This window comes from Panicum virgatum, chromosome 5K (assembly GCF_016808335.1).
Source record: "Panicum virgatum strain AP13 chromosome 5K, P.virgatum_v5, whole genome shotgun sequence".
NCBI classification, from domain to species: Eukaryota; Viridiplantae; Streptophyta; class Magnoliopsida; order Poales; family Poaceae; genus Panicum; species Panicum virgatum.
Window position 1 is genome coordinate 60,936,005 of NC_053140.1, and position 261,194 is coordinate 61,197,198.

The window sequence follows — 261,194 nt, forward strand, 5'->3', positions numbered from 1 at the left end:
ATGTATCAGTTACAAATATACACTATTAATAAAAACTAAAGCTAACAACAATCAATCAAAATAAAATAAAAATAAGAATAATTATCTGCATAATATTATTAAAGCTCAACAAATCAATTTGTTATTATAGGTAGATCATAGTTGAATTGTTTTAATCAACAATAAGACATAATTTATGATAATGAAGAGGATGATGTAAGGTAAAAAAATAGTATAACCTTTAAGTAAGGATACAACGACATGTAAATTTTTGAATTTTCAATACTAGCCGCGCAAATGCGCGGGCTATACGCCTAGTTTTAATGATATGAACGTAGGAGCTAACTTTATTATAATAGTATTAGTTGGGTGCATGTGCGGCACGCACGTGTTTAAAGAATAATATTGAAAAAAAATCACACTAAATTTTAGTCGCAACAAGCATTTTAAGAAACTACATACGGTAAAAACAAGCAATGAGATCTCAGTTGTGGAGACAAAATATTTAAAATACAAAAAAATATATAATTATAAAAATAGGTAAATAAATGGTATGTATAAGGTAGTACGAAACACGTGAGGATAATTATATCGATAATTATACAGATAGTGGAGATGTGTAGCACGTGTCATAGAAAAATGTATTTATAAAATAATTTCATTACAAAAAACGACTACTAAAGAAATTAACTTTGTTTATGAATACTACAGCAATCACTCTATACCAATCTTATAATGCTTCTCAAACTATGTACCGTGTGCGTTGCTACAGGTGAAACGAATTCCCTCCGTAAGCATCAACGTGCATAGTCATATATTTAGATTTTCCATAGCATAATAGAGTGTGTGTTCTTCATTTGAAAAGCTTGCTAGAGCACACGCCAGGATGCTCTTGCTACTGTCGTTCACATGATTCAGCTGCGAAGCATCTTGGCAGCGTAGTTCTAGCAAGTTTTTAAGATCACCAAATTACCGATCTTTCTTTTAGTTCACTCAATATTTGATTATGCAATAAGAGAAACATAAATAAATGTAGCGTTTTAAGATCACCAAAAATGAATATTAAAATAATATAGGTCTCTCAAGCCAAAGGCTAGTGCATTATTGAAAGAAGCAGAGTGCTAGTACAAATTTGCCAGTTCAATGAGTGCTGAAAATATATCGATCTCTCTAGCCAAATGCCTAGTTTAACATTGACCATGAAAAAATTCCATTGGCTAGTATAGCCAAATCAATCAGAATTTTCATTGCCAACAGAAGCCACTTATCCGAGCAAGATTACTACACATGTTAGTTGTATACTGCAAATTCAAACAAAATTTAACTATAGTGCTAATATTTGACCTGCGTTAATGGTGAACTATCAAAAGCACTGCACTGGACTCCCTCTCCATACTCTGAAAAAGAAGAAAAAAGTGCATACTTCTATTTTATCAAGATCACTTCCACTGGTTGAGAATTTTTTATCCTCCTGACAAGACCTCTTTCACATTTATAAAATGTGAGAAAAATAAGACTTCTCTTCCCCCAGATGAGGCTCATTTCTCAAGTGGGCACCCTAACTTTTGTTTAGCATAGCCCAACCAAATGCAACAGTGTGATCTTGTACCTCAATCAAGTAGGTCAACAATTTTGTTCATCATTCCTCGCATGATAACTTCCTCATCCCAACCAACTCGTCAGAAAGCTTTGCTCCACCCATGCTTTTCTACTACTTCCACACCTAAAAAAAAAGATCAAAACTAAAAGCGATGGTTGTGTTACAGAATAAATGGTGATGCTTAATACAAAAAATACCTCCGCATATGATACCTACCATTGCTAAACCGTCTCCGTAATGAAGTAAAATGCCTAATCCATGTGTATATATGCCATCTCTTTTTTTAAGGAAATATGTTTTACAGCTGTCCCTAGATCCAATTTCTTCTCCTTGGCTGTGCTACATACAGAGGTTAGTAGTCAACAAGCCCGATTCTAAAAATAAAATAAGTGGCTTTGAATATCTCAAATGTCAACCAGCTATATAAATTCAGTTGTGAAACCTGCTTCTCTAAAGCATCAATGTGACAGCATTTTGAAGCTACATAGAGGTTTTGTCAACATCAAGTTAAAATGCTAGTCTGTAGAATTTGGAATGAACATTATTCGGAAATGTGTTTTTTAGAACTTGTATCAGAGAACAATTGAAGCATGACGACTTGGTAGACTGACTCACAGGTTGAACCTTTCTGATGAGTGATTGCGTCGCATTTCGTCCATTAGCTTTTTACCTGGCAATTGATACCACACTTTATCAAAATTATGTGCAATGGAGCAACCCATCAAATATAACCTCTGAAAACAAGATCAACTGGAAAGCCCGAAATGAATATTAAATATGGATACAAAGTTTAATGATTAAAGCAATTGGTACAAACAGAAATGATTTTGAATATATCCAAGGTTCAAGAAAACTCTAGGCGCTAGGCGTGCGCTAGGCCACTGATTAGCGCCTAGGCTGAGTAAACGTAGATTAAACGTTTGCATGTTTTTTGTTTTTTTACTAGTGGGAGCAATATATCACAGTAAAGAAATAAGAAAGGAAAAAAGAAAAAAGAGAAAAAGGGAAGGAGAAGGTAAGGCTCAGCCCACCACCCAGCCCATAACTACTCATCTCCATTTGACCTGAACTCTACACGTCTTCTCAGCATAGAGTCTTCGTGTTCCTGCGCCACATCTCCGCCGCCGCTCGTCTTCCCGTTCCTCTCTCTCGCAGCAGCGCCGCCGCTCCTCCCTGCCGCCGCCATGCCTCTCTCTTTGCCTGCGCCACACCCCAAATGCTATGCCGCCGCCTCACCCTACAGATCGACTGCCGCCGCTGGCGCTCCCCCTGCAGATCGATTGATGCCTTCGGAATTCCCCTGCAGATCGACTGCCACCGCAGCTGACTGGAGGCGATGCTGCCATGGCCCAACGACGACGAATCCGGTAGGGACTGCAGTATCTTGCCGTTGATGATCAGTCTTATTCCTCTCTTCCTCTTCTCCCACCCTCCCTGGCTCTTCTCCCTCCCCCCATCCCTTCCCTTCACGGAAATAGGCATGGCGTCAAGGACGCCTTGGCCCCCAGGAACACCTCGATGCCTTACGAACCATGCTAGCCGCCAGCGCCTTTATCTACCCGCCCGCTCTATTCCCGCGCGCGCGAAAGTTCCCGCCGGCAGCCCGCCCTCCCAGCATTTTTATCGGCACATAGGGCCTAATCGACGCGCTAGGGGTCCGTTTAGCGCTTAGGCGCGATTAAATGTATGTTTAATAATGTTTTCTCGAACATTGAATATATCAATAATCTGTTGGGAATTGAAACAAAATCTAGAAAATTATTAAAGAGTAGAAGCAATTCTCCTAACCGAAGCAAAACCTGCACTGAAGAGAATATGCACTATGCTTGAATGTTACTGATATTAGAATCACATTTATCGAAATTGCAAATGTTAATTCTTAAACTTGCTAACGATACACAAACCGCACATATAACAATGGTTAGGTACGTAGTTGATTTCTGAACCAAATTGCCATAAGAAGGGATCTCACATGGTTCATTTTACCACGAGTCTCATGTACTGCTCATAGCCACAGGGCAAATAAAGCTTCCTCTCTTTCTAGCAAAATAAGCAGAGTGCTGGCAGCATGCTGATGCAGGGCTACCAGTAGATAATTCTTCCTATACAATGGGCAATATTTAAGAGTAGAATTAGAAACAAAAAGGAAAATACATAAAAGGGTTTAAACAATCTTGTCAAAACTGAATGTAGTCCTGGTTGCCTAATTTGTTACTTTCCATATTTCGGCTTTGTCAATCCTCTTAGAGTAACGACACTGAATGGAAAAAATAAAATAATCTGCATTGGGCAAAGAGGATGACCCCTGCATACCAATGGAAAATATAATCAGACATATTTATCTATATCAGCATAAAAAAATGCTTACCTACAATCAAAAGACAGTTCTAAGATAAAGGGTATTGTAGAAAAGCTGTAATCTAGTAGTGATGGTTGGAATAACGTAAAGTTTATTCGAAACTGAACTTGGTACCAATTATCCAAAAAGTGGTTCAGTTGTCAAGCCCATTATTATCAATTTACAATTTGAGAAGTTCAAAAATAAATAAAAACTAATGTCCTGAGCCCCGGAATAGAAAAACTACAAAGTTTGAGCATCTATGGTCCTGTTTTGTGATTAATATTATTTTGGAAAATATACCCTGTGGCATATATCAAGCGTAAAGTACCTGAAACATAAGAACAAACAACGTAAGATATCAAGCAAGCCAATTCTCAAGATAGCTTCCCATAACTGACAATCAAGCTCTTGCTAAGCTACTGGTCATCAGCATATATACCTATTATACAAATCGTTCAGGGCATGCCAGAGCCACCACATCGTATCCCTATTATACAGAATCACCTCAATGTGGGAAAACAAATTTGATGACAAGGTGTTACTGCAAAAACCTAAGTTTCAATTTGTAAAAAAGTTATTGCAATGGCCAGCAAAATGGGTTCCTGCTTATAGTATTAGCCATATACATTTCTAAACCACGATTTGATCTCAATGCAGCATTGATCCCGCAGTGCTCCAATTTTGAGAATAATACGGTTTATCCAATGCAGCATCACATTTCATATGTAATAATAGACAAACAACAGGGCGTACCTGGACGGGCAGATGACGAATTGCTCGATCATGGCGCCTTCTAGACCACATGCAGGGCTCCTACGCTACGTTGTGGCCCTGCTGCAAGGCAAATACTTTCATTGAAGCTTATCTTTGTAAGAAAAAGTATTATGAAGATACAATGTTTTTAGTTCCCAGTCATAATAACAAAGAGAATAATGAAAGAATCGGAAACCTGCAAAAGTTTCAAAGGCTCCTGTCCATGGTATTAGAAAAAGGGCGGCCTGGTGCAAGTGGTAGTGCTTGCCGCCTATGAACCGAGAGGTCACAGGTTCGAGCGGTGGCCTCTACACATTGCACGATGTGTGGGAAAGACCTCCCGCTAATAACCTCCCCCAGACCCCGCACAGTGCGGGAGCCTACGGCACTGGGTACGTCCTGTCTATGGTATTAGAGTACGATTTGCAGCTCCAAAGCAGAACCTGGAGGTGAAATAAACATATTTTCTAAATATTAATAGACAATATTTAAGCCTATGTAGGTGATCATTTATGCTTGGAATGAAAAATGAATCAGACACATCGGGCTAAAAAATATCAGTGATCACAATGAAGAGAGCATATCTCCTCACATCTGGTTCAATTCTTTTTCGCGTGCTTGCAGCTTGTAAAGTCATACCCCCTTTTCTTCAAAACACAGCCAATTCGCTGAAAACAGCTAGCTTTTAGTGATAGAGGCAACCATTCTTAAATAAGACACAACTTGCTGGTATTTAATAGTTCTTAAGATTTCTATTCCAATAGAAACCAGCCACTTCTTTCTAAAATAAGTTAGCAAACAAATAAGTATCGTCGCAAAAATCTACCATGTTGTGATAATAGAGACTAATTTAGTACTAATTAAATGGAATGGAAGCCGAATACGTTACTGTCAACTTCTCAAGAGGCCTAGACTACAAATAAAAAAACACTAAACTCACCATTCTAGTAATGTTTAATTGAGTTGCTTGCTATCCTTATATATGGTAGCCGGAAAAATTCCTTCTTGATGTTCTCCACTGCTTCGATGAATATCAATAGAACATAATTGTTCCCTTCACAAATATCTGTACATGAAAAACATAGAAAATTATCAGCATGACAAGCTCATTCGGTCTATTCCATCGTGAGCTGCTCTTCATAGAATCCATTGACATTCCTGGAATGCTAAATCAGTAGCTTTATAGGTGTACTAATAGAAACTAACACAAATAAGTTAATCAGGTTCGCGATATTTTTTTGTGCAATAACCAACCCAGATACACACAAAAAAAGGATATGATACTTATCCCACCAGAAAACTAATTTTAGTACATTACATGGTAAAATTGAATTTGATCAATTTATGTCAACACCAATCTGCTGAAGAAAACTCAGCATTTTTTATACCACTTGCATCTAGTAAAAATTTGTAAGAGCAAATGTGTACGGTCCTATTCACTGCAGCAAGGAAGAGAAATACCTTCGTATATTTGTGCCTCTTCAGGGCCATTCCATCGAACAGCTGACCTGCACATGCCATTGTGAGCCCGCTTCTTCTGCTCCACCGATGGAAGACACCTTCAGAACCTTCAGAACCTGCTTCGTATGGTGATGTCCTCATGCTCGCGCTCGTGGAGGCGACGGCCGGATGCCGCGGTGTCGTCGACGAGGAGCACGGAGCCGCTGGCCCTCGTGGATCTCCACGCCTCCCCCCGCGCAGCACGGAGACCTGAAAAGGGCGACATGGATGGGGAGGCGAGGCTAGAGGTAGATGGAAGCGCCGGCTCATCGTTGCAGTCCCTCTGTGGCCGCCCGCGACATAGCCTCCTCCTGACCTCCAGGTTCCAAGGACCGCCGCCGCCGCCGCCGCCACCAAAGCAAAGCAAAGCAAAGCTAAGCCCTAAGAGATCGCCGCCATGGACGCCGAGCAGCGCCTGCCACTAATCGACCTGCGCGCGCCAATCCCAGGACGACCGGCGGATGACGTCCTCTTTCCTCGTAGCAGGCGCGCGATCACCGCCTGCCACTTCTCGACCTGCGCGCTGCCAATCCCAGGAGGCCAGGAGGACGTGCGGACGACGTCGTCCCCCTTAGCAGGCGCGCGATCACCGCATGTCGGAGTTGGAATTGTCCTCCGCGCCCGCGCCGCTGCAATCACGGAAGGCCATGGGCGTGGGCGGGTATGGGTACGCGCTCGGTGAAAAAAAAAAGAACGGTGAAGGCAGAAACGTCGCGGAATCGCTGTTTTTGCCGCTAGATGGTTTCGTCGAGCCTGGTTCAACCAAATAAATTTCTGATTTGTGAGCCCTCTGTGAGAGGGTGGGGGTAACTTTTTTGGTGGGAGGCATTTTCAATTTTTTTGGATCCTTATAATATAGATAGATAGAGATAGATATGTGTAAAAGACTGCCGCTCGCCGATCAACGTTCCAGACGCCGGCCGCCTCCATCAGAGGTCTGCTCACAACTTGCCCGCCGGTAGGGCCTCTCGGTGCCCTGCAATTCATGCAGACGGCGTCCACGGTGCCGCCGCTATTGGTGGCGCTGTGCGTCCGTTGCAGCGGTTAGGCCGGCGCGAAAGCCGTGAGCACCTGTTTCCTTTTCCTCCACGCGTGCCATCCCATCCCTGTCTCTCTTCCCAACGAAAGCTGCCAAACTACAAGTCATGCGAGAGGAATTGCAGGTCTGTGCAACACACAAGAACTAGTCCGCCATGCGACTGGGAAATTAAGCTTCGAGAAAGAAATGTCCAGCAGCTTTGCACAAGCAAAACAGCTATCAAGAACAACAAAGAGAAATAAGCGCGGCTGTGTCTAGATGAAGCACAACAGCTAGCTGCTATCCATCACCAGCATCGCCGATGAACTGCCCACGAGCATCCCAAGGCCGAGATTCAAATGACTTCCCGATCATACTCCGCTTCTTGTTTACCGTCCCACCTCCCTGTGCATATTCGGGGAAATACTCCAAGAATGACTTCGTCCCGAGCGAATCGACTCCTTCAAACAGAAATTCTCTCACCAAATCCTGTATATGGAGTCAACAATAAATTCCCAAGAATGCCCTAAAAATAGTAGAAAGTACTGTAACTACTCTTGGGCCGTTACGGTGAAGACAGGAGAGCAACCTTGGCAGCACATTCACCAATCAACTTTTTTAACAGTGAATAACCAGGATCCTGAAAATTGAACAGAACAGGTCAATGAGTGATCGGTGTATTACATACAAGAAACTTGGAGATCAACTAAGCAGCAGTACACTTATTTTATGCGCAGAACGGTTTCAGTGTACGATAAATCAAACCTTCTCGGCTCTCCATGTGAGATATTTATGTTGTGCTTCTCTATTTCGATCAACTTTTTCTAAACTTGTTTCTTGAACTGCTTCATCCATTAACTCGAGCCAGACCTGCATGCCCATAATAATGAGAACTACTAGCAGCGCAAAGAAACAAGAGGAAAAAAAAAGGTGCACAGACACCTTGTAGTAATCCATGAAGGCTGAGTATAGAACTTGGTGGTTGGCCTCAGTTGGCTCAAGTATTGTCCAGATAACAATAGGAGAGAAGAATCTCAGAGACTCGCTTGTAATTTTGCCACCCCAGGGCAGAAGCTGCATTTCATCTATTAAAGACATAGAGCTACGCAGAAAGTAAATACAGGAAGGCTTCGAGGTTATATTATATTGGGTAAAGGACAGAATCAAAATACCTCACTGTACTTGTGTATAAGAGGCATCAAATTCCTGTAGTATTTTCCCCTGTAATCCTCGTGTTCAGTGGTGTCGTACAAAGGATTGAGATCCCTAAAAGTAGTCCAAATTATTGATTCAGGGCATACTTAAATTCATGGCTAGGCATTGCATGATCAAAGGACAATTTTCTAGCAATGGCAATCATTTCTGGCACTTACAAGACAACAATACTACGTGCAGGAGATGTAAAAGCGTTGGCACAAAATATAGGAAGGTCGTATTCAGGTTCTGAGAAGGCAGCAAAGTCAAGAACCTGCATCAGCATATATGCACATCATAAGCACTCCACAGATGAGACCATCAACAGTAAGCAAAATGGTAAAATGAGAAACCTAGAAGTCTAAACATGGTGGGGCGGGCCATCATTTGCTACATCATTAAAACTTCAGTCACAAAATTTAGAGAAATGGCAACAGAAAAAAAATTCTTCATTTACTGTCATAGCAATATAAGGGAAATGGATGTCCAAGGAAGATTTAAGAAAACTGCTAACACACTAGAACCTAAAATTAGGATTTAACATAATTGGAGAAACGAGATTGCACTGTGAAGCAGTCAGAAGCACTTTTGGATTTTATAAATTAACAAAGCCTAGTTAGGGAAAGAACAGACATATATACCGGAGAAGCACAAAGGGTTTTTTTTTTTTGAAGAAGAAGAAGAAGAAGAAAGAAAGAAAGAAAAATTCCTTCTTGCAATAAGAAGATAAAACAGATGCTCAACTCTGAACTTGTATTTCAGTTATGTGTCACTTCACAAACTTTCCAAATGGAGGATTTCAACCGAGAAGAGAACCTGAACAGACCAAATACCTGAACCGAGTTTTTCTGTTCAATTGTCAGGCTCCGAAGCAGTCTAATCTTGGGGGCGCTGAATGAGAGAGCATTCATAACAGTGTTATCCTCATTGGGTTTTATGAACTTGAACTTTTCCTGGAAGCATGATCAGAGAAAAGGTCAAATTCGCAATGGCGAAGAGAAGGACAAAAATGATTTATGCCAACCAACACTTTAGAACATATAGTTTCTGTGGTATTCAAGGTTGATGATGCAGGAAGAAGTGAGCGAGGGCATGGACCACCCAAGTTCAAGTTCTCCTAGAGACGAATTTGGGTGCTTATTATTTTTCTTGATTAAAAAGGCACCTAGTTCCTCGCCGGTCCCTTGTAGGTCAAATTGTTTTTCAGATTAATGATGCAGAATAGATATTTCTGCAGGCTGCAGCCAGCTTGCTTGTTCACAGCAAACACGAGCATACTAGTGCGTGTGGCCTCACTTAATACCAAATGTATAGTCCAATGACAGCATCAAATCACAGACTGTGAGGCTCCATGTAACCTACTGGTTCAGAGTTGGGATTGACGTTAACTAAGACCAGCATACATAATTTGTTTATGACCGATAGTTGCCATGGTAGGTTGATACGGTTGTCAAAGAGTAGTGCAGCTATGGAGGCAAGATCTAAGTAGTACTAGTGACGACTAACAAAAAGCAGAGTACTTACAGAGTACAGACTAGAAGCAGCTCAAGAACGGGCAAGCCCAGGAGACGAGGTTGGGAAGCGAAAGAACCTGTGATGGGTGTGAGGCAAGGGCGGTGTGGAGGCGGGTCCGCTCCAGCGCGACGTGGGCGAACTTCTGGTACGAGAAGCCGGCGCCCAAGCCGCCGCCGCCGCCGCTCATTTCAGCTCCGAGGTGGTACGGGGATGTGATGTGCGAGCAAGGAGATGGAGCTGGGACAGGAAGGGAAGAGATGAGAAGAGGACAGGGAAGAGTGGGGAGAACGCGAAAAGCTACACGCACACGGGCAGGAACCTTTCCATTTCCATCCAAGAAAATTCGCGCTGACGCCCCTGTTACGTTAGCCTTCGTCACCTAACAATAATATTTCCCCAAAATTACAAGCAAGAAAAAAAAAGTATTATGCTTTTGTAGAGAGCGGCCCAACCCAGCCCGTGTTCTATTCTGCCGGCCTGCGGCATTTGGGCTCATCGTGGACCTGACGAGCAGGGAACTTTTTTCTTTTTTATATTTTTAAAAAATAAAAATTTCAAAAATATATGTCTGTTTTGAAATATTTCAAAAATACATCCGGTCGCCCCCATAGGGCGACAGGCCCTAAGTGTAATTTTTTTTCTTTAAATTCGCAACGAGGTCTCTGGCAAAAAAAAGAAAAGAAAAAAAAGGGCCTGTCGCCCACCCCAGGGGCGACAGGGGCCTGTCGCCCGTTGGGCAGGCGAGAGGTCCCCTTTCCCCTGTGCGTGCTCCGGCTAGCTCCCATCCCATGCACGGTGAAAAACAGGAGCCCTGCACCTCGCCGGATGCCTGCCTGCCTGCATGCCGTCTCCTCCCTCCTCTCGAGTCTTGACCCACTGGCAGACGGAATGACCGAGGCCGGACACGCAACCTGCCTGCTGCTCGCACTTCTCAGGCCTTCATGGCGACCTGATCGGCCGGTATGCTGCACACAAAAATTCACACTATAGGTCATGTTTGGTTGGGTTGTGAAAAAATTTTGATGAGAGAGAAATGATACTTTGACCACTAATTTAGGGTATTAAATAAAGTCTAATTACAAAATTACCTCCACAACTATGGTACTGTAGCATCACTGTAGCTAATTAAGACGGAACTTGAGTCATTAGATTCGTCTCGAAAAGTTACACTCATCCCTGAAAAGGTTTTGCAAATAGACTTCATTTAGTACTCCATGCGGACATTCGTCTTTTTGTGAAATTGTGATGTGATGTGTATCCAAACATGGCCTATATTCGTTCCTTTTTTTAAAAAACAAGAAGAAGAATTCACACCATATTTCTGCTGTGTGCCCTACTGCCCCTGCACTATATATTCCAGAAAGGCAGAAAATAATAAGCAGTGACCAGCCTAAATATCCATGATGATATTGGTGTCGGATAGATCATACATATCGAAATGCGTATGCGGGCTGCCACATGCGGCGGCTACAGTGCGGCGCATAGTTGTGTGTACTTCCAGTCGTTTCACCACAGGACACATACAAGCGCATGCATGTGTTCCAAGTACTATGATCTGAAATGGCACCAGGAGCTAGTAAAAGGAGGCGCGGTACAGGGAAGGGGACCCTGTCGCCCGCCCAATGGGCGACAGGCCCCCTGTCGCCCGTTGGGTGGGCGACAGGTCTTTTTTTTCTTTTTTTTTCTTCTTTGTCAGGGATTTCGTTGCGAATTTGAAAAAAAAAATTACACTTAAGACCTGTCGCCCTATGGGGAAGCGACCGGGGGATATTTTTGAAATATTTCAAAACGGACATATATTTTTGAAATTTTTATTTTTTAAAAATATAAAAAAGAAAAAAGTTCACGAGCAGGGAACCGCATTTCCAACTGAGGCCTTGTTTGTTGCTTGTGTAAACTTTTTGAAATGAAATTTTTTCACTTTTGAAATATTAAACATAGACTAATTATAAAACTAATTTTAGAACTAGTTTCTACGGGACGAATTTATTAAGACTAATTAATCCATCACTAGCGCATGGTTATTATAGTAATTACTGTACCAATTTAGTGTCTAATCATAATCTAATTAGACTCATTAGATTCGTCTCGTAATTTTAAAAAAAACTATGTAATTAATTTTTTATTTTATCTAATTTAATACTCCATACATATGAGATTCTTATTCGATATGATAGTTTTAGAATTTAGAATTTTGCAATTAGACAAGGCGAAGTCTCAAGACTCTACTGTCGTTAGCAACCTGTAGCTGACTGGCTGCGGACCAAATCCACCATGATGCGATTTTCCTGAGCCAGGATGAAGATGCGACGCAGCTCCCTCTCCGAGAGTCCGAGGCATGCCAGCCACACCTTTCTTCTAGCAAGTGATGATGCTGAAACTGACGAGCTCGGATGGACGCTCGCACCCCAGATGGCGCAGATTTGCACCGTGTAAACTGCACATGGCCACATCTTTCGTCATCTGGGCTGGGCAGACAGGGTGTCAGATATTCTTTCTGGTTCAGTAACGCTCGCAATCTTTTACCTCACGACTGCACGAGCTCGCATTTTCTTTTCTTTCCTGTGGCCGACATAAGTAAGCTGCTCCAGCTTCTAATCCTTGCAGCAGAGTATAAACATCAGCAGCTACGGCCATTTTAGTTACTTCTGACAGAGTTTCATATGACCGCGTCCCGGCGGCTGTATATTCCATTTCAGCATGTAATAATACATGGACTGAGGCCCTGTTTAGTTCTCAAAAAATTTATACAGTGTCCGTCACATCGAATGTTCGGACACATGTATGGAGCATTAAATGTGGTTGGAAAAAATAATCAATTACATAGTCTAACTGATTAGTACGAGATGAATCTTTTAAACTTAATTAATTTATGATTGAATATTATTTGACAAGTAATAACGAAATGTGCTACAGTACCAAAGCTCAATATTTTTCACCAACTAAACACACCCTGAATGTCTGAATCCAGATCTTATCGTCTGTTTTATTCAAGATCACAAAGTCACAAGATAAACAAATGGAGATAGATTCGCAGTTCCATTCCATCTTGCCATGATGCCAATGATAGCTACGCAGCAACAATCCCTCAGTTCCGTCCATCTTGGCAAGAATATTCCCAGCTCCCCTCCTCCTCACTTGGTGGTCACTAGCCAGTCCATGTTCCAAGCTCTGATAGTACTAGTATATTTTTTCCCCAAAATTAACAAATGCTGACAAGGAATATATGTTGGTGATTAGTAGGTACAAACCTACCACTGTCCTGCCTGTAAGCTAATCATTCAAAAATACTATACTCTGGAAACACCTGGGGAAGTTTTGGTTTCCCCCAGTTCCAGAGATTCCAGATTTATGACTGCACTGCAAGCCATTCTGCTTGGCAAGCCATTGCACTGCATCCCAATGCTACTTACTTATTTACCATCAATCAGTTGGTCTGAATTACAGCCAGGTCGAGTCAGCTATACTTGCCTCCATATGCAGGAATTCTAAGCAAAAAGTTTACACGCTAAGATAATCATTCCATTTTCCTCATTGGAGAGAATATCCAGCTAATCAAAAGTGCACATCTCCTGCGATTCACATTGGATCCAACCAGTATAAAACAAGAACTCTGCAAGCAAAATGTAGCAACTGACGAAAGCAGGCTTTAGATTTAGTTCAGGCTACGGAGCAGATTCAGAACAATGGATGGATGGAAGGAAACACGAGTTGGATATCCGATCCATAGGAGGTCCCAATCATCGTTTGCTCTTCATAAACTGAAGGAACAATAAGCGGATCAGAGACATGAACAGAAATTAGCTCTGAACCACTGCTTTCCGGCCTCCACCAATTCCCAACCAATATACTAGGTACTAGAAATTCGCGATTCCCAATTATTAGTAGAAAGAATCTAACGCTAGGAATAATCGTTGCTTGCTTCTATATACACTTAATTAACCCGCACACGGCACGCTCGGATAGTCAAGAAGGGTGGGGACAAAAAAAACAGAGAGCGAGAGAGGGGGGAAGAGCCGGTTGAGCGGATTCGGCGGAGAACCGGCCGCCTATGCGATCTTGGCGAAGCATCCGCCCCCGGCCATCATGACCTTGAACTCCTCGAAGGAGATGAGGCCGTCGCCGTTCTGGTCGACGCCCTCGATCATGCGCCTGCACTGGGCGACGGAGGCGGACTCGCCGAGCCCCCGGAGGACGCGCGCGAGCTCGGCGGCGGAGATGGTGCCGTTGCCGTCGGCGTCGAAGACGCGGAAGGCGTGGCGCAGGTCCTCCTCGACGGCGGCCGCGTCGCCCGCGACGGTGGCGTTGAGGGCGGCGAACTCGTCGAGGCTGATGAAGCCGTCGCCGTCGGCGTCCGCCTCGGCCATCATGCGCGCGAGCTCGTCGTCGGAGGCGGCGTGGCCCAGGCTCTCGAACAGGGCCGCGAGCTCGGACCGCGAGATCCGGCCGTCGCCGTTGGCGTCGAATTTGCGGAAGACCCGCGCCATCTCCTCCTCCGCCGTCCGCGGAGGGGACCCGGCGGCCTGTGCGGCCGGCTGCTGCGGCGGCGGAGACTTGGAGCGGCGGCTGAGGCGGAACAGGGAGGGCACGGGCATCCTCATCTTGCCCATGGCCTGGCGATGGCGTGCGACTGGTAATCCGCCACGGGCTTTGGCTGATTCCGTCGCCGCGGTAGAGGCTGCGGGGTCAATTTAGAGGGAGACGGCGGGCGTATTTATAGAGGCAGCCAGGCAGGCGGGGGCGTTTTCCATTAAACAGACACGGAGCCAGCCCAGGAGGAGGAAGCCGCGCTCCTGCGCGTCGCTGACGTGTGGGTCCTCGTATGGTAACTTATATAGTAATTTAATAATTATTATTCCTAATGTAGAAAGTTTGGTTCCCACTTGGATCTTGAGGTCCGTCTCGGCGTCTCTCTCTTGCACGAAAAAGGAAGAGGAGATGCTAAAGGATTGCTTGCCCCACAAAACACCCAGAATCGTCATGCCAATTGTATGAGCGAGAGGGCCGAACATGGTGCCACATGCAAAACTATTAATGTGAATGTGATGCCAACCAACCATTTGTATGGATAGCCAATAGATAAGGATAAACTAGTGGGTGGTGCTGATATGCTTGAGGGAAATGTACTGTTGTTGGTTGTCATCAGAACAGAGCAGTTGCTTAGGTTAGGATGATGACTTATTCTTATTTCTTTTTTTTTTCTCCCTCAGTTCCATGAATACTACCTTTTGAAGTTGGGTTGCTTGAGTAAACGAAAAGTAATCAGTCGTCGCAACTCAAATCCCCCTTTATATATAGCATGGCTGCTGGAGCTCCAATTTCTAAAAGTTAACGCTCTATATGAAATCGGTAATGCTATGACACAGACGTCTAATTTTTTGTTCATCATTAAACGCTCGATACATGTTGCAAAAGACAAGCACCGATCTCGTAAAGATTCTGGTAGGACGTCCGGCGCTAGAAGTACCGATACGAAGTACTACTATTGCAGAATGCACAATTCTCTCTCTCCTTTTGTTTTGATACACACTTTAGGCCCCGATCCAACCCCGTAAACCATATAAACGTAAAAAAAAACGTCACATCGAATATTTCGACACATGTATGGAGTATTAAATGAAGTCTATTTACAAAACTTTTTTTGCATAAATGGGCTGTAAATCGTGAGACGAATCTAAGGAACCTACTTAATCCATGATTTGCAACAGTGATGCTACAGTAACCATCTGCTAATTATTGATTAATCATGGATTAATTAGTATCATTAGATTCGTCTCGCGATTTACAATCAATCTGTGCAAAAAGTTTTGTAAATAAATTTTATTTAGTACTTCAAATTAGAAAAAATCCTTTGTAAAAAATTTTTGCAACAGAACTAAACACGGCTTTAGAATCTTGGTAGTAAATGGAATGAATGATTGAATTGCAGAGATGGCGTATGACTCGGATCTTGGATAGATGGCACTCTGCAGTGATGAGGAAACGGGTAGTGGTAGCATAACATGATGAACATCGACAGCATCGATCAAGAAGATTTTCGATAATTGGATGGATGGAGCCCACCGGGTGTACCGTCAAGTCTAAACTTGTACTACTACTCCAGATTCGTGGAATTCCTTCCGGTGGAAACCGCGGTCGGGTCGGGTCGGGTCGCAGCACCATCTCCGGGCGGGGCGGCCGCGGCGTGCCCCGCCCGACCCGCATTCATGCCGTGGGTGCCAGATTGCCAGCCGCCGTCGGCCTGGCCGCACGGTCGTACAGCTAGCTAGGTGACGGTGAGAAATGGCGCCGCCGCGTTGAGCTGGCTGGGCTGGGAACCGGAACTGGAAACCGTTGCGCGGGGGCCCACCCACCACCTTGCCGTTCTCCGTGATCGCCGGGGGAGAGGGGTCTGGGAGGTCTACCGGAAGAAAAAAAAAGAAAGCGAGAAACCGCGTGAGGAAAAGCGGGCCTGCGCTGGTGCCGCGTGCGGGCCCCATGTTCGGTTGCGTCGCGTCGCTGCTGCTGCGGGCTGCCTCATGCAGCGGGCCCCGCACGTATCTGTCTGTGGAGCCGCTGGGTCAAGTTGGCGAGCTAATTCCCTGGATGCCATTAAAATTTTAAAATTTTAATCAATCCCTGATTGCTATTGACCCTACATGTCATAGACACACAAAATTCCTTCAATGCCATTTAGTGGCATTCAAAAGATTGGCAAAAATTTCAATGGCATTCAGGGAATTAACTCCAAGTTGGTTGGCCTTTGTCCATGGCATTGGCATGGAGTGGTTGTTTGTTTGTCTCCCTCCGACTCCGAGGTGGGGTGAAGGAGCTCCACCACTGTTGTCCCCTTCCCCTCACCTCAGCATACGGACAATTGGCACACATTTTGCACTGGGAGATCGAGGAGCCAGGTGGCATTGGTTCATGACAACCAACGCCCCGCCACGCTTATCTACTTACGCTTACAGTTACACGTGTGGTGTCCATTCCATAGCTGGGGAAAATATCGCCAGCCAGAGCCAGGTCTGTATATATGCTGCTGCTAGTGGTGGTGGGGCACGTACTGTTTGGCCGGGTTGGCACGTCCGATCCTATAGAGCTGCATTGGCTTCCCACCAGATACGAATACGATAGGAGAGCCATACCTATAGAGCTGAGCCCACTGCGCTAGGTAGCTGCACGGGCGTCTGTCTCCGTCAAGTGATGCGAGGGCGTTGTGGACTTGTGGCCCGTTCCGGCAGGCCACGCACACGCCCGGCCGCCCGTGGAATGGCCCGGGAAAGAGGCGTCTGTGGCTGCCGCCGCCTGGTCGGAGCCGACGGCGTCGTCCGTGTCCGGTGTCCACCGCCACGGCGCCCGGCCTCCCAACGTTCGTGACACCCACTTGATTGCATTGCATAATTCAATGCTCTAGTGTATTAGTATTAGTACTAGTGTTGACGGCGACATTGACGGCTGCTATTATAGTATGTGCTACTAGTAGCTAGCTTAGCACCGTTTTGCTACCAATCTTGTCTGTTTTTAATTAGTTAAATGGAGTGTGTGTGTGTGTGTGTGTGTGTGTGTGTGTGTGTGTGTGTGTGTGTGTGTGTGTGTGTGTGTGTGTGTGTGACTTGCCTTTTTCTCTAGCTACTTGTTTGTTGCAACTTGGGGGTAGAGATAGATGTTTTAGTATAAACCAGAACCGAGGGACCCAGTTCTTTCCGATCGTTGCGCAATTTGACTGAAACACCCGTTCACGGAGGCAATGCAATCAAACGACGCTCAAGGTCTCAAGGAAGTGCAACATGTACACATCACGTCACGAGGCGCGCGAGCTAGTGCGCTACGCAACTACTACTCCACAAGGGCTCCAAGCCGGTTGCGCTAGCGGATACCGACATCTCGCGGCAGCGCATTCGCTGAATCTCTATGAATCTAATAATACGGGGAGTGAGTCATTTTTTTAATTACACAGCACAACTTAAGATACTCACAACACACTCACACATATATCTATGAATGCACGTATGCAAATCATACTTTTAGCATCCTTAAAAACTGAGCTGGCAAATTCTCGAAATTGATGACGTCTTGCCGTCGATGAGAACTTCGCCTATATATATATACCACTGAAATTCTTTCTGGATTGCCCTTATGCGAGAATGGTTTGTAGGGTAATCTTTTTTGCTACTGGTTTATCTCAATCTATTTGGCGAAATAGCCAAAATCATCCCTCAACTATCGCTCAAGGCTCAGTTTCGTCCCTGAACTTTGAAAACGTCCACTTTAGTCCCTGAACTATGCTAAACAGGTCAATGTCGTCCTCGTGACGACGTGGCGTGCCATCGTGGACCGCCAAGTCAGCGCCCAGTCATCATATGATGGAATTTGACCACGAAATTGAATCTGTAGGGCGGAATTAACATGGGACATAATGAGGTATTGACCGTTAGATTTCATTTCAATGGGGAATTTGTTCTTGATGGGTAACAGATGCAGTATTGCAATGGGGATTTCCGGGCCTGGGGCTGTGAGCGAATATGAGTTTAGCTGGCTCGAGGTAGAAACGGTATTTCCCATTATATGATGACTGGGCGCTGACTTGGCGATCCACGGTGGCACACCACGTCGTCAGAGGACGAAATCGACCCATTTAATATAGTTCAGGGACTAAAATGGACGTTTTTAAAGTCCAGGGACGAAATTGAGACTTGAGCGATAGTTGAGGGATGATTTTGGCTATTTCGTCAATCTATTTCTATTCGCCATATGTTTGGTTGCTGGCTTTCTAATCAGAATAAAAATATTAGAAATTTGATTTGAGTTGGGTCGCTGCTGTTTGCTGGGCTTTTTGGCGCTGTAGAAATGATATTATTTTTAACAAAATCAAAGTTAACTCGATTTTGCAGGTCATCTTCAAGGGGACGTATTGGTTACATTTTTTATCGCAGCTGCAGCGTGATGAGCAAGCAAATAACACGCTATTCTCGTTGAGCAAGAACATAGAGATGATTGCTTTGGAGCTTGCTTATGGAGGGCGGAAGCACATTTATCATTTGCTTTAGTTCTTGTCTGTTTTCAGACTAGCTTTGCTCTTTTGTGAGTAGAACTCTCTGTAATAATTGAGCTGTGTATGGCTTTGGACGTAGAGGCCGGATGTTTCATCCTTTATCTAAAAAATATACCACTAAAACACAATGTTGTTAAATTTTAAAACACTCGCTCCCACGAGAGTCAAACATATAATAAAACTTAAGATGCTATCGAGACTTTTATAATCACGCTGGCCTAGATGCCCTTCTGCAACTGCCGAACGAGTCATGATTGAACCACGCACGCAACTGCTACAAATTAAATCCGTCCTTGCAAGCGCTGATACTGACATTATTAATTTCTCGCAGCAGCAGCAGCATCATCATTTGGTAACAGCAAGCTGCTAATTGTGATTAGCCGCCATTATATTGCAGAGGTCACAGCTTAGGCCATTGTAAAATTAGTCATTATATAAAACTCAATCAAACAATTAATAATCGTCCGGCAAAGTAGGTAGTAGTACGAACGTACATACGTATTGTATGTATGTACTACTCCTACTGTTTCAAATTATAAGTCATTCTAAGAATTTTGGAGAGTCAAAGTTTTTCAAATTTGACCAAATTTATATGACAAGATAATAATATTTATGATATCAATTAAGTATCATTAGATTCTTTGTTAGTTATATTTATATAGTGCATCTATTAAGCAAAAACTCAGCTCGCAGCTGCCGTGTCCTTATTCACTAATAATATAATCCGTGAAGCCGATCGAGCAGCAGACAATATAATCCGCGGATTTGGCTTTGGAATCGCGCGATTTCCATTTTTCCATGCGAGCGGCGTCGTGCAGGCCAAAGCAGCTTAAGTCGATCGGGCATAGCTTGTGGCGTGCCTGCAACGGTCATGCCCGGCGCCGACTGTGGTTGCCGTGCCGTCTGCCGTGGCCGAATGGCCGGGGGCGCCGCGCCGATCGACGCATTGCGGTCCCCGCGGCTGCATGCCAACGTCTCTGCCGCTGACACGCTTTGAAATAAAATCTCTGACCGTATTGGTTTCCGGCCGGATTGAAAACACCCCTGCCGTACGTTCTCCTCATGCATGGGCGATGACGACCAACCGTTAAACTTAGTTCGGGACACTAATTTTATTTCAAAAAAAAAAAGTTCGGGACACTAACACAGCACCGAGGGGCTACTGTGCAAGTTCTCCTGCTTGCTTGAGTAATCGGGCTCGTCGGGCATCATATTGCGTAGTAATTAAAATTACCACCACCAGTATGCTCGTGCACTACGTACGGGTCTCCACTTTTCTCTCTACGTTTGGTGGTATGGTTGATCTTCACATGCTATATTGCTATTTTGTTATGTGGTGTCTGAAGTGGTTCATGTCGTCGTGTTAATAATTTTTTTTTGCGCGGATTTAGTATGGATATCTTGAGAACCAGGCAGGCGGAGCTGGACCACGAAGTGGGGTTAATTTTTTTTTTGGAAAAAAAAACGAGGCGGGGTTACTAATTTTGTCGCGTTATGCCACTCATCATGCAACAAGCAAGTGGTATATGAGGATTGAGGAGGCTGCTGGTTGGAGCAGGATATATAAAGCGCGTTGCGTGAGTTTGGCTCAAATGCAAGGACGGTACGCCATCGCTCGCGTATATATGGCCGCGCGCCGGCCAAAATAACCTACTGTCCTCTCCTCGCTCGTCCTACTGTGATCTTGCGTGCTGGTTCTGGGTGGTCTCTTTTCTTTTGAAAGAAAAAATTGGCTCGGACGCTGCACGGTCAAGCAAGTAGCACGGTCAAGTAGTCAGGCCGGAATTTATTCCCCGCGCAAGCAAGACTTGAAGACGCCCCTGTGACCCTTTGGCCACTAATTAGGGGTAGTAAACGAAGTCTAATTATAAAACCACCTTCACAACCTCTCGTGTAAATCGCGAGACGAATCTAATGAGGTCTTTGACCGCGTGATTAGAGGATGGTACTGTAGTATCACTGTATCAAATCATCAATCAATTACCGTCATTAGATTAGTCTCGAAAAGTTACACTCATCCCTAAAAAGATTTTGCAAATAAACCTTATTTAGTATTCCATGCATGTGAGATTCTCTTTTCGGGAAACATAGGTAAAAAAAAAACACTGTTATAACCAAACACGGCCCTAGCTAGTGCAGGCAGATGCTGGCCAGCAAGCCAAGTTGGGCAGGGCAGGCACTTGTTGCAGATTGCAGGCAGATGCTGGCCAGCAAGCCAAGTTGGGCAGGGCAGGCACTTGTTGCAGATACCACGACGCGCATTCAAGTCGACGGTCCGTTGCTCCATCAGGACCTAACCAAACGTTCATCTGTGTGCTTAATTTCAGAGGCCTGCAGCGTCATCTTTTAAATCTGCCACAGACTGTGCTGCTTAATTTTCCACGGCGTGTCTTGCTCCGCCCGTCTTGGAGCGCGTTTAGTTGCAAAACCAAAAATTTTTGGTTGTCACATCATTCCTTTGACCAGATGTCGGGAGGATTTTTCGGACACTAATTAAAAAACTAATTTCAGAACTCACTTGGAAACCGCGAGACGAATCTTTTGAGACCTTTGACCGCATCATTAGCACATGTTGGTTACTGTAGCACTTATGGCTAATCATACACTAATTAGACTTAAAAAATTCGTCTCGTCATGTACATCCAAACTGTGTAATTAGTTTTGTTATTTAATTACATTTAGTGCTTCATACATATGTTTAAAGGGGAGGTGAAAATTTTTGGGTGAAAATTTTCGGGAACTAAACGCGCCCTCGTTCTTTTCTGCAACAGTACTACCTAGCACTGTAGTAGGCATCTCTCTTGTGTCATCGATCGATCAGTCACTGCAGAAAATTTACTACTTCACCACTGGCCAGTCAGTTACGTCCTTCTCACAAGCACAGTGACTCCAAATGATAAATGGTGGGCAGCCACGCACGCACCAAAGGGAGAGAAGAGAAGGCACGCGCATCCGCGACTGGGACGGCCGGCCGGGGGCGATGATTCTCGTCCACTCCAACCAAACGCCCAAACGGTGATAGTTTTACACACCAATAGTATTGGCTAGACTAACTAGAATTATTGAATAAATTTTCTGTAGGTCAGCTACCGACGAACTATTACTGAACCATAAATATATATAGTTCAGTATTTTAATGATTAGTTTTACTACTAGTAATAGCTAACAGAACATGCTATCTGTATATGCATATCCTTCTCGTCCACTCAACCCAAACGCAGAGAGTTCTAGCAGAACCATCCGTAGCAGTTAGCAGTAGCCATCTTCAGCACTGCCTACTACTGTATTGGAGTTGGACCCTAGCTACAAGAGATGGCATGGTCGACTCATTGTTGGGTATCGCCCCCTCGCGAAGGTGGCAGAACCCGAAGGTTCGTCGAAGGTCGTAACCTTCGCTAACCACAAAGTATTATTCTTCCTCTCTTGATTGGTGAGAGCAGGGACGACAATCACTACCAGTTGTCGGAGGCCCACGGAACTCGTCGATGTTCGGTGCCCGAAGGTGACGTCCAGAACCTTCGGAGCATGCAGGCAACGTGGAGCTGGCGAATGACGAAGGCGGAGCTCCGCGAAGCCTGGCAGAGGTTATTGCCGAAGGTCCGGATAGTGACATCCAGAACCTTCGGGACGTGATGGGCGGCTTGGAGGTGATGAACGACGAAGACGAAGGCCCGCAAAGCCCAGCAAAGATCATCGCCGAAGGTCACCGGGCGCCATGAAACATGTGATCCGGGTAGGAGTGTTCAAGTCGGATTGTCCTACCTTGTAAAATTACTAAATACCCATGTTGTAACCTATAGACCTCTGGAAGAATTGAAGGGGTATTCTTGGAATGTAGTAATAATGTTGGGGTATAAATACCCCCCACCCAACATTGTACGGGGTTGAACACTCGATGAATTGTAGTGCAATTACAATCGTGCTATTAATTTTTCCGTATTACTCATTTCGTCCGAAGCTTAATTTCACCCTCCCCCTCCCTGTTTGGCAATCAAGCTCCAGATCCCAACACTTATACTTTTCTGTTACCTCCCTCCAGCTATAAGCTACGGCCAACCTCATCGTGCCATCTGCTAGCGTTAAGCTAGCACACCCGGCCCCCTCTCCTCCCAAAAAAGATCGGTTTGTGTGGACAGCCCGTGAAATAAAGCCAATGCTATCTGTGAAATAAATTAAAGCTCGATCTCTTGTTTATGAGCGTTTTGAAGCTCCGACGACGACGTCGATCGCAACTGCTGCTGCTGCTCGCACACCACCACCCATTCACACGTACAATTCTCTGCTGCGCGCAACCACTACGGTTACATCGATCATCCTCATATAGATGTTGGTCGTCGGGCCCTAGCTAGCTAGCTAGCGATGATAGTTAGTCTGAGGAATGTGAAGTACTCTATCCTACTTGTGATGAGTGAATTATCAACCGTGTGGTGTGATCGTGCGCTTGGTCTTTGGTTGCAGGTACACGGGCGTCAAGTGTCGACGGAGAGCTGCCGTGGAGGTGCTGTGACCGATGGACCGTGCGATGGACGGCGGTGAAGGGCAGTCGGGACCGGAGCTCGTGCCGGGCGGCAGCTGGGGCGTCCACTCCTAGATCGAGGGCACAAGCGGCGACAGAAGGCGGGTTTCTTGGTTTGCGCCACAAAACCAAGGAGGCGGACGGCGGTTGAAGACGCCAAGTCGTGGAGGCACGGGCGTCGGTCTCGGGACTAGCAGAGGAACGGGTGTCGACGTCGTCTAGGGCCTCGCTGTGGGCGAGGAGGTGACGGGCGTCGGGTGGCGTCTAAAGCCGTCAGAAGGCCGAGGCGGGAACGGCGTCTAGGGCCACGGCGTGGAGGCGGGAATCTTCCCGCGCGTGGAGTTTTGGCGGTTTTCTCAAAACCGGCCACCTACCCGGGTTTCGCGGACCACCCCCAAAACCGCGAACCGGATCTTCATCGACATGGCGGCATCGCGGAGAAGGCTTCGAGTCGAAGAAAGAACCTCGGCCGTCGGATGAGTCCATGTATCTTTTCCGGTTTTGCCCCTACAGGCCTTCTAGTTTATTTTCAACTCTAGGGAAAATTTAGTCTTTTGGGTTGAGAGTTGTTGGGGCTAAATACCCCCTCGCCTCCTCTCCCTTCCTCTCTCTCTCTTCCCCCTCTCCCTGGCCTGGCGCCCAGTGAGCAGCCACCCCTCCTTCTCCTGGCGTCCTCCTCCTCTTCCTCTCTTCCTCCCATTTTCTTCTTTAGGGTAGGATTAGGAGTATGGATTTTTGAGTCATTGTACTGAGATTGAACGGGAAAGGAGGCCCTTCCCTCCTTGTGCCCTCCGGGGATTTGATTTCGTTTCAAACTCATACATCTTGTGCTTTGTTTGTGACGATTTTTTGTTTTTGTTTTGTGATCATGAATCACGAGATCGTAGTTCTTCTCTGAGCTCTTTGAGGTGAATCCATCGCTCTTTACTTAGTGCAAAACGCCTAGGATTCACGAGTTCTTTTGATTCGAAGTTTTTGAGTTCTTGAGAAAACCCCGTTCTTGCTCGGTATTTCTTCGATTCCTCCCAAACCATGGAGTAATTAGTCAATTCCTTCCGTGGACATGTTCACAAGTCCTTTTGTGATCATGCCTACAAAATTTGGTGGGATTTGGACTTGATTTGCCCACTCGATCATCGAGTTTTCAAAAGAACGCGGGCTGGAAAAATCGTTTCTGGGCAAGGGCAGGGTTTCTCCTGTCACCGGATGAACCGACGTTTTGAAAGTACCCACGTCGGATCAATCGGTGAGTAGGATTCTCGTGTGTTAGGGTTTTGTTGTTGAGCCGTTGCACCGACGAGTTCTTTTTGTCCCTCATCGGTTTAACCGGTGAGTAGTTCTGTGTTTTGTGCTACTCCTTGCGTCGGTTAAACCGACGATGTGCTCCCTATGCGCGTCGGTTTAACCGGTGACCACTAAGTCATTTTGCAGTCCCTCTGGACAACTGTACCGGCGATTGGATTTGAATTTATCGGATCATCCGGTGTTGCAACGTCGGTTGAACCGACGCTTCTTAAGCCTCTGCATCGGTTCAACCTGTGCTAGCTTTTTACTGCTGCAGTCTCTGCGCATCGGTTAAACCGACGAGGTGCCCCTTGTGCACGTCGGTTCAACCGGTGTGTATACCGTGCGTTGTTTCAGCTGTTTCTTTTCGCTCCTTGCTTCCGCGCTACTTCTCGTTTGTCCTAGTGTTGTTTTGTGTAGCTCCTCTATAGCTACTCAACACTTCGCCTAGGACTCTAGGGTTGGGTGTGTACTTGGGATCTTAAGCCAAGCTTTCGATTGCGAGAATTTTCAATCGGCTCTCATTCACCCCCCTCTGGTCGTCTTTTCGGTCCCTCAATTGGTATCAGAGCTTGGTTGAGGTTTTCAGTACCTTAACCGGTTCGAAAACCACCTGGCGACCATGGCGAGTCTTGGTAAGATCCCAGTGTTTTCCGGCGAGGACTATGCTTATTGGAAGGTTCGCATGCGTGCCTTCTTGCAAAGCATGGGAGCTGAGGTCTGGGATATCACCCAAAACCAGGCGTACGAGGTGCTTGCCGTTCGGACCACTCCTCTTCAGGTGTACGAGCACGAGACTAATGCCAAGGCTGTCAATGCCTTGTTCGCTGGCGTTTCTTGTGCGAAGTTCTCACGCGTCCAGGGTTTTCAGGAAGCCCATAAAGATTGGACGTGTCTTGAGAACTACCACGAGGGCACACCTCAGGTGAAGGCTAGACTGTTTGAGACTCACCGGTGTGAATATGAGAACTTCACACATGGGCCGGGTGAGAGCATTGGCGACATGTTCAGTCGATTTCAATCGATTGTGAACAAAGTCAGTGCGAACAGATCTGCTGATGCCCTTGACTACACAGAGCACGAGAAGGCCCTCAAGTTGCTCTACGCACTTGACCGCTCTGTGTGGGATCTCAAGGTGAACACGATCATCGAGTCTGCAGGCTGTGAGACTCTGACCGTGAATGAGCTTTTCAGCAAGCTCAAGGCCACGGAGGTGGATAAACAGACACGAGCCAAGCTCAATGGTGCCCCTCCTTCCAAGAGCATCGCTCTTGTGACTGGCCCAGGTGGATCGAGCTCTAACGCTAACTTTGCTCTTGGCTTTTCTCTTGCCTCTTTGCCTTCTGTTACAAATGAGCAGCTAGAGACGCTGGGCGACGACGACTTTTGCCTCCTCATCAACAAGTTCCAGCGTGTCTACCACAACAGGCAGAGGAAGAAGAACCCCAGGTGCTACCACTGCGGCGATCTGAACCACTTCATCGCCGACTGCCCCAAGAAGTCCGGCGGTGGCCAGAACAACAACTCCGACTACTACCGCCACCGCCACCGCGACGAGGGAGGCTCCAACAAGGAGCGTCGGTGCCACAAGCACCGCAGTCGTGACCGGGTGTGACATCCCAGAGTTTTAAAATGGAAGCAAGAAATATTAAATATGATTTCATGCTTAATAAACAAGAAAAATTCAAATTATGCATTTCTTTTTGGAAAATAATATATGTGTATGTATGAATATGCATGTGTATGTATGTTTATATGAAATTTTGCACATAAAATGACAGGTCAAATGAACCATAGAATTCGAGGTTTTAAACAATCTTTCAAAGTTTAAACAAATATGCTTTGAAAATAATTTTTAAAATATAGCTCAAACGAACTTTTGCCCAAAACCAAAGTTATAGGTTTTCAAAAGACGAACAACTTTTGTGTTCAAAGTTTTTCGAGTTGCCACACAAAAATGGGAGAAAATTTTGAATTTCGACGCATATAGTATCTTTTCAAACGTACTCAAGTTTCAAATTTTATCTTTCAAACTAAGCCTCAAATGAACTTTTGCCTAAAACGAAAGTTGTAGATCTCGAAATTTTGAGCAAATTTGGTATTAAAAAGTTTTTCATTTGAGGCCATGTAGAAGGAGAAAAATTGAGTTTGCAAAATGAATTTTGAACTTCGATCTAATTACGGCTTTGCCCTCACCACCACCTCCCTCTCTCCTCCCTCTCTGTTTCTCGCCGTGACGGCGTTCGCCGCCGGCGCCGCCACTGGCTGGCCACGCGCCGAGCCCTAGCCAAAACCGCCTCTCCCGCCCCCGGTTTTGCCCCCACACCGGCATCCCTGGCGCCTTCCGCGCTCGCCACGCGCCCCCGTCGGCCCTCCGCGCGACACGCCGTCGAACGCCGTCGCCTCCCCGTCGTCGCTCTCGCCGTTAGTGCCACCACGCGTCGCCTCGTCGAACCATCTCGTCGCCGCTTAACCATCCAATGAAGCCAAGTTCATTTTCTCCTCTCCGTTTTGCCTCTTCCAAAGCCGAACTCCCTCCTCCCCGTCGCTCAGCGCGCCGCCGGCGCCATTGCCGCCGGTCCTGCTCCGTGGAGGTCCCCTCTCTGGCCCTCCGCTGCCGCAACCACTCCCCCAGCTACGCCTCCCACCTCCCACTGAACCTCCCGGACCCAACCGCCCACCCCTTCGCCGCCGGCGAGCTGCCGCCGCGGCACCCCATGGCCGCCGACGCCCTGCTCCCATGGAGCTCCCCTGTCCGACCCTCCTCCACCCTCACTGACCCGCTCACGAGCTTCTCCGTCGCCCACTGGTGCTCGTCGGTCTCGGCCACCACCATCCAGAGCCGCCGGAGCGCCACCTCCGCCGAGAACCGCCGCCGCCGGCCGCCTGCGCCAGTCGACCCGCCCCCTCAGGCCACCTCCCCTCGCGTCGAGACCTCCCAACGGTAGCTCTCGGACCCCTCTAGCTCCTCCACCCCTAGCCCTCACCGCCGGTGACCCATCTCACCGGAATCCGGCCGCCTCCACCTCCCCTGTTTCTCCCCATGCGGCCAAGGGCCTTTCTGCAAGAATTCAAAAACTTTCAGGGGCTAGAATGCAAAAGTTACATGAACACTTAGCTTTGAACTTTGAAAATACATAAAAATTCATAGAAAAATCAGAAAAATGCAAACTCAATTGTTCTGAGTTCATTGCAACTAGATATACAAGTTTTGTTACTTGCACTTTTCTTTTGCTCAATAGTTTTCGCTCTATTTAAAGTACAAAGAATAGTTAGCATTTAATGTATCTCAAGTTGTATGCATGTGCTGGATCTGATTTTTGGGCAGTGGTGTACTAGCAGATAGAGTAGCTCTGTGTAAAAGTTTCATGACCATAGGAGAACTCTAGCTATAGTTTTTAATAGACCTTGCTTTATGCCATAGATAAATGAATCTAAATTCTTATGGCTCTTATGCTTTGATTTAGAGGTGAAACTTTTACAGTGGTGTTATAATGCTTCTTAAATGTTGTAGAAAAGGTTTGGAACTTTTTACTTGAGTGGAACCTGCTCAAGTATTTATGCCATGAATAAGTGTGCTAAATTGAGAAAAATAGCTCCTTTGCATAGAAAAATCTAATATTTTTACTATAGGCTTTAGTTGAGTGTATGATCCTTCTGGAAAAATTTGAGACTCTAGAACTGCTATAAATGTCTGTAGGATTTAAATTTCATTAATGCAGCTATAACTTGTTCTATTTCTCATACCTCGTGTACTACTTCTTTAAATATGAAAATAGTTGCAATTCTTACAGTAGATCGTTCATTAAGTTTTCTACCTTGTGTAAGCATTTCATTATCAGAGGATGCATGTAATTATGTTTATGTTGTTTCCTTGGTTGAACAATAATTGCTAGAATACTGGTGTCGCATGACTTAGCAAGATATTGAAAACCACCCGTTCCTCTTGCAAACTAAATTGTGTTAAATTACTACTCTATAAATGACTGCCCAGGAAATGTTAATTAGGAAGTTTCACATCCAAACTCACATCTTGTTGGACTACAACTTTATCGTGAAGGAAAAATAATAACATCTAAATCGCTAAGCAACTCGGAACTTTGCATTCATACATATGCATGGTTGCATTTCATTTAGCTACGATAGATGAACCATGTGAATGACGTGATGTTGAAGCCGAGCCAGAAGACGGTGAATGGTGGACACGTTTAGAAGATGGACGGATGGATCCCGATGTGCACGACCGAAGGAAGATGCTCGTTGAACAATTCTTCTCTAACTAACACTGACCTAGTGTTATTCCCAGGCAAGCCCCGGAGCATGTCCTATATATTTTAAATTTATGCAACTTATTATTATTATTCCTATCTACTTGCGCATTTAAGTTTACAGGAGTTGCTTGGAACCTTAGTTGCATGATCTTAGGTACCTATGCTTGAACACTAGTATGTGTAGGTCGCTAGTTGGCTAGGCTAATGGTTCGGTAGAAGTCGAGTGATTTCCTGTCACTCGCGGTAGAAGACTCACGGACGGGGTTGTGGTACTTGTGATACCCCGTCTGTTTAGTGAAAATGGATAAGGCCGCAGTGTGTGGTAGTGGTGGTTAAGCTTTTGAACGTACTAACCACATGCCGAGAAATATGGTAATCGGTAAGCTTAAGTACCTGATTGGCCCGGCGAGTGGACTTTACTTTCACCCTCTTTGAACGCTGTTCTCATGCGGCCACATGCGGGTGCAAGAAGGCGCACGCCAGGCGTGGATTCTTGTAGTCGAGGTGGGTGACCCTGATCCACAACCCGGAAAGAAAGGGGAAAAGTCGTGTGGGTGACTCGGTTCCCATACGTGTGTTAGGTCTGCCTGGCCAGGTTAACAAATTCGATTCGAATCGTCCGCTTCTCACGGTTTGGGACTGGTTAACCCTTTTGTCACATAGAGTAAGAAGTGAAAGATGATGATGATGAATATGGTTGGTTGGATGATGAAAGATAATTATTTCCACCATGTATCCTATTGGATAGATGCTCACCTAGAATGGCTAATTGAACTAGAACTTGAAAGCTAAAACCTGAAATTAAGGATCTACTCTTTACTGCTTTTCGGCAAAACAAACCTCTCAAGCCAAAAGCCTTGCATGTCTAGATAAAAGGCTAAGTATACCCTTAGTCGGGTAAGCCTTGCTGAGTATTAGTATACTCAGCCTTGCTTGTGGCTTTATTTTTCAGGTGGTACATTTGAGGATGGATGACGTCATGTACGGGCTTCATCATGACGTCTTGTTTCGTCGCTAGACTATCGTTCGTTTTCCTTCACTCTTGAACTCTGTTATACTTTTATAAATTCAAACTCGGTTTGTAATAATAATTCAGTTTCATACTCTGTATAGTAAAATTTGCGGAATGTTGTATTCTCTGAACTGCTTTGTCGATCCTGTTTCAAGTGGTTTAATCGGGATTTACCCGACAGCACTGCCGGATTACTTAGTTTTAAGTGCGTGTTAACCCTGGTTGCCGTTTCGGTGATGGTTAGCGCACTTAAGCCGGATTAATTTAGGCGGGACTGCCACACCGGGGAGAACGCTTCGACAAGGAGTCGCTCAAGAAGCGCTTCTAGTACAAGACCAAAAAGCGGGAGAAGGCTTTCCTGGCGCAGCTCAGCGACCTCGACAAGAGATCTGACACCGACCGCCCTTCTTCACCGACCTCTGACGACGACGACAAGAAGAAAAAGAAGCGGGACAAGGATGCCACCGGCTTCATCGGCCTTTGCTTGGCGGCCGGTCGGCGCAAGGGTTTCTGCACCATGGCGGGTGAGGCCGATGGTGCTCGTGCGTCTCCAGGTGGACATACTACACCGACGCACGACGACTCTTCTCCTGTATCCGAGAGTGATTCAGACGTAAACTTCAAGATTGTCCTGCTTGATACGGAGGTTAGGGAGTTGTACGCCGCTCTCGACAATCAGAAGAGGCTGCTTAAGGAAGCAGCTAGAGAGCGTAGAAAGTTTAGGTCTGAGCTGGCTTGTGCTAGAGAGAAATCTGGTGAGGATGAGTGCGCTGGCTGCATATCTCACATGAATGATCTTGTTGCTCTCCGTGCGAAGCATGATGAGAACGTCATGAACTTAGATGTTGCTAAGACTTCGCTTGTTGACGTATCTCACGGGCTAGCCAAGGCCAAGCATGAGCTTGAACTGGTCAAGGACGCTCCCATAGTTAATGATGTGCTTGAATGTGATGAGTGTCCCATCTTTAAGTCTGATCTAGCCGCTTTGCAATCTAAATTTGCTACTGTTGTGTGCGAGCTAGAGGAGTTGAAGTCTAGGCCAGTTTTGCTTGGTGCGTGTAAGCTGTGTCCCACGCTTAGGTCGGAGCTAGATGAGAAGAACACCTTGATTAAGTCTTTGGGGAAGACTAAGGTCGTGGAGTCTAGCCCACTTATTGATTGTCATGTTTGCCCTGGTTTGATTTCTGATTTGGATAATCTTGCGGTAGAGAAAGCCAACTTGGAGAATAAGAATATCTATATTAGGGCGATTCTGAGTTGGGTTTCTAGCAGTGAGCCGCAGTTGGGCATGATGATCAAGCAGTTTAAGCGTGGTGATGGTTTTGGGGTCGGTTACACATACACGAAGTCAGACTTTGACAAGCTGTATGGTAAGATCGGCAAGGCTGCTGGAGCTCCAAGTGCTCTAAACACTGCTAGCACGAGCACGCAGCCTTCGCTTGTTGACCCCATGGATGGTGTGCTTAAAGAACCATCGAAAGCACCTCCACAGAAGCAGGTTTGGGTTCCAAAGGCCAATGAGCTGAGGAATCCCCTCGATACGCTCCCTACTGCCACAGCCCAGGTTGCCCAGAAGAAGGGGACTGCTCCTCCCCGTTCGCAGGCGAGGTCTCCACCTCCCAATAGAGAGGTGGGGTACCACTGCGAGTACTGTGACAGAGAGGGTCACCTGGAGGATTTTTGCTTCAGGCGGAAGCAGGCTGTGAGGCGTGAGCAGGAGAGACGCAACCCGGACATGTACTCTGCTCGGGTGCATGGTCCTCCTCGGCGTGGTGGTAGGCAAGATGCTAGGGCGTGCCGTGTAGGTGGAGGACAGGGAGACGGTGGTGGTTACCGTGCTCCAGCGGGTGGTCGCTTTGCCGGTCGTGCTCCTGGTCATCCTTAGTACGGCTATGGACCACGGGACTAAAGCTTTGGAGGAGGTTACGATGCACCACGCTTTCCTCGCGGTGGTGGTCGTCAGCCTCGCGGTAGACGGGACAGGGGATACGTTTTTCCTGATTTTGCTAACCCCTCTGTAGAGCAATTGGCTCGACACTGGTTTGCTTCACACTTTGCTAACCCCAGTGAAGAGACATTTGCTCACACTTTGTCTCACTACTGATGTGCAGGTTGGAGGCTTGGAGAACAGGTGGATCATGAACTCCGGTTGTTCGCGTCATATGACCGGGAATGACAAATGGTTCTCCAGCCTCACCCCAACGCACCACAAAGAATACATCATATTTGGGGATAATGGTAAGGGCAAGGTACGTGATGTTGGCGCTGTTAGAGTTTCTGATCGCTTCACCCTGAGAGAGGTTGCTTTGGTTTCGAATCTTGGCTTCAATTTCCTCTCTATTTCACAATTTCTTGATGAGGGGTTTGAAGTTCGCTTCAAGGAGGGCTGTTCGCGTGTTGTTGATTCCAGAGGAGATTTGATTTGCCAGATTTTACCTCGTGATCGGGTTTTCTTGGTTGATTTCTCTGGAACTTCTCTTGGCCCTTCTCGTTGCTTGTTGGCTGGTACATCTTCTGATCTGTGGAAGTGGCATAGGAGACTTGGACATTTGAGCTTCGACTTGTTGTCTAGACTTAGCTCACTTGGCCTAATCCGAGGATTGCCCAAATTGAAGTTTGAAAAGGACCTTGTTTGCCATCCGTGTCGCCACGGGAAGATGATTGCTACTTCTCATCCGCCTGTTAATCAGGTGATGACCAGTCACCCTGGAGAGTTGGTACACATGAACACTGTTGGTCCTTCTCGGGTGATGTCTGTTGGTGGGAAGTGGTACGTTCTTGTGATCGTGGATGACTTTTCTCGCTATTCTTGGGTCTTTTTCATGACAACCAAGGATGAGGCTTTCGAGTTTGTTCGAGACTTGATCTTGAGGTTGAAAAACGAGCTACCCCAGGCCATGCAGGCAATTCGCAGTGATAATGGCACAGAATTCAAAAACGCTCGTTTTGACACCTTTTGCAGTGATCAAAGGATTGAACACCAGTATTCTTCTCCCTACACTCCACAGCAGATTGGAGTTGTAGAACGGAAGAATCGGACGCTGGTTGAGATGGCGAGGACGATGCTCGATGAGCATAGGACTCCTCAAAAGTACAGGGCTGAGGCGCTCAATACCGCTTGTTATGTGTCCAACCGCATTTTCTTGCATGCTTTCATGCACAAGACTTCTTATGAGTTGCGATTTGGACGCCAGCCCCGTGTTGACCATCTCAGAGTTTTCGGTTGCTAGTGTTTTGAGCTGAAAGAAGGAAACCTTGATAGGTTTGAGTCTCGGTCGTCTGACGGTATTTTTATCGGTTATGCTTCTCACTCTAGAGATTACCGTGTGCTGATTATTGATACTAACATCGTCAGAGAGACTTGTAAAGTCACTTTCGACGAGACTGCACCATGCAATTCTTCTGTCTTTGAGGTTGCAGGAGATGATGAACTCGACACCTCCATCTTTGAAGACGAGGAGGAAGAAGCTGCGGAGGGTGATGCTAAGGCTACCACGCGTGTTGTGGACCCAGTCGCCTCCGCCACGAGCTCGGACGATGATGACGGCCCCGATCCTACTACGTCTACTTCCCAGGGGCCAGTCGAGCAGGTGACTCAACCTTCACCAGCTGCACCTGAGGAGGCACCAGCTTTGGTTGAGGAGGAGGCGACTTCGACAAGGGAAGCACCGTGACACATTCAGCGTCGTCATCCACCTCAACAGATGCTATGTGACCTCAATGAGCGAGACACACGGTCCAAGGTAACAAGTATCGTTACAAGTATCGTTGGCTTTGCTCATTCAGCTTTTGTTGCCTCTTTTGAGCCCAAAGATATTGGACACGCTCTTTCTGATTCTAATTGGGTCAATGCCATTCATGAGAAACTCGAAAATTTTGAAAGAAACCAAGTTTGGGTTTTAGTCGAGCCTCCACCTGCTTGTATTCCCATCGGAACGAAGTGGGTTTTCAAAAACAAGCAGGGTGAGGATGGGTTGGTTGTTCGAAACAAGGCTCGTCTTGTTGCCCAGGGGTTCTTGCATTTGCTGCTTCTAAGGGTTTTAAAGTTTTCCAAATGGACGTTAAATCTGCCTTCTAAAATGGTTTTATCGAAGAAGAGGTTTATGTGAAACAACCACCTGGTTTCGAAAATTCCAAGTTTCCAAACCATGTTTATAAACTTCAGAAAGCACTTTATGGTTTGAAACAGGCACCTAGAGCTTGGTATGATAGACTGAAAATATTTTTGCTGGCTTAGGGTTTTAAAATGGGATGTGTGGATAAAACTTTGTTCCTCATGCGGTCTGGCACTGATTTTCTATTAGTTCAGATATACATGGATGATTATCTTTGGTGGCTCTTCTCACGCTCTTGTCTCCAAGTTTTCTGAACAGATGTCCAGGGAGTTCGAGATGAGTATGATGGGTGAGCTGCAGTTCTTCCTCGGGCTGCAGATCAAGCAAACTCCTCAGGGCACGTTCGTCCATCAAGCCAAGTACACCAGGGACTTGCTGCGGAAGTTCAACATGAGTGACTTGTCACCTCAGCCGACTCCGATCAGCACTTCGACGGTGTTTGATGAGGACTTGGACGGTGAGGTGGTGGACCAGAATGAGTACATGAGCATGATCGGCTCTCTCCTGTACCTGACGGCGATACGGCCGGACATTCAGTTTGGCGTCGGCCTCTGTGCACGGTATCAGGCTTCGCCGCGCACCTCCCACAGTCATGTGGTGAAACGCATCTTCAGGTATCTGAAATTCACCCCTGAGTTTGATCTTTGGTACTCTGCAGATTCTTCTCTGGTTTTGGTGGGCTTTTCTGATGCCGATTTTGATGGGTGTTGGTTGGATCGCAAGTCGACATCTGGCACTTGTCAATTTCTCGGTACATCTTTTGTGTCTTGGTTCTCTCACAAGCAGGCTAGCGTAGCGCTTTCTTCCACAGAAGCTGAGTATGTTGCCGCTGCTAGCTGTTGCTCCCAGATACTATGGATGAAACAAACCTTGCAGGATTATGAACTGAGTTTTGATAGGGTTCCCATCTTTGTAGACAACATGTCCGCTATTAGCATTGCAAAGAACCCTGTCCTACACTCCAGAACCAAACACATAGATATCCGGTTTCACTTCCTGCGAGACAATCATGAGGGAGGCGACATAGACTTGATCCATGTTCCTTCAGAGAGGCAAACCGCAGATATCCTAACCAAACCTCTTGAGCAGGACACCTTTGCTCGCTTGCGAGGGGAGCTTGGGGTTTGTTACCCCTTTTTATCGCTGACTTTTCTTTGGTTAGCTTTGTAGGATTTATTCGTTCTTCTCTTAGTTTTCTAGGTTTGGTAGTTGCACTGTGCATATGCATTATACATTTCTGCATTTTGCGTTGCCTCACTTGCACTAGCATTCTTGTAAACTTTGCTATGATCTCCTAGTGCTTGCGAGTGTGAGTTTATAAACGTGATCATGAATAGCTTGCTCCACTGTGTATATGACATCATCTGAGTTAAGCTATTTTGATTTGAAAATTTAAAAACATGGTCACCCTGTCTTGGCTACTAGCATGTTAGGGCGTGTTGATATACTTTGCTATCTTATTCATGCTAGTGTAGTTTCTTAATACTTAAAGTGTTGCAATTCATCCTGGTTCAGCAATTTATACTTGACATGCTCTAAAAATTGATAAAATTGCTTGAATTGTGCTTGAAATGGAATGAAAAGATCCAGTTGGGATTGCTTGTCGCACTGATCGAGCTTTCGGGACGGCTCACTTTGCACTTGTGAGAACCCGGGCAAGGCTGTGCATGACTGAAACGAGTGTCTTAAGCTTCTGATTGCCTTTGGCATAGGCTTGACCTTGTTGCTAAGTAAAGCATGACAAGCTTTCAACCCCTGGCATTAATAATTTAATTGCATAATGGATGTCTGGCACTTGTTATGGCTGTTTTAGCTCACCTGTATGAGTATGATTAGCACAGTTCTACATTCCCAACTTGCTAGTGCTAGATCATGGGTGATACTTTTATTTCTCCTAAACTGAACTTGCCTAGCTCTAGACGTGATTTGATATACCCTGTTGAGCTAGATGCAGGTCTTGTTTATGGATGCACACGCGCTTGTGACTAGTTGTTGCTCATATCCTTGTATCCCTGAATGTTTTCACTTACACCTCTTGCATTGCATTCATCGCATAGCATATGTTCAGGGGGAGTCTCAGTTTCAAGGGGAGCTTTAGGTCTAAGTCTTGATGTGTGCATGTGCCAATAAGGGGGAGAAGTTAGTGATCGAACAAGAGGGAAATTGTTTGATTTTTCAAAAACTTGTTGTGCACAGGGCTTTGAGAGTGCATCATTTTGTGAGAGTTGCACGTGTGAGGGGGAAATGCATTTCAGGGGGAGTTTCTGCTTTGTTTGGCTTCTAGTTTCCTTGTTTCCTCGTCATTTCTGCATGACTATGTCAAACCCAACATCTGTCTTTGAGGAGTCATGTTTTGGTTTTTGATCGATTGCGTCGAGCTATTGCCCTTGTCTTAGGGAATCGATCTTTGCTTGAGTAAGTGACTGTTCTTGCCTCTTTCGAGCTTTTGTCACTTGTTTAAGTTCTTTCTTGCTTCTTTGTTTTTTCTCTGTTTTTGTTTCTCTCTTGGTTCATTTGTGGTGTGTTGACAATGCACTCATCAAGGGGGAGATTGAGGAATGTGGAGTACTCTATCCTGCTTGTGATGAGTTAATTGTCAACCGTGCGGTGTGATCGTGCGCTTGGTCTTTGGTTGCAGGTACACGGGCGTCAAGGGTCGACGGAGAGCTGCTGTGGAGGTGCTGTGACCGATGGACCGTGCGGTGGACGGCGGTGAAGGGAAGTCGGGACCGGAACTCATGCCGGGCGGCAGCTGGGGCGCCCACTCCTGGATTGAGGGCACAAGCGGCGACGGAAGGTGGGTTTCTTGGTTTCCGCCACAAAACCAAGGAGGCGGACGGCGGCTGAAGACGCCAAGTCGTGGAGGCACGGGCGTTGGTCTCGGGACTAGCAGAGGAACGGGCGTCGACGTCGTCTAGGGCCTTGCTGCGGGCGAGGAGGTGATGGGCGTCGGGTGGCGTCTAAAGCCGTCAGAAGGCCGAGGCGGGAACGGCGTCTAGGGCCACGACGTGGAGGCGGGAATCTTCCCGCGTGTGGAGTTTTGGTGGTTTTCTCAAAACCGGCCACCTACCCGGGTTTCGCGGACCCCCAAAACCGCGAACCGGATCTTCATCGACATGTCGGCATCGCGGAGCAGGCTTCGAGTCGAAGAAAGAACCTCGGCCGTCGGATGAGTCCATGTATCTTTTCCTGTTTTGCCCCTACGGGCCTTCTAGTTTATTTTCAGCTCTAGGGGTAGTTTAGTCTTTTGGGTTGAGAGTTGTTGGGGTTAAATACCCCCTCACCTCACCTCCTCTCCCTTCCTCTCTCTCTTTTTCCCCTCTCCCTGGCCTGGCGCCCAGTGAGCAGCCACCCCTCCTTCTCCTGGCATCCTCCTCCTCTTCCTCTCTTCCTCCTTTTCTCTTCTTTAGGGTAGGATTAGGAGTATGGATTTTTGAGTCATTGTACTGAGATTGAACGGGAAAGGAGGCCCTTCCCTCCTTGTGCCCTCCAGGGATTTGATTTCGTTTCAAACTCATACATCTTGTGCTTTGTTTGTGACGATTTTTGGTTTTCGTTTGTGTGATCATGAAGCATGAGATCGTAGTTCTTCTCTGAGCTCTTTGAGGTGAATCCATCGCTCTTTACTTAGTGCCAAACGCTTAGGATTCACGAGTTCTTTCGATTCGAAATTTTTGAGTTCTTGAGAAAACCCCGTTCTTGCTCGGTATTTCTTCGATTCCTCCCAAACCATGGAGTAATTCGTCAATTCCTTTCGTGGACGTGTTCACAAGTCCTTTGTGATCATGCCTACAAAATTTGGTGATATTTGGACTTGATTTGCCCACTCGATCATCGAGTTTTCGAAAGAATGCGGGCTGGAAAAATCGTTTCTGGGCACGGGCAGGGTTTCTCCTATCACCGGATGAACCGACGTTTTGAAAGTACCCACGTCGGATCAACCGGTGAGTAGGATTCTCATGTGTTAGGGTTTTGTTGTTGAGCCGTTGCACCGACTAGTTCTTTTTGTCCCTCATCGGTTTAACCGGTGAGTAGTTCTGTGTTTTGTGCTACTCCTTGCGTCGGTTAAACCGACGATGTGCTCCCTATGCGCGTCGGTTTAACCGGTGACCACTAAGTCATTTTGCAGTCCCTCTGGACAACTGTACCGGCGATTGGATTTGAATTTATCGGATCATCCGGTGTTGCAACGTCAGTTGAACCGACGCTTCTTAAGCCTCTGCATCGGTTCAACCGGTGCTAGCTTTTTACTGCTGCAGGCTCTGCGTATCGGTTAAACCGACGAGGTGCCCCTTGTGCACGTCGGTTCAACCGGTGTGTATACCGTGCGTTGTTTCAGCTGCTTCTTTTCGCTGCTTGCTTCCACGCTACTTCTCGTTTGTCCTAGGGTTGTTTTGTGTAGCTCCTCTATAGCTACTCAACACTTCACCTAGGACTCTAGGGTTGGGTGTGTACTTGGGATCTTAAGCCAAACTTTCGATTGCGAGAATTTTCAATCGGCTCCCATTCACTCCCCTCTGGTCGACTTTTCGGTCCCTCGTAGTCTCATATAAAGAGATGGCGGAGACGCTAGCACTGTATGCCCTTTCCCGATCGATCGTCAACCATGGAAGAGAACAAGGAGATTCTTCATTCGACACCCGCGCTGCTGCTCTGGTCCAGTCAATCTACCGCACTCCTCGACCACCACTACATTCCACTACCACCAGCTGAGATCACTCGTACCAGGTCCTGGACTGCAGCTAGCAGCCTCCAGTTCTAAAGAGAAGCAGATAATGGAGACGGAGGCGCCTCGTGTGTCCATTTCGTTCACATGAAGGAATGATTGACTATCAAGCAGCATGATACGAATCTTGTTGCACCTCAGAAACTACTTGTCTGCCGGCTTCTCCGAACCTACCAAGGTCGGCACAATCGATCGTAATCTCAACAGTCAAAAGATGAGGGTAGTCTGGTGATCAACCGTTTTGTCAAAAGATGAGGGCGAGGCCGCCGGTCTATAGGACGTCGAAAGGCTAACAATAGAGACAGCCGCAAATTAGACCCCTTCTCTGTATTGACCGCAAATTAAAGGAACTTGTAAAAATTTGAGGTAAGAAGAGATGGGTTGTGGCCTTGCCGCTAAAAAGTAGCCTGTTGGGCCACCAAAGAAAGGACCGACCTGTTGTAGTTGAGCCCACTCAGCCCAGCTGTAGCCCGTTTAATTTGCTGCGGATTGGAACATATGGGCCTCCATGGACAAGGCCTTCGACGACAGCTCCAGCCCGCACACAGCTGCTGAACCAGCATTTTGTAATGTCAGAAATAAAGGCGACAGCATTGTGAATTCGTGAGGCAAATAGAGTTTGAATAAAAAAAAGTGAGGCAAATAGAGGAGTGTTTCCTGGCAGTTTCGTCCTTCCCATTGTCCATATTGGTCAAATTGGGTTCTCGTCCTTTGTATCGGTATTCTAGTAGTGCAAGCATCAGATTAATTAATTGCATCATCGACTGAAATTCCGTTGACCAAATCGGATGATCCTTATTATTGGGCAGGCAGGCACCCAACCAGACTCGCGGCAGTGCCAGGACAATCTATCCCCGATCGAGTGACTAGCACGGAGGCGAAGATGACAACCGAACCGGTCAAGCTCATCGGCGCTTTCGGCAGCCCGTTCGTGCACCGCGCCGAGGTGGCCCTGCGCCTCAAAGGAGTCCCCTACGAGCTCATCCTCGAGGACATGAGCAACAAGAGCCACCTGCTGCTCAAGCACAACCCCGTGCACAAGAAGGTCCCCGTGCTCCTGCACGGCGATCGCGCCGTCTGCGAGTCCCTCCTCATCGTCCAGTACGTCGACGAGGCCTTCGACGGCCCGCCGCTGCTGCCGTTCGACCCCTACGAGAGGGCGGTGGCTCGCTTCTGGGCTCACTTCCTGGAGGAAAAGGTAGTTATTAATCGATCCTACTTACTGCACCTTCGGTTGCAACATCATGCATGCTAGTAGTAGTAGTAGCTAATCCTCATCTAATCCAATCCTGTCGGGGGAAAAAATTTCAAATTTACAGTGCCTGGAGCCGCTGCGGGTGGCGCTGTTCGCGGACGGCGAGGCGCAGAAGGCGGCCATGAAGGAGGCGAGGGAGAGCCTGGCGCTAGTGGAGCAGCAGCTCAAGGACAAGGAGAAGAGGTTCCTGGGAGGAGACGACATCGGCCTCGCGGACATAGCCGGCGGCGGCCTGCTGGCGCACTGGCTCGGTGTGCTCGAGGAGGTCGCCGGGGTGCGCGTCCTGGGCGACGAGGAGCACCCAGCTCTGCGCCGGTGGGCGGCGGAGTACTGCTGCAGTGAAGCTGTGAAGGAGTGCCTGCCGGACAGGGGCCGCCTTCTCTCCTACTTCGCCGGGATCAGGGACAAGTGCATCTCGGTGGCCAACCCGACGCTTGACCTCACCTCATCATCATCAATCTAGTAATGCAAATGCATTAGCATGTTTGGTCGGCCGTCATTGTCTTCGTCGCACTCGCCACCTACTAGCTACTGCGCATCATTAGGACCCGCCAGAACTGCCATCATGTAATGGCTTTTTTAGAGCATCACAAAAAACTTGTTAATAAGCAATGACGTTTGTGGTTCGCATCGACTGACTGATTAAGCAAGCGTCACTGTGTTGGGCAGAGAGCAATTAACATAGCCAGTGGTCTCTCGTTAATTTAGAGCAGCCTTGTAGTCTTCCGGCCATGTCGTCGGAGACGGTGAGGCTCATCGGCGCCTCGCCAGCCCGTTCGTCCACCGCGCCGAGGTAGCGCTGCGCCTCAAGGGGGTACCCTACGAGCTCATCCTCCAAGACCTCTGCTGCTCACACACAACCCCGTGCACAAGCTCGTGCCCGTGCTCCGCCATGGCGACCGCTCCGTCACCGAGTCGCTCGTCATCGTCGAGTACGTCGACGAGGCCTTCGATGGGCCGCCGCTGCTGGAAGCGCAGCTCGAGGGGAGGAAGTTCTTCGGAGGCGACGCCATCGGCTTCCTCGACATCGCCGCGTGTGGGTTGGCCCACTGGATCGGAGTGATCGAGGAGGTCAGCGGGGCGACCTTGGTAAACCACGAGGAGCTCCCTGCGTTCTGCAAATGGGCCAATGGCTATGTCAACGACGAGACAGTGAAGCAGTGCCTGAGGAGCAGAGATGACCTCGTCGCCTACTTCTCCGCGAGGAAGGAGATGTACATGGCGCGAGCCAGGGCTACTACTCTGCACAAGTGAAGTAATTTCCTTGGTGTTCGTGTCTTCTTGCTTCCAACAAGTGTAACAGCTAGCATGTCCATTTTATTGAAGCGCACCCAACAGTAACACACACATCGTGTCTACATCATGATCCGATCCATACATTATAGATGGCCATTTGGCCCGATACCCATGGGGGCCCGAAGCCCGGCCCATATTAGCCCAACCCGAGCACGGCACGGGCCCGAATATTATTGGGCTCGGGCCGGCACGGGCACGATAGCCGGGCCGTGCCTGGGCCTCACTGTCAGCCCATGGACGCGTCCAGGCACGGCCCGAAAAAGGTCGGCCCGATGGGTAGCACGATAGGTCCGTTTAAATACTATGTTATCCATTATCAAACTCTATTTAAACATTTTCGGGCCGCCGGGCTGCCGGGCCAAACGGGCCGGCCCGGCCCGATTAAATCAATTTCGGGCCGTGCCTGGGCCGGCACTTCAGCCCATGGGCAGGCACGGCACGGCCCGTTAATATTTTCGTGCTTAAGCGGGTCGTGCCTAAACAGGCCGTGCTTAGACGGGCCCGGGCCGGGCCGGGCCGGGCCGCCCGTTTGGCCACCTATACCATACATTAGGATTCCCCACTCCAGTCACAAGAGAGATTAAGCCGTACAAATTGCCGCTTGCTGCAAAGGACATCATATTGCCTTGACCATCAGTCTGAACTTGTCCATGTTTGCAACGTAGTGGGCCAGAAGTCGGTCCCTGTCCGGCAGGCACTGCTTGATAGCTTCGTCGGAGGTGTACTCGTCGGCCCACCGGCACAGAGCAGGGAACTCTTCGTCGCTCATCAGACTTACTCCAGCCGACTCCTCCAGCACGCTTATCCAGTGAGCTACGCCGCACGCGGCGATGTCGAGGTAGCCGATGGAGTCGCCTCCGAAGAACCTCTTGTTCCCCATCCCCTTGAGCTGCTCCTCCAGGAGCGCCAGGTTCTCCTTCGACTCCTTCACGGACTCCTCCTGCGTCTTTCCCTCCGACCACATCGACAGCATGAACGGCTTGGCGCACTGTACGATTGCCAGAGTTCAGTAAAAATCGGAAACGAAATTATATTACCAGCTTCGGATCATTCGCAACAAAAACAGCTGTAATAGTAATACTAATACCACAGTACGTAGTACCTTGTGATCAATGAAATGAGCCCAGAAACGAGCCATGGCGCGGTCGTAGGGGTCGGCCGGCAGGAGCGGCGGCCCGTCGAAGGCCTCGTCGACGTACTCGAGGATGACAAGGGACTCGCAGACCGTGCGGTCGCCATGGAGGAGCACGGGGACCTTCTTGTGGATGGGGTTGCGCGTGAGCAGCAGCTCGCTCTTGTTCTCCAGGTCCTCGAGGATGAGCTCGTAAGGCACGCCCTTGAGCTGCAGGGCCGCCTCCGCACGGTGGACGGCTGGGCTGCCGAAGGCGCCGATGAGCTTCACCGGTGGTGACATCTCTGCTCGATCTTGCTGCTGTCCTGGCGAAACTAGAAAAAAAGCCATTTCTATTTATAGGGACATAAACAATTAAGAACGTTCTTGTCTTCTTGGTGCTAGCTGCCGTAATACTTTTGGATAGTCAATTGTGGTGTGCTGCTTCTTCTCCAAGAATGGAATAAGGATAAGCTCTTACTTTTGTTTCCTATTCTTTAACTTCGTTTAGTCAATCGTCTGATCGTTATGTGATAAACTCCGTTGAAAATCAATATATAGTAGGAGGAAAATAATACAAGATGCCAGAGGCTCCCACTCAGCAGCTGACGAGTCATGAGTGTCTCTCTGTCTCACTCACTCGTACACACAGACAACAGAGTTGCCCATCATTTAATTTAATTTTCCTCTCCTTAGAACAAAAAAAAAACAAATTATTTGAGCATCTGATGAATATATTGAGCAGCTCAATCTTCCACGACAAGCAGCGAGCAGCAACAAAATCCTAAAACCTCAACCTTGCAGGGAAGCAGCTCAACCTACAAAATTTAAACCCTTAATCACAGTGCACCGACAGCGATTTGCCCATCTATATATATAACAAGTACTAGCATCGGCCTTGCCATTAGCAGTTGACAGTTTGCCTAGGATAGATCAAGCTAAGATGGGTGAGACGGTTAAGCTCATCACACTCCCTAGGTATCACCTTACAATCTAAGCAATCACATCTATCCTCACTCCTAGCAAGGATAAAGTCGATCTGGCTCGAATGTTGTCCACTACGAAACGTCACAAGATGAGATTCTCTCTTCTTAAACACGGTATCTGCTATCAACAAGTCGTAGGCTAACGCGAAGTTCAACACATCACCCCCCTCTTGACTCCTGCTACCATACCCAAAACCCCCGTGCACTCGCTCGAACCCTACATTAGTCGCACCCACATGGCCGTTGAGATCTCCTCCTATGAAGAGTTTCTCGCTGGTTGGTACGGTACTAACCATGCTATCTAGATCTTCCCTAGAACTGCATCTTGGTGCTCTCACTAAGGCCTACCTGAGGGGCATAGGCACTGATCACATTCAAAACCGAATCTCCAACTACCAAATGGATTAGGATAATCCGGTCGCCTTGCCTTCTAATCTCTACGACTCCATACTTAAGGCTCCTATCAATTAAGATGCCTACACCATTCCTACCCGGAGTTGCTCCCGTGTACCAAAAATTGAAGCCAGTATCCTCAACCTCCTTCGCCTTCTGGCCCTCCCATTTAGTCTCCTGAACGCATAGAATATTTACACGCCTCCTAATTGCTGCATCAACTAGCTCTCGCAACTTACCCGTTAGGGACCCTACGTTCCAGCTACCTATACGAATCCTAGTTGGCTCGGCTAGCTTCCTTACCCTTCGCATCCGTCGAGGAAAGTGCGAAGACCCTTGCTCATTTTTCACTACACCCGGGCGTAGATGTAGCGCGTCATTCAGGTGACGACCCGACCCTTGCTCACTTATCATCGTACTCAGGTCACGACACGACGCGCCCTTGGGGGGATGGCGACCCGGCCCTTACCCATTTATCACCACACCCGGGTTCCGATGTAGCGCGTCGCTAAGAGGGTTACGCCCCAACGAGTTTCTTGTGGGTTTCAAATCCATTAGAGTGGCTAATTTTTATGTTGATTTGCCAAAACCTAACGCAACCCTCCTCCTTTATTTGGACTTGGGACTGGCTATGCTGAGACGACTCAGGAGAGAGAGTCTTCCAGTCAGCATAGACGGAGTTTGAAGCTTCCTGAGCTATGTTTGCTAGAAATTAAAAATGCCCACAGATTTATTATTTATATGCTGAGGTCACTGCTTATGCCAGCCATACCGTTCATTACATCCCCTGTCCAGCTTGCGCTATGGACGCATATTTTAACAATATGTGCCTGCTCTGCTCATGTATTGATTCTATATTTTAGGCAAATCAAATCTCTTTAACTTTCAGCTGCATCAATCCTGGTGACCATTTTGACTAACTGCTCCACCTGTAGGTTTGCATTCAACGATGTTTGTCGGGCCAAGGGACAGATGAGAACTTTTTTATTGTTGTTTTGTTGACTGAAGCAACCAAGCAACTTCTTCCTGATCAGATGATCGTCTAAAGGAAAGAAGAAGGAAAGAAACAAGAAGAGCTTGATCTTCTTGGAGAAGAAGCAGCATTCTTGATTATCGCTCCTATAAATAACGGGAATGGTTTAGCAAGTTCCTCCAAGATGACAGCGAGTTGGAACTAGAGCAGAAAGATGTCTCCACCTGTTAAGGTCATCGGTAACTTGGGCAGCCCATTCTCGCACCGCGTTGAGGCCGCTCTGTGTCTTAAGGGCGTGCCTTACGAGCTGATCCAAGAAGATCTGAATAACAAGAGTGAGCTGCTGCTCACGCACAACCCCATCCACAAGAAGGTGCCTGTGCTCCTTCATGGAGACCACGCCATATGCGAGTCCCTCGTCATCGTTGAGTATGTCGATGAAGCCTTTGAGGGGCCGCCCCTCCTGCCGATCAACCCCTACGACCGTGCCATGGCCCGCTTCTGGGCTGACTTCATGGATAATAAGGTACTCTCATCTTTAGAAGCCAGTCCATATGAAATCTAAACATCTGCTAGTTGTGCTAACACTGTCAAACAGCTTCTCAAGCCGTTCTGGCTGGTACACTGGACAGAGGGCGAGGTGCAGAAGGGATTTGCGAAAGAGGCCAAGGAGAACCTGGCGCTTCTAGAGGTGCAGCTTAGGGGGAAGAGGTTCTTTGGGGGTGACACCATTGGCTACATCGACATAGTATTTTGTTTGTTAGCTCCTTGGCTGAGTGCGCTTGAGGAGGTGTCTGGAATGATTGTGGTAGACGAAAGCGAGTACCCTGCTTTACGGCAGTGGGAAAAGGAGTACAATTCCTGTGAAGCTTTGAAGCCGTGCTTGCCAGACAGAGACCAACTCGTCGCCTACTTAACTGTGTAGGACCGAGAAATGCGACCAGAGGGGGGGTGAATGGGAGCCTTCAGAAATTATCGCGAAACAAAACTTCGGCTCAAGATTAAGAGTGCACCCCAACCCTAGTCCTAGGCAAAGTGTGTAGTAGCTATAGTGAAGCTACAACAACATAAGAAATCCCTAGGAACCAATGCAAACAAACACGGAAGCAAACGCACAAAAACAGTGCAAGAACAACGCAAGGTATATATCACCGGTTGAACCGACGCACACGTTTGAACTGCGTCGGTTAGACCGGTGATACAGAGCCTGCAGCGAAGAAAATCAATCACCGGTCGAACCGACGGTCACATTCGAAAGGCGTCGGTTTAACCGACATTGCCTCACCGGTTAAACCGACAAAATCAAACGGAGCGTCGGTGCAGTTGTCCAGAGACACTGCAAATTGCGTCAAAACACCCAATGAACACCGGTTAAACCGATGCTCCCAAAAACTCCATCACCGGTGCAGTTGTCCAGAGGGTTCACAGACCGAAGCAAAAGAACGCCGGATGAACCGACGTTGACAAAATCCTATACACCGGTCGAACGCCCTCAACAGCAAAAACCAAATTAGTAACGCCGGTTAAACCGACATTGGGGAAATCAAAGCACCGGGGCAATCACACAAAACCCCAAAAACCCTAACCCGTGACAAAAGCACTCACCGGTTGATCCGACGCATGCGAAGGCTAGCGTCGGTTCAACCGGCGTTAAGGAAAAATCTGCCCGAGCAGAGCAGAGTTTTTCCAGCCCGCGACCTGAGAGAGATTTGACGTTTGAAAGCCCAAATCAAGTCGAAATCTAACCAAATTTCGCAGGCACGCTCACAAAGACCTTGTGAACCTACCCACCAAAGGAATCGACGATCCACTCCATGGATTGTGAGGAATCGACGAAGAACGAGGCAAGAACAGGGTTTTCAGAATTTTCCTAAAACTGAGTTCTTGAAGGCTCGCGATCTAGATGAATTCTAGCACTTGGTTAGGATGATTCTAGTCGCCAAGAAAAACCTTAAGAACCACAAGCAACAAGTAGTAGAAACACCAGAACAAGGAAATTCAAGAACTAGGATGATTCATGCATGTAAAGCTCAGATGAACATGAAACGAACCTTGATTTCAAAGCCCCGAGGGCACAAGGAGGGATGGGCCTCCTTTCCCACAAGATTTCCTTACAAGTTCTTCAAAAATCCATTGCTAGAATTCTAGAGATGGAAGGGGAGAAGAAGAACACGGGAGGAGGTGGCGCCTGGCTTGCAGCTGTTTTCCTTTCTCTATCCAGCGCGCTCAACCCAGAGAGGGTGCCTGCCTTTTGTTCCCAAGCCAGCACGTCCACTCCCACCTGCTCCCCTTCCTTGCCATCCAAGCCTCCGACTACTAAAGACTAGAATACCCCTACAGCTGAAATTAAACTAAAAGGCCCTTAGGGGCAAAAACCGGAGAAGATACATTGAAGATCATCCGACGGCTGCGACGACTTGGAGTAGTTTGCTTCGACCCGACGCAAACTTCCCGATGTCGCCACGCGTCCTTCTGGAATCTTCGCGGGGGCAGTTTTGGGAAAACTGCCGAAACCGAGTTCGGGTGCGGTTTTGGAGGAACCGCGAAACCTTCCCGCGCGATGTTTCCGGGCACACCCGCCAAGCCCGATGACGCCACGTGTTCGACCTCCCGCCGAAACCTCTTCGACTTGGCCGACGTCGACGCATCCCGCCGTTGGTTTTTCCCGAGGTACCAACAAACTCCACGCCGTCCCGCCTTGGCACCAGGAGTGGATCGCCTCGCGGCCCAGCAGTGGCCCAAGCATCTGGGCCGCCCTTCTCCACCGCACAGTCGTCCGGTTGGGCCTCCAACGCCACCGCAAGGTCTCCCGCCTCCGCATGGTCGTCGAGCTCCCACCACCGCAACGCCGCCGCATGGTACATCGGCACACGCCACGCTCTTGTCAAAACTGACTCGCTGCAACCGCGCCATCCGTGTACCTGCACACCACAGACCAAGAACTGGCGCAATCTCCACAGAGTCGCGACTACACACAGTTAGTCCACTCCATGTGTTGGCAATCACACATCACACCAAGGAGCAGGCCTCCACTGCCTCTCAATCTCCCCCTTGATGAGTGCATTGTCAACACCATACCCCACACGGGCACTGGTGAAAGAAAAGGGTAACCAAAAAGAAATAGAAAACAAGGAGAGCTAACTCAAGTGATCAAAAGCGAATGAAAGCCAGAAAAGATCACTTGAAGATAGCAAAGCCAAAAGAGTCAGCCCCTAAGACAAGGGCAACGGCTTGACGCACTGACTCCAAAACATGCTTGACCCCTCAAGAAGGAGGCAAGGCTCAACACAGCCAAGCATGTGCAAATCTGATTCCTCCAGAAAGAGGCAAAGCTCAACGCAACCAGCAAAGAGCATGAAAAAGCTCAAAAACTCCCCCTGAAATGCAGCTCCCCCTCACTATGCAACTCTCCCCCGATGTGTGCACACTCAAAGTCTGAATCTCTCCCTGAGATCAAACAAACAACATCTCCCCCTTTGGACAAGGATCAAGAAATTTCACCCTAACCCCTAAGGTGAGACAAAAACCAACATTCTCTCCCCCTTGTTGACAAGGCACACGTCAAGGAAACTCCCCCTGCCTAGATGCTCCCCCTGGAAATATGCCATGAAGTGCATGCGTGCCTAAAAGCTTCCAGGTACAGAACAAGAGCATTTGCAAGGGTCAAATCAGCACAGCAAATGAGGGTGCATATACAAAGACAATGCATGAAGAAGCTCATAAGAATATATCTATACAGATCATGAGCAAGCATTTGTCGTTTGTAAAAGAAAAGCATCACCATAAAGGACCTAGCATACTAGAAGGCAAGCAAGCATGCTAGAGCTAGCAAGAACATACAGGTGAGCTACCCAAACCATATCACAGCAACTGCCACTCAAACAGCCTTGATACCAATTGAAAACTTTCAAATTTCGGCGCCAGGGGTTGAAAGCTTGCAGGCGCTTAACTTAACGAATGTGCCAAGCCTAGGTCAAGGACCATCAGAAGCTTAAGACACCACTCTCAGTCATCCACAGCCTTGTCCAAGTTCTCCAGAGGAGCAGTCTCAATACAAGAACAGTGGTGCAAGCAATCCCACCTGGATCTTTTCACTCAAAGCAACCCAAGATAAACCAAATTGTTGGATTTTTTTTTGAAATTAGATACCAATTAAACTATTCCAACAGAAAAGAGGGCATCTTGTTGCATGTGAGAGCAAGGGACCTAGCCACTAAGCATGATCAAGATAGCATAAGCATACAAACCTACACATGCTAGTAGCAGATCCAGAAGGTGACCAGGTTTTATGATTTTCAAAGAATAAAATAGCTAAGCTCAGAGCCAATATACAACATATTCAAAGGAGCTAGCTACTCATGGTCAAAGCATATATACAACTCATAGCATAGCACAAGGCACAAGCAAATGCAGATATCATACATGAGAAGCTTAGTGCAAGTGTAATGCATATGAGCAAATGCAATGCAAGATGGTATGTACACAAAATGCAAGAAAAAGCAAAAAGAAGGAAAAACAAAACCTAAACTACAAAAACAACTACCCAACTCAAAATGGGTAGCACACGCCAAGCTCTCCCCGCAAGCGAGCATAGGTGGCTTGTTCTAGGGGCTTGGTCAAGATGTCGGCTACTTGATTATCAGTGGACACATGGGTCAGCTCAACATCACCCTTCTCATAATGATCTCTCAGGAAGTGGAACCTCACGTCTATATGCTTGGAGCGAGAGTGTAGGACGGGGTTCTTGGCTAAGCTAATGGCTGAGGTGCTGTCAATGAAAATGGGAACTCTGCCATAGGTTAGGCCATAATCACTGAGGGTGTGTCTCATCCAAAGGATCTGGGAGCAACAACTAGCAGCAGCTATGTATTCGGCTTCTGTGGTGGAAAGGGCTACACTAGTTTACTTGCGGGCAGACCAAGACACAAGAGAAGTTCCAAGAAACTGGCAAGTGCCTGAAGTCGACTTGCGATCAATCCGACACCCACCATGATCAGCATCAGAGAAGCCAACCAACACAAGAGAAGAGGAAGAAGAGTACCATAAGCCAAACTCAGGAGTGTATCGAAGGTACCTGAAAATCCTCTTCACAGCGTTCCTGTGAGAAGTGCGCGGAGAAGCCTGGAACCTCGCGCAGAGACAGACCGCGAACTGGATGTCGGGTCTGGTGGCCGTCAAGTACAGGAGCGAGCCGATCATGCTCCTATACTCCTTCTGGTCCACAGCAACACCTTCAGTGTCCTCATCCAGCGCCGTAGAAGTGCTCATGGGAGTCGGCATGGGACTGAGGTCCCCGAAGTCGGACTTCTTGAGCATGTCCTTGGTGTACTTGGCCTGGTGGACGAAGGTGCCATCCCGGGTTTGCTTGATGTGTAACCCAAGGAAGAACTGAAGCTCACCCATCATAGACATCTCAAACTCCCTGCTCATGTCATCAGAAAAACTAGAAACAAGAGAGTGAGAGGAGCCACCAAAGATAATGTCATCCACGTAAATCTGAACCAACAGAAAATCAGCACCACGCCTGAGGAGAAACAAAGTCTTATCTACCGATCCCATGACAAACCCCTGTTCAAGCAAAAAGGCTCTCAATCTCGCATACCAGGCTCTAGGGGCTTGCTTCAGACCATACAAAGCCTTCTGAAGCTTGAAGACTCGGTCTGGAAACTTGGGACTCTCAAAGCCAGGAGGTTGCTTCACATAGACCTCCTCCTCTATAAACCCGTTCAAAAAGGCACTCTTAACATCCATCTGATACAGCTTGAACCCCTTCGAAGCTGCAAAGGCTAAAAAGATCCTGATGGCCTCTAAACGAGCTACAGGTGCAAAGGTCTCCTCATAATCTATCCCCTCCTGCTGGCTGTAACCCTGAGCTACTAACCTAGCCTTGTTCCTCACAACCATCCCATCCTCACTCTGTTTGTTCTTGAAAACCCATTTGGTACCTATAGGATGGCAATCTGGTGGAGGCTCTACAAGGACCCAGACTTGGTTTCGCTCAAAGTTTTCTAGCTCCTCATGCATGGCATTGACCCAGTTAGAATCAGATAAAGCATGTCCAATATCTTTGGGCTCAAAGGAGGCAACAAACGCTGAATGAGCAAAGCCAGCGATACTTGTTACCTTGGACCTCGTGGTTCATTCGTTGAGGTCACCTAACATTTGTTGAGGTGGATGACGACGCTGAATGTGTTGTGGTGCTTCTCTTGACGAAGTCGCCTCACCACCGCCCTCAACATGGGTCCCGGAGGAAGAACCTTGAGCTGGACGTGGATCGGCCGTAGTCGAAGCTGTGGGGAGCGGGCCGCCATCGTCGTCAGAACTCGAATCTCCAGGAAGTGGGCCTGCAGTCGGCGCAGGGACACCATCATCATCCTCAAAGGCCTCAGGCTCATCCTCATCCTCAAAGATGTCCTGGCCAAACTCATCATCACCTGCACACTCCAAAGAAGCAGACAAAGAAGGAGTGGACTCGTCGAAGGTTACATTACAAGTTTCGACGATCCAGTTAGTCTCAAGAATAAGAACACGATAGCCTCTGGATTGAAGAGCATAGCCAAGAAGAATGCCATCATAGCTCCTAGACTCAAACTTATCAAGATTTCCCTCCTTCAGAACAAAGGATCTGCAACCAAAAGCACGCAGGTGGGACACTCTGGGCTGTCGACCAAACCGCAACTCATACGAAGTCTTTTTCATGAATGAGCGAATGAAGATGCGGTTGGCAACATAGCATGCGGTGTTGATTGCCTCGGCCCAAAAACGCCTAGGAGTCCTATGCTCATCAAGCATCGTCCTGGCCATTTCCACTAAGGTCCGATTTTTGCGTTCAACCACGCCATTCTGTGGAGGAACATAAGGAGAGGAGAATTGGTGATCAAGACCAAAGTCACGACAAAAGTCATCAAAACGAGCGTTCTTAAATTCAGTTCCATTATCACTGCGGATAGCCCTCATGGCATGTGGAAGCTCGTTCTGTAACCTCAAAGCAAGATCACGAAAGTGCTGAAAAGCCTCATCCTTAGTCTCCAAGAAGAAAACCCAAGAGTACCGAGAGAAGTCGTCAACGATCACAAGAATGTACCACTTCCCCCCGACAGAGCGCACGCGAGCAGGACCAACGGTGTCCATGTGAAGAAGCTCGCCAGGGTGCGATGTCATCACCTGATTTACAGGTGGGTGCAGAAGGGAAACCATCTTCCCGTGACGACACGGGTGACACACAAGGTCCTTGTCCATCTTCAGCTTGGGCAATCCTCGAATCAGACCAAGTGAGCTGAGCCTAACTAGTAGATCAAAGCTCAAGTGACCGAGTCTCCTATGCCACCTCCAGAGCTCAGAGGACTGACCAGTCACCAGACAGTGAGAAGTGCTCGAAGAAGATCCAGAAAAGTCAATGCGAAACACACGACCAAAAGAAACAATGCCGCAAACAAAATCACCTCTGGAATCAAGAACACGCGAGCAACCTCTCTTAAAGCTCACCTCAAACCCATCATCAAGAAGTTGCGAGACAGAAAGCAAATTAAAACCAAGTTTGTCAACCAAGGCAACCTCTCTCAAGGTGAAGTTATCAGAAATCCGAATAGCGCCAACTCCACGTACCTTCCCTCTGCTGTTATCCCCGAAGGTGATGTACTCTTTGTCCTTCATCGGGGTGAGGCTGGAGAACCATCTATGACTTCCGGTCATGTGGCGCGAACAACCGGAGTCCATGAGCCATATGTCCTCCAGGCCTCGAGTGTCCTGCTCAGTAAGAAGAGAAAGAGCGGGCAAATGGCCCGACACTGGGGTTAGCACAGAAAGAAGCAAACCAGTGTCGTGCCATTTGCTCGAAAGCAGGGTAAGTATCCTCAAACGAAAATTGTGGCTGGCGACCACCACGCTGAGGAAAACGTGGTGCGCCTCCGCCACCAAAGCTTTGGCCACGCTGACCATCACCGAAAGCACGGTGTGGAACAGGGCCGGCGAAACCACCAACAGGAGCGCGGTAACCACCACCGCCTCCCCCTCCTCCACCTACACGACGTGACCTGGCATCCCGCCTCTGCCCACATCGAGCTGGAGTGTGTCCACCTGTAGGCTGGTGGAACACTTCCGGAGCGCGCCTCTCAGACTGCCTGCGCTCAAACCTCAACCTCTGGAAGCAAAATTCTGCCAAGTGACCCTCCCTTTCGCACCACTCACACAGGTAAGGCTCTCTCTTGTGTGTAGGCTGTGGTGTAGAAGCTGGGGCTCTCTGAGGAACTCTGGGGGGCTGAGTCCTCACCTTGGGCTTAGGAATTGGTTTACCACTAGGAGGGAGTGTATCCAGTCGGTTCTTGAGATGGTTAGGCTTGGGAACCCACACTGGATTTTTAGGTGGAGCTTTAGGTGGCTCAGTGAGGATTCCGTCCTTAACTGGTGCTGGCTTAGGAACTGGTGAAGCTGTGGAAGAGAGTACATTCACACTCGGCTCAAGTATCTCACCAATCTTACCATAGGGTTGGACAAAGTCAGCAGGAGTAAAAGCAAAACCAACCCCAACACCATCAGGACGCTTAAACTGCTGAACCATCATGCCCAACTGAGGCTTGCGGGCGGACACCCAACTGAGAATCTCCCGAAGGTGGGAGTTCTCCTCCTCCATCCGGGTCTTGTCCTTCCGTGCCTCCTCAAGCTCAGAGATCAGGCTTGGGCACACAGTACAATCAGCAGAGCAAGAGCTAGGAACTGCGGATTTCTCCAACTTCCTCAAAGCAACATTCTTCTCCTTAAGCTCTTCTCTAAGTGCTGGGCACTCCTTGCAAGCACCCAAGAGGGTAGGCCGGGACTTGAGCTCATCCATGGCCTTCTTGCCCTCCTCGAGCTTGAGCAAGTTCTCATCATACTTGCTCCTAAGCTCGGACAAGTCAGACATCAAGCCGATGCACTGACTGCACTCATCCTCCTCAATACAATCCTCCACTATGGGGGCAGACTGAGCAATCTCTAAAGCTAACTTAGCTTCCTTCAGCTCCTGTCTCAACGCCCTAAACTGCCTCTTAGCATCCTTAATGATCAAATCCTGATTATCTAAAGCAGTGTAAAGATCCTCCAACTCCTCAGGAGTGGGGTGCTCAGGACGTACCTCATAGCTAGGCTCTGGCTGAGGTGCAGGCGCTGCCGTAGTGGAAGGAGTCCCGTCGGTGTCGGAGTCGATGGCCATGGTGCAGAAACCGGCCGCCTTCCCAGCATGGAGGCAAAGACCGGTGAAGCCCTCCGTGGCCTTCTTCTTGGAGCTCCGCTTCTTCTCGCCGCGGTGGTGTGAGTCGGAGTCACTGGAGCTGGATGAAGATGAAGATGTCGAACTCTGGCTGGTGGAGGAGTGATCCTCGCTCTGGGCGACGAACGCCTGCTTGTCCTTGTACTTGCCGACGTTCTTCTTCTTCCGCTCGTGGTGCCGCTTGGAACGTCCGCCATTCTTCTTGTGGGAGTGCCCACTCTTGTGCTTGTGGCGGTGCTCGCGGTACTCCTCGTGCTTGGAGCGGCCGTCATCATCCCTGGAACTCTTCTTCCTGGGGCACTCGGCGGCGAAGTGGCCGGTCTTGCCGCAGTTGAAGCAGGTCTTCGCTCGTGCTTGTCTGTTGTTGAAGGCACGTTGGAACTTGTGGATGATCAATGCAAGCTCCTCGCTCCCAAGCACCTCCAACTGCTCATATGTCACAGACACAAGAGAAGACAAGCAAAAGCCTCCAAGAGAAGGGTCAGAGTTAGCTCCAGAGGTGCCTACCAGGGCCATAGACTTGGAGGCGGAGGCATCAGCATGATTGCCTTCCATCTTAGCTCGAGAGAGCTTCTCCACCTCCGAAGCCTTGAGCTTACTGAACAGCTCATCCACAGTGAGGGTCTCATAGCTAGCAGACTCTATGATAGTCTGGACCTTCACTTCCCAGACCTTGCGATCAAGAGCATAGAGAAGCTTCATAGCCTTCTCATGATCGGAGTAGGCCTGGGTGCCCTGTGGCTGGTTCGCACGCACCTTGTTCACAATCGACTGAAAACGACTGAACATGGTGTCGATGCTCTCACCCGGCAACTGAGAAAAGTTCTCGTACTCCCGCCGGTGAGTCTCATACAGCCTAGACTTGACATGGTTGGTTCCTTCATGGAAATTGGCCAACCATGTCCAGATCTCCCGGGCTGTGAGAAGGTCGCTGACACGATCGAACTCAGGACGAGAGAGACAGGCTATGAGAGCATTGTACGCCTTGCTATTGACCTCATGTCTCCTAACCTGAAGCTCGGTCGTGCGGACCGCAAGGTTCACATAATCAGGGTCCACGCAAATCTCCCAGACCTCGGAACCTAGACTCAAAAGATAGGCACGCATGCGCACCTTCCAATAGTCGTAATCGGATCCATCGAAGATCGGGGGTTTGCCCGGTGAACCCATGGTCGCACAACGGTTTCGAACCAAAGAAGGCTATAGAGAAACCGTCCCGGCTCTGATACCAATTGTAGGACCGAGAAATGCGACCAGAGGGGGGGGGGGTGAATGGGAGCCTTCGGAAATTATCGCGAAACAAAACTTCGGCTCAAGATTCAAGAGTGCACCCCAACCCTAGTCCTAGGCAAAGTGTGTAGTAGCTATAGTGAAGCTACAACAACATAAGAAATCCCTAGGAACCAATGCAAACAAACACGGAAGCAAACGCACAAAAACAGTGCAAGAACAACGCAAGGTATATATCACCGGTTGAACCGACGCACACGTTTGAACTGCGTCGGTTAGACCGGTGATACAGAGCCTGCAGCGAAGAAAATCAATCACCGGTCGAACCGACGGTCACATTCGAAAGGCGTCGGTTTAACCGACATTGCCTCACCGGTTAAACCGACAAAATCAAACGGAGCGTCGGTGCAGTTGTCCAGAGACACTGCAAATTGCGTCAAAACACCCAATGAACACCGGTTAAACCGATGCTCCCAAAAACTCCATCACCGGTGCAGTTGTCCAGAGGGTTCACAGACCGAAGCAAAAGAACGCCGGATGAACCGACGTTGACAAAATCCTATACACCGGTCGAACGCCCTCAACAGCAAAAACCAAATTAGTAACGCCGGTTAAACCGACATTGGGGAAATCAAAGCACCGGGGCAATCACACAAAACCCCAAAAACCCTAACCCGTGACAAAAGCACTCACCGGTTGATCCGACGCATGCGAAGGCTAGCGTCGGTTCAACCGGCGTTAAGGAAAAATCTGCCCGAGCAGAGCAGAGTTTTTCCAGCCCGCGACCTGAGAGAGATTTGACGTTTGAAAGCCCAAATCAAGTCGAAATCTAACCAAATTTCGCAGGCACGCTCACAAAGACCTTGTGAACCTACCCACCAAAGGAATCGACGATCCACTCCATGGATTGTGAGGAATCGACGAAGAACGAGGCAAGAACAGGGTTTTCAGAATTTTCCTAAAACTGAGTTCTTGAAGGCTCGCGATCTAGATGAATTCTAGCACTTGGTTAGGATGATTCTAGTCGCCAAGAAAAACCTTAAGAACCACAGCAACAAGTAGTAGAAACACCAGAACAAGGAAATTCAAGAACTAGGATGATTCATGCATGTAAAGCTCAGATGAACATGAAACGAACCTTGATTTCAAAGCCCCGAGGGCACAAGGAGGGATGGGCCTCCTTTCCCACAAGATTTCCTTACAAGTTCTTCAAAAATCCATTGCTAGAATTCTAGAGATGGAAGGGGAGAAGAAGAACACGGGAGGAGGTGGCGCCTGGCTTGCAGCTGTTTTCCTTTCTCTATCCAGCGCGCTCAACCCAGAGAGGGTGCCTGCCTTTTGTTCCCAAGCCAGCACGTCCACTCCCACCTGCTCCCCTTCCTTGCCATCCAAGCCTCCGACTACTAAAGACTAGAATACCCCTACAGCTGAAATTAAACTAAAAGGCCCTTAGGGGCAAAAACCGGAGAAGATACATTGAAGATCATCCGACGGCTGCGACGACTTGGAGTAGTTTGCTTCGACCCGACGCAAACTTCCCGATGTCGCCACGCGTCCTTCTGGAATCTTCGCGGGGGCAGTTTTGGGAAAACTGCCGAAACCGAGTTCGGGTGCGGTTTTGGAGGAACCGCGAAACCTTCCCGCGCGATGTTTCCGGGCACACCCGCCAAGCCCGATGACGCCACGTGTTCGACCTCCCGCCGAAACCTCTTCGACTTGGCCGACGTCGACGCATCCCGCCGTTGGTTTTTCCCGAGGTACCAACAAACTCCACGCCGTCCCGCCTTGGCACCAGGAGTGGATCGCCTCGCGGCCCAGCAGTGGCCCAAGCATCTGGGCCGCCCTTCTCCACCGCACGGTCGTCCGGTTGGGCCTCCAACGCCACCGCAAGGTCTCCCGCCTCCGCATGGTCGTCGAGCTCCCACCACCGCAACGCCGCCGCATGGTACATCGGCACACGCCACGCTCTTGTCAAAACCGACTCGCTGCAACCGCGCCATCCGTGTACCTGCACACCACAGACCAAGAACTGGCGCAATCTCCACAGAGTCGCGACTACACACAGTTAGTCCACTCCATGTGTTGGCAATCACACATCACACCAAGGAGCGGTCCGCTCGAACCAGGCGGACGGTCCGCCACTTGCACATCCAAACCACCAGAAACATCGCAAAAAGTTGTTTTCCAGTCCGTTGAACGGCGGACGGTCCGCCCTTCATCCGCAAACGGTCCGCTGTTCATTTCCAAATCCCACTCAGAAACGGTGTGTTTCTGGAACCCAATCTGCCTTTGTACGGCGGACGGTCCGCAATACAGTACCGGACGGTCAGCAGTACATTTTTTGGCAATTACACAGAACCAAACCTTTTCTGGAACCCGTCTTGAATTTCACCGGCAGACGGTCCGGGCCTTAAGGGCGGATGGTCCTCGGTTACTGTAGCACTGAGCAGTAATAGCCCAATCAGCTTTTTTTGTTTTGATGCATTTGCATGTCTCATCTTGTATAATTCATATAAAATTGCATATAGCTTAGAATAATGTGAAATAAATTTTGTTAGCTTCATTATGATATCAAGAATCAATTAAAATTTTGTTTTACCCCAAGACAATTAAATTAATTATCTGAATAATTAATGTGTCATCTCATGTCTTTTGCAACTCATTCATGGCATATTTATTTATCAAGTATCATTGCACTCGTGTAGAGACCGAAGCGCCAACTCAAGTGGAGGTTGAGACTGAGCCGGAGTCCATTGTCGACGACACTTCTTTGGTGAACCAAGGCAGGCACCCAAGCACCTTTTTACCCTGTTTTGGATCAATTAAAATATTTGAGTCTTATTTGTGCATAAGTCTATGGTATAAATATTTGCTTAGCTCCTATCTTATGCATTACCTTCCTTGATTTAGAATAAATCCTTTTAGGTGAGTATGCTTGTGTAGGCATCCCGATTTAATTGCTTATTCATGCTTAGTTTCGGTAGAAGTCGGAAGGTGGCAAGGTCACCACCACCCGCGAGCAATAGGTTGCTTGATTAATTCTTAAAAGTTGAACCACTAGTAATATGATGCGGACTTGAGCATGAATGGTAGGGTCAAGTGAGATGGAGCTCACTTGGCTTAGTGTTTGCTTGAGTTGATTAAGGCCCATGACCACATCGCTTTGATACTTGAGCACTTATGCATACAGACCACATACCAAATTATGGGAATGGTAAGCCAATTACCATAAGTCACACTTTGCCTTGACCGGATTCGGTGCAGGGTTGGTTGAGGTGTGATCGGCCGTCTTGTGGTGCATCTAACCATTCCGACCGTTTGTTCATAGTCGAGTGTGGTTATGCGAAAGGTTGAGGGCATGATTCAACCCTTATCCTAGGCCAAGGGTATGGGCGTTGGGCTTGCGCCTCGTGTGGGAAAAGTTGTACCCCCATGCAGGATTTTTCATCTATTGCGATAGCCGGGCTCCATGGTTAAGGAGCAAGCTCTTGTACTTTGACCTTGGGTGTAGAGTTACCGACTGAAGTTCATGGAAGATTGGACTTGCTCACATGATGATCATCTTTACTTTATGCAATTTGATTGGTGTATTACTAATAGGGTAGAAGTCTTTTGCTTATCATAACTTTATCAAATGTTTTTACGCAAAATTAATTACCTTGCCAATTTCCTTGCTACTAGCCAAATGCATCCTCCTTGAGAGTCGGGTTTTAGACCCTTGTTGGATAAGCCCTGCGGAGTACCCTTTGTACTCACGGTGCTGCCGTTAAGTTGATGCAGGTGAGCCTCAGCAGGAGCCCGTCTTTGGGTACTTCTACCCCGTGGACGGTGGAGCGGATGAGAGCTGAAGGCCGGTGGTTGAAGTAGAGCACTATCTCCATATAGTGTTCTCTTCTGGGTTGTATCCGTAGAGACATAATTAAATATTTTCGCTATAAAATTCTGAACTTGTAATGTAGTTATTTGAATCTATTTATGTAAGAGACTTCTATGTATGGATATGCTTGTATGTGATGATGTTCTCAAGTTGTGCTTAGTGAGGTGTGTCATCATGGGCATGTTCAAGACGCATCTCAAGGACTACCGGAGTTATTCTCCTTTAATTGGGTGGATCAATGAATGATGATCCGATTAAATGGGTTTAACTTGGACGGTTCCTCACAGCATGCTCAACAAGCAAGGCATGTTGACATATTCAGTGCATCGGCGCAAGGATGTACTGAACTGAAGTGCCGATCATTACCTTGTGATCCATGAAGTGAGCCCAGAAGCGCGCGACGGCGCGGTGGTTGGGGTCGCTAGGGAGGAGAGGCGGCCCGTCGAAGCCCTCATCGATGTACTCGATGATGACGAGGGACTCGCAGACGGCGTGGTCGTCACCGTGTAGGAGGACGGGAACCTTCTTGTGGATGGGGTTGTGCTTCAGCAGCAGCTCGCTCTTGTTTTCAAGGTCTTCATGGATGAACTCATACGGTACGCCCTTGAGCCTGAGGGCTGCCTCTGCGCGGTGGACGGCTATGCTGCCGAAGGCGCCGATGAGCTTGACCGGCGGAGACATCGTTGATTTTGCTTTCTGCTACCTCTTGCTTGCTGTAATCTTGCGCATAAATTGTCCATTTTTATAGAGAGGATTTATGACTACGCGTTGATTGTTATTAGTACTGCCTCCGTTCTAAATTATAGGCCGCTTAACTTTTTTAACACTAAGTTTGACCATCCATTTTATTTAAAAAAATATAAAAATAAACATAGTTGAATTTAAGTCATTTTTGAAGAGCTTGTATTGTTAGAGTAAGCCACAACAAAATAAATGATATTTTATATAAATTTTTGAATAAGACGAGTGGTGAAGTTTAGAGTCGAAAAAGTCAAACGACCTATAATTTAGAACAGAGGGAGTATTGTGGAATACTACTGCTTCTCCAAGGTGAGAAGGACCGAATTATATTGTTTCCTTTGGATAGATTATCTGTTGAAGATCGGCAGATAGACAGGTAGCTTCAGACTAAATGTTCAGATGTTTTCTTACTAAAAACAATTGTCTCAGAGTCTACAAACATAGGTACGGTTCAAGAGGATCATTAGAAGTTTAAAGTTGCATGAAGTCAAGCATAGATTTCTTTATTTTAAAATTAGGAAGAAGTCCAATTTACACCGTGCAGCAAAAATGATACTTTTTAAAAAAATGATACGCACGACTATGAGCAATAGAAAAATAAAAGAAGGAACAAATAAGTTCTAAATAACTTGAAATAAATAAACAACCAGCAGATACATTATATTTTTAGAAAAAATTATTAGTTTTATCTTTTCTTAACATAAAAATTGAATAGTTAAGGATTTGTTGAAGTTAAACAAGATTTTTATTATTTTCTGAAAATAGAAAACCAGATTTGAAGCTAGCTAGAGGGCTAAATTTGTCTGTTATCAACAAATGGCGTTTGTACGATTTTATAATTGAAGACTGAAAAACCATGATATATAATTGAAGGGCGTAAATTGGAATTTCCTTTTTATATATTGACATTTATGATAAGATAATTAGATATACTAATGAGATTTTCTAAAACATGAAAATAAAGTAGTATTAACTTTGCTTTCAGAAGAACACGTGGAGTAGTTTTGTTTGATTACGTGACAGATATGAGGGACCGAAATTGGCGACCAGAGGGGGTTGAATGGGAGCCGATCAAAAATTTTCTCGAAATCGATCCGTCGACCTATATCCCGAAAATCACCACAAACCCTCGAACCTAGGGTGAGAGAGTAGCTATGGACTAGCTATCTCTAAGCAAAAACCCCTAGGAAGAGAAATGGAAGCAATGCGGAAAAACTCCCCAAACAGCAGCTCTGCTGAGTCAGACCGGTTTGACCGCTAGCACAGACCGGTCAGACCGGTCGGGCTGGAATTTTGAATTTCCAGACCGGTCAGACCGGTTACACAGACCGGTCAGACCGGTCGCTCCCAGACAGCCCGCAACCAAAGCTCAAAATGGCAAATCTCGAGCAAATAAAGTCCAAATCCAACGAAACTTGGAGGATACCTTCACATCTATCCCGTGAACATATCCCCAAGAGATCTCTCCCAAAAGATTAAAGGATCTTGAAAATTCGGGGGAAGATCAAAGTGGATTGGGGTTTTCTCAAGAACACAAAAACTCCAATTCGTGAGAACTCGCGATTCCAGGGGGTTTGACACTAGGCTAGAAGCATAGGAATCGTCACAAAGAGTTCAGCAAAACATGAATCCAAGGGCTCGATTTCTCTAAACACGAAACATCCCAAAAGAGGAGAAATCAAACCCAAAACTCAAGAGAGGAAAGGGAAGACGAATACTCAGCACACATAGATGATCTCAACAAGATTTCATTCATAAATTTCAGAGGAATTCACCTATACAAAGCTAGAGTCATCCGCCCATCATCCTACCCACTAAAATTGAGAGATTAGCTAAACCCTAACCCTCTTTTGCGTTGGAGTCCTTGGGCCTAACCTGGAGCAGGGGCAGGGAAAAGGAAAAACGAAGAGAATACAAAAAGACTCAAGAGACTCAACCAGCCACGGGCTGGTGGGGGTATTTATACCCAGCTGTTGCGGCCAGACCGGTCTGACCGGTCCATGGGACCGGTCAGACCGGTCGGGTCTGCAGCACCCCGCTATACAAACTCGATCGACGGCGGAATTTTTTTCTTTGACTCGAAGTCTTTGCTGCGATGCCGCCACGTCGACGAAGTTCCGGTCCGCGGTTTTGGAGGGTTCGCGAAACCCGGGTAGGTGGCCGGTTTTGAGAAAACCGCCAAAACACCTCGCACGGGAAGATTCCCGCCTCCACGCCGTGGCCCTAGACGCCGTTCCCGCCTCGGCCTTCTGACGGCCCTAGACGCTGCCTGACGCCCATCACCTCCTCGCCCGCAGCAAGGCTCTAGACGCCGTCGACGCCCGTCGCCTCCGTCAGTCCCGAGACCGACGTCCATGCCTCCACGACTTGGCGTCTTCAACCGTCGTCTGCCTCCTTGGTTTTGTGCCTGTCGGTGTCCCGACCCGGGGGCCTGGATCCCAACTAGTAAATGCTGCGTGTTTCCTCGTCCCAGATGATGGTGCAAGAGGCAATCACAATAACGCACAGTTTATCCTGGTTCCGGCCGTGGGGCCGTACGTCCAGCAAAGGGGGCGTGCGAGGGCACTGTATTATCTTGCACCCGGGGTGCTTGCAGTAGGGGATACAAGCGGGGCGAGAGTGGGAGGAAAGCTCCCAAGTCTCTGCTAGAAGTGGAGTTAGTTGAGATGAGTACTCAATCGTGCTGAAAGTTCTGAAAGGGGAAGTTCAGGGAGCCTGCTTCCACCCTTCGATTGGAGAGATCCGTCCCCCTGAAAGGGGAGCCCATCCTCTCCTTTTATAGTTGTAAGGAGAGGCGGTGTACATGAGTGTAGGGGCGCGGAAGTCGTCGTTCTCCCTTGAATCGCGGGGTACAGTGATCGAACACCGTAGAAAGGGTACTGTGGGAAGGCGGCGCGTGTCGCTGTCGTCCTGGATTTTCGTCCTTGGTCCCGTGGAGATGGCGGCGGCCGTCCTGCAGTGTACCAGTGGTAGTAATGGCGTGGGACGGTCCCGGACCCCCTGGCCGGAGTGCGGGCGTGCACATTAGAAGGTCCGGGAGCGCGTGGAAGTCCCGGACCCCACGAGGGGGAGGTCCGGGGTCGCGCCCGTGCATGCTGAGTGCCCCTCTCGGCAGGACACGTGACATCGTCGGACCCCTTCCCCAGCGGGAGATGGGTCCGGCGATGGATGTCGGCAGAACAGTAACGGGGACGGCGCCAACTTGCCTTGTGCCGCATTGAATGCCCACAGTACTGCTACAGCGACTGGGGTGGTAGAGCGGTGACCGGGGTCGGTGGACGGGACGCCGGTCACATCCACTGCGGGAGTGGCAGTCTGACGCCGCCTGCCCTTTGAGCCGTGGTGGAGTGGCTGGCTTTTAATGCCTTCGTACGGCGGTCGGTTGGGCGGCGGGGCCATTTGTCTCTTGTGCCGAGAGATGGCCTCGAGCGAGGCGGAGATTGGCCACCCGCTCGAGGGCAGGTCCGCTGTCCTCGAGCGAGGCGGAGATTGGCCACCCGCTCGAGGGCAGGTCCGCTGTCCTCGAGTGAGGCGGAGATTGGCCACCCGCTCGAGGGCAGGTCCGCTGTCCTCGAGCGAGGCGGAGATTGGCCACCCGCTCGAGGGCAGGTCCGCTGTCCTCGAGCGAGGCGGAGATTGGCCACCCGCTCGAGGGCAGGTCCGCTGTCCTCGAGCGAGGCGGAGATTGGCCACCCGCTCGAGGGCAGGTCCGCTGCCCTCGAGCGAGGCGGAAATGCGATTGCGCGGTCGAGGGTCCCGAGGGGAGCCCTCGAGCGAGGCGGAGATGAGTGACCCGCCTGAGGGTAGATCCGCTACCCTCGAGGGTAGATCCGCTACCCTCGAGCGGGGCGGAGTTTGTTCGGTGGGCCTGAGAGGGGCCCTCGAGCGAGGCGGAGATTGGCCACCTGCCCGAGGGGGATGTGGCTGGGCCACATGCTGGACTTCTTTGAGTCCTTTCCTTTCCTCTGAGGGAGAAATAGGCCGTGGGCCTTCGTGGGCCCAGTTGCCTTAACATATGTTTGTGTTTTTGAAAGTGGTTTTAGTACCCCAATTAGGGTGTCCCTAATTGTGGCACCCGATAGTAGCCCCCGAGGCTTTGGTCGAGTCATGGGATTCGTCCAAAGGGTAATTCGGCAGTTTCTCCCTTGACATGTCTAGTCAAAGTCGTGCCCCCACTGGGCGTGCCTGAGCGCGGGCCCGGCAGGTGTGACAACACGTCGGTCGGGATAGTACACCCGTGGGGGGTGTACTTCGAGGCGCGCGCCTCTTTGTTTGTTTGTTTGAAGGACAAGATGTGTCCGCGCGCTGAGGGGGGCCAGGGCGACGATGGCGCCCGCTGCTTGGCAACTGGTGCTTCCATCGTGCTGTCCCGTACGTAGGGCCTTGGCCCCAGCGTTCCTGGTTGCTTTACGGCGCGCCGTTCGAGGGCATCCGGCCAGGGCCGATGCTGCACCGCTTAGCATCCGGGGGCTCAGCTCCGCTTTATTTCGTTCGGTCGTGTCTCGGTGCAGGGACCGAGGATATCTTTTGCTCGTGGTGCGCTGTGTCGTCACGGGCGATACAAGCCACCGCTCTTCGACAGGCTTGAAGCTTTACGCCCGGCGCAGCTATAAATAGGGATCGTGGGGTTCCCTTTCCTCTCCAACCTCCCAGCTCTTTCTTCCAGCATTGCCCAATTCTTGTAATGTTTCCTTTGCCTTTTTGTGACCGCCCCCCAGATGGGGTGGCCTGGCTTTTTTAGGCTTTTGGTGCTAGAAGAATGCTTGTGAGCGGTTGGGGAAGACCGGAGTGGGCGTGCGCTCCATCCCCCAGGCTCAGTGGGATCAGCAGAAGAGCATTGGGCCCGTGGGGTCATGCTTCTGCGATGTCCCCTAGCCTGAAGGGGGATGGAGACGCCTGACCGGGGTGCTGGCGCCAGGTCCGGCGGCTGTTTTTCGCATCGTCCCCCCCGGTGACAAGGTTGCTCTCGGGGAGACGGTGCGGAGGGCGTTGTTCGCCAGCTTGACCCCCCGCGTGGTCTTCGGTGGAGGAGACGCTAGAAGAAGGCTTGCGAGGAGAGCGTCCCGCTGGACCCGTGAGGTCTGGGGGCCGCTTCTCGCATCCCTAGCAGCCTCGCCGCTGCGTCAACTAGGGGCTTGGTGCCTTTCTTCGTCGCTCGCTCCTCCCCAAGACAGGGAAAATTGCCACATAGGTGGCAAGGTGTTTGTATCTTTCGATGGCTTCGCGCCGGTGGCCCTTTGTAATCTTTACTTGCATTTGAGCAATAAAGTTCCCTTTCTCCTCTGCGGGGAGGATTACCGAGGGTATAGGGGTGTATAGAGAGTCACGACCCTCGAATATGTGTGAAGTCATCTTCGCGGGGGCGCGTCAGCGCACCCGCGGGTGTAGCCCCCGAGGCCTTGGAGGAGAGTTTGTGCTCGTCCAAGGGCTATAAATGTTGTCCCGCTGGGTAGCTCTACTGGGATGGCCGTCCATAGTCTTTTTCAGCCGGTATCGGCACTTTTTCAGCCGGCCTCGGCACTCTTAGTGCTGGTACGGCGATCTGGCGTTCAGCTTTAGCTGTTAGGGGGACGTACGCTAATAGCGGTGGGTTCGGTTTACGCGTGGAGCTTCATAAGTGATGGTTGTCGATTTATTCGAGGGTGTGGTTTTGAACCGTGGTGTGCGAGGAGCCCCCGAGCCTAGGCCCGTGTGAAGGCGTTCGGGGGAACCCTCGACTTTAATTACGACCCTCGTCGCCCTTTCGCAGGGAGGAGGGGTGAAGCGCACCATGCTACCCATGCCCGGGCCGCGAGCTATGGCTGCTTCAGTGAGCTATTAGCGGGTTGTTCAAGCGGACGTCCGTGCCCCGTTCGATAGGGGTCGGCTCGTGGTCCGTAGACACGTCTCATAAAGCGCTCGCGAGGGTTCGCTAGGCGGGGCTCGAACCCATTCGGTAGGGTTCGAGGGCTCGATGCTCTCCCTCGATGGGATCCCCCTTCTAGGCACCCCCGACTGGCCTTGAACACTGTGTAGGATGTCTCGAACTCCGCGTTCGAGGGTAGCTTGTATGGCACATCCCAGCAGTCCCTGACTCTGGTGATCTGGGGCACCTGTCGAACCCCCTGAAGGGCCAGGCTTCGACCCCCTGATCAGTAAGGCCTCAAAATGCGATTCCTTCGAGGGTAAAGAGACCTCATGGAGGAATATTCCGTCGTGATCTGAAAACGTCGCAGAGTCCTGAGCCACGCGTGTGCGTGGGTTTTCCGCCGGTAGCGGGCGGCGTGGCCCGATTTGTGCGGCACGGTGTGGGCGCGCCCTTTCAGGCGACAGCCTCGGGCAGACGAAGCGGCGGGGGCGGCGGCTGACGGATGGGATAGCGCAATAGTCGCGCCGCGCCCGCTGGTTACCGTGCTGCATTTATCGCTGCGTGCGCACGTGGGAGACTCCGCGGCCATGGGGCCCACCCATCAGTGATAGCAAAATCTACCGCACTGAATGCGGTAGATTTAGGCCGTGGCGGTGGGTGCGCCCCCCGAGGTAAATAAATATGAAGAGAAAGGGGGCGTTTTGGGTTCACCTATCCATTTGCCTCCATCCAGCTTCGCCTTCGCCTTCGCCTTTTCCGCCTCCGTTGCTTCCTGAACCCGTAGCCAAGAGCGAGAAGGAGAAAGGAGAAAGAGGGAGAGAGAGACTTAGCCACTTCGGAGCCTTCCTTTTCCCATCCCCCCTTGACTTTCGGAGATGTCGGACATCCAGGAGCCCTTGCCATGGGGGAAGTCCTCCGCCACCGTGGCCGTGTTGGAGCAGCTGGTCGCCGACAGGCTGTTGCCACGGAACCAGGACTTGGGGGCGCCGGCGTGGATTTCCCCGCGCCCGGATGAGACCGAGCCGAAGCCCCCGTAAGGCTATGTCGTGAGCTTCGTGCGCCTCCACGAGCGAGGCTTCGGCGTTCCCGCCAGCAGGTTCATGCGGGCCTTATGCGACTACTACGAGGTGGAGCTGCATAATTTCAGCCCGAATGCCATCTCACAGGCGGCGGTCTTCGTCGCCGTCTGCGAGGGGTACCTCGGCATCGAGGTCCACTGGGACCTCTGGATTCATCTGTTCCGCGGCGAGCTCTTCGTCGAGAACGCGCGGAACCAGCCGAGGTGGTACGCGCGCGCCGGTGGCCTGACGTTCCACATCCGCCCGACCCGGAGGAACTTTTATATCACAAGCAAGATGACGACGAACAACTCCGGGTGGAGCCGAGGGTGGTTCTACCTCCGGAACCACAAGGGCGCGCTTCCGGAGTTCACCAACAAAGTTCTCCGGGAGCGACCGCCGAAGTGGGACTGGGGGGTGTCGCCTCCAGCGCAACAAGCCAGGCTCGAGGTCCTTACCGACGCGCTGGCGCTCTTGGCGAGGAAGGGGCTGACAGCGGCGGCCGTCATCGCGAATTTTCACCGGCAGAGGGTGATCCCCCTCGTGGAGAGGGCCCTGCCGATTTGCGAGCTCACCCCTGGGAGCAAGGTCGAAGGCTCAAGGACGTCGAGCAAGCTTCTCTCCCACACCAACGCCGCCCGGAGGGCTAAGTACGCGGTGGCGGAGTTTCCCCAAGATCCCGCGGATCTTTGGAGGATCAAGATGCGCCCCGAGCCGGGGTATATTTCCTTGGTAAGTTTTGGCTTCGAACTCGTCGTGCGTCGTGTAGTTCCCTTTTTCCTGACCCCCTCTTCGGGCGTGTTTTACAGGGGTTGAGGTGCGGCGCCTCGAGGCCCCCGGTCCCAGAGCAGCGCCTGATCAATCGCCTCCACGCGGAGAAGATGAAGAGGCGGAAGGACGCGGCGGAGGCGAAGGTCGAAAGGAAAAGGAAGAGAAAGGCGAGGCACGACAAGGCGTGCAAGCTTGCTCGCGCGGAGGGGAAGGCACAGCCCGCCACACCCGAGTCCTCGGAGGAGGACGAGGAGGAGGCCTCGGACGCCGAGGACCACGTTCCGAGGGGGGACGGGGAGGGCGCGAGCCCCCCACCGTTCTACCTGTGGGACAAAGAAGAGGAAGCGACCGTGGCACCAGAGGAGCCGAGGGCCGCAGGGGGGTCGTTGGCGAACCTCTCCCTCGAGGGTGTGGCGCGGGAGTCATCCTTGCCGGCGGCCGGCGAGGAGTCGCCTGCGCCCCAAGTGCTAATCCATGGCCACGAGGCTGCGGCGGGAGAGGAGTCGTCCGCGCTGGCAGCCTCGAGGGACCGGGCTGACACGAGGGGGGCGGCTTCGGGGCAGCCTTCGAGGGACAGCTCGATGCCCCGAGTCCGGAAGTCCGCTACGAGGAAGCAGAGTATGAGTGCTCGATCTGGGTAAGCATTTTAGATTCCGTTTTTTGTTATGCATTTGGTAGACTTCTCGATCCTGCTCAACTCGTGCCTCTTGACTTCCAGCCCCGGGGCCGTTCCCAAGGATGCAGTGCGGCTTGCCCCGGCCAAGGCTCTCAAGACCGGGGCTCGCAGCACTCCGCACACGGCGCCGCAGCCCCCGCCCATCGTGGATCTCGAGGCGGCGGCCGCTAGGCTACGGGAGGCCGTGGCCCGAGGGGCTCAGGCGGCTCAGCGAGCCCAGGAGGAGGAGGGTAACGCCGATCAGAGCGATGCCGGCCAGCGTGGTGCCGGGGCGGCCGCTCCGGCGGCCGACGCTAAGGAGACAGGCCCGGGCGGTGCCGGTGGCGCCGCCCAAACGGCTATTGGAATTGAAGCCGGTCGGGGCGACGCGGACAGCGCTACCCGCCCGGCCACAGAAGAAGAAACTGGCGGGGGCGCGCAGGAGCGCCCTGCCGGTCAAGCAGCCGAGGAGACCCTCGTCTTCGAGCCCTCGAGGGCCGAGGACGAGGGCCTCACAGAGGACATGGCGCAAGAGGCGCCAGGGGTAGAAGGAGCCCCCATCTCGGAGCCCACCGAGGCCCGGGACGAGGGTACCGTCGCAATAGTGCCCGTGCCAACGACGCAGGAGGGCGCGACGGCGGTGGTGGAGCTGCCGGACAGTAGCGGGGAGTACGGGGACTCAATGGATATCGACCCCGCTGCTGCGGCGAGCGCCGCCGCCCACATCGTCGAGTTCGCGTCGGCCAGTGCGGGCGTGTTCGAAGCGGGGGCGTCTGAGGGGAGCCACCTCGGGGTGATCGTCCCGTCCGGTGTCCCCTCAGAGTTCCTTTGCAAGGAGCGGGAGGAGGAGGAGGCCTGGAACAAGCAGATGGGCGTCGGGCGCGAGATCTTGCAGGCCCTCGACCGCGCCTATCAGCTTCATCAGAATGCAGATTACCAGGTCAGCCAGGTAAGTATTTCCCCCGGAAATTGCTTCGGATTGGTTTTAAATTTTCGCGCGTCTTCACCCACGCCGTCCCCCTTTGCAGCAGCTGAGGGAATTCTCGCGCGAGAAGAGCGTCGAGATGAACCGGCTGTACTCCCAGATAGGCCAGCTCGGGCAACACAACGCCGAGCTGGTGCTCAAAAACATCGATGCCAACACAAAAATGGCCGATCTGGGAGCGCGTCAGCGGGCGCTGGAGGAGGAGCTGGCTCGGGTGGCTGGTGAGCGGGACGTCCAGAGGGCGGCAGCGGAGGAGAAGGCCCAAGAGGCCGAGGCACAAGCTGCCGAGCTGCAGCGCCTTCGGACGGCGCTCGAGGATAGGGCTCGTGAGGTGGAGGGGCAGAGCGCTGAGCTACAGCGCCTCAGTGCCACGCTCGAGCAACAGAAGGCCGAGCTCCTCCACAAAGAGGTGGCCATGGTTGCGCTCGCCGGGACCCTCCAGGAACAGGGTGTGGCCCTCGAAGAGAGGGAGGTGGCCCTCCAGAACATGGGGGCTAGTCTTAAGGAAAAAGAAGCCTTCTTGTCCTCGCTCGAAGAGGCCGCCCGTACCCAGAGGGAGGAGGCGCAGAAGAACATAGCGGGTGAGTACCTTTGATTTTCCGTTGATTTGTTACTTTTCGTAACTGACGTTGATTTCCTTTGCTCAGAGCTGAGGCAGAAGGTGTCGGACGAGACCACGGCGAAGGAAGCGGTCCATACCGCGCTCACGGCGGCACAAATGGAGTTTGCTGAGCTGGAGCAGACCGCCGTGAGCGTGTGTCAAGAGCTCGAGGGGGAGGGTGCCGTCTCGGGCAGTTCGGTGATCAGCCGCCTGCGCGCGCTAGGCGGCCGGATTGCCGAACATGCCAAGAGCACCTTCCACCTCGGTGTCCTGCGGGCTCTCGCCGTGGCCTCGACGCATTACCTCATGGATCTCCAGAGGGTGTCGTCGGGGTACGTCGTCCCGGATGATGCTGACGCGGACGCCACATCGGCCATCATGGATGAAGCCGACGCAGCCGCAGAGGAGTTCGCCACCGTCCTCGCCGAGAAGCTCGAGGCGGACATCCCTCCCATCGCCGAATTCGACACTCCTGAAGACCCGCAAGGGGGGGATGGTAGCCTGTAGGACAATTGGGCCTCGATGCCCATGTAAATAGATTAGTGTTTATCATGGTCATGCCTTGTAATCGCACTTTATGAATATAAAGGATTTTGTTTCGTAATTTGAATGTGTGGCCCGTCGAGGCCTTGTGTGATCGAGCCTGTGTTCCTTTACTTTATTTCCGTGTTCTTCGTACGCGACTTAGATAAACATCTGCGAGGAAGTTCGCGTTCATAAGCAACGTAGGCGTAGGGTGGTGAGGGGGGTGCCGTATCCCGGAGGCGTAGGCGGCCCCACGACTCGGCCAGCCCCGTACCGTGGTCGCTTACGCCTCACGTCCATTTTTTCCAAGGATACGAGAAGCTCAGGATCGAGACGGAAATATTTCGAAAAAACACTGGCGACTTTTTGGGGACGTTCGGGGGTTCCCCCCGTAGTAGCCCCCGAGGGAGGCTCGGCTTTGCCGAGGGTAAAGCCGAGCGTACCTCTATGTTCGTGTGCGCCCGAGCCCTCGAGGGTCGGGAAGGTTCCCAAAAAGCGATAAGTGAAGGGTGCTTCCTTATTATTTCGGGAAATCGAAAATGCGATTACGAACAATATAGAAATTGCTTGAAATACTTAAGGATAGAAACGACGTAGCTGTTGTATATTCCAAGCGTTGGTGAGGACTTCGCCTTTTTCGTTGGCCAGCTTGTACGTGCCGGGCTTGAGTACCTCGGCGATTATGTACGGTCCTTCCCATGGAGGTGAGAGCTTGTGGCGGCCCTTGTTGTCCTGCCGAAGCCTTAGCACCAAGTCCCCTTTGTTGAGGTCTCGGCGCCGGACCTTCTGCGCTTGGTACCTTCGTAGGGACTGTTGGTAGCGCGCGGAATGCAGGAGTGCCATGTCTCGAGCCTCGTCCACTTGGTCCATGCGCTCCCGGGCCACACGTCCCACCGTCCGGGCGTGCGCACCAGGCACGGTACGCTGCTGCTCGAGTGCGGCGCGTAGCTCCTGGGTTTGCCGACGCTGCTCGTCGAGCTTGGCTTGAAGCTCGTTGAGCTGCGCCAGCTGGGCTTGACGCGCCGCTGAACTTGACGAGGAAGGGGCTGCGGGCGGGACCACCGGTTGCTTTGCCCGTACGTCCGCCCCGCCGTCCTCGTCGTTGGCTGGAGTATTGTCGTCTTGCTCGTTCGCGAGGTCCGCCATGAAGCATTCCCTGGAAGGATCCACATCCCCCTCGCTGGAGTCTTCGGAGCAGGTGAGGCAGTAGGCCGTCGCCAGCTGGAACGCGCGGAGAGCGTCGGGGTCGCGGACCCCGGAGTAGTGCTCGGCCTCCTCGGCCGTGAAGTTGTTCATGAAGAAGTCGACGTCGTCGGCGATCGAGCTCGCCGTCTCGGGGTAGGGTTCGTCAGGGGACGACGCGCTGAGGTTGCGGATCGGCAGAAGATGATGACCCGGCGTATCCTCATGCTCGATGAGGTCAGCGACGGTTGACAAGGCGCGGGTGGCGGCGTTGCGCATCCCGAAGGGGAACGAAGACACCGAAGTCGGGTCCCCCCTGGGAGGCATTAGTGCTGCCGCAGGCGATGGTGCCGACGCGGATGACGCCGAGGCACGCGATGATGAGACGGTTGCCCCATTGGCCGCGATGTTGAGTTTCGACACGCCAGCCTCGACCCACGTGGGGGAGCTGTGGCGGGCCGCTCGACGCCGCTCCGTGCGTGCTTGTCGTGAACGCTGACCCGAGCGCCTGTTGCGTCGGGCTGGCGGAGTCGGAGCGATGAGGTTGCGTTCGGAGGAGAGGAGCTGCATGAGGTAACCGTTGCCGGTTGCTCTGAACTCAAGACTCCCGAACGAGACCGCGCGTCCCGCTGGAAACGGATCCGGAACGCCCATAGGGTATGGGTTGGATCTGCTCGCCATTCCGGGAGATCAAATGGGAGAAAGAGAGAAAATGTCACGCAGCGCCCCTACCTGGCGCGCCAACTGTCGGTGTCCCGACCCGGGGGCCTGGATCCCAACTAGTAAATGCTGCGTGTTTCCTCGTCCCAGATGATGGTGCAAGAGGCAATCACAATAACGCACAGTTTATGAAGCGTCCCCTCATAAGAGAAGACTTAAATGTGATACAAAACATCAGTCCCAGGAGGCTGATGCCACATTTATTACATCAGATGGTTCAAAACCTTACAAACCTTGGCGGACACTCGATACAGATGATAATAATAATTAACCAGGCTACGACATAACACCAGACCGCGAACCACATAGGGTCTACTACGGGCTCAGAGTACTGCGACAGCGGAGGCATCTTAACAGGGCCGGTTCCACAGGCAAGGTTGGGTGTAGAACGATAACCCTACTCGGCGTCGTCTGGTACGAAGTCCGGGTCTTCTTCTGTAAAAAGTAAGAGTGGGGTGAGTGCAAACGTACTCAGCAAGTCCAACCACACCCACGGAGGGGGTTATAACAGAATAATATGCATAGGTAAATCAAGGATAAAGTTACGGTTTAATTTGCAGAAAAACGACATTTTATGCGGGGGTTTATTTTACGAAAAACCTTTTAGAAATCAGTTTTTGCAGTAACACAGAGTTCAGGTTTTAAAACTGCTACCGGACTCCCCGTCCGTCGTAGCACACGGCACAACTGCCGGAACCAAATCCAAAACAACTCACACTAGCCCATCCCAAAGAAACACTAGTTATGTGACCACACCATAACTCGCCCAATACCGTGGGCACGGACTATTCGAATAGATTCTTAACTCTGCAGAGGTGTGCAACTTTACCCACAAGTAGGATACCACAACTCGAACACCGTCGTGTCGGTGTAGATCCCAACATAGCCATTACCCACCGTAGCTAAGCCTGACTAGCCATCACGGGATGCACCAAGGGGTCATCGACCATTCACTTAGGTATAACCGGGCATAAGTCACTCTGGGCTTATCCCTTCTCCTTAGTCACCCGTTGCTCTCAGCTCTCCTGATGGCTATCACACCAACTAGTGGGATTTATGCTACACCGTTGCCCATTCAACTGGTCGAGTGGCTTGCACGATAGTGGAGTTAGGTGAGATGACACACCAACTCGGTCCTTAGACGCGACAAGATGGATATCTCCCTTCTTTGCCCTGCCACACAGGCATAGGCACACCAATCGGCAATTCACACAGAAATGCCGTCCATCCCGTCCATACTCATCTTTCGAAAATCCACATTTTATCCCTTCCCACACGCACACATTTTCTTTATCAAATAAATTATGTTGTGAGTAAAGTCCTGAGCGTTCTAATATCGATTAACGTCCAAGCAAAATCAGACATTAATCTAGGTGGTCAAGGAATGGTCATCACAAATCAAGGGGTGGCTATCCAACCGTGTTTTCATGCAAGTAAAACATATGCAACTTTATAAAACAGGCCATTGGGTTGTGTTCATAAAAACTAGGACAGAAACATGCATCAAAGGATGGGATTGAACTTGCCGTCTTCAAAGCCTTCGGGGAAGTCCTGTCCTTCGGGCTCGGGGTCGCGGAACGGGTCCTCGTCCACCTGCTCACAGCACTGCTCATCAACGGGTTCTCCTTCGTTCACTCCGTGGTCTACAGCGCACATAAACAAACATTCAATCAAAACAAAGATTTGTCGTCGAGCTCGAAACGGGAACACATGAAATATAGAGCATAGATTGTTATTTTTGAATGGTTTCTGAATGGTATGGCCAAAACTGAGTTAGGAGAGGCGGGGTAAAATTTTAGGTTAAGCCGGGGTCGTTAGGCACATAAAATGATAGGTCAAAGGAGTGTTCGGGGCCTAAACAGGGGTCTAGGGACCTAATTGTAATTAAGATTAAGTAGGCAGGGGCTTGGTTTATATTTTAGAAACTTCATGGGTCAATCTAAAAGAGTCAGGGGCTTACTTATAACTAAGTTTATATGGTGAGGGTTTGTTTTGAGAATATAGCAGAAGAGGGGGTTCTAATTGCAAAAATATCAAGAGGTGGAAGGGTTCTTAAGGAAATAGGGGAAAGGGAGGGGGTTCTGGGCGAAATCACCCTTCTTCTTCCCCCTTCTCGCGTCCTGAACAGGGGAGGGTGGAGGCGGCGCTTGGCGCCGGCGATTCGGCGGCTCTGAGCCTCGCCGGCGGCCCGGGGTAGAGGGGAAAGGAGGTGGGGGCCCTGCGGGGTCGATCCCCGGCCTCACCTTGTGCCGAGGTGGGGCGTGGCGGCCTGGCCACTGCGGCCAGCGGCGGCGGAGCTACAAGGTAGGCGGCGGCGGCGCTAGTCGAGCAAGGAGTGGCTAGGGCGGCGGCTGCGGCTCTTGGTAGTGGATGTGGCACTCGGGGACGCTCCGCGGCCCTTTTTATAGGCGGCCAAGGCGGTGGAGAGGGGTGAGAACGGGGTGGCCGGCGGGGCTCGCGACGCGACTCCTCGGCGGCGTTAATGGTGTGGGGCGGGCGCTGCTGGAGCGGTCTTGTCGCTGTGGCGGTGCTGCGTCAAGCGCGTGGTGGCCCGGCGTCAACCCGAACAGCGGCGGCCTGTTGCTGAGGCGACGGCGGCGTTGAAAAGGCAGCAGCGGGGCAGGTTCGGCCGGCGGAAGGGCTGCGGTGAGGCGGGAGTTTGGCGAGGGCGGCACGGCGGCGTGCTGGGCGTTTGCGTGTGGCAGGCGGCGGTGGTGTGCGGCCGTCATCGGCGGTGTGCGCGGGCGGCAGGGCGAGCGGGACCGGTGATGTGGCGTGCGCGGGCGCGTAGGTCACGGCGTGACCGTGTGGGCGTGCAGAGGCGGTCTGGGCGGGCGAGCTCACGCCGGTGGTGCGGGGCCGAGGTGGGGCTTGGCGCGCGGTCGAGCGGGCGAAGGCCGAGTGCGCGCGCGGGAAGGCGGCCGGGCGACGTCGCGGCGCGGCGCGACGGGCGCCAGGTGCGCGAGCGCGCGGCCGGTCGGGGGCGGCGCGCGTGCACACGGTCGAGCGGGCCGAGCAGAAGGCGCGGAGCGGGGCGGCCGAGCAGGGAGGGCGACGCGGTGGGGTCGCGCGGCAGAGGGGAGCGGGCGAGCGGGCGGCGCTCGGGAGCGGGCAGAGTAGAGAGGGAGGGAGCCGAGCGCGCGGGTAGGAGAGAGAGAGAGAGGGAAGGAGAGGAAAAAGAAAAAAGAAAATGGGAAAAAGAAAATGGGAAAAAGAAAAGAAATAAAAAGGAGGGGAGAGAAATAAAGAGGGAAAGAGAGAGAGAGGGGGCGAGCGCGTCGGCGCTGATCGCGGCCGCGGTCGGCCACGCGCGGTGTCGGCCGCGTGCGATGCGCAGGCCGAGGGCCAAACAGGGATGGGACAGCGGAAGATTTGGGTGTCGGCTCGGTTCCTCGGGGTATCGGGAAGTCAGGCGGAAGATGAAACAAGAAGGGATCGAGCTCAACGACAAAACAAGGATTAGCGCGTGATTTATTTTTGTTAGATATTTGGGATGTTACAAACCTACCCCACTTAAAATGAATCTCATCCTCGAGATTTGACTGATCCTTAAATAGGTGGGGAAATTCCTTCTTCAGAGCATCTTCGCGTTCCCACGTAGCTTCTTTTACTCCGTGTCTGCTCCACTGAACTCTGCAAATTCGTACTTCGGAGTTTCTGGTCCTCCTGGTGACGGTGTCTAGGATCTTCACCGGTATTTCCTGATATCGCAGGTCTGGCTGCAGATCTATCGTTTCAACCGGCACATGCTCTACTTCGGGTATCCTCAAACACCTTCTCAACTGCGAGACATGGAATACTGGGTGGATATCCGTCATTTCTTCTGGTAACTCCAAACGGTATGCTACCGCTCCAACTTTCTTCAAAACTCGGTATGGTCCAATATACCGAGGGGCCAATTTTCCTTGTACTTGGAATCTTCGGGTTCCTCGAATAGGCGATACCTTGAGATACACGAAATCTCCTGGGTTGAAACTTATTTCCCGTCTTTTCTTGTCCGCATAGCTCTTTTGTCGGGACTGGGCTGCTTTTAGCTTTTCTTGAATCTCGGCGACTCTTTCTTCGGCTTCTTTTATGAGTGCGGGGCCGACTAGGGCACGTTCTCCAACTTCTGACCACATCAGAGGGGTTCTGCATTTTCTTCCATAGAGAGCTTCAAACGGTGACATGCCCAAGCTTGCTTGGTACCCGTTGTTGTATGAGAACTCGGCGTAGGGTAGACTCTGCTCCCAATCCTTGCCATAAGTGAGGACACATGCTCTCAGCATATCCTCCATGATCTGATTCACCCTTTCTGTCTGACCATCTGTCTGTGGGTGATAAGCGGAGCTAAAGTCTAGCTTGGTGCCCATAGCTTTATGCAAACTTTTCCAAAATCTAGAGGTGAACTGGGTCCCTCTATCTGAGACGATTCGGCTGGGCACACCATGCAATTTCACTATGTTCTCTATATAGAGCTTAGCTAGCTTTTCCCCGTCATAGTTGGTCCGTACGGGTATGAAGTGAGCTGATTTAGTAAGGCGATCCACTATTACCCATATGGAGTCATGTCCTTTCTGGGTTCTGGGCAAGCCCACCACAAAGTCCATTCCTACTTCATCCCATTTCCACACCGGGATGGGTAGGGGTTGCAGTAACCCTGCCGGCTTCTGGTGTTCAGCTTTGATTCTCTGGCAAGTATCACAACAGGCGACAAATCGTGCAATATCTGCCTTCATCCCATTCCACCAATACTTCTGTTTTATGTCCATGTACATTTTGGTGGATCCTGGATGAATTGAGTAGGCCGAGTTATGGGCTTCATCCATGATCATCTGCCTGAAATCTCCTTTCTGGGGCACACAAATTCTGTCTTTATACCACAACGTTCCCTTATTATCAACTCGAAAGTCTGGGGCCTTATTTTCTCCGGTTTGCCTCCGGATTTCCATCAGTCCTTTGTCCGATCTTTGGGCTTTCCTGATTCTTTCCTCCAGAGTGGATTGAACGTTCAGCACTTGGCTGGAGCCTCGAGGGACAATGTGCACATTTAACCGTGCCATTTCTTCTTGTAAATGGTCATTCTTAGGCCCGTAAGACTTCCGACTTAGAGCATCAGCTACTACATTTGCTTTCCCTAGGTGATAATGAATTTCCAAATTATAATCTTTGACTAATTCTAGCCATCTTCTTTGCCTCAAGTTCAAGTCCGGCTGGGTGAAGATATACTTCAGACTTTTATGGTCGGTGAAGATTTCACACTTATTTCCAATCAAATAATGCCTCCAGATCTTAAGTGCGTGCACTACGGCTGCAAGTTCTAGGTCATGGGTCGGGTAATTTTGCTCATGAGTCCTGAGCTGACGGGAAGCATATGCAACGACTTTCCCATCTTGCATCAGTACACAACCCAATCCTTGCCGGGACGCATCACAATAGATGATGAAATCCCGATGAATATCCGGCAGGGTTAGCACTGGGGCTGTCGTCAATCTTCGCTTCAACTCTTGGAAGCTCCTTTCGCACGACTCCGTCCAGGTGAACTTCTTTTCTTTCTTGAGCAGCTCTGTCATGGGCCGGGCTATTTTAGAAAACCCTTCAATGAATCTCCGATAATACCCAGCTAATCCAAGAAAACTCCTGATCTCACTCACATTGGTCGGCGGCTGCCAGTTGGATACTGCTTCGACCTTCTCGGGGTCTACTGCCACTCCTTCTGCGGTCAAAATATGGCCAAGGAAGGCTACTTTCTCCAGCCAAAATTCGCACTTGCTGAATTTGGCGTATAGCCTATGCACTCTCAGTTTTTCCAAAACTACCCTCAGGTGCTGCTCGTGCTCCTGAATGCTCTTTGAGTAAATAAGTATGTCGTCAATGAAGACTACGGCAAACTTATCTAGCTCGTCCATAAACACTTTGTTCATGAGGTTCATGAAATAGGCCGGTGCATTTGTCAGTCCGAAAGACATCACTGTGAACTCAAACTGTCCGTATCGGGTGACAAAGGCTGTCTTCGGGATGTCGCTTTCCCTAATCTTGAGCTGAAAATAGCCGGACCTTAGGTCAATCTTGGAAAAGTACTTGGCTCCTTTTAACTGATCAAAGAGATCATCGATCCTGGGAAGGGGGGTACTTATTTTTGATAGTGACTTCGTTTAGTGCCCGGTAGTCTACACACAACCTCATACTTCCGTCCTTCTTCTTGACGAATAGAACCGGGGCTCCCCAAGGAGACGAACTTGGCCTGATGAAGCCAATCCGTTGTAACTCCTCTAGTTGTTTCTTTAACTCTGCCAACTCAGAGGCTGCCATCCTATAGGGTCTTTTGGCTATGGGGGCGGTTCCAGGAACAAGATCAATGACAAATTCTACGTCCCTATCTGGTGGCATACCGGGAAGCTCTTCGGGAAAGACATCGGGGTACTCATTCACTACTGGGACTTCCTCCAAGGACTTGGCTTCCATGCTAAACACCATCGGGTTTGCTCCACTTTCCCGGGTATGGCAGGTCACTCGGACTCCTTCTGGGTTTGTTAGGTGTACTACCTTGTCCGTACAACCTATGAGGCCATTATGTTTGCTTAGCCAGTCCATTCCAAGGATCACATCTATCCCTTCTGACTTAAGCACTACTAGGTCTGCTAAAAACTCTACCCCACTTAAATTGATCCTTACCCTGTAGACAACCCAGTTGACACCTGATGTCTCCTCCGGGCATCCGGGTTAATAGGGGTGTTTTTAGTAGTACCGTAGGTATTTTATGTTTCTCCACAAAGCTCGAGGATATGAATGAGTGTGATGCTCCAGAATCAAACAGTACTGTTGCAAGAGTTGAGCTGACTAGGTACTCACCGAGTACTACGCCCTGGGCTCCTTGAGCTTCCTATGCGTCGATGTGGTTGACACGGGCTCGTCCAAAAGACTGCTGGGATTGCCTCTGCTGGTTGTTGTTGTTGTTGCTGTTGCCACGGAGGGGCACTCGGTTGGCACCGGTCAGAACAGGCTTGGGTCCGTTCACTGTGTTGGAGAAAGCCGAAGTAGCAGGCTTGTTCTTGGCATAGGGGCAGTCGGCGATGAAGTGACCCGTCTCACGGCAGTTGAAGCAGGCTCTCACGTTGCTGTTGTTGTTGGTGACCTGGCTCGCATTATTCTGTGAGGCCCTCACGGTGTTCTGGCTTCTGGGCTGTGTGTTAGGGGCCCGTGGTCCTGTCACTTGAGACTGAGTTTTGTACTGCATTGGGGCTTGGGACCTTGGTGCGTTGTAGCTGAGACTTCTGGTCTTCTGAAAACGATCCTGCTGGTGAGACTTACTCTCCAGAAACTTGCGCTTGTTCTCTTTCCTTTCATCAATCTTAGCCTTCTCGGTGAGAATTGCCTTGTTCATCAAGGTGTTGAAATCAGGATAGATCTGAGGAGTGAGCAGGGTCCTGAGTTCTGGGTTTAGTCCCTTCTTGAACATGTCCTGCTTCTTCTCGTCGTCGTTCACTTCATCTGGCGCATATCGAGACAGCTCCATAAACTGGTGAGTATATTCTTCCACCGACATACTCCCCTGCTGAAGTGCGCGGAACTCATCTACCTTGCGCTTCATGGTGGCCGAGGGGATGTGATAACGGCGGAACTCCCTCACGAATTCATTCCAGGTGATGGTGGAGGCATCTCTGGCAGCAGTGCAGTAATTCTCCCACCAGGCTAAGGCAGTCCCGGTGAGTTGATGAGCAGCCAGAAGAACTTTATCTCGATCCTGGCACCCAAATGGCTCGAGCTTCCTCTGGATCACGCGGAGCCAGTCATCTGCATCCAAGGGGTTGCTGGATCCGGCAAAAGTGGGTGGCTTGGCCCTCAGAAAAGCTGTCAGCTTGTCATTAAAGGTCTGCTCTCGTGGCTGCCTGTTCACTAGAGCATTGGCCAGTGTCTCCAGTATGAGAGTCTGGTTATGGATTACTTGTGCCAGGTCCACGAAAGGTGGTGGTGGTGGTGGTGGCAGCTGTGCACCATGATTTTCCCCTCTGCCCTGACTCACTTCTTGGTCTTCCTGAGGATGGTTTTGCCCGTCAGGGTGTACTCCTGCATCAGCGGCTGCAGGGTCCCTGACTCGGGAGGCCCTTGTGATGCTCCGGGAAACCATCTGCAGAACGAGTGGATTGGGACTAAGATTAGGTGATGTTTAAGTTGGTTAAGTCGTATTTTTGAAAAGGCAGTATCTATTTACTGCCGGCAAGCACACAATCAACAAGCAATCATCACAAACAACAAGCACAAGCAACTTTATTACAGCAAGGGTGGTACAACAAGGGGCAAGGTCAAACGCGTACTACACGACCGGGTACACAACTACAAAAGGAAAGGGGCACTGATCTTCTTCGGACCACACGGCTTCATCCCTTGACGGTCGCTAGCACTTTAGGCTGACTCATCGGCTTGAGTGGGTTCCTCCCTCGGAAAGGAACTCACGACCTCCGGGGAAATGAGTGGTCCCGGTTCGCCATCCTCTAGACCTCCGTTTTCCCGGGGTTGCGTTGTGGCTTCTCTTGCGGCGGCAGCCGTAGACCTTCCAGGATTCTCGGGTGGGGCTAGTGGGTTTCCAACGAGTGGTCCCCATCCAAAGACGGGCGTCCCGAGCAGAACATGGTCTTCTCCTATTGCCGGGACTGGGGTTCCACTACTAGCCCATTCTTGCATACACCGGTCTCGGGCTTGCCTGAGGCTCTCCTGAGCAACTGCTTCACTGCTGACCGCTACTGCGGCTCTTGCCTCGGCTTGGACTGCTCGGATCTGCTGCAGTCTTAGTGCGAGCTCTGCTTGCTCGGCTCGATGGGTCTGTTCCCTCAGCAAGTTGGCTTGCTCGTCAAAGAGCTGATCCAAGGAGGCTAGGTAGGTAGCTACTTGGTACAGGAGGACTTCTTCATGGCGGCGCCGTTCCAGGCTTCTCATTCGAGCTTCCCAAACTGGAGTTCTGATGGCTGGTGGGAAGAACCTCATTGGTGTGGGGGTGAGGTGTCCTTCGAAAATCCGGCACAGATAACGAAGTGCTTTCCTGACGGCTAGGGGATAGGTGTCCTGGTGCCTAAACCCTGTAGCAGTCACTCGCCATGACAGGATGTCGGGGGTAGCGGTCACTTCTGGCGACGACTAGGATCACCCTGCAGCGGAGAGTGCCATGATGCTCGTACTCTCTGCTGTAGTACCTTGGGCGTTCCGTGACGCCAAGGCTCTCCAGGGCGTTGATCAAGAGGCTGGGGAAGCCAAGTGCAGCTTGGCAGTCGCCCTGGGTCCATCCTTCCTCAGCCATCTGAAAACAAAGATATGGTGAAAAACTTGCACAATTATTTGAGGTACACAAAGGGGTAGATGATTTTTATTTATGGCGTCATGGGGGGTACAACTTCATGGGTACATGATTATTATTAGAGCAAAGGTTCTAGCTTGGAGACAACTTCTATCATGGAGACTCTTCCTCAATCCTAAGAGGGCGTTTCTTCAGTGGGAGATACTGATCCATCATGTCATCCTCGGTCTGAGTTCCTTTATCCCAGTGGGTCTCTTCAGGTTCTTCTTCCTCAGTTTGAGTTCCAACATCCCAATGGGTTTCCATGGGCTCTTCCTCTTCGGCCTGAATGCCTACATCCCATTGAGCCTCTTCGGGTTCTTCTTCTGCGTCTTCTTCCATCCATCCGCCTATTCCCCAGCGAGCCTCGTACCTCCGCATACGAGCTTGGAGAGCGGCTAGCGAGTCCTCGGCGCGTGTGGCTCTTGCCCGCTGTTCTTCCAGTTCTTCCTCTTTTTCATCCATTTGGACTTGGAGGGCGGCTAGGGAATACTCGGCATGGAAAGTCCTCGACCGTTGTTCCTCCATCTCCTGGGTTGCTTTTTCTGCTCTGTGGACCTGCTGTTTCAGTTGTGCTGCTTGCTCGCGATAGAGCTCATCCAGGCCGGTGAGATAGATGGATAGGTGGGAGACCGTGTCTTCTAGGTCTTCTTCTTCTCTTCCAAGTCCTCTCATCCTGGCAATCCAGGTGCGTCCTCTTCCTTCAGTCGGCGGGAAAAATCCCATAGGAGTCCGCTGGAGGTGATGCCTGTAGATCACACGCAGACGTCGTAGGGCTTTGCGGGTGGCTTTCCGATAGGTATCCGGGAAACGGAATCCAGTGGTGGAGATGAACCAAGGGTCCACATCAGGGTAGCGGGTGCTTCTTGCTATGAAGATCATCAGGTCACACCGAAGAGTGCCCTTAGAGTCGTACTCCTGGTAAAGAAATTCTGGAGGATCCACAACTCCAATGCGTTCCAGGCTGAGTATCAACAACTTTGGAAGGCCGGGCTCTGCGAAACAGATTCCGCCGATCCATCCATTGTCAGCCATCTGGAACAGGGCAAGAACCAAAGGTAAGTGTTTGTGTGAGGAAAGGATTAAGGATAGAAAAAGTCCTAAGGTGAAAGGTCCTGAAAACGGGTTTCGCTCCTAGGGTCACGTCCTACGGCCAACCTACAGCTCTGATACCACCTGAAGCGTCCCCTCATAAGAGAAGACTTAAATGTGATACAAAACATCAGTCCCAGGAGGCTGATGCCACATTTATTACATCAGATGGTTCAAAACCTTACAAACCTTGGCGGACACTCGATACAGATGATAATAATAATTAACCAGGCTACGACATAACACCAGACCGCGAACCACATAGGGTCTACTACGGGCTCAGAGTACTGCGACAGCGGAGGCATCTTAACAGGGCCGGTTCCACAGGCAAGGTTGGGTGTAGAACGATAACCCTACTCGGCGTCGTCTGGTATGAAGTCCGGGTCTTCTTCTGTAAAAAGTAAGAGTGGGGTGAGTGCAAACGTACTCAGCAAGTCCAACCACACCCACGGAGAGGGGTTATAACAGAATAATATGCATAGGTAAATCAAGGATAAAGTTATGGTTTAATTTGCAGAAAAACGACATTTTATGCGGGGGTTTATTTTACGAAAAACCTTTTAGAAATCAGTTTTTGCAGTAACACAGAGTTCAGGTTTTAAAACTGCTACCGGACTCCCCGTCCGTCGTAGCACACGGCACAACTGCCAGAACCAAATCCAAAACAACTCACACCAGCCCATCCCAAAGAAACACTAGTTATGTGACCACACCATAACTCGCCCAATACCGTGGGCACGGACTATTCGAATAGATTCTTAACTCTGCAGAGGTGTGCAACTTTACCCACAAGTAGGATACCACAACTCGAACACCATCGTGTCGGTGTAGATCCCAACATAGCCATTACCCACCGTAGCTAAGCCTGACTAGCCATCACGGGATGCACCAAGGGGTCATCGACCATTCACTTAGGTATAACCGGGCATAAGTCACTCTGGGCTTATCCCTTCTCCTTAGTCACCCGTTGCTCTCAGCTCTCCTGATGGCTATCACACCAACTAGTGGGATTTATGCTACGTCGTTGCCCATTCAACGGTCGAGTGGCTTGCACGATAGTGGAGTTAGGTGAGATGACACACCAACTCGGTCCTTAGACGCGACAAGATGGATATCTCCCTTCTTTGCCCTGCCACACAGGCATAGGCACACCAATCGGCAATTCACACAGAAATGCCGTCCATCCCGTCCATACTCATCTTTCGAAAATCCACATTTTATCCCTTCCCACACGCACACATTTTCTTTATCAAATAAATTATGTTATGAGTAAAGTCCTAAGCGTTCTAATATCGATTAACGTCCAAGCAAAATCAGACATTAATCTAGGTGGTCAAGGAATGGTCATCACAAATCAAGGGGTGGCTATCCAACCGTGTTTTCATGCAAGTAAAACATATGCAACTTTATAAAACAGGCCATTGGGTTGTGTTCATAAAAACTAGGACAGAAACATGCATCAAAGGATGGGATTGAACTTGCCGTCTTCAAAGCCTTCGGGGAAGTCCTGTCCTTCGGGCTCGGGGTCGCGGAACGGGTCCTCGTCCACCTGCTCATAGCACTGCTCGTCAACGGGTTCTCCTTCGTTCACTCCGTGGTCTACAGCGCACATAAACAAACATTCAATCAAAACAAAGATTTGTCGTCGAGCTCGAAACGGGAACACATGAAATATAGAGCATAGATTGTTATTTTTGAATGGTTTCTGAATGGTATGGCCAAAACTGAGTTAGGAGAGGCGGGGTAAAATTTTAGGTTAAGCCGGGGTCGTTAGGCACATAAAATGATAGGTCAAAGGAGTGTTCGGGGCCTAAACAGGGGTCTAGGGACCTAATTGTAATTAAGATTAAGTAGGCAGGGGCTTGGTTTATATTTTAGAAACTTCATGGGTCAATCTAAAAGAGTCAGGGGCTTACTTATAACTAAGTTTATATGGTGAGGGTTTGTTTTGAGAATATAGCAGAAGAGGGGGTTCTAATTGCAAAAATATCAAGAGGTGGAAGGGTTCTTAAGGAAATAGGGGAAAGGGAGGGGGTTCTGGGCGAAATCGCCCTTCTTCTTCCCCCTTCTCGCGTCCTGAACAGGGGAGGGTGGAGGCGGCGCTTGGCGCCGGCGATTCGGCGGCTCTGAGCCTCGCTGGCGGCCCGGGGTAGAGGGGAAAGGAGGTGGGGGCCCTGCGGGGTCGATCCCCGGCCTCACCTTGTGCCGAGGTGGGGCGTGGCGGCCTGGCCACTGCGGCCAGCGGCGGCGGAGCTACAAGGTAGGCGGCGGCGGCGCTAGGGGAGCAAGGAGTGGCTAGGGCGGCGGCTGCGGCTCTTGGTAGTGGATGTGGCACTCGGGGACGCTCCGCGGCCCTTTTTATAGGCGGCCAAGGCGGTGGAGAGGGGTGAGAACGGGGTGGCCGGCGGGGCTCGCGACGCGACTCCTCGGCGGCGTTAATGGTGTGGGGTGGGCGCTGCCGGAGCGGTCTTGTCGCTGTGGCGGTGCTGCGTCGAGCGCGTGGTGGCCCGGCGTCAACCCGAACAGCGGCGGCCTGTTGCTGAGGTGACAGCGGCGTTGAAAAGGCAGCAGCGGGGCAGGTTCGGCCGGCGGAAGGGCTGCGGCGAGGCGGGAGTTTGGCGAGGGCGGCACGGCGGCGTGCTGGGCGTTTGCGTGTGGCAGGCGGCGGCGGTGTGCGGCCATCAACGGCGGTGTGCGCGGGCGGCAGGGCGAGCGGGACCGGTGATGTGGCGTGCGCGGGCGCGTAGGTCACGGCGTGACCACGTGGGCGTGCAGAGGCGGTCTGGGCGGGCGAGCTCACGCCGGTGGTGCGGGGCCGAGGTGGGGCTTGGCGCGCGGTCGAGCGGGCGAAGGCCGAGTGCGCGCGCGGGAAGGCGGCCGGGCGACGTCGCGGCGCGGCGCGACGGGCGCCGGGTGCGCGAGCGCGCGGCCGGTCGGGGGCGGCGCGCGTGCACACGGTCGAGCGGGCCGAGCAGAAGGCGCGGAGCGGGGCGGCCGAGCAGGGAGGGTGACGCGGTGGGGTCGCGCGGCAGAGGGGAGCGGGCGAGCGGGCGGCGCTCGGGAGCGGGCAGAGTAGAGAGGGAGGGAGCCGAGCGCGCGGGTAGGAGAGAGAGGGAGAGGGAAGGAGAGGAAAAAGAAAAAAGAAAATGGGAAAAAGGAAATGGGAAAAAGAAAAGAAATAAAAAGGAGGGGAGAGAAATAAAGAGGGAAAGAGAGAGAGGGGGCGAGCGCGTCGGCGCTGATCGCGGCCGCGGTCGGCCACGCGCGGTGTCGGCCGCGTGCGATGCGCAAGCCGAGGGCCAAACAGGGATGGGACAGCGGAAGATTTGGGTGTCGGCTCGGTTCCTCGGGGTATCGGGAAGTCAGGCGGAAGTTGAAACAAGAAGGGATCGAGCTCAACGACAAAACAAGGATTAGCGCGTGATTTATTTTTGTTAGATTTTTGGGATGTTACAGTTTATCCTGGTTCCGGCCGTGGGGCCGTACGTCCAGCAAAGGGGGCGTGCGAGGGCACTGTATTATCTTGCACCCGGGGTGCTTGCAGTAGGGGGTACAAGCGGGGCGAGAGTGGGAGGAAAGCTCCCAAGTCTCTGCTAGAAGTGGAGTTAGTTGAGATGAGTACTCAATCGTGCTGAAAGTTCTGAAAGGGGAAGTTCAGGGAGCCTGCTTCCACCCTTCGATTGGAGAGATCCGTCCCCCTGAAAGGGGAGCCCATCCTCTCCTTTTATAGTTGTAAGGAGAGGCGGTGTACATGAGTGTAGGGGCGCGGAAGTCGTCGTTCTCCCTTGAATCGCGGGGTACAGTGATCGAACATCGTAGAAAGGGTACTGTGGGAAGGCGGCGCGTGTCGCTGTCGTCCTGGATTTTCGTCCTTGGTCCCGTGGAGATGGCGGCGGCCGTCCTGCAGTGTACCAGTGGTAGTAATGGCGTGGGACGGTCCCGGACCCCCTGGCCGGAGTGCGGGCGTGCACATTAGAAGGTCCGGGAGCGCGTGGAAGTCCCGGACCCCACGAGGGGGAGGTCCGGGGTCGCGCCCGTGCGTGCTGAGTGCCCCTCTCGGCAGGACACGTGACATCGTCGGACCCCTTCCCCAGCGGGAGATGGGTCCGGCGATGGATGTCGGCAGAACAGTAACGGGGGCGGCGCCAACTTGCCTTGTGCCGCATTGAATGCCCACAGTACTGCTACAGCGACTGGGGTGGCAGAGCGGTGACCGGGGTCGGTGGACGGGACGCCGGTCACATCCACTGCGGGAGTGGCAGTCTGACGCCGCCTGCCCTTTGAGCCGTGGTGGAGTGGCTGGTTTTTAATGCCTTCGTACGGCGTTCGGTTGGGCGGCAGGGCCATTTGTCTCTTGTGCCGAGAGATGGCCTCGAGCGAGGCGGAGATTGGCCACCCGCTCGAGGGCAGGTCCGCTGTCCTCGAGCGAGGCGGAGATTGGCCACCCGCTCGAGGGCAGGTCCGCTGTCCTCGAGCGAGGCGGAGATTGGCCACCCGCTCGAGGGCAGGTCCGCTGTCCTCGAGCGAGGCGGAGATTGGCCACCCGCTCGAGGGCAGGTCCGCTGTCCTCGAGCGAGGCGGAGATTGGCCACCCGCTCGAGGGCAGGTCCGCTGCCCTCGAGCGAGGCGGAAATGCGATTGCGCGGTCGAGGGTCCCGAGGGGAGCCCTCGAGCGAGGCGGAGATGAGTGACCCGCCTGAGGGTAGATCCGCTACCCTCGAGCGGGGCGGAGTTTGTTCGGTGGGCCTGAGAGGGGCCCTCGAGCGAGGCGGAGATTGGCCACCTGCCCGAGGGGGATGTGGCTGGGCCACATGCTGGACTTCTTTGAGTCCTTTCCTTTCCTCTGAGGAAGAAATAGGCCGTGGGCCTTCATGGGCCCAGTTGCCTTAACATATGTTTGTGTTTTTGAAAGTGGTTTTAGTACCCCGATTAGGGTGTCCCTAATTGTGGCACCCGACAGTGCCGCAAATCAAGAAACCCGCCTTCCGTCGCCGCTTGCGCCCTTGATCCAGGAATGGACGCCACAGCTACCGCCCGGCCCGAGCTCCTCCATGGCAACTCTCCGTCGACACTCGACGCCCGTGTACCTGCAATCCAAAGACCAAGCGCACGATCATACCGCACGGTTGACAATTCACCCATCACAGACAAGATACAGTACTCAACATTCCTCAAGATCCAATTTGTGATGGAAATCAGATCACTACTAGTTGCAACTTCAGAACTGAGAACAAGAGTACCACGAGGAGCAAGGTAAGGATTGGAGAAGAAAGGTACGCAGATTTGTACTCAACAGGGCCGGAAGAAAGTTGTCGAAACAAGAGTACTGTTGCACTGAATCAAAATAAAGTTTAGCAGACCTGATTAAAATCCATTCATGTGAGACATGCACATATTTATTTGGCAGAAAAAAGGCATGCACATATATTTCACTGCGATCCAGGCGCAGAGGCGTGTTCTTCTTGCCCCTAATGTATCACTGTTGCTGCAACATTGTGTTGACAGCAGTTTTGTACCTCTCCAGGTTCTCGGTGAAGTAGGCGAGGAGTTTGTCTCTGTCCGGCATGCACGGTTTCAGAGCTTGGTGGGAGCTGTAATCCTTGGCCCACTGGACGATGGCGGGGTGCTCGTCCTCCTTCACCACGGTCACCCCCATCACCTCCTGAATCACGCTGCTCCAGGGACCCAGAGCGGAGGCGGCGATGTCGAGGTAGCCGGGCCGGTCGCCGCCGAAGAACTTGTTCCCCTTGAGCTGCGCCTCCAGAAGCGACAGCAGCTCCAAGCCCTCTTTCTCGAACCTCTCTCGCGCCTCGCCTTCGACCCAGTGCGCCATGAAGAACGGCTTCGTCAGCTGTTAATTTGCTCAGCAGCGTTCGATGACGATCAGTGAAGCTGGTAGCAGATAATTAATATTCAGAGCGCCTTTGGACAGTGAACTCGGCAAGTCACCTTGTTTTCGATGAAGTCAGCCCAGAAACGGGCCATGGCGCGGCCGTATGGGTCGGTGGGCAGGAGCGGCGGCCCGTCGAAGGCCTCGTCGATGTACTCGGCGATGACGAGGGACTCGCTGATGGCCCGGCCGCCATGGAGGAGCACGGGCACCTTCTTGTGCACGGGGTTGAGCTTGAGCAGGAGGTCGCTCTTGGTCCCGAACAGGTCTTCCAGGAGGAGCTCGTAAGGCACGCCCTTGAGGCAAAGAGCCGCCTGGGCGCGGAACGCGTACGGGCTCCCGAAGAAGCCGATGAGCTTCACCGGCGGAGACGACATCGATCTTTCCTGCTTCCCAGCTGTTATCTTATCTTGGCCAAACAATACTAACCATTCCTACTACTTATAGTATAGTCAAAAGGTGCTGCTGGGTTGCTTCAGCAGTCTACACATAAAGTGCATGCAGCTCAGATCAGATATATTCAGCTCAGATCAGATATATGGTAAGCAAATGTCTATTTAGAAGTCCACTTTTAAATTTTACTCATCTAAATATGAACTTTCACTCTAGCAGGCCGAGTAAATTGAACTTCTATGGAGAGTCCATAGTTGGCAGCCCAAATAAAGAGCCACCAAATTAAGGTGGTTGGGGAGGGGGGGAGAGATTTGGAAGGCCTACTAAAATGGCACACCATTTGAAAGGATTGCTGGAGATTAATTTTTTGCACCCACCGAGAAAATATAGAGATAGCAGCCCATTTAGTAGCCCTACTAAAATTGCTCTAACCAAAAAAATAAAGTTGCTCTAACCCCCAAAAAAAATTATGCAGTTCACTACACCTAGAAACTAGTAGAGTTACTACATGCCCACATGGGCACATGGGCAGATCAGAAAAATAGTTTAGTGCATGCCTGGCATAAGCAATGACCTCAGCATAGATCTGAGGGCATTTTTGCTTCCGTTTTATTTAGCAAGTTTCAGTTTCTTGGTTCAATAAAAAGGAGTTCTGTTTGGGTTGATTGTGATGCCACTGGATTTTGTGGCTCTTTTGGTGGAGTCTCTAATGATGGTCAAAAACAGCTTCAGACATTTCTTGGCATGCACGTTGCTTGACGAGGACCCAAGAGGACCACAACTTTTGCCGTCGTCGGCGTCAAAAGAAAAAAAAAAACTTTGCCATCGTCTTCCTCCGTATGCCGACTTCCTCTCCGCGCTCTCCCTATCAACCTAGAACGCAGAAGCAGCGATATGATGACGAGAACTCGATGGACATCGCCGACTCCAGTGACCGGTGCCTTTTGTAGCCGGGCCAGCTTGTGGCCCACGGCTGCACATGTGCCATGTATTGGTTGTCTTAGGTCTCATTTAGTTTTTTCGGTTTATGTCATAAGTCTCGTCGCATCGTATATTTATACACTAATTGGAAGTATTAAATATAAATTTATTATAAAAATTAATTTTATAATTCGTGACTTAATCACGAGATGAATCTATTAAGCCTAACTAGTCCATAATTTGACCACTAATTGCTACAGTAACTACCTGCTAATCATGTATTAATTATATAATAGATTCGGCTAGAGCTCTAATGCAATTAGTTTTATATTAAGTTGTCATTTTAATATTAGAATTGATATCCGAATATTCGATGTGACAACAACTTAAAAAACCAAAGTCTTAATCAGTGAACCAAAAATGTTTTTCCTTCAAAAATGATTTCTTTTTTCTCGAATAAAAATGATTTCTTTGATCTTCAGCTGCATCGATCGGTCCCTTATCTGCACCACATGCAATGTTGGCGTCCAGCATCCAGTGATGTTTATCAGAAAAGGGAGTCTTTTCTGTTTCATTTCGTGAACTGATAAGGTATGGAAGAAGCAACCCAGCAGCTTCTCTGGAGTGTGGAGTGGGGTGACGAAACAGTTGACCAAGGAAGAAGAGAAGCAGCAGCGTCAGATCCACTCCTTTGACTGTACTATAAATAGCAAGGAATGGTTTGGCCAAGATAACAGCAAGTGGAGATGTCGTCATCATCCCCGCCGGTGAAGCTCATCGGCTTCTTCGGCAGCCCGTACGCGCACCGCGCCGAGGCAGCCCTGTGCCTCAAGGGCGTGCCTTACGAGCTCCTCCTGGAAGACCTGCTGCGAACCAAGAGCGACCTGCTGCTCCAGCACAACCCCGTGCACAAGAAGGTGCCCGTGCTCCTCCATGGCGACCGCACCGTCTGTGAGTGCCTCGTCATCGCCGAGTACATCGACGAGGCCTTCGACGGGCCGCCGCTCCTGCCCGCCGACCCCTACGGCCGCGCCATGGCCCGTTTCTGGGCGGACTTCATCGAAAACAAGGTATCATTAGGATATGCTGACTGAATTCAGTGTCCAGCAACAAGCTCTGCTCTGCTCTCTGAATATTATCAGTATTTGGTAGTACCAAGGTTTACAATTTCGGCGAAATTTCGCCGAAATTTCGGTATTTTTTTCGTTTTCGCTAGTTACCGGGAAGTGGAATTTCGGTATATTTCGATAAATTTCGTTTCAAAATTCAAAATTTTTAAAAAAATTGTAAAAAAATATGATAAAAAACTTGTTTTTCTGAGCAATTAGCACTTGAAATAATTGAAAAATAAGTTGATTTGGTTGGTTAAAATCACTAAATGGGTTCGGACCCATTAACCAATAATAAACCCGTTAAGCGTTTTAACCTACCCAACTCACTTGGGTCCGCCCCGACGCAGCTCGTCACTCTTCCAGTGCCCTCCTCGCTCTCCTCTATGTTCCCCTTCATCCCTCCGCCCTTCCGCCGCCGCCAGTAGTCGATTTCGCCTCGTAGCACCGAAATTTCGGCGGAAAATCACCGGATTTCGGCCGGAATGTAGAGGATCCCACTGCTGGGAAGGCGCGGCGGCATACCGCTGCATCCCGACCGGATTTCGCTGTCTTACCGGCGAAAAACCGCTACTTATGTCCGGATTTCGGCGCTGGCTCCGGGAAAGAAAGGTATGAGAGGTTATTTTGCGATGGTGATGCTTGTTGATGTTGATCTAAGTTAGTTACTGGTGATATGTGATGAACTTCATGCTAGTTAGAGGAAATGGGGAAGTTAGGGTTAGAGGAAATGTTAGGATTTGTTAGTTGATTTGGCATGGAATGTATAGAAAAAATCATTCCAACATATTGGATATGAGTTGTATTGAATATTAATGATGAATTTAATAGCCGATTCATGAACTTACACCGTGCTAGTTTGTATGATGAAAAAGAGCACGAATTGTAGATACTATGTGATATTCATGAACTTACACCGTGCTATTTTTCTGTAATTGTAGGACAATGCCAGACGTAGTGTGGGAGCATGGCCAAAAGGTCGGGGGTGGTTTCAAATGCAAGTATTGCAGGGAGGAGAAGGGTGGGGGAGGTGCAACACGGTTCAAAGAGCATTTGGCACATAGGGGGAAAGATGTGAAGGACTGCCCTTCGGTTCCGACCGAAGTTAAGGAATTCTTTAGTGAGCAGTTGGACAGGAACAAGGTTAGAGCAAAAGCAAGGGCCCGAGAAAGAGCGCTGAGGGACCAAGCAGCAAGGGGGCGGCACACTGACCTAGAGGAGGAGGGTGGCTAGGGGCACGACGAGGATGCAGAGCTACAGGCTGCCTTACACCAGTCCCGCCAAGAGTATGATTTTATCCAGCAAGCTGGGCCACGATACGAGAGGGGTGGCGGATCTGGAGCTGCTTCTGGATCTAGAAGTGGTGGTGTTGGACATTGGTGATGATGATAATTCCAGTAGCAGTGAAGGTGATGGCAATGATGGCAACGAAAGTGGTGGTTATCGTATATCTCCTACTATAAGGTTCACTGGGGAGGAGGACTTCACCCATGCAACACAAGATACAGATCATGGAGCACATACTTCACAACGACAAACAACATCGACACGTCGACATGGTCGACAGGCCCTACTTGCATATGATGAAGATAGCTCCAACTCTGCCTCCAGTGGTCAGTACTACAACCCTTACAGTACTTCTCCCCCTGCAGGGGGCTTTCTGTGGCCACCACCAGGGGTGGTGAACCCGCCACTTCCGCAGGCAATTGCAGCATTGCCTTATTTGGATTATCACGGCTACCTACCATATGGAGCTCCACAGTTGCAATATCACCCACCTACGTACGTGTATTTGCCGCCAACAGACGAGCCGTATGAGGGACCACCGGGAGAGAGATTTGAAGACTGAAGAATGCAGGTACTTATCCTATCAACAGAACTTATCTATACGTTTTGCTTCCTCTACTTATTCAATTTATTTCACATAAATATTTAAATGCAAAGAATATGCTACATGGATTATTCTGGACTATGCCTTTGCCTCTGTTGTATCTTTGGATTGTAATAATTCTAATGGACTTTGGATGTATTGCGTTCTATGTGTGGACTTTGGACATGAGTTATGTGTAATAATTCTAATGTACTTTGGATGTATTACGTTATATGTGTGGACTTTGGACATGAGTTATGTGTTAAATGGTGTATTTGTCATTGTTTTGTGGAGTTATATATATGTTATGCATTATAAACTGTCAATATACATATAATCAGGGGAAATTTTGCCAAAATTTTCAATTTTTCCATATATACACATCATTTTCTGTTAATTTGCATCATTTTACGGTGACAAAACCGAAATTTCGGTCAAAATCACCGAAATTTCGGTCAACAAAACCGAAATTTCGGTCGGAATGCAACGAAATTTCGTTTTTCGAATTCAAAATCACTTTTCGATCAAAATTACCGAAATTTAGCGAAATTTCGCCCGAAATTCCGTTTCCGCCGGATGGCGGGATTCGGTGCAAAAACGAAAAGGAGAACCCTGGGTAGTACTACCAGTTTATTTACTGAATCGAACGCTGCTTAACTAATTGAGTACTATACTAACGCTCCAAGATTTGGAGCGCTCCCGTTCGCTCTGGCCCCACGCGGGGCCCGGGTACTGTTCATGTGGGGTCCGGGTACTGTTCATGGGCCCATGTGTACTGTTTAAGTGGGGCCCACATACTATTCAAGTGGGGCCCGCGTACTATTCAAGTGGGGCCCGCGTATAAAATATATTTAATTATTTTTTATATAAAAAATAATATGATTTTGTATACTGCGTTCACATGTAGTAGCTCTACTGTTTGTATACTATAAAGTGGGGCCCACACCATTTGCGACTCATGCACATTTAATGTGCCCCACTTAATGGACTCACGGTACTATTAGGTGCCTCTATCATTTGAAAAAAACATCGATGATGATTTCGTATACAAAATATAAAATAAATTTAACTTTTCCTATATATATGAAAATAATAACTTTGTACACCACGTTCATCTACGATAGCTCTAATACTTTTTATAATTTGTTTCCCGTACATAAATTCAAAAAATAGGATCAATTATTCTTTCATCACTAATTTTATACGTTACTCTGTCAGCTATTTTTACTCACACCTAAAAGTCAACGGATTTCTAAAAAAAAAATTATACTGTGCTTAGATGACCATTATGATAGCATAAAATATCTAAATTTAATATTGGATTGAGTACAACAAAATATAAATTTATGTTTCATCATTCTTTTCAAGTTAATATCTTTCAAATAGACGCGCATCGCGCGTCAACCTGTCTAGTTAATACAACAGCTGACTAAGCCGTTCTTCATGGCGCACTGGGTCGAGGGCGAGGCGCGGGAGGGGTTCGAGAAAGAGGGCTTGGAGCTGCTGGCGCTTCTGGAGGCGCAGCTCAAGGGGAACAAGTTCTTCGGCGGCGACCGGCCCGGCTACCTCGACATTGCGGCTTCCATGCTGGGTCCCTGGCGCAGCGTCGTTGAGGAGGTGACCGGGGTGACCGTGGCCAAGGAGGAAGAGCACCCTGCTCTCTGCCAGTGGGCCAGGGATTACAGTTCCAACGAAGCTCTCAAGCCCTGCATTCCGGACAGAGACAGGCTCCTCGCCTACTTCACCAAGAACAAGGAGATGTACAGAGCTGGCGTCATAGCAATGTTGCAGCAGTGATTGGGTTTTATGCGCGTATAGGATCAGCTAAAAGGACGCATTGTGCTATTTCAAGAGCACAAGCACTCTAGTCTGAACTCATCTAGTGTATGGTTTGTGCTAGTGAGTTACTCGAGTCAGATTGTAATGACGCTGTTACTTATAGTTAATAAAGCTCCCCTTTTCTTTTATCTATTATATTATTATTTGGCCAACAAACGGAGCCTCACGTTCGCTCTTAAGGTCTAGAAATTCTCACGTTAACCGGAGAAAAATAAAAAAATAAAAATTACCCATCACTGCCATTACGATAAAAATTAATCTAAAATACCCACTACTCACTACTCAACTTGTTCCTTTGTTTATTCCGTGTACTGGTGGTCACTACTCACTACTGAAGTGGAACAAATTTCCCAGCCCTATTCGACATAATCTATATCTTTGTTTGACTGAATCAACCTGCAACACCTCTACTACTTAACCGATACTATGTTATCAGGCTTGCGACACAATCTCACTTTTTTTTTAAAAAAAAAATATGATCTTTGGCCTGAAGCAACCTCTACGATTGACTAAATTTGACAATAGAGCTCGGTCCTTCTTGGAGAAGAAGAAGAAGAAGCAAAACATTCAAAATTATGTGCTGACAACTCTTGGCTATCCTTATATAGAGGCAGTTTATGGCCGAGATAATAGCTAAGGGAGAACAAGCCAGAAAGCAAACCGAAGATGTCTCCACCGGTTAAGCTCATCGGCGCGTTCGGCAGCCCATTCGTGCACCGCGCCGAGGCGGCCCTGCGGCTCAAGGGCGTGTCTTACGAGCTCATTCAAGAGGACATGGAAAACAAGAGCGAGCTGCTGCTGCAGCACAACCCCATCCACAAGAAGGTCCCCGCGCTCCTGCACGGCGACCGCGCCGTCTGCGAGTCCCTCCTCATCGTCCAGTACGTCGACGAGGCCTTCGACGGGCCGCCCCTCCTCCCTAGTGACCCCATCGACCGCGCCACCGCTCGCTTCTGGGCTGATTTCATGGAGCAGAAGGTACTTCATCGCTGCATGTACCGTCATGGATGCACTTTCTGAATTCTGAACCAACGCTGAAACTTGTTACTGAACTTGTCTTCTCGAGCAGTTTCGGAGGCCGCTGTGGCCGTCTTTCTGGACGAAGGGCGAGGTGCAGAAGGGGTTCATCAAGGAGACCAAGGAGAACCTGGCGCTCCTGGAGGCGCTACTTGATGGCAAGAGGTTCTTCGGAGGCGACTCGGTCGGCTACCTGGACATAGCCCTCAGTGGATTGTCCCGTTGGATGGGTGTGTTTGAGGAGGTGGCCGACGTGCGCTTGATGGGGGAGGACGAGTACCCTGCTCTGCACCGGTGGGCGAAGGAGTACAGTTCCGACGAAGCTGTGAAGCAGTGCTTGCCGGACAGAGAGCGTCTCAAAGGCCACTTCGCTGCAAAGAGAGACAAGATGAGAATGGTGGCCATGGCGATGCTGCAGCAGTAATCCGGTGTCGTGTTTTGGCTGTTGGTAAAGGTCAGTCGTTTGAAGTCTTGCCAACAAATAAGTGGTGCCTGGTCTTCTTGTAGATGGCTTTGGTGCAGAGACGCAGCAGTCCCATCCTTCTGTGTCTGCTGGTCCACAGCATTCCATAGCGGTGCCTGCTATTACTGATATTTGCATACATGCATGATAATTTGGGTGTTGTGAATTGGCCTTTTTTTCTCGAGTAAAACTAAAATGTGATCCGGGACTTCAGTGAGGAAGCCATGACGGCACAGTAGAGTGCTAATCTGAACTTGTAAAATGAAGCTGGAGAGCCCCCTTCCAACATAGATCAAGCAATTATGAATGCATACCTTGATAGGTCACTACCTCTAGCACCGTGTCAGTCGGTTCGAATCCATCTTAATCAGCTCTGTACATAAGCTAAATGACCATGGAATGAAAAGGTGCCTAACTCAGATATAAAATCAGGTATGTCGTGGTGTGGCAAACCACAGCCGGGTGGCGGAATGCACCCGCCTAAGCCCAGAGGATGAGTACTCGGGAGTTAGCTAGGATTAGTTCGATCTCGCTCAAGAACACGAAGAACACGATGAGCACAACAGGTTTAGAGTTGTTCGGACCGCCGGAGCGTAATACCCTACGTCCACTGTGTGCTGTATTGCTTGAGTCTGGGTGAGCTTGGAGCTGAGTCCAGCGTGTGTCTGTGTGTGCTCTGGATGGCCTGTTGTGTACAGCGAGCGCCTCCCTTTTATATCTCAAGGGAGGCACGTACATGGCTGCTGGATCCCCGACAGATGGGCCCAACGATGTAGTATAAAATAACGTACTGTTCATACATTATGGCGATGCAGGCGAAGGGGATCTCACTCCTGGATTTCCTTGCCTGCTCCTTGAATCCCCCGTTCAGCACGTCTGGCGTTGTCTTGTCAAAACGGCGTCAGGCATAGCTAGCAGCGTTGCCTGCCACGTAGCTGAACGGGCCGTGTAGCTTGCGGCGTAGCCGGCATGATGGAAAAGTGTCGTGCCGTCGTATCCAATTAATGCAGCAGAGGGGTTCACAGTGAGGCCTGACAAAGGCTGCCGCACGCGCCGCGGCGGCAGAGCACGCCTGAACCACCCGCATTGAATGCGGTGGGTAGGCGAGCCTTCCAGCGGAAGACTCGCGCTCGAGCCTGTGTCCGCGCCTGCGGGACACGTGGCGGCTCCGGACCCCCGGGTGGTATGTTGGTTCTACCGCGTGTCCGCGTGGGAGGTCCGGACGGACGTGGGAGGTCTCGGACCCTTATTGGGGGTCCGAGGCCTTGGCTGTTAGCTCGGAGCTTCCCTTCCCCAGGGACACGTGGCGTCTTCGGACCCGTCCCCAGGCGGGGAGCGGGTCCGGGGCCGTAGGCACGGTGAGGTAAGGGCCTGACCCGTGGGACCCGGCTGCTCCGCCCCTTATGGCTTTAGTCGCGGATGACCATGCAGGTCTTGCCTTGCTGCAGTAGGAGTGGGTATCCCTCCTACAGGGTACCGACAATGCAACGAGAGCCCGGCATGTGTTGAAGACAGCATTTAAAGAAAGAAAGACAGGTGCCACAGGAGTTAGTTTCACCAAACTTACTAGACGTTTTTTTTTCTTGCTGACAATATATGATGGATTTGTAAATTCAATTCTTAGCACACAGGAGCAAAAATGATAGCTGATCCAACAATTTTTTTTAGCTCGACCAACGTACGTCATTGGCCTGGGGCCTGTTTAGCACACGTAGTGCTATAAGAGAATTTTACACGCATGAAGTACTAAACAGAGTTTATTTGCAAAATCTTTTCACAGATGGGTGCAACTTTTGCGCGATGAATCTAACAAACCTAATTAATCCATGATTGGCTATAGTAATGCTACAGTGATCATCATCTAATCATGCGGTCAAATGTCATATTAGATTCGTCTCGCGAAGTAGCTAGCGCAGGGGTTGTGGAGTTAGTTTTATAAACTACCTATATTTAATACTCCTAATTAATAGTTAAAGTTTGCTGCAGTAATCTCGTGCTACTAAACCAAACAGGATCATGGTTTCTCACGAACGATAAGCTCTGAGACTACCGTGTTAGTCTGTCAGGGCGAAAATGCAAGCGTGTGATTTCCTTTCTTTTGATGAATTCACTTGTAAAAAATGGTTGTCTGATCATTAACCAACCCATGAGAACAAACACCAGTTCCATACAAATTAAACAGTCTAGTCGCTGTAGCAAACTATAGTTATTAACTCCCAAATTACGAAACGGGAAGAGAGATGGGCACAGCGCACACATAAACAGAGTCAAAGCTGAGGAACGAAGCAGTCGAGAAGCTTCGAGCACATAAACATACACTCCTGGTTTGACGAACAGGACCTTGGTAGAACAAAAAGAAGAAGAAAAATGGTTCTTCCTGGAGAAGATTTAGTACCAACTCAACGAAATTAATTAGTCTTCCCGGAATGCCGTGTTGCTCTCCCATCTGGGGGGTGGATCACCGGGTTCTTCTTCCCCGCTGCTTGCGGAGCGCTTTCTCCACATACTTCTCGCCTGAGGTTGGGTATATCATTCATTTCAACGCAGGTCGGCCCCGTACTTCATACACACACACACACACACACTGGGACGAAGGTTTGGCGAGGACACCAGAAAACGGCTTGGACGAAGCCTGCGGAAACGCTAGATGCAATGCACGAGCTGTGATGTCCGATTAACATCCGATGACTGAGCAAAACAAGTGACGTGGCCCAATGAAATGCAAGAGCTTGGTTTAGGATTCGTATTAGGGAGATTGTACGTTCTGGTGGCCGGCGAACAGCTGAACAGTGGAACAGGTCATCATTGGAATCATCGAGGAGGAGTACGCTCGTGGCCATCGTTCATAGGGACAGACCTGAACCAGCTGCGGCATGCTTCGTGTTCTTCTCCTCGCCGCCGCCGATGTGCAATTTTACATTAATTTTTACCCACGGAATCACGGACTATATGCTTCTCTGCTGAATTACCCATTCTCTTGTGCAGGACGGCTCTGCCGGCGCATCACTGCATTCATTAGTATTGCTAATTTGTTTTCATACCCTGAGACCGATCACTAGCCGACTAACCCATGTTTTACTTTCTTTTTCTTACCACCTTGTTTGTTTGACCCAAACCCAACCAATAACCTGATTCGTTTGACCAACTGCCCGCCTCCTCGCGGATCCACGAGCAGGCCTCCACTGTTTCTTCTCCATGGCCTGGAAGAGGGGAATACATTCTGTTCTCAACACCGTGCAGTGTTCTTTTCTCCCCCTGGCCTCCCCTCGGAGCATCAACCTGATCTCTCAGCGGCCAGTACAGTCTCAAGTGTTACGAATGCGTTTTTTTACTGTAGTAGGAAAATTCCACTGTGATTGCTGCTTCCAGTGTTACTGCTGCTCGTATGGATGGACCTGTAAACTGCAAACCAATATGGATGGACGCTGCTCTTTGCTGTCGCCTACTCGGCTACTCGTGCGTGCTGCGGATCAACTGCTGCATTCGTTCCACTTTTCCACTGATTCTCTTGGAGGTTCGATCGAACACGCGGGGTGCCTCGTTCCTGGCGTCGGTGTCTCGTGGATGATGGATCTGTCTGTTTCGGCGTGAAACAAAAAACTTGGATAAAAACGGCATCGGAGTTTGGAGCCGGCGAGCTTTGCATCATCACGTATGATGCGTGACTTTCCGTGGGCTGCCCTTGCCCCAACCGCAGGCACAAATGCATTCATGTCTGTGGCTCTGTGGCTATTGGTTGGTTCATCCTTTTTGGATGACCCATTTGTTTGTGGCGGTAACCTGCTATACTCGTAGACGAAACATGCATGAGCTTACTACTACAAAAGAGAATAGGGTTATTGTTGTTCACGTACAACTTTCTCAAAACACCAAGAACGTGCATGTGCTTCACCTTGGAAACGTACTTCTAAAACAAGTTTGTTTTCAGGTAAAATAAACTTACACCATTTCATTTGAGTTAATGCTAAAGATTGGGGTGGCCCATACCGAAGATACTCGTAGACGAAGCGACATTTTTTCCTACTAAGATAATGAGGAATAGTATAGCGCTAATAGAGTTGGCGAACAGAATTTTTCTACACGTTATTGATTACTAGCGTCATTCCTTGTTTGAAAATGTAGAACGATCTAAAAATCCTTGCATGGAAACCATTTTAATACAACTTGAGTGATCAAATAGTTGTTGAAGGATACGCGCGCGGAGAACTAAAAGAGGCACTCCCATCTAATCCAAATAGTAGTTTAAGAATTTTATATGCTTCTATATATACTTACTATATATACTACATTTATCAAACAATTAGTGTGATACATTAAACTATAAAGTAACCCTCTGGCGCATAATTAATTAACGCATGCCGAAGAGGATTTTATGCAATATATATTGCCATTAAAATTTGGCCAACAGTCGAGCAAATTAAACGAAACGGATTTATCTTAATTAGCTCCCCAGGAAACAGCTAACAAAATTCAGCAGGCCAACCACAGAGCAGAGTACTAGTACTAGTACAGAGCAGTAGGAAGCACACAGCACCGGGTGCACAGGATCCTCGCCCACAGAAGATACGGGGCGGACGGCAAGCATTCAAAATTCCGCCCCCTCCGAATCCGATCACCCCCTCCTCGACGATTCCAAAAGGAAGCGTCGATCCAAGCCAAGCCGCCCGCCGCCGCCGCCGGCCTCCGAATCCAACGGAAGCAAGCCCAACCAACCCATCCAAATCCCGTTAGGATCACCACCTTCCTTGTTCCCCGCCCGCCGCCCAGCTCCACCAAAACCTTCCCCTTCTCGCCCGTCGCCGCCTTCGCCTCGGAGAAGCAAGCGGAGGGCTCCTAGGAACCCGCCGCCATGAAGCAGAGGAAGCAGGCGCGCAAGAAGCCCAAAGATCCCGGCGCCGTTCTCGACCGGGACGCCGTGCCGGCCAAGGGCGATTCCGAGGGCAGGGGAGGCGCCGTCGCCAGGGCGCCGCTCCCCGGCTACATGAGGGCATCGAGCTGCTCCGACGCGAAGGCCGCCACCGCCGCCCAAGCGGGAACCGGCGAGAGCGAAGGTCGTGTTCACGTCGGCGGCGCCGCGCGTGGGCCGGGCCACGTGCTCCTCCACCTTGAAGGGGCCCGGCGCCGGCGGGGCGCACGTCTGCCCGTACGGCTACTGCTCCCTCAAGGGCCACGTCCACGCGCCCGCGGCCCCCCTCAGCAGCTTCGTCGCGTCGCGGAGGCGGCTGATCAAGACCCAGCAGAGCATGAAGCTCAAGGGCGCCTCCCCGTTCCGCAGGCACAACAACGGCGGGGGCGATGGCTTCTTCGTCGAGATTCGCGCCGGCGCCGGGGCTGCCGCGCCGCCGGCGGTCTCGGACGTGAGCTGCAGCGATCTCTCCGCGGAGGAGGTGGACGCGATGGTGAGGCGGATGGAGTACGTCATGTTCGATCAACTGAGTTGTGGGGATGATGCGGAGGGCAGGGCAAAAGGTTCGGGTGCTTCGGTGGACGGTTCTTGCGGATACAGTGATGTGATTTCAAATGGTTCGGTCGACCTGTTGTGGACATCCGACTCCAAGCCTCGCCGCCGCAGAGAGGTGGCTGCTGCTTTGGTGGATCACGAAGACGGAGACTTTGGTGCCTGCAAGTCGGACATTTCCGAGGAGCTGGATGCTAAACATGAAACAAACATTCCTCAAGGTGAAATTTCTGACAATAATGTTTGCTTCAATCCTATTGCTCGTCTGCATGTTGGAATCGAGAAGCAATTATTGATGCATGATGAACAATGTGCCAATTCTGCAGATAGAATCGGCAATACTCCAAAGGAATCATCAGTTGATAGCATTTCCAGCGCGCTCAGTGGGATAAGCTTCGAAGATGCCAGTAGTTCTGATTGTGCTGATGCAGCATCCTCTCAGAGGAGCAAGCTGAGTATTGCCAGGAGGAGGAAAACATCTCAAGTGGAGGGTAGACAGCAAATGCGTCCTTTCAAACCCAAGCCCCCAAATTATCTTCCAGCAGCAACTGGTCCAGAGGCAGAGAAGGTTGATCTCAGGCATCAGATGGTGGACGATCGGAGGACCGCCGAGGAGTGGATGGTTGATTACGCTCTTCGGAAGGCAGTGAAGAAATTAGCTCGTGCTCAGAAGAGGAAAGTGGAGATGCTTGTGCAGGCCTTTGAAACTGTTCTACCCACAGTTGCCAATGAGAAGAAGCAGCTACACCAAGACGGTGACAAGACAAGCTACACTCTTACTAGACCATCTCAAGCCTGCAGCTGAGCATTTCAGAGGTAAGGAATAGTAGAGGAAATTCTTCTGGAATACTAGAATTGCCTTGGTATCAAATTATTGATTCAACTTCTGATGCTATTTTATCTACCTTGCAGTTTGTGGGGTTAGCTGGACTAATCATTATCCGAAGGTTCTCAACGGTCACTGCAGTATTAGTGCCAGAGACCTGCTCAACAAATAGGGAGCAGAGAGCTGCTTACTGTCACTGTTTTCTCATCGGGTAGTTGAGCTGCTAGGAGGTCACTGAGTTGGGTTAGTGCAAGACCTAGTGCGTGTACATACGTCTCTTATGCTCTAGTTTAGTGATGAGAAATGATCGTAGGAGACTTGCAAACTGGAAAGAATGTGAGATGTACTATTCCTCGATAGATCAATTCAATAAAGCTCTTATTGGCTGACATTTGTTTCCGCTCTGATGGTGCGCGATGTCCATATATGGATGTTTACTGCGAACTATTGGTCAGTCTAATTCATGTAAATAGGCCAGTGATTTTCTTGTGAACTTCTTGTGTGTCTCCTATTATCATGCCCCTTTTCCAACATCTCAGTAAGATGGACCAAGATGCAATTCAATTTGAGCAAAGTGTCTCTTTATGAATATCTGAATATTTCTGGGGTTTTTTATAAGGTGACGCGTCTGAAAACTGCAGCTAATTGTCTAATGTTGACACACTCGAACAACTCTACTTTGGTTCTGGACTGAGAATGTGTAGAACAGGCTATATACCTATACAGCAGGCTGTCCGCAGCGGGCTCCGGTACCCCGCACTACAGATTGGGGGTGTCAGCAGTCTGCTTGTGCTGATACAAACAGATGGGCCAAAACAGATGCAGACAGTGAATAAGAAATTCATTTCTGTAGTTCTGTTCATTTGTTAAGATGCTTCTCGATGCTTAATTATACGCATCTTGGAAATCCTGAAATCTTCAATTGTCAGGGTTGTTTATGATAATAAATACCATTCAAGTTCCAGTCAACCAATTCATATGGCTGGTGTTTTCAGATCAGAAGAAACCAATCAATAGAGCAGATGAGAGATTCATCACCAAGAATGAATGGCATTGATGGATAACCATTTATACCAGTCAACTAAGAAGTGCTTCCCAACAGATAAACGACAACGGTAGATCAAGCATTGCATCAGGGATAAGTGGCACACGTACCGAAAGAGCTAGTCACAACGGATACAAGGATTGATGCTCCCACCAACCATAACTAACTGAAAGAGCATCGCTCATCTTGATGATCTAACCACCAGTCTTTTTTGAAAGAAGACCAACCACCAATCCGCTGTGAACTTGTAAATTTGTAATAGAAGAGGGCCAGCACTGACATTCTGTGCTGTCAAACTATCAAGGACCATTCAGAATGTCAGCGCAAAACGTTATAGTAGGCCATGGCAACTTCACGGATGAGTAGTTTCGTTGTTTGGTAAAATTGAGTATGCTTCGGTAAAGCAAACTGATGTGTAAAAGCTGAAATTTCACTAGGACAGAGTCTTAGTAGAAATTACAAGGTCAATGCAGCTATATTCACTAGTGATTTTTGGCTACATACAACGTGGAAAAATGGTGCGTAAATTCTTCTCATGAAAGGGGAAAGGTAATGAATGGCTTCAACATCTGCTTCCATCTATGCAGCCTAATCGATTACTAAGAATTTAGAATAAACTATGAGAGATTTAGACGCAGAATGCTTCAAGCTTCAGCGAAGATTTCCTGCGCTGAAACTAACCATTATCACAGATTCTGCACGTCACCAGGAATACTATGTGGTTAGGAATATTCAGGAAGAAAAACATCACTTCTGTATTCAAACAGATAATTTATAGGGGTATAGTTACAATACTCGTTATAGTATGCAGCGAAAGAGCATATGATTGCCATATAAAAAGAATCTCAAGATTTACAGTTTACATATCTTTTCAAAACCACTTGAATGCTACATCACAGATGTTCAAACTTTTTTAGTATCAGCTCCATCCAAAATTAGATCCCTCAACAACATCCACACATAGCCCTGGCAAGCATTCAGTAATCTGGGAATTCTGTGGTGGTGTTTCTGCCAGACTTAGTTAACTCTTGGTGGTTGCAATTCGAAGCCACTTGTTCACTAGTCTCATGGCAACTTTTCGCTTACCTTAATATCTGGGCATTCATGCAACAATAGCACAAGATCATTTGATAGGTTTTTGATCCTATTAGATTCTGTAGCTCCATCTGCAGTTGATGTTACATGCGAGTCATCTGAAGCGTGATTACTCTGACAGATGTCCTCAAGGAACATCTGGAGTGCGTCATCTGCAGAAATTTCTTGCACAGATGTGTGCACATCCAGAAATTTTCTTCTACACTGGGCATCAGGCACAAGTTTTTCCTTCAAGTTGTCAGGAAGGCTAGCTAGTGCACTGCTTGAAGGACAACAAACGAACAAGAAATTTAAAACCAGAGGGAATGTTTGGCAGTACAAGAAATATATTCTTAGCACGATATACCTGGTAACTCCGCGAACAAGGCCCCACTTGTAGCCAACGTTTACAGATTGCCTAAACCCAACATTGAAGCCCTCCTGGGCAGAGTCTTTCTGCCCTTCTGTTATACCATCCCTATATCCCATCTAGACTAAAATTGGGAGCAGAGCATTGTAATCATGCCTGCTATCAATGAAAACTCCAGAAGAACAATTAGAATTAACCAGTGCAACCCGTATAAACTCTAGGGTATACCTTATGAAACTGGTTCTGCCTGTGGATCCATTCTCTGTCTAAGTTAGAATCATGCCCAGGAGAATCTGAAGCATCATCCCATATGTCATCATCTTCGGCGGCGGCAACATCACCACCATTAGCTGTGACAAAATTGAAGAAATTATTGCAGAAATCAACTAATCATAACGAGAGATAATACACTAGTGGTACGAAGAATTATCATTCGGGCCTCAGTTATCACTGATTTAACAAAACATGGGTTGCCTTGATTGAGTGATTGCCCTTGTCAGGGACACGCAGTCACGCACCATGCTGGGCGATTTCAGTCCCACTTGATGAAGGTGCAGTTTCTACGCTTAGCTCCCCCATGGAGGTGGTCACGCCCTCTGCATCCCCGTGGCCGGCCATTCGCAAACTCAACCTGCAGTCGAAGCGCGAGTTGATCCCCATATAGAGGCAAACTTGGGGGAGAAAAGGAAAAAGAAAAAGAAAAAGAAAAATCGATCTCACCTGCTGACGCCGGAGGAGGAAGAGTTCGCTGGCGGGGTTTGTGTTCGGGGTTTCGGCAGGATCTGTCGGGCCTAAAGGGGTCGCCGGACCGGCAGCAGCAGCGGGCGAGACGGCGGTGAGGCGGGGTTCCCCGGTTGGGCCAGGAAGGAGGCGGGGGCGTCAAGCTCCCGAGCGTCGGTTGGGGGCGGCAGTACCGCTGAAGCTGAGCGGGAAGTGGTGGAGGCGGGGGCGCTTGGAAGTTGGACCGGAGGCGGGCGCAAGGGCTAGGTTAGCGGTGGCGGCGGCCGGCGGCTGCAGGTGGCGGCGGGGCAAGACGAATCGAGGGGCGGAGGCCGGCGTCTGGAACAGTTGGAGAAACAGTTCGGAGCCCAGGAGCCGAACAGATCTACAGGCCCGACTGATCGTGGCCCAATACTGAATCAGCCCATTTAGACCTTCATGAGTCGAGCTCCACGTCGCTTCTGCGTCCTAGTAGACGCGTTGCATTCTCCCAACCGAAAAAAGAAAAAAAGAACTCGAACCAATCAACAACTGAATGTGTGCTCGATAGCTCGAATGCTTAGATAATGGAAGATTGATTGGTCGATCAGGTGGCGCAATTGAAAGCCGAAGAATTGGTCATCGGTCGCGATTCTGCTGCAGTCCGAATGATCCTATTTATGCATGCACATGTTTAGTTTATCTGTTTTTAGATTGGTTGAACACTTGTTCCCAATCCTTCTTTTCAGTTTTTATAACTCTATATGGAGCAGGCGAGCATATGAGCAGCGAAAGTAAAATTCTAGAATCTACAGGCGAGAACCAGTCAAGCATAAAAATTTCCTTTACAAGCTGCGTATGGAGTTGTAAATCTGCAGATATTACATATTCACATGTGCATTTACAAAGCGTCATGCTTACAAAGGCAAGATGTCAGTAAGAGGTAGATGGAACAGACTTGTGAGGATTGCGTATTGAGATAATGCTTATGCGTTGAATCTCACTACTTCTGTTTTTTATTTGGATACTCCCTTGGCCCAAAAATGGTTGATCCAATTCTCACATTCGTGCTGCCCATCTCTATCTGCATAAAGTTAACGGTAGTTAATGGAGTTCCAGGAATACTACAGTGTTTATACCCGAATATTGCGGATTATGATTTAATATTCCTATGTAAACAACAAATGTTAACATTGCATACCGCTTGCTCAAAATCACCGGACATTCCCATGGAGAGCTCAAACTGTTCTGGCGGTATCTCAAGGGCCTTGCAAACTTCAATCTTACAATCTACCAGTGCCTGCTTTCAAATCACACATAACAAAAACTAATGAAAGTCAACACAGAATCACAGATTGCTTGTTTGTGATGATGAGAGACTGGCTAGGCACCTTAAAATTTTCTGGTGTTGATGAGTAGTCTTTCATTCCTATTGTCATCAGACCTGAAAATATCAGGTGTGGGCATGCTAGTTTCACATGCTTAGCAAGCTCAACGCATCTGGAGGGATCGATACCTGATTTTGCTGAATAAATAAAATTTTTCCATTTATCAAAAAAATTTCCAGAGGAATTTGGTTATAATCACATGAAAGATGGATGTAAACGTATAGCAAGAGAGTTAATAGAATTTTACATAAGTTTAGCTATGCTTCTGAAGTAATGATCTGACTATGCAAAAATTATATAGGTTTTAAAGATTGCATAGTAAATGCAATGAAAAGAAAAGTACCAGATCAAGGAAAACAATACAATAAAGTGCATAATCCCTTAAAGGAAGGGAATTTGACAAAGACACGAGAGTTCTGAATATCAGTTCTTTACTCACATTCTTCTCCACTAGTGTTCACTTGAACAAGTACTTTCAAAGGCTCCCTTCCCAGGCTATTGACAGCACGGTCAAGGTGATTGGCAACCTGAAAAAAAAGTGGACATTACATATCAATACAGATATCCATAATTGCAAGTAGCCCATATAAGAATCCAATTCTGTATAACAAGCACAATAGATTATCTTTGCCTTTTTTCCTTTTCCACAGACATTAGATCGGCATAAGGAATACAACATAGAAGCATTCAGCCTCTTAATGAAAAACGTGCTCAGGCACGGTCGCGAAAAAGACATAGAAGCATTCAGGTCATAGAAGGAACACGTGTTTTTTTTTGTTGCTTACCTTTTCATTATCCACACCCTCAACCATGTCAAGATTTGGAACACCAGCTGAAAAAGGAGGAGAGGTTAGAGCAAGCACTGTAGTGAGTGAAACTATAAGTGGTTTAGTGCTGGCAAAAAATTATGTGTTTCTCAGTTGATGATATGCTGGTAACACAATAAAAGAGCTCGAGAAAAAACTATGCATTAGTTGTATTTATATGTACTACATTTTTTAAGCAAACACACAGTTGTATTGCTATGTACTATGTCATTTTCATATATTATACACTGCTTATTAATTACTACTAAATAGCCAAGGTGGGACTTGTCAAGCACATCAGCGATGCCAAGAAACAATTTTCTATTTTCCAGTACTATAATTTTCATTTTACAGGGTAAAGCAAATAAGCTATCATTGTACAATTACTGAGGAGCCATAAATAATTCAAAACTTCAATTGGTAACTTGTAAACGAATGAATCGGGCAGTCAAAGGTTCTTCCCTACTTTTATAGAAAGCATAATGAGCTAGTGAATAATTGAGGGAATGGAAACATATATGTATACCTAACAGTGGTTTCACTTTGTTGCTTTGCAAGTGGCCAATGAAATGCCACCGGATATCTTCCGGAAGCTGCAATACAGCAGAGGCGGTCATTTCATTGCTACATACATACAAGACGGATGGGATATTGGGATGTGATCTGCAAAATTGAAGAACAATATAAAATTCGAACCTGGGGAGCCTTGGTGACAATCTCCTGCACGTAATTCTCGCCGAAGCAGCGATGTCCGGCGTCGTAGAGCTGCCGCAGACGGGCTTGGTCTTCCCCACCGCGACAACCCGCGCTGCTTCCGACGCGCGGCCCGACCGCTCCGCCGCTCTCCCTGCCCGCGCCAGCACGGCCCGCAAAGCCACCGCGGCCGCGGCCGCCGCCCCCTCCGCCACAGGCGCTGCCATCTCCACACCACCTCTCCTTTCTCCTCCGGCGCTCCTGGCTCGGTGGTTGTCGCCTCCGCGCCCACAAACATCCTAGTCCCTCCCCTATCGTAAGTTCCTCTACAAATTTTCGACCGTCAGATTAATCTGTTCATCGCTGGATCGTCCGATCCCTGCCCCTAGAGTCCACACCGCCGCTTCCCTCCTCCCCATCCCCAACCGCGCCGTCCTCCATCTTCCGCCAGCGCCGCCTTGTTGCCCATCGCGCGGCGCAGATCCGCTATCTCCCCGTCGCTACTCCAGCAGTGGTGCTGGCGCCGCGGATCCGCGACCTCCCCACCCCGACTCCCGCAGAGGCTGCGGATGCACCGCGGCCACGGCCAACGCGCGGGCCCCACCCTACCGCCGCCGCCTGACTCCCACCGCGGGTCGCGGCTGACGGTTCCCCTGCCCCGCGTTACCTCCATCAATCCGGGTCGTCCCGACGCACGAGCACCGCCACCGTAAACCCATTGACGCCACACTCCCCTCGCACGGAGCTGCCTCCGCCCCGTCACCTGGAGTGTCACGCGGAGGGAGGGGATGCCGCGTCATCCTCGAAGCGGTCGACGCCGCCCTCACGTAGCGCGAGCCGCGGCCATCCGTCGGCCCATAGCGCCAAGACGCCGCCGCCGCCGCCATCCATCGTCCCATCGCGCGAACACGCCGGGTCTGCTGCCATTCGGCGTCCCCATCGTGCGAACATGCCGAGCAGAGGGCTCGACCGTCGCCGGCTGCACCGTCCCCTACCCCCTATCTTTCCCCAACGAGGTGAATCTGCTATCTTGCTTCCTGGCTCTATCATGAGTCTTCAATCTGCACATTTCTCATCATCAATGGGGCCCTCACCAACGAATCCCTGCTCGGCAAATTCCGTTCGACCTTTCCTCATCTCTGGAGGGTTCTTACAGGCACCCACGTAGAAACCATGGTTGCCTGTGTGCGTGTGTGCAGGCACCCACGAAGCCATGGCTGCCATGAAGGATTCGGAACACGGACGCAAATCAGTTATCCAGGTTGGTCACGGCAAGGGCATGACAATGGGAAGAAAGGGGGGGGGGGTGGAATGGAAAATATCACGATCTATACTGAACCAAAATTAGGAGTGATTTGATCTAAAAGTGGAAAATTAGGAGTAATTTGACCTAACCAAAATTAGGAGTAATTTGATCGTGGCCCAATACATAACCGACTGATCTACAGATCTACAGGCCCGACTGATCGTGGCCCAATACTGAATCAGCCCACTTAGGTGTTCATGACTCGTCTGAGGCGAGCTCCACGTCGCCTCTGCGTCCTAGTCTCCTAGACGTACGCGTTGCATTCTCCCAACCAAAAAAGAAAAAAAAAAGAGCTGATTAAGAGGCCGAGCCCATGCGGTTGCAGTCTTCCAGTGGCGGAATGGGCGTTGGCGGCGCAAACCAAACGCGTCCTGCTCCGGCCAGGCCACGTCTCGCTCGAGGCTCCTCCGGCCACCACGTCGCTGCCCCGCCTCTGACCACCACACCAATCAAGTTGATCCTGCGACGCAACTACTACTTGCGGAGCGCTGCACTAGTGTCGAACGGAGGATCGGAGCAGCTGTTTGGTATGGTATATTGGTATGGGAATGGATGCGGAGGGGTTGCTGGCGTCGGCGGCGATCAACCTGGGGCTGGCTCTGGTGGCGCTCTCGCTCTTCTCCATGCTCAAGAAGCAGCCAGGGAACGCGCCCGTTTACCGGCCCCGGCGGATGGCCGCCGGCGATGGTGGTGCTGGCTTGCTGCCGCTCGGCCACGGGCGGCTAACCCCGTCGTTCCGGTGGATCGGCGCGGTGTTCTGGCTCTCTGAGGAAGACGTGCTGCGGCGCCATGGCCTCGATGCGCTCGTCGTCATCCGCCTCTTCAAGTTTGGGTACGTGACCTGAACCGTGGTGATATGAATGAATGTTGGTAACATGCATGCATTTTTTGACCAACTGACCTTCTCTTGTTATGCTTGTCACTACTAATCTGTGGTTCATATCTCATCGTTCAATGTGTAGGATCAAGTGTTTCACTGTTTGCTCAATCGTGGGAGTACTGGTCCTTGCTCCAACAAATTATACTAGTGAAGGTCGAGCTGACATCAGAAGATCGAATTCCATGGAACTTTTCACGGTTACCAATGTGACACGGGGATCTAATAGGTTAGCTCTACTCTGCATTTTTCACTTTCACATTCGTGGCATTCCTTATAATATTCAATTCGAGTAGTGTTTCAGTCCATAAATTAAGCACATCAGTGTAATTGCTCTCTGATTATGTGAAATGATGTTTTACATTACTATCCTGATCTTCTTGTATACGATTTTTTAGATGTAGTTAGAGACGGTAAGAGTAAGCTGGTGAAATCAAGAGTTTGAAAACTACTGTCTGCCAAGTGAAAATGGTACTGATCTTGTAATGGATATTGTTCTAATGTTTTTGCATGACAGGCTTTGGGTTCATTTTTCATGCCTTTGCTTTATATCCTTTCATGTGGTATATTTGCTTCATAAGGTGAGTGATTCTGAAAACCTTTCAGTTAATTCATTGAAGCTACAATGTTGAAGCATGGATAACCCAGATGTTACATTGTCACTGAAATCTTCAATTTTATTGAAGTAGGAATACAAAGAAATTACTAGGAGAAGAATTGAACACTTAAAGTATCACTGCAAAAGACCCGACCAATACACCATTTTGGTTCAAGGAATTCCGAGATGCCCAGATCATGGAACTTATGGGTGCTATGTTGATCACTTCTTCTCAAAGCACTATCAGACATACCAATCGTACCAAATTGTACATGACATAGGTAAAATTGAGGCACTACAGGTGAGTAGATTGTTGATTGGTGCAGTGATTCTGATTTATGATGGAATAGCAGGTTATCAAAACATGAAAATGTGGTCATATTTTCTGAACACTGCATTAGTGAAATTCTAAGCATTGAAGTTACGCTGTTACAGTGCTGCTGTTTGCCCTTGTCGTATACTTTATTCTTATACTAGTCGAGCAACCCCAGGGTGTGTGATCTAGAAAAAAGAACAGAGTTGAAGCTATCCGTTGTTCTAAAAGTAGAGGTAGCCAAGTTCATGTCTTTAATGAGTAATGACTACATTATTTCTAGCATTATGGAAACGCAACTGATGTTGGCATTCTTTCTGTAGTGACTGCATTCTGTTTATACAACAATTTAGTTTTCCCTTGTTCAGCCAAAACAAGTTTAGCATAATAGATTTTAATGGCTAACCATCTAACCATCATTACAGAAGTTGGCATCCTCCATTGACAAACAGATAAAGAGGAAAAGAGAGACCCGAAAATGTAATATTTGGCAGAGGATTTGGTTCAAGTTTACATCAGAAGCAATAGATATTCAGAGACAAGAAGAAAAACTGAAAGATGTACAACAGGCTATCCGCCTCCTACAGTGTGAAAATATGCTTAAACAAAAGGTAGTGATTGTGTATTATTTACTCACTTGTGTCCAGGGTATCCCCTAATAGTTTGTATTGCCCAACGATTATTTACAAATAAATTTAATGTTAGTTTCAACTGTAGGAGGTACCTGCAGCTTTTGTCACATTCAAATCCCGGTTGGATGTTGCCCATGCAGCGGAAATGCAACAACTTGTCAATCCAATTTCATTAGTTACAACTTATGCTCCTGAACCGAATGATACGATATGGAAAAATTTGGCCATTCCGTTTTGGCGCATGGCTATGTACAAAATTGGAGTCTTCGTTGCTGCATTTCTGCTAACAGTGTTCTTCACCATACCTGTGACAGCCGTGCAGGGGATAGTGCAATTTGAGAAGATTAAAAGGTGGTTTCCGCCAGCGAGAGCTGTGCAGCTTATGTAAGTGTCAGAAACTTCGAATTAATATTATGATTTAGTTGGCACTCAAGGTTATCACAATAATGCCACAGGTGAATTTTTTGTAATCTTGCAGACCAGGTTTGAATTCTATTGTAACTGGGTATCTTCCGAGCATGATCTTAAATGGCTTTATATACTTGGTTCCGTTTGCGATGCTTGGTATGGCATCGTTTGAAGGCTGTATTGCCAACAGCCAAAAGGAAATTAAGGCCTCCAACATGGTGTTCTACTTCTTGCTTGGAAATGTTTTCTTCCTTAGCATTCTGTCAGGTTCTCTACTCGACCAGCTAGGAGAATCTTTCACGCACCCAAAGGACATCCCTAGCCGTCTTGCTAGTGCTGTTTCTGCACAGGTAATGTGAAAACATGTGCTATTGCTTGTAACGCTTTCCGCCAGAAACATTTAATAGAAAGTTCAGAACACAAGAAGCATTTTACATTATGTCAACTTGTTTCTATTGCAGTCAGATTTCTTCATCACATACATTCTGACCAATGGCATGTCAGGATTTTCTTTGGAAGTTCTTCAGTTTGGTTTGCTAACATGGCAATTCTTAAAGGTGCATTTGCTTGGGCATAGCAAGGAGCCATATCTTTATGGCTTCCCTTACTACAGAGTTGTGCCAATCGTTTCCCTTGCAATATTGATTGGAGTGGTCTATGCTGTAGTTGCACCCCTTCTGCTTCCGATCCTTTTGATTTACTTTCTGCTCGGTTATGCAGTGTACATCAACCAGGTAGTTTGTTTACTTTGTTCAGCTCACAAGATCTGTATCTGTAAAGACCTCCCTTTCTTCGTATCTATTGCAAATCATTTTTGGGTTTGTTATTTCGTGTGCTCTTCCATTTAAGGAAAAAAAAACTTTTCGCAACTTCATTTAGTCATCCTTATCTTTAACTTTAGTTGTACCATGTTCTCTTATATTGTATAGTTGAACACTGGTTGGTGATTAATTTTTATACAGATGGAAGATGTATATGAGATCACATATGATACTTGTGGACAATATTGGCCAAGAATTCACCACTACATATTCCTATCTGTAACACTTATGCAAATCACGATGATCGGGTTGTTTGGTCTGAAGTCAAAGCCTGGAGCTTCCTTCGCCACAATTCCCTTGCTTGTGTTCAACATTCTTTTCAATGAATACTGCAAGGTCCGATTTCTCCCAACTTTCCACCATCGACCGGTCCAGGTACATTTGCTCCAACTAGCACATTAGCCTTATACAGTTCTTGAATTGTCATGACTAATCTTGCGATCTCCTTTTGATATCATCATAAGGTTGCCAAGCAGAGTGATGAGCTTGATGAGGCTGAAGGAACAATGGGCAATTTGGACGATGCAATTAGCGCTTATATGCCACCGTGGATGCGTCCAACGAACCTGGAATCTAGTTCTGTACAGCCTTTGAATGTTTGATCCATTTTAGTACATGATAACACCAGCCATGCTGGTGCTGATGTCAGATTTGTAGTTTAATAAAACTAATGGAATTGTTATGTTGCATTACCGCCATCACAACTTATCAAGTACGCACAAGCATGGACAGATTTCTCTGGAGACTCAGCTGACAAATGTGGTGCAAAACAGTTCAGAGGTAGAGATACCATTCTAAGTGATGTTGCTATAAGGTAACATGAAAATAAAGATTTTGCAGTTGGACTAAGTTTCCCTTACTGTGCCTGATGGTACTTATCCAACACAGGAAACGCCTAGGTGCACATCGGTCGATACCTGGCACAAGGACAGCTAAATGTCTCCCCTCAAAACTGCATTTACAGAACTCTCTCTTTGTTTCACATTTAAGCAGCCGACAAGTAATAACATAATACGAAATACGGTATAAATACAAGACACCAGACGGTTCATTAGGCGTCTAGGCGACCATGTCCAGTGCAACTCGGCCCTTGCATGAACTGAGCAGCATTCAAAATTTCAAATTTAAATTTTGTTTGAGTTTCAACTTTAAAAAGTTGTTAAATTGGGTTCTCTATACTCTCCTTTGCTACCCGGTTTTATGATTTTTTATCCACGCTTACTACCTCAATTGAGTGAAAAACAGAGAAGGAAGAAAAATCTAAGAAAAAATATATAAAAACTGCTTGTAAAACTGCTGAATGAGGTAAAACAAACAGTTTTGATGGTTGGGGGTGTATACCGAGTTTTATAGTTGAGGGATAAAAATTAGATTTTTTTTGATTGTTAAGAGAGGAAATGTATTTTTTTCTTATATACTATACTGCATTTTGTAAAAAAGGAGAGTTCCAAAAACAATTAAATTGTCCCCATCGCTTTGCAGGTATAAACGTACATGTAGCTTTGTTGCAGTGCACTACGAATGGTGCTGTCAGTCTACAATTGGATCAAATCCAGTTGCAGCCCATCAACAATGTCCTCTGAATAATCAGAGCAACTCCAACAATCTATAGGTAAAATGGAAAAAAAGTAGCAAAAAAACTTCATCCAACAGACTCTCCATCTGGCTCGCTTAGCTATTCGGCTCGGCATCCGCGGCCTCCTGTTAGCCATATTTTCCGAGCTGCTCCGCTAGCCATCCACAGCCCTGCGTCCGCCCTTCAGCCTTGCCGTCTGCCCCTCTCGCTCCCGCCCTCGCGCCTGCCGCCGTCCTCCGTGGCAGAGGACAGCGCGGGCTCCGCGACCTCGAGCACAGAGCGAGAAGGATCCGGAGACAGCAGCGAGGGTGGCGTTGGGGACGTGCAGGTAAATGGAGAGGTCAAGGAAACAAGATCCGGAAATGACGGAGTGGGAGGTTAGGCGATTGGGGGGTGATCTAGTTGGCGACGACGAGATCTAATTGCGGTGGTGATCGGAGCATGGCCGGCGTTCATCGCTGGGCCTTTCCCTGGGGTTCTTCCCTGGGATTACCGGAACGGGCCCCCGGCTGGGGATGCCCGGGTCCGGATCAGTTTGTTTGTGCCGTTCAACTGAGACGGCGATGCAAATCTGAATCGCCGATGGTTGGTTCGGATTTGGCTTCCATGTTGGTTAAGATTTGGGGAGTCCGGGTAGCTCACGCATGGATCCGGCTGGTCCCTGGCCTCTATACATGGGGTTTGTGGCTCCTCTTTTCTCTTCTTTGGCAATTGTATGTACACTCAACCTGGTTCCTAGGGTTTTGTGTTCTTGCGTTCGCTGGTGGGGGTGACAAGGGGTTTCCGGTGAGGAAGCTACCCATCCGAAGCCAGCTTCATGAGGCACATCCTGGAACTGAGCTGTGTGTTCCTTTGCTAATGGATCCAATTGAAAGTAAGATGTTGGGAGGGGAGAATCTGGATGTCAAGATTGGTCCAGGTGCTAACCCTACTCTGGCGGCGACAGGCGGCGAGAGGGGTGCGGCCGTCGGGATGGGCCCCAGCGTCCCTGGGGCTGATGCGTCCATGAAGGGGAAGGAGAAGATGGAGGGGACAGAGGGCCAGCTAGCCCTCGTCGACAACACAGGTCAGACAGAAGATGATGAGTACGTTTTTGAGGAGGATGAGGAGGCTATGCAGGTCAGACATGGCTGGATGGCGGTTGCCAGATACTACTCAAGCCAGGATTACTCTACTTGGGGATTGTTCTCCGAACTGAGTAAAGCTTGGGGACGGAAAGAGCCGGTGCCGGTGAGAGAGTTGGGGGCAAACAGGTTTCTGATCACTTTTGATTCAGAAAAGTTATGGAGGAAGGTACTTGGGGGAGGACCCTGGAAGCACAAGAAAGATGCTGTCATCTTCGCCCCTTATGATGGATTCCAACGCCTGTCAGAGGTTAGCATTGATTCCATTGCTTTGTGGGTTCGGATCTACGATATTCCGATACACATGATTACGGAGGGTTTTGCTCGGGCTTTGGGAGCTAAGATTGGACGTGTTTTGGAAGTAGGGAGGGCTATCATGGATTACAAGAGGGTGAGAGTTGATTTCCCTCTTGCAAACCCTCTCATGCCTGTGGTTTGTCAAAAGGTTCGTGGTAGCGGTGAGATGATGTTCAAAGTTCGTTATGAGAATGTCCCGAACTTCTGTTTTGGCTGTGGTCGCATTGGCCATACACAAGAAGATTGCCCGGATGAAAATTTGACTAAGGGTGGTGTCATCTCCGCAAAAGCACTCCGCTGCTCTCCGCAAAAGAACGAGGTAGGGAGAAGCATGACAATCCCCTCTGGTGACATGGGAGCACGGCGTGGACTGAATTTTTGTGGGGAGCAGAGAGAGCGGGTTCTCTCAACTGGGAGCACGTCGGTAAGCAATAATAGGAAGCGCGATGTCAAGGGGAATAGCCATGCAGGTATCCCGGCGGCGGTGTCGGCAGAGTTGGTCAAGGGAGTGCAGCAAATGGCTGTGGTTGGGATAGGGGCGTCATCGCCTGTACAACAGTCTGGTTCAGGATGCCTGGCAAAGGTTTCAGGTCTGAACTCGTACATGGGATCTAGTGACAAATCAGGGTCTAGCCCCCAGGGCTCAGATGAGAAAGTCCGGCTGAACATGCAGGAGAGGAGGGCACTCACAAGGAAGGCAAAGGACAGTGTTGCAGGTGTCAAGAAACTGTCAGTAAAAGGGGCTATGAAGGATTTGGATAAGCCAAAAAATAGAAGGGTGGTTAATCCGAACATACTGGGATCGCTCAAGGAATTGGAGAAGCATGGGTTGGATGACGGGATCCTTTCTACCCAGGTTGTTCATGCTGAGACAGATGCAGGAGGTAATGCGGCATTAGTGAAGGAAGGAGAATTGCCTGTGAAGCGCAGCCGAGTCTCTACTGATCACAATGCAAACCTGACGGGCGCTCATGAGGAGGCCCGTCAGGAGCAATGAATGCATTGGTCTGGAACTGCCGGGGGGTGGGGAACTCCCGGACAGTTCGTGACTTGGCTGCCTTGGTGCGGTCGCATAACCCCAAGCTAGTTTTTCTCTCGGAAACTAGGCAAAGTGAAGATCAAATGAGGAACTTGAGATGGAGATTAGGCTTAAAAGGCTGTCTTGCTCGGAGCTGCAATGGGAAGAGCGGGGGCATCGCGCTCTTCTGGGAGGAATCTTTGGTTGTGGATCTGATTACCGTCTCGGACAAGGTGATTGATATATCAGTAAGAGAAGGACCAAACGCCCCGATCTGGAGAGCCACCTTCGTCTACGGTGAACCGAGAGTGGAAGATAGACATCTTATGTGGGAGTTCATGCAAAGGATCAGGTACCGTTCCGATAAACCTTGGGTCATGATGGGTGATTTCAATGAATCCATGTGGCAATTTGAGCACTTCTCTGAAACAAGGCGTAGCGAACGTCAGATGGAAGCTTTCCGGGATGCGCTCGTGGCATGCGATCTGCATGACTTGGGGTTCATTGGGTTGCCTTGGACGTACGATAATAGGCAGGCCGGTTCTAGGAACGTCAGAGTTCGGCTGGACCGAGTGGTGGCTTCGCCATGCTGGTCGGAATTGTTTGAGGCGGCACGTGTCGAGCACCTGGTGTCCCCGTGCTCGGATCACTGCCCATTACTGCTGAGGATAATCCCAGATCCTGCAGCAAGAAGGAAGGCTCAAGTGTTCCTATACGAAATCATGTGGGAGAGGGAGGAATCACTGACAGATGTGATATTGGACGCCTGGGAGGGCAGTTCCCCGCGTCCTGATCTAGGCGCTGTGGCCTCGGCCCTCCAAAATGTCATGAAGTCCATGCAAGCATGGAGTAGGGAGAAGTTTGGTTCGGTTAGGAGGAAATTGGAGGAATTGAGAGTGGAACTTGCTAGCCTGAATGGACTCACGGACGATGAGAGTAGGATGAAAGCAAAGGAAGCTGCTAAGGCCATGAACGAAATGCTGTACCGTGAGGAGATGATGTGGTTACAGCGCTCAAGAATTACGTGGCTAAAAGAAGGCGATAGGAATACAAAGTTCTTCCATCAGAAGGCAGTTTGGCGGTCCAGGAAGAACAGAATCAGAAGATTGAAGGCTAGTAATGGCCAGTGGTGCGACGATCCGGATCAAATGGCTGCGATGGCTACGGATTTCTTTCAGGCACTGTATACTAAGGACACGAATGTTTGTCCGGCTCACCTGGTGTCCTTGTTAGACACCTGTGTGAACGATGTAATGAATGATGATCTATGTCGGGAGTCTGACCAGGAAATAAGTGATGCATTGTTCCAAATTGGTCCGCTTAAAGCACCTGGACCGGATGGCCTGCCGGCAAGGTTCTTTCAGCGCAACTGGGGACTGCTGAAAGATGACATTACCTCTGCGGTGAAGAGGTTCTTCATGGATGGCTCCATGCCAGTGGAGGTAAATGATACTACGATTGTCCTTATTCCCAAAATTTCCCATCCTGAGTCTCTTTCCGATTTTCGACCTATTAGCTTATGCAATGTGCTATACAAGGTGGTTTCCAAATGCCTTGCAAACCGCCTTAGACCTTGGTTGCATGAGCTTATTTCCCCACACCAGAGTGCCTTTATCCCTGGTAGACTCATTACTGATAATGCTTTGATTGCCTTCGAGTGCCTGCATGCAATTCAGCATTCAACTGCGTCGCGAATGAACTTTGGAGCATTCAAATTGGATCTATCCAAAGCGTATGATCGGGTGGACTGGAGCTTTCTGGAACAAGCATTGGTGAAGTTGGGCTTTAATGAAATTTGGGTACGATGGATCATGGCATGTGTTTCCTCCGTACGCTACTCTATTCGCTTCAATGGAACCATCTCGGGTTCCTTCCAGCCGACCCGGGGATTACGTCAGGGTGATCCTCTATCTCCATATTTATTTCTGTTTGTTGCTGATGCTTTGTCAACTGTTCTGCAGAAGGAAATTAACCGAGGCGAAGTGGAGGAGTTCCGGATCAGTCGGAATGCACCAGGAATTTCTCACCTCCTTTTTGCAGATGATGCGCTGCTGTTTTTCAAAGCGGAACGTGAACAAGCGGAGAAAATAATGCAGATTCTGCAGGTTTTTCAGCATGGTACAGGGCAGCTGTTGAGCCCAGCCAAGTGCTCTATCCTAGTCAGGGAGGCTTTGGACCCGACACTGCAAGACCAGATTCGCCAGATCATGCAAGTTGAACGTGTCGAGTTTGATTCTAAATATCTTGGACTGCCTACCCCAGTGGGTAGACAAAAGAAGGAACGTTTTCAGTCGGTGAAGGAGAAGCTCTCCAAACGTATCTCATCCTGGTCAGAGAAGTTCCTCTCGTCAGGTGCAAAGGATGTTCTTATCAAGTCAATTGCTCAGGCTATCCCAACGTACATGATGAGTGTATTTCAGTTATCGGCCTCGGTTTGTGAAGATCTTGAGCGTGCCATCCGGAAGTTTTGGTGGGGTGGAGAGAAGGACCAACGAAGGACACACTGGGTTGCTTGGGAGAAGTTTACGAGGTGCAAGGCTCGGGGTGGCCTGGGTTTCCGGGACCTGAAAATCTTTAACCAGGCTCTACTGGCAAGGCAAGCCTGGCGTCTAATTGAGTTTCCGAACAGTTTATGCGCAAGGCTGATGAAGGCAAGGTACTACCCCAATGGCGATCTACTGGACACTGCGTTCCCGGCGCAAGTGTCTCCGACCTGGAGAGCGATCATGCATGGACTAGATCTTCTTAAAGGGGGCGCGATCTGGAGGGTAGGAGATGGCACAAGCATCAAAATCTGGCGGCATGCGTGGATCCCCCGTGGCTTCACGCTACGTCCAGCAGGGCAGAGGAGAACATGCCGCCTAAAATGGGTCAGTGATCTCATTGATGGGGAGACGCGGAGTTGGAAGGTAGATGTGCTGCACCGGTTCTTCCATGCCCATGATGTGGGAGTGATACAGAAAATACAAATTCCATGGCGCCAAGCGGAGGACGTTGTTGCATGGCACTGGGAGAAGTCAGGCTGTTTCTCGGTACGGAGTGCGTACAGGCTCGGGATGGACTTACGGGATCTGGATTCCAATCTCGGGTCCTCAAGCGGGCGCCCGGATGGCTCAAGAACGGTTTGGAAGAAGCTCTGGTCGCTGCCAATTCCACACAAGGTACGCATTTTTGCGTGGAAGGTGATCAATGGCGGACTGGGGACAAAGTCCAACAAGCACCGACGCCACCTCGAGCGGTCAGCAGTATGCGAGATCTGTGGCATGGAGGAGACAGAATTCCACGCCCTTGTGCGCTGTACTCATGCTGCCACGTTATGAAAGAACATGAGGGCCAGCTGGCTAATACCTGACGAGCGTTTGTTGATGTTTTCAGGGCCGGAGTGGCTCCTGCAGGTGATTGGTGCTTCAACCAAGGAGGAGGCCGGTCGCCTCATTCTCATCCTGTGGCGGGCGTGGTTCGTGCGTAACGAATGGACTCATGCCGGACGCTGGGTCGGGGGGGACGCGTCGACCAGGTTTCTGACAAATTATTGGGAGTCCCTGGAGGGAAGCTCCTTGCAGGCAGAAGAAGACCATAAAGGCAAAAAGCCAGTAGAGCCGATGAGAGCTGGTGTCGACGGCTTGGCTAGAACGCAGGAGCGGTGGAATCCCCCTGAGGATGGAAAGCTCAAGGTGAATGTAGATGCAGCCTTTACTGAATCGTCAGGGGAGGCAGGTATCAGGGTGGTGATAAGGAACCACCTGTGCGCAATCGTGCTGTCCGCATGGAAGAAGATTTTTGGAGCTGGCTCAGCAGAGGAGGTCGAAGCGCAAGCGTGTCGAGAAGGATTGACTCTTGCGGCCGAGTGGACGTCGGGTCCGATCATCCTTGAATCGGATTGTGCGGCCGTCGTCAGCTACCTGGTCAACCCAACGTCCCAGCGCTCGGCTTCGTATTTCGTCATCAGAGAAGCCCTAGAGGTGGCCGGAAGAGTTCCCGGAGTGGAGTTTCGTCATACTGGAAGAGCTTGTAATAGGTTAGCACATGAGTTAGCCCAGCTGGCCAAAAGGCTGAACCATAGTGCAGTTTGGCGTGAACGCTGTCCTACCAGCGTCGAGCACTTAGCTGCTCAGGATGTAAACACTTAAGTTATTCAGTAAAGCTCTTCCTTTTCGCAAAAAAAAAGGAGAGGTCAAGGGTGGTGGCGGCAGGGTAGCACGCGAGTGCGATGGGGCGGCGAGCGGCAGGACGAGGCGGATGGACCGGGAGGCCTACTTGTTAGCGAGTCAGCTGGAGGAGCGTAAAGGAGAAAAATATGAAAGGTGAGATTTGACTAGCTTGTTGAAGTGTACCGAAATATGGCAAGGGAATCATGACTAATTGGATAGCTAAATGAAAATACAGAGTGAGATTTACACTTTTAGAGACTCTTGTACCCAATTCATTGCTTCTTGGCATCTACCCGTCCTGCATGTGCCTAATATATCTGCTTCCAATAATCCCGGATTGGGAGCTTTGCAAAATATTTAGGCACGAAAAACATCAAATACCTCCAACAGTGGTCCTATATTCAGTTGCCGAAAAAAATTTGAATATGTCATTCTGTGGTCCTACATCAAATCCCTGTTTGATTTCCATTCTAGAAATTCTAGAATGGGTTTAACCGTCTATTATGGGTGTCAAACAAAGTTAATTTACAAAACTAACTCCATAACCCCTGCACTAGGGACCATAACGAGCATAATAAGGTTTTTGACTGTGTGATTAAAGATGGTACTGTAGTATTATTGTAGCTAATCATCAATTAATTACTGTTATTATATTCGTCGTGAAAAATTACACTCATTCCTAAAGAAATTTTGCAAATAGACTTTATTTTTATTTAGTACTCTATATATGTGAGATTTTTTTCTCGAAAGAAAGTGCGTTCTAGGATCTTAAAACCATCCCCATGCGTCCTACCTGTTAGTCTTGTTCTTATCCATTTGCTTCGTCCTCCATCCCTCCTCACGAGATTGTCCTTCCTCTCCCTCTCAACGAGCTCTCTCTCTTGCTTGCTGCTCCCTCTTCTCGGCGAGCTCTTTATCCCCTGCTCCTCTTCCTCTCTCGATTGCGGCTCACCAGCGCGCACGGAAAGATGCGTGAAGTGGTGAAGGCGTCGGGCCACCAGCGCGCACGGAAAGATTGGGAGCTCACGGCTGCGGCGGAAATTTGGCTCCAGATGCTGCTGGAAATTGGGAGCTGGGATAGGTAACTGTTGGAGCCTGAATTTTAGCGTTTACTCCAAAAATAGGATTTTTGGATAATATGATTGGGTATTGTTGGAGATGCTCTGGCCCAAGCTCTGCTGCTGCAACTTTGTGTGATTCCTTTGGTCATTGGCCCTGTTTGGTTCCTGCACTGGGAGTATTAGAAAATTTTGACCGCTAATTACGGTGTTAAATAAAGTCAGTTTACAAAACCAACTCCAGAACTCCCGCGCTAGAAACCTTAAAGAATTTAATGAAGCCTTTGGCCGCGTGATTAGATGATGGTTACTGTAGCATCACTGTAGCCAATCATAAATTAATTATCATCATTAGATTCGTCGTGAAAAATTATACATATTTTTTTAAAAATTACAAATAGATTTTATTTAGCACTCCATGCATACGAAATTCTTTTCTCGGTTTGTGTCCACTAGAAAAACCAAACAACCCATTGTTACCTGCACGTCGATCCCTCGTGCGGTGATGATCCCCACGTTGCCGTCACATTCCTGAATGATGATCCCCACGTCTCGTGCTAGACTGCTAGATGTGACATTTTTTTTTTGAGAACTGCTAGATGTGACAATTGACTTGTACTAGTCAGACAGTACGTCCAGGTGTCGATGAAAAGCCCAATTCCGATTCCAACGACCACCGTTCCTTCAAGTCGGCCTTCCCCAGCCTAGCCTGCAGGCCCTCCGCCGCCCTCCGCGCCCGTCCAGGTAAATCCTTCGTCGATCGCAACTGCGCCTCTCTTCCTTCGTCCTCGTCGTCGCAGTGATCCATCTGGACCTCCATCTATCGGTTTCTTCCTCCTACTCTGCAGAATCTCGGCAGGCATTGCCGTGAGCCCTGAAATCCAAATATTTTCTTCCTTCCCTTCCTCGGATGATGGACACCCTTGTTCATCCGGTTTGTCTCGGGTTGGCTCGCTGAACGCCCACGTTCAGCCCGCCCCTGGGGACGAGGACGATGTAGAGGAGCACAAGAGCAGGAGGCGGCGTTGGGGACAGAATGGAGGGGCGCAATTCCTCGCAAAGATCTGTTGATAGCCCAAACCCATGTAACAGAAGGTATGCATGTTCTTTGCATCCCCAATTTCGCCACCACTGGATTGGTTATTGTGGTCATGGATCGCATTTCTTTCGCATTACATTATGTACCAACTCGATCCACAGAAATGATGTGCCTCCAGTTTGGCCATCTCACAATCTGATACGCCCATTTCCCTCTTCTAGGAACGTGTCTGGAAAGCCTACGAGGCCGGATTCTAATGACCATGGCCTTCGCCAAGGATCGAAAGCCTGCGGAATGCCGACCAGGATGGATTCCAATGACCCGCACGGCGATCGCCAAGGCTTGAAAGCCTGCGAATTGGCAGCCAAGATGGATGCTGATGACTATGGCGATCGTCAAGGCTTGAAAGCCTGTGGATTGGGGACCAGGGTGGATAGTACTAAGGACCATGGCGATTGCCAAGGCTTGAAAGCCTGTGGATTGGGAACCAGGATTGATGCTAATGACCATGGCGATAGTCAAGCCCTCAAAGCCTGTGGATTGGAAACCAGGATGGATAGTGCTAATGACCATGGTAATAATCGCCAAGGCTCGAATGCATATGGAGCTTCAACCACGATGGATGCTAATGAATACGGCGCTCGACAAGGCCTGAAAGTGTGTGGAACGGCAACCAAGACGGATGCTAACGACTATGGTGATCACCGAGGCTTCAAAGTCTGTGGAATGATGACAACCAAGCCAGATGCCCATGATCATTGCAGTCACCAAGGTTTATTACTACCTCCTCTTTAATTGCTATATTGCTTCTTTTGTAAATTGTAATACTAAGTGATTTCATGATATTTATCAGGTCCGATCAAGCCAGCTGACAGATTAGATCACCTTCTCAACCAACCAGCAAACAGATGTTGTGCTGACTGTGGTGCTCCAGATCCAAAATGGGTGTAAGTATCCAGCAATTCTACTAATAGGTTTTTTCGTTGCAGCATTTTATTTTCATTTATGCAATCACTTTGAAAAACATCACATATCGGTTCACTTGACAGAAGCATTGAATTGCATATTCCTATTTCTGCTTTACTAAACCTGAGCTGGAAAGCTAAAAACATAAAAAGATCAAAGTGGGCCATAGGTCATAGGTGAGCAGCCTTGTATCAACCTGCTTCCACCAGGTCAATTCCTAGATCTTGCTTGCATTGGGTGCCAATCTCCTCCTGGCCATTCTGTTACTCACATATAGGCCAATGTGACAACTTGATAATGCTTTGTGTTACTGATCTTTTCGTGCTAGAAATATCTTTTTTCTTACTGCCACAGTGAACAACCTAAGTAATAAAAAAAAACTTGACCTGCGGGGGGAAAGAATGCCCCCACGGCATTGAATTAAGAAGAAGACCTTCTCACACAGGTCAAGAAAACTCCCGAACCCCTGTCCCCACCCATACATAGTGGCCTGTCACCTTGTGAGTTAGGCCGGACCCCAAACTATGCTTTGAAAATGGGAACAGGCGAGGGGATTTTTTTTTTGTGCAAAGCGGGAGTCGAACTCCCGACCTGGAGGTTCCCATCTTGGACATCTACCAGCCGGGCTAAAGCCCCTTTGCAACAACCTGAGTAATGCATGTTACTAACTCCTCAAATGGTTTTGATGTCCACAGATCAATGACTTTTGGTGTTTTCATTTGCATCAAGTGTTCAGGAGCTCATAGAAGTCTTGGAGTACACATATCCAAGGTAAGCCATGATCTTATAGCATTCTATTATGTCACTCACAGCCATTTGGCCTCTTGATGAGTTTCATAGGTGTGCATTGCCAAATCATTAATATAACATTGAGATTGTAGTCACTAAATGTATTCAAGGAAAAAGCTAAATATTCTGACTACCTCTGTCACTTGTAGAAAGTTAAATGTACTGCATGCTAATCGAGAGAGAGAGAGAGAGAGAGAGAGAGAGAGAGAGAGAGAGAGAGAGAGAGAGAGAGAGAATAGATCACCTCATATCATAGCAGAGAAAGGGAGAAAGAGCATTTGGAAATCTACTCTTAATAAAGCAGGAAGAATATATGGTACCTGTAAGAATTATATTCTTGTCCAGCAATTGCGGCGGTTTCAGTCCCCGCCAGCAAATGTCAAACAGCAGAGCATATGTAACTTCACCTTGTGTATTGTCTAACTTATGGAGGTAACACATAGATTTGTTTCAGAAAGTACTTTGATAATATTATAATTTGTAATTCTGGCTGGTTTTTGAAAAATATGAAAATAATAATTTTTGCTATGTTCAAAATGCCACATACATTGAGAGAGGAGGATGCCGTTTTTCAGGCAATATAATTTTACGAAACCAAGTAGATAACTGGTCTTTTTAAGGGAAGAAGGGTAGATATTGGCTAGGCGCAGCAACAGGAAGATGTAAATTGTAATATATACTCCTTTTATAAGAAGTTACTTCCTGCATGGTTTTCACCATGAAGTGCATGAGTTCAGTGAGAGCAACAACACATTGGAATCTACCTTAGTGATTTGAATATTCATTGCTGGGGGATTGACCTCAAATATGTCTATTCAGGTGGTTTCAGTGAAGCTAGATGAGTGGACAGACGAACAAGTTGATCTTTTGGCAGATTCAGGTGGGAATGCTGCAGTAAACATGAGATACGAGGCATTTATGCCTGAAAACTTCACGAAGCCAAGGCAAGATTGTTCAGCAGAGGAGCGCAGCGATTTTATTAGGTCTACATTAGCCTATCAACTTTTCATTCTTTTGATGTCTTATTATGCGACACCTTTGCCGGGACTACATGATCTTTCGCCTTCATATCTGCATACGTGCAGGCGAAAATACGAGGTTCAACAATTTTTGTCTAGCCCGCAGCTGTCATACCTTCCACGACGCAACGACAGACATAGTCACCAGCACCATAGTGGTTCAGGTCGACATGGTTTAGGCCATTCTTTCAAGAACAGCTGGAGGAGAAAAGCAGAACACGAGCCGAAAGCATTAAAGAAAACAGTACGATCGATATACTCCGATTCATGGTTAACTCTAGTCTACTTTATTAAATGTTGAAAATCATTTGACTCAGATCTTTTCTGTCTTGTAGACGGACTTGGGTATGGTAGAATTCATTGGGTTGATGAAGGTCGATGTCATAAGAGGCACAAATCTAGCTATTCGTGATGTGATGTCAAGCGATCCTTATGTTATTATTAACCTAGGACACCAGGTAAGCAACTCCGTTCGCCAAGAATGCATGCTATAGGTATGCAGATTGCAGAGTTGTTTGTTAAGTTTCATGATTCTCAGCTCCTTTTCGTGTTTGCAGACCATGAAAACGAAGGTGATAAAGAGCAGCTTGAATCCTGTATGGAATGAGAGGCTTATGTTATCGATACCTGACCCAATACCGGTGCTTAAGCTGGTAAGTAACTTTTGCTGTTTCTTCGATCAGGGACATAGAACATCAACGGGACATGCATGCTGCTTACCTTTTGTCACCAGAGTAATATGTGCTTGAAACCTCCTGACAGCAAGTCTTGGACAAGGACACGTTCACCACCGACGACCGGATGGGGGAGGCTGAGATCAACATCGAGCCACTGGTTGCTGCAGCCAGAGCCTATGAGGCCTCCACCATCACAGATACTGCCCAGCTTAACAAATGGATGGCAAAAGATGGCATCTGGATCCCGAGGGACAGTGCCATCTCCATCGTCAACGGCAAGGTGAAGCAGGTGGTCACTGTCAGGCTTCAGAATGTTGAGCGTGGCCACCTTGAGATGGAGCTCGAGTGCGTCCCTCTCACTCAATAGCTGTCTGCAGAAAAAAGAAAAAAAAAAGAGGGTCTCATAGAATTTTGCCACACAACACAGGCACACGAACAGGAATTCAACCATGTAAAGTTGGGAAGGAATATAAGGATGTAAGTTGTGACTTGTCCTGGGGAATGAGCGAAAGACCATTTTAGCACGACCTTGCTTGGTTTCAGGGCTTGTTTATTTGGTAGAAGTCCAGCTTCACTTGATTTGTGTTCATGAGCCTCTGTTTGTAACAACCATCAAAACTGCTGCAAATACTTTAGAAAAATGGGGGAAGAAAGGCGATTCTGTGCTGTATATGTGTGGTCAGTGGACAACAAAACAAGATATAGAGTACCGTGCCCATTCCTGTTGAAGTGCGTGTCCAGTTTTATTTGGTGCCTATCCTGGAATCAGGCATCTATAATTTGCAGTTTCTAGTTTAAAAAAAAATGCAGTTTCTGCTTTATCTAAGTATCTAGTATGGAGCAGGCATTGCTTGCGTGATGTCCGGAATAATCCGCGGGAGCTTTTGCTTTTACCATTTGATAATGCAAGCTACGCGTAGCTACCCGTTGGACTTTAGCCATACAATTCAGCGTCAACATAGCAGGTGACTGCCTGACTGGTGTCATTTTCTGACGTGCAGTCATATTGAACGTTGTTTCTCAAGAGCATACTTAAGATAATCCACCAGATGCTTTCATCCAACAAAGAACACACAAAGTACTTATTTACACAATTGCATGCTACTTAACCGGACCTTTAAAAAACTATGCAAGAGATCAGCCAGAACTCGATCGTCGAAATCTGCATATTGGGTTTGAGTTCACCTGATTCTCTATAGAAACTGATTTCTAATAGAAGTGATACGTGTGGCTCAAAGCGATTTTCTGTTATAAACTCTTAAAATCAGGATGGAGAATCAATTTATAGAATTAAGAGAAGCTACTTTTTTTTTCCAGCTCCCAGTCTCTTAGTTCATTTCACCGAATCACTTTCTAGAATCAGTAGACAATCACTTCTTCTGCGAAGGGATTATGTGAAATGAACTAAGAGGCTGAGAGCTTCTGCTGATTCTATGAAGCGATTCTCAATCATAATTTTAAGAGTTTAGACTAGAGAATAAAAAAGAATCACTTCTCTTAGAGAATCGGTTCCCATAAAAGATCAGAATCACATAGAGCACTACCAAACACGCCCTTAAATGTAAAATGCGGAGTCAGCAAACAATTGGAGTACACTGCTGATATAAAAGCGTTGTTCAAACGGCCACTAAAAGGGGTTTCATTGAAAGTTGAAACGCCACTAAAAGGGGTTTCATTGAAAGTTGAAACGCATTTGCATTTTTCACAATTGAGAACTGCAACGTCTCTGGGACATATTATTCTCTCATCCTGTCCGTCCATCCAAAGCTCCGGGGCCACCGGCAACGGCATCAATCGATCGCTCTCCCCCTCTTTGCGTTTGGCGTTGCAGCAATAAAAAAAGGGTTTTTTTTATTCATGCCATTACAATTTTCTAATTTCTGAAATATACCATTACAATTCACCTATTTTGAAACTTGCCATTACAATTCTTCGTTTCTTTGAATCGTGCCATTTTATACGTCTTTGATGCCCTTAGACCCACTTGCAGACCCTCGTATTTTCGTATGGCCCAAAATACCCCTACTGCTTTTCTCCCTACACTCACTGACGTGTGGGGCCCACACGTCAGCTTCTTTTTCAACCTCCTTCCTCCTCCAACCTTCTCTCCATGCGCTGCTCATGCAGTTCACCTTTGCACCCGGACACGCCGCGCGCACCGCCGGCCTGCTCCCCCGCCGAGCGAGCGCCCCCTCCTCCCGGTCGAGCACCTCCCCCGCCGGGAGAGCCCCTCCCCCGCCTGGCCTTGCGCCCCCGGGTCGCCGGGCGAGCTCGCCGACGCCCAGGCGCGGTGCCTTGGCCCGTGTGCCGTGTGCGGCTCGCATCCAAGGAGACGCACGAAAGACGCTAGGCTCGCTAGGCTCACCTCCATCCTTAGCATGTTGAGGCACTTGTGCTGCGGGGGAGCCATTGCCGAGGCGCTTCCTCGCCGGGTGCGTGGCGTGCGACCTGGGAGGGGGTGCGCACCGCGTGCGCCGTAAGGGGCTACCTCCACACGCGCCCTCGCCGGAGGCCGCTGCAGCGGGCGCCCTCGCCCGGGGCCGTTGCTCCCCCATGGGGCGCCGTCGCTTGCTGGGGGGATGTGGCACCGCCGCTCGTCGGGGGACACTGCGCCGCTCCCTCGCCTGGGGCACGTCAGGCACCGGCGCCAGAAGATCCCTCGACGGAGCGCACCTCCTCGCCCTCCTCCCATTTTCTAATCTGAGATAGAGAGAGGAGCGTGAGAGAGGGGGGAACATCGTCGGTGGTGATAAGGTCGAAAGCCTTGGGCGTCGGCGAGCTCGCTCGGCGGCCCGGGGGCGCAAGGCCAGGCGGGGGAGGGGCTCTCCCGGCGGGGGAGGTGCTCGGCCGGGGAGCAGGCCGGCGGGGCGCGCGGCGTGTCCGGGTGCGGAGGTGAGCTGCGGGAGCAGCGCATGGAGAGAAGGTTGAAGGAGGAAGGAGGTTGAAGAAACTGATGTGTGGGCCCCACACGTCAATGAGTGTAGAGAGAAAAGCAGCAGGGGTATTTTAGGCCATACGAAAATACGAGGGTCTGCAAGTGGGTCCAAGGGCATCAAAGACGTATAAAATGGCACGATTCAAATGGCACGATTCAAAGTAACGAAGAATTGTAATGGCAAGTTTCAAAATAGGTGAATTGTAATGGCATATCTCAGAAGTTGGAAGATTGTAATGATATGAATAAAAAAAACCAATAAAAAGGCCAGCACCCCCTCCCGCTTCAGCGCCGCCGCCGCCGCCCCGCCGTCTGTCTCGGTTTCCTTTCGCCCCCAAACCCCCGCCGCCGCAAAAACCCTAGCCATGGACGCCGCGGCGCTCGAATCCCTCATCCTCGACCTCCACGCCATCGAGGCCGTCAAGCTGGGCTCCTTCGTGCTCAAGTCCGGCATCACCTCGCCCATCTACCTCGACCTCCGCGCGCTCGTCTCCCACCCGCGCCTCCTCTCCGCCATCGCCTCCCTCCTGCACGCCCTCCCCGCCACGCGCCCCTACGGCCTCGTCTGCGGCGTCCCCTACACCGCGCTCCCCATCGCCGCCGTCCTCTCCGTCGACCGCAACATCCCCATGCTCATGCGCCGCAAGGAGGTCAAGGCGCACGGCACCGCCAAGTCCATCGAGGGATCCTACCGCGCCGGCGACACCGTCCTCATCATCGAGGACCTCGTCACCAGCGGCGCATCCGTGCTCGAGACCGCCGCCCCGCTCCGCGCCGAGGGGCTTGTCGTCGCGGATGCCGTCGTCGTCGTCGACCGCGAGCAGGGCGGCAGGGAGAATCTCGCCGCCAACGGGATCACGCTGCACTCGCTCATGACGCTCACGGAGGTGCTCGCCGTGCTGCTCAAGCACGGCAAGGTGACCCAGGAGAAGGCGGAGGAGGTGAGGCAGTTCCTCGACGCAAACAGGAAGGTGGCCGTCCCGGGGGTGCCTGCTAAACCCAGGGTGTTTAGGAAGCCATTTGAGGAGAGGGCGAAATCTGCCACCAACCCTGTGGCCAGGAGGCTCTTCGAGGTGATGGTGGCCAAGCAGAGCAACCTGTGCGTAGCTGCAGATGTTGGCACAGCAAAGGAGCTCCTTGAGCTGGCCGAGCAGGTATAATACTTTATTGGGTAATATAGTAGTTTTGGACTTCTCCTGTTGGCTGATAGAGGGCTCAGACTTAAAACACTTCAATCTGAATAAGACATGAACCAACTCGTACTACTGGAAACACATAATTGGCTAATATTTCATTATGTAATTGAGATAAAAAAATTTCATTCGAAACACGAATTGAGGCCTTGTGGGCACATCATTTTGCAATAGGCACTCATTTCAGCTCATGAACTGTTGAATTAGGTTTAGGTATGTGAAACTACTTGAAGTGACTGTGCTACAATATGTCCTTAACATTTGGCATTGTGAATGGAGTGTTCTAATTCAATCACTATGTCACAGAATTCTGTTCTGTCAGTTTATTACATGTCTTTTGGACACGCTAAAAATAGTAAAACCAGATTTAGAAGTAAAAATCTTTGTGTCTTGCCTGTTCTCACATTTTCTTCTGGAACAATGACCATTTTCATGTCCCTCATTTTATCTGTTATGCAGATTGGTTCCCAGATTTGCATGTTGAAAACCCATGTGGATATATTATCTGATTTTACACCAGATTTTGGCTCCAAGCTTCGCTCGGTATGTGCTCTTATGATGCAATCTTGGTTCTGTTCATTCATTTTTTTTGTGTTTTACGTATACTACTACTATTATATGGTATACATGATAGTCCCGATCCATATCTTAAGTTTAGTGGTTTGTATAGATTATATGTAGGGTCTTCTATGTCTAGCATAATCATAGCTGTGATGGTGTCACCTATCTGTCATTAACACATCCAGGAGTAGGCACTATGCCTTTTCCCCTAGATTGGGAACATGTGGCAGCCCTTCTTCTGCTAGATGTTGATTGCTTTGCCTTGCCCTACTCCCATTTGCTATTTATGCATCTTGAAGGAGGATCTGGTGGTGGTGGGGATTGTGGAGACATTATAGGGGGAAGTGGAGAGGATGAGGAGCCAAGGCAGTGCTGGTGGCTGGTGTTATTAGGGCACAAGAGGGATTGTATGACTTAAATGGGCTAGGCTTTTTGTATAGTGGCCCAATTAGTGGTGTTATATGCTCTATTCTTAAAGCGTTAAGGCGAGGCACGGCGAGCGACCCCGTCTGCAAGGCGAGGCGACGCCTAGGCGGACGCCTAGGCGAGCAAGGCGACGCCTTACCCCTATGCCACAAGAAGGAATTGAAAAGAAATAGGAAATAAAAAGAGTAAAAAAGGCAAAGAAGAGGACAAGGTAAAGTCTGCTGCCCAGCCCAACAGTTAGGCCCAGCCCAACAATAGCATCTCCACCCATCTCCACCCTCCAGAACCCTCTCCCACTCGTTCCTCATCCGCGCCGCCGGCCCTCTCAGCTCTCCCTCTCCCTTCGCGCCGCCGGCCCCAGCACTCTGCCCTCTCAGCTCTCCCTCTCCCTTCGCGCCGCCAGCCCGCCGTCGCTCCTCCGCCCGATGCCGCCGCCGGCCCGCCCTTGCTGCTCCGCCAGACGCCGCCGCCGGCCCTGCGCGACACCACTACCGGACCCGCGCGCTGTCGCCAGGCCCTCGCGCCGCCGAAGCTCGTCGGCGCTCCCTCTCCCACCTTCCTCACCATGCTCAGGTAGGCCGCCACCCCCTCCCTCTTGTTCCCCTTCCCCCGCAGATCGTCGAAATCCTTCCCCTCCTCTTCCTCTCCCTCCTCCCTCACCCTCCCTCTCAGTTTGCTTCTCTTTTGGCATGGCGTCGGCGGACGCCTTGGATTTTTGAGCGCCTGGACGCCTAGGCGACGCCTTAAGAACCATGGTTATATGTGCTCTATTTATGTGAATTAGGTTGGCGCTCATCTTTGTTTGCACCACCCTAGGTCACTGACTGGCCGGAGTAAAAATGCAAATATCGGCAGGATTGTCTTTGTTCATACTGTTCTGTTAGGTTGTATGTTTATTTTTTGGCAGTGATAAGAAGTTTCCTTGACCCATTCAATGCCCTCACTGTCATGGTTTTCATATTCCTTCCCCTTAGTCTACCTTTTCTGAGACCAGATTTTGGTTGATAAACCACCATTCCACCATAACAAAGATGCTTGCCTTTTATGAAATACTGGCTTGGCTTTTTTTACATGTATCCTCTTTATTTAATTGATTTTTAACATTTTTTTGAAGATTGCTGATAAGTACAACTTTTTGATCTTCGAAGACCGCAAGTTTGCTGACATCGGGAATACAGTAACCATGCAATATGAAGGGTAAGAAAACAGGATTAGTTTTTTATATATATGCAATATTATAATATTTACCTTTTTTTACTTTGGTTCAGAGGAATATTCCGCATATTGGACTGGGCTGATATTGTTAATGCGCATATAGTACCTGGACCTGGAATTGTAGATGGTTTGAAGCTGAAGGTATCTTATGCTTTATATATACTGCTTGCATGAAAACTATTAATATTGACTTAAAAAGGAATAAGTTGATGTTGCAGATGATAGTAGCTGAATAATTGTAGCGCTCGCGGACTCACGGTAACTGTTGTGTTCTGTCATTGAAGGGTTTGCCTAAAGGAAGAGGGCTACTTCTGCTTGCTGAAATGAGCTCTGCTGGCAACCTTGCTCAGGGAGATTACACTGCTGCAGCTGTAAAGATTGCTGAGCAGCATCCTGACTTTGTAATTGGGTTTATATCAGTAAATCCTGCATCTTGGTCAGTAGCACCATCAAACCCAGCACTTATCCATGCAACCCCTGGAGTTCAGCTGGTCGCTGGAGGAGATTCTCTTGGGCAACAATACAACACTCCTCAAGCTGTAAGTATAACTGTGCTTATACAATTAGTTTGGGTGCCTGTTGGTCTATTGACATGTCTTGAATTGCTAAGTTTTAAGAAGTTTTTCAGAGTTACAATCTTCATTGCAACCTTTAAAGCATCATATTGTGTTGGCGGCTGTTGATCACAATGTTTTAATCTTTAAAACATACCGTTATAGAAGACCATTGGAGTAATATGTTCTATTTGTGCGCAGCTTGAAATACGCTGTAGTCTTGATAATGACGTTGAATGGACTTAGCTATATAAACAATAATTTTGCCTTTCCTTCTATGGTTTATTTATGAAAAAAATGAGGCTTTGTTTCCCTGTGACACGAGTAAGAGCTGATATGTTTATCTGCAACTTGGGGTTTGCAATCCAGGTCATAAACGTCAGAGGCAGTGATATCATTATAGTGGGACGCGGGATTATCAAAGCGAGCGATCCTGCTAAGACGGCATTGGAGTATCGCCTCCAGGGGTGGCAATCCTACCGCACCAGCTTGTTGTGAGCGTATTTAAACACCCCCCGAGTATAAGGGTGTAATGCAACTGATGTGTAACAATAAGAGCATTGTCCTCGTCGCTGCTGCGCTCCATGCCCAGTAAATGGACACGCATTGTCTGCTAGTTGCTAGTTCAATAATAACTTCCGTAATGTTGGTTCCGTTCTTGCTGCTTGGGTTTGGTGTTGTGATGCCTTTGCTGCTGGGTCAGACAGTCACTCTAGCTGCCGTAGACTCCTGCGCCACCTGTGCTGTGCAGAAAAATTGCACGAATCCAGCTGGTCATGCTTGTTCGCTTCCACTTGCTTAATCATGTGGTGGGAGCGATGGTCATGTCTGCTTGCAGTGGCCGCGGACTGCCCTGCCGCCGCCGCGATTGCCTGCGTCGTCGGCACGTGCTGGGAGAGCGCAATGCAACTGAGGCAGCAGCAATCGCTTTGACTAGAGAGCGCAATGCTCTTCCTTCGCCGCCTTTCTTCCCCATCAGTCGTCAGTCCTCGGCTTGCATTTCAACACCACCCATGTTCCACTGACGAGGAAAATGCTCTTCGCCGCCCGCCTTTCTTCCCCGTCAGTCGTCAGTCCCTAGCTACTAGCTAGCAGTCGAGACATGGACGCCGCCGCCAAGGAGGCCCTGATCCTCGACCTCCACGCCGTCGAGGCCGTCAAGCTGGGCTCCTTCGTGCTCAAGTCGGGGATTACCTCCCCCATCTACCTCGACCTCCGCGTGCTCGTCTCCCACCCGCGCCTCCTCGCCTCCGTCGCCTCCCTCCTCCGCACCCTCCCGCCCACGCGCCCCTACGACCTCCTCTGCGGCGTCCCCTACACCGCGCTCCCCTTCGCCGCCGTCCTCTCCGTCGCCGCCTCCGTCCCCATGCTCCTCAGCCGCTACGATAACAAGTCCATCCAGGGCGCCTTCACCGCCGGCCAGGCGGTGCTCATCGTCGAGGACCTCGTCACCAGCGGCGCGTCCGTGGTCGAGACCGTGGGCCCGCTCCGCGACCAGGGGCTCCTGGTCGCCGACGCCGTCGTCGTCATCGACCGCGAGCAGGGCGGCAGGGAGAACCTCGCCGCCAGCGGGATCACGCTGCACTCGCTCATGATCCTCACGGAGATGCTCGCCGTGCTGCTCAGGCACGGCAAGGTGACTAGGTGAGCGAGGACAAGGCGGGGGAGGTGAGGCGCTTCCTCGACGCCAACAGGAAGGTGGCGGTGCCGGGGGTGCCGCCGGTTAAGCCCAGGGCCGCCAGGAAGTCCTTCGCCGAGAGGGCGGGACTAGCCATCAACCCCATGGGGAGGAAGCTCTTCGAGACGATGGAAGCGAAACAGAGCAATTTATGCGTTGCGGCGGATGTTGGGACAGCTAAGGAGCTCCTTGAGCTTGCTGACAAGGTATCTATGCATACATTCTGGGCACTGATTTTTTTTTCTTTCTGTTGGCTGGCACTTGCTACTTGCTAGAGAAATTAGTTAGAATCTAGGAGTACCTCTGAAATTTAGTATTAGATTCTACTCTTGAGGACCTTGACTGGTATAGAGATGAGAATCCTACCTGAATGTGGTTTAATATAATCCATGTGTTCTTTGAGTGGCTAAAAGAGGCAAAATTGGGGGCTGTGTGAATACCTCTATATGCTTCTCTGGTCAGTTGGCACCCTTTCTTCCTTATGAACCGATTCAACTGGTGTCAGTGATGGTGCCATGCCATTATTTCTTCTGCAGACTATTTCATCGAGTACTGTTTTATTTTTGCCATCACAGCTTCCCCGTTTTCTTAAGATGCTTTCTGTGTTTGGTTGCAGTTAGTTCCTTTCATGTATCATGTCTCGAGGTGTTGCAGTTCCTTCATTGAGCTGGCCTAGATTGTAAAATTACTTTGCAGCGTCATGTGCTGTTCATTTACACTGCCTTTCTATATGCTAACAGTAAATTCACTTGCTCAATGCTTTTGATTATGTTATGCTTCTTTTGGTGCTCATTTTTGGATGTTTCATTCCTGTTTAGACCTCAATTTTTAATTTGGTTATCCGATTCTCATGTAGGTTGGTCCGGAGATTTGTATGCTTAAAACTCATGTTGATATCTTGTCTGATTTTACACCAGATTTTGGGGTCAAGCTTCACATGGTATGTTCTCTTAAAACAGGACCTTTCTATTCTTCTCTTATGTTTTATTACTGAGAGTTGCACAGCTTATTCTTTATTTCATTGATTCTTAACATTTTACTGAAGATTGCTGAGAAGCATAGCTTTTTGATCTTTGAAAACCGCAAGTTTGCTGACATCGGAAACACAGTAACTATGCAATCTGAAGGGTGAGAGAAAGAATTATAAAATATTTCCTTCTTTTCCTTTTGTGAATTTGTGTGACATAATTAGTTGTTTCTTGCTTTGTTCAGAGGAATATTTCGCATATTAGACTGGGCAGATATTGTTAATGCTCATATAGTTCCTGTTCCTGGTATTGTCGATGGCTTGAAGCCGAAGGTACCTTATGACTTGCACACTACAAGCCTTGCAACTATTAATGAATTAAAGAAAATAAACGAGTCAAAGATAATGAGTAAATGTTTCTGGCATTGAAGGGTTTGCCTAAAGGAAGGGGGCTACTTTTGCTTGCTGAAATGAGCTCAGCTGGCAGCCTTGCTTGTGGAGAGTACACTGCTGCAGCTGTAAAGATTGCCGAGCAACATTCTGACTTTGTAATAGGATTTATCTCAGTGAATCCTGCATCTTGGTCAGCCGCACCATCGAGCCCAGCATTTATCCATGCCACTCCTGGAGTTCAGATGGCAGCTGGAGGAGATGCTCTTGGGCAACAATATAACACTCCTTATTCTGTGAATCTGCTTGTGTTATTGCAATTTGTTCGTGTGATTGCTGGAGTGTTTTGTTCAAACATCCTATCTTTAATCCTTCACAAATTTTCACTTAGGAAATTAGTTATATGGTGGTACCAATTTTCGAGAATTTTAGAGGAAGCAGTGGCACTGGCACCACTTCAAATCCTGGTATCAGTTTGACCATATGAAAGTACATCAGAATATACTGACTATATGCATTATAATATATTCTTAAATTGCAGAGTACTGCTAGATTAAGGATGGAATGGAAGCTGTGCAGTACTGTAAACAAAATTCAAGATATTGTTTGTTAGTATATATCCCTTTTGAGCTCGCGACTTTAAAATAGTATGTTTCCTCTTTATCCATATTATAGAAGACTGGCCAAAGACTTAATGTAATAAGAGTAGCTGAGTTGTTTTTGTTAATTGAGTCGTACGAGCCTCTGAGACGAGACTGGTGTTATTAAAAAAACTAAAAAAAGACAGAGTAAATTTCTTAGCTGACTGCATTTAACTGAAAGTCTGTAAACTGTACAGCACATCCGGACACATGCATATTTTTTTCCTCTACACAAACTCTACACATGCAATGGTGCTTGCATCATAATCTTTTGTTCCATTTTCAATCCTGGTAATGGTACTTGTTAATTTAAGTGGAAATACTTTGGAAGGAATTTCGATTGTCTTCGCTTGGGTTTGAAAACTCCAGCCTTTTTATTTTCATGGAATTCACCTTTCTACATGCATTCCTGACTTGCAACACTGCGTGATACAGGTCATTAATGATAGAGGCAGTGATATAATCATAGTCGGGCGAGGGGTTATCAAGGCCAGTAACCCTGCAGAGACCGCGAGGGAGTATCGCATCCAAGGGTGGCAGGCATACAAATCCAGCTTATCTTGAGGATATGTAAGCAACACTCCAAATGTTACCAAAGGTCACTCAGATGCTTCATCTGCCCCTCATGGCTACGTACTAGCGGAGTAGCAGTTAACTGATTTTCAGTGATGTGTCTGACTGTACCTCGCATGATCTGAAATAAGGGCATCCGGAATTGCAGCCGAATGTTCCATATATATGCCTCTTGTCGAGTGGTTGTGTCGATTGGAATTATGTTCATCAATTTCATATCATATACTCCCTCTGTTCGAAATCATAGGTCATTTTAAAAGCTAAAATGATCTATGATTTGGAACGGAGTGAATATTTCACATTCACAAACAAAAAAATTATCACGTATTTTGTAGAGTTATAAAATTATCACATATCAACTTGGCCTGGAATGCTGTCCGCGCCGATGTTCGAAAAGGTGTAGTATTTCACACGAATTTCTGGGAAAAGTTCATCAGATTTTCTGTGTTCTTTCTAGCTCGATCGACTGGCCCTCCCGCCTCTTCCTGATCCGCACAGGGAGTCCGCCCTTGACCCTCAGCGTCACCGTCATCTCGTACGGCGGAGGCGCCTCCATCCTCGCCGGCCGCACCGGCTCCACCGCGAACCTCCTGACCACGGCAGCCGCCGCGGCCTTCATCTGCACGTAGGCCATCTCCTTGCCGAGGCACGCCCGCGGGCCCGCGTGGAAGACGGGGTACCTCGCCGCGTCCACCGCCACGAACTCGCCGCGCCCGTCGAGCCACCGCTCGGGGCGGAACTCGCGGCAGTCGCCGCCCCACAGCCGCGGCATCCTCCCCATGGCGTACGCGCAGTAGTCCGCGAACCAGCCGGCGCGCACCGCCGTGCCGTCCGGCAGCACGTCCCCCGCGGCCGCCACCCGCGAGTTGATGGGCACCGGCGGGTACAGCCGCATCGCCTCGGTGATGGCGGCGTGCAGGTAGTGCATCCCCTTCACGTCGTCGTAGCCGTCGCCGTCACCGTCGCTGTCTCCGTGGCGCGAGCAGGCCTCCTCGTACACGCGCCGCTCGCAGCGCGGATTGGCGGCGAGGAGCCAGAAGAACCATGTCAGAGCGGAGGACGTGCTGTCCTTCCCGGCGAGCACGAAGCTGACCACAATGTCGCGAAGGAACCGGCGCTTCGCCTCCGGCGACTCGAACATGGCACCGAGCTCGTTGTCTTCCTCCATAGCCGCCGCGAACCGTGACAGCAGGTGCTGCTCGTCGTCCTCCCCGTGCAGGTGCAGGTGCGGCCGCTCCTCCGATTCCACCACCATCGCCATGACGTACTCGTCGATGATGCCGATGGCCTCGCTGAGCCGCCGCTCGCTCCCGACGCCAGCGAGCCTCATCGCCTTCCACACGAGGGTCGTCGGGTGGAACATGCGCGTGAAGGAGATCTCGACGGCGTCGTCGAACGCCCTGAAGAAGGCCTCGTGCCGGCGGCGTCCATCCCCCGCTTCGGGTGCCTCGAGCAGCAGCGTCGAGCTCTCGACCCCGAACGCGACTTTGCACATGCTGTCGAAGGTGAAGCGCTTGAGCACGTCCTGCAGGTCAACGGGCTCGCCGGAATCCGCGGCGGCCGAGAGGAAAGGCAGAAGCCGGCGATGCAGATGGGCCCGGAGGACGCGCCCCGAGAAGTGGCGCAGCGAGCGGGATGAGAAGGAGTAGGAGGCGAGCTTGCGCTGGAGGCTCCAGAGGCGGCCGTCGGCGAGGAAGAGTCCTCGGCCGAGGAGGTCGGCGAAGGGGACCGCGAAGCGCGCGCCCTTGACGTAGTTGGGGAAATTGCCGCGCAGCAAGTGGTCAACGACTTCCGGGTCCGCGGTGGCGACGCCGCTGCCGAAGCCGAGCGCGCCGCGCACCTCGATGGTGGATGCTGGGGCGGCGGCGAGCAGGTCGGTGGTCCAGTCGAGGAAGCGGTGGAAGTTGCGGATGAGGGGCACCGCGTTGCCGAGGACGGGGTTTGGGTAGGGGCAGCGGTTGCGGCGCCTCGCGCTCGCCGCAGACGCGCGGCGCCGGAGGCGCAGACGGAGAAGGATGGCGACGGCGAGGAGGAGGAGGAGGAGCGGCACGACAGCGGCGTCCATGGCGCGAGCACGTGGTTGTGTCTTGTGTGGCCGTCAGTGGCCTGCTGGCTGCTCTGCTCGTCGTGTCAATCCATTTGCAAACCCAAAGCTTCGCTGTTCACGGCCGGCGACGCTCTGACGTTGACTTCTTGAGACGGACGCCGAGCCGAGCTGGTGGCAGGCAGCCCACGGGTGTTTTGTGGACGAGCCGAGCTCGATGAGCAGCTAGGAGCCGCAGGTGACCGCCACAGCTCCGGAGACCACGCACGCGTCGCCTCCCCCTCCGGCCTCCCAGACGGTGCGGGCCCCGCGACCGTGACCAAATCTCGAGGGATCAATATCGCTATATACACTTTTATATAGCATATCAATATGGCTATATACCGTGACAAAAGGTGAGGGGCGCAGGGTTGGGAGGAGGGGATTTGCAAAAGTGTGATTACTCAATTTAAGGGCGGTCAATTAATTGTAAAGTTACTTAATTTTTCATGTCCTTTGGATGTTGATCCGGTGGTTCAGATTGAAGTTTGCACGGTTTGTACGGAGAGGTTAGTTTGCACCTGATATATTCCCTTCTAAAAATGTAAATAACAATGTGTGCTGGTAATATACGTGAATACGGTATTTCTATCAGTAAAATATGTTAGAATACCGTATAAATACGATATTTCTCGAAAACGATCGGAAGATCCTCAAATCATTTTCGTTTTCACTTCCATATTATTTTACTATTTTCGTTTTTGTTTTTTTATAATTGTTTTTATTTTCATTTAACTTTAAAAATCGATAAAATTTCGAAAATGGTCATCGAAAATCGAAAACTACCATTTTTGTTTTCATCACTAATACGTACGCTCTCCTGATGAAACGCGTACAGTTTTGGGCTCATCGACTAGAAATAATTAATGTGCAAAGCATTAATAATACAACATGACCGTATCCTTTGTATACTAGAACACTTCAAGTTCTGAAACGGTTTAATCATTCGTGAGCGAAGGGAAATATTATGAACAGACAAGACCAATATAATTGATGCTGTTGGTGTAGCATCCGTTCGTTGTTCAAATTAAGCAGTCTGTAATGCTTATTGCATTCTTCAGACAACCATACACTCGATCTTGTACATTCATCAACATTACAATGCCACGGAGGCAACCTTTTTTGATATATAATAATGCGTTATTGCAAGTACAATGGTATATATGGGAAAAAGTGGTACATGATCGCCGTTGCATCCATGAAACTGTGGACGAGACGTGTAGTCCCATGATCCATATCGTAGGCGATAAGGCTCCGCCGTCGTCTATCAAAGAGGAAAATCACATTGCAATCCGGATGGATGGCAACCACGCTCTGCCCCTGCAGGCAGTCGGGATCATCCAGCGCCCTGCAGGCACGGTGCTTCAAGATCCACCTCTCGGCGCCGGCGCCGGCGCCGCCGTCCTCGAGAACGTAGACCGACAGGTCACGAGTGTCCGCGTAGAGCAGGCGGCGCTGTGACTGGGCGATCACGCCGGGGGCGCCGAGCGTTGCCGGGCACACGCGGGTGGCCCTCCACGTCTGGCCCTTGGTGTCCACCGACGCGACCACCACCATGCCGTTCTCGGTGTCGGTGGTGGTGAGGTGCAGGGAGCCGTTGAGGTAGGCGTGCTTGCCGGCGTAAGCGAGGCTGTACCTCCACTCGCTGCCGTTGAAGCAGGCGTTCTCGCCGGCGTAGGAGATGCGGTAGCTCCACTCGCTCTTCCTGAGAACCCACTCGATCGCCGGTCTCGGACGAGTAGATCCGCACCGCCTTGACGGCGGCGCCGCCGTACCGGGAACTGTACTGCCGCCGCCCGTCGTCCTCCACCAGCTCCAAGACGTGGAAGTGCGGGGAGACGGCCGGGTCGAAGGCCAGAGCGGCAGGGCGGGTGTGCTCGAGCCGTTGCTGCTGATGATGAAAAAAATCGAGGTCGGCAATGTGAACGTGATCCCGGCGACGACTAGGCTCCGGCAAGGGCACGGGGGGCAGCTCGACCACCCAGCCCTGGGTGGCGGGGTCGCAGACGATGTAGAGAGGCGGAGCGGCCTGCAGCTCGCCGTCGGAGCCGGGGCGGTGGCAGCGTAGGAGGAGGAGCCCGTTGCACGAGTCCAGCAGCTCCGTCCGGGTCCACGTGCCGCTCGAACAAGGCAGGAACGGGAAGGCTTGATCGAGGGACGGAGACGGCGAGCCTCCGCCCCCACCTCCATCGGGAGGGCATAGCAGGGCGGTGAAGCTCAAGTCCGTCGTCGTCACCGGCGCCAGGTAGCCGTCGCCGTGGACATGCTGGTAGAAGAAGAAGCCCGACGCGGCGTCAGTGTGCGCAAGCCTCCGGCGGCGGACAGGGCCTGAGATGAGATCGCGCCATGACCGGGAGACAAATTTGAAGCGGCGCAGCGGCCTCGCCGGCAGCCGCACGAGGATCTCGATCAACAGGTCGTCGCTGAGGTACGACGCGGGGTTCCACTGCCGCCGCTTCCGCCCGGCCATCATTATATTCCGAGGCACGTGAAATCGATCGCCGACGATACGAGCAGCGGCAAGAATGAGCGAGATTCTTTCTTGATACGACTCGTCGACTCCGCAGCACGCACGCACTTAAATAAAGGAGATGGAAACTACTACTCCGACCCAGTTCCGATTCGAAGTCAGTGAAACACTCTGGGCCGGACCTGATCCAATTTAACAGCTTATTATTAATTTGAAGAGAAAAATACTAGTTTATAGTATTTCTATTTTTTCCCAATGGCTAACCGTTTTTAAAGATACATAGTTATTACCTTTATTAATTTTTCTACAGGCTTGGCAAATTGCCAAAACATATATAACCCCCCACAAAACCTCATTGGCCACAGTAATTTTGTGATTAATTAACAAAAAATATACTACAACTGTTGGCCACTTGTCACAACAAGTCTTTGAGAAATTGTAGTGAAAAATAGTTACAGTATTCATACGTTTTCAAGCACCGAACCCTTGTTAGTGCATGCTTGGTTTACCTTTTCTTTTGTTGAAAAGAAGCAGGAGCACAATTAATTATATCACTGGAGAAGGAAGCTCGCAGAGTGTTACATAAGAAGACCAAGTAAAATGAACTCAATAAACACGATAGGTGGAGCGAGGATCGAGAACATATATAGTATCCTAAAAATAGTTATGAAAAATAATTAAAACCATCATCTCAGTTTTTTCGAGCAACAGCAGCTGCGATCCCAATGAGCACTCCAATTACAGTTGTAGCTATTCCAATACCGATAACGCCATCGGCATCAATGATTGTTTGCTATTAGTAACTGAATTTCTTTATGAACTTTAACAATTAGTGCCGTGGTGTGCAAACCCACAGGCGGGTGCAGATGTGCTTGGGGGCAGTCAAGGAATGCTCGATCTAGAGGCGTAAGAACACAGAAGCACACAAATATTTAGAGTGGTTTGGGCCGCCGGAGCGTAATACCCTACGTCCACTGTGTGTTGTATTGCTTGTGCTCTCAAGAGGTTGAGAGCAGGGTTGTGTGCAAGCTGGGGGGGAGCTATGCCTGTCTATGCATATGTGAAAACTTGTGGAACCTCGTGTCCGTGTGAACTTGTGTTCTAGCGGGCGTGCTCTCCCTTTTATATGTCCAAGGGGAGCACGTACACTGAGCGGGGCCCCGACAGGTGGGCCCGGCGATGTATTATAAACTACACTTTGGCCTTCAATGCCTTAGATCCGGAGATCTTGTCGTCGGCTTTCGTGCGTAGCTTCTGACCAATGATGGTCTTGAACTGTCCTGTCGGAGTAGAGTCTAGCCTCTGGAGCCGCGCCTCGAGCTCATGATGAAGCGCCGAACTACTGACTCCAGTTAGTAGCTGGTCATCATGACTCGTTGCTCATCTGCGTGGCGCTGAGTCTTTAATGCTTGCCTTGGTAACTAACGAGCCGCCTTGGAAACTGGCGGGCTTACCGTGTTGTCATGTCACGCCTGTCCAACCCGTGAGTGGGTATCCGATGCCCTGCTCTGGCAGCGCACGCCCCAACCACCAGCATTTAATGCGGCAGGAGGGCTGGCGATCCACAGTGTGGACTGAACAAAGCTGCCCCGTGCCGAGCGGCAGCAGAGCACGCCTCAACCGCTCGCACTTAATGCGGGTGGGTGAGGGAGCTTCCAGCGGAAGATTTGCTCCCGCGCCCGCGTCTGCGTGACACGTGGCGGCTCCGGACCCCTCCCGAGCAGCTAGCTGAGCCGAGAGCTCACGGGGGTCCGGATAGGCACATGGAGGTCTCGGACCCACCTGCGGGGGTCCGGGTCCGCGGCCACAGGTGCTGAGTATTTCCACCTCTGGGACACGTGGTGACACCGGACCCGTCCCCGAGCGAGAAGCGGGTCCGGGACCATTGGTCCGGTGAGATGGAGCCGGACTCCAGGGGTCCGGTTGCTCAGCTCCTTATGGCGTAGTTACGGATAACTACGCGAGTCTTGGCACAGTAGGAGTGGGTACCCCAGTTGCAGGGTACCGGCCAGAATGCGCATGGCAAGCGTCCGCGCCCGCAAGGTGGCAACGGAGGTTCATGCCTAGTTCATCCCACCGCTCGCCACAGCGCCGCTGACTGCCGCGAGATCCAGAAACTCCGAAGCGGGTCAGTGGGCGGCGTGAGCAGGCCTCCAAGGATGGCTCACCCCTCCTCGGCAGCGGTCTGGCAAGGAGAAAGCCCCCGACAGCGAGACCGTTGTCGGGGAGAAGGAGCTGTGGTACCAATCCCCCACTCGGGAGCTGAAGGGCGTTTACAGCCACGACAACTCCGACTCTGACAACGAGGACCATCGCAAGAAGCTGTACGTAATGTACGACGGAAGCTGGGAGCTTGTCTCCCGGCGGGACGTGAAGACCCTTCGCCGAGAGGTCCTTTCGGCGAAGCCGGGGGTCCCGAAGGCGGCGCCGCACCACAGGTGGATGAACACCACCATCTCTTTCGGGCCATCTGACTGCCCGGAGAACATGGCCGGGGCTGGTGTACTACCTCTAGTCACCGCCCCTGTCATAGCCAACATCAGGCTCTATCACATGCTGATTGACGGTGGGGCTGGCCTCAACGTCATCAGCTATGCAGCGTTCATGCAGCTGCAGATCCCGGAGTCCAAGCTGACTCCCTCTCGCCCATTCTCCGGAGTAGGCCCACATCTGGTGTTCCATCTGGGGAGCATCACTCTGCCGGTCACGTTCGGGACTGAGGAGAACTTCCGCACAGAGAGCGTCCAGTTCGATGTTGCGGAGGTGAACCTCCCGTTCAATGTCATCATTGGCAGGCTGGCTCTCTACCGCTTCATGGCCATTGCCCATTACGGGTATTTGGTCCTGAAGATGTCTTCCCCTGCCGGTGTCCTCACCGTGCGGGGTGACCGCACCGCTGCCGTCGCTGCAGTTGAGAAACTGCATGCTTTGGCGGCAGAGGCTGCACGTTCCGAGGAGGACCCATCCACCTCGCGAGTCAGGGCGCCCGCAAAGGCACCTAAGGTTCAGCCGTCTGATCCGGACAATATTCCCGTGAAGACCGTGCAGATCGGAGCGGACTCGTCCAGGACCACCCGCATCGCGGGAAACCTGGAGGAGAAATAGGAAGACGCGCTCATCACTTTCCTCCAGGCAAATGTGGACGTGTTCACCTGGGAACCGTCACAGATGCCTGGGATCCTCAGGGAAGTGATCGAGCACCATCTGAGGATCTACCCCGACGCCATGCCGGTATGCCAGAAACCTCGGAAGTAGTCTGTGGAGCGGCAGAACTTCATCCGTGAAGAAGTCCGCAAGCTGCTACATGCTGGCTTCATTGAGGAGGTCCACCACCCCGAGTGGTTGGCCAACCCAGTCATCGTCCCAAAGACCAATGGGAAGCTTCGGATGTGCATCGACTACACCAGCCTCAACAAGGCATGTCCTAGAGACCCCTATCCTCTTCCACGTATCGATCAGATTGTGGACTCCACCTCCGGGTGTGACATTTTGTCTTTCCTAGATGCATACTCTGGTTTCCACCAGATTCAGATGTCTAGAGAGGATAGGAAACATACTGCTTTTGTAACAGTGGATGGACTTTATTTCTATATTGTCATGCCATATGGTCTGCGGAATGCCTTACCCACATTTGTGTGAGTTATGAACAAAACTTTCTGTAATCTAATTAGAGATATTGTTGAGGTGTATGTCGATGACATTGTGGTCAAGACTAAGGTAGGGTCAACATTAGTTGAGGACCTGTCCCTCGTCTTCGACCGACTGCGCGCCACGCGCACGAAGCTGAATCCCGAGAAGTGCATTTTCGGCGTCTCGGCAGGGAAGCTGCTGGGTTTCCTGGTCTCACATCGAGGCATCGAGGCAAACCCAGCCAAGATCAAGGCGATCGAGGCGATGAGGCCTCCCGGCCGCATCAAGGATGTCCAGAAACTTACTGGATCTCTGGCCGCTCTTAGCCGCTTCATTTTGAGGCTGGCTGAGAGGGCCCTCCCCTTCTTCAAGCTATTGAGGAGGTCCGGTCCATTCTCTTGGACTGAAGAGGCTAAACAAGGACAAATGTCGTGGTGTACAAACCCACAGCCGGGTGGCGTAGTGCACCCGCCTAATCCTAAGTGTAGGATGTGCTTGGGGGCAGTCAAAGAATGCTCGATCTAGAGGCATAAGAACACGGAAGCACACAAGGATTTAGAGTGGTTCGGGCCGCCGGAGCGTAATACCCTACGTCCACTGTGTGTTGTATTGCTTGTGCTCTCAAGAGGTTGAGAGCAGGGTTGTGTGCATGCTGGGGGAGGAGCTATGCCTGTCTCTGCATGTGTGAAAACTTGTGGAACCTCGTGTCCGTGTGAACTTATGTTCTAGCGGGCGTGCTCTCCCTTTTATATGTCCAAGGGGAGCACGTACACTGAGCGGGGCCCCGACTGTTGGGGCCGGCGATGTATTATAAACTACACTTTGGCCTTCAATGCCTCAGATTCGGAGATCTTGTCGTCGGCTTTCGTGCGTAGCTTCTGACCAGGGATGGTCTTGAGCTGTTCTGTCGGAGTAGAGTCTAGCCTCTGGAGCTGCGCGTCGAGGTCATGATGAAGCGCCGAACTACTGACTCAGTCCGCTGTAGCAGCGTGCACTGTTGCTCCAGTTAGTAGCTGGTCATCATGACTCGTTGCCCATCCGCGCGGCGCTGAGTCTTTAATGCTTGCCTTAGTAACTGACGAGCCGCCTTGGAAACTAGCGGGCTTACCGTGTTGTCATGTCACGCCTGTCCAACCCGTGAGTGGGTATCCGATGCTCTGCCCTGGCAGCGCACGCCCCAACAAACAACATTTAATGCAGCAAGAGGGCTGGCGATCCACAGTGTGGACTGACAAAAGCTGCCCCGTGCCCAGCGGCAGCAGAGCACGCCTCAACCGCTCGCACTTAATGCGGGTGGGTGAGGGAGCTTCCTGCGGAAGGCTTGCGCCCGCGCCCGCGTCTTCCTGACACGTGGCGGCTCCGGACCCCTCCCGAGCAGCTAGCTGAGCTGAGAGCTCACGGGGGTTCGGATAGTCACGTGGAGGTCCCGGACCCACTTGCGGGGGTCCGGGTCCGCGGCCACAGGTGCTGAGCATTTCTACCTCTGAGACACGTGGTGACACCGGACCCGTCCCCGAGCGGGAAGCGGGTCCGGGGCCGTTGGTCCAGTGAGATGGAGCCGGACCCTAGGGGTCCGGCTGCTCAGCTTCTTATGGCGTAGTTACGGATAACTACGCGAGTCTTGGCACAGTAGGAGTGAGTACCCCAATTGCAGGGTACCGATAATTAGGGATCCTCTGTCTTGACTGTATATCAGTTCAATATAAACTAAACAACCATAGAATCCAAAGAAAGGCCGTCGAGACATGACTGAGTGACGGAATAAGAACATTTGCATTGCTGGTGATTGGTCTAACTTTTACCTCACCTTTAGCAATTTTATCTTCCACTATCTTCTTCAGAGCCAGGGCCTGTCTACAATCAGGTTGGATCTATATAATATCAAAACACGAAATAAACTGATTAGAGTAATTCAGATATTGAGAAAACAAATCTCCAAGAATTGAAAGATGTTATAGTTGTTGGCCATCCATATAGTAGCAATTCAGTGATGCATTGCATTGTACCCCAGTGTTAAAACTCTGTGTGTTATCCTACAGGCTACAGCAAGAAGAGGTGTTATGGATGAAGCGAACAACCTCCAGGCACTGGTCCAGGAACTGCCGGCTCCTGGGGTAGTCGCCGTTCCTGTAGTGCCCCACGGCCAGCAGGTAGAGCTTCTCCCTCGCCTGCAAAGGGCTGGTGGTCGGCTGGTCGCACCAAGAAGAGATGCTGGATGTACATGGCAGAGAAATGTGGTGACCAAGAGGCAGATCAGATCAGAGGTAGGCGGATGCAATCTGACCAGCATCAACTCCATTCAGGGCCGGCGGCCGGCGCAGCGTACCTTGGAGCATGCCGATCCCGCGGAGCACGTCGTCCTGGTTCCTCGAGTGCACGAGCGCCCAAGACAGCCTCATGATGCTCTGCTTCTCGTGCTCCTCGGTCGCGGCCTCGGCGACCTCCCTCTCGCATCCCTAGTTAATTAGATGGACGGGATCGAGAGCAAATTGACGGATCCATCAGACGACCTCGATCAAGATGTTTATGAATGTATTCATCAGCATTGTGTAATCAACAGGCTAATCAAGCACATGGATGAAAGGAAGCGCATGCATTTTGTTTGAACCACAACCAACAGAACTGAGAGAGAACTAGTAGGCCACTAGGGTCGTCGTCGACAGAGGGTGAGGAGAGGTTGAGAGTGAATCGGTTCGCCACGTACGGCAATGACGTCGCGGTCGCACCAAGGGATGTTCTCGCCGCCGGAGAAGAAGGAACCTGCCGATCTTGGCGTCCATGGCCATCGCCGATCTGCGATATGGTCAGTTCGTTCCTTTCAGTTTGGGTGGGGACCTGATCGAGCAATGTGGGCTCCTTTTTTTTTTTTTTGATAGTGCAATGTGGGCTCTTGAGGTTGGGCCTTACCCAGAATTCAATGTGAGAAAGACAGGCCCAGTAATAATCTAGTCGTAGGCACACAGGATCTCTAAAAAAAACTAGATAGGCACACACATCTTGGTACCAATTCTCTTTGGAAAATGCCACCCCAAAAAAAGTTCTCTTTGGAAAATGTGACGTGGCACGATGATATATTTTTTCCTTTTACAAGGAATACAAATGTGACGCTGAGATACACGCACACACACTCACCTCTATGATATAGTTGTTGATATATTGTCCTGACTAATATGATTTGCTGGGTGTCTAATCTCAGCAGATTAGCAAGTGTGGCAATCTTGGCAATTGGCTTGTCATCTTAAGGTAGGAGAAGGACATACTCAGGAAATCAGGTAGTCGATTTTGTTCCTTACTTTCGGTGCAAAAATGTGAATGCAGCATCACGTCATGCATGATCCCGTGAAAGCAACTATATTTAAGAGCTACCTTTATATATAGTTCCTCTTTCGTTTGCTTTCAGTTCCAGAAATATATATAATTTCAAGGTTCCCGTGCACGCAACCTTAGTCCTTGCCTAATTAAATCCCTTCGGCAAACTAAATATCTCATATGGTTTGATTTCTTTTGGTACAGTTTATTCACTTGGCTTCAAATATAATCCTATGCTAGTAGGTGTCATGTTTTTGCTGGATCTACCCTAGCTATGAATAAACGACGGCACTAGCAATTCTTTTCGATCGATGATAGGCAAATTAAAGTTCCCGATATAGTAGCAAAGCACCCTATGCGTGGTGACTTTATCAATATCAATGTATCACGGTCGTTTCTTGGAGAGGTGCCTATGCATTGAGTCAGGCATTGAAGTGCGCGCGTTCGTAGAGATGAGTGCAGACAGTGGCGGACCCAAAAAAATATTTAGAGCCCAGGCAAACCTAACAACTGATAACAAGTTTACATATTCATATACAAATGGTCTATACCCAGCGACAGATATGGTCGCACATGCAACAGGCTTCGAGCGTATTTGGCGTCTGACACTATGACTTCATCGGAATGGATCAAGGACTGCAGAAACTATCTCAGCGACAGTGATTTCGCTCACCATAGAGCCCGAGCCGGTGCCCAAGGTCACCGGGCCCTGGGTCCGCCCCTGAGTGCATATGTACGTAGACAAGCTAGCATTCTCCATCGTGTTTTGAAGAAAAGAAAATCCTTCAAAACAAATATGTAGTAGGAGCGTGCCTTGATGCGTAAAAGGTTATATATTAACATATAGTATGATACATAATGCATGTCTAAAGGACATTTGTGAGTACTATCTTTCTATTACTAATTGGAGGCTCCTTTTGAAGGCTAGTACTAATATATATTATTACTAATTGGAGGCTCCTTTTGAAGCCTCTAGGTGAAGCCACCTAGGATCCTAGGTGGACAGTCTAATAAAATAGAGAAATCTTACAAATTCTCTAAAAAATCATAAACATCCCGCCATCAATTCGGCAACTCTAATCATAATAGCCATTGGATTTGTTATCTTTTTAAATAAATTACCCACCTTTGCCATTATGAAAATACACTAAAGTAACCTCCTAAATATGTATTAAATTACCCACCTCTGCCATTATAAAAAATAATCTAAAGTAACCCCCAATCTTCATCTTCATGTAAATTACCCTCTTATGCCATTATAAAATAATATCAAATAACCTTCTAAATTTTCATATATATTATCCAATGATAACATGAACCCAAAATCTGAATCAAAATTATGTTATTATAATAAAATCTTAAAGCACATCAATATAAAATTCTAAATTACTATTTCTATCATTATTAATATATTATTCATGTTATTATTTATATAAACATACTAACCATAATGTGTTTGTCACCATATATTCATGTATAAGAAAAGAGATAAGAATACCAATTTTCATATTGTTCACATAGCTCAAACAAAGTGTTCAATCAAACATATATGGAGGTGTGATGCGAAGTGAGAAAAAATTGTTAGTAACTAAACCTATCACATTTATTACAACTACATAATGATAAATATGTATCTTTGCAGTACTAGACTAGAATATTTAATTGGTTGAACAGAGTGTGAGATATATAATTATTAGATATCTCTAACTAGCCCATGCGGGAGCACGGATTGATAGACTAATTGAACTTAATTGGAACGACGACAATTGAGAGCTCTAAACTAAGGACATGTGTGAACGTACGATGCATGTTCCTATACGTACTCCTATCTAGTATTAAAAGTTCCTAGGTTATTATACAAACATATATAATTATATTACTGGTCATAAAATTGTTCTTTAGTTCCTCAAAAAAAAATGTTCTTTAGAAACAGTAGCAGAGTGTTAAATAAAGCACAATTATTTTTTGTGCAGATATAAACAGTGTACTACTGTGCGCATCTAGTTAGGTAATAACCACTCGAATTAATAAGCATCACGCGGTGGATGGAGGACTAGTGCACCTCAGCGATTAATAGGAGCCGGCAATGGTGGCTGGCTAGGGTACGGTACGGTTAGGGCTAGCTCACTAGCTGGATGCCTAGATGACGCATGCAAAGATAGTCTCGTACTGTACATGTACGTACAGTATACGATAGATAATCGATGTTAACGTTTGGTACGTGCATGATGCGCTATACATGCATGCATGATGTGACCACGCGTAGCTAGCATATATATAGTTAATGTGGTGTGTACATGTAGCGGAAATGAAAGAACTGTGATGGAGAGTTTCGAACCGACAATGAACACCTACGCAATTTTCGCGGTTTAGCACGCGCCATGTCTGCGTCATGCAATTGCTTGTACTCTGCATTGGGAGCGCGCACCAAAAGTCAATCCAAAGTAATACTATCGAGTCATCGACATACTTGGATATTAATTTTGCTGACGTGGCAGCCTCGTTATGAAAAAAAAGAAGGGGGAGTGTCATGGGATGTGAGAGGAGCGAGTGTCATTACCATGATACTCCTCCGGCTCGATTATCTAGTTTACTGTGTTGGTAACTGTGTCGATGACGACACTTCCACTAAGACTGGTCTTAAAGAAAGTAATATTATAACAGGTGTAAGCAGGTTGGATGCTAAGATGGAGGAGAGGGTAGGGAAGAAAGAGGAGAAGCGGGCTGTAGAATTACAGTTAGCTTCAACACAACAATCAATAAATTTTGTGAAAGAGACAAGTGAACCACATGTAAACTTACAGCCGTCTGTATTATTAACCTTGCTCTTAGACCAGTCTTAGTGGGGTGTGTCACCACATAGTTAACAAGACTGAAAAATAAATTTGGTAACTGTGTTGGAACAGTGTCATGGTGTTATGACACTCCTCTTTCCTCATAAACGACTCTATCATGTTAGCAAATTTGCTTATGTGGTATGATATTTAATGCTCGTGACACTTGTATGACACTCTTATTGAGATTTGCCTTCTGTGTATGTATGAATCGAGTAAGATTAGACCTTAATTAATTGTGTGTTGGTATTAAGGCATCACGAAGATCTCCCAAATCTTAGCAGTAACACACAATGCAAGGACGGTCACATGCATGGATGCGCGGACGGACGTATACTGTGACGATGAAATGAAAGATCACCGGCCTCGTTCATTGCTTTGCTTACACGCACTGCTGCACGGCACGTACGATCCTTGTTCAAGAGAGGATTATACATACGACGAGCTGATCAGCTACAGGCTACAGCTGCTGCATGCTGGGGGAAAAAAGTTAGATATGGTCGAGCCCCAGTCACAAGAAATTAAAACGAGCGTCGTCCTAGCTAGCTAGTTGGAGAGAGAGAGAGAGAGAGAGAGAGAGAGAGAGAGAGAGAGAGAGAGAGAGAGAGAGAGAGAGAGAGCTACTGTGCATGGATCTGATAGAAAACCGACGGGCAATCCAAGAACGTCCGTACGACCTGTGCTGATCGATCCAGCAGAGCCTAGCTACCTTGCACTGTGTATGTATCTTTACAATTAAATAAACTTGCATTGATAGTCATCACATTATGCGTGCATGCATGGTGTGGCGTCCATGTAATGCAAGTGCGTGCAATGATGATGCGTGATCCGTCGTGTAATTAATATAATGTAATGTAATGTGTTCATTACACACGGTAGCTAGCTTATAAATTGGGCGCGCGCCTTGATCGGCTATAAATACCAGCCCATCCCTCCGATCAGAATCAGACCGACACAGCAGCCAGCAGCTAGCACACTACTTGCTTGCTTGCTTTGCTTTGCTTTGCTTGTAACTACCCACAACTACCTCTACTTGCATTGGCCTGCAGCGTTAGCTATGGCCAACAACAAGCTCCCCGCTCTTCCCCTCGCCGCCGTTCTGCTGCTGGCGCTCGCCGCGCCCTCACTCGCCGGCGACCCTGACATGCTCCAGGACATCTGCGTCGCCGACTACAAATCCCTCAACGGCCGTAAGTGACGATGCATTATATTTCTAGCTGCTAATAACTGCAAATACACGTACGTATATATATGCCAAACGACGACGACGACCCTGTGTATCTATATATACGTACCATGCATGCGCGTATGACCGATCGATAATAAACATGATGCATATGAATGAATGAATGAAATGAAAGAAGAAGAATAAACATGCATTAATGTGCATGCATGCAGCTCTGAGGCTGAACGGGTTCCCGTGCAAGAGGCCGGAGAACGTGACGGCCGACGACTTCTTCTCCGGCGTGCTGGCGAGCCCCGGCGACACGGGCAACGCGGCGGGGTCGGCGGTGACGGCGGCGAGCGTGGAGAGGCTCCCGGGGCTCAACACCCTGGGCGTGTCCATGGCGCGGATCGACTACGCGCCGTGGGGCGTGAACCCGCCGCACACGCACCCGCGCGCCACCGAGGTCATCTTCGTGCTCCAGGGCTCCCTCGACGTGGGCTTCCTCACCACCGCCAACAGGCTCTACGCCCGCACCGTCTGCAGCGGCGAGGTCTTCGTCTTCCCGCGCGGCCTCGTCCACTACCAGAGGAACAACGGCGCCACCCCCGCCGCGGTCATCTCGGCCTTCGACAGCCAGCTGCCGGGCACGCAGGCCGTCGCCCAGACACTCTTCGGCGCCTCGCCGGCGGTGCCCACCGACGTGCTGGCCAGGGCGTTCCAGATCGACGCCGGCCTCGTGGAGGCCATCAAGTCCAAGTTCCCGCCCAAGTATTAGGCGCCGCACGTACGCGGGGGCGTGTGTCTATATATATATATATATATATATATATATATATATATATATATATATATATATATATATATATATATATATATATATATATATATATATATATATATATATTGGTGATGATCGATGTCATTATTATTCGATACGAGACCCGCATTACAGTTTTCATATAACTGCACCACAACCAATTTAGCGACGGACGTCAGTCGGTAATGTGTTATACCGACGGTCTGTCCATCGCCGTTTTGGGGCTGTGATGTAGTGGTAGTTCGTTCGATATATACGCTATCCGGCAGTACATCATCACGTTGTATGATGTAATAAAGTCAACCGGTTACTACATTATTGGATTGTTTCATTCGTGTGGTCATTCATGGCCTCGACACTTCACTGTTGCTGCTTTTCAACGGCTTTTGTTTGCGTAAACTAACCATTTGTGTAATTAAGGTGGTAATTAAGTGGTATGTATATGTCACCTGCGGCATTGTCTCTATATATTATAGATGCTTCTTTCGGCACAACTCATATCTGATATCATCATTCATATATACTCATCGATTGTTAGGCTAGCGGGCGTCGAGACTCCTGAAGCAGGGGCCTTTTAATAAAACTGTTTGATCCGAAAATTTACACAAGAAAGAAAGAGCTAGCTAGGCTTGGTCATCTAACTGATCACAACATCATCACTAGCCATAATGATTCTCGATTCATCGCCAGGGAGAGGGAGATAACAGACAAGGGAAGAAAGGACACCCAGCACATGTGAATGCATCTAACGAAACGAAATGCCCATTCAATTCCATGCACAGCCACACAAATAAACGCAGAAATGTTTAATTTCTGTGGCCACACAACACAATGCAAGTCGGAAACCTTGTTGGACTGAATTTTCAGACAACCAGCCACAAAGATATAAGCTTAGATCCTGTTACATTAAGTTCACAATGCCTCAGCCACTAGGGTACAAGCACGCATCTTCACCTTGTCAACATCCATCACTGCCTCCCAAACACACGCTCCCCATATCCCTCTTTATGCATGTTTGGTAGAGCTCCATCTGATTCTTATTCTCTATGGGAATTGATTTTGTGTCGACTGAAAGTGATTCTCTAATATAAACTCTTAAAATCAAGATGAAGAATCACTTCACAGAATCAAGAGAAGTTAATTCTTTCAGCAATTACCATTAGTTCATTTCACAGAATCAGTAGAGAATCACTTCTCTCTGAAAAAATTGTTTGGCAGAGCTCATGCTGGATTCGGCAGAGAATCTGCCAAACACACCCTTAGAATCAGCTTTGTACTCTTTTATCTTTATCTTTATCCATATTCACCAGTACTAAAAGGCCTGAAGTATACTCGATCTCTCATTGACGACAGTTGCAACAAAAGAATTAGTAGCTATGGATCGCGTTGAAGCCTAAAGTTGAGACTTGAGAGTCAGGAGAAGATCTGAGCCTTAGACTTCTATAGTGTTAGTTTTTTATGTGCAAAATTTGGTGTGTAGCTAGAAAAGTCCACGACTGTTGGGGACACAAATGTGGGTGGCCATAGATAAACTTAATCGGTGCTTTAGGCTGTCTCCAACAACGATTACCTAAACACGACACCCATTCCTTGATTTGGGTCCAGCACAGGAAAAAGGTCGCCACCCAAAACTTAGCCTTCTCCAACAGAACGCAAACGCAAAAGCTTCTCCTCCACCTACCGCTGCTCTGCTCCTTCCAATCCGCGTAGGAGGACCAAGCGCCGCTGCCCTGGCCTACTGCCGCCGGTGTCCACGACCCCGGCCAGCCCCCAAGCACACCCCCTCCCCGGCCCTCGAGCAGCGGCGGCGGGTCCTCTCCCGGCTACCAAGCACGCCTCCTCCGGTGACCGAGCTCACCACCCCCATCTTCGACGGCGTCCTCCTCCAATACGGCAGCTCCCTCCCCATCCCCGGCTCGCCTGCTCAGGCAGAACAGCAGCAGGCAGGGATCTGGGGCGGCGAGGCGGAGCCCCCCTCGATGCTGGCCGGGAGCAGCAGCGCGGCCACCGCGTTGCCCGCTCTGATCATCCCCTCCCCTCGTGGTGGTGGGCCTCATGCGCCTCCTCCTCGGTCCTCATCCCTCTGCGCGGGCCGGCGAGGGCGAGCTTGCAGCGGCGACTCCTATTTTCCCCTCTCCGTGAAGCGGTTGGCACAGAAGCGGCCATGGGGGGAGCTCAACCCCGGCCGGCAGCAGCTCCGCGCCGCCATGGGCGGGCAAGCTCCGCGGCTTGTGCGGCGGTACAGGGCGGGCCAGCGCGTGGCGGCCGGCCGGCGGAGGAGCAGCGGCGGCGAGGACGCAAAGCCGCGGGGGGAGGAGGCCATGACGGCGCACCGGCGGCCGTCAGCACGCAGACCGGTGGGCCCGATGCCTGGGCGGAGACGCAGAAGGGCGAAGAGAGGACGCATTTTTGCATTGCGCTCCTGCTCGAACCCAAAATGCGTCGCTCGTTTGCATGCTCCGTTGGAGAGCGATTTTGGTACCTAAATGTACTGTGCGCGACGTATTTTGGGTTTGGGTCGCGGGATGGGTCCGCCGTTGGAGACAACCTTACTGGATATTGGATGGATGAATGAGTCTCCTCTGCAGGATGCCACGGCCCCACCATTCCTGACTCACCGGCCGCCATGAGGTGAGCATGCGTGCATACTGAATTAACCAGGAACTGGTAAGCGAAATCTCATCTCTGTGGTCATGTTTTTAACTGTTGGCGGTACTATTATAAAAAATGGTTTTTATCTGTATATCACTAAAAAGTTCCCACCTCCGTATCATCGGCCGAACTTTTTTTTGCCCTCCATACCATTCCGTCAACCTTCCATTCAGTTTTCACCGGTAGCTGCCATGATATGTGAGCCTGGCCAGTAAAAATGTGCAAAATACCCCTCTTCGTGCGCACAAAGGTAAAGCCCTGCCTCCTCGCCGCCGCATCCTGCCTCCTCGCCGCCGGCCCTGGAACTCGCAGCACGGTGAATCCATGACGTCAAGGTACACGGACAAGCCTGAGCACCTCTCCTCGAGCAGCTCGCTCAGCATCTCCACGCTCCTGCCTCTCGCCGCGGCATGAACGACCCGACTATCATCTCCAGCCGGAACACGGGGCCGCGCCCGGCGCCGCTTTCCCGTCCCGGCAATTCGTCGAGCACCTGGGCAACATGGCGTGGTCGAGCACCAGCCTCAACACGTCGGCGCTCCCTCCCCTCGCCGTACAGACGAGCAGCGGGTCCCTGCTCAGCAGCTCCTGCACGAACGCCACATCCCCGGCCGCTGCCGCCATGTACAGCACCCACCCGCCGTACCCGGCCCGGAGCAGCGTGTTCTCGCCACCGACGGCGGGGTGGTGGTTCCTGCACTCGCACTCCAGCAGTAGGCTCCGCGCGATGGACGCGCGGTGCCAAGTCGCGTCGGCGAAGCGGGCGTCGTCGTCCCACAGCGCCTCGAGGCGGTGGATCCAGCGGAGGGAGGTGGGCTTGATGAGCAGGTCGGGGTCGAGGTGCAGCAGCTGGCGCACGATGTCGTAGTGGCCGTCGGCCGCCGCCCAGTCGATCGGCGACGCATACTACCACTGGAGGCTGGTGCTCTCCCACCACAGAGGGAAGTAGCAGGAGGCCTGCTCCATCGCCGAATCTCAAGAGATCTCGCGTTGGCTTGCCGCTGCTGGCGTGCAGCTTCGAGTGACCGTCTGAGCTCTAGTCCACCACGTGTTGCTCCGCCGGGCTCCGTCCACCGCGCGTCGTGCTGCTCCACCTGCCGCGCGCTGCTCCGCCCGCTGCGTGCCCCTGCAGCCGCGCTCCGCTCTGCCGAGCCGGGGGTCCGCCGCACTCCGCCCTGCCGCGCCAGGCTCTGCGGCTGCCCAGGTGCGCACGGGCCCACGCGCTGTCGTGCCCACGCCGCACCTCGCCGAGCTCCACACCGCCGCAACTCTGCTCCACCGCGCCTGCGGTCCGCCTGAGCTCCGCCTCGCCACGCCTGCGCCTCGAGCGCCGCTGCTGCCAGGCCTCGACGCCGCTGCGGCGTGCGGCGGCCGGAGGAGCAGCGCAGGCGCACGGCGGCCAGGCTGCGTCGGCGGGTAGGAGCGCCGCGCCGCCGTCCGCGGGCCGCCTAGCCCTGTAGCGCCATGTCGCCGCCCGCCTCGCCCTGTTGCGCGGTGCGGTGCCCTCGGACTCGGAGAAGCCGGATGCAGGGGAGTGCGGAGCCAAGCTCGACGAGGTTGTGCGCGTGCGCGTCCACGGACGCCACCTCCTCCGCCGCGGGCCGCTGGGCGCTGGCCCTCGGCCCCTCGCTGGCTCTCGGGGATCTCCGGGAGAGAGACGGGGGTATTTTGCACATTTTCACTGGCCGGGCCTACATGTCAGGGAAGATAACGGTGAAAACTGGATGGAAGGTTAACAGAATGGTACGGAGTACAAGTTTAGTCGATGACATGTAGGTGCGAGCGAATTTTTTAGTGGTACACAGATAAGGACCATTTTTATTTTTTAGTGGTATACAGATAAAGACCATCTTTTACAATGGTACACATCTAAAAGACTCAAATAATGAATCGACATTGGTAAAAAAGGACAGGTTTTTTTTCTGAGGGGTCAAAAAGGACACTTTGGAAGGCTGCTAAGCATTGACAGGCACTTGCTTTGTGCAATTGAACGTTTCAATGCATACATACTCCAATTTTTCTGCAAATTGGTGGTGAGCACGCACATCGTATGATGCATACGTTAGTGATTGAAAAAAAAATTAACGAAAGAGTAGACATGTTCGTGAGGGCATACGGAAACGAGGTTCAACAGATGTCAGCTAATAAAACAATTAGTCTGCCAGAAAAAAAAAGGGGAAACCATGTATAGTTCTCATACAGTATGACTGGATAAACTCCACGGCACACTCGCCTCTTCAAGATTCATTCGCCTGGATATATTTGAGCAGACATTTGTGCACTAGCTAAAAATAGGAGTGAACACTGGCCAACAAAACACGGGCCACACAGTCAATCTCTACAAGAAACCTCAACTAAAACAAACACAGGATGCATTGCAGCTTTTTCACCTAGGATTGGTGCTGTGACTGTGAGATTTCTGTTTCGCCTTTGCCTTCTCTATCAGGGGCTTCAATTGCTTCTTCTCCTCGAGAATCTTGAGGAAACTGAACAAGAATGGCACGTAGTTGTGCTTCCTCCTCATGTTCTCCGTCTTCCACTTCTTCAACTTCTCTTCCTCCATTATGATCTTCTCTGTCACAGCCTCAATCTGAGCAGCTACCTCTGCTAGAGACTGCTCGACAGATGGCACATGCCTGCTGGCAGAAGGATCACTCATCTGCTGCAACAGGCTCTCCCTCTTCCTCTGGAGGTCTTTGAGCTCTGCTGTGTACATTTCCTTCCGGTTCTTTAAGATTGCCATCACACTGAATCTTATCTCATTCTGAGAGAACCGGTCAATGTGCTCTTGAATCACAGGCTGCGCCACCCTAAGCCACCCCGCCTCATCAACGCCACCTGGGAATTTCCCCAGGCTTATCGGCCCTTCCTTTAGTCCATCAAGCTCATACAGGACACCATCCACTGGAACATAGCTTATGAAGTGGTAAACATCATCATCCTTGCTAGATGGTTTCTGCTCTTCCGGGACCTCTGACCTTGCAAATGAGTTGTTTAACATACGGATGCTTGCGCAATTGACTATGGCCAATCCCTTGAGCTCGGGTGGCAAGTCCTTCGCAAACTCCTTTAGCCTTTTAAGCTCGTCACTAAGGGTGATGCCAGGTGAGTTCAAGAGAACAGAAATGATAGCTTGAGTTGCACACGCGTTATTAATTATCTGCAAGTGAAGAACATGCTTGATTTTAAAAGATGCAGATGAATAAAGGTGGCAGAAGTAGCTTGGTAACTCAATGCTTCTGACCTGGTTGGCAAAGAAAAGGTTTGGGATTGCATCCTTGATGACAGGACGCTCATCCTTTTCTGGAGGTCGCCATTTGTACAGTACTATGAGCCCATATATTGGCCTAGCAAATGCCAACAGAAATAAGGTGAATTTAGAAGGAAAAGAAGAAGCAGCAAATATTCGCGGTAATGCTAGATGTAGGATAACATACTGAAGATCACCGAGCGCATCCAGGTCAAGTGAGTAGAGTTCATCAACCTGATAAGGGGAAAAAAAATAGCATAGCATATCATGCTCTGCTGGCTTTTCTGGATGTAAAACAAATAAAAAGTTTCACAAAAGAAAGACGAAAAGGCAGAACCTCACTCTTGTTTCCCAAAACATTAAATTTATGCTCTATATTGCTGCACAATATATGTAGGTTTAGTATTAAATATTTAGCAAAGGTTAAAAACTTGAAAAAGCTAAAAGGCTATGTTCTGGCATACTTTGTGACAAGAGGGTGCCACAAAAGCTAAAAGGCAAATTCTATAGGACAGCAATTCGTCCGGCGATGCTATACGGTGCTGAATGTTGGCCTACAAAAAGGCGACATGTCCAGCAACTGAGTGTAGCAGAGATGCGGATGTTGCGGTGGTTTTGCGGGCACACAAGGAGGGATAGAGTCCGGAACGAAGTTATTCGGGATAGGGTCGGAGTGGCACCAATTGAGGAGAAACTTACTCAGCATCGGCTGAGATGGTTTGGACATGTCCAACGAAGGCCTCCTGAGGCGCCGGTGCGTAATGGGGTTCTTGAGCGGGTCGACAATGTAAAGAGGGGTAGAGGTAGACCTAAACTGACGTGGGATGAGTCGGTTAAGAGAGACCTTAAGGATTGGAATATCTCTAAAGAGATAGCTTTGGATAGGAGCGCTTGGAGACTAGCTATCAATGTGCCTGAACCTTGAACTTATTTCTTTTGGGTTTCATCTCTAGCCTACCCCAACTTGCTTGGGAAAAAAGGCTATGTTGTTGTTGTTGTTGTTGTAAAAACTTGAAAAAACTAAAAAAAAGTATGACAAAAGGCCACAGGGATCGATAGAAGAAGAAACAGTTGTCACTGGCTCACTGCTACTATCTGTTTATGCTAGGGTGACAGCAATGCAGTTCAAATAAAGTCGTTGTGGGCTTATAAAAGGTTTCTTACATGGTTCAGGTAGCCTAGAGAGGTACATTAAACTAATGTGATGCCCATTTATATGTTTTAGGGGACCCTAAAAGCATGCAAGGGCTGTTTTATCACACAAATATCTGTTTCCATCACGAATTGTAGCATGCAACATCTGTCATAAAGTATTAAACAAGCAAAACTTTGTCAGATATCCTCAGTGTTAGTGCCAGTGTGGATAGTTATTGCTACTGATTCCATTCTATGAACAGGTGCTCATTTTGGTACAGTGCATACACACCAGAATCACAATCCAACTATATAATTATGAAAAGGTTGGGTGACTGTTTGCTAACCATCAACATTTATCAAGAAGATAGACTCAGAGTGAAAGTAGTTGATTACTTACTTGAAGACCCTTCAGTTGCATCTGCTGCAACAGGTCTGTAAAAACACCTGTAGCAAGATAAAATGCTCATGAGTTTCCAGAAAGGTGATCAACAAATACAAGGTGCAACAAGGAATGAAGAGTCTGCAGTTGAGCTGGTTGACATATATAATCAAGTGGAGGAAGAGAGTTCCAGGCTCTAGAAATTATTTTATCCCATTCCAACCATAAATGCATAAGATAGGAAATTCTAAATTGAGAATAACCATTCAGTTAGTCTGACACAATCCAAAATGAAAAGGCAGAGTAGTGTGTGTTGGTGGCTCTTCGGTTTAGTGTGCTTTGTTAGCAAGCTAGTGTCCCCAGCGTGTCTTAACTTGCATGGAGTTGTACTTCAACCTATTCGCTTTCTATAAAAGCAGGGTGAAGCCTTTTTCAAAAAAAAATGAAAAGGCAGAAATACTGCAAAATTACAAAATGAGAATGGCCATCATGTTACTCCGGATACAATGTCCTAAAACACCTGGGCGCTCTCCTATGGTAGCGGACAGATGTAGACAACTAAGCATGCACATCTCAATTTTCCAGCCTTACTAAAGTCAGCTGCAACTCACATGTACTGTTACGAGGTATGTACATTCTCCTAATTTATGTATAAGAAATACTACTACAGACAGACTGGTCTGGATGCTATAGTATCAGCATCCAGTGAAAATAACATTGACATTTATGCATTCATCAATTAGCACATGATAAAGACCTTGCACACATAATACATGTAGTATTAATCAGTAGAGTTGGGCAAAAAGGCCAATCAGAGCTATGGTGGAATGGAACGTTATCAAGTGTGACATGTGTTTAAAAAAAACAACTTTGCAATGTATAACTGCTTGGCAACAGAAAATAAACTTACCGGGGTCATTCTCGATCGCAGCCCAAGACATGTTGAGACGGTCGCTCCAATTCTGCACATAGAAAACGACAGCAATAAAGATGCATTGCAGAAATCGGCTGTAGCAGATAGGCTATGAGCGCAAATAAAAGTGCAAGGAACCCTTTCTACGTTTGGTCCAGCAGCTTCTGAGCGCAGATGCAATTCTCAAATCGGATAAATAAATAAAAAAAGGTAGCCGCTGAATTGGGCTTGGCACCCTAAACCCAGCGTCTGGCTGGCTTAGGCCCTGTTTGTTTCCGCTTTTTTTGGACCTCGCTTATCTGAGAATCAAGATTCTGAGATAAGCCAGCTGCCTGGAGAATCGGCTGTCCAAATAAGCTGGGTGTTTAAGAATCTTGATTATTTTGAGACAATTCTCTCAGTTAAATAGTAAAACGTCTAAAATACCCTTCTTCTTCCTCGGGCAGAAACAACCGAGCAGGCTTGCCGTGGACCCTCCACTGCCGCTCGCCACAGGCGTGGCTTGCCGCGGACCCGTGCCGTCGCCGCGCTACGCTGCTTGCCGCAGCCTCAGGCCGCCGCTGCTCGCCGGGCTCACTACCCGGGCGTTGCTGGCTGCGGCCTCGCGCCGCCGCCCCTAGCCCGCCCAGGCCTGCAGCTCTGTCCGGGCGGCGGCGGGCCGAGGAGGAGGGTTGCATGGCGTGGGGCTCCGCCCATGGGCTGAGCACGACGCAGATACGGGAGGCGGCGTGGGAGCACCGAGCTCGGGTCCCCGCGCGGGAGGCACGCCGTCTCCCCCGAGGGCGGCGCGGGAGGGGACGGCGGGCGGCGCAGGAGGGGGGGGGGGCGGCGCAGGAAGGGGCGGCGGGCGGCGCAGGAAGGGGGCGGCGGTGACGAGATCTCGGGGGAGGAGGGCTATCGGGAGACGGGGCAAGGGGCAGGGAGGGGGTTCTCGGGGGCAGCCGGTGGAAAATCCACTCGAAAGAATCACGATTCACGTTGTGTGGAGGATTGTTGGGGGAAGCGGCGGCCCAAACAATCGAAAAATAATCAAAGTATTTGGGTGGGCTTTTCGTTTATTTCCACCGAGAATCCGTTTATAAGCGGAAATAAATAGGGACTTAGTGTGGTCATTCAGGGACGGAAGCAGTATACGACATGAGCGTCCATATTTTGCAAAAAAAATCGAAGTTAGTGGGTAAAATATATGGTCGACCGCAAACATTGGCATTTGCAGTTTTGCCATTGGCCCTACATTTCATAGGCACAGATGGTCTCACCGTGTCATTCACTGGGAGTGGCAAATTCACGAGTGATCAGTGTTTGCAGTCCTAATATTGCAATTTTTTCGGTTGGGGGTTGGGTTGTTCGATTTCGCAGCTGCAAAAAGTGGCGGAACCAGCATTCAAATCTGGGGTAGTCCCGACCAAATTTGGTATAATCCAATACACAATACGGTATACAAGTACAAAATATGCAAAAATTGAAAAGAGAGGTGAAATTAGAGCTCACCACTGAATGAGATGAGAGAGACGAAGACGGCGAACTGACCGGCGTCCTGGCCGCAGGGATTTCCGGCCGAAACCCTAGCTCGGGCCGTCCGGCGGCTGCTTGGCACTACGAGGCGGGGCCGTGAGGGAGAGCAGGGAGCAGGGCAGCAGCGACCGGCGCGGGCGGAGGAGGTGCAGCAGGATAGCAGGATGGGGCCGCGGAGGCGCGGAGGCCGGAGGGCAAGCGCTGCGCGGCGGCGCTTCAGCTGCTGGGAAGAGGAGGTGCGTCCAGCAACCTATCGCCTCTCGGTCACGTCAAGGGGAGCAGATGTATTTTGGGCCGACACAAAGAGAGAAGAAGTCGGAGTGGCGGAGAGGAGAAAGATGTGTTTGTTTCCATATCGAACAGGCCCACGGACCACAAGTGGCAGAGGCAGTTGGTAGATAGGCCCAATAATATATAATTCAGCAGCAGCCCAATAATCGCGGCCCAACAAACTACAACAAGCCGGCTGTTTGTTTTATGCATAGGAAATCCGACTGCAGCTGTTTGGACCACCGCCGCGCGAGAAAAGGGTTGGTTACTTTTTTCCCTTTCTTCCCGTTCTTCTCATTTCTTCTTCTTTTTGTTTTTATTTCCATCTTTTTTAGTAGTTACAATAATTCATGTATTGCATAAACACATACATTTTGAAAATTTGAAATGCAACATGCATTATGTGGAAGCTATGTCAACCATTTCTGCATGCCCCCCCCCGCTCTAATCAAGAGAAGTCAAAACGATCTATAATTTAAAATGAAAAGAAGGGAGTAGTTATCAAGGAAAACGCTTCTTGTTTAATTTCTTGAACCTTGTAGGCACCAGGTTCAACAGATTAGGGGTAATAAGGCAAGCAAGAACACTTCCTTGGCACCAACAGTTTGTCCAGATATTAAAAAGGGCATTTTCACCCATCGCCAACAATAACTGGCACAGAAGCTCTGAAGAAAGCTTCAACCTCCGCATCTACGTGTATTTCCAATGCCGCCCAAGCACGGTCGTGATCCACTCTCTTCAGCCAGAGCCACTTGGCCAGTTTTAGATTGGGCACACCCAGGCCTGGCCGGCCAATGTTGTCGGACGGGAAACAGTGGGCCAAACGACCATATATGCATTTGGCACGGGCAGTTTGATTAGAGCCTGACCTAAAGAAATTTCTGCAGAGCGAGTTGATCTCTTGCACTGCCCTGCCCAAGGTGGCAAGTTGTTGGCCATCAACGTGTACTAGATCGGTATTGCAGAGGCAACCGACTTGATTACAACAGGCAGCCGACCGGCCACTTGTTCTCATCAACTGTCCTCGGCAAGGAGCAAGCTTTGTTGTAACAAGCTCCTAAGTCTTCACTTGACCTACACTTGCAAAGTTTGAATTCTTCAAATTTGGAACACAATCAAGTTCTAGATCTTCATCTAATGGCTCAAAGCAGTCTCTTCTCTTCTCTTGGGTGGCCTCAGGTATTCAATGCGTTAAAGGCATCATAAATGAGCCAGGGGATGACCTTATATAAAGTGGAGAAGCCCCCATAGCCGTTGCAAGCGCACTGCAGAAAAATCAGGACCATCGGAAGAACAGATGGGTAGTATTGAGGTAGCATCGGTTAAACCGGTCTCTCTGCGTCCAAATAGTAGCCGTTGGAAGTTCTGACATTGTGCACAGGCCTGCGTCATTACACCGGTCCATGCTCCAATGGGGCATCGGTTAAACCAGTGATGAAGGGTGTTTTGGTTCCACCAAAACAACGTCTCTGGGCAATGGTATGCCCAATGCACCGATGCCTCCTTGATAAGCGTCGGTTAAACCGGTGCTGAAGGCAAGATCAGGTCCACCCAAACATGCTCTCTGGGCAATAGTACATCCATTAGACCGATGATTGCATTTTGACCGTTGGTTTATCCGGTGACCAAAGGTATCTTCACTTGATTCCAGTTTGCATCAAAGGAGATGAGCCGACAGGGGTATCGGTTCTTCCGCTAAGTGTCGGATGCATCGATGCTCAAGCATCGGTTAAACCGGTGCTGCTGTTTTTCTTGTTTTGCAGCTGAATTGACTTGGATTTGATTTCTTCTTCGATCGTTTCTTCTTCCAAGTGTTGTATTGACTTCTTTTGACTGTCTTGAGCTGTATTTGAGCGACTGTGCAAGATTTCTAAGGCCTACTCAATTTTGGTCAAGCTACTAACTCAAGAATCCCTTTTAATAGTACGGTCAAGAACTAAAAACTATGAAACCCTAACTCAATCAAGTGTCCTTCATCTCCTCGTGACACTTGCGACTAGAAGAGTCCTTAATCTTTGAAAATGTGTCCTTGACACGCATGTTTGTTTCGAATTGAGGGGTCTCCTTTCATATTTCATATGTGACTAAGTCAATCATTGATTTTTTCTTCAAAATATACGTTAGTCGCATACGGTTGTCATTAATTACCGAAACTTACCATTAGCATCTATCGGCCTAGATGCGCTTCAGAAAGAAAGAGCTAGCTAGGCTTGGTCATCTAACTGATTATCACAACACATCATCACTAGCCATAACGATTCTCGATTCATCGCCAGGGAGAGGGAGATAACAGACAAGGGAAGAAAGGACACCTAGCACATGTGAATGCATCTAACGCGAAACGAAATGTCCAGTCATGAGGAGCTTGCAATTCCATGCACAGTATCTATCTATACTATATCTATACTCTAAGGATCTATGAAAATTGAAACAATCCTCACCAAAGCTATACTCCATACCCACCTCACAAACCTCACTTTTGGGTCCATCTGAAAGCACCAAATATTTGACAGGAACCTAGCAGGCCAAAAACAATTCCTCCGCCAGTTGAATCGCCGCCGCGCGCCCCTCACCGCGATGATTTTTTTCACCGCGAGTCGCACCCACAGGGCGTTTCTACCCACATCGGTTTTCCAGGCGGTTTTCATCCGGTTTTCCACACGGTTTTCCACCCGATTTTCATGCGCTGGTCACGGCGTCGAAGATCGCGCCCTTCCCTCTCCGCGTCCTCAGTTTGCGGGACCTTCCCCGATCGCGCTCCTGCTCCCTCTACGATCTGCGCGGAACGCTGCCGCCGAGCCGTCCGTCCACCTCTCGCTCAACGTCCCCTCCCGCCCCGCCGTCCAGGAGCCGGCCTTCCGGCACGCCAACCCTCCACTCGCCGCGCCGCCGTTCGCGACATCGACCCCACTGGCCCGGTCGAGCCAGTTCTGCCTCGCCGACTTCGACCGGCTCGGCGTCCTGGGCCGCGGGAACGGCGGCACCGTGTACAAGGTGCGCCACCGCGAGACGCCCCCTCCTCCCTCGCGACGCCGCCTCCCCATGGCATCGCCTCCCCCTCGTGGCAGCGTCGTGGGCCGTGGCCGCAGATCCGTGGAGCCGCCGCCGCCACAGTCAGCATTGCGGAGCCGCCGACGCCCCCTATTCCCTCCATGGCCACAGATCCAATGGCGTCAGCTTCCCGGCGTTGCAGCGCTCGTCCTCCACTCCAATGGCGACCTCCTGCCTCCTGGTTTTCTTCTGCGGTTCTGCCTCGCCGCCACCGTCGCGGCGGCGGCCCGCCGGAGAAGACGCCCTCCGCTTGCCCCACAGCGCAGACCGAGCGGCTCATCCGAGTGGCTCATCCCCAGGGAGGCAGGGCCGGTCTGGTCCCGCGATGGCCCCCCACCGTGGCGCTTGGGGAGCTCCAGGAGCGGCGGGTGAGTATGCCCGACGCGCTAGATGAGGGCCACGACCTCGGCCACCACGCAGGTTACTTCCCCCTGCCACACACACGAACGACGCCAGGTGAGCAAGGCCGCATTGCCTGTTTGCTTCTAGAGATTTGTATAATCTCATGCTCTTGGGTAGACGGTAGTAAAGCTTGGATCTTTTGGTGGAGAAAGTAGCGTTCTAAAACTGAAACTCTAACCTATTTCTCTTGTTCATGTGAAATTCAAGGTTCCAAGCTTGGTAATGGTTCTCCAGAGAAGAACAATTTCACCATCTGAAATACTAGCTGTAGAAAGATACGACCTTTGTTGTAGCTTGCGTGTAGTTGATATAAATATTGAGCCTTCTGTGTCTAGGTGCTGCTGCAGGGTGTTCTACTTCTTCAAATCGAGGGGCAAGAAGGAGGACCCAGTGTAGGTAACGGTTAGCCAATTACAACCACATCACCATATTTGCTATTTTTATCCATTCCGAGTCGATGAACACTTTATTCACCAACTTATCATAGGTCCATGGTAGTTGAAAACACCACTAGCAGCAAATATTCTTCCTATGGTACTGCAGTTTGACTAATTAGAGAGATGTTTCTCCATTCTCCAGAAAACAGATTTTGGTATTACTACCATATGTTTAATTACTAGATACTAGATATGCCAATTTGTGTAGCTATTGTTACTTTTCTCCTCCAATTTGATATGACTTGATTTCTGCAGATCTCAACCTACTGGAACTGGCTTTAGCTACATCTCTGATGATCGCGATACTTGTCATGATGAGACTGGTGTCAGCAATGACCTACAGGACTTTCTCCAGGTCCTATTTTCTGTCAATTCTTTGTAGCTGATGTGCTTTCTTTCTTTTATTGTATCAAGTTCATCTGGTGTGTCATAACATACCACCATAGAAGTCTGGTAAGTTTATCTTTGAATATAATCAACATTTCGAAATTGCGGATATATTAACCACTTTATCCTGAGATCCACTAATCTACTAACTTCTTAACACTACCTTACGCTCGATAGTAGTACCTTAACCATGGTGTTCCTTTTCCCAAATATAAACAGGAGAAAGGAGTGCAGCCACTTCACTTGCTGACAAAATGATCGAGTCTCTGAATCTCCAGTCTGTTCGGGTTAATCTTCCTCCAGTTTTGCCTTAGAAGATTTTTGTAAGTCTTGGTTAACTTCCTGTGACCTCATTTTCTTTGGTTACCATAGGTTCATGTTCATTAAGGAAAGGAACACATTTAAATATTCTCAATATTTCAGAACTTTGTTACATACAAGGTTTGTTTTAACCAAATTCATGTGAATAAGCTTCTCCTTATAATGTGAATATGATTGTTGCATATGCGTATTTTACATTTTTCCCACTGATATTGGGTGGTATTAGTACTGGTTATAAGAGATTTGTCATCAGAGTGCAGGTTCAGATAATATGCAAGCTACTATTCAAATTGATAGGGTACTTTATTTTTATTATCTTTTCCATAGCAATTATGGTTTTGATCATTGAACCATGTTATCTTATGGAACTTTGTTACTACATGGCAAAAGTGAAAGTGATCGGGTGCTCTAGCCTAAGAGGGGGAGGGGGTGAATTAGGCACTCTAAAAACTTAGACCTATGGCTCCAACTAGTTTGCACAAAACTTAAACTAAAACAAGCTATCTAGATGTGCAAATATGGTTGTTCTAGTGTGAAACCCCTATCCCAAAAGAGTTTAGCAACCTATCGCCTTTCCTATTTAAGAAACTACTCTATGAAAGTAAAGGCATACAAATTGCTAGTATGAAAAGCGGAAACTTAATTGAGCGGGATAGGAGATAGCAAACTCTTGACGCGGGTGTTTATCCCGTGGTTCGGTTAGCCACAAAGGCACACCTGCATCCACGTTGTTGTAGCACTCACTAAGAGTATTGCTACTCGGCCACCAAGTCTCTTCCGTGAACACAATCACGGTCACCTTGGCCCCGGATTCCACTAAGAAGCTTCTCCACAAAGAATGGGGGTCTCCACGTCCCCCGCACAAAGATGTCGTCGCCGCTCCACACTAAGTCGGAGGGTCGATGACGTTACCGGCGAGCTTCAAAGCTCCAAGGTGCCGGCGCACCAAGCTCTTGTTTTGGTTCACTAGAGAACCACAGCACAAAGGCTCAAGGCCTTGCAATCACACTCACTAAGAGCTAACCTTTACACAACACTCTTAAAGTGTGCTAAGGGCTAAGGATATGATCACTATGCTCTTGTATGGCTTGGAGGTGTTCTTGAGTATGTGTGGGAAGTCTAGCAACTCCAGCAATTTTCAAATGGCCGGGGTGAGGCGTATATATAGGCCACCAAATCTTGTAGCCATTGTTCCAACGGTCAGCAGAAAATCTGCGTATCATCGGATGAACCGATGCCTCTGTCTGGGGTAGCGTCGGTTCATCCGGTCACTCTAATACCCGAAGTAGCCGTTGAACTCCTGACAGCTGACACAGTGACCACCGGTTGAACCGATGCTTTCCCGTCGGTTAAACCGGTCACTCACAGCATTCTCCTCTTCTGTTGACGTCATTACACTGATGGTAAGCACCGATGCTTCACCGGTTCAACCGGTGCTGAAGACTTGGCTCTTGCGCGACTTGCATCGTCTCTGGAACACAGTACGCCCAATGCACTGATGCCCCTTTTTTTGAACCATCGGTTCATCCGATGCCTATAAGCTGACTTGGCTTCGATTTCCTTCTGCACCAAAATACCATGGCGTCGGTTCTTCCGACAACCATCGGATGCACCGATGCTCATGCGTCGGTTCTTCCGGTGCTACTGACCGAAGAGCTTTCAGGGCGCTGCCCTGAGACCCGCGAGGGGCGGCACCTCCTCGACCCCCGTCCACTAACCGGGTAGCAGAACCCCCGTAGGGGCGGCCCTTCGGGCCTTGCTACGCCTATCTTCTCTTTCTCTTTGTCATCACTTGAACCTAAAAGCCTGAGAATGGTCATCTTAACAATCATATTAGTCCAAGTGTTGTGTTGTCATTCGATCACCAAATTCACTCGAAATGGCATAAATAGTGCCATGTTCGTTTCAAAAAGATAATGATATCATCTTATTACCAGGCAGCAGCATCGTTGGACTCTTATTGTTACATACTACATGATGTAGATACAATTTTTACGTTGATCGGTAAGCTAAGCTCATCATGGACCAATAGCTTGTTGAGAGGCAGCTAGATGTGATCAAGGTATGTAGAATGCTTTTCAGTGATTATGTCATGTGGACGTTGTTGACTAGTCACATGTGCATTCTGCTATATGTTGTCACGGCACCATGACCAACTCATTATCCATGTGATTATTTAGGCCTTGATTGTTCTACTCTTTTTAGCTTAATGGCAACCAGTGGATAATGGGTAGATGTTTGATTGTTTACTACAACTATCTAAGCTAAAAAAAATTCACTACAACTAAGCTAAAGATTTTCTCAAAGAAGTTGTATGGATTGCTGGTTATCGCATTTATTATTACTGACTAATTAAAGATATTGCTGGTTGTTTTCTAGGGATTACGCTTCTTGTTTCTTATTAATCATGTTAAGAAATCCATATAGCGAAATTAGACAGCTTTATGTTTTGTTTAAGATTGATAATCCCCATCCAGCAAGCGCCCAGCTGATTCATTTAGATTAGGAGCTGATTCCCCTCTGGATCATGATTTTTTCCTCACTGTACATCTATTCCTTTCAGCAATTTTCCATTTATCTGTTTAGCTATGAGGAATTGGACTTCTTATAGTAGCCATATCATCTGAGTTTCGATTCTACCTCGATGCTTTTTCATTCAGATTTCAAGGTCTTTAGTAACATTGCTCTATTGTTAATACATCATATTGTAGTAAATCGTTTACAGAAAATGTTATTGAAATTAAATGGCATACAAGGAATATGATAGGATGCTGTGATTTCCACTACTTGAATACTGGATTAGGAGCATCAGTTTATGATCTGTAAGAATGACATAGGAATTCCAACAATGATTGCATGAAGCATTATATGTGTTGCAACCCGAACCACACCAAGGATTATCTAGCAACCCGACACCCTTCCGGTGAGTTCAATGCTATTGTAATTAAGCTTGTCCTTCCCTTTAATTTTTTCCGGTCATCCATTTTGCTTTTATTACTGTGGGTTCTAAAAGCCACTGACTAACATTGTCTCAGATCCTACTGATTTTCCCAAAGGGGATGCCGATGTCTAGATTAGCAAATTCACAAGCCTTGTGACAATCGACTTTTAGTTCGGTAATGACTCAGCTTGTAGTACAGGTTTCTATTTCCTTAAGAAGATATCATTTGATAGTACATATTATCAGTGGCAGTTAGTGCATTTAAAAATTACTGAAGAGGGTACATTGAGGTCGGGAGCCTCACTAATAAATACTAAATGTTTATGTGCAGGTTCATCATTCTCCGGGGTTCTTCAGGATTCTACACCTATGGAATCTATGAGCATTAGGAAGGGGCATGATTTTGGCTTGGGTTAGACGAGGGTGCCTTTCAAGCTCTGGAAAGACAAATTGGCCTAGCTATCTGAACTTTTTCATGTTCATTGAATATCTGATTGTTTGCTGTCCATTGAAGCCATCTATGATTTGGTGCAATTTCAGGTTTCATTACATGGTATTGGCTGACGACAGGCAGAGAATTATGCCAATGCCCAAAGACCGAATGCCTCCCCGAGGTCAGCCATTAGCATACCCTGAGGCTGTGCTCCTTATGGACCCAGTCAATCCTGATCTGAGAGGGGAGGTAAGCTAACCTGACAGAGATAAAGGTAACTAGCTATCCATGGTGAATATCTGACTGCATTCTAAATATGAACATTATTCAAAAGTTACAGGAAAACCAGGTTAGTTTATACACATTTCCATTAAAAAGTTGGTTCTTGACTTCCTTACAGATTAACAAGAGCAGTTGAGGATAGTATCATCGTGCAGTTTTTCAAAAACAAGCTCCCAACAAGCACGAGTCTGGAAAGGTACTTCCTTCTTTAGCAGCTGGAGTATCTTCCATTGTTGTTTCAAAGGAAAATGATTTAGTTTATTCCATCTCTCTTCCTTTTCTATTTAGAATTAAATTCTTTTATACAGGCTTGCTAAAATATATTTGTTTTAACAAAATGTGTTTCCTGTCTAGATCCTTTTAATGGTTAGCATTATTCAATGGAAATGTAATTCAGTGATGCGTCTTGTAGCAGCACTGCAGCAGGAGTTTCAGATGTAGGTTACTAAATACTATTAACTTTGTCAATACAGTCATTCTGCATAACTTGAAAGGATCACCTTCTTGTAAATAACCAAATAGTTCTATCAAGATTCCCAATTTATGCTCGCTGGCTTTATTTGCATGAACAGGTGAGGTCGTGCCAAGCTTTGTTTCTCCGTTATTTGTTTATTGAGACAATTGGTGGATGCATGGTTACAACAGAATGGTACCGGGTTTCCTTTTCTATCTTTTGTATCAAATATTGATGCGGCTATGACTAACAAAATTTCAATTTTGGTTAATATTGTTGGAGTTTTATTGTAAAAAATACTCTGATTTCCCTTATCTTATTAAGTTGATGTTTTTATTTCCAGTCTGGACTATATGACGTGGTCAAAAAGTTCAGCTCTTGAACCTTAGTGTTTTGCATTTGACTCTGCACCTTATGTCAAGTAAACCCTTTTAGGTATTTGGTATGACACAAAATGTGAAGGTGTTTTCTCCAAAGCTGACAATTAAAACAGAGGATAGCTTGGACTTTTGAACTTGTCATAGATTACCCTTTGGAAAAACAATAATAGACATTGCTTGATTCAAGTGTGAAAATGGGTATGCAGCATTGAGTTATTAACAGTTGAAATGATGATTAATATATGCGAGAAATTTTTATGTCCATCTTAGGGTGCTTATTTCTATTGTTTTTTGAAAGATCATGGTGAGATGGAATACATTATGGGATGGCTAATTATTGTTGAAAAGAAATATAAGCTTCATGTTATCTCATAATTCAGATGACAAGCAAAGTTCAATTCATGCTTTATTTTATTTTAGCTATCTCAATTTTCCCTGTTGGCACCTTGCTGAGTGTTTGAGAATTTTTTAATTATTTTAATTTTTAATCACCTATTATGTTCCATATATATCCAAGGATTTTGGCATTTGCAAGTAAAACGAGGGATATACACATTGCCCCTATCACTTCACATTCTCTGCAAACAAATCATACTTTGTTGGATAGAGTATGTAGTTGGTTTATTAGCAATTTAGCATCCAGATGAAGTCATCTACATGAGCTACATTATATTTACATGATAGACTGTTGTTGTCCTTTTATTTGTTTTTTTAGAAAAGACTAAAAGGACGGATGGATTTTGACATCGAAATTTTTGGGTGTTATATGCTAGGTCATCTAGACATACTATTCCATAGGATCATCATCATCATCATCATATCATCATCATCATCATCATCATCATCATCATCATCATCATCATCATCATCATCATCATCATCATCATCATCATCATCATCATCTCATCATCATCATCATCATCATCATCATCATCATCATCATCATCATCATCATCATCATCATCATCATCATCATCATCATCATCATCATCATCATCATCATCATCATCATCATCATCATCATCATCATCATCATCATCATCATCATCATCATCATCATCATCATCATCATCATCATCATCATCATCATCATCATCATCATCATCATCATCATCATCATCATCATCATCATCATCATCATCATCATCATCATCATCATCATCATCATCATCATCATCATCATCATCATCATCATCATCATCATCATCATCATCATCATCATCATCATCATCATCATCATCATCATCATCATCATCATCATCATCATCATCATCATCATTATTATTATTATAGGGCGCACGTGCGACATCGCACGTGTCTGAAGAACAATGTTGCCAAAAAAATTAGTACACTAAATTTTAGTTGAAACAAGCATTTTTAAGAAACTATATATGGTGAAAACAAACAACGAGGTCTCAATTATGGTGAAAATAGACAAAAATATTCGAAACATGAAAAAAGTATATAATTATAAAAATAGATAAATGATATGTATAAGAAAGTGTATAATGAAATGTATAAGTATATAATTATAAAAATATGTTCGAAACATGATACCGCTACGAACACAACTGCTTTTCTAATAATTCATTGCGTTCTATTCACTGCATAGTGGAAATGGTGGCAGGTATTTAAAGTTAAATTATTTAAAAATGGGTTGGATAACATCAAATAACTACTGAAAACTATCATAAATAAATTTAGCATGGTTAAAACATGAAATATGATGGTTAATTCCTCGGATCATGTGTTGCTTTTGATAGAATTCATTCATTCAAATATCTGCACCTACTTACAATCATAAGTATTTCAATAATTTGTCTATAATTTTTGCAATGCTTACCTACACGCAGTTAAGTCTGGGGAGCCAAGTTTGGGTAGCATATAAATGAAGAGGTGAAAAAGAACTTCGTATGATTGAATTATCAATACCATATGTTCCCAAAATCTGAAAAAGTATAATTAAACCTATCTGAAAACTAACATATGAATTATTATTATTATTATTATTATTATTATTATTATTATTATTATTATTATTATTATTATTATTATCAACAGTTCAATCTTACTGTTGCAGCTTGGAGGGCTGAGTCATGCCACAAACAAGAGCATCTTCCAAGCAAACTGGGTGGATCATGAGCTCATCTTCACAAGCTGATTCTACACAAGATCCTTCACTAACTGAGCTCCTTCCTTTTGGTTGTGTTCCTATGTAGCTATTTTTTTTATGGAGTGAGTTTATGACTTCTCTTGTTTGTGAATATTGAAAAGGATGTACTCCCTCCATCCCAAAATACAAGTCACCTTAGAAATTTTAGGACAAATTATCCGGAAGGGAAAATGACTATGTTTGCCCCTATTTATTATCCATATTTGGCACTAATTGATTCTTACATGCACATGAATTTTCTAAATATGGTAAAATGACTTGTTTTTGGGATAAATTTTGGGACGGAGAGAGTATACGTTTGCCTTTTGCCTTTACTTTGTTGTGCTTATATCACATTCACACATTTTGCTCCCACGCTAGATTCATTTCAATGCTTGATGTTGCTTTGAGTCTAATAGCATTTGTAATGGATGTTGACTTTTGAAATTTTGTATTTCTTTGACCTATCATTTGTAATGCCCCCATCTAGCGCAACCAGGCTCCACGGATGAAAATACTTGATGATTGGTTCCCTGTACTCAGCAGTAGGCCTGGCTCATTAGATGCAAAAGGCCACTCCGAGCAAGGCTCCCGAGATACACAAGAAACGATCGTTTTCCCCACAGCCTGGCTGGTGCCATGCGCGTGCGAGCGCTCGGACTACCGCGCAGAGACCCAAGCAGACAGTCTGTTTGCAGCTAAACAGGCTAGCAATCACTATCTCCGCCCGGTCTGACTGTGTATGAACGAGGACTAAACAGAAGGTCCTTGCACCACAGAAGCCTAGCCAGTGGTGGCCTGCATCGCTGGTGCGACCCATGATGAATTCTTTGAAGACAAGGGTGCATGCGCTAGAGACCATTTTGGATGAGATATACTGTTGTGTGACATTTTTTGAGAAGGAAGTCAAACATGACCTGACTTGGCCATTTACTTCGTGTTTGGATGGCTGATCCGCTGGGCTGGTTGCTGATCCACTAGGCAGGTGGCTGATCTCGCAGACCATGTGCTCCCCCGCCGTGCTCGCTCGCGGAATAGTGTTGTCAGCCAGCCAGCCCAGCCAACCGAACAAGCCATTAGATAGTTGTATAGTAAAATGTCATATATAAACAAGCATGTGTGAAAATGATCTCATAAAAGATGTACCATGAAAATACTGCACTTCATAAATGAATTTAGTTAAAGTATTAATATCGAATACTATTTTTGTTTTTGAAGGTAGTTGAGTCTTGAGGTTACAAAAATTCAACTTCTATATTTCTGTGGTTATTGGGGCTTGACTTTCTTTTTTTATTGAATAGTTTTAATGCGTGTGATACTAATTATAGTTTCTTATTTGACTTTTTGAAAAAACGTGTCCTTCTCATGCATACATGTTATTTTTTATAAACATAAATTTTATTTACCTGGTTTTTGAAAAACACGAGCCGCATGCACCCTACTAGTAGTCACGAATAAACGCAGAAACGATTAATTTCTGTGGTCACAACACAATGCAAGTCGGACACCTTGTTGGACTGAATTTTCAGACAACCAGCCACAAAGATATAAGCTCAGATCCTGTTACATTAAGTCAACAATGCCTCAGCCACTAGGGTACAGGCACGCATCTTCACCTTGTCAACATCCGTATCCCTGCCTCCCAAACACATGCTCCCCATATCCCTCTTTACGCATGTTTTGGTAGAGCTCCATCTGATTCTTATTCTCTATGGGAATTGATTCTCTAAGAAAAATGATTAGTGTCGACTGAAAGTGATTCTCTAATATAAACTCTTAAAATCAGAATGAAGAATCACTTCACAAAATCAAGAGAAGTTAATTCTTTCAGTTCCCAACCTCTTAGTTCATTTCACAGAATCAGTAGAGAATCACTTCTCTCTGGAAAAACTATTTGGCAGAGCTCATGCTGGATTCAGTAGAGAATCAGCTCTGGGAGCTCTGGCCGCTAAACGCAACCTTAGAATCAGCTTTGAACTCTTTTATCTTTATCTTTATCCATATCCACCAGTAAAAGGCCTGAAGTATACTCGATCTCTCATTGATGATAGTTGCATCAAGAGAATTAGTAGCTATGGATGCTTAATTATTATTGAAAAATCAGTTGTTTCAGATGCTTATTGAAAAAAAGTTGGTTTCAAACACTTATAAAAAAATGGTATTTTAGCAGTTTCTGCCACGACAATATGTTCTTTGTGCTACACCCTGTCTAATTTACACAGCCGGCCGGTGTAAGATGCCATGCAAGATCAAAGCACTAATAGCAAGGCATGGATAGATATCATTCAATTCACGATCTGCATGCGGCCATGCGTAGGTTTAGACCGTGTAGTAGCTGACCAACTAGTACGACGATGCTTATACATATCGAGCGCAGAAATTAAAGCGACACTAATGGTGGTAATAAGCAGCGTGCGTCAGAACTCTGATGACACCAACCGGTCAAATGCCTCGAAACATGCCACTATACTACACTCCTCTCTCACTCCCTACTTGCCATTCAACACGAGCCCGTCCAAAATGCATGTTAGGACCATTGTTCAATATAAGGACGATATAATTAAGATAACAACCCTCAGATATCAGAGAAGCGCAAAATTATTCTAGAATGCTCTAACTAGCTAGCTGGAGGTTGTTGTTAAGAGCGCATCATGAGTGGTCATGGACTCATGGTGACCAGTAGGTGTCTCTGTTAAGCTGATTGGCTATCTATAAATACCGGACACCCTTACATGCTTAGCAGCCAACAGTTCACTACAGTAGTCATCGATCAGCTCACTCGTACACAGCTAACTAGCTAGCTGCTGCTAGTAGGAACCTTGCGACGACCAAGCAACCATCAAGAGAAAACCATGGCGCACAAGCTCCCGGCCATTATTCTCCTGGCCGTCCTCCTGGCGCTCGGCGCACCGCTGGTGGTCGTCGCCGGCGACCCCGACATGCTCCAGGACGTCTGCGTCGCTGACTACCATTCCCTCAAGGGCCGTAAGTCATCTCGATCTGCATTCACTACTACTGTGCAATTCATTTGCAACAAATAATTTAACATGCATCATTTTTTTGAAACGAAACGAAATTTAACATGCATCTCATCATGCATGCAATGTATCATCGATGATAAAGGTGAACGGATGTGCTCACGATGTATTCTGCGTGCGTGCATGTGTGTATCGGCACGCACAGCTCTGAGGCTGAACGGATTCCCGTGCAAGAGGCACGAGAACGTGACGGCGAACGACTTCTTCTCCGGCTTGCTGGCCAAGCCCGGCAACACCGGCAACGCGGCGGGGTCGGCGGTGACGGCGGCGACCGTGGAGAGGCTCCCGGGGCTCAACACCCTGGGCGTGTCCCTGGCGCGGATCGACTTCGCGCCGTGGGGCGTCAACCCGCCGCACACCCACCCGCGCGCCACCGAGATCATCTTCGTCCTCCACGGCTCCCTCCGCGTCGGCTTCATCACCACCGCCAACAGCCTCTTCGCCCGCACCCTCCGCCGCGGCGAGGTCTTCGTCTTCCCCCGCGGCCTCGTGCACTTCCAGAAGAACAACGGCCGCGCCCCCGCCGCGGTCGTCTCGGCCTTCAACAGCCAGCTGCCGGGCACGCAGGCCGTCGCCCAGACCCTCTTCGGCGCCTCGCCGGCGGTGCCCACCGACGTGCTGGCCAGGGCGTTCCAGATCGACGCCGGCCTCGTCGAGGCCATCGAGTCCAAGTTCTTCCCACCCATGTAAGCTAGGCACGCGCATGCATGCGGCCAAGCAGATGGTGATTTCGTTTCGATAGGGCGTGTGTCAATAATTGCATTGGTTGGGTTGTTTCGTGTGCGGTGGTACGGTCATGCAGATGGCCTGGCTCTCATGGGGGCCTCGACACTCCAGTGTTGTTGCTCTTCAATTTCAGCGTGAACCATTTGTGTAAGGTGTGGTATATGCTATCCATCAACTGAAGAAAATGAATTCCCCGATTGTCTCTATTATTACTGTTATTTTTTCACAATATTCATGTGAAAAACCGGTCGACGGACGACGGTTCCTAATAATACTTCACAATTTGATTGCAAGTTCTTGTAAAATTAGCCTACAATACTAGCTATGTTTAGATTTATTCAAAGTGAAACTTTTTAACTTTGACCAATAATAACTCTAAAAATAAATTATTTCAAGTAGAAAAGTTTACATAATATAATAGTCGATTTCAAGATAAATCTACTAACATAATTTTATATTGTTAGCCTCTATGATTATTTTACCATTTGTAGTTATTTGAAAACATTTGACTTTGAAAAGTCTAAACATAGTTATATTCTGGGATGGAGGAGGCAGTGCATCTTTGTATAAAATGTAGTACACGTGCTACCATGATCAGTCATCATGCATACCTCATTGACTGTCATCAGAATTTGGCATGCGGAGCCTGATTGGTTCGCTTTCAAAATATGGCTAATCTCACAATTTTTTGAACTCATTTAGTTTTAAGGCTAAAAAAGCAGCCCACCTAGCCACATGCTTCACTGCTTGTACAGCCTTCGTCAAATTTATTCTCAACACGTGCAGCAGGTGCAAACTCCATAAACCAGAATTCTTTTTATGGATTCCACCCTCAGAATTCTTTTTTTTATGGATTCGTCTACTTTTGTGGTACGGTCGATTCCATAAACCACCTATTTCACGTACCTTGCTTGATGATGAGTCATGCGAATGTCTGCACAGCGAATGTCTGCTCCAGGACATCTGCGTCGCGGACTACAAATCCCTTGAGGGCCGTGAGTGATCCATCGATCACCATATGTATTTATTAATTTCGTGCAGCAGTAATAATTAACTTCTGTTCATGACCTAGTGCACGCAAAATTCAGACCCACTACTACAGAATAGCTCAATAGTCCCGGTTAGCAAACCTCTTTTATCCCGGTTTCTCAACCGGGATCCCCAATCAGGGACAAAAGATAGGGGTCTTTAGTCCCGGGTGTGGCAACCGGGACAAAAGAGTAGCTTTAGTCCCGGGTCATGCTACCGACCGGGACAAATAGAATTTTCACGAATAAAAAAAAATAAACCCTGACCTCTTCTTCTACCTCTGCTTGTTCTAGTTCTACACAGCATATGTCTCATTTCTCAAATTTCCTAATCAATAACAACATCATCGAATCTCCCGTTCAATCACAACAATGAAACCAATATCAATCCTCAAATTAAAAATATGTTCAATCTACCCCAAATTTCTCCAATTACAACAATTAAACCAGCAACAATCCTCAAATTAAAAATATATTCAACCTTCCTTTTTTCGAAAAACAGCAGCTGGAACAAGTTCATCAACAGAAAAATAAAAATACTATGGATCTCACCTCCAATCATGCGCTGCACTGCCGTCGAGCACGGCGCAAGCCGGTCTCGCCCTTCGCCGGCCCCGCGCTGGGGGCTTGCCGAGGCTCCACCCCGCGGCGGCGCACCGGCATCCGCCCGCACCCCGCGTGCGGGCCCCGGCCTAGACGCGCCGGCGGCCGGAGGCGTTCCTCGGCCCGCCTCCTCCAGCGCCGGTGCCCGCCGGTCTGACGCGCGGCCAGACCGAGCGGCGGCGGACGCCCCCACCCGCGCCCGGCGGCCCCCGGCCTGGACGCGCGGCGGTCGGAGGCGTCGGCCCGGCCTGCTCCTCCCGCGCGGCTGGGCGCCGGTCCGGACGCGCGGCAGTCGAACGGCAGGCGGCGCCCCACCAGCCGCCGGCGACCCCCGGCTGGACGCGCGGCGGCCGAGCGTCGCCCGGCCTCGCTCCTCCCGTCGCTGCTGGGCCTCCGTTCCGGACGCAACGGCAGTCGACGGCGGCGGCGCCCCACCCGCGCCGGCGGCCCCCGGCCTGGACGCGCGGCGGCCGGAGGCGTCGCCCTAGCCCGCTCCTCCCGCGCTGCTGGGCGCCGGTCCGGACGCACGGCATCGACGGCGGCGGCGCCCCACCCGCGCCGGCGGCCCCCTGCCTGGACGCGCGGCGGCCGGAGGCGTCGCCCGGCCTGCTCCTCTCCTCCGCGCTGCTGGGCACCGGTCCGGACGCGCGGCAGTCGACGGCGGCGGCGCCCCACCCGTGCCGGCGGCCCCCGGCCTGGACGCGCGGCGGCCGGAAGCGTCACCCGGCCTGGACGCGCCGGCGGCCCCGGCCTCCTCCCGCTTGCGCCTCCCTGGGCCGAGCGCTAGATCTAGTACTCCCCTGAGAGAAAAGATGAGAGTGAGAGGAGTTGAGGTGAGAGACAGCTCGAGGAGTACTAAATGATAAGACCACCGGTACACAGGGATATAAAGAAAAGGTTCTCGAAATCACCGAGCGAGGGGCATGCATTTGTCCCGGTTGGAGACACCAACCGGGACAAAAGGAGGGTCTTTTATCCCGGTTGGTGGCTCCAACCGGGACAAAAGGCTGCGCGGGCATTTTGTCCCGATTGGAGCCACCAACCGGGATAAAAGGCCACTCTTTTGTCCCGGTTGGTGCCTCCAACCGGGACAAAAGGCCCATGTACCCCCGCTGGCCCGGCTAGCCGTTGGACCCGGGACAAAAGCCAGCTATTGTCCCGGGCCCAAAGGCTACCGGGACAAATGGTCTGAAACAAAGACCTATTCTGTAGTAGTGACCGTACCATTACCTTCACACTAAGGAACAATTTAATGTAGCTAGGCTGATGCAAACTGATCGATCGATGACACTTGCGTGCAATAATGCATGATGCAGCGCTGCGGGTGGACGGGTTCCCGTGCACGTTCGCGACGGCGGAGGACTTCTTCTTCGGCGGGCTGGCCAAGGCCGCCGACGTGTACTCCGGCAGCCCGATGGGGTCGGCGGTGACGGCGGCGGACGTGGGGACGCTCCCGGGGCTCAACACCCTGGGCGTGTCCATGGCGCGGACGGACTACGCGCCGTGGGGCGGCGTGAACCCGCCGCACTCGCACCCGCGCGCCACCGAGATCCTCTTCGTCCTCGACGGCACCCTGGAGGTGGGCTTCGTCGTCGCCGCGAGCCGGCTCCTCGGCCGCACCGTCTCCCGGGGCGAGGTGTTCGTGTTCCCGCGCGGCCTCGTGCACTTGGAGCGCAGCGTCGGGGCGGCGCCCGCCGTGGCCGTCTCGGCGTTCGACAGCCAGCTGCCCGGCACGCAGGCGGCCGCCGCGGCCCTGTTCGGCGCCGCGCCGGCGGTGCCGACGGACGTGCTGGCGCGGGCGTTCCGGACCGACGCCGGGGTGGTGGAGACCATCAAGTCCAAGTTCGCGCCCAATTAAGTAGTTGCCATTACATTACGTGCCGCGCACGTACGTGAACGGCCTAATAAATCTGACGCTTTCCATTTGCTTTATAGTTGGTATCTGGTGGTACAGTACTTATATGTACTTTATATATACACTCTCTCTCTCCACTTATAAAAAAAAACTTTGTCTACTCTCTCGTTTGTTCATGTTCACTGTACCCCACGAATTGTTCGTTGCAGATGATGCATCGCATAACCGGCGATCAATAACGATAACTATGTTCTTGATACCGCAAATGTTAAATGTTATGAGTTGCTCGGGCTATTGTCAGTCAAACCATCGCAAAAGGTTCAATAACTATTTTTTGTTCTAGAACAAATTTTTTTTTGTTCCCGAACAATTTTTTTGTATTGCTAGAACAATTAAAAAAAATATTCCAAGTAGAATAAATTTAACTATAAACCAATTTATTTAGTTCCAACAATATAAAATCTGTAGTGTATGATAGGTCTCCTAGCCCCCCGCAGCGCCCTTGATACCTACCGAGTACCGACCGCCGTGTGGATTTTGTGACGTGCAGACTTTTTTTTTGGTGGGTCGTAAAACCATGGTGCGTGGCCCATGTAATGCGACAGTTGTATAGAAGTCGGCCCAGCCAAAAGCTCCCACGGATTTCCTTCAATCAAAAGCCCATAGATCGCCATGCACAGATCCGATCCGTTAACCGCGGACGCTCACGCCAGCGGCCCCCACATCTTGCGCGGTAGTTACGCCTCGTCCAATCAATCGCATCTCCTCTCCTCCTCGTCCTCGTCGCCGTCGCCCCCAACCCCAATCTCCGCTCCAATTCCGAGCGCTCCCGACGAATCCCGCAGCGCAGCGAGCCCTGCACCTCTCTATCTCCATGGTGGAGGGCGACCGCTAACCCTAGCCCGCTCGCAATGGCCGACGCCGCCGCGCGCCGCAAGCTCGGCGGCTACCTCCGCGCCGTCCTGTCCGTCGACGGGGCCGGGGCCGCGTCCATCCCGCCGCTCTCCCCGTGCACCCTCTCCGCCTGTGGGGGCATTCCCCTCGCGCCGCTCCCCGACGACTGGCCCCCGCCGCGGTCAAAGTGGAGGGCGTCCGCCGCCGGCGTCAGCGTCGTCCGCCTGCTCAGGACGCTGGTGGCGGGCCGGTGCGTCGAGGTCGAGGGCACGCTGCTGCGCGTCGTGACGAGGACGGTAGGGGAAGGGGACGGCGCTGCCGTGGAGGCTAGGGCGGTCGTGCTAATTGACGTCTACCTCCCCGTCGCCGCCTGGTCAGGGTGGCAGTTCCCGCGCTCCCGCACCGCTGCCGCCGCGCTCTTCAAGCATGTCAGGTGCGTATTAGCGCCTCGTCCTTTGTAGCAGTGGGATTTTGTCGTCCCGATATTGCAGTCTCTGGGTAAAGGGCGACATGGGTCTGCGCTCCTGAGACCAAGTTTGGAGCTATGAGGGCGTAGTAGAGGTTACCCTTAATAATGCTATTGTCGTTTGGATGGGGCTTTGTCGACGTTACACTACGATGTGCAAATTCGATGTACAGTACTATTTTTTTAGTCTGAAGAAGATATTAGAATCGCGATCTCTTTTTCTTAGGAAAATACTTTTAAATCCTGCTCCATCTTCTTCTGTGCTTCCTTTCTGGGACTTTCTGTTTCATTTGCTATTTCCAAAGTGTAACTTATTCTGCTTCAGAATTAAGCAATGCTACAACTATTCATTATGTCAGTGTGTTTATTGTCACCTTCCTCCTAGACTAATCTACTCCCCCCCCCCTGGCAGTTGCAACTGGGATGCTAGGAAAGATTTACTTGCTTTCGACTGGACTTCTTGTGACGGCCCACACTGTGATGACAGTTGCATTTGGAGATGCAGTGATTGTCACGTACTTGGTTGTGAGGACCATCAGATAACATCTTTATCAAATAATGAGAAGTCATTTGACCTGCACGAAATCTTTAATACCCTACCCGGTGTTAGGATGGATAAGGGCCTGCAGACAACAAGAATAATACCGGATGCAGAAGCACGGGGACTGGGTATTTGGTCTGTCCCTGATGATGTTTTGCATAAAGTACTGTTTCTACTTAAACCCAGGGATTTGATAAGAGTGGCAGCAACTTGTCATCATCTAAGGAGTCTTGCTGCCTCCATCATGCCTTGCATGAAGCTTAAGCTTTTTCCTCATCAAGAGGCGGCTGTCGAATGGATGTTGAAGCGAGAGCAGAACACGCAAGTTCTAGCACATCCTCTGTACAAGGATTTCTGCACTGAGGATGGTTTTCCTTTCTACATAAATGTTATATCCGGTGAAGTATTTACCGGAGATGCTCCAACCATAAATGATTTTCGTGGAGGTATGTTTTGTGATGAACCTGGGTTAGGGAAGACAGTAACAACACTCTCCCTGATTCTGAAAACGCATGGAACACTGGCGTACCATCCAGAAGGTGTGGATGTGAGTTGGTGCATGCATAAACCAGATAAAAAATGTGGATACTATGAATTAAGCCCCAGCTGCTCCTCTAATAGAAACAGCTCGTCGTCTGTGTCGAAAAAGCTTTTGGCAGAGGATGCAATAACAGATGATTCATGTTCAAGTGGACTGTCGCGTAATGATTATCCTGTCTGCAGTACCAGATCTTCAAGAAAGAGAGGCAGGCTATTGAGCCCTGATCCAACTAAGACCAAGTTGCATGCTATGAATGAGAAGTCCCCATCGTCATCGCACAGCAAAATGTATCCAACACCAGCTACTCATGTATTGAAGTTCACCAGAAAGTCAAGACAAGTTAGGAAAAACCTCATGGACGCGTACAGTAATGGATCAGTTGGCAATAAAAGGAAGAGAGGCAGCACCTCTGAGTTAATTGAGACCTGGGTTCAGTGTGATGCTTGCAGAAAGTGGCGAAGGTTATTGGATGAAACAGATCTTGATTCTACCACAGCATGGTTTTGCACTATGAACACTGATTCTACACGACAGAAATGCACTGCCCCAGAGGAAGCCTTGGATTTTAAGAAAAACATTACCTATTTGCCAGGATTTTACAAGAAAAACTCTTTGCCAGGAAATGAAGAAAATGTGTCATTTTTTACAAACATATTGAAAGATAATGTTGCTATGATCAATTCAGAAGCCAAGAAGGCTTTGTTATGGTTATCAAAACTTTCTCCCTCGAAACTTCTGGAGATGGAATTGGTTGGTTTGACTCGCCCAGTTCTAGATACACGTGCAACCACAGGCAAGGGTGCTCGTCCATATTACAAGATATTTCAAGCATTTGGCCTTGTCAGGAAGATTGAGAAAGGTGTAACTCGGTGGTACTATCCCTCTATGCTTGATGATTTAGCTTTTGATTCGGAAGCACTTGGAGTTGCTCTTGAAAAACCATTGGATTCAGCTAGGTTCTATTTATCTAGGGCCACCTTGATAGTGGTACCTGCTAACTTAATTGATCACTGGACAACACAGATACAGCGTCATGTGTCCTCGGACACCCTTAATGTTTTTGTGTGGGGAGACCACAAGAAGCCATCTGCTCACAACCTTGCTTGGGACTATGACATTGTCATAACCACATTCAGCAGACTAAGTGCAGAATGGAGTCCACAGAAGAGAAGTGCACTAAAGCAGATCCACTGGTTCAGGGTTGTACTGGATGAAGGGCACACATTAGGTTCGAGCCTTGCCCTGACAAACAAATTACAGATGGCTGTCGCTTTGGTTGCATCAAATAGGTGGATATTAACTGGTACACCTACACCAAATACACCAACTAGTCAGGTTGCTCATCTTCAGCCCATGCTTAAGTTTCTTCATGATGAAGTTTACGGTCAAAATTACCAGTCATGGGACTCTGGAATCCATAGGCCTTTTGAGGCACAAATGGAAGAGGGGCGTGTTCGTCTTGTGCAGCTGCTTCAGAGGACGATGATTAGTGCAAGAAAAGCGGACCTGAAAAATATTCCTCCTTGCATGAAGAAGATAACCTTCCTAGACTTCAATGAGGGACACGCAAAAAGCTACAATGAACTGGTGGTTACTATTCGCCGAAATATACTGATGGCTGATTGGAATGACCCTTCTCATGTAGAATCCCTTCTGAACCCCAAGCAGTGGAAATTCCGGGCTGCTACTATAAAAAATGTCCGTTTATCTTGCTGTGTTGCCGGGCATATCAAAGTAGCCGAGGCAGGTGAGGATATACAGGAAACAATGGATGCGTTGGTGCAGAAGGGCCTTGATCCTTCTTCAGATGAATATCAATTTATTAGATATGCTCTTTTAAATGGTGCCAGTTGTTTCAGGTATGGAAGCTTTTGGTAAAATAAGATCATTTGCATACATGTCGTATTATTTTCCTTATTCAAATATCACATTGCTTTCAGGTGTAAAGTTTGGTGCCGATTGCCTGTTATCACGCCCTGTCAACATCTTTTATGCCTTGATTGTGTAGCTCTTGATAGTGAAAAATGTACATTACCTGGTTGTGGCAATCATTATGAGATGGAGTCTCCCAAGACTCTTGCAAGGGCAGAAAATCCGAACCCAAAATGGCCAGTGCCCAAGGATTTAATTGAGTTGCAGCCTTCATATAAGCAGGTCTATACTTGTTCTATCTTATTCATTTTCATCTATTTTGTGTGGTCTTGAAAAGATTTTTTTTTGTAATTTTGTTAATTTTCTGTAGGATGATTGGGATCCTGACTGGCAATCAACATCTAGCAGCAAAGTTGCTTATTTGATTGAGAAGCTGAGAAGTCTGCAAGAAACAAACATGAATCATGGGAATAACATAACCAATACCGCTTGTCATGCTAATGCACTATCTTGTCAACCACAGGCAATGTTGGACAAAGTTATAATATTTTCTCAGTTTCTAGAGCATATTCATGTGATTGAGCAGCAGGTTAGATTGAAATGCTTATACTCCAGCTTTTAGTTAACAATTTTGTTGTTTCAAAAAAGTTAACAATTTTGTTAAATTAGTTGACCGTTGATCTCCTTTCTGTTCAGCTGACTATTGCTGGAATAACATATGCGGGAATGTATAGTCCAATGCCTTTAGGGAGTAAGGTATGGTGTCTAATTTGTGCTTGTTAAATCAGTAAATTGTACCTAAGTATAAGTATTTTTCTGAGGCAAGCCTGGTGATCCCTGTTGACTCCATGCTGTCTAGTGTTTGCATAAGTGAAGCAACTATTTGCCCTTTCCCTTGTTTCAACTTTTTTTTGTTAACTAGATCTTACATTTCTCACATTGTTCCTTATGCCCCTTCCAGTCTACTTCCTTTACTTCCTGCTAAATTTCTGATTTCTACAACCACTCTAGTATCTCGCTTCCTAGTTCCCACTATGCTCGCTCTTTTGCATGTTTAAATATAGCTGTATTGGCAAAAAAAAAAAAGTCACACTGTCCTTGGTAAATATCTGGAACGTTTTGAGGATTATCTAAACTAGTTTGGTAGGCGCGCTATGCGCGCCCGTATAGGAAATTGCTAACTCGAAGTAATATTTTTTTTACTGTTCTCGAAAGAGGATCATACGATGTTTTAAATTATATAAAAAAAATATATTACTGTGAAATACGAAATTAATTTTTTTGTGTGAAAATGTATATTTTTTTTTATTTTACAATAGACTTGTAATGTGTAACGATAGGTATTATTGTCTTTTATGGACATCATGGACTTATGAGATCGTATAGTACAGATAAGATGCTATGATATATTTTTTTAAGTTTGGTTTAGTACAATCAGTTAGTTAGATGGTAAATATTTTTAACGATCTAAAATTCTCAGTTGATGTAAAATTAACACATAGGCTATGCTGGATCGTTCATATAAATAAATATTGTTAGAACTTTAGTCTCAAGTGTATATTAGATAACCGGTGCTATAAATATTAGAAAGTTTCAAGTGTATATTAGATAACTGGTGTTTTAAATATTAGAAAGCAAATATTGAGAAGTTTTTTCTTTTTTAAAAAAAACAGAAGGCAGACTTATACTGGAAAGGGTAAAAAAAACCCTCACAAACAGTACTGAACAGTGTCGCGCGGGGCCCACTTGTGAACAGTGCGTGTGGCCACTTGTGAACAGTTAAAAACAGTGCATGTGGGCCCCACTTGTGAACAGTACATATGAGGCCGCTGTGAATAGTGCTGTGTGGGCCCCACGTGGGGCCAGAACTCACGGCGTTGCGCCGATTCTTGGCCCCTTAGTATATGTACTCAATGTTGTTGCAATTCTATGCAGAGAAGTGCACTAACGAAGTTTCAAGAGGATCCAACATGTATGGCTTTAGTCATGGATGGAACTGCTGCACTGGGGCTTGATTTGAGTTTTGTGACCCATGTTTTTCTCATGGAACCAATATGGGATAGGAGGTAATCTAATTGTTCGGATACTTATTCAAATAACTTGAGATGTGGCTAACATCAGTTTCACAATATTTACCAATCCTGATGTTTCCATAGGGTAAATTCTTTGGGTCTTAATGAAACATTAACTGCAAATTTGACTGTTGATTCTGTGCACTTTTGTCTTGTCGTCCTAGGTCCTACGTCTATTTTAGACTGTATTTTTGTGTAATTGCCAGTTGGCAGTCAACACTTTTAGCATATTTCTTGTCACTGCCACAGTCATCGTCATGTATAACTGATGATTACAGTTTATTTTCTGTCGTAATCAGTATGGAGGAACAAGTTATTAGTCGAGCACATCGAATGGGAGCAACACGTCCAATACAGGTCGAAACTCTGGCTATGAGCGGTACCATTGAAGAGCAAATGCTTAAACTTCTGCAGGTTTGTGGGCATCACATGTTTATGACATTTTGATGCTAAATTATTGTCAAATCCTACAAATGTTTTGAGTCTTTTCTTTGTCGGCAGGATTCTAGTGCCTGCAGAAAAATGGTGAATAAAGGAACAAGCAGCACTGAGAATGAAGGAGGCCGGCCTCATCGGAGCCTCCATGATTTTGCTGAATGCAGCTATCTGACGCAACTCAACTTTGTGTAGATAGGATCTAAAGCAACCATGGCGATAGGACTAACTAAATTCTTGATTTTCTGCATCTTCCTTTTGATCATTCCCTTGCACTAGAAATAATAACTGCGTGCAAGTGAATTCTTGGATACCAAACAAGTTCTATTGCGAATCACTTGGCTTGGAAATAACAATCTTTCCCTCTTTAAACACTGTTTCCAATTCAGGAAGCCTCGGCACAATACTGGACGTGATCTGTGATGAAAACTGCATCAGTTGCGTCAGGCTGGCCAAGCATTTTGAGCATGCCTTAAGATTGTCGTCAAGCAGTAATGTCTTATGCTTCACACCTTCAGTCATGCATTGCGGGCACGTGAGTCTTTGAACTGTATAAGAGCATCTCGAAGAGTTTGCCAAATTGATTTGCTATACTTAGTTTTTTTAAAAAAAAATAACAAAAACATGCCTCCAACAGTTTGGCATATGACTCAAAATTTAGCAACTTGGCAAACAGAGGTCCTCCACGCGCATATTTGCACGCTGGCTTCCGTCGCGCAAATGCATATGTATGTGCGATCTTCTCTTTCCGTCAGACCCGCACAAGGACTCTTCCTCCCGTCTCTGATCTTCTGCTCAAGGAGTGCGTGGGTGTCATCGTGTGACATGTATGTTGCCTTGCTGTTGCAAATCCACTGCAAGGACGTGGTGCTAGACGAGCACGATTGGGCCAAGGCCATCATGAAGAGTTCTCCGCGCCGCCGGCCGCAAGCATGCTAGCTAGCTACCGGCTCGTGCTCGTGCGTGTGTAGGTATCAGCTGATTACTACGTACAAGGTTTTCAAATCATAATCCATCATGGCATATACACATATCTAGCCTTCTTGAACCACCGCCGGCGGGGACTGCAGGGCGGCGCTAGGGCACACGAAGGGAAAAGGAGCGGTGGCGGCGTCGAAGACTTTTGCGTGCAAAAAAAATACCATAAAAAATAAAGTGGGACAAAAAATTGCCATGGATTAGTGTGTGGATCCACAAAACTGATTATTTTGGAAGTAGATTATAGCAAACTGTTGGAGATGAGCTCTTTTTTTCCTCCCTATATTAATTTGTGAGTTGGCAAACTCCATATTTTGGGGAGTAAAAAAGGCCAAACTCTTGGAGATGCTCTAAGAGCCTATTGTTGAGCTCTCGCTCAGTGGAGGAATGCTAATCACATGCCTTTTGGACAAGTTGAAGCTAACTGCTATAAATAGTTAGGGTTCAACAAACATCTTGTTTTTTGCAAGCTTTTGGCAAGGCTCCACTCCCTTTTGCAACCGTGAAAGCAACCACAGAAGACTGGACCCTTGCTTCTGAGCCCAAATGTACGCGAGCAACCATCAAAACATCCGATACATACACATTAGAGGAAGAATATCTGAGCTCAGTATCTCAAACCAAACTTAGCTGCTCCCAGATCACGGCCACTTAGCTCAGATTTGCACTTGCCTTTAGCAATCATTTCAGAAAATTTCCAATACATTCTAAAATTGATGCTTGCTTATGCATTTACAAGATAGATTAGCCTGCTGCTACTAAGCATTTACATTACTTCTGCTCAAGCACTCTACTTTTCACACAACAAAAAAGAAAAAAAGGGGGAAGGGGAGTAAAGAATTATGTAAAACTGAAGAAAAAAATAAATCATCCATCCTGTTTTCCTGTGTGGAAACCTCCTCTTCTCAAGGAGTCAAGGGGCTAGGTAAAATGGTAGCCACGTTAGCAAGCGAGCTTGACTGACGAGAGACTTCACATAGGTAGGGTACATGGCCTCAGCTCCGCTTGTAATCAAGTATGTTTCTCCAGGTCAATCTAATGTCAGTTAGATGCAATGTCATTATCGACACTGGCAGTTGATTTGTCAACCACGCGGACATTGTACTGCTGGTACACCCTTGCCCGATTCTCCTGCCACCATTGTTCTGCTTGTGTCTCCCTGAATCTCTTCCGACTATATTTACAAACAAAAGGAAATGACAAGTTACAAGCTGAACCAATTGAGAATTCAACAGGAAAAGGATGTAAAGCTGAATAAGTAGAGTACTAGCTATAGAAGTTGGCAGCTGAGCAGGATACAAATGCATCTACCTGAACCGAACCCGCTTGAGATCTCTGGCACCTCCAGGCAAGGCGGTGAGAGTAATGTATACACCTGGTTCATCTTGCTCCACCCATTCAGCATCCTGGCAAGATTCAGCATCAGGTAGCCTACTTCCATTCTTGGTAACTTCTGCATGACTCGCCTTATTCCTGACAGAACTTGGTCCATTAGAAGCAAGCAATCCATTATGACCATTTGTGATTTGTTCTCCGGAACTACTTGGGCTGCCCAAACTCTCTGTACCCATAGAAGAAATGTCATTTGGAATGGAAATTCCAGGAAGAGGTGGCAGTTTAGTGTTCTTGGCTGCTCCTCCAGGTAATCTCTCCGCCATTCCCTTCAGCTGTAACAAAAAGAATGGAATAGACCCTTAGATGTGGCCTTTAATTGATGCAAAATTATTCAAACATTCAAATTTTCAATTAAACAGAACAGCTTCATTCAAGTTTCATATCATGGTTGTAACATACTGACAGCTTCATTGAAGTTAATATGAGATATACAACACAGCTCAAAAGCATTTACTCTAAATGCTAATACTGAAATCACCTGTGCAGTGAGTGACTTGATTACTTCCTTTGCCGCCTTGCATTTTGCAGTTTCCTCCCCGGCAATGGAAATAGCTTCCTTCAATTGTTTGGTAGTTCTCTCCAACTCCACTTCAAGGAGTTGAGACTTCCTGGTAAGACTCTCCACCTGTAAGTCAAGAGCAAACTACATGAGCAATTGTGCAGCAAATCCTCTCTTTCCGACATTAATTAGGTTTGAAGTGGAGGCTGAAATACTGAAAAGAGGAGGCTGAAAAATTGAAACTCAATAAGGACAATAGCTTGTCCATCCATATAGAGCTTAGAACTGTGACCATATTAGTATTTATTATCAGGTTTATTATCGGGCAGTAATGGATGTCCATAATTTGTTACTGTTACAGAACAAAAAGGTACATGTATCTACAGCATAAGGTTGCAGAGGTAAGCGCAAAAAGAATACGTACTGAGCTCTTTTAGAAAACAAAATCAAAAGTTCAGTGTGTCGACACAAAAGATTGCTCTTATCAGGCTGGAAATCGAGCACGTTGTTAGCTACAACTTTGCTACATTTAAATTGCTAACTACTTAAAGCAAAATATAAATATCAATAATATTTATCAAATAGCATTAGAAAAGTGGAGGAAAATGCATACCTGGGACCTCAAATTCAGAACCTCTTGGCTCAGTGCATCATTTGTTGGCTTTCCATCATTGGCAGCAACTCTTGGAGATGTTAGACCACCTAGAGTAGGAGTTGGTGTTGTGGATCGCAGAGGGCTTGCTCTTCTCGAAATAGGTGATGTTGCCCTAGAAACAATTCTAGATCCAGGAACTGATGCTGAGAAAAACTTCTTAGAAGATCCAAATACAGGATTGAAAGATCTTGAAATGTTAAGCCCACTCCAATGTGAACTTCCATTTGGCACAGGGGAAACACGGGTGCTATTAAATTCAAATTTCTTGTTTTTCTTGGAATATCTGCTATCCACATGCTTAAAAGATTCCATTGAAGACAATCTTGATAGTTGAGCATTTGACCTTGTTTCCAGATCCTCCTCAATTGTATCACTGAATCCTGGTACACTAGCAGCCCGCTTCGCTGAAGAATGTATGTCTGTCTCCTGTCCCTTTGTCAGTTTTCTGTAGCAGCTATCGCAGACACGGTAAGGCTTGTTTGGATTCGGTGCTAATGAAGCCTTCAGAGATTTTTTACTGCTGCAGGAATGACAAAATACTAGAGCACAGTTGTAGCAATTATGACGTTTTCTCCTCAAATTGAATGGCTGACGGCAACCTGAGCACATTGATTGATCAACTCCAGATACCCATTTGTGAATGCATATTGCTGCAGTGAAGTTAATTCCACAAACAACACTTCTGACTTGCTTATCTTTCAGTGCTTCGACCAATGTAGGTGTATTCCTATCATCAGTATCACCATGACCTAACCGGCCATTTGCACCTTTGCCCCATGTGTATACCTCAGTCCTAGACGTTAAGACAGCCACATGATAAGCGCCACATGAGATCTCCTCCACAAAGTTTTTGTGCAGCTTCCCTTCAACACGTACAGGAAGCATACCATCAGTTTGTATATTCCCAAGTTGACCATAGACAGCACTGCCCATTGTATACACATGCCCAGAAGTTGTAAGGGCTACTGTCAAGCAATGCCCACAAGCAACCTGACAAAAGTTGGGCTCCACCAAAGCAGCAACACAAGTTGGGACAAGTCGTGGTTCCTTGTCACCATGACCTAAGCGACCTTTATCACCATCACCCCATGTAAATATCTTACCAGAAGAACAATTGCTAGAACTTGAATTTCCAGCCATAACTTCAACAACTGCAGCAGTATGCCAAACACCACAAGCCGCCCGCACCGTGCGTAGCCCTTTGAGGGATTCAACTTCCCTGGGGACTGAAATACTTTCACGATCTCCATGACCCAGAACACCAAAAGATCCATCTCCAAATGTGAAAAGCTGTCCAGCAGAAGTTACTAGTGCTGTATGCCAAGGTCCACATGAAAGTGATGAGATATGTATACCCTCTAGTGGTCCATTCACGCGCTTTGGTACCCAGTGACTTACATCATTCCCATGACCCAAAAGCCCAAATTTGAAGGTGCCATCCCCCCATGTGTAAAGATCTCCGGATAGTGTAACAGCACAAGTGTGGTACTCACCACATGCTACCAGCTCAATGTTCATATGAGAAAGAGCATCAATGAGTTTTGGCTGCGATACATCACAATCGACACCATGACCAAGCCGTCCCCCTGATTCCTCACCCCATGAGTAAATTTCTCCTTGTTTAGTGACAAGTGCAGCATGTCTTCCTCCACAAGATATGTTCTGTACATCAAGCCGCACAGCAAATTCTAATGGTTTTGGTACAAGGCAATCCATTTTTGCACCTGAGGAGCTTCCAACTCTAAAATTACCACCACCAAGAATTCCTTCCCCGGTTCCTTCCCCCCATAGGAACACATCGCCTAAAGCATCTCCATCATCATGACCAGAACCATGACTAGATGAACTAACAGCACTTGAATAGCTGACTCGGAAAGCATCCATTGGAACACTTCTAGGGTGCCCATTTGTGTTATCCGAGTGTCCAGAAGACATAGAATGGACTGATCCGGCATTAGAATCTGATGGAAAAAATCCCCTGGGAGGAACTGCATACAACATGACATCAGAAAAGGCCTTTTCCAATCCATTCTTCGGAGGGCTCCCATATGGAGTACGGAGTCGGTAATTGTCACTGCCATCCTGATGTGAGACAACTGGCAAAGATCATTTTCTAAAACAAATGGCGATATCATAAAAAATACTATATCATGCAAAGTAATTTGAAGGGAAGGAGAGGTCATCAAAAGTAATTAATTACACTAGTAATTTGACGCATCAACAAAACAACGCTCCTTTCTAGCTTTGCACCGTAGTGCCGAGAAATTTCTGTCCTCAACTTTTCCTGCTCTAACTGACACATCAGTGAAAGCAGGGTGCTTTCACAATGATTTGCTTGGAGTAAATGCTGAATTGAACATGGAACATGAAAACAGCATTGATTCTATTCTATCAATGAAGAGGTTGTCCAGCAACAAAGGGGTGAAACTCTAATGTTATTCTAGTCTTCTAGGTAGGATTTTCAGATAATAGAGACAGCAATACCTTGTGGATGCTGTCGTTGCTGCTGAAAGGTGAACTCAAAGGAGAACTCCGCCGTGTGTAAGTCCTTGGACTAGTTGCACCAGAGGAAAGGATATCACTTCTAGATTCAGTTCTCCATTTTCTTTGGTGACTACGGGAAATCAATGTTTTCAACCCAGCAAACCATACTTCAGCTTCATCTTTATCTTTGCATATCTGATATAATTGAATAAAACAAAGCATGTCACCATGTGAATTGTGAATATGGAACTTCACTAAAAAACAAACAAGAAAGAAAACGAGGGGAAAACAAACAGCTGCCCACCAATGTTAGCACTTAGCAATAGGACAATAAAGATAAAACATAAAAATATTAACCAGGGAGAACTTACTATATCCAATGACCTATCATGTGAAATTAGAGAAAAAGACTGACATTCCTTCTCAGGCCGTGGATACCTCTGAAAAATTGCCTGAATTATCCAGGGAAAAAAGATCTAGTTAGTCAGCCGCCAAATTTCATCACAATGCAAAAAGGGAACACTTCTGACCAATTTTTTTATTAAAAATGTAATTCAATCGCATCATGACATGAGAGTTCATGACTACAGCAGGCAAACTCCTTTATTATAGGGGGTCAAAAGTAGCAAAACATATATACATGGGAAATTTTACACCGTGTGTGTTGGTTTATAGTTTGATATTCTAGTCATTTTGCATTGCACAATGTTATTTATCCATAGTTCCATACCAACGTGAAAAATTAAGAAGTTTATAAAATATATGCATTCATAAGAGTTGGCATGCAAACATCATCAGGAAATCAAGATATGTTTTCTCTGAAGCTTGTGACAGAAGCAATTTATTGTAGTAAGATAAGAAGAAATAGCTAGACAGAATCATCTGCTAGAAAGTATTAGCCTAGCCTCCTAGAAATGTTAACTTACAGTCCGCTGTCCAGGAATTATCCTAGATACATGGCTCAATCTCAAATGTTTCTCTTCTTTCCCTGAGAACCATATCAATACAGATTCATCCTGAAGGAGCCAAAAAGCATAAAATACACCACGTAAGTCAGAGGATTGTGCAGGAACAAGAACACTGTTAAGTTGGAGAGAGCAAAGAAGGCTCACATTGGATAGCCTAAATGGACAAAACTTTGGCTTTCCTCTACGCCCATACTTCAACAAGTAAGCACCTTTCTTGAGAGCGGTGATAGCCTGCAAATATTGATGGTATCAAGCCTCAAATATTATATCTACAATTTATGGACAATAAACAAGTAACCAGGAGCATGGAACTTCCATATTTCAAATTTTGAAAGAATAAACAATAATGATAATCATCAAGATGTTCTATGTGACCAAATATGTTTGTATAAACTTATCTTCTAAATAGTTTCAATAATTTAAGCTTGGGGCTTGTTGTTCACCTAGGTAAATCACTGGTTCTATACCATGAATGAAATAATAGTAGAACAAAAATACTAGACACATACAAAGGTAAGTGCCAACATGCTAATTGTTCGATAGAACAAAAATATTCTACTATTTTTCCTTTGCTGTTAGGCAATGTGATACAGTTTATTCTTCAGATCGACCTTTTTCACTAAGAATCGGATTGATGTGTGTGCCTTTCTTTATTGATTTCCTTTATCGACAATGAAGAATAAAACCCAAATAATCCCTATCACGCTAGTTGTGTTGTAATGATGACTGTAACTGCAACCACTGAGGTTGCTGATTTAATATGTATATATCAGTGATTGTGGTATTTCCAGTCATGTGTGACCCTTTTTCCTGTATTGCTTTTGTTTCAACTTCTTTGTATTAATGGTATCTTGGCAGATGCGCTTGGAAGAGAGCTAATGAAGCATCTCACTGTTTAAGCAGGGTTTTGATCAGTGCATTCAGTAGCTGTTACACAGTACTACTTGACAAATGTGGCCCCTTAATTAGCATAAAACATAAGAAACGAATGAAATGTCATTTTGTCCGCATAATCAGTTAAAGCGTACTGGTTATGTTCTGGGCAACCTGATCTAGCCTTATCTCTACTCTAAGTCTAATAAGTTTGCCCCAAGCGGAATGTTGGACATAACATATATGAAAAAAAAACAAATCAATCATTATCTAATTCCAAACCTCCTACACTGCACGACCCTCCTTGGTGCCAAAAATAGGTCTAGCAGAATCAGCTTAAACTGTCCATATGCGATGGCATGTGGTCAGCCATGTCTCTCATAATACACAGGAGTTGTGAAATCCACAAAGCCACAACATCGATCCCCAAACATTCTTCACAAATCCACGGAATCCCAGCACAGCATCCATCAAATTCAACATCATGTGGTGGCAGCAGCTGAATGAGCAAGCAATGCAACAAGGCCAACACAGGAAGAGGAAAAACTACAGCTGAATAACTACACCAGCTCATGGTTCTCCCAAACCGACCAGAACCTGAGGAATGTTTAAGTATACTAGTCCCAACTCCACCTCAGAAACTAGACACCAGATAAACAGCAAGTAGGCATCAAACAAGTCGACCGTCTTCCTAGCTCCCGGAATTTGTGCAGATGAAGAGGAGCAGTGAGCACTGGCAAACCGAAATCTCAAGTCTGAGCTCCATTGTCGCACAGGAAAGGAAAAAAAACAGCAAGCTACGACACGTGTGGCCACGAATTCCGGCGAATCAGGCACCATTTCCCCTAGTCGCGCAGAGAGCAGGAGGTAGCCCGGAATTTGGTGGCACGCAAGGGGCAAAGCATGTTAGCGCGGTATCTACCGCCCATCCGCATCTCATCTCAGTTGCACCCCGATAAAAGCAAAAGCAAAAAAACAGGGGAAATTGATCCTCCCGTCCCGGGGGAGTGCACGCGGGGACGGGATTAGCGGGAAGCACCTGTTCGATGTCGCGCTCCACGGGCCCTGCCCGGATGCCGCCGAGATCCGACGAGGCGTCCGACATGGCGGCCTCCGCATCAACCCCGGCGGCGGCAGCGCCCCATCACCGCGCCGCAATGAGGGGCGCTCGCTCGCCGCGACCTGCGGCGCGGCGGCCTCGCGGGCGGCGACGAGCTCGGGGCGCGCCGCGGCTCCTCGGAGGTCCGGATCGGAGCGCGGCGGCGGCGGCTGGCGGGTGGCGGGGGGCGAGGGGTTTGGCAGTCCAGGGAGGGTGGGGAGGGGAGGGGAGAGATCGCGACGCGGAGGAGTCAGGAGAGAGGAGGAACGGAGGAGGGGAATGAAGCTTTTTCCTGTTTTTTATTTTTCTTTTTTAATTGATTCTTTTTTGTTTCACGAGAGAGGGTGGTTGAGCTTGAGCTGGTTCGGCTCGGCTCGGCTCGGGGCGCCTGCTGGCTGGCTGGCTGGACCCAGCTGCAGTGAGACACCTTCCATAGTGGCAACCACTAGTAGTGGAGTAGGAGTAGGCGGCGGCGGCTGCTGCAGTTCTGCGCAACGAACCCGGCGGAGCCATTCGTGTGGTGGTGGTAGTACGCCGGTTACTCGTACCAGTGGCTGTGCATCGCGCCAGTCGGTAGACAACACGCAGCAGCTGCTCATGCTATTCCGTCTCCATCCAATAGGCAAATAAATCCTGTTACTGCCGTACTACTGGACACCGGTTCTGTTGCGCTACTAGTACGGTAGTATAATTCTTCCCGGTTGGCCGGCTAACGCCAACTGCTGCAACCGTAAGCGGCGTCGTGTTCATCATCAGCTACAAAAAGTGGAGGAGTAGTACTATTAGCAACAAACATCGCTGTCACCTTTTATTTGCAACCTTTCTTTTTTTTTTGTTACAAAACGAGCTAACTAATCCGCTAGGTCTAGGTGCGTGCTCTTTCTGGACGTTCGTTTTCTTCCGCTCTTTTGTACGTACGTAGTGTGTGCAGGCTGCCTAATTTCCGGGGGCATCACGTGCTTTGTCAAATGTGACGACGACGACCCTTCCCCGGCCGGGCCCCGATTCGCACGCAAATACTTTATTCAGCATCTGGGAAGGAAAAAAAAAAAGGACCTGGATTATTATTAGTTTCGACAGCGCACGTAGCGCGATGCTATCATCATTAGGAGACCGGCCGGCCGGGTCGGTTTCAGCTAGCTCATCGACAAGTTTATTTGCGAAATTTTTTCACGGATGGGTGTAATTTTTCGAGACGAATCTAATGAGCCAAGTTCCACCATGATTGGCTACAGTGATGCTACAGTAACCACCCCTAAACCATCCTCTAATCATGCGTCAAAAAACCTTATTAGCTACAGTACTATAATTGTGGAGGTTGTTTTGTAATTAGACTTTGTTTAATACCTCTAATTAGTGTTCAACGGGCATGAAAACTTTTTGACCTCTAACCAAACAAGGCCCTGTAGCTAATAAAGACCCAAGGATATGATCTCAGTGCTAATCAATCAATCGATCGATCAATAATAGCATCGTGCCTGCCTTGTCGTTATCGACGGACCCCTCCACTCCAACAAGATGTTGCGGATTGGAATATGAGGTAGCGTCGCCACACATGCCTGCGTGCGTGCGTTCGTAGAGATCAACTAACATCGTATTAACGACGCATCAATCAATCAACCAATGAAAAGCTAACCTCAGCATTCCAGTTCCAGCCACCACCAGGGTACTACTCAAATAAGTAGCATCCGTTTATGAGCACTGAACGATCGAGCTCTCATCCATCTAGAGAGATGTAACCACCACCACCACCGTGCTTAATTAGTTAGCCAGGGTGCCTGAACCTGGCGCGGTGATCAGGAAGGAATGCAGCTAGATTTGGGTGGTTTAGATTATTCCTCCCAATCCGAGGTCCCCTGTTTCGCTGTTGCAACTTCGTCAGAGGCCAGCGAGGCGATCGATCTGTCATGGTGGGGCGGGGATCCACCACGATCGGTACATCTATCTATGTAACCAACCAAAACAAGGGGGTGTTTAGTTCATTTTGCAAAATTGTGAAAAGATATAAAGAGGGCATTTGAAGTACTAAATGAAGTCTATTTGCAAAACTTTTTGCATAGATGGGTTGTAAATCGCGAGACGAATCTAATGATGCTAATTAATCCATGTTTAATCAATAATTAACGGATGGTTACTGTAGCATCACTGTTGCAAATCATGGATTAAGTAGGCTCATTAGAATCGTCTCGCGATTTACAGCTCATCCATGCAAAAAGTTTTGTAAATAGACTTCATTTAGTACTTCAAATTAGTAAGATTCCGTTTCACTTTAATGTATTTACGGTTTTTTTGCAAAAACCTGTAAAGATCTGAACAGGGCCCAAGCAAGGAAGAGAGAGGGGATGATGGAACACGGGCCATTAATACTGCAAGCAAGGAAGAGAGGAGGGGATGATGGAACACGGGCCATTAATACTGCTACCTTGGTCTGATGGTGTCAGGTTGGCGAACAAATCTCACTTTCCACTGCCTGCCTGGCCCCCAGCCAGGGAAAGGTTGGGCTCGCTGCAGAAAGTGGATGCCCCAATCACCAGGGCCGTGTTTAGTTAAAAAATCAAAATTCCAAATTTTTTTTTCCGTCACCTACATGAAGACTTAAATCTAGACGAAATAAAAAACACATTACGACTGCTGGCTGTAAATCGCGAGACGAATCTAATGAACCTAATTAGGCCGTAATCAGAAGCTAAATTGCTACAGTAATTCTACAGTAAACAACCTCTAATGACGGATTAATTAGACTCATTAGATTCGTCTCGCGATTTACAGACGAGTTCTGTAATTTATTTTGTGATTAGTTTATGTTTAGTACTTCAAATGTTGAAAGATGCTTTTTTAAAAATTTTACTGAGCGCAACTAAACGGGGCCAGATCCTCTGCAGCGATGGTGCGCAGGCGAAGGCGCGACAGCCACTCTGTGCTGTGAGCCTGTGAGCGAGCAACAGCGCGAGGACAAAGCCAAAGCGGCGGCGGATATTCGTGTCGTGCAGCGGACTGCGAGGCCTGCCCACCAAACCTAGAAGAGACAGCCGCCGCTGTACTGCGTGCGTCCGTGTCCAATGCGGCGACAGCGGACGGATGAGTCTCTCTACAGTGACTCGACCAGTGCTGTGTGGCCCGCGTGACAGCGGCTCAGTCCTCCTGCAGTTACTGCAGAGGATTTGTTTCCGGACAGGACGGACCTCGCCCGCCTTTCTGCCAGTGCAGCCACACAGTGACACCAATCTACAGTAGTAGCGGAGCGCCAAACACAAACAGTCATGGGCGGCGATTGGCCCGCCCGGTCCGGGTCAGGAGGATCCATCCACACCATACGGCAGCGCGCGCACTCCGGAAAGAGCAAACCATTTCTGCTATGGGAAGTGGAGTGGGAGGCCGTGCGCGGCACTGTTGCGCTGCTTTTGCAGGACACGGGCGCGAGTGCCTTTTCTTTTCTTTCTCCCACGGCTTTATTTTATTTAATCGCTGTCAGTACTACGCATTATATTGGACGACTGGTTGGTTATAGGCCCTGTTTAGTTCCGTGAAGTGTAAACGCAAAAATTTTTTGCAAAAGAATCTTACTAATTTGAAGTACTAAATGAAGTCTATTTATGAAATTTTTTGCACAGATGTGTTGTAAATCGCGAGACGAATCTAATGATGCTAATTAACCCATGATTAATCAATAATTAGCGGATGGTTAATGTAGCATCACTGTTGCAAATCATGAATTAATTAGGCTCATTAGATTCGTTTCTCGATTTACAGCCCATCTATGCAAAAAGTTTTGTAAATAGACTTCATTTAGTACTTCAAATTAGCAAGATTATTTTACAAAATTTTACGTTTTTGCATTTTACCAGGTGGAACTAAACAGGGCCATAGTTGTACTGACGTACTAGTAATTGCATCATCATCGTATCACATCACATCACACCGCCTGGCCAGCCATGCCCATCGAGCTAATCCACGAGGTTTTGACCTGTAATGCACTTTGGCTAGCTAGGGTCGTTAATGTCACTGCTGACCTAGCTGGCTAGCCCGGAGTTGGTTTGTCGGTACGCGCGACAGGCCAGTCAGCCTATGCAATTGCAAATGCAAAGGTCCTGTCGCCGACCGGCAGGATGACAGCGGGTGGATTCGGTGTCAATCATCCTGCTGCCTAAGCACGGAGCTCATGGATGGCGTGGCGTGCTAGAGCATCTCCAACCAGGGTTTCAAAAACCGGACGGGAACAGCCGGTTTTCGGATTTTTTTCGTTTCCGGTCCGGTCCGGGACGGTAAACCGGGTTCGGTTTTTTATATTTTATGTTTCTAAATCCAAAAATACAAATGTCATTTTTTTGCCACTGTTCCGGTTTTGAACAGTATCACCGGTTTTTGAAACCCTGTCTCCAACACATTATCCATACGTCATACCTAAAATATACTCTCTCTATTATCGATAACTATTTTTATGTTTTAGATAATAAATTGTTGCAGCGGATTATCAAAATCCAATTATCAAGATAGGGTAGAGGGAACATCCCCTTCATTTAGATAAAGAGAGGTGTGTTTTAGTGATTATCAAAAAAATTATAGGTATTATAGATTGTATTGGTAATCTGTTAGAGCACCTCTATCATCACACATCAAATTTTAATATTAGAGAGATGAGTAATTTGTTGAAAATACTAATAATGCACCAGCTCCCGCGCGCCCAATCTGATGCCTTCATGCACGTGCTGATGCCCCCTGCTGCTAGGACTCGTCGGCCGCAAGCTAGCTGCTGCCCGGCCCCCCGTCCGACGCCGGGCCGGCCGGCCACCGCCCGCGCGGACCGCGATGCGGGGTGTCGCGTGCCCCAACTCGCAACCCAATCCAACTCCGCTTCGAGCGGCTCCTCACTTTGTTTCCTTCTTTGTCGCACTTTACGAAGCAAAAACAACAACGGCCATGTTTGGTTTGGGGTAGAAAAAATTTCGCGAAAACTTTTTGAACATTTGACTACTAATTTAGAGTATTAAATAAGTCTAATTACAAAATCACCTGTAGGGTCTATGGTAAATTCGCGAGACCAATCTAATGAGGTTTTTGACGCACGATTAGAGAATGGTTACTGTAGCATCAATGTAGTAAATTATGGATTAATTACCGTCACTAGATTCGTCGCGAAAAGTTACACCCATCCCTGAAAAGATTTTACAAATAGACTTTATTTAGTACTCCATGCGGACATTCGTCTTTTGTATAATTTTGATGATTTTGATGTGACCAGTAACCAAACAAGGAAAAAAAAAAGTACCGCCACAGGTGGGCTACCGGTACTAGGGTGTAGCCCTACTACTCTCATCCCATGATTTATTTAGCTTGGGTTATTCATTCCTCGCGGCGGGAATGGCACCGCCGTTTTTTTTTTTTGCTTTTTGGTCTTTTTCGCGAAAGAAATTCTCGACGCCAGGGCCATGGCGCTGAGGCTTTAGGCCCAAATCCACCTCACCGCGTGCGTGGCAGCCGACGTGGCGATGCTCGGCGCCAAGATCTATGGCGCCTAGGTCGGCACCAAGATCCACGGCGCCGAGCTCGGCTATACTAGTTGCAGCAAGGCTCCTTCTCTCCACGCGCCCCCGCCCTCCTGCTCCCGTCGTGCTCGTCGCCCGCGGCCGGCTCGCCGGCACCGTCGCCGTCCCCTGTCCCCCTCCGCATGGCCCCGGCCGCGCTCGCCGTCCAACGGCCACTGGCGCCCTGCGCACGCCCCCCGGCTGTGCCCTGCGGAGGCCTCCAGCTGCCGGCGCCGTCCGCCCATCCCCGGCCGCCATCGCCGGACCGCCGCCCTAGGTCGCCCTCGCCCTCCGGCCGCAGCTCAAGCCGGCGACACTCGTCTGGGGTGGGAGCCGCGCCCACCCCAGCTCAGCATTGCCGGTCGCGTCGGCTAGCCGAGGAGGCCCTGGGCGCGGCTCTGCGCCCCCTGCCGCGGCGGCCTAGGCCCGGCCGAGCGGGGCGAGGCCGGCTTTGCTCACCGGCGTGTGTGCCGGCCGCTGTGGACCCGGCCACCCACTGCCGTGCCCCGCGGTCCGCAGTGCTGTCGGATCGTTAAGGTGAGAAATATTCTCGTCAATTCAAATATACTAGTTTAGCTTACATGTTACAATTAATTAGCAAAATTGTATGTAGAGATTTAGTTTGTTCTTAAATTCGTATTTTAGTTAGAAATTTAGGAAATTCGGTAGTGAAGTAGTTAGCAATGTAGAGAATTAGTTGTTGGTAGTTGTGAATTGAATTCAGCAACTATTTAGTAAGGTTATGCAGCCAATAAATTTATTTGTCATAAATTTCAAATGCATTTGCTAGCTTATGTAATTTTGAGATAATTTTAGCTATGAATCCGATACAAATTAAATAGGAAGTCTCCATAACTTGAACAATTTCATTTATCAACATTGCCACATTTGATACACGTAATTATTGTCGTCTTGTGCATATAATTAGATGGACAATGTAGTGACCGTTTATCATGGGGAAAGTGTCGGGAAGATGATTTTAGAAATATTAGATTTGTTGGAATGCAAAGGGCCCCTATGTTGTTTGTTGGGCGACCGTTGTTTGCTGAGGTGGTTGCAAGGGCTCGTGATCATATTCAATGCAATTCAAATAAGGGTGAACTCAAATTTGAAGGGGTACTTCACTATGGTAAATCGGGCTTAACTTATCATAGACGGCTACTCCCAATAGCATGCCAGGATGATTGGGAGAATTACGTAAATGGTGTCATGAAGAATGAAATTCCATTAATCGATTTGCTTGTGAGCAAGTTGTCACATGATTCAAGACCTCATATGCATTCTCCTGCCGGGAATAATTGGCATTCACCTCCTCGCGTGTTATCGCCTAAAAAAGAGTTTCCTGCACCTCCTGACCCTCCAATAGCAAACCGTTCTGGAAATGTGGAAGATATGGTTGTGGTCCCTGATGCAGAATCCGACCCTAATTTGGATGGCATTTCTCATGATCCTGCTGCACAATGTCATAACCATAATGTGGTAACGGCCGCTCAGGAGATTCCTTCGAGCCAGAACCATCCAAGTAAGTGCATTGCTCTTTGGCAATGTTGATTTCAATTGATGCTTCCACTATGATCCGAATGTTTTTAACTCACTTAGCCAATATCCTACTTTTTTGTGGTGTCATTGCAGGAGACATTCATATAATGTCACTGCCTCTCCTGTTCCTCTAGCAACTAGTACCGGTCAGGCTTCTAACAGTGTGGAAGTTCAAATTGAGGATGATGACGAGCCTTATGAAACGGCAAGAGCTGTTGATTCTGATGATGACTGCTATGTTAGTACAGCACCATTGACTAAAGAAGAAATGGAGTTCCTCATATGATTATGTCCTGACCGTAATCCACTAGTGCCTGAATTCAGCGATCCCAGACATTGCCGAAGTGCATTTGCTGAAGGAAGAGATGACGAGTTGCTAGAGCCTCATGAGCCAGGGGACCGTTCGGAACTTGCAAAGGGTCTTCTATTCAAGGATTTGGCTTCTGTTCGTAAATGGTTACAAGAGTATTCTGTGAAACGTAAAAGGCCATTCAGAGTTGTGCATTCTTATGTGGACCGACATTACACAGTTGTTTGTGAGAAGGCAGATTGTAATTGGCGGGTATGTGCTCGGAAACAGAAACTCACAGGAAAGTTCAAGACCACCAAAGTTGTTGGTCCACACACATGTGTGGAGAATGAATTGCAGCTTAAGCATTGACAGCTTACCTCGACCTTTATAGCCAACAAGTTATGCCGCACATTGAAAGATCAGCAGAATTTGTCGGTTCGGACGATTATAAACTATGTTGAGGACATGTTTCAATACAGGATAAAATGTGGGAAGGCATGGCGGGCAAAACAAAGGGCATGGAAGATGATATATGGTGATTGGGAGGAGGGATTTGAGAAATTGCCTGCCTTGTTGAATGCAATGAAAGCAGCAAATCCAGGTATGTATTATGAGTACATCCCAAAACCAAATGCATGGAGGCAGGACGGACGTCAATTTTTCTGGCGTGCATTCTGGTGCTTCCCCCAGAGCGTCGAGGCCTTCAGGCATTGTCGTCCAGTGTTGTCCATTGATGGTACATTTCTTTTGGGTAAGTACATGGGCACACTTTTGGTAGCCATTGCATGTGATGCGGACAACGCGCTGGTTCCTCTAGCATTTGCCTTGTTTGAAAGGGAGAACAAAGACATCTGCGGATGGTTCTTGCGGCTTGTTCGGATACATGTCATAGGTCCTGGAAGGGAGGTTGGCGTAATATCTGATAGACACCAAGGAATTCTAAATGCGGTCTAGGAGCAGATCCCGGGATATGCCCCATTGCACCACCGTTACTGCACTCATCATCTCGCCCAGAATTTGTTTGACAAAGATCACATTAAGGATAACTTTAAGTTGTTTGAGCTGGTGGCTCGTCAGCTTGAGGTGCAATTCTTTGAGGAGCAGTTGGAGAAGCTAAAAACAGCAACAAACGACCAAGGTAGGCAGTGGCTCAGAGGATTGCTGAGGGAGCGAGAGAAATAGTCAAGGGTTTATGATCATGGTGGCTGGAGGTGGGAGTTTCAGACTAGCAACATGGCGGAGTTGTTCAACAGTGTACTTAAAAGCATACGTGGCATGACTAGCAACATTGTTTGCCCGGGCATACGTGACATCAGTGTCCTTTCACCTTTGCAGATAGATGTGACAACACGGCAAGCGCACCATCTCACCATCAGTGTTGCCGCTCGGTCGATTGCGCCTAGGAGCTGTCCTCCCCACTACACGCCACCGACCTTCGCTGTATACCGTCAGGCCTATCGCCCTCGCCATAGATGACTGAACACTGAAAAGGCTACACACTACTCGCTACAACTCTGTGCATGCACAGCATTAACACTGTTGCTCGCACGGCAAGCCTCGGCGCGATCAGCCTAGCCTTTTCAGTATGTTGGCATCTAGGCTTTTCAGTGTGTTGTCATCTAGGCTTTTTAGTGTGTTGTCATCTAGACTTTTCAGATGCATTTACACTCCACACTTCGGGTATCAGACCTTTGTGCACCTATAAATACTCACAAGTTGGTGAACTCCCAGCAGTACTCAAACATCGAAGCTCATTGTATACCCAATGTCTGGAGGTGGGTCTAGCGGGAAGAATTACTACGGTTTTGGGAAAGAAGAAGGGGGAAGAAAGGGAGATCCCATAATATGGGACGGGCCTTTTGGACCTGATTCCTTTCCGGAACCAGTGTTTGAGTTTTCACCACAACACAAGAGTGAATTCACCAATGAAGCTCCTCTTAGACGATACGATGACCGTAGAGAACCGTGGCCAAAATGCAGATATGGTGAAGACTGCTTAGTGCAGATGTGCACCGATGGGATGGATGGCGGTCGGCGTTTCTTCAAATGCCCACACGCATGGGTAATACTCGGTTGTTTCATTTTTTATCTTCATTGAGACACCTAACATTAAATTTATTTTGCAGTCTTCCGATGCTCCAAAAAACTGTGGTTTTACTAGGTGGGTCGATCCTGCACCAATTGATTCAGTTCAAAAGTTCATCGAGTACCTCCAGATAAAGATCTTTGATCTGGAATGCAAGATGAACCATTATGAGGAAGTGAGCGAGGGTAACAAAGACGACGAAAATGATGATACCAGCAATGCGGGCGCTTCACAGGATGGACCATATACTATTCCTTACTGCAACTGTCCTTGTCATAAGAAGAAGGGCCCTACGCCTCCGCCACCACCGCCTGCACCACCTGCAATGGGTGGATACTGCGAAGAAGGATCAACGCAGTTTGCTATGTGGGGGTACGGCTACTAGGACTACCCTAGTGCTAGTGACATGCTGCATCGTTGTGTTTGATGTGTTTTCTTAAATTACCTAAGGTATGTTAGGTTAGTTCAGAATTTGTTTACCATAGTTTGCAACGGGTTCTGCCATGCCACTGCATGTGTGATGTGTGTTTTATTATTATTGTATTATGATGTAAACTCGATGGTTCACATTATGTAATGCAGTTCTTAGTTCTTATTTCTTACCGTTATATTTAATGTGTGCTTAATAGTATTCTAGTGATCTAAAAAGCTCCGAAAATATTAAGGACAAGTTCAAAGATTTCATAGATTTCCGGCTAGCACTACAAATTAATGGTACAAGTTACAACACATAGAGTCAAGCTCTCAACTGAAAACATAAAAAACTAACTGTAGTGGCATGTGCACGCGACAAGGTAATTACTTGTTGCATCTAAACCTACTTTGCCTTAGGAATGTAAAATGTCGGGATTACATGGTACTACTCTACTGAGTGCACCGAGAATATTTGCCCTTCCTAATTGCTTCGGGCCCGGCTTACTTCACACGGCGTGCCCTCTTTCGCTTTCTCTCCCTGTCAGCTTCACGTTCCGCCACCGTCTTACGATCCACCTCCTCCATCCTCTTGCGAATCTCTTCTTGCTCTTTCTTGCGCTTCTCCTCTTGCTGTTCCTCGTGCTTCATTCGGCGCCAACGTTCTGCAGCCCACCTTGCTTGTTGTTCCACAAAGTCCTTTGCCTGCTGCGACTGCACGGTGTCGAACCACTGCACAAAATCACAAAGAGACACAGGAGACTTTGTCCAACAAAAATTAGAATCATAACACAATGTTAGGTCACAAAGAAAAAGAGTGTCTGTTGTCCTGCAACCTTAGCCCGGTCTTTGCCGTATCGCTTAGGTGGATCATATTCGTAGTTCTCACACATAAATAACCTCATGCCTTAGTCATCTCTTAAAACCTCTGATTACATGAACTTGTACAACGAACCGCAGAAGCACATTGGCACATCAATTCCTTCAGGTACAGTGGCTTTACACTTGCTCCACAGAATGTAGTTTGATCGTGACGAAGACATTGGCGCTATAGTGTGGTGCACCAAATGACGAACAATGATTTCAATAATGCACCTATTATATACCAAATCGATGTGTGAAAATATAGGAGGAGATAGATGATACTTTACTCTTGCAAATACGCGGTTCCAATCGGAGTTTTTAAGGTCCAATTTCTCGATTCGGATGGTTCGGCGAGTGGGAGTGGAGAAACTAACCGAGAAGATGAAAATGGTGAAAGAATGGATGGAACCTTGGGGGAAGAAAGGCAGGGGTGATATAAATATTTACCCTCAGGCGCCGAGATTTAGGGCGCCGAGGTAGAGAGCCACGTCAGCAGCCACGACGGCGCTGAGGACACGTTGGCAAATAGCTTAGTGCGGAGCACATTAAAGCTCGGCGCCACAGCTCATGGCGCCGACCTTCCGTGTTCAAATACAGAAAACGTTTCGCCAAGAGTCTTGTTTGTGAATTTTTTTCGGGGAAAAGGACCAAAAAGCAACAAAAAAAAAGGACGGCGCCGTCCTCGTGCGCCCGGAGAGAGAAGAGGCCGGGCGGGCTGCTCCACGACCCTACCCATGTGGCCAGCGTCATGGAGGAAGCAAAGATTTGGTCACCGCGAGCTTTCCTCAAGGATAGATATACCAGTACAGACTACTGTACTATTCTGAATAATATTATTTTAAACAAATATTCCGAATAGTATCCTGGAAGGAAGACGAAAGTTGCAAATCCAGCATGAGAGTGATCCATCCATCCCTCGTCATTAGATGCGCGGCGCAGTTCGGGCAGCGATTGCGCATTCAGGCATGGCAGCGGCACCGGATCGATCCGGGTCCGGGCCCTGAGGACTGTGCCACTCCCCGGCATCACGGCTTGGCATGTTCACCGCCGGCCTCAGCTAGCGCACTGCAGGACAGGAGGAAGCATGCATCAATATAATACGGCGCCCATAGGGACACGCCAATTAATGATGCCGCCGCCGCGATCCCATTTCCAGCCAGCCAAAGATGACAACAAAGCTCAACGACGACGACGACGAGGCGGCGGCCCTCCGGCACGAGCGCTCCGTATGCATACGGCAGGCAGGACAGAACAGGACAGAACAGGACAGGGCAGGGCAGCATATACACGCCCGCGGCGAAGCCAAACAAAACAGGCGCCACGGGACACCACGCCGCCTTGGTCGTCAGCTGGTTCAGTTCAGGTCGCCCAACCAAATCCACCAAACCCCATTGAATTAGCGGATCGGCTTCCAAACAAACGAGACCCATCACTCCATCAGCGCGACGCGATCGCCCTTGATTTTCCGGTCGCTTGCAGAGCATGCACGCACTTGCGCCGTGTTTAGTTTCCAAATTCAAAGTTCCAAAAAAAATTTTCGGCACCTGCATGGAGACTTAAATTTAGATGAAATAAAAAACGCATTGCACAGTTTGTCTGTAAACCGCGAGACGAATCTAATTAGTCCGTAACTAGATGCTAAATTGCTACAGTAATGCTACAGTAAACAACATCTAATGACTGATTAATTAGGCTTATTAGATTCGTCTCGCGATTTACAGACGAGTTCTGTAATTAATCTGTAATTAATTTTATAATTAGTTTATGTTTAGTACTTCAAATGTTGTCGGTGTCCTGACTCGGCGGTCTGGACCCAACAAGTGATGATGCTGCGTGTTTCTCATCCCAGATGTTGATGTAAGAGGCAACACAGTAACGCACGGGTTTATCCTGGTTCCGGCCGTGGGGCCGTACGTTCAGCAATGGGGGTGTGCGAGATCACTGTACTGTCTTGCACCTGGGTACAAGCGAGGCGAGAGAGGGAGGGAAACTCCTAAGTCTCTGTTAGAGGAGGAGTTGATTAAAAGTGTCAATATCAAAGCTTCAGAAGAGCGTATATGCTCTATAAATAAATAGTGGTGAGCGTTGTGCTGTACCGAACGCGCCGACTCCGAAAGCTTCATATTTGCTCGCATCGGGTGCGATAGATCGAGGACTACCTGAGGGCTTCAGTACAATGAGTGGGACCGGTGAGCTCGATTGGCCGATGGATCGGAGATGCACACCGTACCGATATGATGCCCGTGGGCACGTGGCCTTTCGGACAGGCAGGTTCGCTGAACCTTTTGCTGTCCACCCGAGAATCTTTCTGCCCTGTTCAGTTTGAGATTCACGTTTGACTGGATAGACCAATTGCAGAGACTGGGAGACCGCTAGTAGAAACTACTGCCGTAGTACGCAGTGAGTTCTCAAGGAAGCGGGAAGGCCATTCATCTGGAGCGAGAGCAGTGAGCAGAGCACCCATATGGAAGTGTATTTATAAAAGAAGAGAGGGAGGACAGAGAAGCACGATGCCTAACACTAAAAAAATGTAGCCTGAACACAACCCGACTCGATAGGCAGAGTGCTTGGGGTCCTATCTTTCGCCTCTCTCCCGATGGCATGGCTCCCTGGTGGCCGGCACCTGCCGCTCACTAGCTCCCCGCCTCCCCCGCTCTCCCTCCCCTCACTTGCGATGACGACAGGTTGATGGTTGCGAGGTGGACATTGCTGCCCTCCAACCGGGAGACGCGCCAGCTCCCGCCACCACGGAGGCACGACCGGTCGGGAGCCACGCTCGCTGCCGCGCTAGCGGCCTATGCCGTGGGGGCGCGGTAGGCCGGGAGCCGCGCCGCACCAGCCGAACCGGGTGCTACGCCAGCTGCCGCCGCTCCCTACTCCCCCAGCGCCGCCGCGCGCCCACTAGCCCACTAGTTGTCCCTCCTCCGATAAGCACCACCGGCCACCCCTTCTCCCCCAAGCGTCGTCGACCGCGCCTCCTCCCCCTCAAGTTTGTTGACTGCCCCGATGGTGCTTGGGTCGGCACTATAGCACGTCGTGCTGGCCGTGTCACCGTGCTGGCACAACACGATTAAATCTTAATCATGTTGTGCCTAGGGTGCCAATGAGCCGGTACGATGTGGCGACATGGCGCAACACGGTTAAGCTGTCATGCCTAATCACACTGTGCCCAATCGTGTTGTGCTTAGACGGGTTAGGATCGTGTAGTAGAGCTGGAGGAAATGTATGAGGCAGCGGCATCATGCGGAAGCCGCTGATGACATGTTCGTGGTCGCACGTGGACTGAGGGGCCCACTCCACACTTACTGACGCGGTCAATTTTGAAGTATTGACAAGTTTATTGTTGGGAATCTACAGCGAGGTGACATGATTTCAGAGAAAGAAACTTTTAGCAGAGCTCTCAATAGATAGCTTTGGGGACGAATTTTTTGAAAAACTCTTAGAGTTAGCTCAACGTGGACAGAAGAAAAAAAATGGAGATGGTACAGAAGCCGGTTGTCGGTGTAAGGCCGCCATCTACTGCGGGTGCAAAGGATAGTGGTCCGAACCGTGAAGGTGGAATAATGCATATGTACGTACAAAAATCCGTATACCCAATTTTAGAGCTGCAGCACTTATGATATGGAGCAATCATACAAATGAGGCAACACTGTTACATTATTTAAGTGACATGCATGCCCAATTATTGTTAGTGTGACATGCACAGATCGAGTCTATAACAAGCAGCACACGCATTTGAGCGTGCGTGGAGTGCACACCTCGCCCCAAGCTCGGTAGATCTAGTCTAGCCGCACAATGACCACCGGCGCCGGCAAGGACGACGTCGAGGCTTGCCTGAATTGAAGCAGGCAATGGCGGCCGGCGCGGGCATCACCGACCTCATCCCCTCGCTGCCCCTCGAGACGAGGTGCCTGCCGTTCCCCCTCCGTCAGCTCGGCGGCTTCTGGCTGCCCGAGATGTTCCTTCCCGGGGTCACCGCCGCGCACGCGCGCTTCAAGCCCAGGCCCGACGACATCTTCCTCGCGAGCTTTCCCAAAAGTCCGGCACTACCTGGCTCAAGGCACTCGCCTTCGCCACGCTCAACCGGGCCCACCACCCGTCGTCGGACCCTGGCCACCCGCTCCGGATCAAAAGCCCCCACGACTGCGTCAGCTTCTTCGAGCTTCCCTTGGCCCTCGCTGAGGCCAGCAGCAAAGGCGGCGGCGGAGCAGGGTTTACGTTATCACTGATACATGGTTTATCAGTGCCCTCCGGTATCGATAATCAATTGAAAATCGGTGAAATATCGCTAAAATCGACTGATAAGGAAGGTCAAATTCAAATATCGATAATCAATGATTTATCATTGATAATCGATGCAAATCGGTCGATTTATCGAAAATTCGGCTGAGAAATGTATTTAGCAGATAGAAAATAGAAATTTTATAGTATTTTTATTTGGTTTGTTAAGTATGGTATTTTATAAGGTAAATTATACATACATACGTAGCTTACGATAGAATTGCATTAGAAATAAACATGTACATATATTTTGGACATAAATTGAATAAACTATAGATACATATTACATATATCCATGTTATGTATAATTATGCAAACCACACAAATAGGCATACACCAAATGAAATTGCACATAAATACAAAAAAGTACATAGTCCATACAAACCACATTGTCCATATTAGCATAAATTGACACAAGTTTTATGCAAATTGGTAACAGACTCATATGACCACATCCATAATTCATACAGAAAGGCACTTAAAACATCCATTTTTCATAAATGACACTTTTTTATAATAATTATGTAAACCAGTTAGACATAGTTTTTTTAGTATAAGCATACATATTATAGTCAACATTGAAGCCTATTGTATCCTAACTGATTTAACAACAAGTCAACATTGAAGTCTTTCTTCCCACCACTAATATTTAACACTAATCTACATTGCAAATTATCAGTATAACCATCCATTTGTAGCATAATATACAACAATATAGTAAATACCCCATGCATATTTGGTCAAGTTGGTGAAAGGAAATAGAAAATCAACCAAAATTATTGAATATCAACTGATTTGCATTGATTATCGATGGATTTGCATCAATTATCAGGCTTTAGTATTGGAAACATTTTTTTGTCTAAGCAAACGGTGGTTGTTTTTAATATGTGACATCATTCTAGACTATAGAGAGGCTCTAGTTTTTTATAGAATTTTTTCCACACTAGTTATAAATTTCTTTGAATTTTTGAAATTTGGATCGAAATCCATCGAAAAATCAATTGAAAACCGATATCAGTCAACATCGGTAACGGTAAATTTCACCGATAATCGCGATTATCGAGCGGTTTTGTATTCCATGCAGCGGAGGGGAGGAGGAGGAAGCGTTCGCGACGCTCCCTTCGCCGCGCGTGCTCGCCACCCACCTGCCCTACCACCTCCTGCCGGAGCCACTACAAAAAATCGTGTGGTCTATGACGAAATTGTCGTGACGTTCTCAGATATCATCACAGATCACCTGCATCTATGACAAACAGTCAGTTTTCGTTATAGAGTCGCAGTGTTGGATATGAAGCCCAAACATTATGACGTTGTACCAATTCCGTCATAATCTGCCCCACAATGTGTTTTAGCATTTCGTCATGATCAATAAATTAAAAAACTTTCATGTAATGTGTGAAAAAGAAATAGAGATCATCACGATCTATGTTCAGCTAGGCGCTAGGCGGAATCTAGGCGGTGACCCACATCCTAGAGCCTAGTCGGGAGTAATCGCGCCTAGGCGCTCCTAGGCGTTTTCCTAAGCGTTTTGGCAATATAGCCATAAATTATATATATATATTTAATTTCCGCTGCTTTTTGAATTTTGATATTTTAGATAATCTCATTTTGTTAAGCTCTATTTTGTAATTTAAATTTGAGAAACTTCTGTTTGCATGTAATCATCTGTGCTCGCCTTCGGGTGAGACTTCCGGTGTTTTCGATTCTTAACCCAGCAGGCTGCCGGATTACACCGTTTTAAGTGAGCGGTGGCTTGATTAATACTTAAAATGATAGTTAGCGCACTTAAGCCGGTTTAATTTGGACGGTTCTATTATACACACGCCATGAGCTGGCGGTGGCACCAGACCGGGACGCGTGCAAGGGAGTGAAGGCCAACGCGCTAGCAGCCGACATTGCCTTCACGCAAAAGCTTCACCTCCCCTCTCGCTCGTGCGCAACTACTTAAGAGCTCCGCGGCGTGTGTATGGGGAATTTCCCCTTCCGCCGGCCACCATTGCCGCCGCCACTGCCGAGCTCGCCTCTCCGCGCGATTCCACTGCCAACCGAGCACACCCGAGCCTCCTCCGCATCTCCTAGCAGCTTCCCCAACCTCACACGACCACACATTGTCCACGTCTTCGCCGGAATTTGAGCCGAGGTGGAAGCGCCGCCTCTTCCTCGCCGCCGGCCATCGCCGGAGACCTCTCTGAGCCCGACTTCGCCACCAATCGCCCCTAGGTGAGCATGCACTGCACCCTAGGTAGTCACCCGACCAAGTCCGGCCGCCCCTCGCCGGTGGCAAACTCCCCTGCGCCGCCGAGGGCATGGTTGTGAAGATCGAGATCTTGCTAGGGTCCTTAGTGTAAAACTCGAGGGTATATCTGTGAAGCAGAGAATCTTTCTGAAGCGCCCCGACCCGAAGATCAAGGCTAAACCATGTATTAATTACCGAATAAGGTCTCCGGCATAATACATGTTACATCAAGTGGAGTCCAGAGTCATACAGAGCTTTATTTAACACGTACATGAGGAGTAAAGTGACAACACAAAGCTACACAGAACAACCATAGGATAACAACTAGCATAGCGACATGCAGGACTAGCTCTTCATACATCACGGCTCCACTCGATCAGCTTGGGTGCGGACACGATCTACTCGTAGTCTTCTGCCACAAAGTCAGGATCCTCTGGAGAAAAATCAACAGGGGTGAGTACAAAAGTACTCAGCAAGCTCCACCTCACCCTACGGGAGGGGAAAATGACATGCACGACACACATTGAGCACCATGCATTAGCAATGCAACTAATGGTAAGCGACTCTTCCCGACACAACCCACCATAGGTAGCTCACTAGTTGTCAGGACCACACCGTAGCCTGTCCATACCGTGGACACGGACCATTCGAATGGATTATACACTCTGCAGAGGTCGTACACTGTACCCACACGCTCGGCTGCCCGAACGGACAACCGACATAGCCGACACCCAGCCGTGGCTCAACCCCGACTAGTCGCCCCCAAACCCTCGGGTCTGGACCAATCCAGGTCTCACCCTAAAACATATCCACCTCGGACGACTACCAGGTTAACCAGTGGGATTAGGCTAAGGTTTGCCCATACAAACTCATGTGGTCGTACTGAAAGTAAGCTAGGTGAGATGTCAAAACAACTCGGTCCTTATGGTTCACCAGGGCAGCAACCATCTCTCCACATACCAACTCGAGCCTACCACCACGGTAGCACTCACCCGCCAGTCTACCACCACGGTAGCGCCGGCTCCAGCACACCCAGCTGCCCTGGTCTCAGCCAGATCCCTTCGTATCCTATTCTCAGCTCTGGATATGCATGACTACTCAGATGCATGCATGAGCACACTCAATCACTCAAGTACTGGTATATGTAATCGATCCTAGACCCAGTCTACAGCTAACCGTCCTCACATGGATGCAACCGCTCACGTAGGGGTCGATGAAACTTGCCTTCGCTTTCGTACGCGTCGGCGGCGGCGGCTTCCTGCTCGCGGTACGGGTCTTCTGGCTCCTTGGCAGGCTCCTCCTCGGTCACTCCGTGATCTACGGGCGAGAACGGCACAACCGGCAAACAAACACAAGCAAGCAATAAAATAAGCTCAAATGGAGATGAAAATAGGAGGGAAAAGAGTTACGTGAAAAGGAGTTGGTATGAAGGAGATATTGAGTTTACAGTATTGATTGGTAGAATGATTTGGATTAAGTGCTCACGGCCTGGGGGTGTTTTGGGCCTTTATTAGTGGAGTTAATGGTCGGGGGAGCTGCCTGCCATCTCACCTTGGCGCGGAACAGCTCGAGGAAGAGGGTCAACTGTTGGAGCTTCGTCTCGTGAGTGAGTTGGGCTCGGGAGGAGTGGTTCAGCTGGTGGAGCGAAGCAGCTCGGTGTGCTTGGACTGGTGACGGGGCTCGTCACGGCCTTGCTCCTTTTATAGGCGAGGAGAGCAGCAGCGGCGTTGCGCAAGGATGGGCGACGGCGTGGGCTGCGGCAGCTTGTCGTCAACGCGAACAGTGGCAGCACTGAAGGCGTGAGCGCCGAGGCGGCAAAGCTGGCGAGGACGCTGCAGCGGCGTGGGCGAGGTGGGGACGCGGGAGTGGGCGGCATGACATGACGCCGGCGGCAGTGCGCGGTCCCGTCTTGGGGCCGGCGTGTCGCGCGTGCGCGAGCGAGAGCGAGCGGGTGAGGCGGTTCGGCGGAAAAAATCTCGGCCGGCACTGTGCGTGGCGACCCCGATCTTTAGGGAGGTGAGTGCTGCCATGACGGGTCTTTTCAAGGTCAATGGTGTGGGTATTCTGTGGCTTCCAGGGAATGATGAAGTTATGACAAAGGAGGTAGGCGCTGTCATGATTGTCTGTTAATTATGGCATGCTACGGTGACTCGAGAGACTTCTATGGAAAGAGACGAGATGACTTTTGTCGTAGTTGTAAGCATGCGTATGCTGGTTACTGGAGGGAACGAATGTACTAATGCAAGGCAAGAGTATAAAATAGTTTACCTAATAGTTATGTAATACCTCGTATAACATTAGTATTATTTCACCTTACTAGTTTAATTGCATCCTAAGTTTTATTTTAGTGATTGCTGGAATTTGAGGTGGCCCTACTAAGTTAAGGATCTACACCAACTCACTTCAGAGTCGGTCAGCTTCTAGTTACTTAGTGTACCGGGTCCTTTTGACGGCAGAGCCGCCTTTTGCTTCCGGGAGGCAGAGCCTACCAATAGATGAAGCTGGCTTTCGGGTGGCAGAGCCAACCTTCGATGAAGCCCAGACCCTTTTTGTGATCCCGGGTGGCAGAGCCAACCTTCGATGGATCACAACTTATACACTAAGTACTTAAATTTAACCGGAAGACTAACACTTATAAGACGCTTACCTTATTGAAGGAGCAAAGGAACACACACCTAGCACACTCTACCTATGCTCACTTCTACCATGCCCTTGGATGTGTGTGGGATGGAGTGGAGTAGTATGACATGGCAAGGGGTGGCACCCTCCTTATATAGGCACCCATACCCTCTTGGATGAGTGACACTTGTCACAATCTAGGAAGCTCCATACAAATATCTAAGTTCCCTACAAATATCTAATTCTAGAAAATTCTAAATTTTACCATGACAAGAAAATATCCAAGCTTCTTGTCTTCTTATGATTCTTGTGAAACATTCTAGAACCTTGTCATGGTGAACAAAATTATGCCATTGTTTATCCTTATTTTTATAGAACCTTCTAGAAGCTTGCATTATAAATTTCAACACTCCCCCTTAATCGTGATGAAAACTGGGATGTTACAAACCTACCCCACTTAGGTTGAATCTCGTCCCCGAGATTCAGCTTCACCACTAAAGAAGCTGGGAAACTCGGCTCGGAGCGCGTCTTCTCTCTCCCAAGTTGCTTCTGCTTCCGAATGCCTGCTCCACTGAACTCGGCAAATCCTGACTTCTGAGTTGCGGGTTCTTCGCGTCACAGTGTCCAGAATTTTTACTGGTACCTCTTGATATCTGAGATCATCCTGTAGGTCGATTGTCTCTGGGGCCACTTGTTCTTCTGGTACTCGCAGGCACTTTCTGAGTTGGGACACATGGAATACATCGTGTACATCTGACATCTCTGCTGGCAACTGAAGTTTATAGGCTACCGCTCCCACTTTCTTGATAATTGGGAAAGGTCCAATGTAACGTGGAGCCAACTTTCCTCGTACCTGGAATCTGCGTGTGCTGCGAATTGGGGAAACTTTAAGGTACACATAGTCTCCAACTTCGAAGGTGAGAGTACGTCTTCTTTTATCGGCATAACTTTTCTGGCGGGATTGAGCTGCCTTTAGATTCTCTCTGATTTCTGCTATCTTGTCTTCTGCTTCTTTAATAAAATCTGGGCCCTCAATAATGCGGTCACCGACTTCGGTCCACATGAGAGGTGTGCGACACTTCCTCCTGTAGAGGGCTTCAAACGGCGACATCTTTAAGCTTGACTGGTAGCTGTTGTTGTAAGAGAACTCTGCATATGGCAAACTGTCTTCCCAATTTTTGCCATAAGTAAGAACACATGCTCTTAGCATGTCTTCAAGGATCTGATTAACTCTTTCGGTCTGGCCATCAGTCTGAGGATGATAGGCTGAACTGAAGTCCAACTTTGTACCAAGTGCTTCATGTAGCCTGCTCCAGAATCTCGAAGTGAACTGGGTGCCTCTATCTGACACAATCCTCTTAGGTACTCCATGCAACTTCACAATACGCTCAATATATAATTTGGCTAATCTATCACCTCCATAAGTGGTACGCACTGGGATGAAGTGTGCCACTTTCGTGAGTCGGTCAACAATCACCCAAACTGAGTCATGACCGTTCTGGGTTCTTGGTAGACCGGTGATAAAATCCATACTAACTTCATCCCACTTCCATACTGGGATCGGCAACGGCTGGAGTAATCCACTAGGCTTCTGATGCTCTGCCTTGACTCTTTTGCACACATCACAATGAGCGACGAATCGAGCGATATCCCCCTTCATACCATTCCACCAATACTTCTCCTTAAGGTCCAGGTACATTTTCGTAGTGCCGGGGTGAATGGAATAGGCTGAATTATGGGCTTCATCCAAGATGGTCCTGCGGAAATGACCTTGCTTAGGCACACATAATCTCTTCTTGAACCACAAGACTCCATCTTTATCTACTCTGAAATCTGGGGCTTTGCCTTCACTGTTGCGACCTTTAATCCATACCAATCTTTTATCCTCCATCTGAGCTTCCTTTATCTGGTCATCCAGGACGGGATGGACACTAAGGTTATAGTTGCAAGAGCGGCGTACAACCCTTAGGTTCAACTTCCTCATTTCTTCACTCAGCTCTGGGGATTGTGTGACTAAGTGATGGCAATATGCTTTACGACTGAGCGCATCAGCCACCACATTAGCCTTTCCAGGGTGGTAATGAATTTCCAAATCATAGTCTTTGATCAACTCCAACCATCTTCTCTGTCTAAGGTTGAGGTCTGACCGGGTGAAAATGTACTTCAGGCTCTTGTGATCCGTGTAGATTTCACACTTATTCCCAATCAGATAATGTCTCCAAATCTTGAGGGAATGCACCACTGCGGCTAATTCCAAGTCATGGGTGGGGTAGTTCTGCTCATGTGCTCTCAACTGTCTTGAGGCATAAGCTACAACTCTTCCTTCTTGCATAAGCACACAACCCAATCCTTGTCGGGATGCGTCGCAATAGATGACAAAGCTCTTCTGATTATCTGGCAAGACTAGCACTGGGGTAGAAGTTAGTCGCCTCTTCAACTCTTGAAAGCTTCTCTCGCAAGCTTCAGACCAAACAAACTTCGTGTCCTTCCGGAGTAACTCAGTCATAGGCCGGGCTATCTTAGAGAAACCTTCGATGAATCTCCGGTAATAGCCGGCTAATCCCAAGAAACTCCTGATCTCCGAGGCTGAGGTCGGTTGCTTCCATTCTGATACTGCCTTGACCTTTTCTGGGTCCACTTCAACACCTTCAGCTGCTAAGACATGACCCAGAAAACTGACTCTTTGCAACCAGAATTCACACTTACTAAACTTGGCATACAACTGGTGTTTTCTGAGCTTTCCCAACACAATTCTGAGATGTTGTCCATGCTCCTCAGCACTCTTAGAGTAGACCAGTATGTCGTCTATGAATACCACGACAAACCGATCTAACTCCTCCATAAACACCTTATTCATGAGGGTCATGAAAAAGGCAGGGGCATTGGTCAGACCAAAAGGCATCACTGTGAACTCATACTGGCCATAACGGGTCCTGAAGGCTGTCTTGGAGATGTCCTCTTGTCGCACTCTGAGCTGATGATAACCTAACCTTAGATCTATCTTGGAGAAGAACTTAGCTCCCTTCAGCTGATCAAACAGGTCATCAATCCGAGGTAGAGGGTACTTGTTCTTGATGGTGACTGCATTCAGATCACGGTAGTCCACACAAAGTCTCATGCTTCCATCTTTCTTCCTCACAAAGAGCACTGGGGCTCCCCAAGGAGAAGCAGCGGGTCTAATAAATCCCTTTTGTTGAAGCTCTTCAAGCTGCTTCTTCAACTCGGCAAGCTCTGGGGCTGCTAACCGATAGGCATTCTTTGCTATAGGCTTAGTTCCAGGGACTAAGTCAATAGTGAACTCTACATCTCTTTCTGGAGGCATACCGGGTAATTCATCTGGGAACACATCTGCGAATTCCCGAACTACTGGCACATCTTCTGGGGATTCTGCTTGGATGTGGTTCACCATGGAGTCTGACAGGCTAGGCTGGATTTGGCATGTGACTGTTAACCCTTGGCGGTTGGTGACTGTCACTGCTCTCTCAGCACAGGCTATGTTTCCGCGGTGCTTGGTGAGCCAGTCCATACCGAGTATGACATCTATCCCTTTGGAAGTAAGGACTACTAGGTCGGCAAGGAATACTACCCCACTTAGGTTTATCGGGAAATCTAAGACACCTAAGTGGCAAGGTATATGACCTCCAGGGGAACGGGTTATTAGTGGCCTCTTAAGGGCTATAGTAGGTATATCATGCTTTTCCACAAAGTGGGAGGATATAAAGGAATGCGATGCTCCAGAATCAAAAAGCACTGAGGCTAGAGCTGATTGGACCAGAAACTCACCGAGAATCACTCCTGGTGCATCCTCTGCTTCTTCAGCATTCACATGATTCACTTTTGCCTTGCCGAAGGACTGTTGCTGGCTCTTAGCTGGTGTTGCACGGTTGGCTCCAGTCGGCTGCTTTGGTCCTTGAACAGAGTTGGAGAAAACAGAAGGGGCGGGCTGATTAAGATACGGACAGTTGGCCTTGTAGTGTCCGGCTTCGCAGCAGTGGAAACAGGTCTTCGCATCGGTCACTTGACTTCCACCAGACGGTTGGTTACGGAGGGTATTCTGGGTCTTCATAACAGGAGCTGACTGAGTGGGCTTCTGGAAAGAACCGGGCTGCGCTTTGAATGAAAAGGCACCCTGGCTCCTTGGGCTCGAGTGAGCCGGATACTGGGTCCTTTGGAACTTCTCCAACTGCTGGGGCTTCTTGCTTTCAAACCGACGTTTGCGCTCACTGAGCTCTGCCTTCCTGTTTCTCTCAATGGTGATGGCCCTGTTGACCATAGCATTAAAGTCACTGTGGGTGGTGACTTCAACCAAGGTCCTGATTTCAGGGTTAAGCCCACCAAGAAAAGCTTCTTGCTTCTTCTCGTCATCATTGATATCCTCTGGTGCATAACGAGACAATTCTGTGAACTTATGAAGATACTCTGTCACAGTCATACCACCTTGACGAAGCTTTCTGAACTCATCCCTCTTGAGCTTCATAACACTGCTGGGAATGTGATGTTCTCTGAAGATCTTGACAAAGTCAGCCCATACCATCTCATTAGCGTTTTCATTTATTTCCCGGTAACTCTGCCACCAAGCAAGGGCTGGTCCCTTTAACTGTTGTACTGCGAGCAAAACCTTGTCTCTATCATCTGCATGTACCACTTCAAGCTTCATTTCAATTTCTCGCAGCCAATCATCTGCCTCAATAGGGTTATCAGATCCTCCAAACTTAGGTGGCTGCAGGCGGTTGAAATCTGCAATTCTACTGCCATTGCCATTATGTTGCATTGCAGGTCTATTGTTGCCAAGATTGCCTTGAGCTTGAGCTATGAGAGTGGTCACAAGAACTTGAAGGAGTTGGTTCTGCTGCTGCAGTATGGCTGCCAAGTCAATGGGTGCTGGGGCACGGGGAGGTAGCGGCGGTAGTTGTCCATTTTCTGGTGCTTCTGGGACTACATTCAGAGGGGCTTGGTTTCTCGGGTTGACCTCGTCACCGTCTTCCTGAGCATGGAGTCCCTGGACTCGGCTCGAGCGACGAGACATCTACGGTCAAGGAGGGCAAGATTAGGTGACTCCCCTAGTATAATGTTGGGGTATATTTGTATATATAAAATATTTTGTACCGCGCAATGCACACAAACAAATCACTCAAGCACCACACAAGCATTCATTCAAACAAGCAGAGATACAAGACACGACGGATTACAATAACGCGGCTCGACTTTTAAGGGTCGGCCGGGACGACTCGACTACTGAACCCTACAACACGGTCTTCGGGGTCACTGTTTTCGGGATCTCGGGGAGATGCGGGAGGCGTGGGCGGCACTGATTCACAAATCCTCCTGCGTGGTTGGGACGAGGAACATAGCGGAATGCCCTCTAGGATTGGCAGCTCCGCGGCAGTCCTGGGATTGCGTTCCTTGCGCTTGGCACGGTCCACTAGGTAGACACCCCTAAGGAGCTGACTGTGGCGATCTGCCTGCTCCCTAAGGTTCTCTTCGGCCATGGCAAGGCGGCTTTCAGCTTCGGCTGCTCGGGCTTCTGCCTGGGCTACGGCCAGTTTAGTCCTACGCCAACGGGACTCCGCTTCCTCAGCACGCTGGATTAAATCTCTCACACGCTGATACAGTTGGTCGCACAAATCGTCGAGGCTAAGCAAATAGCCAGACATAGCGACAACTGTGGGGTTCTTCTCTGTCCCTGCGGGGCTCTCCAGGTTGCGGATCCTCGCCGCCCAAGCAGGACGGCTACGGTCCAGCGGTGGAAAGTACTTCATGGGAGTGGAACCCAAGTGCCATTCAAACATCTGGCACAGGTACCGCAGCGCCTTGCGAGCTGCAAGTTGGATGGTGTCAGGCATACGGGCTCCAGTGGCGGTGACGCTCCAGGGTTGCATCTCCAAGTACTTATCACTGGCACCAATATGGATAGTGACCTCACAACTTTCGGTGCCATGCTCCACGAACTCGCGACCCACGTACTCCGGTCGTTCCGGAATACCAAGTCGCACTGTGGCAGCATAAAGCACCCTGGGGAATCCATCTTCGTTGATGCAGTAGGTGGTGGCCCAGTCATCCGCCATCTGATTTTCAAGGGTAGGGTCAGCATAACAAGGACAAAGTTTAAGGAGTAATATATTTTCAAAGATTGACCATCCTACGGCTCCTACGGTCATCGTTTACTACCGGTTCGCGTCCTACAGCCAAGCATGGCTCTGATACCACCTGAAGCGCCCCGACCCGAAGATCAAGGCTAAACCATGTATTAATTACCGAATAAGGTCTCTGGCATAATACATGTTACATCAAGTGGAGTCCAGAGTCATACAGAGCTTTATTTAACACGTACATGAGGAGTAAAGTGACAACACAAAGCTACACAGAACAACCATAGGATAACAACTAGCATAGCGACATGCAGGACTAGCTCTTCATCCATCACGGCTCCACTCGATCAGCTTGGGTGCGGACACGATCTACTCGTAGTCTTCTGCCACAAAGTCATGATCCTCTGGAGAAAAATCAACAGGGGTGAGTACAAAAGTACTCAGCAAGCTCCACCTCACCCTACGGGAGGGGAAAATGACATGCACGACACACATTGAGCACCATGCATTAGCAATGCAACTAATGGTAAGCAACTCTTCCCGACACAACCCACCATAGGTAGCTCACTAGTTGTCAGGACCACACCGTAGCCTGTCCATACCGTGGACACGGACCATTCGAATGGATTATACACTCTGCAGAGGTCGTACACTGTACCCACACGCTCGGCTGCCCGAACGGACAACCGACATAGCCGACACCCAGCCGTGGCTCAACCCCGACTAGTCGCCCCCAAACCCTCGGGTCTGGACCAATCCAGGTCTCACCCCAAAACATATCCACCTCGGACGACTACCAGGTTAACCAGTGGGATTAGGCTAAGGTTTGCCCATACAAACTCATGTGGTCGTACTGAAAGTAAGCTAGGTGAGATGTCAAAACAACTCGGTCCTTATGGTTCACCAGGGCAGCAACCATCTCTCCACATACCAACTCGAGCCTACCACCACGGTAGCACTCACCCGCCAGTCTACCACCACGGTAGCGCCGGCTCCAGCACACCCAGCTGCCCTGGTCTCAGCCAGATCCCTTCGTATCCTATTCTCAGCTCTGGATATGCATGACTACTCAGATGCATGCATGAGCACACTCAATCACTCAAGTACTGGTATATGTAATCGATCCTAGACCCAGTCTACAGCTAACCGTCCTCACATGGATGCAACCGCTCATGTAGGGGTCGATGAAACTTGCCTTCGCTTTCGTACGCGTCGGCGGCGGCGGCTTCCTGCTCGCGGTACGGGTCTTCTGGCTCCTTGGCAGGCTCCTCCTCGGTCACTCCGTGATCTACGGGCGAGAACGGCACAACCGGCAAACAAACACAAGCAAGCAATAAAATAAGCTCAAATGGAGATGAAAATCGGAGGGAAAAGAGTTACGTGAAAAGGAGTTGGTATGAAGGAGATATTGAGTTTACAGTATTGATTGGTAGAATGATTTGGATTAAGTGCTCACGGCCTGGGGGTGTTTTGGGCCTTTATTAGTGGAGTTAATGGTCGGGGGAGCTGCCTGCCATCTCACCTTGGCGCGGAACAGCTCGAGGAAGAGGGTCAACTGTTGGAGCTTCGTCTCGTGAGTGAGTTGGGCTCGGGAGGAGTGGTTCAGCTGGTGGAGCGAAGCAGCTCGGTGTGCTTGGGCTGGTGACGGGGCTCGTCACGGCCTTGCTCCTTTTATAGGCGAGGAGAGCAGCAGCGGCGTTGCGCAAGGATGGGCGACGGCGTGGGCTGCGGCAGCTTGTCGTCAACGCGAACAGTGGCAGCACTGAAGGCGTGAGCGCCGAGGCGGCAAAGCCGGCGAGGACGCTGTAGCGGCGTGGGCGAGGTGGGGACGCGGGAGTGGGCGGCACGGCATGACGTCGGCGGCAGTGCGCGGTCCCGTCGTGGGGCCGGCGTGTCGCGCGTGCGCGAGCGAGAGCGAGCGGGTGAGGCGGTTCGGCGGAAAAAATCTCGGCCGGCACTGTGCGTGGCGACCCCGATCTTTAGGGAGGTGAGTGCTGCCATGACGGGTCTTTTCAAGGTCAATGGTGTGGGTATTCTATGGCTTCCAGGGAATGATGAAGTTATGACAAAGGAGGTAGGCGCTGTCATGATTGTCTGTTAATTATGGCATGCTACGGTGACTCGAGAGGCTTCTATGGAAAGAGACGAGATGACTTTTGTCGTAGGTGTAAGCATGCGTATGCTGGTTACTGGAGGGAACGAATGTACTAATGCAAGGCAAGAGTATAAAATAGTTTACCTAATAGTTATGTAATACCTCGTATAACATTAGTATTATTTCACCTTACTAGTTTAATTGCATCCTAAGTTTTATTTTAGTGATTGCTGGAATTTGAGGTGGCCCTACTAAGTTAAGGATCTACACCAACTCACTTCAGAGTCGGTCAGCTTCTAGTTACTTAGTGTACCGGGTCCTTTTGACGGCAGAGCCGCCTTTTGCTTCCGGGAGGCAGAGCCTACCAATAGATGAAGCTGGCTTTCGGGTGGCAGAGCCAACCTTCGATGAAGCCCAGACCCTTTTTGTGATCCCGGGTGGCAGAGCCAACCTTCGATGGATCACAACTTATACACTAAGTACTTAAATTTAACCGGAAGACTAACACTTATAAGACGCTTACCTTATTGAAATGTTCAGTATATAGCTTTGTTTGATTCCAATTTTGACCAGTAACTTTGAAATGACATCACGTGCTCGTGTGATTTTCCTTTCTGTCAGATTGTGTACAGATTTGTCAGAATAAATTTTTGAAGTAAATCAAGTTCAATTAAAAAGGAATAAAAGACCAAATAAACTCATTCTTAATTATAACTTAATCCTTAAGTTAAACTTCATCTTAAATCACCCCTGAAACAGCACCTTTATTTTAGTGAAGTCAGACATATTAAGTTTGTATAGATGTGTATACATCACCTTTCGGTTAAGGGAACCTTGGTCACTGTGTCACATCGTAGTAAAGAAGTAAAAATGAGAAGACAAGTATGATGAGATATGTTTGTGGTACTCTGTAAAGATTAATGTGATCAACCATGCTTGTTTTAGATGTTCAGGCAAATTTAGTTGGTACTTGATAAACTTAAATTGAGCTAAAATATTGAATGTAAGGATATAGTATTAGTAGCTTTTCAGCAAAACAAACTCCAGAACCAAAAAGTTTTGCATGTCTAGATAGTGGGCTAAGTATACCCATGTCGGGTAAGTCTTGCTGAGTATTAGTATACTCAGGGTTTATTGTTACCCTATTTTCAGGTAGCTGCTGCTGGTTGGAGCTAACCAGGGTTCACATTGGTGGGCTCGATGTGACATCCTCACGTCTTCGTAGTATCGTGATTTTTGAATCAAACTTCTATTTAATTTCCGCTGCTTTTTGAACTCTGATATTTTAGATAAACTCATTTTTAAGCTCTATTTTGTAATTTAAATTTGAGAAACTTCTGTTTGCATGTAATCATCTGTGCTCGCCTTTGGGTGAGACTTTCGGTGTTTTCGATTCTTAACCCAGCAGGCTGCCGGATTACACCGTTTTAAGTGCGCGGTGGCTTGATTAATACTTAAAATGATAGTTAGCGCACTTAAGCCAGTTTAATTTGGGCGGTTCTGTTACAGCTGGTATCAGAGCCGAAACGCACTGGGGATGATTACTTGTATGCTTAATTAAGTTTAAAACTAACTTTTTGTCTTGCAAAAGGTTTGGTTTCGAAAGTTTGATGCTAGTTGCGCTAAGGAATAAGATAGATAGCTCGTATGCCCTATCTAGGTTTTATTAGTCATGGTGGCATCTATGTATCCATTTTTTGTTCCAGCACTTCCATTACTTTACATTCTGTTAAAACTTACTTTCTTGCACAACTGGTATCTAACATTTTGTAACGACGCACCTACGCTCAGGTAAGCAAGGTAAGTATTCTTGGTAGTCCTTTAGAATAGCCCACGTGTTTCATACGTGCGCGGGTCTCGTATGATGAGCATACGAGGAGGTGATAAGGCTCAATTCAAATGAGCATGTCGCTATCTGCCGCCTGATATGGAGTGCGGATTTCCTGCCGTGTGATTGTGATCATGGCCATCTTGTAAGTCAATGTTATGAGATATAAACCTGTCATGCGATTGACCATGACCGTGACCCTTGGGACATATCTACCCTTGGTTGTCCCGTAAGGCGAGTGTACGAGAAGTGAATACGTTGTGATGAAGTATGCAGCTCTGCCCATTCATCGTCGAACATTTGGGTGCCATCTCTATAGTGGATTGTAATGTATGTCTGAATATGTGGGAAACTGCATATGCGTTACCCGTGTGGCGTAGGACACATGGGGTCCGTTCATGTGTGCTGGCACAAAGGGTCCAGAAATGGATTTATATATCTCTTTATATCTTGTGTTTGTCTGCAGATACACTAACCACATTACGTAAGATTTGAATGTAAGAACGACTGGTATATATAGGGAGAGTACGTATTTGTGCCACCAATTGTTTCCGTATGCCTAGTTATTGGCAATTGTTGGTGAGGAACGATAGAACATGCATGCATCATGACATATCTTGGTTTGATTAATTGCCTTGATGGTTGCATTGTTTTACTTAAATGTGTTGCTTTTGAATGTCCCCCTAGGTTTTTGTTGTAGTAGTGTGACCGATGTATGCTGCTAGATCAATTTTGAGTTGAGAAGATCTTTTGGAAGTCAGAGGCTTTGGATCATATGTGTACCTTACCATTAAGCTTTGCTTGTTATCCAAACAGAACCCTTGATCACTCCCTTGAACCGATTCCAGCAAAATTGTTGTTGCTTTTCCTTTACTGGCTAAGCCTTGATGTTTTTAACAAACCTTTCAAACTATGATTCAATGAACCTTCTTTCAATGTGGGACATTTTGACTCCAACATTTGAAAGTCTATAACTTCGTTCTTGCTCAGTTAATATTGGTTAAATTAAAAAGGTTCATGACAATAACAATTGGTTATATAGTCATTATTGCAACAATCATGCATCACGTCATTTCATGTCATTGGTCAGTGCATAGTGTTGCATCGTCATCAGGAATCTGTAGACTGACTAACGAGTATGCTCCGCGTAGAACTTTGAGTTGCCTTCGGTTTCTTAAACCTATCTTGTCGCTGCTAGCACTATTGGGTTGCTATCCTTGATTTCTTGTGGTGGTGTTTAATCACATGACCCTGATGCCGCGACGGAACCTAGGGCCTCATGTGCTTTGCAATCATATGATTGAGCCACTAGGAGCGCGCTGGTGCCTAGGTTGTGTGACGTAACTCACTGCAATCCCCTTTTATGCAACCTTACTAGTGTACTAACTTTCACTCCTTACTTAAGGGTATAGAGCTAACAAGGTGTTAGCCATGAGAGTACGGTTATGGGGTGTGAATCATGTGCATCATGCGTATGCATATCATACATGCATACATTAAGAGCATTATCATCTTTGCATAATGTTGTATGCATAATTGGGTTAGGATCATGACAAATGCATCATGTCATATGCACCATCTCATTTTGCGCATGGAACATCACATCATGGCATTGCAAGCATGGTTATCGGGCATATGCACCATGAGTTGGAACATTTTGTCATTATCCCTTGATTGCATCGGCATAAATGGGCATGTTTGGCAACTAGCATCGTGCAAATCAATCAGATAATAAATTCTGAGTAAGGATGTTCCAGGAGATCCTTTTCAACCAATCTTCCGTGTTATCCTCACTTGTTCTCCCAAGCCTTGTGCTGAATCTCACCGATATCCGTTTTCTTCGTGTTGTGATTTCAACTCGATGAGAACATGATCACTTCGTCTCATCACCATATCCTTGATTTGTTAACCTTTTCCCTGCTGGATCAAGAAGCTTTACGAGACTTCACCAACCATTCTAGTTGAAGAGCCGTGTATGAATCGAGTTTGGTGTTTTCTTAAAAGCATTGTCGTTAGCAAGAGCCGTCCCTGACTGCATGCAAAGAGGAACTTCCTTTCGCCTTAGTGGTGAAATCCTAAATCTGAAATGCGTGCCTAACCTTTTGAGTTTCATAAATGACCCTGATCAAGGGTTGGAGCTAGAAGCTTTTATATGAATGGCTGGTTATGGTTGTTGTGCTATAAAAACTTGTATGTATGCACCCCTTGTACCTTTTGTTTGGACTGCTTCTTGTTTGTCAAAACCATGCCTAACAATCCTGGTTGAACCTTTCTGTCGCTTATCCTAAAGATGATCTGGTGCAATGCTAATTTCTTTTTCTACCGTAGCCTCAAAAATCGTTCCCTTGTAACTCATGTCATTGCTTTATCAGCCAAGTCTCTAGATGGTGTATCGATTTGTTCCATAGGTCCTGCTTGTTTTCCTTATAGTTTCCGCAAGACTATGAAGGTTCATTGGGCTTGCTCTCGTATTGTGGCCAACTGGACCGAATCTCATATCAATTGTCAATCTGGCGATCTCTTGGTGGACCCAGCTGTATGTGAAGCTAAAGCAAGAGTCTTATGCCCTGTAGCATTTGGCGTTTAAAATCTCTGTTGCTATCATGTCATAACTGGATCACCTCTTTGCTATTCCTGTTTTCCGTAATGTCTGTCCATGCATGATCTATCGATGCTACTTGGGAATTTTTGTTTCATTGGTGGTATCTCTGTAATGGTGTCATGAATAATGACTGAAGGTCGGTAGAGGCCTCCTCTGAGCAATCGACAAGTGGTTGTGCTATTTGGCACGCACTGGTATCGAGAATGATAGTCATGATCCCTTATGCACCTACATCGGTGTGCTATCTACTCGTGAGCCTTACTCACATCTATCTCTATTGTTTGTCTGGAGATCTATATATCGGGCCCCAAATCGAGTAAGTCCTTCTTCCGAAGTTACGAAGAGGATAATCTTCGAAGGAAATGGTAATGGGTGTAAATGTTAGAAGACTGCAAGAGGTGGTAGACAAGGGATCCTAGTTAATCTGCCGAGATGATCAGGCAACATATGCCATCACCGTTGGAGCAAGAGGGCATACAACGCGTAAAGTTGGAGAAGTTACAAGTCGGACAAAATCGTGGGAGATATCGAGTTTCTTACACTTTGCTTCTTACACTTTCTTTAAGTTCTCAATCCTTATCTGCAATGACTCCTACAATCAACATCGATCTTTTCTGATGTGACTGTTTCCTGCCGCTTTTGGTGGTTGATCTGTTCCTTTCTCCTTGGAAGTCTTTCGTTCTGAATCTCGGGACAAGATTCTTTTAAGGGGGTAGGGTTGTAACACTCCGTGTGTTAATTACCTTAATTAGGATTAATTGGGAGCTTAACTTGATCATTAGTGCTAATCGGGTACAGTTTATGGGTCCATATATTTCTTTTCGAAGTCAGCTGAAGCGTCCCCTCATAAGAGAACTTAAATGTGATACAAACATCAGTCCCAGGAGGCTGATGCCACATTTATTACATCAGATGGTTCATTACCATACAAATCTCCGAGGAGGACACTCGATACAGATGATAATAATAAGTAACCAAGCTACAACATAACCCCAGAGCGCAACCCACATGGGATCTAGCTCGGGCTCAGAGTACTGCATCAGCGAAAACATCTCGAACAGGGCCGGTTCCATAGGCAAGGTTGGGTGTAGGACGATAACATTACTCGGCGTCGTCTGGTACGAAGTCTGGGTCTTCTTCTGTAAAAAGTAAGAATGGGGTGAGTACAAACGTACTCAGCAAATCCAATCACACCCATGGAAGGGGTTATAACAGAATAACATGCTCAGGTAAAACAAGGATAAGGTTACGGTTTAATTTGCGGAAAGCTAAATTTTATGCAGGGGTTCGTTTAGCCGAAAACATTTCAGAAACCAGTTTTTATATTGAGTAACACGGAGTTCAAGTTTTGAACTGCTACCGGACTCCCCGTCTGTCGTAGCACACGGCACAACTGCCGGACACAATTCCAAAACAACTCACGCTAGCCCAACCCAAAGAAACACTAGTTATGTGACCACACCGTAACTCGCCCAATACCATGGGTATGGCTATTCGAATAGCTTTTAACTCTGCAGAGGTGTGCAACTTTACCCACAAGCGGGTACTACAACACGAGCACCGTAGTGTCGGTGTAGATCCCGACATAGCCATTACCCACCTTAGCTAGACCTGATTCGCCATCACGGGATTTACCAAGGGGTTATCGACCTAACTCTGAGGTATAACCGGGGTATAAGTCACACTGAGCCTATCCCTTCTCCTTGGTCACCCGTTGCTCTCAGCCCTCCTGATGGCTATCACATCAACTAGTGGGGTTTATGCTAAGCCGTTGCCCATTCAACGGTCGAGTGGTTTGCACGATAGTGGAGTTAGGTGAGATGACACACCAACTCGGTCCTTAGTTGTGACAAGATGGATATCTCCATTCCTTGCCCTGCCACACAGGCACGAGCACACCAAATGGCAAATCCCGCGGAAATGCCATCCATCCTGTCTAAACTCACTTTTCAAAAACACCACTTTTATCCCTTCCCACATACTCACGCATTTTCCTTTATAAAACAAATAGCATTATGTGTAGAGTCCTAAGCGTTCTAATAGCGATTAACGTCCAAGCAAAATCAGACATTAATCTAGGTGGTCAAGGAATGGTTATAACAAATCAAGGGGTGGCTATCCAACCGTGTTTTCATGCAGGCAAAACATATGTAATTTTATAAAACAGGCCAATAGGTTATGTTTATAAAAACTAGGACTGAAACATGCATCAAAGGGCGGGATTGAACTTGCCGTCTTCGTAGCCTTCGGGGAGGTCCTGTCCTTCGGGCTCGGGGTCGCGGATCTGGTCTCCGTTCACAGGCTCACAGTACTGCTCGTCAATGGGCTCTCCTTCGTTCACACCGTGGTCTACGAGACGAACAAACAAACACACAAGCAGGACAAAGAATTAAAAGTTTTATCGTTGAGCTCGAATTGGAAGTAAATAAGATATGGGGTTCGGAGTAATATTTTTGGGTGGTTTCTTAATGGCATGGCCGAAACTAGGTTAAGAAAGGCGTGGTAGAGTTTCGGGTTGATCAGAGTTTGTTTGGTGCATGAAATGATAGGTTGTATAAGGTTTTAGGGGTTAAGTAAGGGTACAGGGACTTGTTTGCAATTAGTTTTGGGAAGGAAGAGACTAGATTGTAATTTCTAAAAATGTCTGGGGTTTTCTAGAAAGGGCGGGGCTTATTTTTAATTGTTTTCATAAGGTTGGAGGGTCTGTTTTGTAATATAGTAAGAGAGGGGGTCTCTTTTGCAAAATAGCTAGAAAGGTGGAAGGACTCTTTAGGAATTAGAGAGAAGGATGGGGGTCTAAAGGCAAAACTGTCTTTCTTTCCCCTTTCCTCACGCCGGGAAACAGGGGAGGCGGCCATGAGTCATCGGCGGCGCTCGGCCGGCAGCCCTGGGCCTCGGGGACGGTCGGGGTGAGGGGGAAAAAGGTCTAGGCGATGCGGGGGTCCGATCCCCGACCGCAGCTCGGCCCGAGGCGGCCCGAGACAGCATGGCCACACCGGCCGGCGGCGGCGGGCGGCGGTGGATCCGGACCGGTGTTCCAGAGGGGCGGCGGCGGTCAAGGAGAGGGGGAGGGGCACCAGGGAGCCTCGAGAGTGCCATCCCCTACCTTAATTCGGGCCGAGGGGTAGTGAAGAGGGGAGCTCCGCAGTGGCTGGCGGTGGCAACGGCGAGCGGCGGCGCTATAAGCTAGAAGAGGAGGGCTGGGGTGGCGGATGTGGCAGTGGGGTGGAGGAGCGGCGCTGGGGGCCCTTTTAAAGTCGAGCCAAGGCGGTGGAGGTTCGGCCGGACGCGGGCAGAGGACGGCGGGCGGTGCGGCCGAGTAAATGGAGTCGCGACGCGGCGGCGCTAGCGGCGAGGCGGGATGGGACGCGTCGAGCGGCTGCGAGCGGCGCAGGCGGGGCTGTGCGGGCGTCAACGGCGAGCGGTGGCGAGGCGAGTGCTGGTGACGCGACGCTTCTGGCGGGCGGCGCTGTGCAGGCGTCAACGGCGGGCAGGGAGCGGTGTGCGCGCATGCGCGGGCAAGCGGCGTGGAACGGGCTGCGCGGGCGTGCGGGCGGGGCACGGGGGTGCAGGGCGAGCGTTACCGGCGGCGTGGTGCGGCCGGCACGGGCGCGCGCGAGCGCGGCCAAGCAGCCGTGGCGTGGCGTGGGCGCACGTACAGCTCGGGTCGTCGCGGCGCGGCGCGTGCGCACGTGTGGGCGTGCGAGGCGGTCGGGGTGCACGGCCAGGAGAGGCGCGCGGGGCGGGTGGTGGCCGAGCGGCGCTCGGGGCTGGCGGTCGCGAGCAGAGCGGGGAGGAGCCGGGTCGGGCGGCGTCCAGGAGCAGAGAGAGAGGAGGGGAGGGCCGAGCGCGCGGGGAAGGAGAGAGGAGAAGGAAAAGAAGAAAAAGGAGAAAAGAAAAAAGAGAAGAGGGGGAGAGAGAAAGGAAAAAAAGAGAGAGGGAGAGAGATTCGCGCCAGAATCACGGTGCGCGGTCGGGCACGCGCGGCGTCGGGCACGCGTGCGCGGTCGGGCGCGACGCGCGGGTCAAGGGTGAACAGGGGGGTTGGATACGGCTGTCGGGGTCGAGTCATTCGAGGATCGGGAGATCGGGCGGAAAAGTCTGGAGTGAACCGAGCTCAACGATGAAAGATTTCAAAAAATTATAATTAGCGCGTATTTTATTTTGGTGCATTTTGGGATGTTACAAACCTACCCCACTTAAAATGAATCTCGTCCTCGAGATTCGGCTGGCTCCTAAACAAGTGGGGAAACTCCCTCTTCAGAGCGTCTTCGCATTCCCACGTCGCTTCTTCTATTCTGTGTCTGCTCCACTGAACTCTGCATATCCGTACTTCGGAGTTTCTGGTCCTCCTGGTGACAGTGTCTAGAATCTTAACCGGTACCTCCTGGTATTGCAGGTCTGACTGCAGATTTATTGTTTCAACTAGCATGTGTTCTGCTTCGGGTACCCTCAAACACCTTCTTAATTGTGAAATGTGGAACACTGGGTGTATATCCGACATTTCTTCTGTTAGCTCTAGGCGGTATGCTACCGCTCCAACTTTCTTTAGAACTCGGTACGGTCCAATGTACCGGGGGGCCAATTTCCCTTGTACCTGGAATCTTCGGGTTCCTCGAATGGGTGACACCTTGAGATACACAAAATCTCCTGGGTTGAAACTTATTTCCCATCTTTTCTTGTCGGCGTAGCTCTTCTGCCTTGACTGGGCTGCCTTCAATTTTTCCCTAATCTCAGCAACTCTTTCTTCTACTTCTTTTATAAGTGCGGGCCCAACTAGGGCACATTCTCCAACTTCTGACCACATTAGCGGTGTTCTGCACTTCCTTCCGTAGAGAATTTCGAACAGTGACATGCCTAGACTTGCTTGATAACCGTTGTTTTATAAAAATTCTGCATAGGGTAAACTTTGTTCCCAGTCCTTGCCACAAGTGAGGACACATGCTCTCAGCATATCTTCCATAATCTGGTTTACCCTTTCTGTCTGGCCATCTGTCTGCGGGTGGTAAGAGGAGCTAAAATCTAACTTGGTGCTCATGGCTTTATGCAAACTTTTCCAAAATCTAGAGGTGAACTGGGTCCCTCTATCTGAAACAATTCGGCTGGGCACACCATGCAACTTCACTATATTTTCCACGTAGAGCTTGGCTAGCTTCTCTCCGCCTTAATTGGTTCGTACAAGTATGAAATGAGCTGATTTAGTAAGTCGATCCACGATTACCCATATGGAGTCGTGCCCTTTCTGAGTCCTTGGCAAACCTACTACAAAATCCATTCCTACCTCGTCCCATTTCCAAACCGGGATGGGTAAGGGTTGCAATAACCCTGCTGGTTTCTGATGTTCGGCCTTGATCCTTTGACAAGTATCGCACCGGGCGATGAATTGTGCAATATCTGCCTTCATCCCATTCCACCAATATTTTTGTTTTAAGTCCATATACATTTTGGTGGATCCTGGGTGAATGGAATATGCCGAGTTGTGAGCTTCATCCATGATTATTTGCCTGAAGTCTCCTTTCTGGGGCACACAAATCCTATCTTTATACCATAACGTCCCCTTATTATCCACCCTAAAGTCCGGTGCCATATTCTCTCCGGTCTGCCTCTGTATCTCCATTAGCCTCTTGTCTGATCTTTGTGCCTTTCTGATTCTGTCCTTTAGTGTGGATTGGACGTTCAACACTTGGCTAGAACCGCGAGGGACAATGTGCACATTTAATCGTGTCATTTCCTCTCGCAGATGATTATCCTTGGGTCCATAGGATTTCCTACTTAGGGCATCGGCTACTACGTTTGCTTTCCCCGGGTGGTAATGGATTTCCAGGTATAATCCTTAACCGATTCCAGCCATCTTCTCTGCTTAGGTTCAGATCCGGCTGGGTGAAGACGCATTTCAGGCTCTTATGGTCAGTATAGATTTCGCACTTATTCCCGATCAAATAATGCCTCCAAATTTTAAGAGCGTGCACTACGGCTGCAAGTTCCAAATCATGGGTCGGATAGTTCTGCTCATGGGACTTGAGCTGGCGGGAAGCATATGCAACAACTTTCCCGTCTTGCATTAGCACACAACCTAATCCTTGTCGGGATGCATCACAAGAGATGATAAAATCACGATGAATATCTGGTAGGGTCAGTACTGGAGCGGTAGTCAATCTTCGCTTCAGTTCCTGGAAACTCCTTTCACATGACTCTGTCCAGGTGAATTTCTCCTCCTTCTTGAGCAGCTCTGTCATGGGTCGGGCTATCTTGGAAAATCCTTCAATGAATCTCTGATAATACCCAGCTAAACCAAGGAAACTTCTGATCTCACTGACGTTGGTCGGTTGCTGCCAGTTGGACACTGCTTCGACCTTCTCGGGGTCCACTGCTACTCCTTCCGCGGTCAGAATATGACCAAGGAAGGCTACTTTCTCCAGCCACCCGACACCCGCCCGCACGCCGTCCTCCGCCATGGTCGCCGTCGTGGGCAGCTCACCGCGGAGCCCCCTCATCCGTGCCCCCACTGCCCAAATCGAGCATGCCATCACCCTCCACTCCATCTCTTGAAGCTCACACACCCCACTACAGGTTCGCGCCGACCTCCTCTTCTTTTTCCCCCACCTGGCCCTCGCCGCCGGTGAGCGAGCTCGCCGGAATCCGGCCGGCAAGCGCCGCCCCTCCCCTGTTTTTCGCGACTAGGGACCCCAGGCAGCAATAGGGACAATTCCAGGGGGTTTTCTGCGAAGTCTATGACTCATATGAATAGTTCTTCATAGACCAAATTGCTTGAAACTTTGAAAATCCGTAGAAAATAGTAGGAAAATGTTAAAAATGCAAAACCATTTTTTTTTAAATTCATCTTTTTATTCTCTATAAGATAGAACAATGAAATGTGTTGTTTGACAACTTTTTCGGTGCAGTTTTAATTATGCTAGATAAATGCCTTTTTAGCTTGTTTAATGCATAAATGGAGTTAGGAGCATAAGAAAAATATAAAACCAGTTGGGTTAGCTTTATTTTGACATGCTAGTTGTTTAATGTTTCTGTGATGTTTTGATTTAATCATGAATAATGCTTATTTTAGATTGTTTATTTAATATCTATAGTTGTGGAAGTCGAAAAATTATGAAATTTATGCAATAGCTTAATATTTGCATGTTTAGTTCACTGTAAAAATTTCAGAACCAGAAGCTATGTGCATGTGTGTAAATCTATTTTTGGTTCAGTTTGTCTTGTTGAGGATAAAATAAATGATTTATGTTATCAATAAATATTGGTTAATTGTTTTTACACTTCTTCTTAGTAGCTTATCATGCTAGTAAAATTTGGTTACCAGTTTATGATTGCAAGTTAAGTTTTTACTTTTTGTTTGGTTCCTAGTGTTAGTTTTCCTTGTATGCGGTTACTAGGAAATGCTTTGTTGCGTGTTAACTCATTTGAGATCATATGTGGTTTGCTTTATATGGCTTGGTTCAGTTTACATTTTAGGTGGTTGTATTTAGAATAAGAATATGGGTTGCTTTCATATCGCTTGGTTCTATGTGCTTTTTAGTTGAATAGAAGTCCCTAGTTATTTTCCATCTTGCTTATATTGGTTGGTTAAGCTAAATGAAAACCTTAGTGTGTTCTCTTGCTCATACTTGCTTGCTAGTTAATGAAGTTCTAGTCTAACCTTTCCTGCTTTACGCTGTGTCTTAGCTTTTCCAAAATAAGTTTATGTAATGCTTTTTGGAAGCGAAACACTTTATTTATATCGTCTGCTAGTTGTGTACCATGCTTGCTGTACTTGCTATCTCTATGGTAGACTTGTGTGATGTTTAATTAACCTTCACTTCTTTAGATGCTCATGCCCATGCAATAGCGACCTTGTGCTTATCTTGCTTGCCCTTTTCGATGCATTGTCCATGCATTCAGACATCCGCATTGTTGCATCTCATTTAGCTACGCTAGATGCGCGACGCATGGAACTAAAGGACAAAGTTGAAGCTGAGCTAGAAGATGGTGTACTGGTGGGCCGATCCAGAAGATGGAAGTACCGACTTGAGTCATGCTTGGGCCAGAGATGCTATCAAGCTGGAGCAACTGAAGGCCCGGCCCAAGGTTGGAAGGGCCCAAGGCCTTATTTCTACTAACACTGACTTAGTGTTAATCCCAGGCAAGCCCCAGAGCATAACCCTAATTTTAAGTATTCAATGTTTATTTAAGTATTTCGTGCATTTACGTTCTAGGAGTTGTATGGAACTCTAGTATGCACGTTCTCCCTAGGTACCTGAGGGTCAATACTAGTATGCAGATGTCGTTAGAAATGCTCTGCTAAGTAGGATCTCGGTAGAAGTCGAGTGATTCCTGTCACTCGCGAGATTTAAGATCTTGTTACATGTGGCAATGTGGTTTGAGAATGATTCAATGAGGAAAGAGAAATGAAGACCGGGCGGAGATGAATTGGTTCTGGATATGAAATGGATGGAAAGTAAGCCTCCGCTTGTGTCGATTGAGGACCGTACCATTGTTGGCATTGCTGACCGAGTTTGAACAGTACTAACCACATGGCGGAAGTAGGAGGTAGTCGAAACCGGTAAGCTAAATACCTGATTTGCAACGATACTTTGAATCGCGACTTGCGACTCTGGGAGTGGGATGATGGCGGGTGTTGTAGTCGCCCTCGGGTCCACTGGGTGTTCGCCGTGTGAGGCTCCTCACCCGGGTTTTGGCAGGCGTGATTCAGACGTCGGGGTAATGATGGGAACGGTTGACATATGTGGTCCGGTGTGGCTGCACGTGTCGTGTGAATTAGGTCCGCCTTGCAAGGTTAAATCGGATCGATTCGCCGTCTCTCTCGGTTAAGAGAACCTTGGTCACTGTGTCACATCGTAGTAAAGAAGTGAAAATGAGAAGAGAAGTATTATGAGATATATTTGTGGTACTCTGTAAAGATTAATGTGATCAACCATGCTTGTTTTAGATATTCAGGCAAATCTAGTTGGTACTTGATAAACTTAAATTGAGCTAAAATATTGAAAGTAAAAATCCAGTATTAGTAGCTTTTCACCAAAACAAACTCCAGAGCCAAAAAGCTTTGCATGTCTAGATAGTGGGCTAAGTATACCCGTGTCGGGTAAGTCTTGCTGAGTATTAGTATACTCAGGGTTTGTTGTTACCCTATTTTCAGGTAGCTGCTGCTGGTTGGAGCTAACTAGGGTTCACATTGGTGGGCTCGATGTGACATCCTCACGTCTTCGCAGTATCGTGATTTTTGAATCAAACTTCTATTTAATTTCTGCTGCTTTTTGAACTCTGATATTTTAGATAAACTCATTTTGTTAAGCTCTAATTTGTAATTTAAATTTGAGAAACTTCTGTTTGCATGTAATCATCTGTGCTCGCCTTCGGGTGAGACTTCTGGTGTTTTCGATTCTTAACCCAGCAGGCTGCCGAATTACACCGTTTTAAGTGCGTGGTGGCTTGATTAATACTTAAAATGATAGTTAGCGCACTTAAGCCGGTTTAATTTGGGCGGTTCTATTATACACGCGCCGTGAGCTGGCGGCGGCACCAGACCGGGACGTGTGCAAGGGAGTGAAGGCCAACGCGCTAGCAGCCGACATTGCCTTCACGCAGAAGCTTCACCTACCCTCTCCCTCGTGCGCAACTACTTAAGAGCTCCGCGGCGTGTGTATGGGGAATTTCCCCTTCCACCAGCCGCCATTGCCGCCGCCACCGCCGAGCTCGCCTCTCTGCGCGATTCCACTGCCAACCGAGCACACCCGAGCCTCCTCCGCATCTCCTAGCAGCTTCCCCGACCTCACACGACCACACATTGTCCACGTCTTCACCGGAATTTGAGCCGAGGTGGAAGCGCCGCCTCTTCCTCACCGCCGGCCATCGCCGGAGACCTCTCCGAGCCCGACTTCGCCACCAATCGCCCCTAGGTGAGCATGCACTGCACCCTAGGTAGTCACCCGACCAAGTTCGGCCGCCCCTCGCCGGCGGCGAACTCCCCTACGCCGCCGAGGGCATGGTTGTGAAGATCGAGATCTTGCTAGGGTCCTTAGTGTAAAACTCGAGGGTATATCTGTGAAGCAGAGAATCTTTCCAGGGACCTCGGTGTTAATAGATTCTTCAGTTCTAGTTTGAAAATGCCAAAGCTTTTAAAATATGTATAAAATTGTAGAAAAATCAGAATAATGCAAATCCAAATGTTTTGGGTTCCTGGTGAAGAATACTAGCTTTTCTAGAAAACTTGTATATGGTTTTGATGCTCAGTTTTTAAACTAAATTTAAATTTCAGTTTGAAGTGAGTTTGTTGTAGTTTGAATTCTAGATCTGATCTGGAGGTGAGATTTGAATATGTTGTACATATGTTCATGAGTAGATCTGTGTCAAGAAATTGCACAAAGTTATCTTGTGAAACTCTAGTTATGAATTATTTTATATTTCTGCTCCTGTATGGTTTTAGAATTTTTAGGTCTTATCTGTTCAGAATTATTATCCCATCTTTTTACAGTAGCTTAACAATGACTAGAGTTAGCTCTGGAAATATTTTTGATGTTTTTAGATCTGTTTATCTAGACCTTAATGATTTTAGTTTTGTGGAGAAGATTAAATCTTAGATTCTGTTATATAACTCCAGTGAGCCTAAAACTTTTTCAGTAGTTCACCCTAGGCATATTTGTGAGATGGTGGAAGTTATAGCCCTAGATTCTTGCTAGATCTCTCTGTATGATTTAATTGTAATATAATGGGCTGAAGATTGTTATTTTTGTATTGCTTGGCATTTTGAGCTTCTGGATCTACAATTTTGTGTGTAGCTCAGTTTTGTTATAGAGATGCTGTGTGTAAAATTTTACAGCCTGAACCTGTGTATATCTAATTGTATAATTTATTCATGTTTGTAGCAGCTGAAAATTGCTAGATTTTTAATGTTCAGTATATAGCTTTGTTTGATTCCAATTTTGACCAGTAACTTTGAAATGACATCACGTGCTCGTGTGATTTTTCTTTCTGTCAGATTGTGTACAGATTTGTCAGAATAAATTTTTGAAGTAAATCAAGTTCAATTAAAAAGGAATAAAAGACCAAATAAACTCATTCTTAATTATAACTTAATCCTTAAGTTAAACTTCATCTTAAATCACCCCTGAAACAGCACCTTTATTTTAGTGAAGTCAGACATATTAAGTTTGTATAGATGTGTATACAGTCACCATTAAATGCAACTAAAAATTCATCACACACCCACTCTTGCTTTAATAGGAAGAGTATGCTGAATATATTCTTATCAAGGTGAATGTGGCCACTCATTCACCACCCGTTTAACCTTAATCCTCAGAATCGCACCCTTACTCTTTTTGATTAATCCAAACTTATGCATATGCATACCGTGTAGAACTTCCTGACGGTAACTACAAGCTAGTACCGGAACCTGGAGAGGAAGAGAGCGACTGAGGAGTGAACTTCGTCGACGTGCAGCAAGACCCGCACCAAAGTTCAGAAGACCTGCTGACTAACTGTTCTAGTGAAGGCAAGCACCGGAGCAAAACCCACCTTTTATAAATTATGCAACTATCTATGTTTATGTTTGTGCATTTAAGTTTCAAGAGTTGTATTGAAACCCAAGATACATAATCATAGGTTCCTATGCTCCAGTACTAGTATGCTAGGTCGCTAGCTGTCATGCTCTAAGGACACGGTAAAAGTCGAGTGATGTTCGTCACTCGCGAGCTATAGGTTTCTTATGTTGGAATCATAAGACTTGATAAACTGATATGCTCACGTGGTAAGAGCATGGGATCGTCTCCGGCCAATAGTTGTCACTGGGTAAGCGTTTGAACGTACTAAGCACTTGTCGGGAATGGGACCGGTAAGCCTAGTACCCGATTGGCACGGTAAGGGTCAGTATGCCACTAATCTTGGGATGCGTCCCCACTGGTTGCAACAATGTGGTGCATGCGTGATTCTGGTTGAACTGTGTGGCGTAGACCAGTAAGCCTTGTACCAAAGACTGTGGTCCTGACCTGAATCGAGTATCGACGGGAACCGCCTGGTCGGTGCACACCCTACCCCCTTTGGTTTCATTTGACTTTTGGGGTGTGCATTCTTTCGTGTGTTTAGGTTTCCCTTGCAAGGTTATGAAATCGATTCGAAGCGTCTGTCTCTCACAGTTCACCTGAGATTGCTTATCCATACAGACTATTTCCCAATTAATGATGGAACTAATGATCAATATGGTTACTTGATTAATTGTATTGAACAACTTTTGCTTGAAGTAGATGCTTACTTAGTAAGGGATAATCAACTAGAATTTGAGCTAAAATATTGAAAGTAAGGACACACTTTTTGTTGCTTTTTAGCAAAATAATCCACTAGCCAAAAGCTTTGCATGTCTAGAGGTTGGTGATGTAGTTTTCGCCAGACGGGTAAGACTTGCTGAGTATTAGTATACTCAGCCTTACTTTGTTGATGTTTACAGGCACTCCTTGTGGTGAAGTTTGCCCTGGCCAGATCCCTCCTGGTTGGGAGTTGGAATGGGAGGACGATGACGAATGATGACATTATGGATGGCCTCCCATAATGCCCATTAATCAGATAGTTTGTTTTCCGCTGTGTTTCGAACTCTGAACAATTATCTTTATTTAATGAACAATGGTTTGTAATAAAGGACCCTTGTGGGGTAATTTGTGATAATTTGAATGAGGTATTCTCTGGTCTCACCTTCGCGTGAGTTTAATGCATACTACATCGATCCTGTGTTATATGTGATTTTACCGGGCTTGACCCGGCAGAAACGACAAATTACTTCTATTTTATTGCTTAATGACCAAAAGGAATGGTTTAGGCAATAAGACGGAATTAATTTGGGCGGATCTGTCACAGCTGGCCCGGTCATCAACCTCGCCACAGCCCAGACTAAGGTGCGGTGGTGAAGGTAGGCCGCCGTAGGCACGACGACCCGTCGCGGCAGGGTAGGGAGCACGCCTGGGGGGGTCCTTGTTCCTGCCACAGCTTAGTCGCGCTAGGGGGTCACGCGTGACACCGACGCACAACACATCTGGGCCAGGGGAGTTGGTGAAGGAGACATCATAGAACCCTGCCGCTGCTGCAACCGTGTTTGGGCACCGTAGAGCGAGTCGCGGGGACAACTTCGGGTAGCATCGCTACGGGGTTAGCAGTTAAAGGCCGCTGCTGCTGCAACTATGTCTTCTTCATCACTTGAATCTTCGCTTGATGAGACATCGGTCACCCATTCTTGTTTTTCCACCAAGAAGCTTCTCTTGGTGTGCCCTTTCTTCTTTGGGAAGAGCTTGGTCTTCTTGTCATGGCTCTTCTTCTTCCCAAGCTTCTTGTTCTTGTTCTTCTTCTCATCTTCTTCTTCATCATCACTTGAGTCATGGCGATGTTTGCCTTTGTTGTCCTTCTTTCTTTTGTCCGGCTTGGGGCAATCGGGAGAGATGTGGCCTTTTTCTCCACAATTATAGCAAGTTTTGTTCTTGACATCTCCCCATGGCCGGAACATTCTTCTTTTGGGGTCAAAGTTGAAACCCTTCTTGTTGATCTTGTCATTCAAGCGTGTGAACTTTCTCATCATGAGAGCAAGTTCTCCATCATCTTCTTCATCGGATGAGCTCTCATGATGATCTTCTTCTTCATTGCTTGAGCTTGAATCTTGCTTGACCATCTTGAGCTTGCGGTGCTTGTTGGCCTTAGTTTTGAGAGCAATTGACTTGCTTGTTGTTGGCTCTTCGGTCATACCAAGGATACTCATTTCATGAGCGCGAATTTCGCCCACAAACTCTCCCACTTCCATTGTATCAAGATTCTCCTTTTGAAGCATAGCATTGATAATGTTGTACTTGGGCTTCGGAAGGAGCATGAGAATCTTGCGGTTGATGGAGCCACTGTCAATTTTGGAAACTTCAAGAGCATTAATGTCCTTGACAATGACATTCAAGCGGGAATACATATCATTGCAATTTTCATGAGCAAGCATTTTAAAAGAATCATATTTTGCTCTAAACAAGTGATATTTTTGTTCACGGACTTTTGTGGAGCCTTCATGAATTTCAATTAGCTCTTTCCATATATCACTTGCTAAGTCCATGCCATTTACTCTAGCAAAGACTTCCTCACTAATGGCTTCGAAAATTGCATTTCTAGCCTTTGCATTCCATTTTAATTGCTCCGTGGTGGGAGTTCCGGTGAACCCGGTCTTTGTTGCCAACCACACTTCGGGGGCAATCGCATCAAGGTATGCGGCCATATGAACTTTCCAATAGGCAAAGTTCTTGCCCTCGAAGTGAGGCGGCGAACCTCCCATCTTGGCCATAGCTCTAGGCGGTGAAGCCTAATGATCCAAATGAGCAACGAGGCTCTGATACCAATTGTAAGGATCGATGGACCAAGAGGGGGGTGAATTGGGCCTTTTTCAAAATTCTAAGAGAGATAAAACAACCTTAACCTATGCAATGCTAGTAAGGCTCAATTCACCAACCGGCTAAACAAAGCTAACTACACAAGCTAACAAAGATAAGAAACTAAGCAAGGTAGAGCTAAGCTATGATCTCTAAGGTCAAGCACATGAAAGAAAGCATGAAAGTAAGTGCTTGAAATGAAAGAGAGTGCAAGAGACAACCGGATTTTTCCCGTGGTGTCGATGTGTTGGCACACACCCCTAATCCACGTTGTGACACTCACTAAGAGTCTTGTCACCTCCCATGTCACCGAGACTTGGGCGCTCACTAAGAGTCTCTGTTCACCATCCCGGCGTGGTGGAGCTCAAGCCACGTACAATCTTCTTCTCCGGGCTCCCACAATCCTTGGCAAGCTCCGCGAGAAACACTTCGATCACCAAGATCGTCTAGGTGCTGCCAAACACCAAGAGTAACAAGCTCCTAAGCCTTCACTTGACCTACACTCAGTTGGCCCTAGCTCAAGCACACTTGCTACACTTGCAAAAGGATGAGTTCTTCAAAGTTGAAGCACAAACTAAGCACTAGATCTTCTCTCTTTTGCTCAAAGCTCTTTCTCTTCTTCTCAAGGGTGGCCTCAGGTTTTCAAGATGTCAAAGGCAACTGAAATGAACCAGGGGGTACCCTTATATAGAGTGGAGGAGGTCACATAGCCGTTGGAGGTTTTCTGCAGAAAAACCGTGACCACCGGAAGAACCGACGGTATAGAAAATATAGGCATCGGTTCAACCGGTCTCTCTGTGTCAAAGAAGTAGCCGTTGAAGTTCTGACACAGTATCTACGCTTGCGTCATTACACCGGTGCATGCTCCGTAGGGGCATCGGTTCAACCGGTGCTGAAGAGGTTCGCTAATCAACTCAAACAAGCGTTCTGGAACAGAGTACATCCAATGCACCGGTGCTTTGATTCTGAACCGTCAGTTCAACCGGTGCTGAAGAGAAGTTGGAGTCAGCCAAACATGCTCTCTGGAACAAAGGACTTTCATTGCACCGATGCTTTGATTCTGAACCGTCGGTTCAACCGGTGCTGAAGAGATGTTGAAGTCCACCAAAACATGCTCTCTGGAACAAAGGACTTTCATTGCACCGGTGCTTTGATTCTGAACCGTCGGTTCAACCGGTGCTTAACTTGATTTCTGCCTTCATCCAGAGAAGATAGACCGACAGGGCATCGGTCCTTCCGCCATGCATCGGATGCTCCGATGCTAGAGCACCGGTTCAACCGGTGCTGTTGATTTTCTTTGTTTTCAGCTGTTTTGACTTGGATTCGAATGTGACTTTGATTGTTTCTTCTTCCAAGAGTTGTGTTGACTTCTATTGACCATCTTTTGCTGTTTTTGAGTGAGTGTGTAATATTTCTAAGGCCAACTTAAGTTTGATCAAGCTACTAACTCATGAACCCCTCTTAATAGTGCGATCACTACAAAACTATAAAACCTATACTAACCTAAGTGTCCTTCTCAACCTTGTGACACTTAGGACTAGAAAGATCCTTAGCCTTGACAAATATAAGTTAAAAGCCGAGATCGCCTTTTTGAATAACCGAAATTGAGGGGCCTCTTTTGACATATGACCAAATGAGCGATAATGATTTATTAAGCTGCACAAACTCATTAGTCACAAAAATGGTTGTCATTAATCACCGAAACATACCTTGAGGGCCTAGATGCTTACAATCTCCCCCTTTTTGGTGATTGATGACAACACAAACATAAATAATGAGAGAGCGAGAAAGATACAACAGGAAAAACACGAGCAAACTCGAAAGCAGGACCAAAGAGCTCAACGGCTCAAACGAAATTCATAGATATGTCTCAAAGAACGGCAAACTCAAGCGACAAATGTACATATCCATGAATTAACACCAAATGTGATACAAAGAATCAAAAAACTGATAACTATGAGCTCTCTCTCTAGCTCTACCCTCCCCCTAACACCTCTCCCCCTTTGGCAACAAAGCACCAAAAAGGAAGGCGATCTAATCCTGAGCTGGAGAAGGCGGGGTCTTCCGGCTGGGTCCGGTGGAGAAACGAGCGGCGGAGTCGTCGACGTCGTCGTCCGTCCAGTCGTCGTCGACCGAAGAAGACTTCTGCTCGACCGGAGTCGTCGGAGCAGCAGAAGTAGCTGGTGTAGCGGTAGAAGCTGGCGCGGCGATGATCGTGGAGTCCGTCGGAGGAGCAGACGTGACGGGAGTCAGGTCTGGCTGAGTGGGGCGCACGACGGACGGACGGAGCACCTCGAGCTGAGAAGGAGAGTCGAACGTGAGTGACTGAGCCGAGGGGTGCTGGAGCTGGTGTAGGATCTGCTACTGTCTATGAAACTCTGCACGCTGCTCGGCAGTCCAAACACTAGGCTGAGGAGCAGGAGCCGGAGCAGCAGTAGGAACAGGACTGGCAAACAACCCGGTCTGAAGAAGTGGTGATATCGGGAAAGATGACAAGGGTGTCTGCAAAAATCCGCCAGCAGGTGGAGGAGGAGCAGTGGGGTCGAACTGGAGCTGCTGGGGTGTAGGGAGCTGAGGCTCAGGCAGTCCAGTGTGACGATATAGCTGACCGAAGCATCCCGAAAAGAATGTGAACATCTGCTGCTGAATCTGGGACTGCTGCTGTAGCTGTAGCCTCATGGCCTCCTGCTGCTGCCGAATCCCCTCAAGCACTAGAGTCTGGGCCTCCTGCTGGCGAGCCTGCTCGGCTTGCATACTCAGCTGAGCTGCAGCAAACCGATCCTGCTGATCTGATAGCCGAGTAAGAATGGCAGCAAGAGCATCAGGCTGAGTAACCTGAGCAGTGGTGACTGGAGGAGCAGGGGCTCGTGCTGCACCAGAGGATCCTGCCTCATCATCATGAGCTCCTCGAGGGACTGTAACAGTGGGAATGAAGTCCTCGTCATCCTCCGAGTCCTCTGAGTCAGTGATCAGGTAGTGTGGGAGCTGAGCCTCTGCTGCTGCTAGTGAAGCGTCCTCGGCTGCTGTCGGATCGTCTGCAATTCTGCCCTCAGCCAAGACACGCTCATCAAGAACCCGCTGTGCTCGGCGCTGGCCTCTCGAGCCACGACGACCGTCTCGAGGAGTAGCTAGTGAGTAAAAACTGAACTGTGTCCTCGAGTGCTCCAGCTCATCCATATGCTCATTCTGACTTAGCTGAGCCAGAATCCAACAGATCCAATGAGCAAACGGATGACGACGGTGAACTGTCATGCCATCCAGAATCACATCCTCTAGCTTGCAGATAAAGAAGTCGACTAGGTCAAAGTCACGACCTGTCATGATATAAAGTAGAAGCCACTGCTGCAGAGCTGTAATCCCCTCATTGTATCCAATCCGAAATAATAGACTCTTCCTCAAAGCTAGATGGATAGAGTGTGCCATGGGAGTCAGCCTGTCTGGAGTCCTCGGTGTGCCAGGCAGGAAGGGCTGCTGGAAAAGAACACTGATCTCCTCGTCAGATGGTACGTGAGACTCATGAGGACGTCGAGGAGGTACCGTGCTGCCATAAGCCTGATAGTGTAAGAAGTGTGGCTCCTCAGCAATCTGAACTCCAAGAAAGGTAGCCAGTCGTGCTCGGGTCAAACGATAGTGCCTCTCCTGGAACATGAAGTCAATAAATTGCCGGTCCTCCTCAATGAATAGAGTGGCGTAGAAGACACGAACCCACTCTCGAATGTACCTGGACCTCTCACTGAGTAGAGTAGGCAATCCAACATATCTCTCAAAGAGAGGAAGCACTGGAGTCCCACCTGCTGCTACACGCATAGCTACCCAGTGGAGCATCTTGTGCTCACTAATCTTGATGTCCAACTGGCAGTAGGTGTGGTAAAAAGACTCCTGAAGCAGAGTGTAAAAGCGACGATCAACTCCAACATCCCTCTGCTCGGGAAACCACTGCTCCGGGGTCACATAACGCAGTCTCTTGACCCTAGGTCCTGGAATACCCCTGAGATCGAACAACTCAACCTCGGGCAGCTCCTCACCACTGTCCTGACCCCCTGACTGTGTCTGACTGACGGTGTGCTGCTGCGGTGCATGACTTGCTCCCCTCTGTGCGCCACCACCTCGAGTCCGTGGACGTGAGCGGGACTCTGGTGTGGCCTGAGCCGTCTGAGTACGTCCTGAGCGTCGTAACTGCTGCTGTGGCTCCCCCTGAGCCTGAGGATCCCTGATCCTGAGCGAGCCCTGCCTGTCAGCTGCGTCTGCCACTGCCTCAGCCTGCTCTCGCTCGCGGTCCTCACGGGTGCACTTCTTCTTCTTCTGCACAACCATCTTGCTCTTGCCCTTCTTGTCACCAGCCATCCTTGCAAAACAGGGACGAAAACGACGAAAACGGCCTAAGTGGCAATTCCTCGAACACTTGGCGTGCACTCAGACAAAGGGTGGAAGGAACTTCAAATATGGCTTGTAAGCTTGTGCAAGGGAGAAGGAGTGGAGCAGTACTGTGGAGAAGGCTTGCTGGCGCTTGGAGAGAGGCCGACGGCGGTGGTGAGCGGCGGCGCGTGGGTGGCACAGACGCGGCTTAGGCGCGCGTATGGCTGCGGAGCAGCAGCGCAGGAGCAGCGTGCGCGAGTGTGGGCGAGCGCGGGCGGCGGCGCAGTGAAGAGCTCGGGCGCGGCGGCGGCTTGGAGTGGCGAGCAGGCGGCGCGCGAGCGGCGGCGGAGCGGCGTACGGGCGCGGGGTGCAGGGCGGCGGTTTCGCGAGAAGGAAGAAAAACAGGGAGACTGACGCGTGGGGCCCGCGGAGGGGTTAAGTGAAAACAAAACGGGCGGGCCCGCCAACCCTAAGCACCGGAAGATCCGATGGTGCTGAGAAAATTGCGTCGGAGTAAACATCGGTGTAATGTTCACCAGATCTGAAAGAGAGGAAAACGTGGTCAAAAGGGCACCGGAAGAACCGTTACTTGGTCATCGGAACATCCGATGGGTGTCGGTGCAACAGCAGGAGTAAGGTCCAGAGACACTGCACGGGCCAAAACTCCACACAGTAGCACCGGTTGAACCGATGATTGATCGTCGGTTCATCCGCCAACCATCGGAAGCACCGGTGACCACCGGTGTAACGGTCGGAGGTTGTTCCAGAGGCGATGCAGAAACCGTGCCACGAAGACTTAAGCACCGGTTGAACCGATGAGGAGAAAAACAAGGCGTCGGTTTAACCGGTGGTTAAGGAAATTTTCTGCTGAACTACAAACTCTACTTCTGATCCAAAAACTCAAAGCCAAAGCCATAAACACTCAGTTTTGGACCATTTTCGAGAGACAACCTCACCCCTCAAACACTCAAACTAAATGCTCGCAAGCTTTTATATTAACATAGGCAAAATAAGATCCAAGCGAGGTTTAAACACAAAAAACCAAATGTATGAGCCACTTTGCCTATGAACTTAGAGATTGAAACTTTTAAGTTCGATAGGACGTGACTCAATAGGCATGAAAGCACAACATTGATCTTATCACTCTTGTGGAGATGATATATCATATTTAGCATGAATATCTTTCTCGAAGTGTGATTTGCTCCCTTGTGATGCTACTAACGTGATGCAATGCCAATGCAAAGCGTGAAATTAAACATGGATGCATTCTATATGACAAGCACATGCATTGCAAAATTTAAATCTATCTTGTCAAGTTTGAACCCTCATCAAGCTTCTTCATGATGAACCATTCTTCATGCCATGAGCGAAACCAAGACCACCGGCTCATGCAAGACCCATGTTCATCACTATCTTGACAAGGTTAGACAAGCCCCTAGCATATGTACATGTGAAATGCATCTATATGACAAGGCAATTATATGATGTTAGAAGCATCTAGAACGTTAAGCTCACTCCTTAGCCTAACAAAAGTACTCTCGTCTAGAGGTTTTGTGAAAATATCCGCCAATTGCTCCTCGGATCTCACACCTTGAAGAGATATATCTCCTTTGGCTTCGTGATCACGCAAGAAGTGATGGCGAATATCAATGTGCTTTGTGCGAGAGTGTTGAACCGGATTTTTGGCAATTTTTACGGCACTTTCATTGTCACAAAGGAGCGGGATCCTATCTAGTTTCACACCAAAGTCCAAAAGGGTTTGCTTCATATATAGGATTTGGGCACAACATGCACCGGCCGCTATATATTCCGCTTCCGCGGTGGACAAAGCCACGGAATTTTGCTTCTTACTCGACCAAGAAACTAGAGAACGCCCAAGCAAGTGGCAACCCCCGGAGGTACTCTTGCGATCGACACGGCTTCCGGCAAAATCCGAATCCGAGTATCCCAAGAGATCTAAGCTAGCGCCTTTGGGGTACCACAAGCCTATGCTTGGGGTGTGCTTGAGATACCGAAGGATCCTATTCACAGCCGAGAGGTGTGATTCCTTTGGGTTTGCTTGAAAGCGGGCACACAAGCACACACTAAACATTATATCGGGCCTAGATGCGGTAAGGTAAAGCAAAGACCCTATCATAGAACGATAGAGGGATTGATCAACCGATTTACCGTCCACATCCAAGTCGAGATGCCCATTGGTTGCCATGGGTGTCTTGATTGGCTTGCACTCATCCATCTTGAACTTCTTCAAGATATCTTTAGTATATTTTTCTTGATGGATGAATGTCCCTTCCTTCATTTGTTTGACTTGAAAACCAAGGAAGAAGGTCAATTCGCCAATCATGGACATCTCGAATTCCCTAGACATCATGGTAGCAAACTTATGGCTTAGTGAATCATTAGTTGAGCCAAAGATAATATCGTCAACATAAATTTGACAAATGAAAAGATCCCCGTTGACGTCTTTTGTGAACAACGTGGTGTCCACCCTCCCGATCTTGAAGCCTTGCATGATTAGGAAGTCACGAAGCCTCTCATACCAAGCCCTTGGAGCTTGTTTGAGCCCATAGAGTGCCTTGTGCAACCTATAAACATGGTTAGGATTCCTCGGATCTTCAAACCCGGGAGGTTGCTAAACATAAACAAGTTCGTTAATAACGCCATTTAAGAAAGCACTTTTCACATCCATTTGATACAACTTAATGTTATGATGTGAAGAGTAAGCAAGAAGAATGCGGATAGCTTCAAGTCTTGCGACCGGAGCAAAGGTTTCACCAAAATCCAAACCTTCGACTTGAGAAAACCCTTTTGCCACAAGTCTTGCTTTGTTGCGTATCACCACCCCATGTTCATCTTGCTTGTTTCGAAAGACCCACTTGGTGCCGATGATGTTCTTGTCTTTTGGAGGAGCTTCGAGGACCCAAACTTCATTGCGGGTGAAGTTGTTCAATTCTTCTTGCATGGCCATCACCCAATCCGAGTCCTCAAGTGCTTCCTCTATGCTAGTGGGTTCAATACAAGAAACAAACGAGTGATGTTCACAAAATGAAGCATGCTTAGAGCGAGTTCTTACTCCCTTTGAAGGACTACCAATGATTTGACCAATTGGATGATCCTTGGAGATGCGACCATGCTTCACTAGCGGTATTTGCGTGGATGCTTGTTGGGGTGGATCTTGTGTGACTTGTGCTTGTTGTGGAACACTTTGCTCTTCTTGTTCTTGGACTTGGGGTGTTGGTGTTGGCACATCTTCTTGAGGTAGTGGATCATTTTTTTCTTGATCTTCATCCACTTGGGGCGCCGTGGAGGTGCTTGGTGTAGATGAGGAAGGTCCTCCCCCTTGATCATTGCCTTCATGCACCTCTTCCGGCTTGATATCCCCAATGGACATCTTCTTCAAAGCTTCATCAATCTCCTCATCACCTACATTTTCATAGCCAACAACCTCCTCTTGGGAGCCATTAGATTCATCAAACTCCACATCACATATTTCTTCAACTAACCCGGAGGTTTGATTGAATACTCTATATGCTTTGGAGTTTGATGCATAACCAAGAAAGAAACCTTCATCACATCTACTCTCAAACTTACCCAGCCTTTTCTTCTTATAGATGAAGCATTTGCAACCAAAGACTCGAAAGTAGGATATATTTGGTTTCTTTCTGGTGATGAGCTCATACGGAGTTTTCTTGAGGAGTCAGTGAGGATACACTCGGTTGGATGCATGACACGCCGTGTTGATTGCTTCCGCCCAAAATTTCTCGGACGTGTCATAATCATCCAACATTGCTCTTGCTAGGGTGATGAGTGTCTTGTTCTTTCTTTCCACCACCCCATTTTGTTGAGGCGTGTAGGTGGCGGAGAACTCATGCTTGATGCCCTCTTCATCGCACCATTCTTCAATCTTCATGTTCTTGAACTCGGTGCCGTTGTCACTCCGGATCTTCACAATTGGGGAGTTGTACTCCCTTTGAGCTCTTCTTGCAAATGTCTTGAAGAGTTCCGGAGTTTCACCCTTATCGCCTAGAAACATGACCCAAGTGTAACGTGAAAAATCATCAACAATTACTAGGCAATAGAGGTTACCACCAATGCTCTTGTATGTAGTTGGACCAAAGAGATCCATGTGAAGTAGCTCGAGCGGCTTGGAGGTTGACAACATCGTCTTGATGGGATGATGTGTTGCAACTTGCTTCCCGGCTTGACATGCTTTGCATAACTTGTTCTTGTCAAAAGTGACGTCCTTCAAGCCGGTGATCATCCCTCTCTTGTGGGCTTTCTTGAGGTTGCTCATGCCAATATGAGCAATTCTTCTATGCCAAAGCCACCCAAGAGAAGACTTGGTGAAGAGGCATGTCATGGTGCTTGTTTGCTTTGAAGAGAAGTCCACTAAATAGATGTTGCCATGCCTAAACCCCGTGAATACCATTGACTTGTCTTCTTCAAGAGTTACTACAACATCATTCTTGTCAAAGGTACACGTTAGTCCAAGATCACACAATTGAGCAATAGAAATGAGATTAAAACTAAGTGCTTCTACAAACAAGACATTAGAGATGGATAAATCTTTAGAGATTGCTATTCTACCCAAACCTAAGACTTTCCCCCTTGAGTTATCACCATAGGTGATATGTTCATGATCGCCGGGGTCTTCAAGAGAGGTGAACATGCTATCATTGCCGGTCATGTGTTGAGAGCAACCGCTATCAAGTACCCAATGTTTTCCACCGGCTTTGTAGTTCACCTACACACATGAGAATTCACTTTTGACTTTTAGGAACCCAAACAAGCTTTGGGCCTTGCACATGTGTGACAAGAGCTTTTGGGACCCAAAGTTGCTTGGGGAGCTTTTTCTTTGACTCCTTAGTGAGTTTGCCAATGAACTTGGCCTTCACCTTGCCCTTCACTTTACTCAAGAGAAAATGGTTATTTTGAAACATTGAAGAGTAATTCTTGGGTAAATTAGGAAGAGGACGTGATGGTAAAGTGCACTCCCTAGTGTGGTGCCCGGTGACTTGGCAATGTTGGCAATATGATTCAACTTCCTTGATGAAGCTAATCTTGATCTCCGGAGAAGGAGTAGTGCCTTGATTTGGCTCCGGAAATGAACCAAGACCTCTCTTGCCATAGTCACGGGCATTGTTGAAGAGAATTTCCTTGTGGATGTATTCTCCTCTTGAGAGCTTCTCCACACTACTCTTGAGGCTTGCCACTTGATCCATCAATTCCTTTTCCCTAGAAGGTACAAGCTTGGGCAAAGCATTAGTGACATTTGCATTAATTAGTAGGTCATCACATGAAGTAGAAGCATTGACCTTCTCAATAGTTTCATGAGCAAAGTTCTCAAGACTTGGGTCAATTGCTTCATAGGCAAATTCAAGTTCTTGATATTTGTGAGCCAACTCCCTATGCTCTTGTTTAAGCTTTTTGTGGCTCTCTTCAACTTGCTTAGCAAGTACAAGTGACTCATTGTGCTTTTTGAGCAAGTCATTGTACTTGCCAAGCAAGTCGGAGTGGGCAAGCTCTAACTTGGCATGAGTGCTCTCAAGAATCTTGACTTTTCCCTTTTCCCTCTTGATGACGGATGTGTACTCATTAATGAGATTAGTGAATTCATAAGGATCAAGCTCTTCATCACTTTCATCTTCACTATCTACCTCACATACCTTAGTGTTACCTTTTGCCATGAGGCACATTGGAGGTGGAGGTAGTGACGGTTCTTCATTTGTGAGGGCGATGGTGACTATGTCTTCTTCATCACTTGAATCTTCGCTTGATGAGACATCGATCACCCATTCTTGTTTTTCCACCAAGAAGCTTCTCTTGGTGTGCCCTTTCTTCTTTGGGAAGAGCTTGGTCTTCTTGTCATGGCTCTTCTTCTTCCCAAGCTTCTTGTTCTTGTTCTTCTTCTCATCTTCTTCTTCATCATCACTTGAGTCATGGCGATGTTTGCCTTTGTTGTCCTTCTTTCTTTTGTCCGGCTTGGGGCAATCGGGAGAGATGTGGCCTTTTTCTCCACAATTATAGCAAGTTTTGTTCTTGACATCTCCCCATGGCCGGAACATTCTTCTTTTGGGGTCAAAGTTGAAACCCTTCTTGTTGATCTTGTCATTCAAGCGTGTGAACTTTCTCATCATGAGAGCAAGTTCTCCATCATCTTCTTCATCGGATGAGCTCTCATGATGATCTTCTTCTTCATTGCTTGAGCTTGAATCTTGCTTGACCATCTTGAGCTTGCGGTGCTTGTTGGCCTTAGTTTTGAGAGCAATTGACTTGCTTGTTGTTGGCTCTTCGGTCATACCAAGGATACTCATTTCATGAGCGCGAATTTCGCCCACAAACTCTCCCACTTCCATTGTATCAAGATTCTCCTTTTGAAGCATAGCATTGATAATGTTGTACTTGGGCTTCGGAAGGAGCATGAGAATCTTGCGGTTGATGGAGCCACTGTCAATTTTGGAAACTTCAAGAGCATTAATGTCCTTGACAATGACATTCAAGCGGGAATACATATCATTGCAATTTTCATGAGCAAGCATTTTAAAAGAATCATATTTTGCTCTAAACAAGTGATATTTTTGTTCACGGACTTTTGTGGAGCCTTCATGAATTTCAATTAGCTCTTTCCATATATCACTTGCTAAGTCCATGCCATTTACTCTAGCAAAGACTTCCTCACTAATGGCTTCGAAAATTGCATTTCTAGCCTTTGCATTCCATTTTAATTGCTCCGTGGTGGGAGTTCCGGTGAACCCGGTCTTTGTTGCCAACCACACTTCGGGGGCAATCGCATCAAGGTATGCGGCCATATGAACTTTCCAATAGGCAAAGTTCTTGCCCTCGAAGTGAGGCGGCGAACCTCCCATCTTGGCCATAGCTCTAGGCGGTGAAGCCTAATGATCCAAATGAGCAACGAGGCTCTGATACCAATTGTAAGGATCGATGGACCAAGAGGGGGGTGAATTGGGCCTTTTTCAAAATTCTAAGAGAGATAAAACAACCTTAACCTATGCAATGCTAGTAAGGCTCAATTCACCAACCGGCTAAACAAAGCTAACTACACAAGCTAACAAAGATAAGAAACTAAGCAAGGTAGAGCTAAGCTATGATCTCTAAGGTCAAGCACATGAAAGAAAGCATGAAAGTAAGTGCTTGAAATGAAAGAGAGTGCAAGAGACAACCGGATTTTTCCCGTGGTGTCGATGTGTTGGCACACACCCCTAATCCACGTTGTGACACTCACTAAGAGTCTTGTCACCTCCCATGTCACCGAGACTTGGGCGCTCACTAAGAGTCTCTGTTCACCATCCCGGCGTGGTGGAGCTCAAGCCACGTACAATCTTCTTCTCCGGGCTCCCACAATCCTTGGCAAGCTCCGCGAGAAACACTTCGATCACCAAGATCGTCTAGGTGCTGCCAAACACCAAGAGTAACAAGCTCCTAAGCCTTCACTTGACCTACACTCAGTTGGCCCTAACTCAAGCACACTTGCTACACTTGCAAAAGGATGAGTTCTTCAAAGTTGAAGCACAAACTAAGCACTAGATCTTCTCTCTTTTGCTCAAAGCTCTTTCTCTTCTTCTCAAGGGTGGCCTCAGGTTTTCAAGATGTCAAAGGCAACTGAAATGAACCAGGGGGTACCCTTATATAGAGTGGAGGAGGTCACATAGCCGTTGGAGGTTTTCTGCAGAAAAACCGTGACCACCGGAAGAACCGACGGTATAGAAAATATAGGCATCGGTTCAACCGGTCTCTCTGTGTCAAAGAAGTAGCCGTTGAAGTTCTGACACAGTATCTACGCTTGCGTTATTACACCAGTGCATGCTCTGTAGGGGCATCGGTTCAACCGGTGCTGAAGAGGTTCGCTAATCAACTCAAACAAGCGTTCTGGAACAGAGTACATCCAATGCACCGGTGCTTTGATTCTGAACTGTCGGTTCAACCGGTGCTGAAGAGAAGTTGGAGTCAGCCAAACATGCTCTCTGGAACAAAGGACTTTCATTGCACCGATGCTTTGATTCTGAACCGTCGGTTCAACCGGTGCTGAAGAGATGTTGAAGTCCACCAAAACATGCTCTCTGGAACAAAGGACTTTCATTGCACCGGTGCTTTGATTCTGAACCGTCGGTTCAACCGGTGCTTAACTTGATTTCTGCCTTCATCCAGAGAAGATAGACCGACAGGGCATCGGTCCTTCCGCCATGCATCGGATGCTCCGATGCTAGAGCACCGGTTCAACCGGTGCTGTTGATTTTCTTTGTTTTCAGCTGTTTTGACTTGGATTCGAATGTGACTTTGATTGTTTCTTCTTCCAAGAGTTGTGTTGACTTCTATTGACCATCTTTTGCTGTTTTTGAGTGAGTGTGTAATATTTCTAAGGCCAACTTAAGTTTGATCAAGCTACTAACTCATGAACCCCTCTTAATAGTGCGATCACTACAAAACTATAAAACCTATACTAACCTAAGTGTCCTTCTCAACCTTGTGACACTTAGGACTAGAAAGATCCTTAGCCTTGACAAATATAAGTTAAAAGCCGAGATCGCCTTTTTGAATAACCGAAATTGAGGGGCCTCTTTTGACATATGACCAAATGAGCGATAATGATTTATTAAGCTGCACAAACTCATTAGTCACAAAAATGGTTGTCATTAATCACCGAAACATACCTTGAGGGCCTAGATGCTTACAGCTGGTGATAGCGGCGTAGCTGTTGTTGGTACTTCGCTGCACGGAGGACGAAGTGTCATCTGGCTTCTTCCATGAGCGCGACATTTTGCTTGCGGAGTTGTTCTTGCAATTCTTCACCGTAGGCACGAACGCGGCGGCTCCGATTCGTTGGCTCCGGGGGGAGAACAGCTTCCGCCCCGTATACTAGAAAGAATCGCGTCACCCCGGTGGCCCTGCTGTTGCATCCTGGAGAGCTGTTGGCTAGTAGAAACCATGACGTATGGCTTTGCCAACCGACATGTGGGCTGATGACTTCCGCACTGACCCTCGTGGATGTCAGCGAGGATTTCGCCGCCTTCTTCCCAGGAAATGCACTTCGAATAAACTCCGTTGGCGCCACGCCGGTAGAGGTCCTCTTCTACCAGCGCGTATCTTTTAGCCAGTCTGGAGATGTGTTCGGCTGCTGCATCGTCATCAGGAAGGAAATTGTCTTTCAAATAACCCAGAGGCTACTTGAGCATTACCCACAGGTAGACACGAGGCCCCGAAGGTGCCCATGCGGTCTTTTGCATGCGGGGCTACTCTGAAATTTGCGGCCACTAACCCCGGGGGGGGTGTCGTGGTCGTCTTCTTCACCCGGGTCGGCAAGTCGGGCAGAACTTCTGGGGCCACACGACCGCGCAGCGCCAGGGTCAGTGCCCCGCACCCGGCCCCGAGGGGTAAGTCAATCAGGACCGGGAGGACTGGAGCCGCGGGCTGCGGTGTCGGCAGGGCTTGGCCAGCTTGTTCGTCGTGGCGTCGCTCGCGGGAGCGCTAGATGACGAGTCGGGCGGACGGGGTGACACCGCGGGGAGTCCAGGTGATGTCATCCCGGAGGCGGAGTGACGTCATCCCGGAAGCGGGTGACGTAGCCCCGGCCCTCGGGGCCTTGTTCCTCTCGGACGGAAACCACTCGGACGGGAACCTCTCGGGCGAGGCGAAGACCAGTCGAGGGTAACGCCACGGGGCGTTCGGGTGATGTCATCCCGGAGGCGGGGTGACATCATCCCGGATGCGGGGTGACGTAGCCCCGGCCCCCGGGGCCTTGTTCCTCTCGGACGGAAACCACTCGGACGGGAACCTCTCGAGCGAGGCGGAGGCGTCCGGCGCCCGGGGGTCGGGCGGTGCGGTCACCGCGGTCGGCGAGGTGGAGGTGGAGCCCCCGCGGTCGGGCGGCGTGGATCAGTGGTCTCAGTAGTAACCGGGGAGACGGGGCCACCGGGACTCATGCGTGGTGTGCCACTAGAGCCCGGCGGCAGCGAGTGGCCGGACATCGCGATTGCACTTGTCGCGCTACCCCCTGAGGCGTCGACAGACATGGTCTCCGCAAGGACTTCTGGAGTTGATGTCCGGGTAAGCTTGCGGGGCTCGTGCTGGGGCTTGAGCAGCTCGTCACGTTCAGCCACGAGCACCATGCTAACGACGTTCGTTGTGGCGGGCGATGTAAAGAAGCAGGGGTTCTGCTGGGAGCGGGGCGACGAGGACAGGAGGCATGCTTGAGGTAGCGCTTGAGGCCTTCGAAGGCCGCCTCTACCTCATCGGTCCACTCGAACTTTGGTGCTCCGCGTAGGAGCTTGAAGAAGGGGAGGACTCTTTCGTTGAACCTGGAGATGAAGGTTCAGGAGGTCGGACACTTCTGTAATGGAGTGGGTGGCCAACTTCTCGAGCATCTTCTCGTCCCGCACCCCCTGACGAAAGGCGACGATGACCGAGGGCGCAGCAATCTGCGGAATAGTGTGTCTAACGTGGCAGAAGCGCTGAACAAAAGCGCGCAGGGTTTCCCCCGGCTGCTGCTGCATAGCGTGGAGATCTGCCTCTATGCCGGGGCGAGAACAAGTCCCCGCGAAGTTCGCGGTGAACTGCCTGCACAACTCTCCCCATGAGGATATCGAGGATATATGTGTGTGGGGGGGGTTCTAGACCCTCTCGGCGAACGTGGTGATTTTTTTTTAACTCTGTTGTATTAAGATAATAGATAAGTACTTACAATGTGAAAAAAATACATAAGTACTTACTTCCACATTTGTTTCCGGCCGAAGGCGTATTCCAACAAAGATAAAGAATGGTAATTATACTTATTTTGATGTCCTCTCCCATAATGTTTAGTACATTAACGGTCCTTCAAACTCATCTAGTTTGGACTAAAAGGAGGTGAAACATATGAAAAAGGCTAGCCGCTGCCACTCCCTACTCCACCAGCTCTGCCCTGCTGGTT

The 261,194-nt window shown here is 48.4% G+C and overlaps 23 protein-coding genes, 1 long non-coding RNA gene and 4 pseudogenes across 45 annotated transcripts; 15 read left to right on the forward strand and 13 right to left on the reverse strand.

Moving 5' to 3' along the window:
- Window positions 1-7,345: 7,345 nt before the first annotated feature.
- On the reverse strand, window positions 7,346-10,198 carry LOC120709242 (phytochromobilin:ferredoxin oxidoreductase, chloroplastic-like). Of its 3 annotated transcripts, none has more exons than XM_039994792.1 (8): window positions 9,977-10,190; window positions 9,219-9,338; window positions 8,565-8,659; window positions 8,364-8,457; window positions 8,134-8,265; window positions 7,957-8,061; window positions 7,781-7,831; window positions 7,346-7,680 (listed from the first exon to the last, which is right to left on the reverse strand). In XM_039994792.1, the coding sequence occupies exons 1-8, from the start codon at window positions 10,085-10,087 to the stop codon at window positions 7,492-7,494; spliced, it is 897 nt and encodes a 298-aa protein (XP_039850726.1). In that variant the 5' UTR covers window positions 10,088-10,190; the 3' UTR covers window positions 7,346-7,491. The 3 variants fall into 3 exon arrangements, with proteins under 3 accessions (XP_039850726.1, XP_039850727.1, XP_039850728.1); XM_039994793.1 differs by having other exon boundaries at window positions 9,910-10,040; XM_039994794.1 differs by having other exon boundaries at window positions 7,531-7,680; window positions 7,761-7,831; window positions 9,977-10,198.
- A 3,329-nt stretch (window positions 10,199-13,527) lies between these two features.
- On the reverse strand, window positions 13,528-14,603 carry LOC120709244 (probable calcium-binding protein CML10). Its single transcript, XM_039994795.1, has one exon. It carries the CDS (start codon window positions 14,508-14,510, stop codon window positions 13,950-13,952), a length of 561 nt encoding a protein of 186 aa, XP_039850729.1. The 5' UTR covers window positions 14,511-14,603; the 3' UTR covers window positions 13,528-13,949.
- A 25,033-nt stretch (window positions 14,604-39,636) lies between these two features.
- Window positions 39,637-40,745, forward strand: LOC120709246 (glutathione transferase GST 23-like). Its single transcript, XM_039994798.1, has 2 exons — window positions 39,637-40,056; window positions 40,178-40,745. Exons 1-2 carry the CDS (start codon window positions 39,742-39,744, stop codon window positions 40,574-40,576), a joined length of 714 nt encoding a protein of 237 aa, XP_039850732.1. The 5' UTR covers window positions 39,637-39,741; the 3' UTR covers window positions 40,577-40,745.
- A 99-nt stretch (window positions 40,746-40,844) lies between these two features.
- Window positions 40,845-41,458, forward strand: LOC120709247 (annotated as a pseudogene).
- On the reverse strand, window positions 41,392-42,861 carry LOC120709245 (probable glutathione S-transferase). Its single transcript, XM_039994797.1, has 3 exons — window positions 42,512-42,861; window positions 41,953-42,397; window positions 41,392-41,486 (listed from the first exon to the last, which is right to left on the reverse strand). Exons 1-2 carry the CDS (start codon window positions 42,821-42,823, stop codon window positions 42,026-42,028), a joined length of 684 nt encoding a protein of 227 aa, XP_039850731.1. The 5' UTR covers window positions 42,824-42,861; the 3' UTR covers window positions 41,392-41,486; window positions 41,953-42,025.
- A 1,726-nt stretch (window positions 42,862-44,587) lies between these two features.
- LOC120709248 (probable glutathione S-transferase) lies at window positions 44,588-45,830 on the forward strand. The gene is made up of 2 exons (XM_039994799.1): window positions 44,588-45,398; window positions 45,471-45,830. Exons 1-2 carry the CDS (start codon window positions 45,087-45,089, stop codon window positions 45,795-45,797), a joined length of 639 nt encoding a protein of 212 aa, XP_039850733.1. The 5' UTR covers window positions 44,588-45,086; the 3' UTR covers window positions 45,798-45,830.
- Window positions 45,831-53,532: 7,702 nt separating this feature from the next.
- LOC120710325 lies at window positions 53,533-55,286 on the reverse strand. Its single transcript, XM_039995952.1, has 4 exons — window positions 55,128-55,286; window positions 54,203-54,542; window positions 53,586-53,926; window positions 53,533-53,544 (listed from the first exon to the last, which is right to left on the reverse strand). Exons 1-4 carry the CDS (start codon window positions 55,284-55,286, stop codon window positions 53,533-53,535), a joined length of 852 nt encoding a protein of 283 aa, XP_039851886.1.
- Window positions 55,287-59,515: 4,229 nt separating this feature from the next.
- Window positions 59,516-60,679, reverse strand: LOC120710836 (probable glutathione S-transferase). Its single transcript, XM_039996404.1, has one exon. It carries the CDS (start codon window positions 59,902-59,904, stop codon window positions 59,542-59,544), a length of 363 nt encoding a protein of 120 aa, XP_039852338.1. The 5' UTR covers window positions 59,905-60,679; the 3' UTR covers window positions 59,516-59,541.
- Window positions 60,680-88,022: 27,343 nt separating this feature from the next.
- Window positions 88,023-89,028, reverse strand: LOC120709249 (glutathione S-transferase U8-like). The gene is made up of 2 exons (XM_039994800.1): window positions 88,658-89,028; window positions 88,023-88,559 (listed from the first exon to the last, which is right to left on the reverse strand). Exons 1-2 carry the CDS (start codon window positions 88,973-88,975, stop codon window positions 88,185-88,187), a joined length of 693 nt encoding a protein of 230 aa, XP_039850734.1. The 5' UTR covers window positions 88,976-89,028; the 3' UTR covers window positions 88,023-88,184.
- Window positions 89,029-90,537: 1,509 nt separating this feature from the next.
- LOC120709250 (probable glutathione S-transferase) lies at window positions 90,538-94,860 on the forward strand. Its single transcript, XM_039994801.1, has 2 exons — window positions 90,538-90,982; window positions 94,317-94,860. Exons 1-2 carry the CDS (start codon window positions 90,659-90,661, stop codon window positions 94,686-94,688), a joined length of 696 nt encoding a protein of 231 aa, XP_039850735.1. The 5' UTR covers window positions 90,538-90,658; the 3' UTR covers window positions 94,689-94,860.
- A 475-nt stretch (window positions 94,861-95,335) lies between these two features.
- On the forward strand, window positions 95,336-96,423 carry LOC120709251 (glutathione transferase GST 23-like). The gene is made up of 2 exons (XM_039994802.1): window positions 95,336-95,708; window positions 95,800-96,423. Exons 1-2 carry the CDS (start codon window positions 95,397-95,399, stop codon window positions 96,169-96,171), a joined length of 684 nt encoding a protein of 227 aa, XP_039850736.1. The 5' UTR covers window positions 95,336-95,396; the 3' UTR covers window positions 96,172-96,423.
- Window positions 96,424-100,766: 4,343 nt separating this feature from the next.
- On the forward strand, window positions 100,767-102,987 carry LOC120709253 (annotated as a pseudogene).
- A 1,283-nt stretch (window positions 102,988-104,270) lies between these two features.
- On the reverse strand, window positions 104,271-106,059 carry LOC120709257. Of its 2 annotated transcripts, XM_039994813.1 has the most exons (5): window positions 105,704-106,056; window positions 105,502-105,614; window positions 105,212-105,333; window positions 104,981-105,102; window positions 104,271-104,893 (listed from the first exon to the last, which is right to left on the reverse strand). In XM_039994813.1, exons 2-5 carry the CDS (start codon window positions 105,599-105,601, stop codon window positions 104,605-104,607), a joined length of 633 nt encoding a protein of 210 aa, XP_039850747.1. In that variant the 5' UTR covers window positions 105,602-105,614; window positions 105,704-106,056; the 3' UTR covers window positions 104,271-104,604. The 2 variants fall into 2 exon arrangements, with proteins under 2 accessions (XP_039850747.1, XP_039850746.1); XM_039994812.1 differs by having other exon boundaries at window positions 104,271-105,102; window positions 105,704-106,059.
- A 449-nt stretch (window positions 106,060-106,508) lies between these two features.
- On the reverse strand, window positions 106,509-109,850 carry LOC120709256 (annotated as a pseudogene). The gene is made up of 7 exons (XR_005689610.1): window positions 108,573-109,850; window positions 108,403-108,469; window positions 107,856-107,902; window positions 107,510-107,597; window positions 107,074-107,207; window positions 106,884-106,982; window positions 106,509-106,766 (listed from the first exon to the last, which is right to left on the reverse strand). The product of XR_005689610.1 is annotated as a pyridoxal phosphate homeostasis protein-like (transcript).
- Window positions 109,851-109,874: 24 nt separating this feature from the next.
- LOC120709254 (CSC1-like protein At3g54510) lies at window positions 109,875-114,360 on the forward strand. Of its 3 annotated transcripts, none has more exons than XM_039994803.1 (10): window positions 109,875-110,707; window positions 110,838-110,981; window positions 111,270-111,333; window positions 111,442-111,651; window positions 112,089-112,274; window positions 112,381-112,679; window positions 112,774-113,053; window positions 113,165-113,437; window positions 113,666-113,899; window positions 113,989-114,360. In XM_039994803.1, exons 1-10 carry the CDS (start codon window positions 110,418-110,420, stop codon window positions 114,124-114,126), a joined length of 2,118 nt encoding a protein of 705 aa, XP_039850737.1. In that variant the 5' UTR covers window positions 109,875-110,417; the 3' UTR covers window positions 114,127-114,360. The 3 variants fall into 3 exon arrangements, with proteins under 3 accessions (XP_039850737.1, XP_039850738.1, XP_039850739.1); XM_039994804.1 differs by having other exon boundaries at window positions 112,960-113,053; window positions 113,989-114,269; XM_039994805.1 differs by lacking the exon at window positions 113,165-113,437 and having other exon boundaries at window positions 113,989-114,269.
- A 7,915-nt stretch (window positions 114,361-122,275) lies between these two features.
- Window positions 122,276-127,967, forward strand: LOC120709255 (probable ADP-ribosylation factor GTPase-activating protein AGD11). 5 transcript variants are annotated; one of them, XM_039994811.1, is made up of 11 exons: window positions 122,494-122,771; window positions 123,379-123,492; window positions 123,597-123,843; window positions 124,009-124,559; window positions 124,641-124,734; window positions 125,449-125,524; window positions 126,362-126,525; window positions 126,628-126,805; window positions 126,897-127,019; window positions 127,119-127,214; window positions 127,324-127,866. In XM_039994811.1, exons 3-11 carry the CDS (start codon window positions 123,785-123,787, stop codon window positions 127,603-127,605), a joined length of 1,623 nt encoding a protein of 540 aa, XP_039850745.1. In that variant the 5' UTR covers window positions 122,494-122,771; window positions 123,379-123,492; window positions 123,597-123,784; the 3' UTR covers window positions 127,606-127,866. The 5 variants fall into 5 exon arrangements, with proteins under 5 accessions (XP_039850741.1, XP_039850742.1, XP_039850745.1 ...); XM_039994808.1 differs by having other exon boundaries at window positions 122,491-122,771; window positions 123,375-123,492; window positions 126,362-126,805; window positions 127,324-127,908; XM_039994810.1 differs by having other exon boundaries at window positions 123,371-123,492; window positions 126,362-126,805; window positions 127,324-127,908.
- A 2,483-nt stretch (window positions 127,968-130,450) lies between these two features.
- LOC120709260 (uridine 5'-monophosphate synthase) lies at window positions 130,451-134,781 on the forward strand. Its single transcript, XM_039994815.1, has 6 exons — window positions 130,451-131,327; window positions 131,826-131,909; window positions 133,468-133,550; window positions 133,622-133,709; window positions 133,853-134,107; window positions 134,492-134,781. Exons 1-6 carry the CDS (start codon window positions 130,539-130,541, stop codon window positions 134,618-134,620), a joined length of 1,428 nt encoding a protein of 475 aa, XP_039850749.1. The 5' UTR covers window positions 130,451-130,538; the 3' UTR covers window positions 134,621-134,781.
- Window positions 134,782-134,934: 153 nt separating this feature from the next.
- LOC120709261 lies at window positions 134,935-138,535 on the forward strand (annotated as a pseudogene).
- A 146-nt stretch (window positions 138,536-138,681) lies between these two features.
- Window positions 138,682-140,550, reverse strand: LOC120709258 (cytochrome P450 94A2-like). The gene has a single exon (XM_039994814.1). It carries the CDS (start codon window positions 140,434-140,436, stop codon window positions 138,805-138,807), a length of 1,632 nt encoding a protein of 543 aa, XP_039850748.1. The 5' UTR covers window positions 140,437-140,550; the 3' UTR covers window positions 138,682-138,804.
- A 1,044-nt stretch (window positions 140,551-141,594) lies between these two features.
- LOC120710326 lies at window positions 141,595-142,924 on the reverse strand. Its single transcript, XM_039995953.1, has 2 exons — window positions 142,230-142,924; window positions 141,595-142,159 (listed from the first exon to the last, which is right to left on the reverse strand). The coding sequence occupies exons 1-2, from the start codon at window positions 142,922-142,924 to the stop codon at window positions 141,595-141,597; spliced, it is 1,260 nt and encodes a 419-aa protein (XP_039851887.1).
- Window positions 142,925-143,615: 691 nt separating this feature from the next.
- LOC120710327 (mitochondrial fission 1 protein A-like) lies at window positions 143,616-149,887 on the reverse strand. Its single transcript, XM_039995954.1, has 6 exons — window positions 149,848-149,887; window positions 149,259-149,347; window positions 148,849-149,010; window positions 148,633-148,743; window positions 148,357-148,425; window positions 143,616-143,717 (listed from the first exon to the last, which is right to left on the reverse strand). The coding sequence occupies exons 1-6, from the start codon at window positions 149,885-149,887 to the stop codon at window positions 143,616-143,618; spliced, it is 573 nt and encodes a 190-aa protein (XP_039851888.1).
- A 3,748-nt stretch (window positions 149,888-153,635) lies between these two features.
- Window positions 153,636-154,669, forward strand: LOC120709262 (putative germin-like protein 3-2). The gene is made up of 2 exons (XM_039994816.1): window positions 153,636-153,887; window positions 154,096-154,669. Exons 1-2 carry the CDS (start codon window positions 153,755-153,757, stop codon window positions 154,638-154,640), a joined length of 678 nt encoding a protein of 225 aa, XP_039850750.1. The 5' UTR covers window positions 153,636-153,754; the 3' UTR covers window positions 154,641-154,669.
- A 4,772-nt stretch (window positions 154,670-159,441) lies between these two features.
- On the reverse strand, window positions 159,442-164,824 carry LOC120709263 (ubiquitin carboxyl-terminal hydrolase 2-like). The gene is made up of 6 exons (XM_039994817.1): window positions 164,505-164,824; window positions 163,011-163,062; window positions 162,119-162,165; window positions 160,772-160,818; window positions 160,579-160,681; window positions 159,442-160,494 (listed from the first exon to the last, which is right to left on the reverse strand). The coding sequence occupies exons 2-6, from the start codon at window positions 163,039-163,041 to the stop codon at window positions 159,721-159,723; spliced, it is 1,002 nt and encodes a 333-aa protein (XP_039850751.1). The 5' UTR covers window positions 163,042-163,062; window positions 164,505-164,824; the 3' UTR covers window positions 159,442-159,720.
- Window positions 164,825-167,878: 3,054 nt separating this feature from the next.
- Window positions 167,879-176,282, forward strand: LOC120709264. Of its 10 annotated transcripts, none has more exons than XR_005689617.1 (12): window positions 167,879-168,305; window positions 168,587-168,647; window positions 168,944-169,043; window positions 169,295-169,398; window positions 171,334-172,319; window positions 172,432-172,512; window positions 172,669-172,749; window positions 172,878-173,044; window positions 173,171-173,248; window positions 173,407-173,493; window positions 173,625-173,701; window positions 175,967-176,282. It is a non-coding gene; the product is annotated as an uncharacterized LOC120709264 (long non-coding RNA). The 10 variants fall into 10 exon arrangements; XR_005689613.1 differs by having other exon boundaries at window positions 167,900-168,305; window positions 171,334-171,458; window positions 172,234-172,319; window positions 172,669-173,044; XR_005689616.1 differs by having other exon boundaries at window positions 167,900-168,305; window positions 171,334-171,400; window positions 172,234-172,319; window positions 172,669-173,044.
- A 2,505-nt stretch (window positions 176,283-178,787) lies between these two features.
- On the forward strand, window positions 178,788-180,011 carry LOC120710837 (germin-like protein 1-3). The gene is made up of 2 exons (XM_039996405.1): window positions 178,788-179,023; window positions 179,222-180,011. Exons 1-2 carry the CDS (start codon window positions 178,891-178,893, stop codon window positions 179,764-179,766), a joined length of 678 nt encoding a protein of 225 aa, XP_039852339.1. The 5' UTR covers window positions 178,788-178,890; the 3' UTR covers window positions 179,767-180,011.
- Window positions 179,873-183,291, forward strand: LOC120710328 (germin-like protein 1-4). Its single transcript, XM_039995955.1, has 3 exons — window positions 179,873-179,949; window positions 180,745-180,797; window positions 182,750-183,291. The coding sequence occupies exons 1-3, from the start codon at window positions 179,873-179,875 to the stop codon at window positions 183,289-183,291; spliced, it is 672 nt and encodes a 223-aa protein (XP_039851889.1).
- Window positions 183,292-184,023: 732 nt separating this feature from the next.
- Window positions 184,024-190,513, forward strand: LOC120709266 (F-box protein At3g54460-like). Of its 2 annotated transcripts, XM_039994818.1 has the most exons (8): window positions 184,049-184,615; window positions 185,061-187,589; window positions 187,671-187,884; window positions 187,973-188,191; window positions 188,299-188,358; window positions 189,538-189,668; window positions 189,974-190,088; window positions 190,176-190,513. In XM_039994818.1, exons 1-8 carry the CDS (start codon window positions 184,200-184,202, stop codon window positions 190,302-190,304), a joined length of 3,813 nt encoding a protein of 1,270 aa, XP_039850752.1. In that variant the 5' UTR covers window positions 184,049-184,199; the 3' UTR covers window positions 190,305-190,513. The 2 variants fall into 2 exon arrangements, 1 of the variants encoding a protein (XP_039850752.1); XR_005689622.1 differs by lacking the exon at window positions 190,176-190,513 and having other exon boundaries at window positions 184,024-184,615; window positions 189,538-189,759.
- Window positions 190,514-191,685: 1,172 nt separating this feature from the next.
- On the reverse strand, window positions 191,686-199,312 carry LOC120709267 (PH, RCC1 and FYVE domains-containing protein 1-like). 2 transcript variants are annotated; one of them, XM_039994821.1, is made up of 9 exons: window positions 199,001-199,312; window positions 197,233-197,319; window positions 197,047-197,136; window positions 196,492-196,572; window positions 196,121-196,315; window positions 193,595-195,718; window positions 192,961-193,107; window positions 192,399-192,754; window positions 191,686-192,261 (listed from the first exon to the last, which is right to left on the reverse strand). In XM_039994821.1, the coding sequence occupies exons 1-9, from the start codon at window positions 199,064-199,066 to the stop codon at window positions 192,129-192,131; spliced, it is 3,279 nt and encodes a 1,092-aa protein (XP_039850755.1). In that variant the 5' UTR covers window positions 199,067-199,312; the 3' UTR covers window positions 191,686-192,128. The 2 variants fall into 2 exon arrangements, with proteins under 2 accessions (XP_039850755.1, XP_039850754.1); XM_039994820.1 differs by having other exon boundaries at window positions 197,047-197,319; window positions 199,001-199,304.
- Window positions 199,313-261,194: the final 61,882 nt, after the last annotated feature.

Coding starts and splice junctions, on each gene's coding strand:
- LOC120709242 (XM_039994792.1), bottom strand. CDS start 10,087: ATGAGCGGCGGCGGCGGCGGCTTGGGCGCCGGCTTCTCGTACCAGAAG. Junction 9,339..9,976: donor TTGCCTCACACCCATCACAG/GTTCTTTCGCTT, acceptor TCATGCTTCCAG/GAAAAGTTCAAGTTCATAAA. Junction 8,660..9,218: donor AACAGAAAAACTCGGTTCAG/GTATTTGGTCTG, acceptor ATGCTGATGCAG/GTTCTTGACTTTGCTGCCTT.
- LOC120709244 (XM_039994795.1), bottom strand. CDS start 14,510: ATGGGCAAGATGAGGATGCCCGTGCCCTCCCTGTTCCGCCTCAGCCGC.
- LOC120709246 (XM_039994798.1), top strand. CDS start 39,742: ATGACAACCGAACCGGTCAAGCTCATCGGCGCTTTCGGCAGCCCGTTC. Junction 40,057..40,177: donor CTCACTTCCTGGAGGAAAAG/GTAGTTATTAAT, acceptor TCAAATTTACAG/TGCCTGGAGCCGCTGCGGGT.
- LOC120709245 (XM_039994797.1), bottom strand. CDS start 42,823: ATGTCACCACCGGTGAAGCTCATCGGCGCCTTCGGCAGCCCAGCCGTC. Junction 42,398..42,511: donor CTCATTTCATTGATCACAAG/GTACTACGTACT, acceptor GCAATCGTACAG/TGCGCCAAGCCGTTCATGCT.
- LOC120709248 (XM_039994799.1), top strand. CDS start 45,087: ATGTCTCCACCTGTTAAGGTCATCGGTAACTTGGGCAGCCCATTCTCG. Junction 45,399..45,470: donor CTGACTTCATGGATAATAAG/GTACTCTCATCT, acceptor ACTGTCAAACAG/CTTCTCAAGCCGTTCTGGCT.
- LOC120710325 (XM_039995952.1), bottom strand. CDS start 55,286: ATGGGTTCACCGGGCAAACCCCCGATCTTCGATGGATCCGATTACGAC. Junction 54,543..55,127: donor TCCGCACGACCGAGCTTCAG/GTTAGGAGACAT, acceptor ACATATGAGCAG/TTGGAGGTGCTTGGGAGCGA. Junction 53,927..54,202: donor TCACTCCTCCACCAGCCAGA/GTTCGACATCTT, acceptor ACACTGCTTTAG/ATAATCAGGATTTGATCATT.
- LOC120710836 (XM_039996404.1), bottom strand. CDS start 59,904: ATGTCTCCGCCGGTCAAGCTCATCGGCGCCTTCGGCAGCATAGCCGTC.
- LOC120709249 (XM_039994800.1), bottom strand. CDS start 88,975: ATGTCGTCTCCGCCGGTGAAGCTCATCGGCTTCTTCGGGAGCCCGTAC. Junction 88,560..88,657: donor CTGACTTCATCGAAAACAAG/GTGACTTGCCGA, acceptor GCAAATTAACAG/CTGACGAAGCCGTTCTTCAT.
- LOC120709250 (XM_039994801.1), top strand. CDS start 90,659: ATGTCGTCATCATCCCCGCCGGTGAAGCTCATCGGCTTCTTCGGCAGC. Junction 90,983..94,316: donor CGGACTTCATCGAAAACAAG/GTATCATTAGGA, acceptor TTAATACAACAG/CTGACTAAGCCGTTCTTCAT.
- LOC120709251 (XM_039994802.1), top strand. CDS start 95,397: ATGTCTCCACCGGTTAAGCTCATCGGCGCGTTCGGCAGCCCATTCGTG. Junction 95,709..95,799: donor CTGATTTCATGGAGCAGAAG/GTACTTCATCGC, acceptor CTTCTCGAGCAG/TTTCGGAGGCCGCTGTGGCC.
- LOC120709257 (XM_039994812.1), bottom strand. CDS start 105,601: ATGGCCGGCCACGGGGATGCAGAGGGCGTGACCACCTCCATGGGGGAG. Junction 105,334..105,501: donor GACTGAAATCGCCCAGCATG/GTGCGTGACTGC, acceptor ATTTTGTCACAG/CTAATGGTGGTGATGTTGCC. Junction 105,103..105,211: donor GGCAGAACCAGTTTCATAAG/GTATACCCTAGA, acceptor ATTTTAGTCTAG/ATGGGATATAGGGATGGTAT.
- LOC120709254 (XM_039994803.1), top strand. CDS start 110,418: ATGGGAATGGATGCGGAGGGGTTGCTGGCGTCGGCGGCGATCAACCTG. Junction 111,652..112,088: donor GTAAAATTGAGGCACTACAG/GTGAGTAGATTG, acceptor CCATCATTACAG/AAGTTGGCATCCTCCATTGA. Junction 112,275..112,380: donor AAAATATGCTTAAACAAAAG/GTAGTGATTGTG, acceptor TTTCAACTGTAG/GAGGTACCTGCAGCTTTTGT.
- LOC120709255 (XM_039994807.1), top strand. CDS start 123,785: ATGGAGGGGCGCAATTCCTCGCAAAGATCTGTTGATAGCCCAAACCCA. Junction 124,560..124,640: donor TGATCATTGCAGTCACCAAG/GTTTATTACTAC, acceptor GATATTTATCAG/GTCCGATCAAGCCAGCTGAC. Junction 124,735..125,448: donor GCTCCAGATCCAAAATGGGT/GTAAGTATCCAG, acceptor TGATGTCCACAG/ATCAATGACTTTTGGTGTTT.
- LOC120709260 (XM_039994815.1), top strand. CDS start 130,539: ATGGACGCCGCGGCGCTCGAATCCCTCATCCTCGACCTCCACGCCATC. Junction 131,910..133,467: donor TTGGCTCCAAGCTTCGCTCG/GTATGTGCTCTT, acceptor ATTTTTTTGAAG/ATTGCTGATAAGTACAACTT. Junction 133,710..133,852: donor TAGATGGTTTGAAGCTGAAG/GTATCTTATGCT, acceptor CTGTCATTGAAG/GGTTTGCCTAAAGGAAGAGG.
- LOC120709258 (XM_039994814.1), bottom strand. CDS start 140,436: ATGGACGCCGCTGTCGTGCCGCTCCTCCTCCTCCTCCTCGCCGTCGCC.
- LOC120710326 (XM_039995953.1), bottom strand. CDS start 142,924: ATGGCCGGGCGGAAGCGGCGGCAGTGGAACCCCGCGTCGTACCTCAGC. Junction 142,160..142,229: donor CGGCGGCAGTACAGTTCCCG/GTACGGCGGCGC, acceptor GTGGGTTCTCAG/GAAGAGCGAGTGGAGCTACC.
- LOC120710327 (XM_039995954.1), bottom strand. CDS start 149,887: ATGCATGACGTGATGCTGCATTCACATTTTTGCACCGAAA. Junction 149,348..149,847: donor TTCACATTTTTGCACCGAAA/GTAAGGAACAAA, acceptor ACCATATCGCAG/ATCGGCGATGGCCATGGACG. Junction 149,011..149,258: donor GCGACCGCGACGTCATTGCC/GTACGTGGCGAA, acceptor CTAATTAACTAG/GGATGCGAGAGGGAGGTCGC.
- LOC120709262 (XM_039994816.1), top strand. CDS start 153,755: ATGGCCAACAACAAGCTCCCCGCTCTTCCCCTCGCCGCCGTTCTGCTG. Junction 153,888..154,095: donor CTACAAATCCCTCAACGGCC/GTAAGTGACGAT, acceptor GCATGCATGCAG/CTCTGAGGCTGAACGGGTTC.
- LOC120709263 (XM_039994817.1), bottom strand. CDS start 163,041: ATGTCTTGGGCTGCGATCGAGAATGACCCCG. Junction 160,682..160,771: donor GATGCGCTCGGTGATCTTCA/GTATGTTATCCT, acceptor GGCATTTGCTAG/GCCAATATATGGGCTCATAG. Junction 160,495..160,578: donor ACCTTTTCTTTGCCAACCAG/GTCAGAAGCATT, acceptor CTTCACTTGCAG/ATAATTAATAACGCGTGTGC.
- LOC120710837 (XM_039996405.1), top strand. CDS start 178,891: ATGGCGCACAAGCTCCCGGCCATTATTCTCCTGGCCGTCCTCCTGGCG. Junction 179,024..179,221: donor CTACCATTCCCTCAAGGGCC/GTAAGTCATCTC, acceptor CGGCACGCACAG/CTCTGAGGCTGAACGGATTC.
- LOC120710328 (XM_039995955.1), top strand. CDS start 179,873: ATGCAGATGGCCTGGCTCTCATGGGGGCCTCGACACTCCAGTGTTGTT. Junction 179,950..180,744: donor TTTCAGCGTGAACCATTTGT/GTAAGGTGTGGT, acceptor ATGTCTGCACAG/CGAATGTCTGCTCCAGGACA. Junction 180,798..182,749: donor CTACAAATCCCTTGAGGGCC/GTGAGTGATCCA, acceptor TGCATGATGCAG/CGCTGCGGGTGGACGGGTTC.
- LOC120709266 (XM_039994818.1), top strand. CDS start 184,200: ATGGCCGACGCCGCCGCGCGCCGCAAGCTCGGCGGCTACCTCCGCGCC. Junction 188,192..188,298: donor TTCATGTGATTGAGCAGCAG/GTTAGATTGAAA, acceptor CTTTCTGTTCAG/CTGACTATTGCTGGAATAAC. Junction 190,089..190,175: donor AAATGCTTAAACTTCTGCAG/GTTTGTGGGCAT, acceptor CTTTGTCGGCAG/GATTCTAGTGCCTGCAGAAA.
- LOC120709267 (XM_039994820.1), bottom strand. CDS start 199,066: ATGTCGGACGCCTCGTCGGATCTCGGCGGCATCCGGGCAGGGCCCGTG. Junction 197,320..199,000: donor TGGAGCGCGACATCGAACAG/GTGCTTCCCGCT, acceptor CAATATTTGCAG/GCTATCACCGCTCTCAAGAA. Junction 192,262..192,398: donor CTCAAGCGGGTTCGGTTCAG/GTAGATGCATTT, acceptor TTGTAAATATAG/TCGGAAGAGATTCAGGGAGA.